Consider the following 236,915-nt stretch of genomic DNA (forward strand, 5'->3'; position numbering starts at 1 on the left):
TTTGGAAAAGTTTATAAGTAACATTTGGGATTCATTTTGTATGCATTTTGATGGAGGGAAACTGGGTGGATTATTGACTGAAGCGCGCAAGCTAAATAGATTTTTTTATGGATATAAAGGACATTATCAAACAAAAGGACAATTTGTGATGTAAATGGGACCTTTTGGAGTGCCAACAGAAGATGATCATCAATGGTAAGGCATTTTTTTTATCGCTATTTCTGACTTTCGTGTCGCACCTGCCTGGTTGAAATGTTTTTCATGTGTTTGCTGGGCGCTGTCCTCAGATAACCGCATGGTTTGCTTTCGCCGTAAAGCCTTTTTGAAATCTGACATGGCAGCTGGATTAACAAGTTAAGCTTTATTTTGATGTATTACACTTGTGATTTTATGAAAGTTAAATATTTGTAATACTGTAGTTTGAATTTCGCGCTCTGCAATTTCACCGGATGTTGGCCAGGTGGGACATAAGAAGTTGAAGTTGGGACGTAAGAAGTTGTTAGAAAATACAACTTGTTAGAAAATAATTTGAAATTGACAAGTTGAAACAGCCTATAAATAATTAGCAGGCAGTGCGTGTTAACTGTCCTGTTGCGTAATAATCCCATTTTTGAACAGTGAGTGCATTCTGACATCACGTGCATAAAACAACTCACACTGGGGTGACCGTTAGAGATATTTGGAACTCACATGTGAAAAGGTTAACTACTTGGGACCTACTGCCACGTTCGTTTCCCGTTCTCGACACTCCGAGAGCTTGCAAGCACAGCTTTTGAAGCATCTAAAGCAAGCTGGGCTAAAAGCCCGGACAGCTCGGTTTTCGAGCTTGGGTGGGAACAATCACTCCAATTGGAAGGTGCGGCATCAGGGACAGCTGCGGTAAAAGATGATGCACAAACGGGGTGGCTACCAAGCTATGATGAATTTTTCCAAACTAACAGATCCCGTAGAGATCGACCTGGCAGCTACAGAGGGGGAAAAAGTATTTGATCCCCTGCTGATTTTGTACGTTTGCCCACTGACAAAGAAATTATCTGTTTATAATTTTAATAGTAGGTTTATTTGAACAGTGAGAGACAGAATAACAACAAAAAAATCCTGAAAAACACATGTCAAAAATGTTATAAAATGATTTGCATTTTAATGAGGGAAATAAGTATTTGACCCCTCTGCAAAACATGACTTAGTACTTGGTGGCAAAACCCTTGTTGGCAATCACATATGTCAGACGTTTCTTGTAGTTGGCAACCAGGTTTGCACAAATCTCAGGAGGGATTTTGTCCCACTCCTCTTTGCAGATCTTCTCCAAGTCATTAAGGTTTCGAGGCTGACGTTTGGCAACTCGAACCTTCAGCTCCCCCCACAGATTTTCTATGGGATTAAGGTCTGGAGACTGGCTAGGCCACTCCAGGACCTTAATGTGCTTCTTCTTGAGCCACTCCTTTGTTGCCTTGGCCACGGATTTTGGGTCATTGTCATGCTGGAATACCCATCCACGACCCATTTTCAATGCCCTGACTGAGGGAAGGAGGTTTTCACCCAAGATTTGACGGTACATGGCCCCGTCCATCGTCTTTTTGATGCGGTGAAGTTGTCCTGTCCCCTTAGCAGAAAAACACCCCCAAAGCATAATTGTTCCACCTCCATGTTTGAAAATGGTGATGATGGTGTTCTTGGGGTCATAGGCAGCATTCCTCCTCCTCCAAACACGGCGAGTTGAGTTGATGCCAAAGAGCTCCATTTTGGTCTCAACTGACCACAACACTTTCACCCAGTTGTCCTCTGAATCATTCAGATGTTCATTGGCAAACTTCAGACGGGCCTGTATATGTATTCTTGAGCAGGGGGACTTTGCGGGCGCTGCAGGATTGCAGTCCTTCATGGCGTAGTGTGTTACCAATTGTTTTCTTGGTGACTATGGTCCCAGCTGCCTTGAGATCATTGACAAGATCCTCCCGTGTAGTTCTGGGCTGATTCCTCACTGTTCTCATGATCATTGCAACTCCACGAGGTGAGATCTTGCATGGAGCCCCAGGCCGAGGGATATTGACAGTTCTTTTGTGTTTCTTCCATTTGCGAATAATCGCACCAAATGTTGTCACCTTCTCACCAAGCTGCTTGGCCATGGTCTTGTAGCCCATTCCAGCCTTGTGTAGGTCTACAATCTTGTCCCTGACATCCTTGGAGAGCTCTTTGGTCTTGGCCATGGTGGAGAGTTTGGAATCTGATTGATTGCTTCTGTGGACAGGTGTCTTTTTTACAGGTAAGAAGCTGCGGTTAGGAGCACTCCCTTTAAGAGTGTGCTCCTAATCTCAGCTCGTTACCTGTATAAAAGACACCTGAGATCCAGAAATATTTCTGATTGAGAGGGGGTCAAATACTTATTTCCCTCATTAAAATGCAAATCAATTTATAACATTTCTGACATGCGTTTTTCTGGATATTTTTGTTGTTATTCTGTCTCTCACTGTTCAAATAAACCTACCATTAAAATTATAGACTGATCCTTTCTTTGTCAGTGGGCAAACGTACAAAATCAGCAGGGGATCAAATACTTTTTCCCCCCACTGTATGTCCCTGCACCTAACCCTCACAAAGGGTCAGGACACAAGGGTAACAAGTATAACAAGAGCAACAAAGTGTTCAACAACGATCTAAGCATTAACCGAAACAATATAGAAGCTCTGGTAAGAGATGTACTGCAGCGGAAGACGTTTGAGAAAGAGGACAAGGATAAGTCATTGTGACTAGGCCAAGTCCGCCAAAATTCACACCATTCGCGAGGACGTCAACATTCCCATTACCCCCGCCCTCACTCAAATCGCTTGAACTCGAACAGGCCATACCTTAAAGCAGTCTTAGAGGACTGCTTGACCTGTGAAGCTCTGATAGTTTCGGGTTTCAACGATTTCCCTCATATTTGAAACTTTGCTGGATAAACTCAAAAGGGCAGGGGACCCACTAAAACGTTGGTTGAAAACGGAACGTCGCAACACGAAAATTCCAGAGGTTTCACTCAAGCTACCTCGTCTCTAACCAAGCATCTCCTACTTAAACTTAACTTCAAAAATGTGTCACTGATTCACCCTGTGTACGTGACTAGCATTGACACCAAACAGGTGCTGATTGGGATACCACTAAAGGATTGGAAAACCAACCAAGTCGGGTCACAAATAACTATGCCAACTCTGAGTGACTTCACTGAATTCTTCAAAGGCTACATGCCATACACGTGGATTCGACGTCATCAACTGACGTAACCCCGGTGAACTTGGTCATGAGTCCGCCAAAGTTCAACTTGGAAATTAATGAGGTTTTCCTGTGCGGCTTGGGTGATTCACCAGCCGACACATACCGCCCTCCTCTGATAGGTGGTGTGTGTCTAAACGGCACTATGGTTGAGGATGCCATACTGGCAACCTGGTCGGAAAAATCCGCAATCAGTTTGGAAATGTTCAATGCAATTTCGAAAACGGCTAACTGCCATTCCCTTGTTCCAAAAACGTTCAGATTTCCACTGGGAACAACTCCCCAGACGACACTCACCGCCATAGGGGTGTGTGCTCTATCAATCCGCACTGGAACCAAGGAAGTATCTCACTACCTACTGGTTGTCGCGGACCTCCCACATACAGTCTATGTGGGAGCGGACATTTTGGTAAGATTGGGTGTAAAACTCGATACCATACACCAAGTTCTTTGTTGTTTGGCACAGCCAGACCAACACGCCTCGTCTTTCGACCCGGTGCGAATGGCATTCGGGCAGACTATTCCTTAAGTAGGGTCACTATTTGCCCTAGGTACTACTGCCGTCAACGCAGTCAGTCTAGCCACAGTCAAGAGAAATGTTAGGGAGATTACTGAAGAGATGCCACTTATCCATCAACAGATGAAAGCACAAGCACTCCGGTTGCAACATGTGGTAAAGTATCTCCAGCACACTATTCTGGTGGTAAACACACGCTACTCTCCAGAACAAAACCCTCCTGTCTGTAGGAAAGCCAGTAGAGGTCATGAACCATGACTATGCCCATGTCCAATTGGTTCAATTGTTATTGGAGGATTTTCTCTGTGAAGTTAGCTCTTCTATGGACCACTTGGCCATGACTATAATCCACTCATATCTAGCGCCCCTCTCAATGGTGCATGACATATTGACCTCAGCTACTACAACAACGATAAGGCCGTTAGTCACATTTGGCCTACAGTCTGGGGTCGGCAATCCCAACAAACGTTGATGTTGATTGCAATGAAGTGGGATTTTTGAGGCTCCTCAGTGAATTTCACTTTAAAAAAAGTTAAACATTGAAAAAGTTATTATTTTTAGATAAAACTATACTAAATATATTCACGTCACCAAATAATTGACTAAAACGCACTGTTTTGCAATGAAGGTCTACAGTAGCCTCAACAGCACTCTGTAGGGTAGCACCATGGTGTTGCCGGAGGACAGCTAGCTTCAGACCTCCTCTTGGTACATTGACTTCAATACAAATCCTAGGAGGCTCTTGGTTCTCACCCCCTTCCATAGACTTACACAGTAATTATTAGAACTTCTGGAGAACATCCTCCAACCTATCAGAGTTCTTGCAGCATGAACTGAAATGTTGTCCACCCAATCAAAGGATCAGAGAATGAATATAGTACTGAAAGCATAAGGTACAGCAAGCTAGTACTGCAGTGCATAAAATGTGGTGAATAGTTGACTCAAAGAGAGAGAAAGACAATAGTTGAACAGTTTAACAAATGAATGACAAGCGAGAGTGTTTTCTTTCCACTTTCAGTTTCACTGGAGCTGGCTAGTTTAGTAACAAACACCTGGCTCAAACAGAGGGATACTATGTTAGTTAGCTGGCTATGACAATCCAACACAACACTGGAAGTCAAGGTAAGCACTTGCCACTGGGCCCACCGGTGTAACTGCTTACTGACTGTACACTAATGTTACTGCATGATTGTAGCGGGTTTACCAACACATTAATTCTATTAGCAATGTTGACTAGGACGTTACTTTAGCTACTATGGGGACAACGATGTAGGCTGTGTAGCAGTTATACGGTTTGGCTTGGAAATGTTTTCTTGCCTGGTCACATAGCGGATGTGTTGTTCATTGAAGTCCACAAACGGAGGGAAAAGGTGAGAGGAGAGCGCAAAGAGGTGAGAAGGAATATAATGTGGCTGCTATAAAAGTGAACTGTGTTCATGCGTGTTAAGGGGTGTATTCATTCCACTGATTCTGTTGAAAAACGTTTCTTAAAACGAAAGCAAACGAAATAGGGATAAAAATACCTGAATTTGTCCAATTGAAACTCATTTGCAACTGTTGGACTAATGATTACACCCTAGATAAGCTAGATGCAGGCAAGAGTGTGCAAAGCGGTATTGAATGTGTCACTGTCTCATCTCAAATGTTTCTCTCGACCTGTGTGCACCTAGGTTGTAAACTTTAATTCATAGCAACCTCATGATGGGTATATGGAAACTGTATCATGTAGTAGTCTAAATCTATCGATGTTACATTGAACTGGGTGATTGGAATATGAATGACTATCATCCAACATGCTGTAATAGAAAAGGACATGCTCAGGAAAAAAAGTGTCCTCCCTCATGAATGACACTGACCGCCACTGTAGCCATGGTATATACCACAACCCCTCCGAGGTGCCTTATTGCTACTCTAAACTCGTTATCAACATTAGAAGAGTAAAAATAAATATTTGTTCTCACCCAAATCAGCATTCCGGGATCGAACCACACATTTTATACATGAGAAATTACAAAGTGCAGTTTTTTATTACTATTATAGCCATTATTTTGTGACTTTTAGACAGAATGGGGCATGAAATGTGGTTTAACCCATTTATGTTGCATGATAGTGTCTCGTCAACATTTCAAATCATATTTTTCCCCAAAATAAGTACTTAACAAAAAAATGTATATACCCTATTCTTAGTCCACCATACTTTTTACTGACATACAGTGCGGGCTGTAGGTTCTATCACCAAGCCATCATAAATCAATTGCCAGCGCCAAGCCCCAGATGCCCAACTCAGTCCCACAGGCACAGATGAGAGAGTACTCATCAAAACTATTTGATGCATAAACAGTATTATAACATAATCTTGTAATTTTTCTACCATTCTCCCCCATTTTGAGACTTGTCAACTTCAAAGCAATTTGTTTTAAATACATTAATACAAATGTAGAAAAATACGAGGCATCAATTTCTAACTTAAGCATAAACAAACTTCCTTGCACTAGTATATTACCATTGCAAATTACCATCCGTTGGTTCATTGAGTTTTCAACCTTAACAAATTATCAGTACATTTTTCATCAGTACGAAACACAATCATGTTGACACCGAGCATACTCCCATTGGTCAGCATGGTGGAAATAACTATTTCCATCCCCATAGCACCATCTGTAGAAATTAGAATATCTTGTTGGACAAACCCAGGTAGTGACTCCCGGTTTAAGTAAAATGTATTCAGTTTGGTGCCTAATGAACATGACCCAGGACAAGCATCATGATCCCATTATTTATAAGGGCATTGCCTATGGACTCTATGTGCCATTAGCACAAACCTGCTATAGTTCCTAAGTATCATTATCATTAAAATGTAATTTGGTAATGGTTATAAGTCAAATAGATTAGGATCAGATTCACTCTCAGGATCAGAGGGTTCCCTCTCTCCATTCAGCAGGGGCATGGTGAGAAGTGTCAACAACTTTAGTACAACTTCTTAGCACACATCGCATAACAATCTAAACAATCAATCCATAATACATTAATTTCTCCACTCATATAGTTATTAACATACCACAAACTTCCTCAAATCAGTCAGTTTACAAAAATCTTTGTTTCCAAATCCTAATTAAAACCCAATTAATTAAACAAACCAAATTTAGAATTACAATGCTTAGTGATTCACGTTGGTTCTATTACTCAAAATTAAAACCCTCAACTTGGCACACCCATTATTGGCACACCCACCCATTATGTCTTGTCCATTTGGCAACCAGTATACCAGCAACATGAGAGAAGTTTGGAACGGATCTCTCTCCATGCTCCCTCCACGTGGACTCATGTAGCACTGCTGAGTAAAGGCATGACAGAAAAGGCAGTTGATAGCTTCGACTGGATACTGTGTACAGGTTGCTGGCTCGGACTCAGGTAGAAGTGGTGAAGTACCATAATGAAACACCATTACTTCAGCCGGTTAGAGGGGGTTTGAGGTCCACACCATTCCTTGGTCAAATTGTCCCTCTTTCATGCATCTAGATACCATCTGTGGTCACCTTTGCCATAATCTCGAAAGAGGACAGATCAGAACAGTTTAGTTAAGAGCATTCCTGATTCAGGAAATCCAGACAAACTATTCACTTTAAGACAAATTATTACTTTACCAATATTTTTTATATAAAGTTCTAAGACAAATGTCAAAGAAAATAACACATTCTGTTGAAACCATTTTTTTCAAATTGGCTTACACTCCCCTATAACACTGTCGACCTCTTTGCAGAGTCACAGGGTCAGGGAGTTGGAGGGCTAATCCTTAGGGAGAAATCCCGATCATCCAGCAGACCCAATCTGGTGAGATTTGTATCGAAACAAAACGGAAACAGAACAAACACCACAACAATACACTCCTTTATATCACTAGAGGTGTGTAAAACTTCTATCCAAAAAACCTGTGGACTGGTAATTCCACCATTTTGACTAATGTGTAACAAAACAACACGGCTGGTTAAATAAAAATACAATTTTCCTTAACTACATAAGGAAATAATTGTATCCCAAAATATATGTCATAGTAAAATAGACTAGACAGGTCTGTCCTTGTTGTGGTCCGAATCACATAGAACTATTAATTATAAACTTCTCCGTAATTATGAGAGTTTACATATTACATATAAATCTTACCCAATGTTTCTGGGCGCTCTAGTGAAGGTGATCAGGCCTCCCCAGAAAGTCAGAACAGAAGTCAGAGGTCATTCAACCCCTTCAAGTGAGTGTTTCTCTCCTTGTCCTTTCCCTGTACCTCAGACTAATTACCCGTGAAAAATCCACTAAAACCAAGTAAGACACCCCACACAATAAATCAAATACAGTAATAACGCTACTAACAAATATTCATAATGTATGGTAAAAACAAACAAAATTGGTCTTATCTAATTTGGGAGCTCCCTTTACGGCCAAATCCAGATACCTTTATACTTATAAAACGGCAGAATTTCACTAACTGCTCTATCAAGACCACAGTCTCGGGAACATTCCAAAGAGAGAGACAATGACACCCCCTCCTCTCCTGTTAGAGACAGTGTACATTTCGTTAGTATTCACTATGCTACATTTTAAATCAGCAAACTAAACATGATGATGGTAATTCCACTGTCCGCCATCCAATCATTAATCGTTTATTTTAATCCACCCCAATGTTTATGTACTCTTATTTAGACACAGCAACATTTATCTCGCCACTGAGTCTAATGATTTACTCCCGTATATGACTGGTCTCTCTTTTCCCCATGATTTTCCGTATCCACCTCACGACAATGCCCTTCATGTTCATGAACAAACATTTTAAAAGGGTAATTTTAGGTTTGGTAACCCCAATGCTATCGCTTGATAGAATTGCTTCTTTAAAACTAACAATTACACACAATATTAACGCCATTGTAATTGCTCGTGACTCCTCCATTTTTTCCATTCTAGAAATCTATTTCAGAATAAGATGGCATAAAATGTAAATCTATTTCATAATGAGACAAATTACAATTTCTCACAGGATTAAACCCCCCCACCACCCAAGGATTTCTGAGTTTGCAAAGAGTATTTGGCCATTCCAATTCTAACTTGTTACCTTTTAGACTACATTGTCTTTGGTTCTCGCAAGGATTATCCAACCCCAAAATCATCTCCACTTCCATCCATGTAAATTATCCAGGTATTGTTACTGATCCTATGTCTAAAGACCAGTAGTAATTGTATCGCTTTCGATGCGGCCCCCGTTACCTTGCTGAATGTAACACTTTTCCCTGTCGTAAATCTAGCCCATTTCTCATTGTAAGGAATCAGCGATATTTGATCCCAGGCATCTATTAAAAAGTCCCATAGAAACTGCCATATCTATTAACCACTATCGATTGAACCTATGTGAGAGTTTCCTGCCCCGCTGCTTTCAAGAGTGTTCGCTGCTGGTTCTTTTGTAAAAAATGCTAAACATTCCCTCTGAACGCAGCGGGTGCATTAGGCTCCATTGCCACTCTACACTCATTCTTCCAATGGCCCCACATCTAAAACAGGGATCTATTGCCCTGCGCTTACATTTTTCCCCACTACGTTTCCCTCCTTATCAATGTCTTCGTCACTGTTACCCATCGTAAGGTTTAGAAAACAAAACAAATATGATTATGCTCTCCTTATTAGAAGGCAATGTCTTCATTGTAGTCTACCCTAACAATGTTACTCTATATATAACCAACCTCTGTTGGATATTCACTTTCTGCTTCACACTTATTAAATGTCTATTTTAAGATTAACATGTAATGTGCCAAATCCACAAAATACATCAGCCAATTCCCAAGGGAAAATACACATTTCGGAGGGAGCTAAAATAGTTCACAATACTAGAGCCTCTTTCTGCCCACAACTTCTTCAATTCATTGCAGTTGTAGCCTTGTTTTATCATGATCATGGTCACAGCTCTATCGCAATTGCTAATCAGTTGTTATTAGGAATGCATTATATTTAGGTAACAGTCCGTAAGATTAGGCTACAGGTCATAAAGCAAACGCTTGCAATTGTTGAAAAGCATATATTCAGTTCATATTATTCATATTTAATTCAGTGTTTGAAATTAAGGCACCCTTCTTAGTAGCCTATTCTAGCAGGCTATTAGGCAGCACAAAAATGTATTACCTCGAAACCGCCTTGCTATTCACGTTGAATAAATTAGCCTTTCAATTTGAACTAAACAAGCTGCTAAATCATTCAGTTTACATCTTAAAACAAACAAACACTGGCTTCTGTACCTAGCTATGCAAACCATACAATCAGAAACCCAGATTTTAGTCAGTAACATAGACCCAATACTACTGAAATAACAAGGAAATAAGCTGTCATGACTCTCCTGTAAGGATCTAAAGGATCGGGTTGCGTGGGTCCGCTCTACAGTGCCCTCTCTCTACCGCAGAGGGATGAAGTTGGTTGTTTTATGACGGTCGTAAATACCTTGTAGAAACTCTGCCTTCGGGCTCTGCAGGATTGAGGGGAAAGAACCCTCTTTGTTACAAGGAGATTCCTCACACCAAAACGGTAACATCAAAAGGTTGAATAATGAAACAATATTTCTGTAATCCAAACAGTTGGAATGGTCCATGGGTACTGAAAGAAGAATTATGTCAGATCAGTTGTTGTTTTGGGATCTCATTAAGGACGGTATAACATAACCATCTCTGAATGTGTACATTTCCCAGTTATCAGATATACATCTAAATGTTGTGGAACTTATATGATTAAATATGAAACTATTTTTGAGAAGATGAAATGTGATGTTAGCCTTGTAAATGAGAATAGTTTTTCATATAAAGGTTTCAACCAGTCAGTGACCACACCCACGTGAGCACAGACATTATGCCGGCGTCATGGAACGTCCCTTTTGCCAGAGTTTATAAAAGGACTCGCTAACGAAATTTACATTAGACCAGAGAACGTGAGGATGCAGTCCACACACTGAAATGGTTGCCATTTAAATGGAGACCAGTACATTGCCGGGTTGCTACGGGTGTGTAGAACGTACCCTGAATAATCAACCATTCAGAACAAGCAGGCGGATGGTGTTGAACCGGACATCATGAATGGTTAGACTCAACCCGACCAGTATACATGCAGCGCGAGCTGAATACGTCACAAATGGTCAGGAACTCTCGACGAGTGAAGCTAAAGACTACACGTCTGCAGCTGTATATGTAAAATGTGAGCCGATTCAGGAAAACAGGCATATGTCGGAAGTCACGACTTCACATGAGAGTAGTTTGAACGTATTTTTTTTTTTGGCATTTGCCTTAACAAATTTGTATGGCATCTGTAAATACGAATGCAATTGTTCAATTACGAGCCTTGTTGGTTAAGCCACATAAAAAGACAGCAACCCTCCCACTAGCCATGATTAGCTGAGATAATGAGAGGGCTGGACATGCTGAGAGATGAGCTCGGATTGGTCTGCCAAACAGAAGGCTTTTGACTATATGACCGGGTCAGTCTGTTGGTAACGCAGCTTTTTTTTAACATTTTTAAATGTAGCTGCACAAGTGTTGCTCTCAACGAAACACTAAAAAGCAATTTTCTCAAAAGTAAGGTTACAAGTTTATCAACTTTCAAAGCAGAATTACTTTCCCATTGTTCATCAAATGCAGTGTATGATATACCATTTTGTAGCTCTGAGTCTCTACTTTTATCCAATGTAAAAAACAGAAATTCAAATTTTGCTACATAAGATCGAAACGAGGTTGTGAGTCAAAGTCAGTAAACTCGACCGAAGACGAGAGACAAAGAACAATTTCCTCTCAAAATCAAATTAAACTTCGTCACATGCGCCGAAAACAACTTTAGGCCTTAACGTGAAATGCTTACTTACAAGCCCTTAACCAACAGTGCAGTTCAATGAGAGTTAAAATAATAAAAAGTAACAATAACATAACGAGGCTATATACAGGGGGTTCCAGTACCGAGTCAGTGTGCGGGGGTACAGGTTAGAGGTAATTTGTACATGTATAGTACGTAGGGGTGAAGTGACTATGCATAGATAATAAACTGTGAGTAGCGGCAGTGTACAAAACAAATGGAGGAGAGGGGGTGTCAATGTAATAGTCCGGTGGCCATTTGATTAATTGTTCAGCAGTCGTTCAGCAGTCTTATAGCTTGGGGGGTAGAAGCGGTTAAGGAGCCTTTTGGTCCTAGACTTGGCGCTCCAGTACTGCTTGCCGTGCAGTAGCAGAGAGAACAGTCTATGACTTGGGTGACTGGAGTCTCTGACAATTTTATGGGCTTTCCTCTGACACAGCCTATTATATAGGTCCTGGATTGCAGGAAGCTTGGCCCCAGTGATGTACTGGGCAATACACACTACCCTCTGTAGCGCCTTACGGTCAGATGCCGAGCAGTTGGCATACCAGGCTGTGACGCAACCGGTCAAGTTGCTCTCGATGGTGCAGCTGTAGAACTTTTTGAGGATCTGGGGACCCATGCCAAATCTTTTCAGTCTCCCGAGGGGGAAAAGGCTTTGTCGTGGCCTTTTCACGACTGTCTTGGTGCGTTTGGACCATGATAGATCGTTGGTGATGTGGACACCAAGGAACTTGAAACTCTCGACCCGCTCCACTACAGCCCCGTTTATGTTAATGGGGGCCTGTTCCGTCCTCCTTTTCCTGTAGTCCGCTTTGTCTTACTCACATTGAGGTAGGTTGTCCTGGCACCACACTGCCAGTTCTCTGACCTCCTCTTCACCACCCTATTCTAACAAACAGAGCCCGTTGAACAAGCTACAACTACGAAAGACTGATTTCTGGTGGACAAACCAGAGACTTTGTCAAATTACTCCCCAGACGGACCGGCGACTTCAACAGAGCCATACAAGCGTAAATATGTGTTGCATTTCTAAATCCGAATGAGCGGTTGTTAGGGTGCTAAATATCCATATTTACAATAGGCATATTTTCCACATTAATGTACAATAAGCCAACTCTGTCCCCACCCCTTTCCATTGTCTACCAAGTCGTCATATCGGGTTAGTCCACTAGGGACTTTTCATTGCATTGTGTAGTAATCAATGTGTAAGCTATCCTGAATGTGCGTTTCTGTAATTCTGTGTGATTATTTAGTTAGTAAATAAATAATTAAGCCAATTTGTATATATCGCTGATTCACCATTTATGCTAGGGTTTGTGCAGATAACCAAGAGTTTTGCGACAATCAGAATGAGACAAGGTAAATAAGAATGAATTAATTCACTGTGACTGATGTAAGAGATTTACATCTTTAGAGTTTAGTTGGGAGATAGTAACTTCTTAAATAACTTTTCCCGTGGTGCCCCGGATTACTACTTAATTGTTATATGATTAATTTAAATCGCATAATTGAACGTGGTATGCGATTATTTTATAAAATAACAGTCAAAACACATTAATGATAGTCAAGACACGACAAACCCAATTATAATGGTTTGTAATCTTAACATCTGGCACATAATGACAACACAATTACCAGAAAATAGTCCTAAAGTTCAGCCAAGTGATTCTTTGCAAAGATTTCACATGCGCAAAGGGGATTTAGCAGTCAACAAGTTGAGTCGACATTCATTGTTTTGGAAACAGATTTGGCGAGTTTAGTAAAAGCAGATTACCTTTTCTTGTGCGACAATAAAATTTTTTTAACGTTGTTACATCTACATTCCGTGTTAATTCTCCCTAACTTTATGGAAAAATGGTTTATTCGATAAATATAGCAATTCCTCTTTTTTATGTATTACCTGGACGGAGAAAATCCAAATGATCCATAAAGGGACCAACTCAGGAAAAAAAAATGTCACCCCTTACGTACGTCGACGTCTGGGTGTGCAAGTTTGTATATTATTTCCATTATTACTTCATCAAATCTCCAGTAATCAATTATACACACACACAATCTCATTTTTTCCGTTGGAAATCTTAGGTACTCACATCAACCACTCCATGTGGTTGATCCAACGACTCGCCATCGCCAAACTCGCAGCGGAACCCAAAACCCGGCTGGCTGGTCTTCAGGGACTCTCTAGCCTCCCAGAAAAGCCTATAGAAATCCCGCTACCTTCTAAAATAGCATCCCGCGCACAATAACACCCCGAGGTCTCTAACAAAAATGGTGCAATATTCATCCCTCACCAAATTCCTGTCTTTTATCCAATATCTTTGGTGCCAGATCATGCATTTTCTTACAGCCGTCAGTGGCAAACACTGAACTGCAAGAACTCAAAAGGATACAAATTGATGCGGGAGGGCTAGGAGAGTTGACCAATCAAGTTCAAGTTGAGATTTTTTTCCATACCCAGTTCTAAATCCACTGTCAAAATATCCTCTACCAGCCAGTTGAGAATAGGGTTAAAGGGTTAATTGTGGGTAAAATATACCATACTCCGATTTTACTCTTTAACTGGTCTGTTCTGTGGGAGGAAAGAAAGAAAACGCAAACATTTTTCTTTTTTTATACAACATTTGTCAAAGTATGTTCTTGTTCACGAGGTTGGTCTGAGCTCAAGGCACTGCCCAGATTAAGATATTGGTCTATAAGCTATACTTCGAAACTGGACACCAACAGATCCTTATGATGAAAAAGATATGCTTTAGTTTAAACCAACCCCTGTGAACAAGCCGAATGACGTCGCTCTTTTCAGAACATGGTACAAACAAAAAAGCTTTTCGGCCGGAGCCTTTCAAAAGAATGCACAGTAACCAAGGACAAAACAGACTCTGGAGAAAATAAAAGTAGAAGTGCGAGCGCAAAAATTTCAAACAGATGTCCATAACCCTCATATAATTTAATAAAATCAGTAAACAGATAAAAGGTCTGAGTCCCAAATGGCATCCTAATTCACTACATAGTGCACTACTTTTGTAAATTATACAAAGAATAGGGTGCCATTTGGGACAGATCCTATATTTCCTTGTTATGTTATGGCTGAAACTTCCATTCCTCCAAGAATACCTCTCTTCTGAATGCTGGTTTCTTTTGTCAAACAATCAACACTGACCTGTGGCTCTTCAACTACGGTTGTGTCCTGATTCTCGACACTTCTCCTGAAGCACGCACTTTCACCCTTTCTCTTGGGTTTAAAAATTGTGGAAACACCCTCCAGCCAATACTTAGGCTACGCCAATCGAATGCTTTTAAATTCATGGCACATTGAGAGAACTGTACATTTTGGGAGAAGGGTAAAGAATGTGGATGCAACTTAAAAGTACTATGAAGTTGACCCTACACATGTATAATTTTTCTCAAAACACATTTTTGGATTTTGTTCCATTGTTGATAGGGTCCCACAAAAAATGCATGTCAACACTGTTAAAGGTCCAATGCAGGAATTTTTAAAATCTCAATATCATATTTCTGGGTTACAATTAAGTAACTTACTGAGATAGTTTTTGAAAAACTAAAATGGTATAAAATAAACAAAAATAGCTTCTTAGCAAAGTGCAATTTCTTAAGCAAGAATTTTGTTAGGACTGTCTGGGAGTGATCTGAGTAGGGAGGGGAAAACTGAAAACGATCTGTTTTTGGTAGAAAGGTTTGGCCAAAACTCCATTCCACCAAAAACAGGCTGAAATTTCAGGTGCCCTTTTCAAACAGCACATACACTAAAAGGGCATTGTTTTAATTTTCACAATTTCACAGTATTATTCCAACCTCATAGTGTGGAAATGTATATAAAACACAGGAAAATCAAGTTGACTGCTCTTGGCCTTTAAGGTTTCTATTTCTCCACTAGGTGAAACTAGTCTTTCATTAATGGAATTGGGTAGGCTAAAGAATTATTGGATTTGCTAATAACGCCATCTTGTGTTCCCATTTGTTTTTATGTTGATGGTTTGTTTATGAAGTAAACATTCTGCGCATTCAGCAGGATACAACATCACACAATGTTCAGGTAGCAATATGTTATGTAGAGCAAATATGCCTCTGACATGTAGAATAACTAATCACGTCAGCTGTATTCAAGACATTCCTATCTGCAACTTTCTGAACCGTTTGCCTACTGAACATGGCTCTGCTTCACCTACAACACTTCTGTCTTCTTTGTACATATAGTACCAGTCAAAAGTTTGGACACCTACTCATTCAAGGGTTTTGGGTCTCTGGGTTTTGGTAGCTCTGGGTCTTCCTTTCTGCCACAGGAAAGGAAGACCCAGAGTTACCTCTGCTGCAGAGGACAAGTTCATTAGAGTTACCAGCCTCAGAAATTGCAATCCAGTTCAAGAAACAGACACATCAACATAAACTGTTCAGAGGAGACTGTGTGAATCAGGCCTTCATGGTCGAATTGTTGCACAGAGAACACTACTAAAGGACACTAATAAGAAGAAGACTTGCTTGGGCCAAGAAACACGAGCAATGGACATTAGACCGGTGGAAATCTGTCGTTTGGTCTGATGAGTCCAAATTTGAGATTTCTGGACTGCATGTGTGGTTCCCACCTTGAAGCATGAAGGAGGAGGTGTGATGGTGTGGGGGTGCTTTGCTGGTGACACTGTCAGTGATTTATTTAGAATTCAAGGCACACTTAACCAGCATGGCTACCACAGCATTCTGCAGCAATACGACATCCCATCTGGTTTGCGCTTAGTGGGACTATCATTTGTTTTTCAACAGGACAATGACCCAACACATACCTGCATGCTGTGTAAGGGCTATTTGACCAAGAAGGAGAGTGATGGAGTGCTGCATCAGATGACCTGGCCTCCACAATCCCCCGACCTCAACCCAATTGAGATGGTTTGGGATGATTTGGACCACATAGTGAAGGAAAAGCAGCCAACTAGTGCTAAGCATATGTGGAAACTCCTTCAAGACTGTTGGAAAAGCATTTCCCATGAAGGTGGTTGAGAGAATGCCAAGAGTGTGCAAAGCTGTCATCAAGGCAAAGGGTGGCTACTCTGAAGAATCTAAAATGATTTGTTTAACACTTTTTTTGGTTACTAAATTATTCCATGTGTGTTATTTCATAGTTTTGATGTCTTCACTATTATTCTACAATGTAGAAAATAGTAAAAATAAAGAAAAACCCTTGAATGAGTAGGTGTATCCTAACTTTTGACTGGTACTGTGCATAACCCTTCTCCATAAAATATCTACAGTACGTTATTGCTGTGATGTCACAGAAAGGTATCAAAACAAACTGGAATAATAGTAAAACAATAAAATGCCTTCGAAAATGCAAACGATATCCACAAGATGAAACAAAGAATACCAGCAAAATCCAAACAAACACAGTACTGCTTCTAACATAAAAGAAAAAGGACTCGACTACAAGCCCTTGATGCTCAATGAAACATGCGTCAGTATATACAGTAGTGACTAATGCACCATTGCTCTATCAACGAGAGAGAGTTAAATAGTGAGAGCACCTAATTTGAAGGTCTGCTTAAACATTGCTTGTACAAAATCTTTAAATAGTTTGGTAACCATGAACAAATGGCTTGTAAATCATCATATGTAATTTCCCCACGTTCAGTATGTAACATACGTTTAAGTATTAACTGCCAACTATTCATCATTACAAAATCATGAATAACAGGCCTTATAAATGTTATTTAAATAGTTTACAAATTCATGTTTTTAAGCAGTGTATAAGCAAATTCAAATAAGTTCAATAACCATATGGTCTAACTATATTGTATTGAGTTCTGTGAGCCTGCTCACATAAATTAAGTACTGGTATGGGATATAGGCCTTTGGTGCTTCACAATGATTGTATGCCAACTTGGAAAGCCCTTTGAGTTAAGTTCTTGAACAGAAATTCCTGTTTTCATTGGATGTTAAACTACTCAATGCTTAAGACACTTTACTGTTACAGGAAACAGGAACCGAAAGACAAACAGATTCCTACATGATGTAAAGACCAACTGGTCATATTGCCAAGACACATGCACAAACACCTTAAAACTACCTCCAAAATGTGAGGCAAGGCTACGGTTTCAAATTTAGGTGAACATTTAGAAAACTATTTGTTGCCATTAATAAGAAGGTGCAAACACCACAAAATATCTATACATAACTATGAAAAAAGTGATTTGCTCTCTCCAAAAACAGCAACTGATCACACTAAGGGCTTTTCCCTCTCCCTCCTACAAAATGGCTTTGTATGCTAGATGAGCACAGTATGTAATTGCAGCAGTCTCTTCAGTCCATTGTCTCGTTCCCACCCAGCCACGTGTCTGAAATTCTTTATGTTTCAAACTCTTTCAAACTATAGAAACCCTAAAAGGTTACCGATTTGGGCAGCTGGTGGCTTCCAGCATGCATTCTATAAAAGTCTGGGTTGGATTGCACTGAGGGGACCTCTCCTGCCGACTGTCCAGATGAGGGCCCCTGAAGCAGCATCTGGGCCGTGAAGGCAGGCAGGGCAGGGAGGGGCCTGTAGGTCTTGGGAAGTTTTTGGAACTGGGAGGAGCCCTGGTTCTGGTTTGAGCTTTGGCTCTGGTTGGCAGTGGTGGCTCTGTGTGTGTCCGTTAGGCTGCTGAGCCCAGTGTGGTGGTTAGGAGGAGGGCTACACTGGAAAGGAGCAAGTCTATCGGCGAAGCAGGGCGGCGGAGGAGGGATGACGATGGAGTCTACCACCCAGCTCTCCTCCTGTCCTTCATAGTCCGGCTCCTGCGGAAGAGAGGGAAGGGCTGAGAAGGTGGGAGGAAGAGGAGAGGGGCAGGGAGAGGCAGAGAGAGGGGTGGGAAAGGAGGTGTCGAGCAGGGAAAGGAGGAACACCGGAGGCGGCGGCGGTAGGGGATGGAAAAGAGAGGAGGATGAGGGGTCATCATCTAGCTCGGGTATGCGCGGCGGTGGTGGTAGGCCGAACATCCCCAGTGTTTCCTGAGGGCTGGTGCCTGGCAAGGGACTCTGCGGCAGGGCAGTGGCCGCCTCCAGCAGCCGGTCCATGAAGCAGTCCTCGTCGTCAGCCTCTGAGAGGTTGTCGTACTGGGAGGTGTTTGAGGGCCGGCGGTCCCCTGCCATCTGGGGCACGCAGAGCGACATGGGGAACTTAGTGGGCTTGAAGGTGATTCGGGGGGACGGCTTGGCAAAGGCGAGGGAAAAAGAGGGCCGCGAGGACGGGGATTCCTCCAGGATGAGGTCCAGGGACGTGGGTGGAGGTGGACGCGGACTCTTAGGCTTCGGTAGGGGTTCTACCCCTAGTGAAAGAGCCGAGCAGGGGGGCACAGAGTCCGATTTCAGCCCTACCTTGGTCCCGTCTCGCAAGAATGGAGGTTCGGGGTCCAGGGGTGTGTGGGTGCTCTCTTCCATAGAGTAAAAAGGTGGAGGGGGTAGATCTGGGAACTCCAGTGTCTTGGACCCTGATCCAGACTGCGTGATGGAAACATCCCCAACAGGGGGCTCGTAGGGCGGAGGCCAGTAACCGGGCTCTCCCTGGGTCTCTGGACCTGCAGATCGGGCCTCCATCCCCACTCTACTACCCCTACCCTCAGACAGACTTCTTTCTCCTCCTTTCTCCACCTCTGAGACATGGTCACTCGGACACTCCTCCACCCTATCCCTGACACCCCGCACCCCTGGAGTGGACACAACCTTATGTGGCTTCGGCGGAGGCTTGGGTGGGGTGACTGGACATATTTTAGGCCCTTCTGGCATCAGAGCCTGATTGTGGACTACCACTGGGTCCTGAGAGGGCATGGGGCACGGAGGGTCGTGGGCCCCAGGGATGCTGCAGGTGTCCTGGGTGTCCCCGGGACAGGAGGAGTGGTCAAGGGTGATGGTGTCCGGCCTGTGGGCCTCTATGTGGGGCTGGGGCTGGAGCTGGAGTGGGGGCTGGAGACTGGTCTTGGGCTGGTCCAGAGGGAGGGCTAGATCACGCTGGAAGGGCATCAGGAGAACAGGCCGCTCCTCACCGAGGGGCTTCTTAGGCAGCTCCTCTGACTTGGCTACAGTAGGGGAAGATATCATAGCAATTCAAAACAGAATAACTATTATAATATTAACACATGGTTGTAGTTCACTTGGCTTTTTATGTTTTAAACACTGACCCTGTTCAAATACTTAGTGGCAATACGTAACTTTTTGGGTGACCTGACCAAATTCACATAGAAATATGAGTTATAGATCTATCATTCACCTTGAAAGCAAGTATAAGAATCGATAGATCTGTTCTGTGTGCGCCATTTCAACGCATCCCATTCTTAACTTTTGTTTTTTGATCTTTTACTTTCGGTTCTGTACACCAGCTTCAAACAGCTGAAACAACAGTATTTTTGGATATGGAAAATGTATTTCACAGTGGTTTTGATGGTACAATGACTCTCTACACACTATACTAGCTTATTTTATAAAACTGATAGCAACCAGGAAATGGCGGAGTGATTTCTGCGTAGTGCAACTTTAAGAAATGCATCCTTGAATATGTTGGATTGGTGAAAGTATTAGGGTGGTAACCTTGTTTTCATCTATCCAATCACTTATAGATCTGTGCTTATCCCAAGGAAATGACAAAGAGGGGATGCATTTCTGAAGTATTTGAAAAGGGCCACTCTCCCAGTGTGAAAGTGAGCTTTAGGCAATTGACTGACTGACAGATTAACTGACTGACAGACAGATTAACTGACTGACTGACCAACCGACCGACTGTGGACTGATAGACTAGGCAGAGAGACCCACCTGATGGAGGGAGGTCCAGCTTCATCTTGCGGAGCTCGGCCATGGCCGCCTGCAGCTGCTCCACCACCACGTCGTCGAGTAGGAAGAATGAGCTAGACAGGTGCTCCTGGAGGAACTCCCTCAGGTCCTCCAGAGGAAGCTTCAGCAAGCGCTCTGATTAAACAGACACAGGAGAGCGCAAATTGTGATTTTTTTTACTAATTAATATGCAGACCAAATCAATCGACATTCTGACTCAGATAATGGCAGCTACGTTGACAGTGTGACACTGCCACGTTGATATGATCTTTTCTGTTAGAAAACCACTGAAAGAGTACAACTTTGCTGTCACTGATACACCTCTTCTGCTTGCCCGGAAGTCTTTCAGTATTTGATCTGAAACATTCAATAAGCTAATCAATCACCTAACAGGCTAAATCATAAAATAGTAGCCAATCATAAATAACAATCAAACAACAGCAAACATCAAGTGACGTGTTATGAAACCCATCAGCCAATCAGCTGAATTACTCAACAATCACAATACATCCAATAAAAAGACGGCATTCCTCTCTTCTCCACAGTAACCAGTGACCATCGGCATTATGTAAGCGAAGCAGCCAACCAACTGTGAGGCAACATGTGTAGCAACATGTGTAGCGATGTCATTCACGTGGAAATACCTTATAGATGGCAAGATGCCGCCGACAGACATGGCAGCTCTGCTTCTAGTTCCTAAGCAACTTTTTTTTGTGTGTGTGTTATTTCTTACATTAGCCCAGAAAGTTTGTTTTATTACATACAGCCGGAAATAACTTTTGGATATCAGAGCAGCGGCAACTCACCAGGAATACGACTTTCCCAAAGTGGATCCTTTGTTCATACCCCCCAGGGCAATTGAACTTATCCCAGAGGCTGCTCCAAGACACTGCCGGCGGAGAAGAGGTATTCGAAGTGGACTTCTAGTTCGACTCAGGAGGCGTGCACACCATCCACCGCTTCCGAGTATATTACTTGCTAATGTTCAGTAATGTTCAGTCTCTGGACAATAAAGTAGATGAGCTCAGGGCGAGGATCTCTTTCCATAGAGACATCAGGTATTGTAACATACTCTTGTTTCACGGAAACATGGCTCTCTTGGGATATACTGTCCGTGTCCACACAGCCAGCTGGGTTCTCAGGATATCGCACACACAGGAATAAAGAACTCTTCGGGGAAGAAGGTGGGGGTGTATGCTTCATGATTAACTACTCATGGTGTGATTGTAACAACGTACAGAAACTCAAGTCCTTTTGTTCACCTGACCTAGAATACCTCAAATGCCGACCATATTACCTCCCAAGAGAATTCTCTTCGGTTATAGTCACAGCCGTGTATATTCCCCCTCGAGCCGATACCACGACGACCCTCAAGGAACTACATTGGACTTTGTGCAAACTGGAAACCACATATTCTGAGGCAGCATTTATTGTAGCTGGGAATTTTAACAAAGCAAATTTCAGGAAAATGCTACCGAAGCTCTATCAACACATTGACTGTAGTACTCGCACTGCTAATCACTCGACCACTGCTACTCCAACTTCCGGGATGCCTACAAGGCCTTCCCCCACCCTCCCTTCGGCAAATCAGATCATGACTCCATTTTGCTCATCCCTTCCTATAGGCAGAAACTAAAACAGGAAGTATCTGTGCTAAGGTCTATTCAACGCTGGTCTGACCAAACGAAACCATGCTTCAAGATTGTTTTGATCACGTGGACTGGGATAAGTTCCGGGTAGCCTCAGAATAACATTGACAATCCAATTTATCAACCCATGGAGGTCTGGATTTGGAGTCACACTCAAAATTAAAGTGGAAAACCACACTACAGGCTGATCCAACTTTGATGTAACGTCCTTAAAACAAGTCAAAATGAGGCTCAGTACAGTGTGCGGCCTCCACATGCCTGTATGACCTCCCTACAACGCCTGGGCATGCTCCTGATGAGGTGGCGGATGGTCTCCTGAGGGATCTCCTCCCAGACCTGGACTAAAGCATCCGCCAACTCCTGGACAGTCTGTGGTGCAACGTGGTGTTGGTGGATGGAGCGAGACATGATGTCCCAGATGTGCTCAATTGGATTCAGGTCTGGGGAACGGGCGGGCCAGTCCATAGCATCAATGCCTTCCTCTTGCAGGAACTGCTGACACACTCCAGCCACATGAGGTTTAGCATTGTCTTGCATTAGGAGGAACCCAGGGCCAACCGCACCAGCATATGGTCTCACAAGGGGTCTGAGGATCTCATCTCGGCACCTAATGGCAGTCAGGCTACCTCTGGCGAGCACATGGAGGGCTGTGCGGCCCCCCAAAGAAATGCCACCCCACACCATGACTGACCCACCGCCAAACCGGTCATGCTGGAGGATGTTGCAGGCAGCAGAACGTTCTCCACGGCGTCTCCAGACTCTGTCACGTCTGTCACGTGCTCAGTGTGAACCTGCTTTCATCTGTGAAGAGCACAGGGCGCCAGTGGCGAATTTGCCAATCTTGGTGTTCTCTGGCAAATGCCAAACGTCCTGCATGGTGTTGGGCTGTAAGCACAAGCCCCACCTGTGGATGTCAGGCCCTCATACCACCCTCATGGAGTCTGTTTCTGACCGTTTGAGCAGACACATGCACATTTGTGGCCTGCTGGAGGTCATTTTGCAGGGCTCTGGCAGTGCGCCTCCTGCTCCTCCTTGCACAAAGGCGGAGGTAGCGGTCCTGCTGCTGGGTTGTTGCCCTCCTACGGCCTCCTCCACGTCTCCTGATGTACTGGCCTGTCTCCTGGTAGCGCCTCCATGCTCTGGACACTACGCTGACAGACACCGCAAACCTTCTTGCCACAGCTCGCATTGATGTGCCATCCTGGATGAGCTGCACTACCTGAGCCACTTGTGTGGGTTGTAGACGCCGTTTCATGCTACCACTAGAGTGAAAGCACCGCCAGCATTCAAAAGTGACCAAAACATCAGCCAGGAAGCATAGGAACTGAGAAGCGATCTGTGGTCCCCACCTGCAGAACCACTCCTTTATTGGGGGTGTCTTGCTAATTGCCTATAATTTCCACCTGTTGTCTATTCCATTTGCACAACAGCATGTGAAATTTATTGTCAGTGTTGCTTCCTAAGTGGACAGTTTGATTTCACAGAAGTGTGATTGACTTGGAGTTACATTGCGTTGTTTAAGTGTTCCCTTTATTTTTTGGAGCAGTGTATATGGATTTCACATGACTGGGATGTGGATCAGAAAAGCAGTCAGTATCTGGTGTGACCGCCTCATGCAGCGGGACACATCTTGTTCGCATAGAGTTGCTCAGGCTGTTGATTGTGGCTTGTGGAATGTTGTCCCAGTCCTCTTCAATAGCTGTGCGAAGTTGCTAGATATTGGCGGGAACTTGAACATGGTGTTGTACACGTCGATGAGTGAGTATGGAGGCCATGGAAGAACTGGGGCATTTTCAGATTCCAGGAATTGGGGTACAGATTCTTGCGACATGCATTATCACGCTGAAACATAAGGTGATGGCAGCGGATAAATGGCATGACAGTGGAACAAAGGATTTCTTTACGGTATCTCTGTATTCAAATTACCCATCGATAAAATGCATTGTGTTTGTTGTCTGTAGTTTATCCCTGCCCATACCATTACCCCACTGCCACCATGGGGCACTCTGTTCACAACGTTGACATCGCACACACAACGCAATACATGTCGTCTGCCCGGTACAGTTAAAACCATCGAAGGTCAGCATTTTCCCACTGAAGTTGGTTACAATGCCGAACGGCAGTCTGGTCAAGACCCTGGTAAGGACGACGAGCACGCAGATGAGCTTCCATGAGACGGTTTCTGACAGTTTGTGTAGAAGTTCTTAGATGTGCAAACCCACAGTTTCATCAGCTGTCTGGGTGGCTGGTCTCAGATGATCCCACAGGTGAAAAAGCCAGATGTGGAGGTCCAGGGCTGGCATGGTTACTCGTGATCTGCGGTTGTGAGGCCGGTTTTACATACTGCCAAACTCTCTAAAACAACGTTAGAGGGGGCTGATGGTAGAGAAATTAACATTCACTTCTCTTGCGGACATTCCTGCAGTCAGCATGCCAATTGCACGCTCCCCCAAAACTTGAGACATCTGTGGCATTGTGTTGTGACACAAAACTACACATTTTAGAGTGGCCTTTTATTGTCCCCAGCACAAGGTGCATCTGTATAATGATCATGCTGTTCAATCAGCTTCTTGATATGCCACACCTGTCAGGTTGATGGATTATCTTGGCAAAGGAGAAATGCTCACTAACAGGGATTTCCACTAGATGTTGGAACATTGCTGCGGGGATTTGCTTCCATTCAGCCACAAGAGCATTAGTGAGGTCAGGCACTGATGTTGGACGATTAGGCCTGGCTCGTAGTCGGCGTTCCAATTCATTCCAAAAGTGTTTGATGGGGTTGAGGTCAGCGCTCTGTGCAGGCCAGTCAAGATTTGACACCGATCTCAACAAACTACTTCTGTATGGACCTCACTTTGTGCACGCGGGCATTGTTATGCTGAAACAGGAAAGGGCCTTCCACAAAATGTTGCCACAAAGTTGTAAGCACAGAATCGTCTAGAATGTCATTTTATGCATTTGTGTTAAGATTTCCCTTCACTGGAACTAAGCCCGAACAATGAAAGACAGACCCAGACCATTATTCTCCTCCACCAAACTTTACATTGTGGTAAGTAGCATTCTCCTGGCATCCGCCAAACCCAGATTCATCTGTTGGACTGCCAGATGGTGAAGCATGATTCATTACTCCAGAGAACACGCTTCCACTGCTCCAGAGTCCAATGGCGGAGAGCTTTACACAACTCCAGCCGACGCTTGGCATTGAGCATGGTGATCTTAAGCTTGTGTGCATGCGGCTGCTCGGCCTGGAAACCCTTTTCAATAAGCTCACGACGAACAGTTATTGTGCTGACGTTGCTTCCAGAGGCAGTTTGGAACTGGGTAGTGAGTGTTAAAACCGAGGACAGATGTTTTTTTACGTGCTACGCGCTTCAGCGGTCCCGTTCTGTGAGCTTGTGTGGCCTACCACTCCGCGGCTGAGCCGTTGGTGCTCCTAGACGTTTCCACTTCACAATAACAGCACTTACAGTTGACCGGGGCAGTTCTAGCAGGACATACATTTGACAAACTGATTTGTTGGAAAGGTGGCATCTTATGACGGTGCCCCGTTGAAAGTCACTGAGCTCTTCACTAAGGCCATACTACAGCCAATACTTGTCTATGGAGATTGCATGGCTGTGTGTTCGATTTGATACACCTGTCGGTTTTCACTTCCTCATTATGGGGTATTGTGTGTAGATTGACGATGAAACATTTGTATTTAATCCATTTTAGAATAAGGCTGTAACGTAACAAAATGTGGAAAAGGTGAACGGGTCTGAATACTTTCTGAATGCACTGTATTCCACATTTTGTTGTGTTACAGCCTAAATTCAAAATGTCTCACCAATCTACACATAATACCCCATAATGACAGTTAAAACATGTTTTTAGATTTTTTCCAATTTATTGGAAATGAAATACAGAAATATCTCATTTACATATGTATTCACACCCCATTTGCTATGACACTCCAAATTGACCTCAGATTCATCCAATTTCCTTTGTTGATCCTTGAGATGTCACTGCAACTTGATTGATGTCCACCTGTGGCAAATTCAATTGTTTGGACATGATTTAGAAATTAACACACCTGTCTATATAAAGGTCCCACAGCTGACAGTGCATGTCAGAGCAGAAACTGAAAGACTCAGAGCATAAGGCAAAAGTTTCTATGGTCTGATGAGACAAAATGTAAAACTCTTTGGCCTGAATGCAAACATGCTTTTCAGCAGCAGTGACTGAGAGACTGGTAAGGATAAAGGGAACAATGAATGGAGCCAAATACAGGAAAATCCTTAACCTGCTTCAGATTGCAAACAACCTTAGATTGACTTCCCAACAGGACAATAACCCCAAGCATACAGCCAAAGCAACGCTGGAATGGTTTCAGAACAAGAATGTGAAAGTCCTTGAGTGGCCCAGCCAAAGCCAAGACTTGAACCCAACTGAAAATCTGTGGAAAGACAAAGATTGCTGTTCACCACCATCTAAACTAACATCTAAATTAATTTCCACCAAAGGTGCTTCTACAAAGTATTTTTAATACATTTGCAAAAATGTCTGAAAACATGTTTTCTCTGTCATTATGGGGTATGTATTGTGTGTACAGTCGTGGCCCAAAGTTTTGAGAATGACACAAATATTAATTTTCAAAGTCTGCTGCCTCAGTTTGTATGATGGCAATTTGCATATACTACAGAATGTTATGAAGAGTGATCAGATGAATTGCAAAGTCCCTCTTTGCCATGCAAATTAACTGAATCCCCCAAAAAACATTTCCACTGCATTTCAGTCCTGCCACAAAAGGACCAGCTGACATCATGTCAGTGATTCTTTCGTTAACACAGGTGTGAGTGTTGACGAGGACAAGGCTGGAGATCACTCCGTTATGCTGATTGAGCTCGAATAACAGACTCGAAGCTTCAAAAGGAGGGTGGTGCTTGGAATCATTGTTTTGGTTACCTGCAAGGAAACACATCTCGTCATCATTGCTTTGCACAAAAAGAGCTTCACAGGCAAGGATATTGCTGCCAGTAAGACTGCACCTAAATCAACCATTTATAGGATCATCAAGAACTTCAAGGAGAGCGGTTCAAATTATTGTGAAGATGGCTTCAGGGCGCCCAAGAAAGTCCAGCAAGCGCCAGGACCGCCTCCTATAGTTCATTCAGCTGCGGGATCGAGGCACCACCAGTACAGAGCTTGCTCAGGAATGGCAGCAGGCAGGTGTGAGTGCATCGGCACGCACAATGAGGCGAAGACTTTTGGAGGATGGCCTGGTGTCAAGAAGGGCAGCAAAGAAGCCACTTCTCTCTAGGAAAAACATCAGGGACAGACTGATATTCTGAAAAAGGTACAGGGATTGGACTGCTGAGGACTGGGGTAGTGTCATTTTCTCTGATGAATCCCCTTTCCGATTGTTTGGGGCATCCGGAAAAAAGCTAGTCCGGAGAAGACAAGTTGAGCGCTACCATCAGTCCTGTGTCATGCCAACAGTAAAGCATCCTGAGACCATTCATGTGTGGGGTTGCTTCTCAGCCAAGGGAGTGGGCTCACTCACAATTTTGCCTAAGAACACAGCCATGAATAAAGAATGGTACCAACACATCCTCCGAGAGCAACGTCTCCTAACCATCCAGGAACAGTTTGGTGACGAACAATGCCTTTTCCAGCATGATGGAGCACCTTGCCTTAAGGCAAAAGTGATAACTAAGTGGCTCAGGGAACAAAACATCGATATTTTGGGTCCTTGGCCAGGAAACTCCCTAGACCTTAATTCCATTGAGAATTTGTGGTCAATTCTCAAGAGGCGGTGGACAAACAAAAACCCACAAATTCTGACAAACTCCAAGCATTGATTATGCAAGAATGGGCTGCCATCAGTCAGGATGTGGTCCACTAGTTAATTGACAGCATGCCAGGGCGGATTGCAGAGGTCTTGAAAAAGAAGGGTCAACACTGCAAATATTGACTCTTTGCATCAACTTCATGTCATTGTCAATAAAAGCCTTTGACACTTATGAAATGCTTGTAATTATACTTCAGTATTCCATAGTAACATCTGACAAAAAAATCCTAAAGACACTGAAGCAGCAAACGTTGTGGAAATTAATATTTGTGTCATTCTCAAAACTTTTGGCCACGACTGTAGATGGGTGAGGGAGAAGAAAATCTATTTAATCCAATTTTAAATCAGTCACAACAAAATATGGAATAAGTAAAGGTATGAATACTTTCTAGAGGCACTCTATGTAACCCCCCTAACCCTAGAGTAACTCTGCTGCTAAAAGATACTGGAGCAGTTTCCCAGACACGGATTAAGGGCGCAGAAACACTGGGATTTCGTGTCCGAGATTTTTTTTAAAGAGCCAATGATTTTTCAATAGGAGTCATCCTTCGCCTGATGAATGACAACAGAGATGCATTGTCCAAGAAAAATATTCACAAACGGTCCGTTTTTCTGGATTTTTTGTTGTTGTTATTCTGTCTCTCACTGTTCAAATAAACCTACCATTAAAATTAGACTGATAATTTCTTTGTCAGTGGGCAAACGTACAAAATCAGCAGGGGATCAAATACTTTTTTCCTCTCACAGTATATACAAAATTAGTTGCCATGAGGTCGAAGAGCTCAGAGACAGGATTGTGTCGAGGCACGGATCTGGGGAAGGGTACCAAAACATTTCTGCAGCATCGAAGGTCCCCAAGAACACAGTGGCCTTCATCATTCTTATATGGAAGAAGTTTGGAACTGCCAAGACTCTTCCTAAAGCTGACCGCCTGGCCAAACTGAGTAATCGGGGGAGAAGGGCTTTGGTCAGGGAGGTGACCAGGAACCCACTGGTCACTCAGAGAGCTCGAGAAAGACCACCTTCTCTGCAGCACTCCACCAATCAGGCCTTTATGGTAGTGGCCAGACAGAAGCCACTCCTCAGTAAAAAGCACATGGAGCCCGCTTGGAGTTTGTCAAAAGGCACCTAAAGGATTCTCAGACCATGAGAAACAAGATTCTCTAATCTGACGACACCAAGATTTAACTCTTTGGCCTGAATGCCAAGCGTCATGTCTGGAGGAAACCTGGCACCACACCTACGGTGAAGCATGGTGGTGGCAGCATCTTGCTGTGGGGATGTTGTTCAGCGGCAGGGACTGGGAGACTGGTCACGATTGAGGGAAAGATGAACGGAGGAAAGTAGAGAGAGATCCTTGATGAAAACCTGCTCCAGAGCGCAAATGACCTGGACCCTAAGCACACCACCAAGACAACGCAGGAGTGGCTTCAGGACAAGTTTCTGAATGTCCTTGAGTGGCCCAGCCAGAACCCGAACCCGATCAAACATCTCTGGAGAGACCTGAAAATAGTTATGCAGCGACGCTCCCCATCCAACCTGACAGAGCTTGAGAGGATCTGCAGAGAAGAATGGGAGAAACTCCCCAAATACAGATGTGCCAAGCTTGTAGCTTCATACCCAAGACTTCAGGCTGTTATCGCTGCCAAAGGTGCTTCAACAAAGTACGGAGTTAAGGGTCTGAATACTTATGTAAATGTGACATTTCTGCAAACATTTCTAAAAACCTGTTTTTGCTTTATCATTATGGGGTATTTTGTGTCGATTGATGATGGAAAAAAACTATTTCATCTATTTTAGAAGGCTGTACGTAAACAAAATGTTGAAAAAGTGAAGGGGTCTGAATACTTTGAATGCACTGTAAGTCAAGGGGTATGAAAACTTTCTGAAGGCACTGTAGTATGAACACCTCAATACATGACATATGACAAAATGTAATATGACCTCCAGTGTGTCGATTCTATCCTTCTCTGATGTCATACTCACTCTTGTGTATTTTGAGGGTGGTGTAGGCCATGGCTGTGAGTATCCTCTCTCCCTCTAGGATGTAGATGTCCCACAAGCGCAGGGTCAGGGTGAACGGGGTCTGTCGCCGAGACACACGTCAGAGGAGACATTTTGAAACTCTTGTAAATAAACATTAAAAGATGTTTGGATATAGTATTTCGGGTCATTGGACATCAGGTGGCAAATTACAAAAAGGGGGGGGTTCAAATGTATGACTCTCACCCTATCTATGAAGCACTGCAGGAACCATTTAGTGGTGTATATTCCGTTGGACATCTGCTCTCTATCCTACAGGCAATAGAAGAGTGAAACAGAGTTATTATTTTAGTATACTTACAGCCCTGGCTTTCCAGAGAAAAAAGGATATCTAACAGATTTTGAGTACTGCCTTTCTGAAAAGAGTTGAATTTAGTGACAAACGCTAGGGAAATGCATTTCTCACCAGGTGTTTCTTTAGCTTAGGGAGGAGCTTGGACAGGATCTGCTCGTGGTGGGCCTGGTAGCGCTGCAGCTTGGGGAACCCAGGGATGAAGAATCCTACCACACACATACAGAGACAAAAAGAGAGAGGATGCATAGTTAGGAGCCATGTCAAGAATGTAAAACAAGAATGTAAAATAAGAATCTAAACAAGGTCTATGACAGTAGTTCAGTAGCAACCTAACTCCTTCACCCATCCTACATCCCTCTCTCTCCCTCTCCTCCCCTGCTCACCATGCATGGCGTGGTTGTTGTTTGTGAGGAGCTGGGACAGGGCCCAGAAGGCATCCTCCTCGTTCAGGTACATGAGCAGGATGGCAGCGATCTGACTCATCCCCTGGCAGTAGCTCACCTCCTGAGGACAGGACAATAGATCTTTATTGTCCCTGAAGGACAACACGCTTGGAAAGTGGAGGGGTCATAGAACGTCAAAAGACAGCGTTGTATTTGCTAACAAAGAGATTTGGTTAATAAAGGCCGGCACCACAGGCAGTAATGACATTTGTGACTCGATTCAGGAAACTAGGCGCATGTCGCAAGTCACGACTTCACAGGAGAGCCGTTTGAACGTAATTTTTTTATTTTTTATTATCAAAATGCATATTTTGGCAGAAATGCCTTCTTGAACATTCCATGTTCCTTAATAACAAACTTGTATGCCACCTGTAAATATGAATACAATTGTTAAATTACGAGCCGTGTTGGTTAAGCCACAGAAAAAGTTAGCAACCTTCCCACTAGCCATGATTGGCTGAGATAATGAGTGGGCTGGACATGCCGAGAGAGGAGTTTCGATTGGTCGGCCATAGAAGCTCGTCAGTCTGTGTTGGTAATCCTGTCGAACGCGGCTTTTAAAAAAACATATTGTGTAGTGGAGCTGCTTAAATGTGGCTCTCCACTTTCTGGAGGATCAAGTTATGAAATCAGTGGAATTAGAGTATGATAGCTAGAAATGGAGAAAACACCCGTCTCTGGATTATGTCTTCAAACTAAGGGAAACCGTGGCATAGCATTCCTGACAGGGAGACGCGTCCATGCACAAAGATGTATATAGTTAAGATAGCTAGCTACATTTTCAGATATTACACGTTTTCTCATTTTGACAGAAAGTGGTTTCATTTCAAGCTAAAGTGTACAGTTAGCTAGCTAGCTAACGTTAGCTGGCTGGCTCCCTAGCTGATGTTATTATTCGTTTCCCAGAGCCATTTGCTGTTCTAGTTAGAGCCTAATGTTAGCTAGCCATTGAACATCATTGGTTAGCTCCCAACACTGTGGCATTTTTGGCACTGTTCATTGTTGTTTAACTAGCTAACGTTAGCTGGCTGGCTCCTTAGCTAACGTTATGTGACGTGTGTGAACTTACACTTTGTTTACCTAGCTAGGTACATTGCTTACCTAGCTGGCAAGCTATATGTCTTAAGCTAAAGTGTACTGTTAGCTAGCTAAGTCTAGCTGGCTGACGCGGTTTATTGTTTAACTAGCTAACGTTGGCTGGCTGACTCGTTAGCTAACATTACGTGACGTGTGTACGACACCCGTTGAATATGGCCGGTGTCAGTAAACGTCTGCAAAAAAACGTAATGAAATTGTTGCCAGCAGAGCTGGTTAGGCTGTTTTCATGTTATCCAGAGGTAAACAAATCATCGGCCAGAGCGGCAAGTGTGCGCTTCGACAGTGAAACGAGATGGGTGGGGCTAAAGCTTAGGCTGACGGTGTGAACAATGCTGAATGGGTGTAGACAAAGAAGAGCTCTTCACTAGATAGCAAAACATTCACAGGCGATTTTTTCAAAAGAGCTGTGTTACCTACACATACTGACCAGCTCATATTATAGACAGAAGCGTGCTACACGGCAGACCAATCCGAACTCATCTCTCAGCATGTCCAGCCCACTCATTATCTCAGCCAATCAGGGCTAGCGGGAAAGTTGCTGACTTTTTCCATGGCTAAACCAACTAGGCTCGTAATTTAACAACTTTATTCATATTTACAGATGGCATACAAGTTTGTTATTAAGGAACATGAAAGTTCACATATTCCAGAAGGTATTTCTGCCAAACAACGCATTTTGATAAAATAAAAGTTAACGTTCAAATGGCGCTCCTGTGAAGTAGAGACGCGCGACATACGCCTAGTTTCCTGAAACGAGTCACATTTTTGTTACACTACATTTTTTTTTAGTAAGTAATAAGCTACAGTCCAGTTACAACTACTTTTTTTTGTGGGCGCAGGAAGAGCAATTCTTACACTATTGTTCTAAATTCAATTCTTCTTCATCCTCATCATTCAGTTCATTCAAATTAAATTGTAATACATTTTGTATGCACTCCAAAGGGATAACTTGAAATAACATGACATACAGTAGGTTAAGTAAATCATCAATGTGATTATCTACTCAGAATATTGCAAAATGTGCTTTCACCGAAAAGCTATTTTAAAATCAGACATAGCGATTGCATAAAGGAGTAATGTATCTATAATTCTTAAAAGAATTGTTATGTTTTTTGTGAACGTTTATCGTGAGTAATTTAGTAAATTCACCGGAAGTTTGCGGTGGGTATGCCAGTTTTGAACATCACATGCTAATGTAAAAAGCTGTTTTTTGATATAAATATAAACTTGATTGAACATAACATGCATGTATTGTATAACATAATGTCCTAGGAGTGTCATCTGATGAAGATCAAAGGTTAGTGCTGCATTTAGCTGTGGTTTGGGTTTATGTGACATATATGCTTGCTTGGAAAATGGCTGTGTGATTATTTGTGTCTATGTACACTCCTAACAATCTAATGTTTTGCTTTCGCTGTAAAGCTTTTTTGAAATCGGACAATGTGGTTAGATTAACGAGAGTCTTATCTTAAAAATGGTGTAAAATAGTTGATTGTTTGAGAAAATTGAATTGTGGTATTTTAGTTGGTTTTGTATTTCGCGCCACGCGATACCATTGGCTGTTGGCTAGGGGTTCCGCAGGCGGAACGGGGTTCCGCTAGCGGAACGTCTGTCCTCAACAGGTTAACCTCTCTTGGGTAGGGGGCAGTATTTTGACGTCCGGATGAAAAGCATGCCCATAGTAAACTGCCTGCTACTCAGGCCCAGAAGCTAGGATATGCATATTATTAGTAGATTTGGATAGAAAACACTCTGAACTTTCTAAAACTGTTTGAACGATGTCTGTGTGTATAACAGAACTCATATGGCAGGCAAAAACTTGAGAAAAAATCCAACCAGGAAGTATGGAAATCTGAGGTTTGTAGTTTTTCAAGTGATTCCCTATCCAATATACTGTGTCTGTGGGGTCATTTTGCACGTCCTAAGGCTTCCACTAGATGTCAACAGTCTTTAGAACGTTGTTTCATGCTTCTACTGTGAATGGGGAGATAATAAGAGCATATGGAGTCAGATGACTGAGAAAAGACTCATGTTAAAAGGAACCACCAGCTTTCATATGTTCCCATGTTCTGAGCATGTTCTGAGCAAGGCACTTAAACGTTAGCTTTCTTACATTGCACATATTGCACTTTTACTTTCTTCTCCAACACTTTGTTTTTGCATTATTTAAACCAAATTGAACATGTTTCATTATTTATTTGAGGCTAAATTGATTTTATTGATGTATTATATTAAGTTCAAATAAGTGTTCATTCAGTATTCTTGTAATTCTCATTATTACAAAAAAATTTAAAATAAAAAAGAAATAAAAATATCGGTCGATTAATCGGTATCGGCTTTTTTGGTCCTCCAAGAATCGGTTGAAAAATCATAATCGTTCAACCTCTAGCTGTAACGCTATCTAGCTGTAACGCTATCTCGTAACTGTTCAGTTGGGGTGACAGGTTTATTGAGGAAGGTCTACACACTGTGAAAAGTATAGCAATTCTGACTAAGAATGCATGGGACAAATGCGGGTTGTAATGCGCAGTGTTATTACCAGCAATAAAAGTTCCCGTTTGAAAATGTACATTCTAACCGTGATAATTTCACGGTCGAATCGTACTATGATAGAATCGTACTACACCGGTTTCGACGCTCGTTAGATGTGGCAGGGTTTTCAAACTATTACAGAGGGAAGCACAGCCGAGAGCTGCCCAGCGACACGAACCTACCAAACGAGCTACATAACTTCTATGCTCACTTTGATGTAAGTAATACTGCATGAGAGCATCAGCTGTTCCGGACGACTGTGTGATCACACTCTCCGCAGCAGACGTGTGTAAGACCTTTAAACAGGTCAACATATACAAGGCCACAGGGCCAGACAGGGCCAGGACGTGTACTCCGAGGATGCGCTGACCAACTGCCAAGTATCTCCACAGACATTTTCAACCTCTCCCTGTCGGAGTCTGTAATACCAACATGTTATAAGCAGACCACCGTAGTCCCTGTGCCCAAGAACACCTGCCTAAATGACTACCAATCCGTAGCACCCATGTCTGTAGCCAAGAAATGCTTTGAAAGGCTGGTCATGGCTCACATCAACACCATTATCCCAGAAACCCTAGACCCACTCCAATTTGCATACCGCCACAACAGATCATGCAATCTCTATTGCACTACATACTGCCCTTTCACACATGGACAAAAGGAACACCTATGTGAGAATGCTATTCATTGACAGCAGCTCAGCGTTCAACACCATAGTGCCCTCAAAGCTCATCACTAAGATAAGGACCCTGGGACTAAACACCTCCCTCTGCAACTGGATCCTGGACTTCCTGATGGGCCGCCCCCAGGTGGTAAGGGTCGGTAACAACATCTGCCATGGGGACCCCTCAGGGGTGGGTGCTCAGTCCTCTCCTGTACTCGCTGTTCACTCATGACTGCACAGCCAGGCACGACTCAAACACCATCATTAAGTTTGCCGATGACAACAGTGCTGATCATCGACAACAATGAGACAGCCTATATGGAGGTCAGAGACCTGACCATGTAGTGCAAGGAGAATAACCTCTCCCTCAACGTGATCAAGACAAAGGAGATGATTGTGGACTACAGGAAAAGGAGGACCGAGCACTTCCCCATTCTCATAGACGGGGCTGTACTGGATGAGGTTGAGAGCTTCAAGTTCCTTGGCATCCACATCACCAACAAACTAACATGGTTCAAGCACACCAAGACAGTCGTGAAGAGGGCACGACAAAACCTATTCCCCCTAAGGGGACTGAAAAGATGTGGCATGGGTCCTCAGATCCTCAAAAGTTTCTACAGCTGCACCATCGAGAGCATCCTGACGGGTTGCATCACTGCCTGGTATGGCAACTGCTCAGCCTCCGACCGCAAGGCACTACAGAGGGTAGTGCGTACGGCCCAGTACATCACAGGGGCCAAGCATTCTGCAAGCCAAGACCTCTATACAAGGCGGTGTCAGAAGAAGGCCCTAAAAGTTGTCAAAGACTCCAGCCACCCTAGTCAGCGACTGTTCTCTCTGCTACTGCATGGCAAGCAGTACCGGACTGCCAAGTCTAGGTCCAAAAGGCTTCTAAACAGCTTCTACCCCCAGGCCATAAGACTGAGGTTCAAAGGCATTTGTACGGTGATCATTTTGCTGTTTTGGCTCTTTACTCCATCCAGCACTTTGGATTTCAAATTATACAATTACTGTGTACATAGTCTCCCGATTTTAGGGAACCAAAAGTATTTGGACAAATTCACTTGTGTGTTCAAGTAGTCAAAAGATTAGTATTTGGTTCCATATTTCTAGCACAAAATGACTACATCAAGCTTGTGATTCTACAAACTTGTTATGTGCATTTCAATTAACAGGTGTGCCTTGTTAAAAACGTATTTGTGGAATTTCTTTCCTACTTAATGCATTTGAGCTAATCAGTTGTGTTGTGACAAGGTAGGGGTGGTATACAGAAGATAGTAAAAGACCAAGTCCATATCATGGCAAGAACATCTCAAATAAGCAGAGATAAATGACAGTCCATCATTGTTTTACGACAAGGTCAGTTAGCACAAAAAACTTTAAGAACTTTTGAAGTTTCTTCAAGTGCAGTCGTAAAAACCAAGTGCTATGATGAAACTGGCTCTCATGAGGACTGCCACAGGAATGGAAGACCCAGAGTTACCTCTGCTGTTACCAGCCTCAGAAATGGCAGCCCAAATAAATGCTTCAGAGTTCAAGTAACAGACATCAACATCAATTGTTCTGAGGAGACTGACTGTGTGAATCAGACCTTCATGGTTGAATTGTTGCAAAGAAACCACTACTAAATGACACCAATAAGAAAAAGAGACTTGCTTGGGCCAAGAAACACAAGCAATGGATATTAGACCGGTGAAAATTGGTCCTTTGGTCTGAGTCCAAATTTGAGATTTTTTGTTCCAACCGCCATGTCTTTATGAGATGCGGTGTGGGTGAATGCATGATCGCCGCATGTGTATTTCCCACCGTAAAGCATGGAGGAGGTGTTATGGTGTGGGGGTGCTTTGCTGGTGACACTGTCCGTGATGTATTTATTATTCAAGGCACACTTAACCTCTCTAGGGTAGGTGGCACCAAATCGTCCCACCTACGTAACAGCCAGTGGAATCCTGTGGCGCGTTATTCAAATACCTTAGAAATGCTATTACTTCAATTTCTCAAACATATGACTATTTTACAGCATTTTAAAGACAAGTCTCTCGTTAATCTAACCACACTGTCCGATTTCAAAAAGGATTTACAACGAAAACAAAACATTAGATTATGTCAGCAGAGTACCCAGCCAGAAATAATCAGACACCCATTTTTCAAGCTAGCAAAAAAAAAAAAAAAAAAACACAGCTAAATGCACCTTTGATGATCTTCATCAGATGACAACCCTAGGACATTATGTTATAAACATGCATGTTTTGTTCAATCAAGTTCATATTTATATCAAAAACCAGCTTTTTACATTAGCATGTGACGTTCAGAACTAGCATACCCCCCGCAAACTTCCGGCGAATTTACTAACAATTTACTAAATTACTCACGATAAACGTTCACAAAAAGCATAACAATTATTTTAAGAATTATAGATACAGAACTCCTCTATGCACTCGATATGTTCGATTTTAAAATAGCTTTTTAGTGAAAGCACATTTTGCAATATTCTAAGTAGATAGCCCGGCATCACAGGGCTAGCTATTTAGACACCCAGCAAGTTTAGCCTTCACCAAACGATTTACTATTAGAAAAGTTTGATTACCTTTGGTGTTCTTCGTCAGAATGCACTCCCAGGACTTCTACTTCAATAACAAATGTTGGTTTGGTCCCAAATAATCCATAGTTATGTTCAAACAGCGGCGTTTTGTTCGTGCGTTCAAGACACTATCCGAATGGTAAATAAGGGTTACGAGCACGGCGCATTTCGTGACAAAAAAATTCTAAATATTCCATTACCGTACTTCGAAGCATGTCAACCACTGTTTAAAATCAATTTTTAAGCCATTTTACTCGTAAAAAAGTGATAATATTCCGACCGGGAATCTGCAATTAGGTAAACAGACGAAAGAAAATAAAGCATGGGGTCGACTCAGGCACGCGCCTAAGCCCATTGTCCTCTGATCGGCCACTTGTCAAAAGCGATAATGTGTTTCAGCCTGGGGCTGCCTCGATATCGTTCAGCTTTTTCCCGGGCTCTGAGAGCCTATGGGAGCCGTAGGAAGTGTCACGTTACAGCAAAGATCCTCAGTCTTCAATAAACAGAGGCAAGAAGAACAACAACTTGTCAGACAGGCCACTTCCTGCATGGAATCTTCTCAGGTTTTTGCCTGCCATATGAGTTCTGTTATACTCACAGACACCATTCAAACAGTTTTAGAAACTTTAGGGTGTTTTCTATCCAAAGCCAATAATTATATGCATATTCTAGTTACTGGGCAGGAGTAGTAACCAGATTAAATCGGGTACGTTTTTTATCCGGCCGTGTAAATACTGCCCCCTAGCCCTAACAGGTTAACCAGCATGGCAACCACAGCATTCTGCCGCGATACACCATCCCATCTGGTTTGGGCTTAGTGGGATTATCATTTGTTTTTCAACATGACAATGACCCAACACAACTCCAGGCTGTGTAAGGGCTATTTTACCAAGAACGAGAGTGATGGAGTACCTCAACCAAATTGAGATGGTTGGGGATGAGTCGGACCGCAGAGTGAAGGAAAAGCAGCCAACAAATGCACAGCATATGTGTGAACTCCTTCAAGACTGTTGGAAAAGCATTCCAGGTGAAGCTGGTTGAGAGAATGCCAAGATTGTGCAAAGCGGTCATCAACGCAAAGGGTGGCTATTTGAAGTATCTCAAATATGAAATATATTTTTATTTGTTTAACACTTTTTTGGTTACTACATGATTCCATATGTGTTATTTCGTAGTTTTGATGTCTTCACTATTATTCTACAATGTAGAAAATAGTAAAAATAAAGAAAAACCCTTGAATGAGTAGGTGTTCTAAAACTTGTATATTATGATCAGATAGCCACAGTAGTCAACAAGACCACTGTTAAAACTAACTTAAAGTGGGTACAGCCTCAGTGTTCACAGTAAACGTGCGTTGGAAATTGCAAAGAATTTTCACAACATTCAAGTTTGAGCTCACCTGGCCTGAAGTTTGTTCTGTTCTGAAAAAACTTAGAGGGAACATTGCTTACCCGATATGGAACTCATCGGTTACCCGCTATGGATTGAAATACCCCAAAATGAAAGCTGTCAGTCTGCACTTTAATCCAAAGTGCTCAAGAACAGAGCTAAAACAAACAAAAAAATAGGCCACTGTCCAAATACTTTTAGACCTCACTATACAGTGCCTTCGGAAAGTATTCATACACCTTCATTTTTCCACACTTTGTTAAGTTACAGCCTTATTCTAAAATGGATTAAATAAAAAAAAAAACTTGTCCAATCGACACAATACCCCATAATGACAAAGCGAACACAGGTTTTTTGAATTTTTTTACAAATGCATTGAAAATAACAAACACAAATACCATATCTACGTAAGTATTCAGACCCTTTGCTATGAGACACGAAATTGAGGTCAGGTGCATCCTATTTCTATTGATCATCCTTGAAATGTTTTTACAACTTGATTGGAGTCCACCTGTGGTAAATTCAATTGATTGGAAATGATTTGTAAAGGCACACACCGGTCTATATAAGATCCCACAGTTGACAGTGTATGTCAGAGCAAAAACCACGACATGAGGTCAAATGAATTGTCCATAGAGCTCCGAGACAGGATTGTGTCGAGGCAGAGATCTGGAGAAGACAGCAAAACATTTCTGCAACATTGAAGGTCTCTAAGAAAACAGTGACCTCCACCATCATTCTTAAATGGAAGAAGTTTGGAATCACCAAGACCCTTCCTAGAGCTGGCCGCCCGGCCAAACTGAGCAATCGGGGAAGAAGGGCCTTTCTAAGGGAGGTGACCAAGAACCTGATGGTCACTCTGACAGAGCTCCAGAGTTCCTCTGTGGAGATGGGAGAACCTTCCAGAAGGACAACCATCTCTGCAGCACTCCACCAATCAGGCCTTTATGGTCAGACAGAAGCCACTCCTCAGTAAATGGCACGATAGCCCGCTTGTAGTTTTCCCAAAACACACCTAAAACCCTCTCAGACCATGAGAAACAAGATTCTCTGGTCTGACGAAACCAAGATTGAACTCTTTGGCCTGAATGCCAAGCATCATGTCTGGAGGAAACCTGCTACCATCCCTACGGTGAAGCATGGTGGTTGCAACATCATGTTGTGCAGACGTTTTTCAGCGGCAGAGACTGGGAGACTAGTCAGGATCGAGGCAAAGATGAACAGAGCAAAATACAGAAAGATCCTTGACAAAAACCTGCTTCTCAGACTGGAGTGAAGGTTCACCTTCCAACAGGACAATGACCCTAAGCACACAGCAAAGACAATGCAGTAGTTGCTTCCCGACAAGTCTCTTAATGTCCTAGAGTGGCTCAGCCAGAGGCTGGACTTAAACCTGATCAAACATCTCTGGAGAGACCTGAAAACAGCTATGCAGCAATGCTCCCCATTCAACCTGACAGAGCTTGAGAGGATCTGCAGAGAATGGGAGAAACTCCCCAAATACCGGTGTGCCAAGCTTGTAGCGTCCTACCCAAGAAGTAATCGCTGCCAAATGTGCTTCAACAAAGTACTGAGTAAAGGGTCTGAATACTTATGTAAATGTGATGTTTTTTTTATTTTTTATAACTTTTCAAACATTTCTAAAAACCTGTTTTAGTTTTGTCAGTATGGTGCATTGTGTATAGATTGATGAGGGAAAAAAACAATTTAATCAATTTTAGAATAAGGCTGTAACCTAACAAAATGTGGAAAAAGTCAAGGGGTTTGAATATTTTCCGTTGGTACTGTATGAGTATACGCAGACATGACATAGGTGCCACACACACTCACCGTATTGTATACGGAGTAGGCCGCTAGCACATGGAACAGGGCTTGCTGCCTGTGAAGAGAGAAAGAACAACACTTACAACCAGCTCATTGACACCTTTCACACACAGTATAGTTGGCAGTTGTCAGAATGGTGACATAACACAAAAAAGGATGAATGAAAGCTCAAGTACAATGGCAATGAACTTCTGTGTGTGAAATATGACGTTCTTTGGAACTAAGCTTGTCTTTAACTATAATAGAAATCATAACCAAAGCAACTGAAGTGGAAAGATGGTGTCTCTTTCTTCAAAATGTGCATTTTCTCAAGACTGACCACACCGGGAACAATTACTCATGCATAAACCATCTCTCCCCTCCCACCCACGTCCTCCTCCTCCACCCTGCCCCTTCATGATCTCCATTAATGAGGATGCATCCAAAATGGCACCCTATTCCCCATTTATAGTACACTATATAGGGAAGAGGGTACCATTTGGGAATAAGCTTTAGTCCCTCACAGGCAGATTTATAATGAAAACATCCATGAACTAAACTAGAGTGAAAAGACTTTGGCAGCGACCGCCAGTCTCTGAAACACAGGGATGTAGTCGAACTGTGTACTGTACTTTGTATCCATGTGGATGTCAAGGTCATTCCTCTCTTTTCCTCTAAGTACTAAACTCTTGCTGGTATCTACTACTGCCCTGACCCTGTGCATCAAATCAATGATAAAGTGTTAAAGGTCAACTGCCCTTGAAAACAGCCTATGTGGCATTGATATGAGTCAGAAACATTTATTCTCGTGTCAAAATTGGGTAATTAGGATAATTTTGCTTATTAATTCCGTCTCATCCAAAACGCAGTTTTGTAAGTTAGTTCGTCACGACTTACGGGAGGTTTGGTTATGGCTTACTTACATGCCCACCTTTGCCAATGATACCCAATTGCCCAGAGATAAAAAACATTGTGATCCGCCCCCAGCTGCTATGTGGACATTTGTAGTCAAGTCTGCATAGGGGAGCAACGCATGTTAAGTTCATGTTTTAAGTATCCCTATATTTCTGTTATTATGGTGCTATCACTCTGTTATTTAGTACGCCTGCGCGGTAGTCTCCATGGCGATGGACCAGGCCTGAGTGTGATGGCAACTATGTACTGTGGAAATACGGTTTAGTAAACTATGTTAAACTGGAACCTAGTCGATGTGTCATTTTGAGTTCACATTGGTAGCAGAGGATGGCTAATATCTACAATGTGCCACCTCGCTTCGACTAGAAGAGGTCATGGAATCTGGGCATGGACTACTTATCTGGACGAGAAAAAGCAAGCACTTGCGGTGGTATTATCGCTTGAGGTGAAGAGCGAGAGATACAGCACTGGAAATATCCGTTGAGGATTTGAACAAGGATGACAGTATGGGAGCTTATCAGAGCACTGTTTCGTAAAGAAGAGAAAGACCGTGCTTACGAGGCATATTCAAACTTTGACAGTGTCACTAGAGACATTTTGGTTGCAATGACGGACAACTTAATTGATTTCAAACAGAGGTACAATAGGATGCACAAGTACGACATGGTTCTCAAGTTGCTAAATACTGCCTGTCTGGATGGTAGGGAGAAACAGTCGGCTTTGACTGCTTGTACTGTGCTGACTTTTGCGTCAATGAAGTCGGCACAAAAAGTATTTTTGGTGAAAATACGTCTGCTGCGCCCATAACAAATGGAATGCAAGTGAGTGACGTGGCATATTACAATGAGCAGCAGAGAAAAGGCGACAACAAGTCACATTCTCAGGACAACCAGATGAGATTGCCCTGCACAAATCCACTGGACAGGTATGGAAGGAGATCAAAATGTGCTGTTTGTCAAAGCACTTACCATTGTGTTAAAAACTGTCCTCATAAAAATGAACAAGTTAAACTAACAGAGGAAAATGTAAACACAGATATAGAGCAGTGTAACATTACACTGTTTTCAAACAAATCTGCATCTGATACTGAGATCTTTATAGTTGAATCCTTATGATCGGCTGTGATTGATACTGCATGTACACACGTATTGAACTAAATATGAAAGTACAAAATATGATTGACATACCAATCAACCGTCATTCATTCTCCAAGTGAGTCAAGATACCAGCAAAAATTTGTCAGACTAAGTGTCACATTGAAACAGAGGTGGTCTCTGCAGATATCCCCTTACTATTAAGCAAAGCTTTGCTCAAGAAGGCAGGGGCTGTACTAGACATAAAAAATGGCAAGGCAGTGATGTTTAAACAACCATTTACCCTTGAACTTAATACCTCAGGCCACTATTGTGTAAACATTTTAGACAAAGACATCACACAGAGCCCATGTAAAAATAAGATTCTGATGGACACAAAATATATTTTTATTTGTTTAACACTTTTTTTGGTTACTACATGATTCCATATGTGTTATTTCATAGTTTTGATGTCTTTATTATTCTACAATGTGGAAAAATTGTAAAAATAAAGAAAAACCCTTCTATGTGTAGAAGTGGAGATGGCAGAATGTGTACAATGTGTGTGTGCCTGGTATGAATGCAAGCCTCTCTGTGTGTGTGTGTGTAAGGTTTAATCTGTGTATGTGTGCAGGCATGTATTTTATGCCTGTGTGTCTGTCCGTGTGTTAGCACGTTTTTGTGCTTGCGTGCCTATGCCTGTGTTTGTGTGGTGTATTTGTGTGGTGTATTTGTGTGTGTTTTAGCACGTGTATGTGCCTGGGTTTTTCATTTTACTATCCTTGTGGGGACCAGTGTATGAGCATGCCCAATTTGACTGGAGTGCGGAGCGAGTTTCCCAAAGGCTGGTCCGGCCTTCTTGCACGCTCCAATTTCGCCCAAGTACCGCTCAGGGCATGTCCGGACCAGCATGTTTTTATAGGCTAGTTGTGTGCTGCTATAGCCCCTTGGCATTAGCTACTGTCATGGAGTTCACTGAATATTTTCATAAAGTTAGCTAAGTGTGTCATTGTAGCAAAGTATTTATAAACCAAAAATCTGATCTCTTAAAAGTTTGGTTCATTTTTGTTTCTCTTAGCCTATTGTATAGATATCATTAAATTTGGCCCAATAGGCCTGGCATATTACCTCTTTCAAGGAGCTTTCTGTTTTTATAGGGTTATTTTGCCTAAAATCCTTTAGGCCTACCTATAGAAATTTCTTAAAAACAACTCAGCATCCCTGCCCAGACTGGCAAGACTGATCCGAAGGGTGTTAAGCATCCCCAGTGGCTCTGCAAGCTAAGAGAGGGTATTCTCTGCCGCTGGCCTGCTTTCCAGGCAACATCACATGAGTCTGAAGCCACAGACTGGTCAAACTCGTGTTTCCAAAAGTGAATTCAAAAAGGCACTGAGCCTAAAAAGGCAATTTTTGTTTCATTTTGATTGAATTTTAAGTAAGTCACAGCCTATATGCGCAATTTAGACTATAATGATTTAATAAGACTATATGTTGTTTAAATGCTAAGCGCTTAATATTTATGCCAGGCTAGTGTCGCACTCGCAAATGCGTCACAATTTTTTTCTTTGTAGGCTATAGCCTTAAAGTAATTGAAATAATATGCGAATAATATAGCCTAAATAATACATTTTTGTTCCTTCTTAGGCTACCTGTCTGGCTCCTGACCTATTTAGTGTTCATATGCTGTTTAATATGACATATAACCTATTTGAAATGGTGAGTGATTCTTACAGTCACCTTTTCGTGTTATTTATTAAAATACTTTTCATTCAAATCATATGGTTTGGTTTCAATACTTCACAAACAAATGGCAGGTCCAGGTAGTCACACAAATAGTTGAATTTTGGTTAAATGGTGATTTTAATGAATGGAGCGAATCTGGAGTCACATTTTTATTTTTCAGCAGATCACACATACTCAAGTTCTCACAAGGATAGTAAAACAAGGGGGAATTTTTGCCAGTCTCCACAAGGAAAAAGGCTATTTTAGGCTTACGCCTCGATCACACCGACAGCGTCATTGCATTTTGGTAGACCAGAAGTACATTCATTTCCAATGGAATGCTGCGTTTGCCTTGCAGCATTGCGTTGCAGAGGCAGTTCCAGTGCATTCTGTGTGGTGCATACGTTGGATTTATCGAACGTATGCGTCAAACTGAATGGGCAGACGGCTTAACACAAATGCTAGCAGAAGGTGAATGTTGAACTTTTGTTGCACACATATCCAGATTCTACGTACAAATTTGTGCAATGACGCCGTCGGTGTGATCGAGGCAACCGGGATTGGGTTTAGGGTTAGAATTAGGGGCTTAAGGTTAGGGTTTAGGAAAAATTGAATTTTGATGGGGACCAAACAATTGATTCCCAACAAGGATAGTAAAACAAACATGTGAGTGCGTATGAGTATGCGTGTGTGTGTCAAGGTTAGGGGTCTGAGTTCAGGCCTGTAGGAGACTTAGCGAAGTCAGACATGGACACGAGAGGCAGGGAACCAAAACAGTTGGGGTTTTAGAGACACCGAACCAAAACACAGGCCGGAGCCAGTGAGACAAAGACAAAATATGAAAGCTAAGCAAACCTTGATCACTTACATAATGGTGTCAAAGGTTGGGGAAAAAGTTATGCAACAAGGCTCTAGGGATGGATCACTGGCTAGGGTTGTTATTGCGATTGGTCTGAATCTCAGAGATTCATTAAAGAATGTTTAATTGACTCTGCAGCAATACTTTGCCCCGAAAAGAAAGAGCCGTTTGAAAATGTTTCCCTGTCAAGACGAACAGTGACACGGCGTGTTGAGGACATTGCAGAGAATATGGAACACAGTTGAAAGACAAGGTAAAGGATTTCACCTATTTCTCCTTGGCTCTGGATGAGAGCAGTGATGCACGTGAGGAGCTTGCTTCAGTGCAGTCAATGAAGAGCACAACCACAGGGAAAGATTTATTGGAAGTTAATAAGTGTGTGGCAAAGCTGGGACTGAGTTTTGAAAAGTTATCCAGTGTGACCACTAATGGGTGCCCAAACTTGACGGAAAAAACATTGGCGTTTTGAAAAGGACACAAGATCAAGTAGCTGAGCTGAACCCCGATCAGAAAAGCATTTTCCTGTATTGCATTATTCATCAGGAGGTGCTCTGTAAATGTGTTCTGAAAATGAGCCATGTTGTGGATACAGTCACTAAAGTGGTAAACTTCATAAGAGCAAAATCTTTAAACCACAGGCAGTTTGTTTCACTGTTGGAAGAGACAGAGTCGGGTCATGTAGATCTCCCCTACCACACAAACGTGAGATGGCGAAGTTTGGGGAAGGTGCTTAAAAGGATGTGAGACCTGAAGTCGGAGATTGCTGAGTTTTTGCAAATGAAAGGAAAATATGTGGATTTCCCTCAACTGCAAGATAAAGAATGGTTGGCTGATTTTGCCTTCACCGTGGACATCATGGCACTCAGGAATAAATTCCAAACTACAAGTGAAGGGCCTTTTGCACATCAGATGTACAGCATTGATGTACAGCCTTCAAGGGAAAATTACTCCTCCTGACCCGCCAACAATCTCACCCACCTTCCGACACTACTAGTCTGTTCCCTATCAGATGACCAGTGGGAGAAATATACATCGCTGCTGCGTGCTTTGAACGGTGAGTTCTCATCGTTTTGAGGATTTCAAAGTATTGGAAATGCTTTTGGTTTCCTCTCCTTTCACTTTCAATGTGGATAACGTCCCACTGACCTGTAACTTGAGCTTATCAATCTTCAGTCTGATGCAGTGGTTGGAAAACTATGCATCTCTCGATGAACAAAATTTTCCCAAGATTAGGAGTCATGCTCAGAAGATGTTTGTACTGTTTGGGTCAACCTATGTATGTGAACAGACATTTTCAGTGATGATCTTTGCCTCGACTTGTTATATTTCAACTCTTACTGACTCTCACCTCTCAGCAATCCTGGGCATAGCGACATCAGAAACTATACCTGACTTCACTGCTCTAGTCAATGCCCATCAGAGACTTCACTCCTCACACTGATTGAGTATTTTAAACGTAATGTTGAGCTTTCTTTCTTTCTTGTGTTTTTGTGCATACCCGTTAACAAGAGTTCTGTCCATGGTGCTGAATACACAGTGTACTTTTCCCTCCATGTAGTTCATTGCATGTTTAATAATGAAAATACCTACCAAAAGGAGAACATGGATGTGGTTTATTTCTGTGCATGTTAAAAAAGTAAAATAAGTAGAATATCTGGACGTGATTTACAGTAGATATATCTGTCAACACAGTCATATACACTATGTATAATCCTGCAATCGCAATCGCAATCCCACTGCACACTGCCCTAACCCATCTTGACAAGAGTTGAATATCTATGTACGAATGCTGTTCATTGACTACAGCTCAGCATTTAACACCATAGTACCCTCCAAACTCGTCATTAAGCTTGAGACCCTGGGTCTAGACCCCACCCTGTGCAACTGGGTCCTGGACTTCCTGACGGACCACCCCCAGGTGGTGAGGGTGGGAAACAACATCTCCACCCTGCTGATCCTCAACACTGGGGCCCCACAAGGGTGCGTTCTCAGCCCTCTCCTGTACTCCCTGTTCACCCATGACTGCGTGGCCACGCATGCCTCCAACTCAATCATCCAGTTTGTAGACGACACTACAGTGGTAGGCTTGATTACCAACAACTACGAGACAGCCTACAGGGAGGAGGGTGAGGGCCCTCGGAGTGTGGTGTCAGGAAAATAATCTGACACTCAATATTAGCAAAACAAAGGAGATGATCGTGGACTTCAGGAAAAAGGAGAGGGAGCAGCCCCCTATCCACATCGACGGGACAGTAGTGGAGAAGGTGGAAAGTTAAGTTTCTTGGCGTACACATCACGGACAAACTGAAATGGTCCACCCACACAGACAGCGTGGTGAAGAAGGTGCAGTAGCGCCTCTTCAACCTCAGGAGGCTGAAGAAATGTGTCTTATCACCAAAAACACTCAAACTTTTACAGATGCACAATCAAGAGCATCCTGTCGGGCTGTATCACCGCCTGGTACGGCAACTTCTCCGCCTACAACCGTAAGGCTCTCCAGAGGGTAGTGAGGTCTGCACAACGCATCACCGGGGGAAAACTACCTGCCCTCCAGGACACCTACACCACCCGATATCACAGGGAGGCCAAAAAGATCATCAAGGACAACAACCACCTGAGCCACCGCCTGTTCACCCCGCTATCATCCAGAAGGCGAGGTCAGTACAGCTGCATCAAAGTGGGGACCGAGAGACTGAAAAACAGCTTCTATCTCAAGGCCATCAGACTGTTAAACAGCCATCACTAACATTGAGTGTCTGCTGCCAACTTTAATAATTAAAAATTGGATGGAATAAATGTATCACTAGCCACTTTAAATAATGTTTACATACCCTACATTACTCAAATGTATTTACTGTACTCTATACCATCTACTGCATCTTGCCTATGCCGTTCAGCCATCGCTCATCCATATATTTTTATGTCCATATTCTTATTCATTCCTTTATACTTGTGTGTATAAGGTAGTTGTTGTGAAATTGTTAGATTACTTGTTAGATACTACTGCATGGTCGGAACTAGAAGCACAAGCATTTCGCTACACTCGCATTAACATCTGGTAACCATGTGTATGTGACAAATAAAATTTGATTTGATATGATTCTGGCCCGCGACGGCAAAATTATATTTTTATATGGCCCTCCATGGAAAGTAATTGCCCAGGCCTGATGTGCCTGATGGTGTAGCAGTAACAGGTGTCTCACTTGACTCTGAAATGGCCCATGAACAACATAATTTGCATAATAAGGAGTGCAAAATTCCAAGGAATGTCCCAGGTTTTTCCCCGAAATTCTGGTTGAAGGGTTTTCCCTGCTTATCCCCTCCTGGTTCAGGTAATCTTCCAAGCAGAATTTCTGAAAAACCTGGAAACTTCCTGAGAAAGTTTACGGAATTGTACAACCCTATTCATGATATACCAATAGCATGCTTTGTTACAGCCCTAGTTAGTGGCTTTCGGGTGATAACTCTGAGTATGACGTACTTGACTCCAAAGCGTTCCATGAACATGATGTTGTTCCGGAAGGTTCTGTTGACATCCAGATCAATCTGTTTGATCTCTGTAGAGAAACTCCTGGCCTGCTCCTTCATAGTCTGGCCATAAAGGAACCAAGCAGAATAACATCAGTTACTGTATACCAGACCTGGGTTTAAATACATGTGTATTAACAAATAATGTGGCCCAAATCAACTACTCCTATTGGAACTTTCCTAAAAATACCCTACTATTTGAAAGTATTTTCAAATACATTATTTCAAATACTAAACCAACACCAAACTGACCTGGGTTAAAAGCATGGGAGTGTACTTGAGTCAGTTTATACTTTCCAAGTGTATTTCCAAATACATTCCAAAATTAAATTACTTCTCTTTTCAAATAAATCCAAAATCTAAATACTTACTTCCAAATGTCTTTCAAAGTAATTGAAATACCCTATTATTATTTAAACCCAGGTCTGCTGTATACAAGGGGTAGCCAACTCTCCTCCAGGAGAGCTACCATTCTGCAGAATCCCAAATCAACCCCTAGCCCCTACCCCTAGGCTCTTCTGTAGATCTGAAAGGATGTGGATAGGTGTGCAATACAGCAATATAACAAACATTCCACCAAGCCTATTAGACGGCAAGATGGAGGGAGAAAGGGTTTAATTCTATAGTGTGCTTACCTCATACTTTCCAGAGTTCTCCTGCTTCACCTTCTCTATGTCCAGTAGCAGAGCCCAGGCCTGGCCTCTCAACTGGAGGGGGATTCCCTTGTACACACGCTTCACCATCTAGAGATGGGGAGAGAAAGACCAAAGAAACAGAGAGACCAGAGAAAGAGAGAAGAGAGAGGAAGAGCTATATTAAGACTGCCTTAAACACGCTTCACCTTCTAAAGAGACCAGACTGAAAGACAAGAAAGAGAAAGACCAGAGAGAGTAGATAGAGATGGGGTGATCATTAAAGAGGGGGTTCCCCTAGTACACTATCTTTACCATCTAAAGAAAGACATAAGGGCTAAAAGAGGAAAAAGGAAAACTACAACAAATGATTCCCCCTCTGTCCCAAAAATTATAAGACTGGAGATTGAAGTGAGATTGAAAAAGTGAAGCAAAGAACAAATGAGAGAGAGAGAGGGCTGAGGTGTTTGTGGTGCGTATAGTCAGCACTGGGTTGGTAACCTTGTCACTGTTCCTGTACTTGTCCCACTTCTTGACCATCTTCAGCCATTTCTCCACCCGCTCAATCTCCTGATGCTTTTGCTGAAGGGAAGACAGAAGAAATAAACAAATCAATCAATCAATCAACCAACCAACCCAAAGGTAATCAGCAGTACATACCTTCTCTTCAATTGCGCTGGGAGTTGGCAACTCCTCTTCGCTGAGGAGAAAGAAACAAACAAAAGGTGAGTCAGTGGATAATGGTGCGTTCATTACAGTGGAATAAGGTTTCACTTCTCTTCTCCTCCCATGTACATATTGTGTGTCTACTCTAAACCCAGTACTCTGCTAAGGTTGAAGCCCTAAACCTAGGCACATGGTTGAAGTGAACCCCTGGCTCCAGAAGAGAGGTGAACACTGTTGGAGCGGTCATGTTAACTTACTGCAGGAAGCCATGGCGGTCTGTGACCTTATAGATGCTGTAGTCAGTATCCTCCCAAGGGTCGATCTGGACACCCTCCTGCCTGCCCTGAAATCACACAAAAATGATGTATCTTTTTTTTAAAGCCTCAAATCACACACACACTAAAAGGACAATACAGCAGGATCAGTTAAATTCAAGGTGTATTTATTTATAGTTCCAATACAGGAATACAAACGCATGCCCGCACACAAGAAAGAAGTCATACCATTTCGGATTTTTGTATCATATTGTACAACCGTTGATTAAACTAACACTGTAAAAGTGTGAAAAAATGGGTGGGGAGGCGCGCCCTGCTCAAATCGAATCGCAATCTGCACCGCTCGTTCATATTGTCAACAATGCAGCGTGATGCATTGCTCAGAAACATACATCTCTTTCCATTAAATATACAGTTGAAGTCGGAAGTTTACATACACTTAGGGTGGAGTCATTAAAACTCGTTTTTCAACCAATCCATACATTTCTTGTTAACAAACTATAGTTTTGGTAAGTCGGTTAGAACATCTACTTTGTGCATGACACAAGTAATTTTTCCAACAATTGTTTACAGACAGATTATTTCACTTATAATTCATTGTATCACAATTCCAGTGGGTCAGAAGTTTACATATACTAAGTTGACTGTGCCTATAAACAGCTTGGAAAATTCCAGAAAATGATGTCATGGCTGTAGAAGCTTCTGATAGGGTAATTGACATAATTTGAGTCAATTGGAGGTGTACCTGTGGATGTATTTCAAGGCCTACCTTCAAACTTAGTGCTTCTTTGCATGATATCATTGGAAAATCTAAAGAAATCAGCCAAGACCTCAGAAAAAAAAATTGTAGACCTCCACAAGTCTGGTTCATCCTTGGGAGCAATTTCCAACGCCTGAAGGTACCACGTTCATCTGTACAAACAATAGTACGCAAGTAAAAACACCATGGGACCATGCAGCCGTCATACCGCTCAGGAAAGAGACACGTTCTGTCTCCTACAGATGAACGTACTTTGGTGCGAAAAGTCCAAATCAATCCCAGAACAACAGCAAAGGACCTTGTGAAGATGCTGGAGGAAACAGGTACAAAAGTATCTATATCCACAGTAAAACGAGTCCTATATCGACATAACCTGAAAGGCTGCTTAGCAAGGAAGAAGCCACTGCTCCAAAACCCCCATAAAAAAGCCAGACTACGGTGTGCAACTGCACATGGGGACAAATATTGTACTTTTTGGAGAAATGTCCTCTGGTATGATGAAACAAAAATATAACTGTTTGGCCATAATGACCATCGTTATGTTTGGAGGAAAAAGGGGGAGGCTTGCAAGCCGAAGAACACCATCCCAACCGTGAAGCACGGGGGTGGCAGCATCATGTGTTGGGGGTGCTTTGCTGCAGGAGGGTCTGATGCACTTCACAAAATAGATGGCATCATGAGGCAAGAAAGTTATATGGATATATTGAAGCAACATCTCAAGACATCAGTCAGGAAGTTAAAGCTTGGTCGCAAATGGGTCTTCCAAATGGACAATGACCCCAAGCATACTTCCAAAGTTGTGGCAAAATGGTTTAAGGACAATAAAGTCAAGGTTTTGGAGTGGCCATCACAAAGCCCTGACCTCAATCCCATAGAAAATTTGTGGGCAGATCTGAAAAAGCGTGTGCGAGCAAGGAGGCCTACAAACCTGATTCAGTTACACCAGCTCTGTCAGGAGGAATGGGCCGAAATTCACCCAACTTATTGTGAGAAGCTTGTGGATGGCTACCCGAAACGTTTGACCCAAGTTAAACAATTTAAAGGCAATGCTACCAAATACTAATTGAGTGTATGTAAACTTCTGACACACTGGGAATGTGATGAAAGAAATAAAAGCTTAAATAAATCAATCATTCTCTCTGCTATTATTCTGACATTTCACATTCCTAAAATAAAGTGGTGATCCTAACTGACCTAAAACAGGTTATTGTTACTAGGATTAAATGTCAGGAATTGTGAAAAACTGAGTTTAAATGTATTTGGCTAAGGTGTATGTAAACTTCCCACTTCAAACTGTATATCTTATCTCAGACTAATATATCAGCGCAATGTAGTTATAAAGCTATCATTTATCACATCATGCAAGCAATATTATATAATAGAGCTAAAAGTGAATTAGCTAGCTAGGTTGTCAATTGACTTAGCTAGCTAGACAGCAAACTTTTGGCGGACAATTTTAGGCACAACATTTTAGGCTGACAACTTGGTATGCAATGAATGATATTTACCAAATTTTGGCAGACAACTTCTGGTATACAATGACAAACAGGACCATCAGCAAAAATAACTTTAGCTGACGTTAGCTAGCTATCCAAGTAGGAGAGGTGGCTGGCTGACTGGCTCCCATTTCTCAATCCCAGCAAAGTGTTGACATGTTTTTGGAACACAGTCACAAGTTGACAAGCTGGATAAACTTGCTAGCTAGCAGAGAGAGAGAAGCTATGACACTAGCTAAGTTAGCTGGTCAAAAACATTGCAGGCAGTGTAGGCTTACAGTGGTTGCTCCACTAAGAGTTTTGTGATTATGCTGCGGGATTTAGAGATAATTTGTGGTTTAGTACAGTACCCTGCATCACCACTTCATTGCTCCAGACCAGGGCGAGTTAGAGCACTGACTTTGCCTTTGAGTCCTCCTGTGTCTAACTGACAATGAATGGGCGACATAAACCTAAATAGAAACTGATAATTGTGCATGACTTACTAAAACTGTTGTTACACTAAGTTTTTTATTCTTTTATTTTGTTAGGATTATTTTGCTCTAGTATGTAGCCCACTCCCGACCGGTCACATTGTACAGCACCTGAGTGGTGCAGTGGTCTAAGACACTGCATAGCAGTGCAAGCTGTGTTGCTACAGATGCTGGTTCAATACCTGAGCCGCCCTCGACCGAGAGACCCATGAGATGACTGTAGGTTTTTTGGTTTCTCCCCATCTAAAAACAGAAATAATTCTAAATAACAAACTGGCTTTATTTACAAATTAGTAACAATGTCTCACCCCATGTTCAAGAACGGCCTTTTTCCTCGCTCTTATGTAATTTGAAAACGAAATCTCCAAAATAGTTATTTTTAAACAAAGCGATTATTATTATTAATTTTGAAATATATAAAAGACCCTTGGATATTCTCAAGAATATATTATTACTCCTGTTATTAGCAGGACTTCATATTGGTTATGGCTCCCGAGTGGCTCACAATGGTATTGCCTTGCAGCTCTCCAGCTGTATCCACTGAAAGCGTGCGAGGTTCAAGGCACGAGAGCAGGGGGAATGAGATGGGCCGCAAAATGACACAAGAATGACCTAGCCCATGGGGAAGGGAGGACGAGAAGGGGGGTGGGGGTGGACTTTAAGGGGCATTGCACTAATAATGGCGCTGACTAGGGAAACGTTCCCACTGTTCTTAGTGCCAGTCTGCACGTTCAAACGAAAACTATCTAACTAGTAATGTTATGCTTTCGTTTTTAAAATGATAAAAATACTCTTTCAAAATGCCGATGTTTAGTTAATTATAGATCCATAACGAATTACTATGGGAATAAATATCACTGAATTACAGAAATATCCTCCAATCCTCTATATGTAATTATTGGCGCAGAGTCACGTCATACTTTTCGACAAACTGTAGGCGACATGAGTCTCACTAGTGTTGAGTAATGTGCTGTTAAAAGTGGTGTAGGTTTTTTTTTATTTAAAGAGCACACTGAAGTTCCATCCTAACGGAAACCCAGAGGGGTTTCGTGGAATAGAAACACCATAATATCAAATTAATTAAGCAAGATTTCTTAAAATCAGTCCCCTATACTATGTTATTACAAAAAAAGGTTTTAAATTCGTTAGTACAGCCACTATAGAAGGCTATCAAATGCTTCTCACAAGATTCCCTCTGATGTTCAAACTAGCACTAACTAGCATTAATGGTACCAGTGGTTCACACTTAAATAACGTGCAAAATAATTCTGCGGCACCATTCCATCTCCGCCGCAGTACGCTGCAACTTTTAAAGGACGAACCACTGTACTTGTAGCGTTTTTAGTATACAGGAAGAAACCTTATGATAAATGTTAAATAGCTAGATATATCTAGAAATGTTAGTTAGATGATGATAGACAATTTATACAAAATACATAGCTAGATCAGTTAGGCATAAAGTGTAGCTAGCTATATTAGTGGTTTACCACGTTTAACTTACCCGGTTTATCTCCTTCACTGCTGACACATGATGTAGGTAGGAAACCGAAGTTACAGGCATTTCATGTGTGGTGGATGAATCAGAATTAGTTGGGTAACATAGATAATTAAGATGTCTTATCTGCATAATATGCTTATGTGATATACTTGTTATTAGAATGTATCCCTTTGGACTTTTGGTGTTGGCAGTTGTACTTCTTCCCTCAGCTGGGTCAGTCACTTGGGGCCCAGAGAGGGGAGAGGTCAGGCTTGTCTTTTACATGTCTCTGGTGCTATGCAGAATATCAGAAAGGGAAGAGGACAGGATGGAACATTGTCTTCATATGTGAATGTGCCTTTACCTATTCTTAAACCATGTGAAGGGATGGCGTGATTAATGGGGAACCAATTACTTGTCTCCACAATGTCTGTGCGCAAGTCACTCCCTCCTTTGGCATTGGGGGGAGGTGTATGGCAGTGTCTGGAACCATTGTATGTCCCCTCTGATGTTGCACTTATCCTGGGATAGTGTATGACCTAGAGGCTCACTCCCCTCAGTGAGCTTGTCCAGGAGAGGGGTCAAGAAGGGGTTTTACTTGAGATGGGAGTATCTAGAGTTGACAATTGAGTTATGCCATTGTATGAGTTGGTGGTTTTGTGCTATGAAGTACCAGGAACGAGATTAGAACCTTGTCTTAGGGACCAAACTGAACGATAATTTATAGCGAATGCTATCTGGCTACGGGATACTCCTTTCTCATTATAAAGTCTTCCTTTCTGAACTGTTCCTAATATCTGTGGTTTGTTATGTCAACTGGGGGGGTGGATCTTTGCTATAAAAGATCTCAGTAGCCATTGTGTTGTCACTCAACGGATCATTAGAAATAGGGAATAGTTTAAAGTCATTGCTATTCCAAAGCTCTTATTATTAAAGATGTAGTTTAAGTATAACTCTGACTGGTGTGTGAAGTTTCTCTCTCCTCATTTGGTAATACAGAAATTAACCACCACACATGCCCACCCAGAACTTGGTTTCAGACAGTCTCATTCCGAATCCTGCCTTCCACTGGTTATAGATATCGAAATCCTCCGGGGTTAAATGAGCACCGCATACAGTAAACACGCCTGCGGTTTCCCTTACTCAAATCAGATTCCTTCAAACGGAAAAGACAGTCCCACTTCAAAGCTAGCTTCTCATTTTGGGAAACAAATGAGTCGTAACCCTGGACTTGTGGGTATTACTGCACCCAGCAACACCATACCTCCTTGGCATATTTAGCTTTTAAAAAACCTGCTAGGTCTGAAATGAAAACTAGCTACTACTACAACACTCAATAGCTCGCTCGACTAACACTATCAAACGCACAGGAGAAGAGCAGATGCAGTTTTTCGCATGAATTTATATGCCGTCTTCATCGTGGATGTACATAGCTCACCAGCGCCAATACTTGGTTTGGAATGTAACGTCAGCCAGCTTGCTATGCCAAATGGCTGTGGGTTACACTAGTTCATTTGGCAGACAAGATTTGCTTACAATTCCATGGCATTATTTTATAGTATGAAGAATACAATTGAACCAAGCGGAATAAAATCTCCAAACGATTTGAGGAAGTGCGCACATTTGGCTAGTCAGCATTGAGCGGTTAACAAAGGAATAGGTAATCCAATATGCTTAATTTAGTTATTAATATAAATGTAGTTCTACAAACGTTGGGCTATATGTTTTGATTTTTAATAATTGCAAGGCTGCATGATGATTTGAAAAAAGTTGCTTGAAAGGCATGAGCTCTGCTTTGTTTGTTGCGCAAGCAAAAACTCACTAGCTTTAAGCACCAGCCGTCAGCCGTCAGAGCAGCTCACAGATCACTGCACCTGTACATAGCCAATCTGTAAATAGCCCATCCAACTACCTCATCACCACATTGTTATTTATTTTGCTCCTTTGCACCCCAGTACTACTACTTGCACACTCATCTTCTGCACATCTATCACCCCAGTGTTTAATTTGCCATACTGTAATAATTTCACCTATTTATTGCCTCACCCCCTTATCCTACCTCATTTGCACACACTGTATATAGACTTTCTCTATTGTATTATTGACTGCATATTTGTTTATAACATGTGTACAGTCTCTCATTCACAATTTGAGAAACTTGCTAATGTCTCGAATTTCCCGGCGGCCTCCCCTTTGTGTGGCTGTATAATGCACCCTAAAAAAACTCATGCCTTTTGCAGACAGTGGCCTAACAAACAGCAAAAGCACTAGCCTATGTAAATCGACTATCCCCCATAGTACAAAAGTTGACCTATTATGTGCGAGAAATAAATATTCCAAACATAGTCTGGGACAGTTGTGGGATGCGATAGATCCCAAATTAATAAATCCACTAGCATAAAAAAAAAAAAAAAGCGCAATATGGCTGACGCAACAGATCACAACGTTTAGCTTAAAATGTTGAACAACTATTAGGCTATTTCTTCATATTACAAGCGCAGCAATGCGCACTTGGCAGTAGGCTATAAGCGCAAATGTTCCATTAGCGGGAAAACCCCATTATAAAAAGTGAACGCAAATGCGATTATGCATGCAATACTTTTATTATAAAAGTACATTTTTATGGTGAAAATTATCTTCCCCAAACTTGACTCACTCGCTGCTTATGTATGCCAGTTAGGCTCTAAACCCATTGTAAAGCGGATTAATGTGTTTCATTTTAAGAAGTTATTTGGCCACCTTAGTTGTGATACAAACCTTATCAAAACACATAGGCCTGTGGGCTAGACTACAGGAGGTGTGCGAATTTGATTCGAAAAAGTCCCCCCAAAAAGGCCTTGTTTCTTGTCTGACGCTGGGCATCATTCACAAGTGATAATATATAACTCAAGTGACAGACTAATATCGTCACCCATCAGACTACTATTGATTTAATCTGTTTTTTACATACAGTGCCTTCGGAAAGTATTCAGACCCCTTGACTTTTTTCACATTTTGTTACAGCCTAATTGATTAAATAGTTTTTTACTCCTCAATCTACACAAATTACCCATAATGACAAAGCAAAAACATGTATTTAGATACTTAAAAAAAAAAACATTTGCAAAAATAACAGAAAAATCACATTTACATAAGTTTTCAGATCATTTACTCAGTACTTTCTAGAAGCACCTTTGGCAGCGATTGCAGTCTTGAGTCTTCTTGATTATGACGCTACAAGCTTGGCACACCTGTATTTGGGGAGTTTCTCCCATTCTTCTCTGGAGATCCTCACAAGCTCTGCCAGGTTGGATCGGGAGCGTCGCTGCACAGCTATTTGCAGGTCTCTCCAGAGATGTTCTCCAGAGGTTCAATCTGGTTCAAGTCCGGGCTCTGGCTGGTGTTAACTCGAAATGACACAACGACAAGGTTCCAGTTTAACAAAGTTTACTATACCGTATGAACACACTACAAGGTAGCCATTGCACTCTAGGCTAGGTCCATCAACGAACAGACTTTCTGCGCAGGCGCACTCTTGACCGTAATAACAGAAATATAGGGATACTTAAAACATGAATTTAACAATCTCCCCCTTTTCTTTAAAGACAAATTAAACATCAACAACATAATTGTCTAAGTATTATTCAAGTTCCCCATTACAAATGGGTTGCGTGACAGTTATTTGTATTACTCAAGCTGCCACTTTCCATTACTGAGAGCCTGTAGAGCACAAGACCGGATGCTCCTTTTTAAAGTCAGACACTTAGCAAGCTGTTCCTTTATGGTCGACCACAGAATCTGTTGGATTCTCTGTGCTTGAATAAGTTCCTTGATGCTGCTAATCAAGACAAAGTATTTTCTCTGTGACAGACTTGGTTGACTTCAAAGCATCAACTAATGAGTAGTTGTCAGTGACACAAACTACAGGTAGAATGTGCCGTTTTGTCTCACCAGTGGTAAGCTCTGAGAACAGAGTTGCAAGAAAGATAGCATTGTCAATTCCATCCGCAAGAGCAAGTGTTTCTCCAGCAAGTGTGCTTCGGACAACCCTTCTGATCCTTTTTGACTGCCAACAGATAGGTGAGAATCTTCCTCCTTCACCCATTAACTTGTTATGGATAGGGGGCAGTATTTTCACCGCAAGATAAAAAACGTACCCGATTTAATCTGATTATTACTCCTGCCCAGAAACTAGAATATGCATATAATTATTAGCTTTGGATAGAAAACACTCCAAAGTTTCTAAAACTGTTTGAATGGTGTCTGAGTATAACAGAACTCATTTGGCAGGCCAAAACCTGAGAAGATTCCAACCAGGAAGCGCCCTCTCTGACTATTTCTTGGCCTTCTTGATCATCTCTATCCAAAACAGGGGATATCTGCTGTAACGTGACATTTTCTAACGCTCCCATAGGCTCTCAGAAGGCGCCAGAACGATGAATGGTGACTTTGCAGGCCATGGCTGAAAAACAGTAGCGCATTTGGTAAGTGGTCGATCTGAGAACAATGAGACTGGTGCGCGCGTGCACGAGACGACTCCATGTTTTTATTTTCAGTCTGAACGAAAACAACGACTCCCGGTCGGAATATTATCGCTTTTTTTACGAGAAAAATCGCATAAAAATAGATTTTAAACAGCGTTTGACATGCTTCGAAGTACGGTAATGGAATATTTTGAATTTTTTTGTCACGAAACACGCCGGGCGCGTCACCCTTCTTTACCCTTCGGATAGTGTCTTGAACGCACAACAAAACGCCGCTATTTGGATATAACTATGGATTATTTGGAACCAAACCAACATTTGTTATTGAAGTAGAAGTCCTGGGAGTGCATTGTGACGAAGAACAGCAAAGGTAATCCAATTTTTCTTATAGTAAATTTGAGTTTGGTGAGTACCAAACTTGGTGGGTGTCAAAATAGCTAGCCATGATGGCCGGGCTATCTACTCAGAATATTGCAAAATGTGCTTTCACCGAAAAGCTATTTTAAAATCGGACACCGCGATTGCATAAAGGAGTTCTGTATCTATAATTCTTAAAATAATTGTTTTTTGTGAACGTTTATCGTGAGTAATTTAGTAAATTCACCGGAAGTGTTCGGTGGGAATGCTAGTTCTGAACGTCACATGCTAATGTAAAAAGCTGTTTTTTGATATAAATATGAACTTGATTGAACAAAACATGCATGTATTGTATAACATAATGTCCTAGGAGTGTCATCTGATGAACATCAAAGGTTAGTGCTGCATTTAGCTGTGGTTTTGTTTTTTGTGACATTATATGCTAGCTTGAAAAATGGGTGTCTGATTATTTCTGTCTGTGTACTCTGCTGACATAATCTAATGTTTTGCTTTCGCTGTAAAGCCTTTTTGAAATCGGACAGTGTGGTTAGATAAAGGAGAGTCTTGTCTTTAAAATGGTGTAAAATAGTCATATGTTTGAAAAATGGAAGTTTTCGGATTTTCGAGGAGTTTGTATTTCGCGCCACGCCCATCATTGGATATTGGAGCAGGTGTTCTGCTAGCGGAACGTCTAGATGTAAGAGTTTAACACGATTAGATGTCCACCTTGTGTGCCTCCATCTGTAAGGTTCCCTAGCGAAGCATCACTGAAGACAACTAGTTTCAAAAGAGTCATCTTTTCCAACATGCTGAAACTTTAAAGTCACTTGTTGTGATTTCAGTTTACGAACAACTTTGTTTGCCTCATGAATGGTTTGTACAGTGGCGTGTTTTGTGTTAGATGCCAAGTTGCAACCATCAAACATTACATCAGGTCTACTCTGTCTAGCAACCCATAAAATTTGTCCTATCTTTGACCTCAATTGATCAGCTTCAATTCCACAGAGGGGAATTCCTTTGTACGGCTCTTGAAGAATCCATGTGAATGGGTTGAAGATTCTTGGTATAGCTTTCCTGTTGCATCCGTATTGTCCCATCAACTGTAATAAACTCTATGCCAACATAACAAAAATTATCATGTTCTTCACGGCCGACCTGGAAAACAGCTTAGAGGTTTGGAATCACAGTTGTAGCAAAGGTTTGTGAGCCACCCCAGATGAAGTCATCAACATGACAGGCAAGTACTCCAGTCACACTGCAGTCTTGATCAAGCCAATAAAAGACTGCAGGATCCACTTGTGACAGTTTTCCACCTGTATTCAGCATTGTTGCCTTGACTTTGTTGTACCAGTAGAGTGATGCATCTGCCAGTCCATACAAACACTTCTTTAGTTTCCACAGTGTTCCTTCGCATTTAGCTTCAGGCGGAGGTCGGATGTGAATGTCCCTTGACAGCTCTGTTCCCTGCAAAAATGCAGATTTGATGTCTATGGAATTAAGTTTCCATTTTTTTCTGGCAGATCACTGACATCAGCAATCCGAGTGACTCTGAGGCGCATGTCGGTGAGTCTTTTGGGAGTTGTTTAGCAGCCAGCTCCTCAAAACCTCTAGCCACTAGACGTGCTTTAGGCACTATTCCAGTTAAGGATTCTTTAAGGGTACACACCCACCTTGTTGAGACACATTTTTGGCCAATGTCTTTAACTTCCTCAAACACTCAATTTTTCCTCCAATTACTGAGCTCATCTAGCTTAGCTGAGTCAAATGACACGTCCTTTGTTTCAAGTACATCATTTTGAATGTCATTCTGTTTTTCTCGATTTTCCATTGGTTCAATTCTGAGATTATCTACACGTGACAGGTCAGCTGACCCTGTTGTACCAGAAAGTGTAACTGGTTCAGAGTACTGCAAGTTGTACCAGTTCTGGTGTTTTCCTTTGGCTTTTCTTGGCCAATGACTACTCCCGGTCCCTTCCACTCTTGACAGTCAACTCATTTGTAGTACACTTTGTTTCCAGTTTCATACTTCTCATCGGTGGGTCGTAGCTGTTTACGCAGAGCCCTGCGAATTCTTTCTGAGCACTCTGCTTCAGTGAACGCTTTTCTCGCTGCATGTAGTGCTGAAAGGTGCTGTCCCACCCCTGCACTCACACTGGCCCCTTCTACTGCTGGTGGCTTGTCAACCAGTACAGAGGGAAGATTAGGGTTCTGCCCGAACACTAGTTGGTATGGGCTGTAACCATGAACATTGTGCATTGAGTTTTTTGCCATCAAAGCCCAATCTAGGGCTGTGTTCCAGTCACATCCATTGTCTTGCTTCACTTTCAGCATGATCTCTGTGAGTGTTTGATTGTGTCTCTCCAGAAGTCCATTGCTCCATGGACTGTATGCAGCAGTTGTCTTTACTTCCATGTTGAAGTTCTCTGCCATTTCCCTTATTTCATTATTATTGAATTCTCCTCCATTGTCACTAACATTTCTGCGGCGGGCCATGCACACTTACCCAGGAATGCATGAAGTGCTTGACGATGTCACTGGGTTTCTTTGTATTCACAATGCTTCCAGCGCTGAAGCGTGTGAAGTGGTCGATTATGTGAAGGTACCACACACTTGGTGCTAACTCATGTAGATCTACAGCCACTGTTTCATTGTACTTGGAAGCTAGTGGCAAACCAACAGCTGGTTTGGGCTTAGGTTTACTGTATTTTTGACATGTGTCACAACTGTTAACTATCTGCTGTAGAATGGAAATACTCTCATCATCATTATTCCCTGAACTGCTGAGTAACTTCTGAAGTCTGTCAACTGTAGCATGTCCAAACTGTTTGTGAAGCTTTAACAATACTTTTTGTTTTTCTTTTGTGTTCATGTTCTCTGTGACTGTCAGAATATCCATGTGCTCTGTGTCTGTCAGAATCTCATTTTTGCATGGATTCTGTGTGATGTCTTTGTCTAAAATGTTTACACAATAGTGGCCTGAGGTAGTAAGTTCAAGAGTCACTGGTTGTTTAAACATCACTGCCTTGTCATTTTTTATGTCTAGTACAGCCCCTGCCTTCTTGAGGGAAGCTGTGCTTAATAGTAAGGGGATATCTGCAGAGACCACCTCTGTTTCAATGTGACACTTAGTCTTACCAATTTTTGCTGGTATCTTAACTCGCTTGGTAGAATGGACAATTCTCCCATCTCCAAATTTGAAAGCTCTGTTGCTTGGTGTGTCAATCATATTTTGTACTTCTTTCATATTTAGTTCACTGACATAGCCATCAAGCCATTTTGCACCACACACTGTCCGTGTACATGCAGTATCAATCACAGCAGATCCTAAGGATTCAACTATAAAAATCTCAGTATCAGAAGCAGATTCATTTGAAAACAGTGTAATGTTACACTGCTCTATATCTGTGTTTACATTTTCCTCTGTTAGTTTAACTTGTTCATTTTTATGAGGACAGTGTTTAACCCAATGGTAAGTGTTTTGACAAACAGCACATTTTGATCTCCTTCCATATTTGTCCAGTGGATTTGTGCCGGGAAATGGCGCCCTCTTCTGGTTGTCTTGAGGACGTGACTTTTTAGTGCCTTTTCTCTGCTACTCAGTGTAATATACTCTGTCACTCGCTTGCATTCCATCTGTTAACGGCGCGACAGACGTCTTTTCACCAAAAATTATTTTTAGTGCCGACTTCATTGATGCAAAAGTCAGTACAGTACAAGCAGTCAAAGCCAAATGTTTCTCCCTACCATGTAGACAGGCAGTATCTAGCAACTTGAAAGCTAACACTGCATCCGGGAGAACCATGTCGTACTTGCGCATCCTAGTGTACCTCTGTTCGAAATCAATGATGTAGTCCGTCATTGCAACCGAAATATCTCTCGTAACACTGTCAAAGTTTGAATATGCCTCGTAGGCACGGTCTTTCTCTTCTTTAAGAAATACAGAATCCAGTGCACTGAAAGTTCCCATACCTCATCATTGTTCAAATCCTCAACGGATATATCCAGCACTGTATCTCTCGCTCTTCCCTCGAGCGATAATACCACCGCAAGTGCTTGCTTTTTCGCGTCCAGATTAGTAACCCATGTCCAGATTCCAAGTTCATTTTTCCAACTTTCGTACAACCTCTTCTCGTTGAAGCGAGGTGGCACATTGTAGTTATTAGCCATCCTCTGCTACCAATGTTAACTCGAAATGACACAACGACAAGGTTCCAGTTTAACAAAGTTTACTATACCGTATGAACACACTACAAGGTACAGTGGGGGAAAAAAGTATTTAGTCAGCCACCAATTGTGCAAGTTCTCCCACTTAAAAAGATGAGAGACCTGTAATTTTCATTGTAGGTACACATCAACTATGACAGACAAAATGAGAGAAAAAAATCCAGAAAATCACATTGTAGGATTTTTTATGAATTTATTTGCAAATTATGGGGGAAAATAAGTATTTGGTCAATAACAAAAGTTTCTCAATACTTTGTTATATACCCTTTGTTGGCAATGACACTGGTCAAACGTTTTCTGTAAGTCGTCACAAGGTTTTCACACACTGTTGCTGGTATTTTGGCCCATTCCTCCATGCAGAGCTCCTCTAGAGCAGTGATGTTTTGGGGCTGTCGCTGGGCAACACGGACTTTCAACTCCCTCCAAAGATTTTCTATGGGGTTGAGATCTGGAGACTGGCTAGGCCACTCCAGGACCTTGAAATGCTTATTACGAAGCCACTCCTTCGTTGCCCGGGCGGTGTGTTTGGGATCATTGTCATGCTGAAAGACCCAGCCACGTTTCATCTTCAATGCCCTTGCTGATGGAAGGAGGTTTTCACTCAAAATCTCAATATACATGGCCCCATTCATTCTTTCCTTTACACGGATCAGTCGTCCTGGTCCCTTTGCAGAAAAACAGTGGTTTGGGTTTATGTGACATTATATGCTAGCTTGAAAAATGGGTGTCTGATTATTTCTGGCTGGGTACTCTGCTGACATAATCTAATGTTTTGCTTTCGTTGTAAAGCCTTTTTTAAATCGGACAGTGTGGTTAGATTAACGAGAGTCTTGTCTTTAAAATGCTGTAAAATAGTCATATTTTTGAGAAATTGAAGTAATAGTATTTCTAAGGTATTTGAATAACGCGCCACGGGATTCAACTGGCTGTTGAGTAGGTGGGACGCTAGCCCAGAGGGGTTAACAAAAGACTCTACTATGCAAGTAACCCTTTCGGGTGCGTTCGTAAATTCAGTCTGGCCATCTACTCCGATTTCAGAGCACTTTTGTCTGAGTGTGCCAGAGAGGGGAGCAAAACTGATGAATTTACGAACGCTCAACACCCGTTGAATACGGCCGGTGTCAGTAAACATCAGCAAAAAAGCGGAATTAAATTGTTGCCAGCAGCACAGTTACAGTCACCAATGCTCAGGATAACATGAAGAAAGCCTAACCAGTTCGGCTAGGATGCGTAAAATGTTCTCTCATTCTGTGTCTGGAAGTAGCTAGCAAGCTAGCCAATGTTAGCCAGTCCGCTTGGGTGCTTGACTGCCGATGTGAGGTCAGAAGGTTCGGTTCAACCCTACTCATCAACCAGCGTGCGCTCTGAACGTGAAACACTCTGAATTTACAAACGAACAATCTGACAGCACAGTTGCAACCACCAATGCTCTGGATAACATAACAGCCTAACTATCTCTGCTAGTGCAAGTAATGATCAGCTGTTCTCTCTTAGATGTCTGGAAGTAGCTACCAAGTTCCTTTGGGTGCTTGCCTGCTGTTAGTACATTCGGATCAAGCCTTAAATGAGATGGGTGGGGCTAAAGCTTAAGAGGGTTTGAACGATGCTGAATGGGTTTAGTAGTACCAAAACATTCAAAGGCCATTTTCTCAAAAGTGAGTTTCCAAGTTTATCAACTTTCAAAGAAAAGCTTAATAAAGCCATAGAGAAGCTGAAAGAGGTGCACGAGCATTCTCTCTCGAATATGGATGAAATAGAGCAGGATGCTTTCAGAGTGGAATCTAACTCCGCTCACTTCGCAGTCGTACGTGTGGTTTCAACGGCCAAGTTAAGAAAAAAACAGGAAGGGAAAAGCAGCAAACCCTCTTGAAGGCAGTGGGGCAGGAAACGTTCAAATAGTGGTGTATGGCCTTGGTTTTGATCAATAGTGGTTCATAGAGAAGACAGTTTCTATGTGAAGGGAGACGTAGGAGGCCACGTCTCACACAACTTTTTAATAGATGCCTGGAATCAAATATCGCAGATTCCTTACGATGAGAAATATGCAAAATTTACAACAGGGTAAAGTGTTATATTCAGAAAGGTAACAGGGGCAGCATCGAAAGTGATACGATTACTGCCTGTCTTTAAACATAGGACCAGTAACAACACCCGGATAATTTTACATGGGAGGAAGTAGAACCAATTTTGGGGTTGGAGAAATGACAGGGAAATGGATTCTAAAAAGGTAACAAATGAAAATTACCAGGCCAACAGTCTTTTGCAAACTCAGAAAACCTTGGGGGGTTTTTAATCTCGTGAGACACTTTATTTAGTCTTATTATGAAATAGATTGAAGGTGAACACAGATGGTGTCTTAATGCATGGAGAGATAATTTGACCAAGAACAGTGTGAACCTCAACCCACCCCCAACTGGCTGAAGAAATGGCGACAAAGGCGTTCACTACGACCTTGTCTTCCACCACTCCTACCTGTGATATGAGTCCGAGCCATCAACTTGTGTACGAGCGACAGGAGTGCGGCATGAGGCCTGAGACTGTGCATGTGGAGTGAACATGGCGAGAGATCACGTCCAATCTTCTCTCATGCTAGGGTGTACTGGTGGGAAAATGGACCAGACAGAATGAACGGTACATAATGGTGGCGGCAGCTCAGGTGAGAGACTCGTGTGCTTGGGAAAAATTTATTTATTTCCTCAGATATTGAAATCGGGGAGGGGGGGGGTCAACCGTGCCCATAATTGTTTATTTGGGGTATCAGGTTGACTGTGGAGGTCTGCACACTGCAAAATTTATAGTAATTTAGATTAAGAATGCATCGTGATACCGATCTGTCATTAACATGCCACTCGCGACAGTAAAACAAGGTCAAACGGGGGTTGTAATGAGAAAAGTTAATAGCGGTTATATATGGTCCCGTATATAAAATGTACATTCTAACCGTGATGATGTGTGCTAGGTTGAGGGGCATGAATTTGAGTGATAGTCCTCAGCGCTTTATGTTGAGTCTGTCATTCTAAATTTGGGTTGGATAATTTATCAAATGTTTTAATTATGATCCGGAAAGGAGAGAAAGAGACAGAGAGCACTGCTCCTAAGCTATGAGGGGAGGGTGAGCTGCTCAATTTTATTGGGTCTAGGGAGGGTTTTTCTCCCTAGAAACATTATCTTTTAATGACCTCTGAGAAAGTTATTAGAGAACCCACTAGATAGCTTGGGTCAACCATGAAGGGGTTTTGTTTTACCATGTCATCATAACACTAATGTTAAAGCACATCAATACATATGGCTTGCTGGATGATACAGTAAAAGTAATTACGTATAAGGCTCATAGTCCGTCTTGCCTTGACACCCGAGGATGAAGACGAATAGCATCCCATGGGCATTAAACAGAACAGATGGACAGTTCTTTCCCCAGTCTAAGTCGCATCAAGTGTGTTGTGAAATTATTAAACATGTACATTAAAATCGGTCAAAAGTTTTAGAACACCTCATTCAAGGGTTTTTCTTTATTTTTCCTATTTTCTACATTGTAGAATAATAGTGAAGACATCAAAACTATGAAATAACACATACGGAATCAAGCCAAGAGTGTTGCAAAGCTGTCATTAAGGCTGTCATTGAAGAAGAAGAATCTCAAATATAAAATATATTTTGATTTGTTTAACACTTTCTTGGTTACTACATGATTCCATATGTGTTACTTCATAGTTCTGATGTCTTCACTATTATTCTACAATGTAGAAAATAGTAAAAATAAAGAAAATCCCTTGAATGAGTAGGTGTTCTAAAACTTTTGACCGGTAGTGTATTTTGTCTTTTCCCTGTTCAAGTCAATATGTTTTTAGGTGTGGTGGAACATAAGAGTGATCATTGTTCCAGGGGAGGGATTGTTGGAAATTGACTAATTGACTTGAGAATGTTTTAGTATGTTTATAACTATAGAAGCGGATTAGTAGTGATTGTGTTATGGGTTCGATGGAATGATTTATGTGCAAATGTATTTGTAGCAGAAGACGAGGTACATATGTGGCCTGTGTTTGAGACAATGTTTTTCATAAAGCTGTTAATTGCAGAGTCTGGCAGGACCGACATCAGTGTATTCTGTGGAGTCCCAAAAACCATTGCATTAACGTTATAGGGAATTGGGAGAGCGGAATGTGACTGGGGCGGAGATTGGTGGGGCTCATAAATTAAGGAAGTGGGTAATAGAGTCTCTGGGGAATGATACCACTCCTCTATGTATATTGTTACAGGGGATTGCTCGTAGGAGAGGGAGTACAGCTAACTGTGCACAATATAGAGACCACTATGAAGTTACATTTAATATCACAGATGCCAAGATCATGGTGAGAGTAGCAGAGATAGTGTTGTCATTTCAGACGCTATTGTCAACTTTTAGTGATGGGTTTGTCAAAGTTACAACGCTTGAAAGGATAGCCACAGAACCCTGTATACAGGAGGACACATCACCGAAAGGGGAGTTAGCTGTAATAATAGCATCACCTCTCCTGCAGTGTGATTAAGAAACATGTGACTCAGACTTTTGTTAAGTTGGATACTCTTCCAACAGCACTAATCTCTCCTCCATTTCTAACAGCCAGCAAACACTTGACATATCTCCCAGAAGATTGGGACCGAGTGACGGTAAATGAAAAGTATCAGGTGGCTGCTTATCAACCATTGGGACCCAAAGGTTACACTATAACAAGGGTGTTCACAAAGGGGTGGGGTGTAGATCGGCCTTGGGATGAGCGATGTGTACCTAACCCGAGCAAAGGAAAGTATTATCCACTGGTACCGACTGTAGCAGAGCACAGGTCATCATTGGAGATGTTGGTGGCCAGGGAACCGGGTATGAGTTGGGAGTCCGGTAGGGAGTATCTGAAAGGTTCAGTCCTAGACCTATCAGTGAACAACGAAAACAATAGGAGAGCAGGGGACAGATTCCATGCAGTAGCTATTCTCACGGCAGTCGCTGTAGGGACATTAATTGAAGGATGCTATAGTAACAACATGGAACTGGACTACGGTGCAAATGAGGGATTTTGTGAAGTATGCGTCATGGGCAGTGTTAGTAGTAGCAGGGGTTACTTTGGTAGCACTGTTGGGGTATCACCTTCTGAGGGCATTGATATTGAAACGGATATACAGTGCTGATATAACGTATCCTGAAGGCATAGTCAGGCGAAGAAAGTGGGAATCATCACGTAATCAAACGTTGGTTTATCTTTGCATATATAATTATGCATATTCATATTTGTAATGCTTTGTGTTTCTCTTTGCGTTTCAAGTTTTGTGCCACCACTCTCTTAGGAACCAGAAGGAGGAAATGGAGAAAGTCAAAAGCTCCAGCTGAAATGTCAGTTGTCTGACGAGAGGTGGAAATAAGAATGTGCATAGTGTGATTATAAATCAGAGGCCACAAGTCTCGAAGATGTAAACCTAATAATTAACTGTGAATGTTAACCAAGCCTACTCATGCTATAGTAGACTACTAGCTGCCATAGCTAACGTTAGGTTATCCAATATGATAATGTAGTGTCTGTCTTGACTGCATCAAACCGGAAGAAGCTAGTTAAGCTAGCTAGCTTGGCGAATTGAGGCTGCATGCGCTCTCATTCTACACAGTTACAAACATTCAGAATAAGTTGGCTGTTGTAGCGTATCCTTCGCCTTTAACTTTTAATCCCGTAATTTTAACACCATTTTCCATTGATTAGTATCTCCTAACTTTTGCCAAACACAGAGGCTCTATCACTATAGCCTATTCCAACTTTGATGACTTATGATTGGACAACAAGCTACACAAGCCCCTCTCGTGAAAAGCAAGAGTCAGCAGCATAATGATTCAATGTCTCTCCCTCTTTCTACTGCAGCAGTCGCATTCGGAACTGTATGGGTCCTTCCAGACAAATCAGTTAAAATTACACATACCCAATACCTGTGACAATCATGACAGATCCGACCCAAACCAGTGACAATATTTAGAATTCTGAATCCGGACCCGCTCTGTTCTCAGATCGGGTCTTTAGGTAGAGGTGGATTCGTGAAGACCTCTACTCTGGGGCTTCGCTTCACCATAAAGCTGCTCTATTTACCCTTATTTTGGGTTGCAAAATCACCCAAATTTTCCCAAAAGTACACTGGAATAAAAGAAGCTTCCCCTACCCTTCATTAGAGTTTTACATTTACTAGACTGTTTATCAAAAGTTTCAGCTAGGCTGTTCTGAGTGTCTGCCGGTCTAGTGTCATCAGTTGCATGGAGGCTAGGCAGGGGACAGGGAGGGCACAGTATGTCCCTACAGTCAGTCGTCAGTACTGGGCCCAGCCATCTGTCTGTGGTCCTTCATTTGAGCAGTCCCCTCAACTAATCTTCCACAAGTACACAGCAAGAGTGGCTGAAGACTGAAGACATTTCTAATAAAGGGACAATCTGGGATTCGAAAACAACAAAGCGCTCCACTTGTTTAGGTAAACAGCTGAGGGATGGGGTTGGAGAAATGTAATCACTCTCAAATTCATAGACCATCTATGAGATCAACATGTTTTGAAGCTCTACAGTGTTTGTTTACGATTACATTGTTTACAAACAATGGCGTAAAACAAAAGTATATTTTGGGTTCTGATCGAGTACATGCAATCATAAGTTACATTCTTTAAGACCAAATGGCCAGGCCTATATATCATTAATTCAAAAAAAAATTTTACAAAATGGATGTACCAATCCCAGATTGCTCGTTTTGTTTTGTAAACATCAAGTAAATCAATTTGAGTTTGTTGACAGTCTCGGCATCTAGGCTACAAATCATCTGAACAACAATCCAAATATAAATTGGGCAAACAGCCCTTGTCATACTTGATGGTACACACACACACACACGTCACACGTCACACGTCACACGTCACACGTCACACGTCACACGTCACACTTGGGAAAATCTGAAATGGCACCATATGTGATTTTAAACTCAGCCCTATTTTGGACAAAGCCCTCGTCTTAGGCGACTTACAGAACCGATGATGTCACACACACAAACTCACCTTGTCATACTTGGAGATGATGTCAGCCCGTTCCTCTGCTATCAGCGTCTCAATGTCCTTCTTCATGTCAAAATCTGAAGGGAGAGGGGGAAGAGAAGAGATGAGTTTCAACACAAATCAACATTGACCATCCATAATAGGCATGATATAACATAACACAACGCAATGCAATACAAAAACACCCAAATCACAAAGAGAGTCTAGTACCTTAGTCTATTCTATTCTTAGTTCCTATTAGCCTAATAAGACATCTAAAGTGGTTCTCTGAGCCACTCATCCTGATCACTAGCACTAAGCCAAAGAGGGCTGTGACAAAACCAGTATCGCAATATTTTTTTCATGGCAAAAATGAAACACGAAGCAGACCAAACTCTTTGGTCCTATAAAAACCTGCTGTATGTAAAATATTGTGTGCTATAGCTTGGAAAATAAACAAATGGGACAGGATGACAACGATGTTTGTTTACAACATCAGGGCTGTTTTCCAAAAGAAGTTAAATTCACTTCATGTTTTGTTTCCTTGCCACGATACTAACAAGTATTGTGATACTGGTATTGTCACTACCCTACCAAACAATAGCATAGTATGAGGTTCAAAGGTCATGGATCAGATCAACCAATCAACTGCTCGATCAAGGTCGTCTACAGGCTATATCATCATCATCATCAGTCACTTTCCTAAATACTCGTAAAACTTAGACACCTAATTGCCAAAATAAATTACAAGATAGCGGTATGTGGCACATCCTATGATCAAGCAAAGTAACAATCCATATAGGGCCTAGTTCACAACTATGTATTAACGAGACCCCCAGTTATTTTGGGTATTTCTCACTGCCTAATATCCTACGATGTTCACTTTAAAATTAGTACCAGCAAATAGATGGTCCACCACATGCAAATCCAGTACTCACATCAACTAGGCTAGGTCTGGAGAAGTGAGCTGGAGCAGGCATGTAGTATACTGTACTTCAGCAGTAGCATGTGATGACAGGACAAACCCCAAACTGTAGGCAACATTCCTATGCACAACAGTTAGCAATATCAATAACTTTTACTACTAGCCTTGCTTCGTGCCACAAAGACCCAAGGATGGTGAAAGAAACAATATTTGGTCTACATTATCTCCAGTCTTCACCTGATCTGATTATGTACAAGGTCTGCATAGCACAGTGAGAGCAGACAGTGGTCAAAATAACTTTGGCCTATTTAGGGAAAGATGTTTCCCCACAATGTGTTGTTAGTAACAATAGAATAGCACATTATGTGAAGCCCTTATCAGTCTCTTTGGTTCCACAACGTTGAGCCGGCGAGAGATGTGTGTTGGAAAACGTATCGCAATACAAGGATGGGATATGCCACTGCACTTCAAATTTTAACTTAATACACAGTGCTCCATTGAGAAGATTGAAATACTGCTCGTTTTCCTGGAAATCTGCTATTTTCGTCCTCATGCTAGCTAGCAGTATACATTTGCATAAATTAACATGGGTTAAATGAGGACCATAGGAATACAGAGGTAGCTTGTGTGAATGGTCCTGCTTCAAGACCAACTTTAAAACATTCAGGCTATTCTAACTTCAAATTCTTAAAAATCTTTATTAACTATTAACTATAGACATTTGCATAAAATAACTAACCAACAGTAACTCTTGAACCGTTCAAGCTAGAGACACCAAATCAACTTTCACATGTTCATGCTTATCCAATCAATCAATCAACTTTTTCAAACTATAACCAGTCAATACCACTACTATATCACAGCCATAACTTACATCACAACCATAAATACGTTAACAGCTAGCAAAAACACCACATTTTGAAGTTGTGAAGATGTTTTTGTTAGGAATGAAAAGATGACTGAAGACTGGACGGCCAGGTATTCGTGCAGTTTAGTCCATTTCTGTGGCAACATGGACTCTTAACGTGATGAAACTTTGTTGCTCCTGGCTAAAACAAGCAAGGTGTTGTAGCATATGAGTCTTCAGTTGCCTATAGGCAATGCTCCCCTCCCTGCAGCAGCACGTAGAAATATAATGAATATTCTATGGCAGCAAGAAGTCAGGAGAGGAGAAACTGTGTCTTTAAAACATTTGTATATATTTTGCTATAATGGTGACCGCAGTCATTTGGCTCACCAATAACCATCATCTAAAATTACATGATCATCACAGCTCTAACAAATGAGCTAGGCTCCGACAGCCTAGGCTATGATTAGCCTACATAAAAACTATTGATAATAGTGAAGTCTCTTCTCCTTATCTGGAGCCATATCAAGTGTCACAGAGTAAGAGTGCTGATTTAGGATCAGGACCCTGCGGTCAATGTAATCTTGTTCATTGTAATCTAAAAGGCAAAACTGGTTCTAAAATCAGCACTCCTACGCTGACACTCTTGTTTGCTTACATACAGCCCCTGGCCATCAATCTCAACACTTTTTTATACAACAGCATAAAAAAAAGCAATGACGAGAGTTAGGCTGAAAAATATGAAAATCATGAAGACAAGTGAATAACCAGGTCCCAAAGCACAAAGTGACACAGCCAATGTCTTATCTAAGCTCGTGTTCATTAGGACAAACAACTGAAAACTATAAAGCAAAATTGCAACAGAAAGCAAAAATTAATATTTCTTATTGGACAAGTCTAGGTAGGTCCCAAACTATTTCGGTCTGTTCTCTTCTGTTTGGTGCCTAATGATCACGACCCAGCCATATTCTTATCTAAGCTCCAGAACCTTTCTAGGTCTGAGCTGTTTTTATCATCTTGAGGTGGCTAGGTTGTGTTAACTTCTTTGGGATAGGGGGCGGTATTTTGACGTCCGGATGAAAAGCGTGCCCAAAGTAAACTGCCTGCTACTCAACCCCGAGGACAAACCATCAACAACAACAAAAAAAATCAGCATGTCAATGGCTGGCACTTTTATAATAGGGTGAAATCGTCCCCGATTGCAGTTCCTAGGACTTCCAGTAGATGTCAACAGTCTTTAGAAAGAGTTTCAGGCTGGTTTTGGGAAAAATGGAAGGAGAAGTTGTAGTTTTTCTAAGTGGCTCCCATTTTGGCTGTAGTGTTTCCAAGCGCATGGCCGAGAGCACGCATTCTTTTTGTTTATCTCCGGTAAAGACAATAACGATTCTTCGTCTTAAATTGTATCATTTATTTGCGTATTAGGGTACCTAAGGATGGATTATAAACATTGATTGACTTATTTGGATAAGTTTATATGTCTTACCCATATCGGCTGCAGAGTGTGTGATCACAGTCTTCCGGAACAGCTGGTGCTCTCATGCATGTTTCAGGGTTATTTGCCCCGAAGCGAGCATAGAACTAGTTTAACTCGTCTGGTAGGCTTGTGTCACTTAGCAGCTCTTGGCTGTGCTCCCCTTTGTAGTCTGTGGTGGTTTGTAAGCCCTGCCACATCCAACAAGCGTCAGAGCCGGTGTAGTATGATTCAATCTTAGTCCTGCCGGCGACCCAAAACAACGGTGCCGCAGGAGGGGCAGAACAAGCGGTCTTCTGGTCAGGCTCCGTAGACGGACACATCACGCACCACTCCCGAGTTTACTACTCGCCAATGTCCAGTCTCTTGACAACAAGGTAGACGAAATCCGAGCAAGGGTTCTGCTTACCAGAGAGACATCAGAGATAGTAACGTTCTTTGTTTCACGGAAACGTGGCTCACTCGAGATGCGCTAATCGGAGTCGGTACAGCCACCTGGTTTCTTCATGCATCACGCCGACAGAAACAAACATCTCTCTGGTAAGAAGAAGGGTGGAGGGGTATGCCTTATGATTAACGAGACGTGGTGTGATCATAACAACATACAGGAACTCAAGTCCTTTTGCTCACATGACCTAGAATTCCTTGAAATCAAATGTCGACCGCATTATCTACCAAAAGAATTCTCTTCGATTATAAATCACAGCCGTATATATCCCCCCCAAACAGACACATCGATGGCCCTGAATGAACTTCATTGGACTCTATGTAAACTGGAAACCACATATCCTGAGGCTGCATTCATTGTAGCTGGGGATTTTAACAAGGCTAATCTGAAAACAAGACTCCCTAAATTTTATCAGCATATCGAATGCGCTACCCGGGCAGAAAAAACTCGACCATTATTACTCTAACTTCCGCGACGCATACAAAGCCCTGCCCTGCTTTCGGCAAATTTGACCACGACTCCATTTTGTTGCTCCCAGCCTATAGACAGAAACTAAAACAGGAAACGCCCGTGCTCAGGTCTGTTCAACGCTGGTCCGACCAATCTGATTCTACGCTTCAAGATTGCGTCGATCACGTGGACTGGGATATGTTCCGCATAGCGTCGGAAAATAACATTGACGAATACGCTGATTCGGTGAGCGAGTTTTTTAGCAAGTGCATCGGTGATGTTGTACCCACAGCAACTATTAAAACCTTCCCCAACCAGAAACCGTGGATGATGGCAGCATTCATGCAAAACTGAAAGCGCGAACCACTGCTTTTAATCAGGGCAAGGTGACCAAAAACATGACCGAATACAAACAGTGTAGCTATTCCCTCCACAAGGCAATCAAACAAGCTAAGCATCAGTATAGAGACAAAGTAGAGTCACAATTCAACAGCTCAGACACGAGAGGTATGTGGCAGGGTCTACAGTCAATCACGGACAACAAAAAGAAAACCAGCCCAGTCGCGGACCATGATGTCCTGCTCCCAGACAAACTAAACAACTTCTTTGCTCGCTTTGAGGACAATACAGTGCCAACGACACGGTCCGCTACCAAAACCTGTGGGCTCTCCATCGCAGCCAACGTGAGTAAAGCATTTAAACGCGTTAACCCTCGCAAGGCTGCCGGCCCAGACGGCATCCCTAGCCGCATCCTCAGAGCATGCGCAGACCAGCTGGCTGGTATGTTCGCGGACATTTTCAATCAATCCTTATTAGAGGTCGACCGATTATGATTTTTCAACGCCAATACCGATTATTGGAGGGCCAAAAAAGCTGCTACCGATTAATCGGCCGATTATTTTCCTATTTTTCTTTATGACAATTACAACAATACTGAATGAACACTTATTTTAACTTAATATAATACATCAATAAAATCAATTTAGTCTCAAATAAATAATGAAACATGTTCAATTTGGTTTAAATAATGCAAAACAAAGTGTTGGAGAAGTAAAAGTGCAATATGTGCCATGTAAGAAAGCTAATGTTTAAGTGCCTTGCTCAGAACATGGGAACATATGAAAGCTAGTGGTTCCTTTTAACATGAGTCTTCAATATTCCCAGGTAAGAAGTTTTAGGTTGTAGTTATTATATTATTATAGGAATTATAGGACTATTTCTCTCTATACGATTTGTATTTCATATACCTTTGACTATTGGATGTTCTTATAGGCACTTTAGTATTGCCAGTGTAACAGTATAGCTTCCGTCCCTCTCCTCGCTCCTACCTGGGCTCAAACCAGGAACACATCGACAACAGCCACCCTCGAAGCAGCGTTACCCATGCAGAGGAAGGGAAAAAACGACTCCAAGTCTCAGAGCGAGTGACGTTTGAAACGCAATTAGCGTGCACCCGGCTAACTAGCTATCCATTTCACATCGGTTACACTAGCCTCATTTTGGAAGTTGATAGGCTTGAAGGGGTGGGTATAATTTGTGGAACGTTCCAACAGGAATCTGTTCCAAAAAACGTAAAGTAAAAGGTTGCCAACCAACAACGCATACAAACCTAGCTAACTAGCTGCCGAATAGGCATCAACTCACCACGTAGCTTATTCTTAATGTTTGTCCATAAGCAAACAGACATGTGAGGACAGACATTTTTCAGAATAAACGTAATGAGTGAAAATCGCAATGAAATAGACCACTCCCTACCCGGTATCTTATTCTGCCGCTATACAACTTCGTATGCGTTGTTTTTTGGAAACCTTGTTATTTACGAAGTTTTTGGAATAGATTCCTGTTGGAACGTTCCACAAATTATACTCACCCAGGTTGAAGTCATAAACAGCGCAATGCTTGAAGGGCTGTTTGAATGAATGCTTACGAGCCTGCTGCTGCCTACCACCGCTCAGTCAGACTGCTCTATCAAATCATAGACTTAATTATAATATAATAAACACAGAAATACGAGCCCTGGGTCATTAATATGGTCGAATCTGGAAACTATCATCTCGAAAACAAACGTTTTTTTCTTTCAGTAACATACGGAACCGTTACGTATTTTATCTAACGGGTGACTAAGTCTAAATATTCCTGTTAGGCATTGATGTTTATGGTTAGGTACATTGGTGCAACGACAGTACTTTTTTCGCAAATGCGCTTGTTAAATCAACACCGTTTGTTGAAGTAGGCTGTGATTCAATGAAAATTAACAGGCACCGCATCGATCATATGCAACGCAGGACACGTTAGATAAACTAGTAATATCATCAACCATGTGTAGTTAACTAGTGATTATGTTAAGATTGATAGTTTTTTATAAGTCTAATGCTAGATAGCAACTTACCTTTGCTTCTTGCTGCCCTCGCGTTACAGGTAGTCAGCCTGTTAATCCTTGTGGAGTGTAATGTAAGGCAGGTGGTTAGAGCGTTGGACTGGTAACCGAAGGTTGCAAAAACGAATCCCCCCTGAACAAGGCAGTTAACCCCCGTTTCTAGGCCGTCATTGTCAATAAGAATGTGTTCTTAATCTGACTTGCCTAGTTAAATAAAGCTGTAAAAAAAAAAATAATAAAAAATAAAAATTCGGCAAATCGGTGGCCAAAAATACCGATTACCAATTGTTATGAAACCTTGAAATCGGCCCTAATTAATCAGCCATTCCGATTAATCGGTCGACCTCTAATCCTTATCCCAGTCTGCTGTTCCCACATGCTTCAAGAGGGCCACCATTGTTCCAGTTCCCAAGAAAGCTAAGGTAACTGAGCTTAATGACTATCGCCCCGTTGCACTCACCTCCGTCATCATGAAGTGCTTTGAGAGACTAGTCAAGGATCATATCATCTCCACCCTACCTGACACCCTAGACCCACTCCAATTTGCTTACCACCCCAATAGGTCCACAGACGACGCAATCGCACTGCACTAACCCATCTGGACAAGAGGAATACCTATGTAAGAATGCTGTTCATCGACTACAGCTCAGCATTTAACACCATAATACCTTGTTATTGGCAGAAAGATTTGAAACTCTATTTGTTATTGGTTTATTAACTTATAATCGCCTGGTAATGTCGCCAGGGAGGCCAAAACGCCATCCCACCAAAATAGGCTGAAATTTCAGGCAGTCTTTTCAAACAGCTTACACTAAAACGGCATTATCATCATTTTCACAGTATCACTGCAACCTCAGTTTGGAAATATATACTGAACAAAAATATGAACGCAACATGTAAAGTGTTGGTCCAATGTTTCATGAGCTGAAATAAAGATCCCAGAAATTTTCCATACGCACAAAAAGCTTATCTCTCTCAAATGTTGTGCACAAATTTCTTTACATCCCTATTAGTGAGCATGTCTCCTTTGCCAAGATATTCCATCCACCTGACAGGTGTGGCATATCAAGAAGCTGATTAAACAGTATGATCATTACACAGGTGCACCTTGTACTGGGGACAATAAAGGGCCACTCAAATCTGCAGTTTTGTCACAACACCATGCCACAGATGTCTCAAGTTTTGAGGGAGCGTTCAATTGGCATGCTGACTGCAGGAATGTCCAACAGCGCTGTTGCCAGAGAATTGAATGTTAATTTATCTACCATAAGCCACCTTCAATGTCATTTTAGAGAATTTGGCGTCCAACCGGCCTCACAACAGCAGACCATGTGTAACCACTCCAGCACAGGACCTCCACATCCGGCTTCCTCACCTACGGGATCGTCAGACCAGCCACGGACAGCTGATGAAACTGAGGAGTATGTCTGTCTGTAATAAAGCCCTTTTGTGGCGAAAAAAATAATTCTGATTGGCTAGGTTGACTGCTCCCCAGTGGGTGGCCCTGCCCAATTATGTGACATCCATAGATTAGGACCTAATGAATTCATTTCAATTGACGCATTTCTTAAATGAACTAACTCCATCAAATCGTTGAAATTGTTAGATGTTGCGTTTCAATTTTTGTTCAGTATATACATAAAAACACAGGTAATCAGATTTTTGACTGCACTGGGCCTTTAAAAGGCTGCTCTTAAGATTTCCAGTCTGTTTCCTGTGTTATGACCCTCAGACTGCTGATAATATTGTGTTTGGTCAGGAAGAGAAGGAAACACCGCCACCACTCCTTCAATACAAGGGATGATGGTGTTGTTGGTGACTTGGACTAATATTTACGTGAGGCTAGTGGGGGTGAAAAAAATGAGGCGAGTGTCCCCTACTGAACAGGATCTCAGGTCAAAGTGTTCTGCTCTGTGGGCTAGTTATTGCATGTGTGTTTGCATGTAGTCAGCACGACCACTGAGCAGCCAGGTCAAATTAAGTCCAACACTGTCCTTATTTTGTCTGTGAATCACACGCAACAGCTGAGTTCAACCCTCTTTGTTGGTTGAGTCAAAGCATGATGGCTTATGATCAATTCAAAGCACCTTGCAGACTAACGGGGAAGAACAAGTGAATAAGCAGAAGTGGAAGAAGAGATGAGTGGGCAAGATGACACTACTTAACTACTGTACACCATCCATGCACTTGGAAAACTGTTACAGAGGGGAGTGTGTGAAACATAATTTTTTTAAATGCTTTGGCAATATTTGCATACTGTACTACATGCAAATCAAGCACTAATAAATCAGAACATTTGAGAGATTGCGAGGGCGAGAGTGAGAAAAAGAAAGGGTGTATGGGAAAGTGAAAAAGAGAGGAGATATTTTGATGTAGAGTGCGAGCAAAAGGCCTATTCAAATCAGTGGCAAGTGTAGTAGTCACATTACACAAAATAGGTAGGGAGACAGTAAACCTTCATAGTATCCTTAGTATATAGGTGATTGTGTAAAAGTCAACCTGACCATGCACAAATAAAGATCGTAATTTTCAAATTAAAGCATGTTCCAAAGTATCCTTAAGATCTACAGTACCAGTCAAAAGTTTGGACACCTACTCATTGAAGAGTTTCTTTATTTTTCTATATTGTAGAATAATAAAGACATCAAAACTATGAAATAACACATACGGAATCAAAAAAGTGTTAAACTCAAAATATTTATATTTGAGATTCTTCAAAGTAGCCACCCTTTGCCATGATGACAGTTTTGCACACTCTTGGCATTCTCTCAACCAGCTTCATGAGGTAGTCACCTGGAATGCATTTCAATTAACAGGTGTGCCTTGTTAAAAGTTAATTTATGGAATTTTTTTCCTTCTTAATGCGTTTGAGCCAATCAGTTGTGTTGTGACAAGGTAGGGGTGGTATACAGAAGATAGCCCTACTTGGTAAAAGCCAAGTCCATATTTTGGCAAGAACAGCTCAAATAATCAAAGAGAAACGACAGTCCATCATTACTTTAATTAAGACATGGTCAGACAATCCAGAACATTTTAAGAACTTTGAAAGTTTCTTTCTTTCAAGTGCAGTCGCAAAAATCATCAAGCACTATGAAGAAACTGGCTCTCATGAGGACCGCCACAGGATAGGAAGACCCAGAGGTACCTCTGCTGCAGAGGATAAATTCATGAGTTGACACCACAGAAATTGCAGCCCAAATAAATGCTTCAGAGTTCAACAGACACACCTTAACAAACTGCTCAGAAGAGATCAGGCCTTCATGGTCGAATTGCTGCAAAGAAACCACTACTAAAGGACACCAATAAGAAGAAGACTTGCGTGTGGCAAGAAACACGAGCAATGGACATTAGACCGGTGGAAATCTGTTCTTTGGTCTGATGAGTCCAAAGTAGACATTTTTGTTCCAACCGCTGTGTCTTTGTGAGACACTGAGTAGGTGAACGGATGATCTCTGCATGTGTGGTTCCCACCGTGAAGCAGAGAGGTGGTGTGATGGTGCTTTGCTGGTGACACTGTGTGATTTATTTAGAATTCATGGTACACGTATCAAGCATGACTACCACAGCATTCTGCAACGATACGCCATCCCATCTGATTTGCGCTTAGTGGGACTATCATTTGTTTTTCAACAGAACAACAACCTAACACACCTCCAGGCTGTGTAAGGGCTATTTGACCAAGAGGGAGAGTGATGGAGTGCTGCATCAGATAACCTGGCCTCCACAAACAACCGACCTCAACCCAATTCAGCGGGTTTGGGATGAGTTGGACCGGAGAGTGAAGAAAAAGCAACCAACAAGTGCTCAGCATATGTTGGAACACCTTCAAGACTGTTGGAAAAGCATTCCAGAGGAAGCTGGTTGAGAGAATGCCAAGAGTGTGCAAAGCTGTCATCAAGGCAAAGGGTGACTACTTTGATTTCTTTAACACTTTTTTGGTTACTACATGATTCCATGTGTTATTTCTACACTCACATCTGTCCCCCAGTATTATTTATGAAGATGATATGTTAATGAAGCAATACAGACCAAATTGAAGTGTCTTGAGTTTTTCTTTCGCGTGTTCTACAGTCTTTTAAAGATGTGGGGTTACGTGATTGGGACAGGCAACGTAACATCCCATGTTTTTTTTGTTGACATTTCTATAACTGTAAAGATTTTATATGGTCTAGAAATTTGTTTCTCTCTTCATTGTCAGTATACTTTTTCAGCGTTATTAAACCTGTAACATCCATAATGGTTGTGGATGTGATGGATATTGAGGCATTATATCTTGTGCATTCAATACATTTTGTGTGCTTGTTGTGTGATTTCTTCTTCTTCTGAAATGCAGGCTACGCCTTCTGCTGATGTTTTACAAACATTCCAAATGACAACAAATGTGATAGATATATATATATATATATATATCCCAGAACAACAGCAAAGGACCTTGTGAAGATGCTGGAGGAAACAGGTACAAAAGTATCTTTATCCACAGTAAAACGAGTCCTATATCAACATAACCTGAAAAGCCGCTCAACAAGGAAGAAGCCACTGCTCCAAAACCGCCATAAAAAAGCCAGACTACAGTTTGCAACTGCACATGGGGACAAAGATCATACTTTTTGGGGAAATGTCCTCTGGTCTGATGATACAAAAATAGAACCGTTTGGCCATAATGACCATCGTTATGTTTGGAGGAAAAAGGGGGAGGCTTGCAGGCCGAAGCACACCATCCCAACCGTGAAGCACGGGGGTGGCAGCATCATGTTGTGGGGGTGCATTGCTGCAGGAGGGACTTATGTACTTCACAAAATAGATGGCATCATGAGAACGGAAAATTACGTGGATATATTGAAGCAACAGCTCAAGACATCAGTCAGGAAGTTAAAGCTTGGTCGCGAATGGGTCTTCCAAATGGACAATGACCTCAAGCATACTTCCAAAGTTGTGAAAAAATTGCTTAAGGACAACAAAGTCAAGGTATTGGAGTGGCCATCACAACGCCCTGACTTCAATCCCATAGAAAATATGTGGGCAGAACTGAAAAAGCATATGCGAGCAAGGAGGCCTAAAAACCTGACTCAGTTACACCAGCTCTGTCAGGAGGAATGGGCCAAAATTGTGGGAAGCTTGTGGATGGCTACCCGAAACGTTTGACCCTAGTTAAACAATTTAAAGGCAATACTTATTGAGTATGTAAACTTCTGACCCACAGTGAATGTGATAAAAGAAATTAAAGCTGAAATAAATCACTCAACTATTATTCAGACTTTTTTCCCGGCCAAACCCTAACCCGGACGATGCTGGGCCAAATGTGCGCTGCCCTATGGGACTCCCAATCACGGCCAGTTGTGATACAGCCTGGAATCAAACCAGGGTCTGTAGTGACGCCTCTACCACTGAGATGCAGTGTGCCATTCGGGAGCCACATTTATCACAGCAGTATGATAAAGATTGCAACCTACACACACCCGTGTGGCTCAGTTGGTAGAGCATGGTGTTTGCAACGCCAGGGTTGTGGGTTCGATTCCCACGGGGGACCAGTACGGGGGAAAAAATGTCTGAAATGTATGCATTCACTACTGTAAGTCGCTCTGGATAAGAGCGTCTGCTAAATGACTAAAATGTAAAATGTAATTCCCCCCAAAATTCTATTTAGACATTCACAATTTTGTCACATTTTGACTCACTGTCATGGCAGGTGAAAAAAATGTAGGTAGATGTTCCTAAAATTGATTCTAACTATACACTACCGGTCAAAAGTTTTAGAACACCTACTCATTCAAGGGTTTCTTTATTTTTTGTACTATTTTCTACATGGCAAACTAATAGTGAAGACATCAAAACTATGAACACATATTGAATCATGTAGTAACCAAAAACCAAAGTGTCAAACAAATCAAAATATATGTTAAATTTGAGAATCTTCAAATGCCCACCCTTTGCCTTAAATGACAGCTTTGCTTTCTCTTTTTTTAAACACATTCTCTCAACCAGCTTCACCTGGAATGCTTTTCCAACAGTCTTGAAGGAGTTCCCACATATGCTGAGCACTTGTTGGCTGCTTTTCCTTCACTTTGCAATCCAACTCATCCCAAACCATCTCAATTGGGTTGAGTTCGGGTGATTGTGGAGGCTAGGTCATCTGATGCAGGACTCCATCATTCTCCTTCTTGGTCAAATAGCCCTTACACAGCCTGCAGCTGTGTGTTGGTCATCGTTCTGTTGAAAAACAAATGATCGTGGGACTAAGCCCAAACCAGATGGGATGGCGTATCGCTGCAGAATGCTGTGGTAGCCATGCTGGTTAAGTGTGCCTTGAAATCTAAATAAATCACAGACATTGTCACCAGCAAAGCACCCCCACACCATAACACCTCCTCCATGCTTTACCGTGGGAAATACACATGCGGAGATCACCCGTTCACCCACACCACACAAAGAGAAGGCGGTTCGAACCAAAAATCTCAAATATATTTTGACTTTTTTTTTTTTTTTTTTTAAACAGTTTTTTGGTAACTACATGATTCCATATTTGTCATTTCAGTTTTGATGTCTTCACTGTTATTCTACAACGTAGAAAATAGTAAAAATAAAGAAAAACCCTTGAATGAGTAGGTGTTCTAAAACTTTTGACTGGTAGTGTATATAAAAACAAAGTATGAAAAGGCTATGATAATGATATTTGTATTAGATTAATTATACCTTTATTTATTTAGTAGGTCATATGGGTTGAAAAGTATTGTTTTTTTCTCAGACAAAACAATTCCAGGTGAAGGCCAACAATACACTATTCAAAATATTGCCTTCTTACAAAACAGTTTAAAACAGATGTCAGCTCAAGAGGTTTTATTTGCTTCATTTCTCCAACATGTCATTATTTACAAGTCCACTTTTTGGGGGTATAAACCTCCCCCAAGGTGTACTATAGACACTTCAAAAGTTTGATTCATATTTCGTCTGTCCATTCTGTGAGACATGAAAGTTGTGATTTTGTGTGCAAATGCCATGTCCATAATGCTGGAATTGCCCATATATTACCCAGTGCAGAGTAAGAGTGAAAGACATGGGTAAAAGAAAGAGAGAGAAGTGGAGTGATATTCTGAACTGCGGCCAAAACAATGATGACATTAAGGATGCTCGTCTTTCTGCAGGGCAGGGGCCCGAATTACATAATTTCCTGTTGGTGACCGCAGGATCTAACTCTGGCATACAAATGTCCTGTGACGGAATGTTAGCCAATATGACATTTGTGGAGCAGCTCATCAAACTCATGCACATGTTTCTCAGCATATGTATTTGTATGTGTAAATAAACCAGTCTAGGGCTATACCAAGATGCAATGGTTTGAAACTATGATTAATGCCCCTAGCATTACATCTTTAAAGTACATTTATCAAATCTTTAATCAGACTGCTTCCATGCTTTTGGCCTACTCACCAACGGTTATGGATGAAGACCATCATGAAAATGAAATAACCATCATAACCGTAAAAAACCATGGGCTCTTAACGTGATAAAACTTTGTTGCTCTTTGCTGAAACAAGCAAGGTTTTGTCGCAAACGAGTCTTTGGTTGCCTAGGCAATGACCCCTCCCTGCAGCAGCAGCACACCTATAAAAAGAATGAATAGAAGGGGCTTAGAACCTCTAACCCTGGGAATTTGACTGGTTAACTCATGTGTACACTCGCAATGGCTGCCTGGTATTATAATGCAATCTATTCCATAGTAATGTAGAATGATTACTAAAATGGAACCGATGTGGTTCATGCAATGGAATGTATGTTTTGTAATGTCAGTTGAATCAACAAATATTGAAGGGTACGCTTACTTCCGGCCGCCAGTTCACCCATTATGCCATAATTTACTTGAATAGGGACGCCCTTCTATTGCAGCACATGCAGTCGGGAGCAGAAGAGAAAATGTGCAGTGACCGCGATCATTTGGCTGTCAATTACGGTCATCCAAAATTCCATGACTGTCACAGCACTACCTCCTATCCACTAGAATTGAATCATGGGGGCCAAAACCTTCTGTTGGTATATCATTAGTCTACTGGAGATATGTGACAAGTGGGGAAGGAAGTTTCTCTCTTCTGCATGGCTACCCAGAATTTCATGTTCCCCTGGACGAGGCCTTACAGGAAGTAAACATTTCAGCAGACCAAGTGCGGAGACAAAAACAGCCAAGCAGCCAGACATTCAAAGGCCTGTTTTAGGGGAAATTCCTGGATTATGGAAATGACATTTGCACACAAAATTAAAATGTCTCAGAATTAAGAAACGAAACAAAAATTATACTTTTGATGTCTATACAGTAGCCCTTGGGGGGAGTGTATATAGGGCTGTTGCGGCGACCGTATTAATACAACACTGGCAGCCATGAGTCATGACCGCAGGAAAACTCCACTTGATCGGTGAGTCACGGTAATCTCCCCTTATGCACTCTGGACATGCATTGGTAGTACCCAACTCTGGTACTCAGGACTCTATTGTCCTAACAACTCTGACATCAATGCAAATTAAATCGAAAATCACATCAACAAAGTACAGTGCTTTTAAAACTGACCTCACTGTGAGCCTCAGAGAAGAATATCGATTTATACGCTGAGTCGGTGAGTGAGTTTATAAGGAAGTGTATTGGAGATGTTGTACCCACTGTGACTATTAAAACCTGCCCTAACCAGAAGCCGTGGATAGATAGCGGCAATTCGCACAAAACTGAAAGCGAAGGCAATCAAACATGCCAAATGTCGGTATAGGGACAAAGTGGAGTCGCAATTCAACGGCTCACTGGCATTTGCCAGAGAACACCAAGATTGGCAAATTCGCCACTGGCGCCCTGTGCTCTTCACAGATTAAAGCAGGTTCACACTGAGCACGTGACAGACGTGACAGAGTCTGGAGACACCGTGGAGAACGTTCTGCTGCCTGCAACATCCACCAGCATGACCGGTTTGGCGGTGGGTCAGTCATGGTGTGGGGTGGCATTTCTTTGGGGGGGGGGGGGGGGGGGGGGGGGGGGTCGCACAGCCCTCCATGTGCGGTAGCCTGACTGCCATTAGGTACCGAGATGAGATCCTCAGACCCCTTGTGAGACCATATGCTGGTGCGGTTGGCCCTGGGTTCCTCCTAATGCAAGACAATGCTAGACCTCATGTGGCTGAGTGTGTCAGCAGTTCCTGCAAGAGGAAGAAATTGATGCTATGGACTGGCCCGCCAGTTCCCCAGACCTGAATCCAATTGAGCACATCTGGGACATCATGTCTCGCTCCATCCACCAACGCCACGTTGCACCACAGACTGTCCAGGAGTTGGCGGATGCTTTAGTCCAGGTCTGGGAGGAGATCCCTCAGGAGACCATCCTCCACCTCATCAGGAGCATGCCCAGGTGTTGTAGGGAGGTCATACAGGCACGTGGAGGCCACACACACTACTGAGCCTCATTTTGACTTGTTTTAAGGACATTACATCAAAGTTGGATCAGCCTGTAGTGTGGTTTTCCACTTTAATTTTGAGTGTGACTCCAAATCCAGACCTTCATGGGTTGATAAATTGGATTTCCATTGATTATTTTTGTGTGATTTTGTTGTCAGCACATTCAACTATGTAAAGAAAAAAGTATTTAATAAGATTATTTCTTTCATTCAGATGTAGGATGTGTTGTTTAAGTGTTGCCTTAATTTTTTTGAGATACATATATATATGTTTAAGTGTTCCCTTTATTTTTTTGAGATATATATATATATATATCTCAAAAAAATAAAGGGAACACTTAAACATATATATATATATGTATGTACCCATGTGCAGTTGCAAACCGTAGTCTGGCTTTTTTTATGGCGATTTTGGAGAAGTGGCTGAGCGGCCTTTCAAGTTATGTCGATTTAGGACTTGTTTTACTGTGGATATAGATACTTTGTACATGTTTCCTCCAGCATCTTCACAAGGTCATTTGCTGTTGTTCTGGGATTGATTTGCACTTTTCGCACCACAGTACGTTCATCTCTAGGAGACAGAACGCGTCTCCTTCCTGAGCGGTATGACGGCTGCGTGGTCACATGGGGTTTATACTTGTGTACTAATATATATATAATAGTACACAAGTATAAACCCCATGTGACCACGCAGCCGCCATACCGTTTATATATATATATATTTTTTTCTCACAATTTCACAACATATATGAAATGACAATTACAACAATACTGAATGAACACTTATTTTAACTTAACATAATACATAAATAAAATCAATTTAGTCTCAAATAAATAATTTAACATGTTCAATTTGGTTTAAATAACACAAAAACAGTGTTGGAGAAGAAAGTAAAAGTGCAATATGTGCCATGTAAAAAAGCTAACATTTAAGTTCCTTGCTCAGAACATATGAAAGCTGGTGGTTCAAAATTCCCAGTTAAGTTTTAGGTTGTAGCTATTATAGGAATTATGACGCATCGACTATTTCTCTCTATACCATTTGTATTTCATATACCTTTGATGTTCTAATAGGCACTTTAGTATTGCCAGCCTAATCTCAGGAGTTGATAGGCTTGAAGTCATAAACAGCGCTGTGCTTCTAGCATTGCTAAGAGCTGCTGGCAAACGCAGTAAAGTTTGAATGAATGCTTACGAGCCTGCTGCTGCCTACCACCGCTCAGTCAGACTGCTCTATCAAATCATAGACTTAATTATAATATAATGAACACAGAAATACGAGCCTTAGGTCATTAATATGGTCAAATCTGGAAACTATCATTTTGAAAACAAAACGTTTATTCTTTCAGTGATATACAGAGTCGTTGCGTATTTTATTGAATGGGTGACAACCCTAAGTCGAAATATTGCTGTTACATTGCACAACCTTCAATGTTATGTCATAATTATGTAAAATTGGCAAATTAGTTTGCAACGAGCCAGGTGGTCCAAACTGTTGCATATACCCTGATTATGTGAAGATTGATTCTTTTTTATAAGATAAGTTTCATGCTAGCTAGCAACTTACCTTGGCTCCTTGCTGCACTCGTGTAACAGGTGGTCAGCCTGCCATGCAGTTTCCTCATGGAATGCAATTGGCGTCCAAAAATGCCGATTACCGATTGTTATGAAAACTTGAAATCGGCCCTAATTAAATCGACCACGCCGATTAATCAGTTGACCTCTAGTTTTAATGGGCTTTCTCCATTCTGACTTTTAAACCATTCAGCCAAAGTTCAAAACTGACCAATTTCTGGGGGTCTGTACTCCCAAAGTTGTTGACTTGTTGTGCTTGCAAGTTAACAAGCAGTTCTCCTCTCAGCTGTTAGCAGTTTTAAACTGGCGATAAAAATGTATGATTGCCATGATTTTTTTTGAATCTTTACATAATTATAATGTAGCAAATCAAACATTAAAATACCGTTATAGAAGGTAAAGTAAAAATCACATACCCGACTCAGTCTCTCATATTGCTAATGGAGTGATGAGGGGAGAGAGGACAGATGTCTACTTCCACCTCTCTTCGTACTGAATGATGAGTTAATACCTCACTGGCATTGGCCAACAACTTGCCCTACCTAATCAATCTGGCCCAGACCAGCCCAAGTCCCAGACCAACCTAGCACAGTGGCTTTCAGCCCTCTCCCGTCTCACAGCTTTAAACCAAGAACACAAAAGTAGGCTACATCACCTTAAAGTGATAGTTTACCTAAACTACAAAATGACAGATCTACTAGTTGACTTACCCTGCTGTCTTACCTTGTCCATAAACTGCTTACACTAAGGAAACCAATATGTGATTTTGTAATTTGGCTGAACTATCCCTTTAAGACATTGTTATAGCTAAGAGCTGTGCTTTGGTGTGTCAGAAGAGAGGAGCTTACAGGGATGTTCTACATATGGCCTGATCATCGGCAGTGCTGCAGCAGCTTTGTTATTGCAAGGCTACATTCCACAGTTACTTGTGTAGAGAACAACCTACAAACTTTAGCCTGGGCTAAGTTACATCTTTTAAAGGAGGTTTTTAGCATTTTGAGTAGCTTGTAGTTACGGCCACCAGTATCATGCTGGTTAGTACATGATTAGAAACATCACAGACACTGCCAAACGACATGAACTAGGCCTGGGCCTAGCATTGACTCAAATCCTGACTGAGGTGGGGAGAGGTACATTCTTCTTACCAAACCACATGGCCTTTGTATTACTAAATTAAGCATATAGGAGGACCTGTTTCTTTGTGAACCGCTTAAGACAGAATAGCCGCATGTGCGCACTCCCATAAATCTTTATTTTATTCAGTTGTATTCTTCATACTATAAGATAATATAAAATATTGCCACGGAATTCTAAGCAAATCTTGTCTGCTACATGAACTACTGTAGCCCACAGCAATATGGCATAGCCAGATCAAGGCCTAACATAAGAGTATGCTATTTTGTTCATGTCATGTTTATTTAGACATGTCTAAAATAAATAATCAAATAACATTTTATTTATTACATACACGTTTAGCAAACGTTATTGCGGGTGTAGTGAAAAGTTTACATATACTAAATAATGTGTGAATTTTGGGGGGGATTTAGAATGGCCATTATAATAATGGATTTATTGTGACGGTGTAGGCTGTGTTACATGGATTTATTAGACTTTTTAAAATGTAGATGTTCCCAAGGTTTGCATCACTGGCTTGTAGGCTATGCAATGGAAGCCTGGAGATGCCAAATGTGTTCATGTTAATTAACGGTCAATTACCGTGACACCGTCAGTTATTTGCTTGACTATCACCGGCTGACAAAATTTCATGACCCCCACAATCCTACCACTGCCTGCCAAGAAAAGGAATTTAGGGGCTCTCCTCCAGAAGCATAGAGCCCAAACCACTGCCCCTGTAACCCCTCAGAGTCCGTGCAGAATCCGAAGTGACTCGCTACCTGCAGGAGCAGCCTGATCCAACGGATAATCACCCGACCTGGCGGCGAGACAACCAGACTCGCTATCCATTAATGTCAAAGCTGGCATGCAGATGCAAGTCTATTTGTGCCACAAGTACCACTTCAGAGCGAATGTTCAGCACTGCAGGAAACATTATTACCCATGTCCGCTCATGCCGGACAAAGTTAATATGCTCCTGTTCCTGCCACAGAAGCTGGGAGGTAGAAGACGTTGCGTAGTTTGCATATTACCAGTCGTCGCCGTTTCCTATAAAATAGATTTTTTTCTTTTTTTTTAAATAAAGCGTATAGAGCTACTGTTAATATTTGTTCTTACCTATTTATGTTGCTGCCATTAGTAGTAATGTATTGTAGAAGCTCTAGCCTATAGCACTTTAGTAGCCTAACATCATACAGTAAGTGCAAGGCATGTTTTTATTGGATTATGTTAAATAAATAAATGGCTTTTCTTTAAAATGTTTGGGGGTGTGTGTGTCTGACAATTTATTATTCAACAGCAAGAGTCCCATATTGAATTAAAACATGATTTGAAGGATCAGAGACTCATGAGCTTCTTAAAAAAAAAAGCTGTGGATTGTCAAATTGTCGGTTGGATGGGCCCGCAATTTGGTCAGTGCACGCGACAAATACCAAATAGATTAATTGAGGCACAACCAGGCATATCGCAATATTTCTAAATACAATCACAGCGAAACAGTTTAGAAAGCAAATGGCTATTGTTGAAAAGAGAAGAAAAAGACCAATCTGTCTTTTTGTTAACTTGTTATGGATTGGGGGCAGTATTTTCACGGCCGGATAAAAAAACGTACCCGATTTAATCTGATTATTACTCCTGCCCAGAAACTAGAATATGCATATAATTATTAGCTTTGGATAGAAAACACTCCAAAGTTTCTAAAACTGTTTGAATGGTGTCTGTGAGTATAACAGAACTCATTTGGCAGGCCAAAACCTGAGAAGATTCCAAACAGGAAGCGCCCTCTTGACTATTTCTTGACCTTCTTGATCATCTCTATCCAAAACAGGGGATCTCTGGCATAACGTGACATTTTCTAACGCTCCCATAGGCTCTCAGAAGGCGGCAGAACGGTGAATGGTGACTTTGCAGGCCATGGCTGAAAAACAGTAGCGCATTTGGATAGTGGTCGATCTGAGAACAATGAGACTGGGGGAGCGTGCACGAGCCGACACCATGTTTTTATTTTTCGTCTTTGAAAGAAAACAGGGTTTCCCAGTCGGAATTTTATAGCTTTTTTACGAGAAAAATCGCATAAAAATTGATTTTAAACAGCGTTTGACATGCCTCGAAGTACAGTAATGGAATATTTAGAAATGTTTTGTCACGAAACGCGCGTCACCCTTCTTTACACTTCGGATAGTGTCTTGAACGCACGAACAAAACGCCGCTATTTGGATATAACTATGGATTATTTGGAACCAAACCAACATTTGTTATTGAAGTAGAAGTCCTGGGAGTGCATTCTGACGAAGAACAGCAAAGGTAATCCAATTTTTCTTATAGTAAATCTGAGTTTGGTTAGTACCAAACTTGGTGGGTGTCAAAATAGCTAGCCATGATGGCCGGGCTATCTACTCAGAATATTGTAAAATGTGCTTTCACCGAAAAGCTATTTTTAAATCGGACATGGCGATTGCATAAAGGAGTTCTGTATCTATAATTCTTAAAATAATTATGTTTTTTGTGAACGTTTATCGTGAGTAATTTAGTAAATTCACCGGAAGTGTTCGGTGGGAATGCTAGTCACATGCTAGTCACATGCTAATGTAAAAAGCTGGATTTTGATATAAATATGAACTTGATTGAACAAAACATGCATGTATTGTATAACATAATGTCCTAGGAGTGTCATCTGATGAAGATCATCAAAGGTTAGTGCTGCATTTAGCTGTGGTTTTGGTTTTTGTGACATTATATGCTAGCTTGAAAAATGGGTGTCTGATTATTTCTGGCTGGGTACTCTGCTGACATAATCTAATGTTTTGCTTTCGTTGTAAAGCCTTTTTGAAATCGGACAGTGTGGTTAGATTAACGAGAGTCTCGTCTTTAAAATGGTGTAAAATAGTCATATGTTTGAGAAATTGAAGTAATAGCATTTCTAAGGTATTTGAATATCGCGCCACGGGATTCCACTGGCTGTTGAGTAGGAGCCCATAGAGGTTTAACAAGCAACACCTCATTTTCACCTAATTCTCTCATTCTGAAAATTAACCACATACTTTATAGGAAAAACATCAGTTCACATTTCACACAGATTGCCAGGATCCAGTAAGCAAATAACGTGTTATAACTTGAGGAACGGCAAGGAGTCGTATACTAGTTACTATAGTCTGACTATATTAGCCAGCTAATTATCACACCATAAACTCAATTTGATCAGTTAAGTTGGCTAATGTTGCTCAACATTTCTCTGGCTAGCAAACGGAGAATTCGATCCAGCTAGCAAGATACTTAATGCTAACAATACTTGTTCCACCACACATTCTCCCTCACCTCAAACTTTCCAAATGTCAGTTGTTTATCGGTTACAGCTCATGAAGTACGCTTCATCACCTTCTCCGTGGTCTGGCTTCTCACCTACAGTACTGCTTCGTTATCGTTCAGGGGACGCGCTGCTGTAACTGACAAACTGCCATTCTACTCTCCCGATGTTTTTCCAGAGCGCACGCTGATGCTGTAAGTTGCACATTGGTTGTTTCTTCTCTCTTAAGTTGCATGCTGCATTCTGTTATGTGAACGATTGGCTGAGCCTTGGATACAGCAAGTTTTACTCCAAACACGCATCACTCGTTTGCTTACAGCCAGTAGTGATCCAAAGCCTCCCCCTGGCCCGAAACCTTTCGCCGAAAGGTGACTAGTTTGCATCCCTGCTCAATGCCAACTCTGTACTCGCACTCTGAGGCGAAGAGAGGTTATTAGTATGGGGACGTGTGGAGTCAACCTGAACCTCAGATCTTTCCTGCATTTCTTCTCAGTAGAATAAACGTTTTTAAGCAAAGCTAGCTAAGTTGACTGGGGGAACCCCCAGAGAATATATGTGTGCTAGTAGGGCTGGAAATTGCCAGGGACCTCGCAATATGATCACGATACTTCAGTGCATTACGACCAGGGCCTGTGGCAGGTAGATTTAAAATTCTACCAGACACTCATGATTTTTACCAGACAAAATGGTTGCCATAATTACACCAAAAACTAAACTAAACAAAAAACATTAGCACGCTTTGTAATGTTTATAAAACAAGAATTGTATTACTAGTAAGAAGATGTTTAAGACCCCTTTTCCATCTGTGTGACCAGAAATCAAAGCCATTGCTTATTCCTAACTTTTAGGATGGAAAATGGTTTAAAAACAGTTCTATGCCTTCAATTCCAAAAATATAGACTCAGCATAAATTTGAAACGCTCCTATGAACTTCACATTGGAGCTCATGGGTCCTTTTTACATGACAATAACCATATCGTATCGGCACTTAAGTATCGTGACAATATCATATCGCGAGGTCCCTGACAATTCCCAGCCCTAGCCAGGACAATGGCTAAAATCACTGTAGGTGGGTCAAGGCACAAAGAAGGTTGATATATTGTTAATATAGCAGTGAATACTGGCTATCAAACATAATATAACCACAGAATTCAATTAGGCCTAACCTAAAAATGTAAGTGAATAGTCCCTGGCTGCCCTTTGAAAATAGTAAAATACAATGACATTCAAATGCAAAAGACATGACTAGTCTACCAGATACGCATTGATTCTGCAGGTGTGCCACAAAATGGACAATAGCCAATTGTTTATGTTTGACCATGTTGCTTCCTCTCAAGAGTCACTGTTCAATGGCACTGCACTAGCTAGAGGTGTGTGAGAGATAGATATATGTGCGCCCATTGAGACCTATTGAGGACTGATATTATCTAAAGTACAATGGGCTATAATGCTGAAGTACTAAAGCTGAGCATGATTACTTGCCATTACTGTACTACTACTTGGCCTACATCCAGTGCTTTGTCAAGACAAAGTCTCAGTGAGACTAAACATGGAACTTGACTGAGAAGAACACATTCACTTTGACAGCAAACGACCGTTAGGGACTACCGGCATGTCAACCTCTAAACTGGTTAACTTCTGTAAGCTGCTCACCCCATACAACACTGACTGGGTTCATTTGGATCGTTAGGGCTTTTCTATTTCTCTGGGTTCAGATCAAGTAGATCGGTCAGTGTAAGAACTGTCTGATTTACTACAGGGGACTTGCGCTTTCTGTTACTTTCTCTCTCCTCAGTCCCTGTAGCTGTCTCCTTCAAGGTCTCTTTTTTCCATCTCTCCCTTTCCAGCTCACTCTAATAATCTGTTCCTCCCCCCTTCTCTCCCCGCACTCACTCGCTCTATCCAGATCACAGCAGAGACGCCCAGAATAGACCCTCTGTCCCTAAGGACTCATCTAAACAGCCTGTAGGCAGGTTTCCAATGACCAAGGTTTATTCAACAAAAGCAATAACATAAAAAAAAAAAAAACCCTGCAACATACAGTTGAAGTCGGAAGTTTACATACACTTAGGTTGGAGTCATTAAAACTCATTTTTCAACCACTCCACAAATGGATTGTTTTAACAAACTATAGTTTTGGCAAGTCGGTTAGGACATCTACTTTGTGCATAACACAAGTCATTTTTCTAACAAATGTTTACAGACAGATTATTTCACTTATAATTTACTGTATCACAATTCCAGTGGGTCAGAAGTTTACATACACTAAGTTGACTGTGCCTTTAAACAGCTTGGAAAATTCCAGAAAAATTACATGGCTTTAGAAGCTTTTGACAGGCTAATTGACATCATTTGAGTCAATTGGAGGTGTACCTGTGGATGTATTTCAAGGCCTACCTTCAAACTCAGTGCCTCTTTGCTTGACATCATGGGAAAATCCAAAGAAATCAGCCAAGACCTCAGAAAAAGAATTGTAGACCTCCACAAGTCTGGTTCATCCTTGGGAGTAATTTCCAAACACCTCAAGGTACCATGTTCATCTGTACAAACAATAGTACGACCCAGCCGTCATACCGCTCAGGAAAGAGACGCGTTCTGTTTCCTAGAGATAAACGTACTTTGGTGCAGAGTGCAAATCAATCCCAGAACAGCAGCAAAGGACCTTGTGAAGATGCTGGAGGAAACAGGTATAAAAGTATCTATATCTACAGTAAAACGAGTCCTATATCGACATAACCTGAAAGGCCGCTCAGCAAGGAAGAAGCCACTGCTCCAAAACCGCCATAAAAAAGCCAGACAATGGTCGCAAATGGGACTTCCAAATGGACAATGACCCCAAGCATATTGCAAAATGGCAAAAGGACAACAAAGTCAAGGTTTTGGAGTGGCCATCACAAAGCCCTGACCTCAATCCCAAAGAAAATGTGTGGGCAGAACTGAAAAAGCGTATGCAAGCAAGGAGGCCTACAAACCTGACTCAGTTACACCAGCTCTGTCAGGAGGAATGGGCCAAAATTCACACAACTTATTGTGGGAAGCTTGTGGAAGGCTACCCAAAACGTTTGACCCAAGTTAAACATTTAAAGGCAATGCTACCAAATACTAATTGAGTGTATGTAAACTTCTGACCCACTGGGAATGTGATGAAAGAAATAAAAGCTGAAATAAATCATTTTCTCTACTATTATTCTGACATTTCACATTCTCAAAATAAAGTGGTGATCCTAACTGACCTAAGACAGGGAATTTTTACTCTGATTAAATGTCAAGAATTGTGAAAAACTGAGTTTAAATGTATTTGGCTAAGGTGTATGTAAACTTCTGACTTCAACTGTATGTATTGGAAATGACCTAAAGATCACCCATTTTTTTTGTGGACGGGTGGATTTTTCTTTTTCAAATGTGACCAACCACCTCGATTCGAGTCTTATGTAGCAAAAATAATACACACACACAGTCAAAAGTTTGGACACCTACTCATTCAAGTGGTTTTCTTTATTTTCACTATTTTCTACATTGCAAAATAATAGAAAAGCCATCACAACTATGAAATAACATATGGAATAACATATGGAATCATGAAGTAACCAAAAAAGCTTTAAACAAATCTAAATATATTTTATATTTGAGATTCTTCAAAGTAGCCACCCTTTGCCTTGATGACAGCATTGCACACGGCATTCTCTCAACCATGTTCATGAGGTAGTCACCTGGAATGCATTTCAATTAACAGGTGTGCTTTGTTAAAAGTTAATTTGTGGAAATTCCTTCCTTCTTAATGCATTTGAGCCAATCAGTGTTGTGACAAGGTAGGGGTGGTATTAGGGCTGGGTGCTAAATCAATAATTAGGAGGGAATGACTTCCCTCAATAACTATAACAAAAATTTGGATTAATTTTCGATAATGTTGATATAGAAAAATTAGGTACAGCAGTCCATTTCACCTCTGTGACATAGCAGGAACGTGCGGAGAAGTGACAATATGCACGTGGAGAGGCATATGCCCACTAAAAACCACTTAGCACCTCAAGTGATGGAGTAGCAACTATTAACCACGAAAAATGAATGATGTAGGCGAAAACATAGCCATGGAGAAGCTTCCAGCAAAGAAATGTATAAAAATTGTTCAACTGTTTCAGTTATTTGGAAGTGGTTTGGCTTTTTGAAGTCCGACAAAGAGCAGAGCAATAGTCGGTGCAAATTGTGCTGTAGGACTGGTAATACGACCAACCCTTTTCACCATCTGAAGTAAAATCACTCGTTGGAACATGCAGAAAGTTTGAGTTTGCGCCACGGTATTGATAAACGCCCCTCAAGCACCAGCCAATCTAGGGGATGTTTGTTCGAAGCAGTCAACACTGACAGCGTTTATGCCCTACGAGCAAACATCAAAAAGACATAAAGATTTCAAATGCTATTTTGCATTGCATTGCTAAGGACATGCTACCAATTAGCACAACTGTAAAGAAAGGTTTCAAGAGGGTTGTCAATTTAATTGACCCCAGGTACGTGCTCCCTGGCAGCAAACATCCCTCACACCGCACTGCCTAAACTCTACGCCGAGTGTAGGGAAAAAGTTAAACAGCTCAATACATTTACATTTAAGTCATTTAGCAGACGCTCTTATCCAGAGCGACTTACAAATTGGTGCATTCACCTTATGATACCCAGTGGAACAACCACTTTACAATAGTGCATCTAAATCTTTTTAGGGGGGGGGGGGGGGTTAGGAGGATTACTTTATCCTATCACAGGTATTCCTTAAAAAGGTGGGGTTTCAGGTGTCTCCGGAAGGTGGTGATTGACTCCGCTGTCCTGGCGTCGTGAGGGAGCTTGTTCCACCATAGGGGTGCCAGAGCAGCGAACAGTTTTGACTGGGCTGAGCGGGAACTGTGCTTCCTCAGAGGTAGGGGGGCCAGCAGGCCAGAGGTGGATGAGCGCAGTGGCCTCGTTTGGGTGTAGGGACTGATCAGAGCCTGAAGGTACGGAGGTGCCGTTCCCCTCACGGCTCCGTAGGCAAGCACCATGGTCTTGTAGCGGATGCGAGCTTCAACTGGAAGCCAGTGGAGAGAGCGGAGGAGCGGGATGACGTGAGAGAACTTGGGAAGATTGAACACCAGACGGGCTGGTGCTCTGTGCTATAGTCGAACATCAGAGCCTTATATTAGTCTCACTATCCACTATATTGACAAAGAGTGGAATCTTCAAAATAAATGCCTTCAAACATCATAATTTCCCGACAACCACACGGGTGAAGCTATAGCAGAGGGGCACATTGACGCTCTCGCCTCTTGGGGTGTCAAGACAGACAGGTATGCAATCTTCTTCCAAGATGGCGTAGCAGTCAGACGTCTGTCTGTCTTGTCCCATGTAAACATCTTTTTCTTCGTATAAATTTCGTATATATTTTTTATATTTTTTAAATCTCAATTTCCATCTACGGACTGAACATACTCTCCTGCAACCCGCCTCACCCAATGTCGTATGGATCTGCTATTTTTTTACACTTTAGAACCGGACCCCCATCAGGAGCTAGCCAGCTAACTAGCTACTAGTCAGTTAGCCACTGCTAGCAGTCATCACCGTTAACTCGGACATCAGCCAGACTCAGCCCGGTCAATTCCTGCCAGTCTGCACAGCGCGATATCAACCCAGAGCATATCGGACTGCTTTCTCTCTACCACATCTCCGGATTCCTACCCCAAGCTCTGAACCTTCACACGAGACCATCGCAGCAAGCTAGCTGCTATCCGAGTGGCTACTCCTGGCTAACGTCTCTGTCCCGAAGCAAGAACCAGTTAGCCTGGAGCTGGCCTCGAGCTAGGCCCATCTCCCGGCTAGCTGAAGAGGTCCATCAGCCAATTCCATTTTGCCAATTGGCCTGGACCCTTTTACTGCCGACACGGTGCCCCGCCAATCCAACACGACTGGTCTGCCGACGTAACTGCCCGAGGGGGTTTCAACAGGCTCTTCCGTTGCGACATCCCATCTGCTAGCCCCGGCCTGCTAGCTGTCTGAATCGCCATGTCTCCAGCTCGCCTAGCTACTTACTGGACCCTATGATCACTAAGCTACACATGCCTCTCTCTAATGTCAATATGCCTTGTCTATTGCTGTTTTGGTTAGTAATTGTCTTATTTCACTGTTGAGCCTCCAGCCCTGCTCAATATGCCTCTGTTCCGAACGCACTAGACGACCAGTTCTTATAGCCTTTTGCCATACCATTATCCTACTCCTCCTCTGTTCCTCTGGTAATGTAGAGGTTTACCTGGGCCCTGCAGTGCCTAGCTCCACTCCCATTCCCCAGGCACTCTCATTTTTTGACTTCTGTAACTGTAAAAAAGCTTTGGATTCATTCATGTTAACATTAGAAGCCTCCTCCATACATTTGTTTTATTCACTGCTTTAATCCTGGCTTAGGAAGGTCACCAAAAATCCTGAAACTTCCATCCCTAACTATAACATTTTCCGACAAGATAGAACTGCCAATAGGGGCAGAGTCGCAAACTACTGCAGAGATAGCCTGCAGATACTATCCAGGTCTGTGCCCAAACAATTTGAGCTTCTACTTCTAAAAATCCACCTTTCCAGAAACAAGTCTCTCACCGTTGCCGCTTGTTATAGACCCCCTTCAGCCCCCAGCTGTGCCCTGGACACCATATGTGAATTGATTGAACCCCCCATCTATCTTCAGAGTTTGTACTGTTAGGTGACCTAAACTGGGACATGCTTAACCTCTCTAGGGTAGGTGGGACGAAATCGTCCCACCTACGTAACAGCCAGTGGAATCCTGTGGCGCGTTATTCAAATACCTTAGAAATGCGTTTACTTCAATTTCTCAAACATATGACTATTTTACACCATTTTAAAGACAAGACTCTCATTAATCTAACCACACTGTCCGATTTCAAAAAGGCTTTACAACGAAAGCAAAACATTAGATTATGTCAGCAGAGTACCCAGCAAGAAATAATCAGACACCCAACCCAAGCCACAGCTAAATGCAGCACTAACCTTTGATGATCTTCATCAGATGACACCCCTAGGACATTATGTTATACAATACATGCATGTTTTGTTCAATCAAGTTCATATTTATATCAAAAAACAGCTTTTTACATTAGCATGTGACGTTCAGAACTAGCTAGTTAGCGGGTGCGCGCTAATAGCGTTTCAAACGTCACTCGCTCTGAGACTTGGAGTAGTTTCCCTTGCTCTACATGGGTAACGCTGCTTCGAGGGTGGCCGTTGTCGATGTGTTTTTGGTTTGAGCCCAGGTAGGAGCGAGGAGAGGGACGGAAGCTATACTGTTACACTGGCAATACTAAAGTGCCTATAAGAACATCCAATAGTCAAAGGTATATGAAATACAAATTGTATAGAGAGAAATAGTCCAATAATTCCTATAATAACTACAACTTAAAACTTCTTACCTGGGAATATTGATGACTCGTGTTAAAAGGAACCACCAGCTTTCATATGTTCTCATGTTCTGAGCAAGGATCTTAAATGTTAGCTTTTTTACATGTCACATAATGACCTTTTTCTTTCTTCTCCAACACTTTGTTTTTGCATTATTTAAACCAAATTGAACATGTTTCATTATTTATTTGAGGCTAAATTGATTTTATTGATGTATTATATTAAGTTAAAATAAGTGTTCATTCAGTTTTGTTGTAATTGTCATTATTACAAATAAAAAACCCGGCCGATTAATCAGTATCGGCTTTTTTTGGTCCTCCAATAATCGGCGTTAAAATCCTAATCGGTCGACCTCTAGTCCAGATTGTCTAGCCCAGCTCATTTGTAGGGATCCAGATTTTGCAGCTCAGAACCATCAGCTGTCTCGATTTGGGTGAAGGAGGGGGGGGTTCGGCAAGTTGCTGCTGGGGTTGCTGAGATGTTTGCTGGGGTTGCCAGGTGGAGAGCATGGCCAGCCGTAGAAAAATGCTTATTGAAATGATCGATTATCGTAGATTTATCGGTGGTGACAGTGTTTCCTATCATCAGTGCAGTGGGCAGCTGGCAGGAGGTGCTCTTATTCTCCATGGACTTTAGTGTCCCAGAACCTTTCGGAATTAGTGCTACAGGATGCAAACTTCTGTTAGGAAAGCTACGGCTAGCTTTTTCAAACTGACTGAGTATACTGGTTCCTGACTTCCCTGAAAAGTTGCATATAGCGGGGGCTATTCAATGCTAATGCAGGATGTTTTTGTGCTGGTCAAGGGCAGTCAAGTCTGGGGTGAAACAATGGCTATATCTGTTCTTAGTTTTACATTTTTTGAATAGGGAATGCTTATTTAAGATGGTGAGGAAAGCACTTTAACCTCTTATGACTAGGGGGCAGTATTTTCACGGCTGGATAAAAAACGTACCCGATTTAATCTGATTATTAGTCCTGCCCAGAAACTAGAATATGCATATAATTATTAGCTTTGGATAGAAAACACTCCAAAGTTTCTAAAACTGTTTGAATGGTGTCTGTGAGTATAACAGAACTCCTATGGCAGGCAAAAACCTGAGAAGGTTCTGTTCAGGAAGTACCCTGTCTGAACATTTCTTGCCCTTGTTGATTCTCTCTATCTATTACAAAGGATCTCTGCTCTTACGTGACACTTCCCACGTCTCCAATGGGCTCTCAGAGCCCGGGAAAAACAGGAATGACGTAATTCAAAGCCCTGGCTGAAGCACACGAGAGCAAAAGCTAAGTGGGCAATCAGTGGAGAAATGCTTAGGCTCGCGACCTGCCCCGCCCCCGTCTTTCGGTTTTTCCCTCAGTTTACAGACATGCAGATTCCCGGTCGGAATATTATCGCTTTTCTACGAGATAAATTGCATAAAAATTGGTTTTAAAGAGCAACCAGGAATCCTCTACTGATGGCATGAGGTCAATATCCTTCCAAGATACCCGGGCCAGGTCGATTTAGAAAGGCCTGCTTGCTGAAGTGTTTTAGGGAGCGTTTGACAGTGATGAGGGGTGGTTGTTTGACTGCTGACCATCACGCACTCTGGCATTGAGGCAGTGATTGCTGAGATCCTGGTTGAAGAGGTGTATTTAGAGGGCAAGTTGGTCAGGGTGATATCTAAGGGGTTGCCAATGGTTGCCAATGGTTACGGATTTAGGGTTGTACATGGTAGGTTCCTTGATAATTTGTGAGAGATTGAGGGCATCTAGCTTAGATTGTAGGATGGCCGGAGTGTTAAGCTGTTAGGGCTAGGGGGCAGTATTTACACGGCCGGATAAAAAACGTACCCGATTTAATCTGATTATTACTACTGCCCAGAAACTAGAATATGCATATAATTATTGGCTTTGGATAGAAAACACCCTAAAGTTTCTAAAACTGTTTGGATGGTGTCTGTGAGTATAACAGAACTCATATGGCAGGCAAAAACCTGAGAAGATTCTGACTTTGGTGAGGGCTAAACTTGGTGGGTGTCTAAATAGCTAGCCCTGTGATGCCGGGCTATCTACTTAGAATATTGCAAAATCTGCTTTCACCGAAAAGCTATTTTAAAATCGGACATAGCGAGTGCATAGAGGAGTTCTGTATCTATAATTCTTAAAATAATTATGTTTTTTGTGAACGTTTATCGTGAGTAATTTAGTAAATTCACCGGAAGTTTGCGGGCGGGTATGCTAGTTCTGAACGTCACATGCTAATGTAAAAAGCTGGTTTTTGATATAAATATGAACTTGATTGAACAAAACATGCATGTATTGTATAACAATGTCCTAGAGGTGTCATCTGATGAAGATCATCAAAGGTTAGTGCTGCATTTAGCTGTGGTTTTGGTTTTTGTGACATTATATGCTAGCTTGAAAAATGGGTGTCTGATTATTTCTGGCTGGGTACTCTGCTGACATAATCTAATGTTTTGCTTTCGCTGTAAAGCCTTTTTGAAATCGGACAGTGTGGTTAGATTAATGAAAGTCTTGTCTTTAAAATGGTGTAAAATAGTCATATGTTTGAGAAATTGAAGTAATAGCATTTCTAAGGTATTTGAATAACGATTCCACTGGCTGTTACGTAGGTGGGACGATTTCGTCCCACCTACCCTAGAGAGGTTAATGACTCCAACCTAAGTGTATGTAAACTTCCGACTTCAACTGTACTTTACCCGACTGTATGCATATAATTACCTCACATAACTGATATTGTTCTTGTACATGCTGTATATTATTTTATTCATATTGACACTATATATTTCTGATATGCAAGTAACCATTTGGCTGTACCGTTTACACCTTCTGTAGAGACCCATCCACTTGGCAAGATGTGGCTGGGGGCTATAGCATTTCTTTCACATGACCCATCAATTTAGACAAGTGTCTGGATAAGCTTAATCTAATATTTATAAAATATTTTTATCTGAACACTGTGTTTACCTGGAATTTTTCCTTATTGTAGGCTACTACTTTTAGTCTTAACCTTCACTACACTACTCACTGTTTAGCACATGACCTCGCATGTGAATCCTTAAAGAGATGTGTGAACAATGCTGAATGGGTGTAGACAAAGGAGAGCTCTCCAGTAGGTACCAAAACTTTCAAAGGTCATTTTCCCAAAAGTGAGTTTGCTTTGAAAGTTGATAAATTTATAATCTTACTTTCCCACTGTTCCTCAAATGCAGTGTATATGATATACCATTTTTTACCTTAGAGTCTACTTTTATCCAATGTAAACAATTTCAAATGTTGCTACCTAAGACTGATTTGAGCAGGTCAATCACATATTTAGAGTTAGAAAGCCACTTACTCAGGTGGTGAATTAGCCCCAAATAAACGTGCATATGCTATTATTGCACATGAAGATGAATTCCTTATGAAAAAAATAAATAAATCTCAACCCAAAATACATGACAATCACTGGATTAGGTTACACATTCAAATATTTTGAATCAACATGATTTGAACACCATCTCAGTAGTCTAACACTAATAAAAGCATTTTTTAAGATTAAATTACTTTATAAGATACAAAAATGTTCTGCTGTGTAACTGGGCATTTTTTGTGGTGCAACCAAATCATTGGCTGGTGCCACCAGGGGAAAATGTTAGTCTGGAGCCCTGCAAAGGTTGCGTGTGACGTGACTGACTGCGCAGTTGGGCATCAAATGGCTATCCTATGAGATGGTTAGCTGATATGTTACCCATCCAGACGTTGTAAGATCTGGCATGCGTCTGCAATGGACTCGGGCAGGAACTCAACCATTGACTGCAATGTGTATTCTCAATTGTGTGGCCTATGAATATTTCTTGGCTGAACTTACAAGTTTTAATGTCACGCGCACAAGCGCAGTGAAATGCATTTATTGAAAGCTCTAAACACAACAATCCAGTGATCAATGTAATACTAAAAAAAGACATAAGGAGCAAAGTTGGGTGGGAGCCCGCAAAACGGAGGCCATACAGTACGGCAGATCACAACACCCTCCTCGCAAATAAACAGATTTGACCAGTATGATAACATCATTATGATCCCACATCCTGTCAGCATTAGATAAGCTCATTGTTTTGGAGCGCATTTAACTTCTTTGGGATAGGGGGCAGTATTTTCACGGCCGGATAAAAAAAATGTACCCGATTTAATCTGGTTACTACTCCTGCCCAGAAACTAGAATATGCATGTAATTAGTAGATTTGGATAGAAAACACTCCAAAGTTTCTAAAACTGTTTGAATGGTGTCTATGAGTATAACAGAACTCATATGGCAGGCCAAAACCAGAGAAGATTCCATACAGGAAGTGCCCTGTCTGACAATTTGTTGTCCTTCTGTTGCATCTCTATCGAAAATACAGCATCTGTGCTGTAAGGTGACATTTTCTAAGGCTTCCATTGGCTCTCTAAAGCCGCCAGAAAGTGGAATGGGGTTTCTGCTGTCTCTGGGCAAAGAACAGCAGGAGAATTTGTAAGTGATCAGCCTGGGGACAGTGACACTGGAGATGCGCGGTCACGAGACTACGCCATTTTTTTCTTTCAGCTTTTGAATGAATACAACGTTGCCCGGTTGGAATATTATCGCTATGTTACGAAAAAAGTAGCATAAAAATTGATTTTAAACAGCGTTTGACATGCTTCTAAGTACGATAATGGAATATTTTGACATTTTTTGTCACGAAATGCGCTCGCGCGTCACCGTTTGGATAGTTACCTGAACACATGAACAAAATGGCGGTATTTGGATATAACTATGGATTATTTGGAACCAAAACAACATTTGTTGTTTAAGTAGAAGGCCTGGGAGTGCATTCTGACGAAGAACAGCAAAGGTAATCCAATTTTTCTAATAGTAATTCTGAGTTTAGGTTGTCCCAAACTTGGTGGGTGTCAAATTAGCTAGCCGTGATGGCCGAGCTATGTACTTAGAATATTGCAAAATGTGCTTTCGCCGAAAAGCTATTTTAAAATCGGACATAGCGATTGCATAAAGGAGTTCTGTATCTATAATTCTTAAAATAATTTATGTATTCTGTCAACGTTTATCGTGAGTAATTTAGTAAATGCACCGGAAGTTTGCGGTGGGTATGCTAGTTTTTGATATAAATATGAACTTGATTGAACAAAACATGCATGTATTGTATTACATAATGTCCTAGGAGTGTCATCTGATGAAGATCAAAGGTTAGTGCTGCATTTAGCTGTGGTTTGGGTTTATGTAACATATATATGCTTGCTTGGAAAATGGCTGTGTGATTATTTGTGTCTATGTACTCTCCTAACTCTCCTAACAGCAGCTCACAGATCACTGCACCTGTACATAGCCCATCTATACTTTAGTCCAAACTACTACCTCTTCCCCTACTGTATTTATTTATTTTATTTATTTTGCTCCTTTGCACCATATTATTTATATTTGAACTTTGAACTTTCTTCAAACTACAAATCTACCATTCCAGTGTTTTTCTTGCTATACTTTATTTACTTTGCCACCATGGCATTTTTTTGCTTTTACCTCCCTTATCTCACATCATTTGCTCACATTGTATATAGTCTTATTTTTTTTCTACTGTATTATTGACTGTATGTTGTTTACTCCATGTGTAACTCTGTGTTGTTGTATGTTGTCGAACTGCTTTGCTTTATCTTGGCCAGGTCGCAATTGTAAATGAGAACTTGTTCTCAACTTGCCTACCTGGTTAAATAAAGGTGAAATAAAAAATAAATAAAATAAATAACATAATGTAATGTTTTGCTTTCGCTGTAAAGCCTTTTGGAAATCGGACAACGTGGTTGGATTCAGGAGAAGTGCATCTATAAAATGGTGTAAAATATTCCTATGTTTGAGAACTTTGAATTATGACATTTTGTGGTTTGGCGCTCTGATTTGTCACTGGCTGTTGAATAGTGTGGGACGCTTTCGTCCCCCCTCCCCTAGAGAGGTTAAGCCCTGCGAGCTTTGCACAAATATCTAATAGGTTCCCCTAGGCCAGCCAAACTACAGTGGGATGCAGCTTTAAACATTATCACCTTCCTGAAACCTGATTGCCAGTCAGTGACAGCTCTGAAGAAAACCAGAGGGACATGACAAAATTACTATGAGGGATAAGCTATAGCCTAGGCTACAGTATGTCTCAAGTGTCTCATTTTAACTTCCACCCTCAACCCTTTACACTCGTGGGAATTGGCCAACAGACGGGTTGGCTGACAATGTCACGTAAATTATGTGTGCGCACTGACGTGGCCGGGAAGGCGCACGATATGATTCTGAATGTTCAGATAGCTAGCAACAATGACGAGAAGCTGCCATGTGGGGAATAGTAGGTTGCTTGTTTCAGTTCATTGTATCTTGTTATTGATACCATGTCGTTTTAAGGTGTTTTGTCTAATCGATGAATGAAGGTGACTAATTAGTAAGGAACTCCCCTCACCTGGTTGTCTAGGGCTTAATTGAAAGGGAAAAACCCAAAACCCGCAGACACTCCTGCCCTCCATGGAATGAGTTTGACACCCCTGCTCTAAGCCAACCCAGTCTGTTTTGCGTCGTCTATATGGATAAGTTGAAATGTTTCTAACAGAAGGAATAAGAAAAGTATATACATAACCATGGTAGTAATTGAACAGTTTGAATCCAAACATTACACTGCAAACAAACTTTTAATGTACTTTGCCCCATTTTTTAAGGAAACCTGAAAATAATCTGAATACCTTCAGTAACATAAGACTATTCCTGGAAAAGGTGGGGTAGGTGCTACATAAGACAAAAACATGGCAAGGGTTTAAGTGAGAGGACCAACTGGTGTCTCCAAGTGGCCGGCCACACACACACACACACACACACACACACACACACACACACACACACACACACACACACACACACCTCTCAAAAGTGTACACAGTTCCTAAGTAATTTCAACGCACTTTTATGACTCAAAGAACAGTAAACTATAAAAAGGTGGGGGTTTTTGTCTCTCCTAGCTGTGCCGTTGAGGAACTAGCGCAAGCACACTTGTAGTTGTTTTGTTTGGAACACAACCCAGCAATCACTCAATTACTGCTGTTTACACAATCCAAAAACCCAAATATAAAAAATAGAAACTGTCTGCTGCAAATTTTATTCACAATAGACACACATAGGCTCATACTGTTCAGAACAATCCAGGTTATGACGCCAAGTTATCTTGTAACTGCATCAAACAGAGATCATAAACGTTGACACTATATGACATGGGTTTTATAATATGGAAATGTGAAGTGCACAATTGGACTGAAGGGTGTTTGGCTTCTTTGTATGACATCGGTCCGGAGCGAGCAGTCGTACTTCGCTTCGCTCCACAGGTAATATTACACTTCTTTACATTACAACGGTTTGGTTTGTTTGATCTGAGCACTTTTTCTTAGCTATCAAAGATAATTGTGTAGTTTAGAGTAATTATCGAGGCTAGCTATTTTTTCGTCCTCCTAACGTAGTCAACACTGCTAGCTGCTAGCTAGTCATCACTAGCTAGCCAACCTCTACCGACTAGCAGCACTGTAGAAACTATTACATTACAACGGAACGACTTGATTAGTGTAGTGTTAGTTAGCTAGCTACATAGTTGGCTTTGCTGTCTTTGTATCTAAGATAATTGTGTAGTTTAGAGTAATTATCGAGGCTAGCTAGCCAGCCGCGACGCGACGCCTTGTCCTGACTCCAGACTTAGTCAACACACCTAGTCATCAAACCCACTGCTAGCTAGTGGGTTTTCTAGCTAGCCAACCGTTACCGACTAGCAGCGCTGTAGATACTAATACATTACAACGGAACGATTTGACTAGTGCAGTGTTAGCTAGCTAGCTACATAGTTGTCTTTGTCATAGCTTGATAATTGTGTAGTTTAGTAATTATCGAGGTTAGCTAGCCAGCTATTTCCGTCCCCCGCGACGCCATTGTTCCATACCTAGCCAACTATTACCGACGAGCAGCATTGTAGAAACTAAATACATTACAAAGGAACGTCTTGATTAGTGTTATGTTAGCTAGCTACAAAGTTGCTTTTGTATAATAGCCAACCTCTACCGACTAGCAGCACTGTAGAAACTATCCCATTACAACGGAACGACTTGATCAGTGTAGTGTTAGTTAGCTAGCATTTTCGTCATTTTAGTCAATAAGATTTTCGCAACGTAAGCTTAACTTTCTGAACATTCGAGACGTGTAGTCCACTTGTCATTCCAATCTCCTTTGCATTAGCGTAGCCTCTTCTGTAGCTTGTCAACTATGTGTCTGTCTATCCCTGTTCTCTCCCCTCTGCACAGGCCATACAAACGCTTCACACCGCGTGGCCGCTGCCACTCTAACCTGGTGGTCCCAGCGCGCACGACCCACGTGGAGTTCCAGGTCTCCGGCAGCCTCTGGAACTGCCGGTCTGCGGCCAACAAGGCAGAGATCATCTCAGCCTATGCTACCCTCCAGTCCCTAGACTTCCTGGCGCTGACGGAAACATGGATTACCACAGATAACACTGCTACTCCTACTGCTCTCTCCTCGTCTGCCCACGTGTTCTCGCATAACCCTAGAGCATCGAGCCAGCGGGGTGGTGGCACTGGAATCCTCATCTCTCCCAAGTGGACATTCTCTCTTTCTCCCCTGACCCATCTGTCTATCTCCTCATTTGAATTCCATGCTGTCACAGTTACCAGCCCTTTCAAGCTTAACATCCTTATCATTTATCGCCCTCCAGGTTCCCTTGGAGAGTTCATCAATGAGCTTGACGCCTTGATAAGTTCCTTTCCTGAGGATGGCTCACCTCTCACAGTTCTGGGTGACTTTAACCTCCCCACGTCTACCTTTGACTCATTCCTCTCTGCCTCCTTTCCACTCATCTCCTCTTTTGACCTCACCCTCTCACCTTCCCCCCCTACTCACAAGGCAGGCAATACGCTTGACCTCATCTTTACTAGATGCTGTTCTTCCACTAATCTCATTGCAACTCCCCTCCAAGTCTCCGACCACTACCTTGTATCCTTTTCCCTCTCGCTCTCATCCAACACTTCTCACTCTGCCCCTACTCGGATGGTATTGCGCCGTCCCAACCTTCGCTCTCTCTCTCCCGCTACTCTCTCCTCTTCCATCCTATCATCTCTTTCCTCTGCTCAAACCTTCTCCAACCTATCTCCTGATTCTGCCTCCTCAACCCTCCTCTCCTCCCTTTCTGCATCCTTTGATTTTCTCTGTCCCCTATCCTCCAGGCCGGCTCGGTCCTCCCCTCCTGCTCCGTGGCTCGACGACTCACTGCGAGCTCACAGAACAGGGCTCCGGGCAGCCGAGCGGAAATGGAGGAAAACTCGCCTCCCTGCGGACCTGGCATCCTTTCACTCCCTCCTCTCTACATTTTCCTCTTCCGTCTCTGCTGCTAAAGCCACTTTCTACCACTCTAAATTCCAAGCATCTGCCTCTAACCCTAGGAAGCTCTTTGCTACCTTCTCCTCCCTCCTGAATCCTCCTCCCCCTCCCCTCCTCCCTCTCTGCGGATGACTTCGTCAACCACTTTGAAAAGAAGGTTGATGACATCCGATCCTCGTTTGCTAAGTCAAACGACACCGCTGGTCCTGCTCACACTGCCCTACCCTGTGCTTTGACCTCTTTCTCCCCCCTCTCTCCAGATGAAATCTCGCGTCTTGTGACGGCCGGCCGCCCAACAACCTGCCCACTTGACCCTATCCCCTCCTCTCTTCTCCAGACCATTTCCGGTGACCTTCTCCCCTACCTCACCTCGCTCATCAACTCATCCTTGACCGCTGGCTACGTCCCTTCCGTCTTCAAGAGAGCGAGAGTTGCACCCCTTCTGAAAAAACCTACACTCGATCCCTCCGATGTCAACAACTACAGACCAGTACCCCTTCTTTCTTTTCTCTCCAAAACTCTTGAACGTGCCGTCCTTGGCCAGCTCTCCTGCCATCTCTCTCAGAATGACCTTCTTGATCCTAATCAGTCAGGTTTCAAGACTGGGCATTCAACTGAGACTGCTCTTCTCTGTGTCACGGAGGCTCTCCGCACTGCTAAAGCTAACTCTCTCTCCTCTGCTCTCATCCTTCTAGACCTATCTGCTGCCTTTGATACTGTGAACCATCAGATCCTCCTCTCCACCCTCTCCGAGCTGGGCATCTCCGGCACGGCCCACGCTTGGATTGCGTCCTACCTGACAGGTCGCACCTACCAGGTGGTGTGGCGTGGCGAGAATCTGTCTCCGCACCACGTGCTCTCACCACTGGTGTCCCCCAGGGCTCTGTTCTAGGCCCTCTCCTATTCTCACTATACACCAAGTCACTTGGCTCTGTCATATCCTCACATGGTCTCTCCTATCATTGCTACGCAGACGACACACAATTAATCTTCTCCTTTCCCCCTTCTGATAACCAGGTGGCGAATCGCATCTGCATGTCTGGCAGACATATCAGTGTGGATGACGGATCACCACCTCAAGCTGAACCTCGGCAAGACGGAGCTGCTCTTCCTCCCGGGGAAGGACTGCCCGTTCCATGATCTCACCATCACGGTTGACAACTCCCTTGTGTCCTCCTCCCAGAGTGCTAAGAACCTTGGCGTGAGCCTGGACAACACCCTGTCGTTCTCCACTAACATCAAGGCGGTGACCCGATCCTGTAGGTTCATGCTCTACAACATTCGCAGAGTACGACCCTGCCTCACACAGGAAGTGGCGCAGGTCCTAGTCCAGGCACTTGTCATCTCCCGTCTGGATTACTGCAACTCGCTGTTGGCTGGGCTCCCTGCCTGTGCCATTAAACCCCTACAACTCATCCAGAACGCCGCAGCCCGTCTGGTGTTCAACCTTCCCAAGTTCTCTCACGTCACCCCGCTCCTCCGCTCTCTCCACTGGCTTCCAGTTGAAGCTTGCATCCGCTACAAGTCCATGGTACTTGCCTACGGAGCTGTGAGGGGAACGGCACCTCCGTACCTTCAGGCTCTGATCAGGCCCTACACCCAAACAAGGGCACTGCGTTCATCCACCTCTGGCCTGCTGGCCCCCCTACCTCTGAGGAAGCACAGTTCCCGCTCAGCCCAGTCAAAACTGTTCGCTGCTCTGGCACCCCAATGGTGGAACAAGCTCCCCCACGACGCCAGGACAGCGGAGTCAATCACCACCTTCCGGAGACACCTGAAACCCCACCTCTTTAAGGAATACCTGGGATAGGATAAAGTAATCCTTCTAACCCCCCCCCCCCCCCTAAAAGATTTAGATGCACTATTGTAAAGTGGTTGTTCCACTGGATATCATAAGGTGAATGCACCAATTTGTAAGTCGCTCTGGATAAGAGCGTCTGCTAAATGACTTAAATGAAATGTAAAATGTAATCAAAGTGGTGTTAATTATAATCCTGAACATTTTATCTTGCAAAGTACATAGAATCCTCTTAAGTTACAGCATTTCCCTCAGACAACAATAAAGTTGCCAAATTAGCGGGAGAGATGGGGGCAACTTGTCGCACAAGGTGCTCAAGCTCAGAACGCCTGTTAGTCAAAACCCATATAGATGTTTGATGTGCAGTGCACAGTGCTTGACTTGGGTAGGAGCTCACTGGAGCAGAGTACCAGTACCTCAAATGTTTTACTGCTTGAGCTCCCTGTTCTTCGTATAGAATATTAGCTCAAAAGTGTTGTGGAGCTCCTGCACCTAAATATAAAACAGTTCCGGCACCTATTTCAGTCCAAGTCAAGCACTGGCAGCGTATGAGCTGACAATTTATAGCATGTTACTGTACAGCCCCTGCGTTCCAATTTACACATTTATCAGTGCCCAAATCAGCCATTTTCAACCTGTATATGGGTACAAGTGTAAAGATTTAAATTATTATGGTTAGCATTTGGGGAGGGTAGACTGATATTATATTTGTGCCTACAGCCAGGGAGGAGAGTGTCATGTATTCAATGCTGTAATCCAAGGGGTTTTTGTCAACTGAGCAGAATAAACTAGTTTGAACTGAATCCCCTTCAACTGATGACAATATTGCCTCAAGCAGTAGAGACATTATGATATACATTATGATTTTGAGCATTCAAAGCAACTGGAAAATGTCCACGGCAGGCATTGTTGTCACCTTAGGAAGCACGAGCACCACCACCAACCAGCCAGCACCACCACCACCAACCAGCCAGCACCACCACCACCAACCAGCCAGCACCACCACCACCAACCAGCCAGCACCACCACCACCAACCAGCCGCCAGCACCACCAACCAACCAGCCAGCCAGCACCACCAACCAACCAGCCAGCCAGCACCACCACCAACCAGCCAGCCAGCACCACCAACCAGCCAGCCAGCACCACCAACCAGCCAGCACCACCAACCAGCCAGCCAGCACCACTGCAAATACACCCATTATTGCCATGTCAACAAATGACTGCTGTCTGAACACACAAAATCTGATTGTCACTTGTAACTTGCTGTCTGGACAGTATTCCAAAACGGATTTGAAAAACAAAACTGATTTCAGCATTAAGGCCTGTAGTGTGAGCAAGCCTTAAGAGACTTACCCCAGAAAGACTTACAGCTGTAATAGCTAACAAAGGTGATTCTAACATGTATTGACACAGGGGGTTGAATACTTATCTAATCAAGATGGTGTTTTATTTTCTTCCAATTTGACAGGAGTATGGTGTAGATCGACAAAACAATTACAAATCAATTTTAATCCAACTATAACACAACAAAATAAGGAAACCGTCAAGGGGGTCTGAATGCTTTCTGAAAGCACTATTTATTGCTATGTTGATCAGATATTGTGCATTTTACCACAATGTCCACATCTACCAATTCAAAGATTCTCATTACCGCAGCAGTTTTTGAAGTCCCAAAATGTTCAACTAGTATGGGCTATGTGGGACACTAGCGGGGCGACAAATTCAAAACAACAAAAATCTCATAATTCTAATTTCTCAAACATACAAGTATTATACACTATTTTAAAGATAAGATTCTCCTTAATCTAACCACAGTGTACGATTTCAAAAAGGCTTTACGGCGAAAGCAAAACATTAGATTATGTTAGGACATCACCTTGACAAGAAAAACCACACAGCCATTTTCCAAGCAAGGAGTAGCGTCACAAAAACCAGAAATACAGCTAAAATGAATCACTAACCTTTGATGATCTTCATCAGATGACACTCCCAGGACTCAATGTTACAAAATACATGTATGTATTGTTCGATAAAGTTCATATGTATATCCATAAACCCCATTTTACATTGGCGCGTGATGTTCAGAAAATATATCCCCACCAAATTTTCCGGTGAATGATCACATCAATTTACAAAAATACTCATCATAAACGTTGATAAACTTTACAACAGTTATTGAAAGAATTATAGATATACTACTCCTTAATGCAACCGCTGTGTCAGATTTTAAAATAGCTTTTCGGCAAAAGCACATTTTTCAATATTCTGAGTACAGAGCTCAGCCATCAAAGCAAGCCATACAGTTACCCGCCAGGTTCTGGAGTCAACTAAACTCAGAATTAGTATTATAAATCTTCCCTTACCTTTGCTAATCTTCGTCGGAATGCACTCCCAAGACTCCCACAAATTTTATTTTTGTTCGAAATACTCCATATTTATGTCCAAATACCTACGTTTTGTTTGCGCGTTCAGGTCACTAATCCAAAGGTATAATGCGAGAGTGCAGAACCAGAGATGAAAAGTCAAACAGTTCCATTACCGTTCATAGAAACATGTCAAACGATGTTTACAATCAATCCTTAGGGTCTTTTTAACATAAAACGTTGATAATATTCCAACCGGACAATAGCGTATTCATTATAGAAAAAAAGAAGGAGGGGGGCGCCAACATGCCCGCGCAGTAAACAACTCACTGGTCCCAGGCAGTCCACTGATTGACTGAGCTCCTATTCTCTGCCCAGTAACAGTAGACGGATGAAATACGTTTCTAAAGGCTGTTGACAGCCAATGGAAGCTTTAGGAAGTGCAAAATGACCCCACAGACACTGTAGTGTGAATAGGGATTAGATAGAAGAACTACAAGTCACTTCCTGGTTGGATTTTTTCTCAGGTTTTTGCCTGCCATATGAGTTCTGTTATACTCACAGACATCATTCAAACAGTTTTAGAAACTTCAGAGTGTTTTCTATCCAAATCTACTAATAATATGCATATCCTACATTCTGAGCCCGAGTAGTAGGCAGTTTCATTTGGGCACGTCATTCATCCGAATACAGCCCCGTCACTAAAAAGTTAACAAATCAATTTATAAATGTGTTTACATTGCTCACCTAATGGAAAGGCCTGAGTTCAACATAATGAAAAAAACATTTAGTCATTTTTCTCATTACAGCAACAACCTTTTATGAATCTTGTTTTCTGTCATGAGTATTGTTATGTACACATTTGGATAAACAAAAAAAATATATATCAGATTTAGCCAAGAGTTCTACAGTATAACTTACATTTTTCTTAATATTTCCTAAATATTGATGCATTACGGGAATGATAAAAAAAGATTACCTAAACATGCATTCTCATCTCGGAAATGAGTGTAGCATTCGTATAAACATACACTTGCACATGTGAAACAGGACAAATAAGCACAAAGTTCATCCTATCCTAAAACAGGTAAGCCTACACATCAAAATGGTGGATATCCTACTTTAATAAGGATCGGCCCCATTTTTTCAATATTTGCCTAAAATGACATACCCAAATCTAACTGCCTGTAGCTTACGCCATGAAGCAAGGATATGCATATTCTTGGTAGCATTTGAAAGGAAACACTGAAGTTTGTGGAAATGTGAAAGGAATGTAGGAGAATAACACATTAGATCTGGTGAAAGATAACCAACTTTTTTTAAAAAGTTGGTTTTCTCAACAACAAAAAATGACCATCTTTGAAATTCAAGAGAAAGGCCATAATGTATTATTCCAGCCCAGGTGCAATTTAGGTTTTGGCCACTAGATAGCAGCAGTGCATGTGCAAAGAATTAGACTGATCCAATGAACCATTGTATTTCTGTTCAAAATGCTGTATCAAGACTGCCCAAATGTGCCTAATTTGTTTATTAATAACTTTTCATGTTCAACACTGTGTACTCTCCTCAAACAATAGCATGGTATTCTTTAACTTTTATGGATGAAATCCCGTTAACGGGATCGATTTGACAACATCCGGGGGAAATTTCGGAGCGACAAACTAAAAATAACATTATAACATTAAACATTCTTAAAAAGACAAGTGTCTTACATCCTTCAAAATAATATAATATTGGTAATCAAACTGCGTTGTCCGATTTAAAATAGCTATTACAGAGAAAAAATGCCATGCTTTTGTTTGAGAAGAGCGATCAACAAACTTTTTCCGCCATGACAGGTTTGACACATTCACATCTGAAGGTAAAATTATGACTTACATTCTGATATCTGGCTCTTCTTTCTCCTCCTGAGAGTCCCAGTGATCAAATGAAGTGATGTTTTCTTTGATAAAATACATTTTTATAGCCTAACACGAAACATTTTGTAAACCGCTTGTGTTGTGAATTCAGTCTCTATCAACTTTTGACGAAGCATTCGATGTAATTACACACACTAAACATACGTTTATCTAGTTATGGTTGGTTTCATTGCAATCCTCTGGATATTTGTAACACAGCCATACTTGATGGTTCTTTTTGCGGGGCGTATTGACCGAAAGGAACTGCTTTGAAGACAACGAGCAATGACCTCATTGTGCACCAATAATATTAGCGAAGTTTCGTTGATTGACTGTATTTCTGCCCAATGATCTTCTTGAAATCTAGCTTGGTAAATAGCCAATGAGCTGAGGTAAACGCCAATATATGATGGTTATGGGTTGGAACACCAGCCCTTGTTAGTAAACGCACGCGTAACGAGCGTCATTCGCCATTGAAGATCAGACTTGTTGCAGGCACACGCGTTACGCACAGCAGTATTTTGGGAAGAGTATTTAACGATTTTATAGAAAACATTATGGCGAATAAATCAGGAAAAGCAAAGTCAAAGTCTAAGTATACAGATTTGCACCAAATTTTAGAAGAAAAGATTGGGAAAGTGAGACAATTGTTGCTAGAAGATGAATCTTTGAGTGAGCATAGTTTTGACTCACAGACCGAAGACATGTTTCTGCAAGGAGAGGACATAATTCTATGGGTCTAGTGCTAATGCCGTTGTTTGAAATATAATTAATTTGAGATATTATATATATATATATATATATATAGCTCAAAAAAATAAAGGGAACACTTAAACAACACATCCTAGATCTGAATGAAATAAATAATCTTATTAAATACTTTTTTCTTTACATAGTTGAATGTGATTACAACAAAATCACACGAAAATAATCAATGGAAATCCAATTTATCAACCCATGGAGGTCTGGAAAACCACACTACAGGCTGATCCAACTTTGATGTAATGTCCTTAACCTGTTTGGGGTAGGGGGCAGTATTGAGAATTTTGGAAAAAATATGTTCCCATTTTTAACGGCCTCCTACACCAACTCAGAAGCTAGAATATGCATATTATTGTTCAGGTTTGGATAGAAAACACTCTGAATTTTCTAAAACTGTTTGAATGGTGTCTGTGAGTATAACAGAACTCCTATGGCAGGCAAAAACCTGACAAGGCTTCAAGCAGGAAGTACCCTGTCTGACAAGGAGTCGTGCGTCTTACCTCTTTTTATTGAAAAGTAAGGATCTTAGCTGTAACGTGACAATTCCCAGGGCTCCAATAGGCTCTCAGAGCCCGCGAAATAACTGAAGGTTTACGAGGGAACCTCAGGTTGAAATATATTATCGCCTTTTGTAAGTGGATGCTCGGAGGACCTTTCAATGATGCGCGTGCATGAGTCGCTTCTGAGGAGAAATTTTATTCGGCTGTTTAGGCTCAATGCATACTCCCGGTCGGAATATTAACACTTCTCTATGACATAAATGGCATAAAAATTGGTTTTAAACAGCGGTTGACATGCTTCGAAGTACGGTAATGGAATATTTAGACATTTTTGACACGCCAATGCGCCATGCGCGACACCGCGAAAAAGCATTCTAGAACTCACGAACAAAACGTCGCTGTTGGAACATAACGATGGATTATTTGGGACCAAACCAACATTTGTTATTGAAGTAGAAGTCCTGGCAGTGTATTCTGATGAAGAACAAGCAAGGTAAGAACATCTTTCTTATAGGAAATGTGATTTTGGTGGATGCTGACCTGGGTGGGTATCTAAATAGCTAGCCCTGTAATGCCGGGCTATGTACTTAGATTATTGCAAAATGTGCTTCATCCGAAAAGCTATTTTAAAATCGGACATATCGAGTGCATAGAGGGGTAATGTATCTATAATTCTTAAAATAATTGTTATGCTTTTTGTGAACGTTTATCGTGAGTAATTTAGCAAACTGTTAGTAAATTCACCGGAAGTTTGCGGTGGTTATGCTTTTTCTGAACGTCACATGCTAATGTAAAAAGCTGGTTTTTGATATAAATATGAACTTGATTGAACAGACATGCATGTATTGTATAACACAATGTCCTAGGTGTGTCATCTGATGAAGATTATAAAAGGTTAGTGCTGCATTTAGCTGTGGTTTGGGTTTATGTGACATGATATGCTAGCTTGAAAAATGGCTGTGTGATTATTTCTGGCTGGGTACTCTGCTGACATAATCTAATGTTTTGCTTTTGTTGTAAAGCCTTTTTGAAATCGGACAGTGGGGTTAGATTAACGAGATTCTTGTCTTTAAATAGCTGTGAAATAGTCATATGTTTGAGAAATTGAAGTTATAGCATTTCTAACGATTCAAAAATCGCGCCACTGGATTTCAGTGGCTGTTACGTAGGTGGGACGAGTTCGTCCCACATGTACTAGAGAGGTTAAAACAAGTCAAAATGAGGCTCAGTAGTGTGTGTGGCCTCCACGTGCCTGCATGACCTCCCTACAACGCCTGGGCATGCTCCTGATGAGGTGGCGGATGGTCTCCTGAGGGATCTCCTCCCAGACCTGAACTAAAGCATCCGCCAACTCCTGGACAGTCTGTGGTGCAACGTGGCGTTGGTGGATGGAGCGAGACATGATGTCCCAGATGTGCTCAATTGGATTCAGGTCTGGGGAACGGGCGGGCCAGTCCATAGCATCAATGCCTTCCACTTGCAGGAACTGCTGACACACTCCAGCCACATGAGGTCTAGCATTGTCTTGCATTAGCAGGAACCCAGGGCCAACCGCACCAGCATATGGTCTCACAAGGGGTCTGAGGATCTCATCTCGGTACCTAATGGCAGTCAGGCTACCTCTGGCGAGCACATGGAGGGCTGTGCGGCCCCCCAAAGAAATGCCACCCTACACCATGACTGACCCACCGCCAAACCGGTCATGCTGGAGGATGTTGCAGGCAGCAGAATGTTCTCCACGGCGTCTCCAGACTCTGTCACGTGCTCAGTGTGAACCTGCTTTCATCTGTGAAGAGCACAGGGCGCCAGTGGCGAATTTGCCAATCTTGGTGTTCTCTGGCAAATGCCAAACGTCCTGCACGGTGTTGGGCTGTAAGCACAACCCCCACCTGTGGACGTCGGGCCCTCATACCACCCTCATGGAGTCTGTTTCTGACCGTTTGAGCAGACACATGCACATTTGTGGCCTGCTGGAGGTCATTTTGCAGGGCTCTGGCAGTGCTTCTCCTGCTCCTCCTTGCACAAAGGCGGAGGTACCGGTCCTGCTGCTGGGTTGTTGCCCTCCTACGGCCTCCTCCACATCTCCTGATGTACTGGCCTGTCTCCTGGTAGCGCCTCCATGCTCTGGACACTACGCTGACAGACACAGCAAACCTTCTTGCCACAGCTCGCATTGATGTGCCATCCTGGATGAGCTGCACTACCTGAGCCACTTGTGTGGGTTGTAGACTCCGTCTCATGCTACCACTAGAGTGAAAGCACAGCCAGCATTCAAAAGTGACCAAAACATCAGCCAGGAAGCATAGGAACTGAGAAGTGGTCTGTGGTCCCCGCTAATTGCCTATAATTTCCACCTGTTGTCTATTCCATTTGCACAACAGCATGTGAAATTTATTGTCAATCAGTGTTGCTTCCTAAGTGGACAGTTTAATTTCACAGAAGTGTGATTGTCTTGGAGTTACATTGTGTTGTTTAAGTGTTCCCTTTATTTTTTTGAGCAGTATATATATATATATATATATATATATATATATATATATATATATATATATATATATATATATATATATATATATATATATATATGCTATACATCGTTTGACATGTTTCTACGAAAGTAAATATAACTTTTTTTGACTTTTCATCGTGACATTTTGCACGCGCTTCCTGCATTTGGAGTAGTGGACTAAACGTGCGAACAAAAAGGAGGTATTTGGACATAAATGATGGACTTTATCGAACAAAACAAACATTTATTCTGGAACTGGGATTCCTGGGAGTGCATTCCGATGAAGATCAAAGGTAAGTGAATATTTATAATGTAATTTGTGTCATTTCTGTTGACTCCAAAATGGCGGGTATATGTATGGCTTGTTTTGATATCTGAGCGCTGTACTCAGATTATTGCAGAATTTGCTTTTTTGAAATCTGACACAGCGGTTGCATTAAGGAGAAGTGTATCTATAATTCTTTGAATAACTGTTGAATATTTTATCAACGTTTATGATGAGTATTTCTGTAAATTGATGTGCTCATTCACCGGAAATTTTGGAGGCAAAAAGAGCTCTTCACTGCAAAAAGTTGCACATACACTGCTGCCATCTAGTGGCCAAAATCTAAATTGTGCCTGGGCTGGAATAATACAGTATGGCCTTTCTCTTGCATTTCAAAGGTGGTACAAAAAAAATACACAAAAAAAAAAAACTCTATTCCACATCAAGTAACTCATGCAAGCAGTAAAATTAGATAAGGTGTATTTTTATCTTTAAAAAAATGTTATGGAACAGTGGGGCCTGTGAAGCAACAAACAGGCACAGACATGCACACACACATGGATTTTGTGTTGTAGATATGTGGTAGTGTTGTGAAATCTGTTGTGAATGTATTGTAATGTTTAAAAAAAATTGTATAACTGCCTTAATTTTGCTGGACCCCAGGAAGAGTAGCTGATGCCTTGTCATGTTGCAGCGCGAAGCAGGATAGGCTATATAGGATTCGTAGTTTAGACTGAATTTACCAGCTATGAAAACAACAGCACAAATGCTTTGAAAATAGCTACTGCAGCATTTATTCTTACTATAAATGTGTTCATACTCAACTATTTTTATTCACAAATGCGAGTGAAATGCTCACACTGTAGAGCCCTGACCATCCACCAACGTGGCTAGTGAAACAAACATCTTACCACGTCACTTATCCAATGCCAAAATCTACCCGCTTTTGGCAGGCGGCGGTTGTTAATTTTAGGCCCTGCTCACATCTGTGGTGAATAATAACACTGGGGTGGTAATTGACAAACAGTGTCCATTATTCTCACTCACACACACTCTCTCACTCACACACACACACACACACACACACACACACACACACACACACACACACACACACACACACACACACACACACACACACACACACACACACACACACCACACACACACACACACACACACACACACACACACACACACACACACACACACACACACACACACACACACACACACACACACACACACACACACACACACACACACACACACACACACACACACACACACACACACACACACACACACACACACACACACACACACACACACACACACACACACACACACACACACACACACACACACACACACACACACACACACACACACACACACACACACACACACACACACACACACACACACACACACACACACACACACACACACACACACACACACACACACACACACACACACACACACACACACACACACACACACACACACACACACACACACACACACACACACACACACACACACACACACACACACACACACACACACACACACACACACACACACACACACACACACACACACACCACACACACACACACACACACACACACACACACACACACACACACACACACACCACACACACACACACACCACACACACACACACACACACACACACACACACACACACACACACACACACACACACACACACACACACACACACACACACACACACACACACACACACACACACACACACACCACACACACACACCACACACACACACACACACACACACACACACACACACACACACACACACACACACACACACACACACACCACTGCCCCAGACAGGAGACAGCTCATATTAGCCCAGTCTGAAGGCCCTCTCTTTTCCATAAATATGAATAAGTGTACTCCAGTGAGATGCCTCTAGTGTAGTAGAAGCGCCACAAAAGGCAAAACATGACATACAGGCCGGTTAGTGGCCTACTTCTCGAGACGGAAGCATCTACGGTGAGTGTGTGATGTGTGTTAAGAGGAGGCTGGTATGAGCAGGATGCTGGCTTTCACCCGTACAATCCCACTTATTTAATTAACAAGGCAGATGCACTTGCTCAATTACACCCATCACAACAAAACAAACGTATATAAAAAAGGCAAGGAACCCAAAAGTTAAGTTTATGATAGAATGTAGGATGACAAAATTGTTTGCTTTTTGGTACGTCTAGGGCTGCTATTCCACTTGATTCAGCCCTCCCCACCACCTTTGTCAAATGCTAAAGGAAGTAAGCCCATTCACCAACCACCCAAAAAAACACATCCGTTTCCTGTGCTGGTCTTCAGCTCAGGTTCAACAGAATGAAAACAAGCAGAGTATGGCTAATAATAGCAGAGATACTCTTGACTCACAGTCACACACAATGACAAGCACCAAGGCCATTTATAGACAAACGAAGATCACTCATACAAAGTTTGGCTTTCAGTTTATTTTTTACCAATATCTTTGATATGAGCACTAGTCTTGCTAGCTGTAGCCTACAGTACAGTCCATTGATGGATTGGAATCGTTGACTGAATCGTCTCTGCTCATTTCAAACCAGTGTGTTGTAAACAACGTTTGCCGATTCCACTATTGTTGCTCAGGCTGTTTGCCTTCAAAATAAAAGTCACTCATTGAAACTGATGAAAGGATACAAATAGTGGAATCATGCCACAATTGGACCAGATAATGATAAAGTTGAATTGTTATATAATTTCAACAAAAATGTTACCCCCCCCCAAATAATATGTTGAAATCAGATTTGCATTGGGGGCATAGCCTACTTATATGCACTGTAAAGCCTAACCTATGGATTGTGCACCCATGAAATGGGCTATGAGCCTACTCAGTGACATCCACAGAACACAACTATGTAGAGTTTAATATATTAGAGTCTTAGCTCTTATTGCAGGACTTTGATGGTGGAACTCACCTCCTTAGTTTTGAGTTTTCTATATCAGGAACACCGCCTAAGCCCGATGGGTTAAACCGGTTTATTACTTTCACTTGGACTGATGGTGTGTGTTTGTATGTGTAAAACCTGCCTTACAAAGTTATTTGGCGCTGAAACCACCACAGTATGTACAATGCAGTAACAATCAGGGCAGTTGCCTTGGGCCGTTACTCTTCTCTATTTTTACAAGTGATTTGCCAAGTCTTACAATAAGCTAAAATGACTACGTATGCTGTAGGTCTGTCCCCTACAAAAAAAATCTCTTGGTCGACCGAAAGTCTGTTCTTTCGACGAATCAATTGGTCAAACATTTTATATGTATTTTCCCATATATAGACAGACACACACCACGTGTTTTAATAAAATAAATTATATGCATTGAGCTTGTCTGATGCTTTAAGCTTACGGTTTAATAAAATAAGACATTCCTCAAGAGGGAGCAAGAGATCTAGATAACCAGAAGGGAAAAAAACATAACTGGATGCAGCAATTCTCCTGCTCCTGCTGGCTTTTGCAGTTTCTGTCATTACTCTCCTGAAGTTGGCTACACGAGGAGTGAGCATCCTTTAATGTGGAATGCCAATCTATGTTCCATTTCTACCGATCTGCATGCCAGTTATGGTTTTCATAAGCAAATTAATTTATAATGTCTATTGCCAACTAAGTATTCTATTGCCAACTTTGTAAAAATAGCCCACAAAGGCAACAAGTAAAAACATTGCAGCCGGCAGATACAACATATCCTGATTAAATAAATAACACACACACACACACACACACACAGGGGGGGAAAGTATTTGATCCCCTGCTGATTTTGTACGTTTGCCCACTGACAAAGAAATGATCAGTGTTTAATTTTAATGGTAGGTTTATTTGAACAGTGAGAGACAGAATAACAACAAAAATATCCAGAAAAACGCATGTAAAAAATGTTATAAATTGATTTGCATTTTAATGAGGGAAATAAGTATTTGACCCCCTCTCAATCAGAAATATTTCTGGCTCCTAGATGTCTTTTATACAGGTAACGATCTGAGATTAGGAGCACACTCTTCAAGGGAGTGCTCCTAACCGCAGCTTGTTACTTGTATAAAAGACACCTGCCCACAGAAGCAATCAATCAGATTCCAAACTCTCCACCATGGCCAAGACCAAAGAGCTCTCCAAGGATGTCAGGGACAAGATTGTAGACCTACACAAGGCTGGAATGGGCTACAAGACCATCGCCAAGCAGCTTGGTGAGAAGGTGACAACATTTGGTGCGATTATTCGCAAATGGAAGAAACACAAAAGAACTGTCAATATCCCTCAGCCTGGGGCTCCATGCAAGATCTCACCTCGTGGAGTTGCAATGATCATGAGAACGGTGAGGAATCAGCCCAGAACTACACGGGAGGATCTTGTCAATAATCTCAAGGCAGCTGGGACCATAGTCACCAAGAAAACAATTGGTAACACACTACGCCGTGAAGGACTGAAATCCTGCAGCGCCCGCAAGGTCCCCCTGCTCAAGAATACATATACATGCCCGTCTGAAGTTTGCCAATGAACATCTGAATGAGTCAGAGGGCAACAGGTGAAAGTGTTGTGGTCAGATGAGACCAAAATGGAGCTCTTTGGCCTCAACTCAACTTGCCGTGTTTAGAGGAGGAGGAATGCTGCCTATGACCCCAAGAACACCATCTCCACCGTTAAACATGGAGGTGGAAACATTATGCTTTGGGGGTGTTTTTCTGCTAAGGGGACAGGACAACTTCACCACATCAAAGGGCCGATGTACCGTCAAATCTTGGGTGAGAACCTCAGCCAGGGCATTGAAAATGGGTCGTGGATGGGTATTCCAGCATGACAATGACCCAAAACACACGGCCAAGGCAACAAAGGAGTGGCTCAAGAAGAAGCACATTAAGGTCCTGGAGTGGCCTAGCCAGTCTCTAGACCTTAATCCCAAAGAACATCTGTGGAGGGAGCTGAAGGTTCAAGTTGCCAAACGTCAGCCTCGAAACCTTAATTACTATAATTTCTAATCTACAGTGTTTGTTACTTAGGTTATGGTAACTTATTTTAATGCATTCAGTATTATTATTCCAGTCTTCCCGTTCTCATTGTCTGCAAGCAAACTAAGTCTGTTTTTACATCCATTGAGAATTTCAATATGTATGTGTATATATGTGTCTGTCTGTCTGTCTGTCTGTGTCATCTGATGAAGATCATCAAAGGTTAGTGCTGCATTTAGCTGTGGTTTTGTGACATTATATGCTTTCTTGAAAAATGGGTGTCTGATTATTTCTGGCTGGGTACTCTGCTGACAATCTAATGTTTTGCTTTCGCTGTAAAGCCTTTTTGAAATCGGTCAGTGTGGTTAGATAAAGGAGAGTCTTGTCTTTAAAATGGTGTAAAATAGTCATATGTTTGAAAAATTGAAGTTTTCGGATTTTCGAGGAGTTTGTATTTCGCGCCACGCCTATCATTGGATATTGGAGCAGGTGTTCCGCTAGCGGAACGTCTAGATGTAAGAGGTTAACTGTAAATATCCTACTGGTGATATGTAATGGGGAATTGATATACAGTGCCTTTGGAAAATATTCAGACCCCTTGACATTTTCCACATTATTACATTAGCCTTATTCTAAAATGGATTAAATAAAAATCCTCAGCAATCTACACACAATACCCCATAATTACAAAGCGAAAACAGGTTATGATTGTTTTGCAAATATATTAAAAACAAAAAAAATACCTTTATTCAGACCCTTTGCTATGAGACTCGATATTGAGCTCAGGTGCATCCTGTTTCCATCCTTGAGATGTTTCTGCAACTTCATTGGAGTCCACCTGTGGTAAATTCAATTGATTGGACATGATTTGGAAAAGTACACACACTTGTCTATATAAGGTCATACAATTGACAGTGCATGTCAGAGCAAAAACCAAGCCATGAGGTCGAAGGAATTGTCCGTAGTGCTCCGAGACAGCAGTAAAGATCCCGAAGAATACAGTGGCCTCCATCATTCTTAAATAGAATAAGTTTGGAACCACCAAGACTATTCCAAGAGCTGGCTGCCCGGCCAAACTGAGCAATCAGGGGAGAAGGGCCTTGGTCAGGGAGGTGACCAAGAACCCGATGGTCATTCTGACAGAGCTTAAGAGTTCCTCTGTGGAGATGGGAGAACCTTCCAGAAGGACACTCATCCTCTGCAGCACTCCATCAATCAGGCCTTTATTATAAAGTGACCAGACGGAAGCCTGCTTGGAGTTTGCCAAAAGGCACCTAAAGACTCAGACCATGAGAAACAAGACTCTCTGATCTGATGAAACCAAGATTGAACTCTTTGGCCTGAATGCCAAGCGTCATGTTTGGAGGAAACCTGGCACCATCCCTACAGTGAAGCATGGTGGTGGCAGTATCATGCTGTGGGGATGTTTTTCAGCAGCAGGGACTGGAAGACTAGTCAGGATGAATGGAAAGATGAACAGAGCAAAGAGCCTTGATGAAAACCTGCTCCAGAGCGCTCAGAACCTCAGACTGTGGCGAAGGTTCACCTTCCAACAGGACAACTAAGCACAACCAAGAAAATGCAGGAGTGGCTTCGGGACAAGTCTCTGATTGTCCTCGAGTTTCCCAGCCAGAGCCCGGACTTGAACTCGATCGAACATCTCTGGAGAGACCAGAAGATAGCTGTGCACTAACACTACCCATCCAACCTGACAGAGCTTGAGAGGATCTGCAGAGAAGAATGGGAGAATCTCCCCAAACACAGGTGTGTAAAGCTTGTAGAATCATACCCAAAAAGACTCGATGCAGTAATCACTGCCAAAGGTGCTTCAACCAAGTACTGAGTAAAGGGTCTGAATACTTATGTAAATGTGATATTTCAATTATTATTTTTTAACCCTGTTTTTGCTTTGTCATTGTGGGGTAGTGTGTGTAGATTGATGAGGGGAAAAAACAAATCTAATACATTTTAGAATAAGGCTGTAACGTAACAAAATGTGGAAAAAGGCAAGGGGTCTGAATACTTTCCCGGAGGCACTGTACACTAACAATCAAACACAAAATATTCACACAATGAAGTTACGAAACAATGAACGTGCACCAATTGGCGTGAGAGACCACATTCTGGAGAGAGAAGTGCATGGTCAATCCGACGTCTGCATTGGCCATGCAGCATTTACGGTAACATGGCCTCAGTAGAAGTCAGGGCATTCATTCATATGAAGCATTGGCTTCACAGAGCAGTGCAGAGCTGTCAAGGAAGTGAGCTTGTGTTGATACAGGATGTACTGCCCCCACCTACCGTCAACAAATCATGTCAATGTAGAGCTATACAGAGCCCCCCTGCATTGTTACAACTGTTGCGAGGCGCATGGCGATACGGTATGGAGCTCGATTTAGTTTCTGCATGCCTCTAGAGCAGTGGTTCTTAACCTGGGTTCGATCGAACCCCAGGGGTTCGGTGAGTCAGTCTCAGGGGTTCGGCGGAGGTCAAGACACACACCCGACTCATATGATTCGTGATGACACGCCCCGCTTGGCCATCATTGGCTGCAGGTGATCACGCAACATCGCTTGGCCTATCTGTGCTGCAGGGAATTTGGCGCGCTCAGTAGTCGAATTGTGACTGTCGTGATGGTACGTTGTGTGATTTCTTTCTTAATATTTTAATCCCTTCATACTAACTATGTCGAGCAAAAAAAGAAAGTGGTCGGACGAATATGTACAATATGGATTCACATGTATAACGGAACGTGATGAGAGTCAGCGTCCTAACTGCATGATTTGCAATGCCAAGTTGAGCAATTCTAGTCTAGCACCGGCAAAACTAAGAGAACACTTCCTTAAGCTGCATGGAGATGGACAATACAAGAACACAACGCTCGCTGAATTCAAGGTGAAGAGAGTTATTTTTCCAATTAAGAAGGGTTCGGTGAATGCGCATATGAAACTGGTGGGGGTCAGTACCTCCAACAAGGTTAAGAACCACTGCTCTAGAGGCTCCACAATCTCCATATGGCACCTCCGACCACATTTTATGATTAAGCAAAAATTGGCTTTTAGTCTAGGCCTCCGCAATGGAATAGCTCACTGAGATGGGCGCAAATATATATATATATATATATGCTACTGCTCGACTAAAACAATCTCGGTAGACCAACAGCCCAACGACCAAACAATCAATCAGTCGACAAACTGGGGTCAGCCCTAGCATGCTGATGATTGCACACTACACATTAGCATCTAGCCAATGAGCTCACTGAGACTCATAGCAAGGAATTAGTCAGTGTCCGAATGGGTAATTAACAATAAACTGGTCTTAAATATATCTAAAATCAAAAGCACTGTAATTGGTTCAAAACATTATTTGACCTAGACCTCAACTGGAGTTGTGCATAAAGGGTGTTACGATTGAACAAGTTGACCTCCTAGGAGTAACATTAGATTGTCAATATGACTTGACTATAGCTGACTAAGTTCTTGTAAAGATGGGGAGAGGCATATACAAATATGTTCTGCATTTGACAAAGATCAACTGCACCAGTTGTTCAGGCTCTGATCCTGTTCAATCTTGATTACTGTCCGGTTAAATGTCAAGCGCAGCAAAGAACGACCTAGCAAAGTTCCAGCTGGCTCAAAATAAAGCAGCGCGCATTGCCCTTAACAGCACACATAAAACATCAACAAATGTACTTCTTCTCTTCTAGTCTTTTTAAGAGACATTGGCGAGTTGAAAATGCCTAACCAGTTGTATATTCAATTTACATATGTCAGACAACCAGTTGAAGTCAAAAGTTTACATACACTTAGATTGGGGTCATTAAAACTCGTTTTTCAACCACTTCACAAAATTCTTGTTAACAAACTATAGTTTTGGCAAGTCGGTTAGGACATTTTTTTGTGCGTGACATGCAATTTTTCCAACAATTGTTTACACACAGATTACTTCACTGTATCACAATTCCAGTGGGTCAGAAGTTAACATACAGTAAGTTGACTGTGCCTTTAAACAGCTTGGAAAATTCCAGAAAATGTCATGGCTTTAGAAGCTTCTGATAGGCTAATTGACATCATTTGAGTCAATTGAAGATGTACCTGTGGATGTATTTCATCTGTACAAACAATAGTAAGCAAGTATAAACACTATGGGACCACACAGCCATCATACTGTACTTTGGTGCGAAAAGTGCAAATCAATCCCAGAACAACAGCAAAGGACCTTGTGAAGATGCTGGAGGAAACCGGTACAAAAGTATCTATATCCAATAAAACGAGGCCGCTCAGCAAGGAAGAAGCCACTGCTCCAAAACCGCCATAAAAAAAGCCAGACTACTGCACATGGGGACAAAGACCGTACTTTTTTGAGAAATGTCCTCTGATCTGACTAAACAAAAATAGAACTGTTTGGCCATAACAACCATCGTTATGTTTGGAGGAAAAAGGGGGAGATTTGCAAGCCGAAGAACAACCTCCCAACCGTAAAGCACAGGGGTGACATCATCATGTTGTGGGGGTGTTTTGCTGCAGGAGGGACTGGTGCACTTCCATAAATAGATGGCATCATGAGGATGGAAAATTATGTGGATACATTGAAGCAACATCAAGACATCAGTCAAGAAGTTCAAACTTGGTCGCAAATGGGTCTTCCAAATGGACAATGACCCCAAACACACTTCCAAAGTTGTAGCAAAATGGCTTAAGGACAACAAAGTCAAGGTATTGGAGTGGCCATCACGAAGCCCTGACCTCAATCCTATAGAAAATTTGCGGGCAGAACTGAAAAAGCATGTGCGAGCAAGGAGGCCTACAAACCTGACTCAGTTACACCAGCTCTGTCAGGAGGAATGGGCCAAAATTCACCCAACTTATTGTGGGAAGCTTGTGGATGGCTACCCGAAACATTTGACCAAAGTTAAACAATTGAAAGGCAATGCTACCAAATACTAATTGAGTGTATGTAAACTTCTGACCCACTGGGAATGTGATGAAAGAAATAAAAGCTGAAATAAATAATTCTCTCTACTATTATTCTGACATTTCACATTCTTAAAATAAAGTGGTGATCCTAACTGACCTAAAACAGGGGATTTCTACTAGGATTAAATGCCAGGAATTGTGAAAAAAAAAACTGTTTAAATGTATTTGGCTAAGGTGTATGTAAACATCCGACTTCAACTGTATATATCCCACCAGACACGCCACGATGGGTTTCTTCACTGTACCCAAACCAAAAAACAGATTTAATGTGTTGCTCAGTTATGTATAGAGCCATGTCATTGTGATGTTACTAGGGTAAATAGCAAGTTTAGCTTAATAAAACATATGTATCACAGCGCCTCCTCTTTCTAAAGTTAAAATGTAACTATAAGAATCTGTTCATATGAAGTGTAAATAGTATGTTGTCTCTTGGAGTCTTTCAATAACTTATTGGCAATTTAAAATTATGCATTTTCTAAGATGTTCATTTTGTTGATGTCCTTGTCTATAACTGTTCTGTACTTTGTCATGTACAGTATTTGTACTATGTGGACCCAAGGAAAAGTAACTACATTAAACCAACTTAGTGGAGCCGAGAACAGGCATTGTGGAATCTAGCTACATCGGTTCGCGTAAGGTCAATACTTAAAATAATTACTTAACGCCCACCTTGCAACTACAAAGGACAAACATAGGTACATGCCTTTTGTTTGCTCAAATCCGTACTTTTTCAATAAACGTTCATCAAATACAACCACGACTGTTCGCGCATTGCTGTTGCACTAAAATGGCAACTCAGCGCAAATACGCATGTGGCAATGTAATCTCAAAAAGGGAACAGGAGGTGGTGGTACTTGATTAACGTTTATTGAAAAATTATGGTTTTCAGCAAACAAACAAAAAAAGGTTCGCAAGTACAGAGGACAAACATAGGTACAAGGTGGGCGTTTCATAATTTAAAATGTTTTAAAGTATTGTCCTTGGGCGAACCGATGTAGTCGGAGTTAGATTCCACAAAGCCTGGTAACGTTATCCGCTCCACGTAGTTGGTAAAGTTCATCAGAAACTTCCTTCACTCCAACCAGTCCGCTAACTAGCAACGTATTATGTCATCAAGACAAGACGAGCTTAGTTGGACGAGAAACCACAAATAGCATGTTCTGCTCCAAAAAAAAAAAAAAACACTTCCTCAGTGACAAACAACGCTTTCGTTCTTTACATATCAACTCTAGCGTGACATAAATTAGATAGCTAATGTAATGAGGCTAGCTAGCGATGTCATTTTACTATCCACAATGCGAAAATCATAGCATCATTTGTCACAAAGGCAGAACACAAAGCCTCCTGACTGGCTGTCGCTCGCGCTACACAGCAGCGAGCTAATGTTAGCTAGCTAACAAACTCGATCAAACAAGGGCACAAATACCGTACCTTTTTAGGGTGAGTCTCCTGCGCTGTCCAGACAGTAAGAGAATCCTCTCTTCTCATTCTTTACTCGCTCATAAACTGTTGAGCCGAGATAGCTGTCACCCAGACAACTGCGATAGTTTGCTGAGTGCCCGAACGACTGCTGCTGTTCTCCCTCCCTCTCTTTCGAAAGATGCATTGCCACTAGCTTGCAGCTGTCTGGATGCCAGCAGTGACAGAATGGTGCACGCGCAGCAGCGGCAGGAGGCGCGCACGGGATGCAAATATGGCACGCACACGACAAGGTGTTTTAGGAAAGACACAAAATAGGTGAAAGGTTTTGTCTTCTGGGTTACTTCCAACGGTAACATAATTACTGAGGTGGATAAAATAGTACATGGTTAATGGTATTCACAAAATGCGCACGATAGAGCAATGATAAATGTGACGAGGACGGGGTGGTATAGCTACAAAATATGAATTCCAATATGTCTTAATTCTAATGAGAATGTCTTTAAATCCGTAGAAAGTAAAGGTAATACATATGTATCATGTATCCATATACCCTATATATCAATCACAATCTTTGAAATCTGAATAGGTCTGAAAAGCTTGTGCAACAATTTCTGGTATTGTTTCGCCCTCTACCGGGCGATTGAGTGCATGGCCCCTTCTAAAACATTAAATCCTCTAATATTTTGTCAAGACCTCCATCCACCACTAGAGGAAGATGAGTGACAAGCCCGACCTTGTACAAACGAAAGAGAAAAAGGCTACAACTTTACCATACAAGCGCTTTGACACAGAGCTGGGAAAAATATTACGGCACGCACTGCATTACGGCATGCTTCTACACCTGCATTGCTTGCTGTTTGGGGTTTTAGGCTGGGTTTCTGTACAGCACTTTGAGATATCAGCTGATGTAAGAAGGGCTATATAAATAAACCAGTCTCCTCTTCTCTGTAACTGATGATGGGGAAGGTAACCCTTTGTCCCCCAGACAGGAACCGTTACTCCCGACCATGTGACCTGTCTAGGACATTCTACTGTTTTCTCAGGGGACCTAAAATCTTTCAGCTTTATTTCTGGGCTAGTAATACAAGTGAAAGTGAGAGTCAGTGTGTATAACATACAACAATTTCTAGTTATGGGTGAGACTAGATAAGAGACTAGATGTAAACTGTTATATGTTATTATAGCAACGTGTCACATCTTGCATTGTCAGCCAAATTAACTTGAATGAATGAAGCCAATTCATCATCTCTGATTGCAGTCATAAAACGAAAAGCTTTAACAAGAGCAAGGTATTGTTTTTCATTTGAAAACAGCATAACATTTTTTAAAGCAGAATATTTCAATCATAGTTGGATGTTGAGTTAAGGTCGCTACATTACCCCTGGTCTATACCAAGTCCTCACACCTCTCAGATGGCCTCACAGACACCATCCCACTTCTGACACCAATGTAGTGAATTCAGGGGGTAGCCTGACCGAGACTCAAACCCAGGTCCAGCAGCTGTCAAGCCAACACCTTAACTGTTACGCCAAGGTCGCTGGGTGTTGAGTTAAGGTCGCTACACTATTATCAATCCAGCCTCAACTGCACCATCACTCGATACCTTTCTATCCCACTTCACTTACTCTACTACGCACACACTTCACTACCTCACCCCCATTTTTCTGTTGACAATGACTCCACAGATGCTGGACAGTTGAAAACACATCTCTACTGTAGTCTTCATGGGAAAAGGGCCACATCATTTATAACTATAACTAGGTCACTCAGGAACATTCAACATTGTCTTGGTAACCAACTCCAGTGTATATTTGGCCTTGTGTTTTAGGTTATTGTCCTGCTGAAAGGTGAATTTGTCTCCCAGTGTCTGTTGGAAAGCAGACTGAACCAGGTTTTCCTCTAGGATTTTGCCTGTGCTTAGCTCTATTCCATTTATTTTTATACTACCCAAAAAACTCCTCAGTCTTTGCCGACGGCAAGCATAACCATGAGCATGATTCAGCCACCACAATGCTTGAATATATGAAGAGTGGTACTGTGGATTTGCCCTGTGGATTTGTCCTTCAGTTTTCTCCTATCACAGCCGTAAAACTTGGCCTCATGGTGAAATCCCTGATCAGTTTCTTTCCTCTCCGGCAACTGAGTTAGGAAGGGCGCCTGTATCTTTGTAGTAACTGGGTGTATTGATACAACATCCAAAGTGTAATTAACACTCGGAGCGCCAGAATTCCATGGCTACTAGAATGGCCATGATGGTCAGTCTGACTGTTTGTAAATATTCCATAATATATAATAAAATAGTAAATTAATGCATTTGTTATGTTAAAATATGTCATAAGAAACCTTAGGACACAAAATGTAAATTGTAATCAGTCAGACATTTTATTGATTTGTGCCAGATGCGCATAGACTGTACATACTAAAATAAGACAATTTTGTATTTTCTGACTGTAAGAAAAAATTTGATGTGAAATTTATTTATTTTGTTTGGTTGTTTAAATGGTTAAAAAATACAAAAATGAAACATGGAACAAAACCCTTTCATGTCACTGTAACAACAGGTGTCAAATGTAAAATGAACATATAGTGCATTCGGAAAGTATTCAGACCCCTTGACTTTCCACATTTTGTTAGGTTACAGCGTTATTCTAAAATTGATTTAAAAAAAAAAATCTCATCAATCGACACACAACACCCCATAATGACAAAGCAAAAACAGGTTTTTAGAAATTCAGACCCTTTACTCAGTACTTTGTTGAAGAACCTTTGGCGGTGATTACAGCCTCAAGTCTTCTTGGGTAGGACGCTACAAGCTTGGCACACCTGTATTTGGGGAGTTTCTCCCATTCCTCTCCACAGATCCTCTCAAGCTCTGTCAGGTTCACTCCTGCGTAGTTTTGGCTGTTTGCTTAGGGTTGTTGTCCTGTTGGAAGGTGAACCTTCGCCTCAGTCTGAGGACCTGAGCGCTCTGGAGCAGAGTTCAATCTTGGTTTCATCAGACCCCAGAATCTTGCTTCTCATGGTCTGAGAGTCCATTAGGTGCCTTTTGGCAAACTCCAAGCGGGCTGTGCCTTTTACTGGCCACTCTATAATAAAGGCCTGATTGGTAGAGTTCTGTAGAGATGGTTGTCCTTCTGGAAGGTTCTCCCATCTCCAAAGAGGAACTCTAAAGCTCTGTCAGAGTGACCAGTGGGTTCTTGGTCACCTCCCTGACCAAGGCCCTTCTCCTCCGATTGCTCAGTTTGGCTGGGCGGCCAGCTCTAGGAAGAGTCTTGGTTGTTCCAAACTTCTTCCATTTAAGAATGATGGAGGCCACTGTGTTCTTGGAGACCTTCAATGCTGCAGAATTATGTTGGTACCCTTCCCCAGATCTGTGCCTAGACACAATCCTGTCTTTGAGCTCTATGGACCATTCCTTTGACCTCATGGCTTGATTTTTGCTCTGACATGCACTGTCAACTCTGGGACCTTATATAGACACGTGTACCTTTCCAAGTCATGTCCAATCAATTGAATTTACCACAGGTGAACTCCAATCAAGTCGTAGAATCATTTCAAAGATGATCAATGGATCAACGGAAACAGGATGCATTTGAGCTAAATCAGACCCTTTGCTATGAGTCTTATAGCAAAGGGTCTGAATACTTATGTAAATAAGGTATTTCTGATTTTTTTTCTTTTTATAAATTTGCAAAAATAGTTTTTGCTTCGTAAATATGGGGTATTGTGTGTAGATTGCTAAGTTTAAAAAAAAATTCTGTCCATTTAAAATAAGGCTGTATGGTAACAGAATTTGGATAAAGTCAAAGGGTCTGAATACTTTCCGAAGGCAAATGTATTTGGATAATTTCCATAGCGGTCACCAGGGATAAAAATATCATTAATTAAAATGCTCCAAATTAGATGAAATATGAAGCAATCATAGCAAAACAAGTCAGTAGAACAAAATTAACATTCTTTTTTTTTAAATATATGTTGGGTTCATACACATTTGAACTGGATGGCTAATTATTGGCCAAACCTTGTGCATGCAATACGCCCTGGCTTATGTCGTTTAGTTTCTATAGTCTACTCACAGTTAACATAAGTAATCACTATCTTCCTTGTACATTTTCCACACACAACTTTCTGGCAAGTGTTGCAAGTCTTGTGTGTTTTGTTATGTTTTCGATGCTTGCGCACTTGGCACTGCCTCCGCTTCTACTCTGGTCATGTATCCTTGGGATACTGCAGACGTGGACCTTGGGCACAACTTTCCCAGCCATGTGGTGTGCTCAGAACTCTTTTGCTAGTTGAAGCATATACAGTTGAAGTCGGAAGTTTACATACACTTAGGTTGGAGTCATTAAAACTTGTTTTTCAACCACTCCACAAATTTCTTGTTAACAAACTATAGTTTTGGCAAGTCGGTTAGGACATCTACTTTGTGCAAGACACAAGTAATTATTGCAACAATTGTTTACTGACAGATTATTTCACTTATATTTCACTGTATCACAATTCCAGTGGGTCAGAAGTTTACATACACTAAGTTGACGGTGCCTTTAAACAGCTTGGAAAATTCCCGAAAATTATGTCATGGATTTAGAAGCTTCAGATAGGCTAATTGACATCATTTGAGTCAATTGGAAGTGTACCTGTGGATGTATTTCAAGGATTACCTTCAAACTCAGTGCCTCTTTACTTGACATCATGGGAAAATCAAAAGAAATCAGCCAAGACCTCAGAAAAAAAATTGCAAATCTCGACAAGTCTGGGACATCCTTGGGAGCAATTTCCAAACGCCTGAAGGTACCACGTTCATCTGTACAAACAATAGTACGCAAGTATAAACACCATGGGACCACGCAGCCGTCATACCGCTCAGGAAGGAGACACGTTCTGTCTCCTAGAGATGAACGTACTCTGGAATAAATCATTCGAGAGCCTGACAAGCCGGCTGAGGTGCGGGGAGCCCGACGAGTGGGAGCCCAACGAGCCGGCTGAGGCGTGGGAGCCTGACGAGCCGGCTGAGGTATGGCGTGGGGAGCCTGCCAAGCCAACCGGGGCTTGTTAGCCTCTCGAGTCAGCTGAGGCATCCCCGGTTGCTTTGGCAGCTGCACCCAGACCATACATCACCAACAAAAATGAAAAACTCCCTGATGCTTCAAATTGTTGAGTCAGTGTTCTGTAAGGACAGATGCTGGGAGATGAGAAGCAAGTACAGGGATTTAAAATTGAATGAATAAACAGACAGGGAACAAAACACAAACAGCAACTGGACAAGGAACACATAACAACATTAATGCTGACTTGGGAAGTAAACTGAGGAAGTAACAGATATAGGGGAGGTAATTAATAACGTGATGGAGTCCAGGTGAGTCCGATGAAGCGTTGATTCGCGTAATGATGGTGATAAGTGTGCGTAACGATAAGCCTTCCCCAATTACTGTCTCTCAGGTGGCGGTGGATTTGGCAGAACAGGATCTATACAAATATATATCATGTTAGCCTATTTGTAAAAAAAAATCACCAGACAACCAAGTATGCTAATGTAACCGACGTGAAATGACTAGCTAGTTAGGGGTGGTGCGCGCTAATAGCATTTCAATCGGTGACGTCACTCGCTCTGAGACCTGAAGTAGTTGTTCCCCTTGCTCTGCAAGAGCCGGGGCTTTTGTGGCGCGATGGGTAACGATGCTTCGTGGGTGACTGTTGTTGATGTGTGCAGAGGGTTCCTGGTTCAAGCCCAGGTTGGGGTGAGGAGAGGGACAGAAGCTAAACTGTTACACTAACATAGAATAATAATAAAAGACATGACACTGAAATACAAAGACAACAACCCACAAATTGCCTACCTGGTAGGCCTACAGGTGTTGGCGGTGTGGGCGCTGTGGGGATGGCAATGGTTGTGGATTCGGCACTGTTGAAATGATAATAGCCAAAATAGTTTATTTCATTTTATGAAATACAATGTGAAGCAAGGCTAATCTTCCGTTCATACACAACAATAGCGATATTGCAAAACATCTTAATTGGCTTGCATACACGATACAGGCCAACATGATTAAGCTAATAATAATAGCCTAATAATAAAAACAATTAGGCCTACAACCATTGTAAGCCTATAATAGTCTAATGCAAGCAATAGGCTAATTGTAGACAGTAATAGCAGTGACAGGAAAGCAACGATGATAGTAATAATATTCTCATAATAATAATAATAATAATAATAATAACAACATTTGGCTATTAATATAAATGAAAATAATTACAATATTATTGTATTCTGCTGCAGTTTTTATTTTATTCATCTAAGTTAGGCGTAGGCCTATATGGCTTGTAGGCCATTGGTAAACGCTTTTCTTGTAAACAAGATTGCTGTAAGTCAGACCAACAATTGAGGATCTCTAGGCCTAGGCAAAAAAGCTGAAAAAGAGACAAGGCCTACCTGGAAAATCAGCTGACGCGGAGGCCTGATCTGGACCAACAGGGTTTGAAGTGGACGTGCCCAAACACATTATTTTGCACTGGATCATCTCTGTATCACTGTCAGAGTCAGGGTCATCGGAAGAGCTCTCGCACACCCATGAGACATCCCTCCCTGCATCAGATGCAATGCCTCCACCAGAGATTCAAATCAAGTCAAAACATATTTGTCACATGCGCCAAATACAACAGGTGTAGACCTTAGAGTGAAATGCTTACTTACAAGCCCTTAACCAAAAATGCAGCTTAAGAAAAATACACACAAAAAATTCAAATAAAAGTAACAAATAATTAAGAGCAGTAGTAAAATATCAACAGCGAGGCTATAAACAGGGGGTACCGGTACAGAGTCAATGTGCGGGGGCACCGGTTAGTCGAGGTAATTGAGATAATATGTACATGTGGGCAGAGTTATTAAAGTGACTATGCACAGATGATAACAACAGAGAGTAGCAGCGGTGTAAAATAGGGGGGGGGGGGTGTCAATGCAAATAGTCTGTGTAGCCATTTGATTTGATGTTCAGTAGTCTTATGGCTTGGAAGCTGTTTAGAAGCCTCTTGGACCTCAGTACCGCTTGCCATGCGAAGCAGAGAGAATTTCTATGACTAGGGTGGCTGGAGTCTTTGACAATTTTTAGGATCTTCCTCTGACACCGCCTGGTATAGAGGTCCTGGATGGCTGGAAGCTTGGCCCCAGTGTCACTTCCTGACCAGTAATAGGGGTTATTTGTATTGTAGTTTGGTCAGGACGTGGCAGGGGGTATTTGTTTTATGTGGTTCGGGGTGGTGGTTTGTTTAGAAGGGTGTTTGATTTATTATTTCCGGGTTTTGGGTTATGTTCTATGTTTTTTGTATTTCTATGTTCTCTCTAGTTTAGTATTTCTATGTCTAGGTAATTGGGTGTTGGACTCTCAATTGGAGGCAGGTGTTTTTAGTTGCCTCTGATTGAGAGTCCTATATATAGGTATGTGTTTTGTTTGTGTTTTGTGGGAGATTGTTTCTGTTATTCGTCGTTGTTTCTTTTTGTGTACGTGTTTATTTTTGGTTCACCTTCTTTGCCAACTAAATAAAAAAGAAGATGAGTGCACATTTCCCCGCTGCGTCTTGGTCCGCTTTATCCGACGACAAACGTTACACCCAGTGATGTACTAGACCGTACGCACCACCCTCTGTTTGCCATACCAGGCAGTGATGCAACCAGTCAGGATGCTTTTGATGGTGTAGCTGTAGAACCTTTTGAGGATCTGTGGACTCATGCCAAATACTTTCAGCCTCCTGAGGGGGAATAGGTTTTGTCGTGTCTTCTTCAAGACTGTCTTGGAGCAGCCTGGTGACCTAGGGGCCGGATAAAGAGTATACGTGACAATCATGGAAAAGAAAAGACCTGTCTATTTGTGAAGAAATCACCTTGATTTACTCTTTAGTCATAGACCTTGCCTACACATAGCAACATGTTTTAAAAATTATATGAGCAAAAAATATTCAATTTTATTTGGAATGGCAAGCCAAATTAAACAGGCCTACAGTGAGGGAAAAAAGTATTTGATCCCCTGCTGATTTTGTACGTTTGCCCACTGACAAAGAAATGATCAGACTGTAATTTTAATGGTAGGTTTATTTGAACAGTGAGAGACAGAATAACAAGAAAAAAATCCAGAAAAACGCATGTCAAAAATGTTATAAATAGATTTGCATTTTAATGAGGGAAATAAGTATTTGACCCCTCTGCAAAACATGACTTAGTACTTGGTGGCAAAACCCTTGTTGGCAATCAGAGGTCAGACATTTCTTGTTAGCCACCAGGTTTGCACACGTCTCAGGAGGGATTTTGTCCCACTCCTCTTTACAGATCTTCTCCAAATCATTAAGGTTTCGAGGCTGACGTTTGGCAACTCGAACCTTCAGATCCATCCACAGATTTTCTATGGGCTTAAGGTCTTAAGACCGGCTAGGCCACTCCAGGACCTTCATGTGCTTCTCCTTGAGCCACTCCTTTGTTGCCTTGGCCGTGTGTTTTGGGTCATTGTCATGCTGGAATAGCTATCCACGACCCATTTTCAATGCCCTGGCTGAGGGAAGGAGGTTCTCAACCAAGATTTGACGGTACATGGCCCCGTCCATTGTCCCTTTGATGCGGTGAAGTTGTCCTGTCCCCTTAGCAGAAAAACACCCCCAAAGCATAATGTTTCCACCTCCATGTTTGACGGTGGGGATGGTTTTCTTGGGGTCATAGGCAGCATTCCTCCTCCTCCAAACACGGCGAGTTGAGTTGAGGCCAAAGAGCTCCATTTTGGTCTCATCTGACCACAACACTTTCACCCAGTTGTCCTCTGAATCATTCAGATGTTCATTGGCAAACTTCAGACGGGCATGTATATGTCACAGGGGTCGTTGAAAGGAGACCAAGGCGCAGCGTGTAAAGTGCTCATTCTTTTTCTTTAATGAATGAGCAACAAAAAACAACAAACGACCGATAACAGTCCCGTCAGGTACACAAGACTAAACGGAAACAACTACCCACAAACCCCAAAGGAAAACAGGCTGCCTAAGTATGGCTTCCAATCAGAGACAACGAAAGACACCTGCCTCTGATTGGAAACCATACCCGGCCAAACATGGAAAAACAACACATAGAAATAGAAAACTAGAACACTCCCACATAGTAACAAAAAACCCACACAAAACAACCCCCTGCCACGCCCTGACCATTTTACTATGGCAAATGACCTCTTTACCTGGTCAGGACGTGACAGTACCCCCCCCCCCCGAAGGTGCAGACCCCAACTGCACTCCACACCAAAACCCACAAAAACAACCCTAAACATAAAGGGAGGGAAGGGATGGTGGCCACCGTCAATGACGGCTCCTGTGCTACACCCAGAACTTCCACCAATCCTCCAGCTCCGGAGGTGGCTCCGGCTCCGGACGTAGCCCCCGTTCTGCCTGCAGATCCCTCTGCTTCTGGAACCCAGACCTGTGGGTCATTACCAGAGGTTCTGCGCTGCCGACCACCGCTGAAGGCTCTGGGTTGCAGACCACCGCTGAAGGCTCTGCGCTGCCGACCACCGCTGAAGGCTCTGGGTTGCAGACCACCGCTGAAGGCTCTGGGTTGCAGACCACCGCTGAAGGCTCTGGGTTGCAGACCACCGCTGAAGGCTCTGGGTTGCAAACCACCGCTGAAGGCTCTGGGTTGCAGACCACCGCTGAAGGCTCTGGGCTGCAGACCACCGCTGAAGGCTTTGAGTTGCAGACCACCGCTGAAGGCTCCGGACTGAGAGGCGTCGCCGGAGGCTCCGGACTGGGAGGCATCGCCGGAGGCTCCGGACTGGGAGGTGTCGCCGGAGGCCCCGGACTGGGGAGCGTCGCCGGAGGCTCCGGGCTCAAGAGCTTCGCCGGAGGCTCCGGGCTGAGGAGCGTCGCCGGAGGCTCCGGGCTGAGGAGCGTCGCCGGAGGCTCCGGGCTGAGGAGCGTCGCCGGAGGCTCCGGGCTGATGAGCGTCGCCGGAGGCTCCGGGCTGAGGAGCGTCGCCGGAGGCTCCGGACTGATGAGCGTCGCCGGAGGCTCCGGGCTGAGAAGCGTCACCAGAGGCTCCGGACTGATGAGCGTCGCCGGAGGCTCCGGACTGATGAGCGTAGCCGGAGGCTCCGGGCTGAGGAGCGTCGCCGGAGGCTCCGGGCTGAGAAGCGTCACCGGAGGCTCCGGACTGATGAACGTCGCCGGAGGCTCCAGACTGATGAGCGTAGCCGGAGGCTCCGGGCTGAGGAGCGTAGCCGGAGGCTCCGGGCTGAGGAGCGTCGCCGGAGGCTCCGGGCTGAGGAGCGTCGCCGGAGGCTCCGGGCTGAGGAGCGTCGCTGGAGGCTCCGGGCTGAGGAGCGGAGGGCGCACTGCGGGACGAGTGTGCGGAGCCGGCACCGGACGTACTGGGCCATGGAGGCTTACTGGAGGTCTGGTGCTTGCGGCTAGCACAACCCGTCCTGGGTCGATGCTGACGCTAGCCCGGCAAGGGCGGAGCGCCGGCACAGTACGAACTGGGCTGTGCTGGGGAATGTGGGGTACCGTGCGTGGAGCAGGCGTAGGATATACTGGGCCAAGGATTCTCACTGGAGGTCTGACGCTTACTCCCTTTAAGAGTGTGCTCCTAATCTCAGCTCGTTACCTGTATAAAAGACACCTGGGAGCCAGAAATCTTTCTGATTGAGAGGGGGTCAAATACTTATTTCCCTCATTAAAATGCAAATCAATTTATAACATTTTTGACATGCATTTTTCTGGATTGTTTTGTTGTTATTCTGTCTCTCACTGTTCAAATAAACCTACCATTAAAATTATAGACTGATCATTTCTTTGTCAGTGGGCAAACGTACAAAATCAGCAGGGAATCAAATATTTTTTTCCCTCACTGTATTTATATAATGAATATGAATTCGGAGGGCAGAAATATTCAATATTAAAGCATTAGACATCTTACTAACGGCTTCAGTCATACAAAAGTTAATTTAAATCTGAGCTGGTTCTCTAGCAGATTAGTAAGAATGTTTCACCCCATGGTCAATAATGGCTTTTTTCCCTTTATTCAGATTACAACCTCTCATTTTCAGTTATTTCGGTTATCCAAAATATATATTTTTTTTTAAAAACAAGCCATAGAAAGTTGGTTGAAATTTCAGTTTAATCCACAAGAAAAGACCGAACAAATATTACAACAAATATTATGGTTAAACTCAAATATACTAATTGATTTAAAAAAAATAAAAAATAAAACGGTACCATCTTTGTAAATACTTTAATAAATAGGTCTGGTGCAGTTATGTCACACATGCAGCTAACAAAAATATATGGAAAAGTCTGCTCTACCCAAAATGACAACCAACTAATTGCAGCATTATCACAAAAATAGAAGATGAAAGTGGAAGGGGGAGAAGTAAGGAACTTGTCTGTCGGCCCTGAATTAAAGAAAATTGTGGTGAATAGAAAAGTATACCAGTTTCATGTAAGGACCAGAAAATTACAGCTGTGCCAAATAGATAGCAAAATATTTGGAAAGAGATTTTCGATGTACCGATTCCATGGCACATGGTTTATGAACTGATACATAAAATGACGCCAGATTCAAAAGTTTGAGTTCTTCAATTTAAATTATTATACAACGTTCTTGGTACCAATAGAATGTTATATATATGGGGGATACAACCTTCCCAGCTCTGCAGATTTTGCTGTGAAGAGACAAAATCGTTGGATCATTTGTTTTGGTATTGCCCATATGTAGCTTGTTTTTGGTCGTAGGTTCAGGAACATCTAAACAATTGCAACATTTACCTGGAGGTAATTCTGAAAATAGCACTGCAGGGTGATTTGAATAGTCATAGTCAATTGATCAATAATATAGTAATACTCTTAACAAAAATGTTTATCTTTAATATACAATCTGTAGAAGCTATGCGAATAGAAAGGTTCAGAACTGTTGTGAAACATCACAGCACAGTTGAAAAACATAAGGCATATAGAAATAAAAACTGGATGGTGTTCAGAGATAGATGGGAGTTGATGAAGGTAGCTGAAGGAGGAAAGAAACAAAGGATAACTATTGTAAAATATACTGTGTCCGTCAAATATTTATAGTATGTATAAGCTGGAAGTAGAAGCCTAAGTGTTGTTGTCCATTAGTTCACTCCAATTAGGGGAGGGGTGGTAGGGTTAAGCAAAAATAATAAAGAAAAATATAGTTTCAAAAAAATATGTGAATAATTTTATAAACAGCACCAGTCAAAAGTTTGGACACACCTACTCATTCCAGGGTTTTTCTTCATTTTTACTATTTTCTACATTGTAGAATAATAGTGAAGACATCAAAACTATGAAATAACATATATGGAATCATGTCTTAACCAAAGAAGTGTTAAACAAATCCAAATATATTTGAGATTCTTCAAAGTAGCAATCGCTTGCCTTTTAAATGTTTTTATTTTTTATTTAACCTTTATTTAACTAGGTAAGTCAGTTAAGAACAAATTATTATTTACAATGATGGCCTACACCGGGCCAAACCCAGACAACGCTGGGCCAATTGTGCGCCACCCTATGGGAGTCCCAATCAAGGCCGGTTGTGATGCAGCCTGAATTCAAACCAGCATGTCTGTGGCTTTAATGCCTAGCAATCAACAAATGTACATTGTTTAAAGCACACATATGTCTCAGTCACAAATGACAGCTCCAATAAGCACTTTAAGGTGAACGACGTGAACGAAATGCTTGTAGAATCATGACTCTTTCGAGTTTTCAGTTAATCGTTCGCTGATAAGGGATCCTGCGTGTTCTGGACATTACTGACTCAAATGAACGAAATGAATCGAAACATTCGTTCTTTGACTGAACGAGTCGAAAAGATCCGAGTCAGTAAAAAGAGCCGAACTTCCCATCAATTGTGTCCGTATAGCCTCTCCCAAGAAGAAGGAAAAGAAGAGCTAATGTGACGTTTCAAACTGGGCGGTCTCTGCAAGTCCTCACTCTCCATTCATACGGCGCCTTGCAACTGTCAACGCTGAGGGAGGTCGAACCAAGCCTCACAACCTTGGACACGTTCAAAGAAAGTCCTCTTTTACATTTTTGCGTTACGAATATACACGTTTGGAGAAAGGGCTGGTGAGTAAAATCACACTTTGTTTGAGTGTATTTTGTTTTGTTCGATTAAAACAGTTTTCGAAGTGTGGCTGCAGTCAAACAATAAAGTAAAAATTGGCTATGTCGTTAAAACACAAAAAAATGCATTTTGGTCGTAATGTAATGTAAGGTTAGGGTTAGGCATAACTTTAGCAGTGGTTAAGATAAATTGTAGAAATAGGCGGGGTTTAGCCATAATTACGACTTTGTGGCTGTGGTAACTGGTGACGACCCCGGTAAGGGGAATCTCTGACGTTACATTTTGTGTTCAGTCTTTCAGCGTGGTGAAGTGGTCATACAGAAATATTTTACTACTATGATATGTTTGTAAAGAAGACAATCGCCTATAGACCTAAATTCGCAATGAGACAGAAGTGTTTATGCAACTGAAGTGTTTATAAACCAAGTTTAAATTAAATACTTAGATCTAGTATTTTGACCTTTGTTTGCACTTACTCCTGTGTCATAACTACCATATATGACACTTGTATAAAACAATGTTGTTTGTGGATGTGTTCACGCAGGGATCATCTGCGAAAGAGACCACTGTCTCGTCATGACTCCCTAGAAAGGTTAAACAAATAAATATATATTTGTTTGACTATCTCTCCAATGTAAGCCATCTGTGTTGAAAATACACTATTTGGATGTAAATACAGTAGGTCTACCATTCATGTCATGGTATTTTGACAGCAAGAGGACACAATCTTGTTTCACCACAAAACCAGCAGGTATCCTATCAATGAATCGCTTAACTGTTGTTGGGATCATAACACTGCTATTGGGCAGGAGTCCAAATAAGAGGTCATTCATTCTCTATCAGTCTCATTGGCAAATACTTTATTATTCCCCAAGTTTGTTTACATTTTTAGCTGCAAGGCTATTGTGTAAACGTCGCTACAATGTCAAAGGGGACATCTGCCCTCGGTACACATGTAACCTCCAAATAGAGCAGAGGAAGGTCAGAGAGAGTACAGTACAGGTGTGTCCTTTGAGGGCCTTACGCAAGGCAATTAAGCCATAACCTAATCAGGCATCATTGATCAATCATTAGGCACTGCATTAGATTATCTAGCTTCATACCTCTTACATTGACTAAAGCGAATTTAGGTTGACTCTGAAACACTGAATTATAGCCTATTCCAATCATAGGGAAAAGCTGACCCCATTTTACAACAAGTGGCCTGTAATTCAACCCCAGAGAAACATATCCAATAATATTTCACATGTAAGATATTTTAAGATACAAATGTGTATTATGTGGGTGAATGAGTAAAAGAAGAAACGTATAGCACATGATGAGAATGTATTTTTTCTTTCGTTTTAGTTTAAACATACAAGATTGCGATGACATTTGAATGGATCCCGTTTTTATGCAGTTATTCAATTATTCAGTCACATAATACTATTTACTTTATTATCGTGGCTTATTACATGTTCGCCCGTGTATAATAATAAACAATGTAGCCTATTATCACAGAGTATGATGGCTATAATGTTGCGAGTTATTCGTTGCTCGTTTGCCTAGAATTCGAGCGCTGCAGCTCGACGACCTTTCCCCCAGTTTCCAGTAGCACAGTCATGTGATCACGGGAACCCATCTGGGGGAAGGGAAAGTGGCTGGTGAAACACAGCTGAATGGAAACACAACTGCGTCGTTGCTGGCTGACATAGGTACCAAGAAATGTGTCCTTCATAAGCTGACTACACCGCCAATGCGCGCATGATGATTTTGTCCATCCACACCAGAGGCGATCATGACACGCAGGTTAAAATATCGAAACCAACTGTGAACCAACTATACTAGTTTGGGGGCATACCGAAACATACATTTAACATTAATGGCCATTAAGATAGCTTGCTTTTACTAGCCACTTTGTCCTGGGAGATGAACTGAGCTGACAAGGTAAAAATCTGTCGTTCTTCCCCTGAACAAGGCAGTTAACCCACTGTTTCGCCGGTAGGCCGTCATTGTAAGTAAGAATTTGTTCTTAACTGACTTGCCTAGTTAAATAAAGCTTGAATAAAAAAATAATAATAATGAAAAATAAAAAATGAACACAGTACCAGTCAACATTTGGACACACCTACTCATTCCAGGGTTGTAATTTATTTTTTATTATTTGCTACATTGTAGAATAATAGTGAAGACATCTAAACTATGAAATAACACATATGGAATCATGTAGTAACCAAAAAAAATCCTTTGAACGATTCTTCAAGTGCAGTCGCAAAAACCATCAAGCACTATGATGAAACTGGCTGTCATGAGGACCGCCACAGGAAAGGAAGACACAGAGTTACCTCTGCTGTAGAGGATCAGTTCATTAGAGTTACCAGCCTCAGAAATTGCAGCCCAAATAAATGCTTCACAGAGTTCAAGTAACAGACACATCGCAAGATCAACTGTTCAGAGGAGACTGCGAGAATCAGGCCTTCATGGTCGAATTACTGCAAAGAAACCACTACTAAAGGACACCAATAATAAGAAGAGACTTGCTTGTGCCAAGAAACACGAGCAATGGGCATTAGACCAGTGGAAATCTGTCCTTTGGTCTGATGAGTCCAAATGTGAGATTTTTGGTTTCATCCGCCGTGTCTTTGTGAGACGCAGAGTAGGTGAGTGGATGATCTTCACATGTGTGTTTCCCACCGTGAAGCATGGAGGAGGAGGTTTGATGTGTGGGGGTGCTTTGCTGGTGACACTGTCTGTAATTTATTTAGAATTCAAATGCACACTTAACCAGGATGGCTACCACAGCATTCTGCAGCAATACACCCATCCCATCTGGTTTGCGCTTAGTAGGACTATCATTTGTTTTTCAACAGGACAATGACCCAACACACCTCCAGTCTGTGTAAGGGCTATTTGAACAAGAAAGAGAGTGATGGAGTGCTGCATCAGATGGCCTGGCCTCCACAATCACATTTACATTTACATTTACATCATTTAGCAGACGCTCTTATCCAGAGCGACTTACAAATTGGTGCATTCACCTTATGATATCCAGTGGAACAACCACTTTACAATAGTACATCTATATATATTTTTTTTGGGGGGGGGTTAGAATGATTACTATATCCTATCCCAGGTATTCCTTAAAGAGGTGGGGTTTCAGGTGTCTACGGAAGGTGGTGATTGACTCCGCTGTCCTGGCGTCGTGAGGGAGCTTGTTCCACCATTGGGGTGCCAGAGCAGCGAACAGTTTTGACTGGGCTGAGCGGGAACTGTGCTTCCGCAGCGGTAGGGGGGCCAGCAGGCCAGAGGTGGATGAACGCAGTGCCCTTGTTTGGGTGTAGGGCCTGATCAGAGCCTGAATGTACGGAGGTGCCGTTCCCCTCACAGCTCCGTAGGCAAGCACCATGGTCTTGTAGCAGATGCGCGCTTCAACTGGAAGCCAGTGGAGTGTGCGGAGGAGCGGGGTGACGTGAGAGAACTTGGGAAGGTTGAACACCAGACGGGCTGTGGCGTTCTGGATGAGTTGTAGGGGTTTAATGGCACAGGCAGGGAGCCCTGCCAACAGGGAGTTGCAGTAATCCAGACGGGAGATGACAAGTGCCTGGATTAGGACCTGCGCCGCTTCCTGTGTAAGGCAGGGTCGTACTCTGCGAATGTTGTATAGCATGAACCTACAGGATCGGGTCACCGCCTTGATGTTAGCGGAGAACAACAGGGTGTTGTCCAGGGTCACGCCGAGGCTCTTAGCACTCTGGGAGGAGGACACAATGGAGTTGTCCACCGTGATGGCGAGATCATGGAAAGGGCAGTCCTTCCCTGGGAGGAAGAGCAGCTCCGTCTTGCCGAGGTTCAGCTTGAGGTGGTGATCCGTCATCCACACTGATATGTCTGCCAGACATACAGAGATGCGATTCGCCACCTGGTTATCAGAAGGGGGAAAGGAGAAGATTCATTGTGTGTCGTCTGCGTAGCAATGATAGGAGAGACCATGTGAGGATATGACAGAGCCAAGTGACTTGGTGTATAGTGAGAATAGGAGAGGGCCTAGAACTGAGCCCTGGGGGACATCAGTGGTGAGAGCACGTGGCACGTAGACGGATTCTCGCCACGCCACCTGGTAGGAGCGACCTGTCAGGTAGGACGCAATCCAAGAGTGAGCCGCGCCGGAGATACCGAACTCGGAGAGGGTGGAGAGGAGGATCTGATGGTTCACAGTATCAAAGGAAGCAGATAGGTCTAGAAGGATGAGAGCAGAGGAGAGAGAGTTAGCTTTAGCAGTGCGGAGAGCCTCCGTGACACAGAGAAGAGCAGTCTTAGTTGAATGAACAGCCTTGAAACCTGTCTGATTTGGATCGAGAAGGTCATTCTGAGAGAGATAGCAGGAGAGCTGGCCAAGGACGGCACGTTCAAGAGTTTTGGAGAGAAAAGAAAGAAGGGATACTGGTCTGTAGTTGTTGACATCGGAGGGATCGAGTGTAGGTTTTTTGAGAAGGGGTGCAACTCTCGCTCTCTTGAAGACGGAAGGGACGTAGCCAGCGGTCAAGGATGAGTTGATGAGCGAGGTGAGGTAAGGGAGAAGGTCTCCGGAAATGGTCTGGAGAAGAGAGGAGGGGATAGGGTCAAGCGGGCAGGTTGTTGTGCAGCCGGCCATCACAAGACGCAAGATTTCATCTGGAGAGAGAGGGGAGAAAGAGGTCAAAGCATAGGGTAGGGCAATGTGAGCAGGACCAGCGGTGTCGTTTGACTTAACAAACGAGGATCGGATGTCGTCAACCTTCTTTTCAAAATGGTTGACGAAGTCATCCGCAGAGAGGGAGGAGGGGGGGAGGGGGAGGAGGATTCGGGAGGGAGGAGAAGGTGGCAAAGAGCTTCCTAGGGTTAGAGGCAGATGCTTGGAAGTTAGAGTGGTAGAAAGTGTTTTTAGCAGCAGAAACAGAGGAGGAAAATGTAGAGAGGAGGGAGCCTTGTTGGTTAAGCCACAGAAAAAGTTAGCAACCTTCCCACCAGCCATGATTGTCTGAGATAATGAGTGGGCTGGACATGCCGAGAGAAGATTGGTCTACCGTATTGAAGTCATCTGTCTATTTGAGCTTGTCTGTCTGTGTTGTGAATCCTGTTGAACACGGCTTTAAAAAAATTGTATTGTGTAGTGCAGCTGCATAAGTGTTGCTCTCCATTTTTTGGAGGATCAAGTTTTGAAATCAATGGAATTAGAGTATGATAGCTAAAGAGATGGAGAAAACAGCTGTCTCCGGAATACATCTTCAAACTAAGGGCAACTGTGGTATGGCATTCCTGACAGGGAGATACGTCCATGATGCATGTTGATGTATACAGGTAAGATAGTCTAGCATTAGCTAGCTACATTTTCATATATTACACGTTTCTAATTTTGACATAAAGTGGTTTCATTTCAAGCTAAAGTGTACTGTTAGCTAGCTAGCTAACGTTAGCTGGCTGGCTCCCTAGCTGACGTTATTATTTGTTTCCCAGAGCCGTTTGCTTTTAAAGTTAGAGCCTAATGTTAGGCAGTGTTGCACTTAGGCAGTGTTGGCAATTTGTTCATTGTTGTTTAACTAGCTAACGTTATGTGACGTGTGTACAACACCCGTTGAATAAGGCCGGTGTCAGTAAACGTCTGCAAAAAGGCGTAATGAAATTGTTGCCAGCAGAGCTGGTTAGGCTGGTTAGGCTCTTTTCAAATTTATTTATATAGCCCTTTGTACATCAGCTGATATCTCAAAGTGCTGTACAGAAACCCAGCCTAAAACCCCAAACAGCAAGCAATGCATGTGAAAGAAGCACGGTGGCTAGGAAAAACTCCCTAGGAAAAACTCCCTAGAAAGGCCAATCTAAAATTCCCCCTTTGATTTTGTTATAACGTTTGAGTCACTCAGATAGCATAGGAACATGGCATAAACCATGGCAAAATGTGTAGAATTGCAGGAAATTAGCTTTCAATCTGCACATTTTTGTCTCAGCCCCAATGACAAAATGTGTAGAATTGCAGGAAACTACACTGAACATAAATATAAATGCAACATGCCACAATTTCAAAGATTTTACTGAGTTACATTTCATATAAGGAAATCAGTCAATTTAAATAAATACATTAGGCCCTAATCTATGGATTTCATGACTGGGAATACAGATATGCATCTGCTGGTCACAGATACCTTAAACTAAAAGGTAGGGGCGTGGGTCAGAAAACCAGTCAGTATCTGGAGTGACCACTATTTGCCTCATGCAGCGCTACAAATCTCCTTCGCATAGAGTTTATCAGGCTGTTGATTATGGCCCATTCCTCTTCAATGGCCGTGTGAAGTTGCTGGATATTGGCGAGAACTGAAACACGCTGACGTACACGTCGACCCAGAGCATCCCAAACATGCTCAATGGGTGACATGTATGCTGATAAAATGCAATTGTGCTTGTTGTCTGTAGCTTTCGCCTGCCCATACCCTAACCCCACTGCCACCATGGGACACTCTGTTCACAATGTTGAAATCAGCGAAACGCTCGCCCACACAACGCCATCTGCTCAGTACAGCTGAAACTGAGATTCACCCGTGAAGAGCACACTTCTCCAGGGTGCCAGTGGCCATCGAAGGTGACCATTTTCCCCACTGAAGTCAGTTACGACGCTGAACTACAGTCAGGTCAAGACCCTGGTGAGGACGGCGAGCACGCAGATGAGCTCCCCTGAGATTGTTTTTGACAGTTTGTGCAAACCCAGTTTCATCAGCTGTCTGGGTGGCTGGTCTCAGATGATCCCGCAGGTGAAAAAGCCAGATGTGGAGGTCCTGGGCTGGCATGGTTACTCGTGATCTGCGGTTGTGAGGCCGGTTTTACATACTGCCAAATTCTCTAAAACGACGTTAGAGGCGGCGTATGGTAGAGAAATGTACATTCAATTATCTGGCAACAGCTCTGGTGGACATTCCTGCAGTCAACATGCTAATTGAACGCTCGCTAAAAACGTGAGATATCTGTGGCTTTGTGTTGTGTGACAAAACTGCACATTTTAGAGTGACATTTTATTGTCCACAGCACAAGGTGCACCTGTGTAATGATCATGCTGTTTCACCCTTTAGAACCTATAGTGGCCGTCAACGGTCTTTCTTTAAATGACTATAGCGGCCATAAACAGCCTTGTTTTTCTAACAATAATATCTGTGTCAACATCGCAAAATTTACTTGATAACAACCTGTTGTCATATTCGCGTGGAACCTGGAAACCTGGAAACAGGGTATGCTGTCATTTGACTAAATAATAAATAAATTAACACTTCATTACACAAAGTGACGTCGCTGAATCGGCCACAACTTTCACTCGTTAGTGGTACAGATTCGGACCCGTCCTTGCACTTTGAAAGCGATGATGTCGAGGTGAGTGAAATAAATAAACAGCAGATATATGTTTTGTGTATATCGCTCATATTGTCATGATTTTATTTTTATTTATTTAACTAGGCAAGTCAGTTAAGAACAAATTCTTATTTTCAATGACGGCATAGGAACAGTGGGTTAACTGCCTTGTTCAGGGGCAGAACGACAGATTTTGACCTTGTCAGCTCGACGATTCGATCTTGCAACCTTCCGGTTACTAGTCCAACGCTCTAACCACTAGGGTACCTGCCACCCCATGATCACTTGGTTGGTACAGGCGAGCACATCAGCCGTGGAGCAGGAGCTCAAATAATTGCTCTCTGTCTCATGGAAATTGTTGCAGTGTTTAGCTGTATATAGTCAGTTGTTGGTTGTTTTGTCTTGTGTTTACCGATGTAATTCATATGGAAATGTTCCAAACTGCTTGCTATAGCTAGCAAGCTAGCTAATCTGTCAGGCCGGAAAAGTAGTGTATGGCAATACATTTAAGCTTGCTCTTGCAAAGCATAAACCTCATCTGTCACTTTCACTAGCTAGCCATACAGACAACCAGCTAAATAGCTACCGAAATGGAGATTAGAGTAATTTGTGTTTAAATCATGGTTTGTCATGTTTGCTAGGTACAGATAGGTTATACATTGCCTTGTTTTCCTATTATTTGACAGTTTAGCTGTTGTGTTAGGGTTGATGCCCGCACAGTGGAGATATGATATTGAGTTGCAGTGATATTTGTTTACATAACCAGCTAACAAGTTGCTTGTTTTGTCCTCTTTCTACTGATGCAATTCATTTGGAAACTGTCCCAGCTTCTTAACTAATCAGCTAACATTGGCGAACTCTGTAGTTAGTCTGTCAGGCAAAAAAAACAGAGTTGGAGGCAACATTGTGCTTCGCTCGCAATGCTGTCACTTGATTGGGCTCCTGAGCGGTGCAGCGGTTTGAGGCACTGCATCTCAGTGCATAGAGGCGTCACTACAGTCCTTAGTTCAAATCCAGGCTGAATCACTTCCGGCTGTGATTGGGAGTCCCATAGGGTGGTGCACAATTGGTCCAGGGTAGGCCATCATTGTAAAGATGAATTTGTTCTTAAGTGACATGCCTAGTTAAATAAAGGTTAAATAAAACCTTTATTTGTCTCACTCCCTCCCTACATAGACAACCAGCCAACTATACCCATCGAAACAGATGAAGAATTATTTGAAAACTGTTTGGCTAAATTGCATATAGTGTCATCTTTGTAATCTTCTACTTTCAACATCCTAAATAAATAAACAATAGTTTATGATGCGTTGAATCTGTAAACTGTTGTGCGCATACAGTACTTTGATTTCTTACCATCTATAAAAAGTAATCTGACTATGGGTCTTGAAGTGTGTGTACCCTATATAGTCTTTATGGTTATAATCTGACCCATCTATGAGCATATTCATGAATATATTTTATGTACTCTATCCTGTCTGATTATCCATCAGTCTGACATAGAGTGCATTTGGAAAGTATTTAGACCCCTTGACTTTTTCCATATTTTGTTACGTTACAGCCTTATTGTAAAATAGATTACATTGTTTCCCCCCTCATCTATCTACACACAATACCCCATAATGAAAAAGCAAGAACAGGTTTTGAGAAAAATTCGCTAATTTATTATAAACAAACAAGTGACATATCACATTTACCTAAGATCCTATCAAGCTCTGTCAGGTTGGATGGAGAGTGTTGCAGCACAGCTATTTTCAGGTCTCTCCAGAGATGTTCGATGAGGTTCAAGTCTGGGCTTTGACTGGGCCACTCAAGGACATTCAGAGACTTGTTCCAAAGCCACTCCTGCGTTGTCTTGGCTGTGTGCTTAGGGTGGTTGTCCTGTTGGAAGGTGAATCTTTGCCTCAGTCTGAGGTCCTGAGCGCTCTGGACAGGTTTTCATCAAGGATCTCCCAGTCCCTGCCGCTGAAAAACATCCCCACAGCAGGATGCCGCCACCAACATGCTTCACCATAGGGATGGTGCCAGGTTTCTCATGGTCCTTTAGACTCCAAGCGGGCTGTCATGTGCCTTTTTTCTGAGGAGTGGTATCCGTCTGGCCACTCTACCAGAAAGACCTGACTGGTGGAATGCTGCAGAGATAGTTGTCCTTTTGGATGGTTCTCCCATCTCCACAGAGGAACTCTAGAGCTCTGACAGAATGACCATCAGGTTCTTGGTCACCTCCCTGACCAAGGCCCTTCTCCCCCGATTGCTCAGTTTGCCGGGGCGGCCAATTCTAGGAAGAGTCTTGGTGGTTCCAAACCTCTTCCATTTAAGAATGATAAGAGACCAGAGGTGATTATTAGGCAGACAGTATGTGTGTGGTTGAGAAAAAGAGAGTAATGAAGACCGAGACTGAGCGGGAGAGAGAGATGATGTTCCTGACCAATTGTATCCTATTTGTTGCCATGCTTTCTCTCTCTCTCTCTCTCTCTCTCTCTCTCTCTCTCTCTCTCTCTCTCTCTCTCTCTCTCTCTCTCTCTCTCTCTCTCTCTCTCTCTCTCTCTCTCTCTCAGTGAAAGCGAGGGAGCTGATGTGGAGAGTCAGGGCTCAGCAGCAGAAGGCAGGGGGGAAGAGGAGTTAGAGCTGATAGGAGGGATAGAAATGTGGAGCGAGGAGGAAGAGAAGGGAGAAGTGGAGGGAGAGGAGAGTGGGGGAGAGAGGAAGAGGGAGAGCACAATCGAGAGGGGAGCCTACATATCCATGGAGTGTGTCTGCCCCAAGTCCCACTATTTTTTCATTGGAATCTTTCTCTGAATCTTTCTCGATCTAATACTTGTTGCATTAACTAAATTGTTGTCAAGGTACAATTTTTACATTTTGTGCCACTTTGGAGGATGGGGCCGTGCTTCGAGATAGCTTCATGACATGTTGTATTCTAAATGCAAACATTTACGTGACAAAAAATTGTCTCTGAACAGTTGTTGTGTTTTGTATGTTTTCTCTTTATCTGTCTCTATCTGATACTTCACTGAAGTATCAGGAGTTTTGTCAAAATAAGCTACTATTTCTACATTTTGTGTCAGGCCTGGTCTGTACTAAATCTTATTGAGAGAGGTTATCTACATTTTGAAATAGTCTCTGAATAGTTGTTTGCATTTATACGTTGTTACAGAAGTAAGAATCGTTGTCAATCAAATAACCTACTTTGTGTGAGTTTTGACATACTTTCTGAATATCGACCGCTGGTCACATTTTTTATTTAAAAAAATATATATTCTTGTGTAAATAATATTTATACGTATAACATACTATACTTGGTACATTTTGAGTGAGTCATTTAGTCAAATGTATGACAATTTAAATACTCTAGGGTTTTTTGTTGTGTTGAGTGTTAATACTTTTTTTATAGTGAGTGTCTTTGCACAATGGAAAACCAAATTAGTGTTATACCTATTGACATGAATGGGGTGTCATAATAAAGAAGATGCGTCTGCCCCAGCGCAGACGCATCTACCCTCTGTCGGTGGCTGAAACAAAAGCCATGGAGGAGTACATCCATGAGGTGCACCAACAAGGTTTCATCTGCATGTCCACTTCTCCTGCGTTTGCAGGCTTCTGCTTCGTGGTCAAGAAGGATGGAGGGTTATCAGAGGACTCAATGAGATCACCACCAAGTACCGTTACCCTCTGCCGGCAGCTATCGAACAGCTCTGCAGGGCCCGGTTCTTTACCAAATTGGACATGCGGAGTGCATACAATCTCATCTGCATCCGGGAGGGGGATGAATGGAAGACAGTTTTTAGCACAATGTCTGGTCACTACGAGTACTTGGTGATGCCATTTGGCTTAGCCAATGCTCCGTCAGTGTTTCAGGCATTCGTCAACGAGGTGTTCTGGGACATGCTTGGACGCCAGGTGGTTGTGTATATGGACGACATCCTGGTCTACATGGCTACCTTGGAGGATCACATCACTCACGTCCAAGTAGTCCTGGAATACTCCTGGCTAACCAACTGTTTGTCAAGGCTGAGAAGTGCCAGTTTCATCAGGAGGCTGTCTCCTTCCTAGGCTACCAAATCAGTCTGCAAGGAGTGAAGATGGACATCAAGAAGGTAGATGCGGTCAGGTCATGGCCAGTCCCAACCACCATAAAGGGGTTACAATGGTTTTTGGGGTTTGCCAACTTCTACCGCCGTTTCATTAGGAACTTCAGCTCCATCGCTGCTCCTCTCACCGCTCTCCTCAAGGGGGGTCCCCGTAGGTTGGTGTGGAGTCCAGCATCTGATGAGGCCTTCAGTATCCTTAAGGGACCTTTCACCTCCACCCCATTGCTCAAACACCCAGATCCCACAATATCCTTTGTGGTGGAGGTGGATGCTTCAGAGGTGGGCGTGGAGGCAGTTTTGTCTCAATGACAAGGTAATCCACAAAAATTGTATCCGTGCATATTACTTTAAGAAGCTGTCCCCTACAAAGAGGAATTACGGCGGTGAAGTTGGCATTAGGAGTGGAGACACTGGCTGGAGGGCACCAAGGACTCATTCGTTATCCTGTACATGCAGACAGCGAGGAGGCTGAATCCGCGCCAAGCAAGGTGGGGCCTATTATTTGCAAGATTTGACTTCACGCTGACCTATCGCCCAGGCTCAAAGAACACCAAAGCCGATGTCCCATCTCTACGATTCGGGAGGGGATCCTGTCCAGAGTGCACCCATAATCCCTACCTCTCAAGTTGTAGCCCCTGTGGTCTGGGACGTAGATGTTGACATTCGCCAGGCTCTGGAGAGGGAGCCTGCACCCACTACCTGTCCTCCTGAGCGCATCTACGTTCCCACGGGGATAAGGGATCGGCTGCTGACCTGGGCACACACAGCTGTTGTCGCTGGACATCCAGGTATTTCTCGTACTACTCAATCCATCTCTGAGAAGTAATGGTGGCCTACCTTGGCGCAGGATGTTATTCGTTACGTCAACTCCTGTTCCATGTATGCTCAAACCAAATCTCCTCCTGCACGCTCCAGCATGGCCACTTCTTCCCATACCTCAGTATCCCTGGGCTCATCTATGCATTGAATTTGTCACTAATCTTGCCTCTGACGGTTTCACCACCATTTTGGTGGTTGTGGATAGATTTTCCAAATCCTGTTTCAACCATAACTGACATTATGGACTGCCGGAGGACATCGTCTCCGAACGTGGCCCCCAATTCACATTACGGGTATGAAGAGCCTTGGTGGAAAAGCTTGGGGTCACTGTCAGCCCCACTTCCGGGTATAGGCCTCAGTGTAATGGGCAGGTGGAGGGGATGAACCAGGAGCTGGGGAGGTTCCTGAAGAGTCATTGCCAGGACCGGCAGGGAGAGTGGGCCTGATTACTTTCATGGGCGGAGTACGCCCAGAATCCGTTAATTCACTCCTCCACCGGGCTGGGATCTTTTATTTCATCTCATGAAACATGGGACCAACATTTGATATTGCGTTTATATTTTTGTTCAGTGTAGCTTAAAAAAAAAGACTAGAATTGCAGTAGTGCTGGGTGGTATACCATATTTTACGATATACCGGTATTGATGCATGGACCGGTTAGGGTTTTTACATGACCTATTTACATTTTTTTTTACTTTTACCCGTCTTCTCCCCAATTTCTTGATATCCTATTGCTAGTTACGCTCTTGTCCCATCGCAGTTTTCAGCTGTGCTAACATATAATTGCAAAAGGGTTTTCTAATAATCAATTAGCCTTTTAAAATGATAAACTTGGATTAGCTAACACAATGTGCCATTTCCAACATTAAAAATGTCTATACTGTATTGCTGATCAATTAGATTTTCTTCAAAAACAAGGACATTTCTAAGTGACCCCAAACTGTATGTATGTGCCCATCGCAGTGAACTAGTCCATTGTGGAGGCCTAGACCAATTTATGCTTGATCCAAAAATGTGTTTGGAGGCTCCATATGGAGGGTGTGACGCAATTGCAGAGGCCAAATTGATCTACGTACCATATCGCCATAAGCCTCCCAATTTTTGTAACAATGCAGAGGGCTCTGTATATCTCCGCATTGACATGATTGGTTGACAGTAGGTGGGGGCGGTACACCCAGTAGAACACAAACTCACTTCCTTGACAACAACTCTGCACTGCTCCGTGAAGTGCAAGAAGTATGAATGCCCTGACTTCTGCAGAGGCCATATCACCGTAAATGCTGCATGGCCAATGCAGACGTCGGATTGACCATGCGCCCAGATGCACAATGCACTTCTCTCTCCAGAATGCCTCTCCCGCCAATTTGTGCACATTCATTGTTTCATAACTTACTTGTGTGATTTGTTTGCATTTGATTGTTAGTGTATATCAATTCCCCATTACATACATCACCAGTAGTACATTTACCATTAATTCATATAATTTCTAATCTACAATGTTTGTTACTTTGGTTATGGTAATTTCTGTTAATTCATTCAATATTATTCCAGTCTTCCTGTTGTCATTGTCGGAGTGGACACATTGCTTGCAGAGTGCACAATCTATGCTGCACTTGTGAGAAACAAGGTTTGGTTTATTTCATTCCATTTACGAGTTTTGTCAATTTAGTCAATGTCTTTTGTTTGAAGCACTCCTGTCAATGTTGGGTAAGGACGCGCACGCATAGAAGTAGGCCTATACGCTACCCGGCCTGCGTAAATGTAGGCATATAAATGTGCACTTCTGTGTTTTGGGTCATTGTCCTGTTGCATCACCCAACTTCTGTTGAGCTTCAATTGGCGGACAGATAGCCTTGCATTCTCCTGCAAAATGTATTGGTAAACTTGGGAATAAATTTTCCCGCCGATGATAGCAAGCTGTCCAGGCCCTGAGGCAGCAAAGAAGCTCCAAACCATGATGCTCCCTTCACCATACTTTACAGTTGGAATGAGATTTTGATGTTGGTGTGCTGTGCCTTGTTCTTTCCACACATAGTGTTGTGTGTTCCTTCCAAATAACTCAACTGTAGTTTCATCTGTCCACAGAATATTTTGCCAGTAGTGCTGTGGAACATCCAGATGCTCTTTTGCGAACTTCAGATGTGCAGCAGTTTTTTTTGGACAGCAGTGGCTTCTTCCGTGTTGTCCTCCCATGAACGCCATTCTTGTTTAGTGTTTTACTTATCGTAGACTCGTCAACAGAGATGTTAGCATGTTCCAGAGATTTCTGTAAGTCTTTAGCTGACACTCTAGGATTCTTCTTAACCTCGTTGAGCATTCTGCGCTGTGCTCTTGCAGTCATCTTTGCAGGACGGCCACTCCTAGGGAGAGTAGCAACAGTGCTGAACTTTCTCCATTTATAGACAATTTGTTTTACCGTGGACTGATGAACATCAAGGCTTTTAGAGATACTTTTGTAACCCTTTTCAGCTTTATGCATGTCAACAATTCTTAATCTTGTGTCTTCTGAGATCTCTTTTGTTCAAGGCATGGTTCACATCAGGCAATGCTTCTTGTGAATAGCAAAGTCAAATTTTGTGAGTTTTTTTATAGGGCAGGGCAGCTTTAAACAACATCTCCAATCTCGTCTCATTGATTGGACTCCAGGTTAGCTGACCCCAGACTCCAATTTGCTTTTGGAGAAGTCATTAGCCTAGGGGCTCACATACTTTTTCCAACCTACACTGTGAATGTTTAAATGATGTATTCAATATAGACAAGAAAAATACAATAACTTGTGTGTTATTAGTTTAAGCAGACTGTGTTTGTCTGTTGTTGTGACTTAGATGAAGATCAGATCTAATTTTATGACCAATTTATGCAGAAATCCAGGTAATTCCAAAGGGTTCACATACTTTTTCTTGCCACTGTATATACGGCAAACCCAGAGATCTGTCTTTGTAGATAATATTGTAAAACATACTCCACCAATACATTTTTGGATAAAAGTTTCATGGCCATGTTAACTGAAATATACTGCTCAAAAAAATAAAGGGAATACTTAAACAACACATCCTAGATCTGAATGAAAGAAAAAATCTTATTAAATACTTTTTTCTTTACATAGTTGAATGTGCTGACAACAAAATCACACAAAAATAATCAATGGAAATCCAATTTATCAACCCATGGAGGTCTGGATTTGGAGTCACACTCAGAATTAAAGTGGAAAATCACACTACAGGCTGATCCAACTTTGATGTAATGTCCTTAAAACAAGTCAAAATGAGGCTCAGTAGTGTGGGGCGCCAGTAGCACAGGGCGCCAGTGGCGAATTTGCCAATCTTGGTGTTCTCTGGCAAATGCCAAACGTCCTGCACGGTGTTGGGCTGTAAGCACAAGCCCCACCTGTGGATGTCGGGCCCTCATACCACCCTCATGGAGTCTGTTTCTGACCGTTTGAGCAAACACATGCACATTTGTGGCCTGCTGGAGGTCATTTTGCAGGGCTCTGGCAGTGCGCCTCCTGCTCCTCCTTGCACAAAGGCGGAGGTAGCGGTCCTGCTGCTGTGTTGTTGCCCTCCTACGGCCTCCTCCACGTCTCCTGATGTACAGGCCTGTCTCCTGGTAGCGCCTCCATGCTCTGGACACTACGCTGACAGACACAGCAAACCTTCTTGCCACAGCTCGCATTGATGTGCCATCCTGGATGAGCTGCACTACCTGAGCCACTTGTGTGGGTTGTAGACTCCGTCTCATGCTACCACTAGAGTGAAAGCACCGCCAGCATTCAAAAGTGACCAAAACACCAGCCAGGAAGCATAGGAACTGAGAAGTGGTCTGTGGTCCCCACCTGCAGAACCACTCCTTTATTGGGGGTGTCTTGCTAATTGCCTATTTGTGTTGTCTATTGCATTTGCAAAACAGGATGAGAAATTTATTGTCAATCAGTGTTGCTTCCTAATGGGACAATTTGATTTGACAGAAGTGTGATTGACTTGGAGTTACATTGTGTTGTTTAAGTGTTCCCTTTATTTTTTTGAGCAGTGTATAATGCATAACATAGTACCTCTGTAGAACCTTAGGCCTTACCTGGGTAATGATCTATGCGATTCACAGGTAATAATTAAATGCCTTGGGCCATGAGTGAACCTGTAAGGAAATATGATGGTTATTTACCAACCAGACTGCAAATTAACTGGCATACCTAGCTTTATTAGGCCTGCTTCTCCTCGTAATCGTACGACTGAGTAGGCTAGTAGTAGATTTAAACTGCTTCGGGTTAAGGCGTAGAACTCAATCTCATTTATAGAGTAGGTCTATCTAGTGAAATGAGATGTGCCTTCACATACAGTGCATTTGGAAAGTATTCAGACCCATTGACTTTTTCCCAAAACATTTTTACGTTACAGCCTTTTTCTAAATTGATTAAATAGCTTTTTCTCTCATCAATCTACACACAATACCCCATAATAACAAATAAACAATTTTTTTGCATTTTTTTGCAAATTTATAAAAAATTAAAAACTGTACCATCTACATAAGTATTCAGATCCTTTACTCAGTACTTTGTTGAAGCACCTTTGGCAGCAGTTACAGCCTCGAGTCTTCTTGGGTATGACGCTACAAGCTTGGCACACCGGTATTTGGGGAGTTTCTCCCATTCCTTTCTGCAGATCCTCTCAAGCTCTGTCAGGATGGATGGGGAACGTTGCTGCACAGCTATTTTCAGGTCTCTCCAGAGATGTTAGCTCGGGTTCAAGCCCGGGTTCTGGCTGAGCCACTCAAGGACGTTCAGAGACTTGTCCCGAAGCCACTCCTGCGTTGTCTTGGCTGTGTGCTTAGGGTCATTGTCCTGATGGAAGGTGAACCTTCACCCCAGTCTGAGGTCTTGAGTGCTCTGGAGCAGGTTGTCATCAAGGATATCTCTGTAATTTGCTCTGTTCATCTTTCCCTCCATCCTGACTAGTCTCCCAGTCCCTGCTGCTGAAAAACACCCCCACAGCATGATGCTGCTACCACCATAGGGATGGTGCCAGGTTTCACCCAGACATGACACTTGGCATTCAGGCCAAAGAGTTCAATCTTGGTTTCATTAGACCAGAGAATCTTGTTTCTCATGGTCTGAGAGTCTTTAAGTGCCTTTTGGCAAACTCCAAGTGGGCTGTCATGTGCCTTTTACTTAGGAATGGCTTCCATCTGGATGGCCACTCTCCCATAAAGGCCTGATTGGTGGAGTGCTGCACAGATGGTTGTCCTTCTGGAAGGTTCTCCCCATCTCCACAGAGGAACTCTAGAGCTCTTTCAGAGCCCTGACCAAGGCCCTTCTCCTCCGATTGCTCAGTTTGGAAGAGTCTTTTGTGGTTCCAAACTTCTTCCATTTAAGAATGGTGGAGGCCACTGTGTTATTTTTATTTAGCAAGGCAAGTCAGTTAAGAACAATTCTTATTTACCGCCCTATGGGACTCCCAATCACGGCCGGTTGTGATACAGCCTGGATTCGAACCAGGGTATCTGTAGTGACACCTCTAACACTGAGATGCAGTGCCTTAGACCATTGTACCACTTGGGACCTTCAATGTTGCAGAAATGTTTTGGTACCCTTCCCCAGCTCTGGGCCTCGACACAATCCTGTCTCTGAGCTCTATGGACAATTCCTTCAACCTCATGGCTTGGTGTTTGCTCTGACATGCACTGTCAAATGTGGGACCTTATATAGACAGGTGTGCCTTCCTGAATCATGTCCCATCAATTGAATTTACCACAAGTGGACTCCATTCAAGTTGTAGAAACATCTCAAGGATGATCAATGGAAACAGGATGCACCTAATGTAAATTTCAAGTCTCATAGCAAAGGGTCTGAATACTTATGTAAATAAGGTATTTCTTTTTTGTATTTCTAATAAATGTGCCAAATTTTCTAAACCTGATCGCGTTGTCATTATGGGGTATTGTGTGTAGATTGCTGAGGAATTTGTATGTATTTAATCCAGAATAAGGCTGTAATGTAACAAAATGTGGAAAAAGTCAAGGGGTCTGAATACTTTCCAAAGGCACTGTAGTCTTCTAGACTGAGACGAACTTCAAAATGAGCGGACCAAGGCGCAGCGTGCATTGAGTTCCACATCTTTTTAATACAAAGTGAAACTAGAAACAAAACTTACAAATAACGTAAAGACGTAGTGCCCAAACATACAAACACAATATCCCACAAAGCAGGTGGGAGATAGGGCTTCCTAAATATGATCCCCAATAAGAGGCAACGATTACCAGTTGCCTCTAATTGGTAACCATACAAAACCATCAACATAGAAATACACATTCTAGAACACCCCCCTAGTCACACCCTGACCTAAACCACTATAGAGAATCCAAGGGCTCTCTATGGTCAGGGTGTGACAGTACCCCCCCAATGGTGCGGACTCCGGCCGCAAAACCTGAAACCAAATGGGGAGGGTCGGGGGGTGACTAGTGTCGGTGGTGGCTCCGGTGCGGGTCGTAGCCCCCGACCACGGATCCGGCCATGGAGCTGGGTTGGAAGCCACGCCCGGACTGGGCACTGGCGCCGAGGAAGGCTCCGGCCATGGAGCTGGGTTGGACGCCGGAAGCTCTGGACTGGGAACCGTCGCAGGAAGCTCTGGACTGGGAACCGTCGCGGAAAGCTCTGGACTGGGATCCGTCGCCGGAAGCTCTGGACTGGGAACCGTCGCCGGAAGCTCTGGACTGGGAACCATCGCCGGAAGCTCTGGACTGTGAATGCGCACTGGAGGCCTAGTGCGTGGAGCCGGTACAGGTGGCACCGGACTGGTGACACGCACTTCAGGGCGAGTGCGGGGAGCTGGCACAGGACTTACCGGACTGGGGAGACGCACTGGAGGCCTAGTGCGTGGAGCCGGCACAGGTGGTACCGGACTGGTGACACGTACTTCAGGGAGAGTGCGGGGAGCTGGCACAGGACGTACCGGACTGGGGAGACGCACTGGAGGCCTAGTGCGTGGAGCCGGCACAGGTGGTACCGGACTGGTGACACGCACTTCAGAGAGAGTGCGGGGAGGACGTACAGGACTGGGGAGGCGCACTGGAGTCCAGATGTGTGGAGCCGGCACAGGTTTCACCAGACTGCTAACCGGATCCTCTGGTCGAATGTTGAGCAGAACACACTTGCACAACATCTCGCTCCTCTCTCTCCCAACTTCTCCATCGCCTCCCTGACGGTCTCTGGCTCTTTAGGGCGAATGCAAGGAACCGGCACATGACGTACCGGGCTGGGGAGGCGCACTGGAGATCTGATGTGTGGAGCCGGCACAGGTTTCACCAGACTGCTAACCGGATCTTCTGGTCGAATGTTGAGCAGAACACACTTGCACAACATCTCTCTCATCTCTCCCTCTCCCAACTTCTCAATTGCCTCCCTGACGGTCTCTGGCTCTTGCCTTGGCTCGATCTTGGGGTTGTCCTTGGGCTTTCTGTGGCCGCGAACCCTGGCGTCGTCGCTGTCCTCCATTATTACCTTCCGTCTGCCGCCAAGGAAGGATTTCGCATCCACCCATCACTTCTTCCCATGTCCAAAACTCCTTTCCCTTTTGGGCACGCTATTTGGTCCTGGTTTGGTGGGATATTCTGTCACGATTGTCGTAATGAGCGGACCAAGGCGCAGCGTGCATTGAGTTCCACAACTTTTTAATACAAAGTGAAACTAGAAACAAAACCACAAAACTTACAAAGAACGTGACGACGTAGTGCCCAAACACACTAACACAAACACAATATCCCACAAAGCAGGTGGGCGATAGGGCTTCCTAAATATGATCCCCAATTAGAGGCAACGATTACCAGTTGCCTCTAATTGGTAACCATAAAAAACCACCAACATAGAAATACACATTCTAGAACACCCCCCTAGTCACACCCTGACCTAAACCACTATAGAGAATCCAAGGGCTCTCTATGGTCAGGGTGTGACACATCCGCTCAAGAAAAATTGGCCCGCAGCTGAATCTAGCTGATGATCTCTGTACTACATTATATAGGAAATATGGTGCTGTATGAGCCCTGGTAAAAAGTAGTGCCCTTTAAAGACTCAGGAGTCTTGCCATACTTGGCACAGAGTGAGCTCCTTACATTATCTCCTACTCCATTTAATTATAGTTTCATCAAGGGACAAACAAACAGGGCTCTGGAATAGTAGGCTAATCACAACTTAATGTAAACAGCCTGTCAATGTTTAATCCAATAAGCATAGCCTACCTCTATTCAGTGGGAGGCTTATTTCCCTGGAATAGGTCCTATTTGTTTACATATTGGAATTTGGCTGACTGTTGTAGAATGTCCCCATTTGATTCCTAGGAAATAGGGAAAGAAGCAAAGTGTGAATGTTTCTGCAATGCTGATGCACTTAGAATGGTCTGGGACTGGGTCGTATAGCCTACTAAATTGGATAGTCCAGACTCGTCAAACTCAGTGTTTTCCTGAGAGAAGAGCTGAGTCATGTTCATTAGGCTCCAAGCGGAAGAAAACTGGGACTATCTGTACTTGTCCAATACAAAACACTCCTTTTCGTTTTCCATTGCAAAACTTTGAAATAGTTTTCTGTTGCATGCCATAATGAACAGGACCCTGTAGATTTGTATTTTCTGTTATTTCCCACCCCTGGTTGCAGAGCAATGTAGGACCGATTATCATTAGCTGGAGATGGCATAAGCGTTTATGAAATGCATATGGGTTATGAATGTGTTATGAAGTCTTTATCTAGGTACCTTTTACTTTTAACCTCTCTGGGGTATGTGGGACGATTTCGTCCCACCTACGTAACAGCTACTGAAATTCCAGTGGCGCGATTTTTGAATCGTTAGAAATACTATTACTTCAATTTCTCAAACATATGACTATTTTACGGCTATTTAAAGACAAGAATCTCGTTAATCTAACCCCACTGTCCGATTTCAAAAAGGCTTTACAACGAAAGCAAAACATTAGATTATGTCAGCAGAGTGCCCAGCCAGAAAAAATCAGACAGCCATTTTTCAAGCTAGCATATAATGTCACAAAAACCCAAACCACAGCTAAATGCAGCACTAACCTTTGATGATCTTCATCAGATGACACACCTAGGACATTGTGTTATACAATACATGCATGTCTGTTCAATCAAGTTCATATTTATATCAAAAAACAGCTTTTTGCATTAGCATGTGACGTTCAGAAAACGCATAACCCCCGGCAAACTTCCGTTGAATTTACTAACAGTTTGCTAAATTACTCACGATAAACGTTCACAAAAAGCATAACAATTATTTTAAGAATTATAGATACATTACTCCTCTATGCACTCGATATGTCCGATTTTAAAATAGCTTTTCGGATGAAGCACATTTTGCAATAATCTAAGTACATAGCCCGGCATTACAGGGCTAGCTATTTAGATACCCACCCAGGTCAGCATCCACCAAAATCACATTTCCTATAAGAAAAATGTTCTTACCTTGCTTGTTCTTCATCAGAATACACTGCCAGGACTTCTACTTCAATAACAAATGTTGGTTTGGTCCCAAATAATCCATCGTTATATCCAAACAGCGACGTTTTGTTCGTGAGTTCTAGAATGCTTCTTCGCGGTCCCGCGCATGGCGCATTGGCGTGTCAAAAATGTCTAACTATTCCATTACCGTACTTCGAAGCATGTCAACCGCTGTTTAAAACCAATTTTTATGCCATTCAACTCGTAGATTAGTGATAATATTCCGACCGGGAGTATGCATTGAGCCTAAACAGCCGAATAAAATTTCTCCTCAGAAGCGACTCATGCACGCGCATCATTCAAAGGTCCTCGGAGCATCCACTTACAAAAGGCGATAATCTGTTTCAACCTGAGGCTCCCTCGTAAACCTTCAGTTATTTCGCGGGCTCTGAGAGCCTATTGGAGCCCTGGGAATTGTCACGTTACAGCTAAGATCCTTACTTTTCAATAAAAAGATGCAAGACGCACGACTCCTTGTCAGACAGGGTACTTCCTGCTTGAAACCTTGTCAGGTTTTTGCCTGCCATAGGAGTTCTGTTATACTCACAGACACCATTCAAACAGTTTTAGAAAATTCAGAGTGTTTTCTATCCAAACCTGAACAATAATATGCATATTCTAGCTTCTGAGTTGGTGTAGGAGGCAGTTAAAAATGGGAACATATTTTTTCCAAAATTCTCAATACTGCCCCCTACCCCAAACAGGTTAAATAACGTTTTACAGTATTTTTTAAATCAATTTGAAATTAAACTGCACTTGTTTTTACGCTAAGCTAGCTACAAGTAAAGAGATGAGACTGACCTTGAGATGATCTTTCCCTGACCATGTCCTGACCTCAGTAACAAAGGTCCCCCTTGTAAAACCCACTGGCTCCAGGTCATCTACAAGTATCTGCTAGGTAAAGCCCCGCCTTATCTCAGCTCACTGGTCACCATAGCAGCACCCACCCGTAGCACGCGCTCCAACAGGTATATCTCACTGGTCACCCCCAAAGCCAATTCTTCCTTTGGCCGCCTCTCCTTCCAGTTCTCTGCTGCCAATGACTGGAACGAACTGCAAAAATCTCTGAAGCTGGAGACTCTTACCTCCCTCACTAGCTTTAAGCACTAGCTGTCAGAGCAGCTCACAGATCACTGCACCTGTACATAGCTCAAATGTAAATAGCCCATCCAATCTACCTCATCCCCATACTGTATTTATTTATTTATCTTGCTCCTTTGCACCCCATTATCTCTACTTGCACATTCATCTTCTGCACACCCTACCATTCCAGTGTTTAATTGCTATATTGTAATTACTTTGTCACCATGGCCTATTTATTGCCTTACCTCTCTTATCCTACCTCATTTGCACATGCTGTTTCTAGATTTTTTTACTGTATTATTGACTGTATGTTTGTTTATTCCATGTGTAACTCTGTGTTGTTGTATGTGTTGAACTGCTTTGCTTTATCTTGGCCAGGTCGCAATTGCAAATGAGAACTTGTTCTCAACTAGCCTACCTGGTTAAATAAAGGTGAAATAAAAATAAAATAAATAAAAGAGATCTTCTAACCTCAATGGTACTTCCAGGTTAAATAAAGGGGAAAAAGAATGAATCCTATCGATGTGTCATGTCCCCTCCTCCCTCTCTCCTCAGTGACCCTGTACAGCAGCAGCCACCATGGCAGAAGCTCACCAGGCTGTGGCCTTTCAGTTCACGGTCGGGCCTGATGGCATTGACATGCAGCTGTGCCACGAGGCCCTGCGCCAGATATACCTCTCAGGCAAGCACTCCTGGAAGAAGAGGTTCATACGCTTCAAGGTGAGAGTGCGCAATTAACTAATTCACTAATCAGGGCTCAAGACTAACTTTTTTCCCAGGTGGGGAATGCCACTAACGTTTTCTCAAAAATGTTGTCACGGCGTCACGTGATAAGAGAACATTTGTAATAATCTTATGAAGTCATTACAGTGCTACTGAGTTTGTGTGATTGAATAAAAACTAAAAACAATTGTTTCATCAGATATGTCCAAGCAGGAATGCATGACACAATATATTTTGATGTGCAACCTAAACCAGTGATTGTCATGAATTGTGTGTTGACAATTTGTATTTTGTTGGTATATTTTACTCTCAAAATAGGGCCCCTGAATTTCTGAGATATTTTGTTCAGTAGAGATTGATGTCTTTTTTGTGTATTAATATCACATAGGCTAATTTGAAGCTAATTCACCATCTGAGGAAGTGGAAACTTAAAACGCATTAGCTAGATCGCTAAATATATTATTATGCTGGTTAGCAATGTAATTGATTCATTTAACAGTAAATTTAAGGTCCTAAAAAAACTTGGCAGCACACTACCCAATGATGTCTATATAGGCCGATGCAATCACCACGAATGGCAGATGCGCTCTTCCCGCGTTCCGTATACAGTATATCAAAGCCATACACTACCACTTCTGTAAAAAAATGGTGATATAACACTCGATATTGAGAGTTGAGAAGAAAATGTAATCTATGGTAACTTAAAACTTAAAAAAATAAAAAAAAATAATATTCATATATAGTATAAAAATGTGATATCTGTGTCCATATTGACCATGAGTTTCTAGTGGATAGACAAAATGGTTTAAGAGAAAATACAGTAATTACTGAAAAAAGCATCTAATCAACAATGGCATTATTTGAAATGAACTCTGCAGCTCTTCCAACTATTGACTTTTTTCACAACTGCCACTAGTTTGGCGCTAAAACAAAGAAATAGTAAAATAAATAAAATTGTGTAAAAAATAAATAATATAAAGGATATTTCATGCAGAAACCCCCATACTGTATTAAACGCCAATGGTATTCACTAAGTTGATGGTTTATAATTAGGATCATTCTTTACAGCTTTTTCATTTGATTTTTTAAAATATTTTACATGTGATAAGGCCACACAGAGGGCAAGCAATAATTACAGACACCTCTAATAATCTGAAGTACCCAAAAGGGCCACTAGACGTCTTCTGATAAATTACATAAAATACTTGAAAGTTACCAAAATTCTGGTAGTTTACTGGTAAAATTCAGAAGTTTCCAGTAATATACCCTCCCTTTGCAACCCTATGCTTACCTGTTCCCGAAAAAAACCCTACTTTTTGCCGAATAAGTCTGCATTCTAGGAGGCCATTGCATTCAATATTGGGGAAAGGGGATATCTAGTCAGTTGCACAACTGAATGAATTCAACCAAAATGTGTCTTCCGCATTTAACCCAACCCCTCTGAATCTGAGAGGTCGGGAGGGCTGCCTTAATCTACGTCCACGTCATCAGTACCAAGGGAGAAGTTGTTGGCGGTTAACTGCCTTGTTCAAGGGCAGAACAGCAGATTTTTCAACCTTGCTGGCTCGGGAATTCGAACCAGCGTCCTTTCAGTTTCTAGAATTTGCAGCCTTCACTGATGCCACCAATTAGAAATGTAACTCGTACATCCTAGTCAAAGGGACGCAAAATGCGACTAAATGGTCATACCCTGGAGCCCTGGGCCAAATTAATCAATCAATCACTCACTCACTCACTCACTCACTCACTCACTCACTCACTCACTCACTCACACACTCACTCACTCACTCACTCACTGCTTGATGACTGATTGTAAGTGTCACTGACTGTAATGGGGGAAATTGACAAATGGAAAGGAATAAGTGACAGGCCTTGTATGAAAAAAATATATTAAGAGGCTGTAAATTGACTGTTTGCTGCCCCTTAGTTTGATCTTGATTAGTTTGAGATACAACAATAGTTATCTTTGTCAACTTACTACTGAACCGTAATGACCCACACATAAGTACACGTCAGTGTTAGTGGATGTTTCCATTCTTTACAGTATGCAGGCGTTTCACCTTATCTTTTTGCAAAGCACACTCTTGAGTCATTAAAAACCCACTCTCTACATAACAGCCTACAAAGTTTGCTGTGTAATGTTGAATGTGATAATACTGAATTGTATTTACAGTTGAAATCGGAAGTTTACATACACTTACGTTGGAAACATTAATACTCGTTTTTCAACCACTCCAAACATTTCTTGTTAACAAACTATAGTTTTGGCAAGTCGGTTAGGACATCAACTTTGTGCATGACACAAGTAATTTTTCCAACAATTGCTTACAGACAGATCATTTCACTTATAATTCATTGTATCACAATTCCAGTGGGTCAGAAGTGTACATACACTAAGTTCAATGTGCCTTTAAACAGCTTGGAAAATTCCAGAAAATTATGTCATGGCTTTAGAAGTTTCTGATAGGGTAGTTGACATAATTTTAGTCAATTGGAGGTATACCTGTAGATGCATTTCAAGGCCTACCTTCAAACTCAGTGCCTCTTTGCTTGACATCATGGGAAAATCAAAATAAATCAGCCAAGACCTCAGAAAAAAACAAAAATAGAACTGTTTGGCCATAATGACCATCGTTATGTTTGGAGGAAAAAGTGGGTCGCTTGCAAGCCGAAGAACACCATCCCAAACGTGAAACACGGGGGTGGCAGCATCATGTTGTGGGGGTGCTTTGCTGCAAGAGGGACTGGTGCACTTCACAAAATAGATGGCATCATGAGGTAGGACAATTATGTGGATATATTGAAGCAACATTTCAAGCCATCGGTCAGGAAGTTAAAGCTTGGTCGCAAATGGGTCTTCCAAATGGACAATGACCCCAAGCATACTTCCAAAGTTGTGGCAAAATAGCTTAAGGACAACAAAGCCAAGGTATTGGAGTGGCCATCACAAAGCCTTGACCTCAACCCTATAGAAGATTTGTGGGCAGAACTGAAAAAGTGTGTGCGAGCAAGGAGGCCTACAAACCTGACTCAGTTACACTAGCTCTGTCAGGAGGAATGGGCCAAAATTCACCCAACTTATTGTGGGAAGCTTGTGGAAGGCTACCTGAAATGTTTGACCCAAGTTAAACAATTATAGGCAATGCTACCAAATCCTAATTGAGTGTATGTAAACTTCTCACCCACTGAGAATGTGATAAAAGAAATAAAAGCTGAAATAAATCATTATCTTTACTATTATTCTGGCATTTCACATTCTTAAAATAAAGTGGTGATCCTAACTGACCTAAGACAGGGAATCTTTCCTAGGATTAAATGTCAGGAATTGTGAAAAACTGAGTTTAAATGTATTTTGTTAAGGTGTATGTAAACTTCTGACTTCAACTGTATGTGGCCCATGTTCACTTGATCCCAGATCTGTTTGCCAAACCTCATGCCAACAACAACCATAGTTGACTACATATAGCACAAACAGATCTGGGACCAGGCTTCTTTTAACCCGAATATGCTTATACAGTAGTTCCCTTTGGCCCCAATGTAAATGTGATTTTATGCCAATTAAATTTTCTTTGTTCTCCCCAACCCTAATGCCCTTTTAATCCTGCATATATTCCTTTCCTCTATAGAACGGGGTCATGACTGGCGTGTACCCAGGCAGCCCGTCTGGGTTTTTGGTGGTGGTGGTGAGTTACATGTCGGGCACTAAATATGCCCAACTAGACCCCTCCCTGGGACTCATCACCAAACTGGGCACCCACATACCCATCAGGTAATGGTAGTAGTAGGGCACTACCATCTAATAATAACCCTGTCCATCATCCAGCTCACTGTGTCTGTTTACAAGGAGAGATGTCTCTGCGTAACACTTTCTAAACCACCCCAGCTGTCAAAACTGGGTGAAATGATGTTATTACAACCAGAAACTAGTTCATATGACGTTATTATGATGCCATTTCAACAATTTTAGCCCGTTGGGACTATGAACTCTATGAACCACCTATGTGTTGTTATGCATTATGTATGCATTAATAAATGTGTTTATTCATTTTTATGCACTGTTCAAGAAACATTAGTATAACTGCAACCAGGTGAACGGAGTTCCTTACTAATTAGTGATTTTAATTCATCAATCAAGGGAGGAGCGAAAATATCCACAGACACTCGGACTTCCATGGAATGTGTTTGACATGTGACTGTAACTGTGTTAAACCAGAGAGGGAGGTCACTCAGGCCTCCCTCCACCTGCTCTTCATGCCATTACCTAAACTGACATGGATTAACAGGCCCATTAATTCTGGAATGATTCTCTTGAAAGCTTTGGAAGTCTTTTCCGACCAACCCTGGTTCTGAAGAGCTATTTAGAGTGCAGGTTTTTACATTTTAATCCAGCATTATGGCTCTGATGGCTCAGTTGGTTCAAACATGGTGCTTAGAACACTAGATTTGTGTGTTTGATTCCCACATGGTCCACATATTGCATATATTCTAACACACACACACAATTTAACAAATTAATGAATCATCAAGAAACATGTGTGTTAGTCAGTGCTGAGTTAGCCAAAAAGCTCTCTAGGAGTAGTGTTGGGGACCACTGTGTCAGAGAGATATTCACCTGTCTCACCATTTTCACACACAAGAGTGCATGTACTCACCCAGTTCCCGTCTTTGTGACATCACCCTAGTGTCAGAGTTGAGTCCAGTGGTCCAAAAATATTGTAAAACCCCCGATATGGTTCACCTATAGATCTGACATCCATAGTCACACACTGAACATTTATTCCTTCAGGCCCTAATATTTGTGTTTGCATAACATTGTGCTAGTGTTGTCACAGTACAGTATCACAATACTCAATTTTCCATGACAAAAAAACAAACAAGAAGTAGATTTAACTCTATGGTCCTTTTGAAAACCTGTTTTATACCAAATATTTTGTGCTATAGCTTAGAAAGTAAGCAAATACATTTGGTTGACAGCATAAGACTGTTAGTATTCAACATTAGGACTGTTTTACTTCAATCCGCTTCATTTTTTGTTTGCTTGCCGTGATATAAGTATCGTGATAATCAGGGTCATCTATTTTGACAACATTACATTATGTATTGTTTTTTTTAACACTTGCATGTATGTGTCTTGCTGTTCTTGTTCTGGTCGATATTGTAATAAATGATCTATAAGATGCTTAGCCTCCTTAAAGATAGGCTTACAGGGCAGTATTGAGATAAGGTGTGCATAGCTCAAGCTTTTGTTGAGATAAAATTCCATTTACAAATTGTCTTGTTATAATGCATATAAAAACAATTCACGCTGTACATGGGCCCCTGGTGCGCCCATTGTGATAGATTCCTTGGAAATATTATGTTTTCTGGTTTAGCGGTGATTGGTATTTTGATTGATTGCAGTGAATTTCATTTTATTGTTTAACCCACCGCCTATTGTAAAACTTGAAAGGATTTAGCAGGTAATCTAGATATTCTGTGTGCCAAAATCTCCTTCCAACTCCTTATCAACAACAGTTACCCCATAAAACACCTAGCTGTTATAGGGAAGCAAGAACTCAAGCCTAATTTATTCCACTACAGATCAAATGTATCATCTTCATCAATCATATTATTGAAATTAGATTTTCACTCTGGCCAGATTTGATACATGGCAATTTTTAGGCGGTTTCATAGCTTTAATATTGCCTGATGTATCCATGTCAGGCAGTTTCTGACCCTGTCTCAATTCAATATAATTCAATTCAAAGGCTTTATTGGTATGGAAAATGTTACCACATATATTGCAAAAGAAAGCTTATAGAAACATTAAATCATTGTTGACGGAAATACATAATAAGAAACATACAATACTCAATGAACAATAGTGATTAACAGGACAACACTGTAATGATGTCTCTCTCTCTCTACCTGTGCAGTCCGTACATGTCGGAGGACAGCCAGCGGGTAGTGGGTGGGGTGCTGGTGAGCACAGGCCTGTGGGTCACCATCATCTTCATCATGAGGAATGCCCTCAAGTGCCTACTGTCGTGGCACGGCTGGATGTACAACCGCCACGGATCTGTCTCCTGGGGCACGAGACTCTGGATAGTGAGTTACAGTTACTATGTCATCAATGCACCCTCTGGAACTGTTGTTTGTCTGAAATGTTCAGAACTATGCTAGGTACATAATTGTTACTTGTTGAGGTGTTTCATCACAAAAAGTCTAGTTACGTTTGAGTCAGGTGTAGGTACCTTAGATACCAAATAAATACCTTCACTATGTTCCATTTTAACCCATCTAGGCCTAAGCTTTGATTCTCTGTGCAGTGAACCTTTGTTACAACGTTGACATTCCTTCTAAGTCTTAGTTGTTTTGATTCTTGAGAACTAGGGAGGTTTGCTGTTAGAATAGATCACATCAAGAACCCAACTAGCTTCTGCTGTTTTAAAAAATATATATTTTCATTTTACCCCCTTTTTTGATCTTGTCTCATCGCTGCAACTCCCCAACGGGCTCGGGAGAGGCGAAGATTGAGTCACGCATCTGCCATACCGCGCTTCTTAACACCAGCCCGCTTAAACCGGAAGCCAGCTGTACCATTGTGTCAGAGGAAACACTGTTCAACTCACGACCGAAGTTAGCTTGCAGGCGGCCAACCTGCCACAAGGAGTCGCTAGAGCGCGATGAGCCAAGTAAAGGCCCCCCAGCCAAGCCCTCCCCTAACCCGGATGAAGCTGGGCCAATTGTGCACCGCCCAAAGGGACTCCCGGCTACAGCCGGTTGTGACACAGCCTGGGATCGAACCCGGGACTGTAGTGACGCCTCAAGTACTGCGATGAAGTGCAGTAGACCGCTGCGCCACCCGGGAGGCCGCTTTGCCACTTTTTGACCTCATACTAATTATCTCTAGCACCATATGTTTCTACATATAGCACTTGTCAAAATTTTTGGCACACCTACTCATTCAAGTGTTTTTCTTTATTTTTTACTATTTTCTACATTATGGAATAATAGTGAAGACATCAACACAATGAAATAACACGTATGGAATCATGTAGTAACCAAAAAAGTGTTAAACAAATCAACATTGATTTTATATTTGAGATTCTTCAAAGTAGCCACCCTTTGCCACCCGATGACAGCTTTGCACACTCTTGGCATTCTCTCAACCAGCTTCATGAGGTACTCACCTGGAATGCAGTTCAATTAACAGGTGTGACTTGTTAAAAGTTCATTTGTGGAATTTCTTTCCTTCTTAATGCATTTGTGCCACTACTAAAGGACAACAGTAAGAAGAAGAGACTTGCTTGGGCCAAGAAACACGAGCAATGGACATTAGAACGGTGGAAATCAGTCCTTTGGTCTGATGAGTCCAAATTTTAGGTTTTTGGTTCCAACCGCTGTGTCTTTGTGAGATGCAGAGTAGGTGAACAGATGATCTCCGCATGTGTAGTTCCCAGCGTGAAGCATGGAGGAGGAGGTGTGGGGGTGCTTTTCTGGTGACATTGTCTGTGATTTATTTTTAATTCAAGGCACACTTAACCAGCATGGCTACCACAGCATTCTGCAGCATTACGCCATCCCATCTGGTTTGCGCTTCGTGGGACTATCATTTGTTTTTCAACAGGACAATGACCCAAAACACACCTACAGGCTGTGTAAGGGCTATTTGACCAAGGACAGTGATGGAGTGCTGCATCAGATGACCTGGCCTCCACAATCACCCGACCTCAACCCAATTGAGATGGTTTGGGATGAGTTGGACCACAGAGTGAAGGAAAAGCAGCCAACAAGACTGCTGGAAAATCATTCCAGGTGAAGCTGGTTCAGAGAATACCAAGAGTGTGCAAAGCTGTCATCAAGGCAAAAGGTGGCTACTTTAAAGAATATAAAATATAAAATATATTTTTGGTAACTACATGATTCTATATGTGTTATTTCATAGTTTTGATGTCTTCACTATTATTCTACAATGTAGAAAATAGTAAAAATAAAGAAAAACCCTTGAATAAGTAGGTGTGTCCAACCTTTTGACATGTACTGTATGAATATGAGCTTAAAAAGTGGTGAAGTGCCCCTTTAATTGCTAGCGTGTCTTCACACACTTCTGAGTATGAATCATGTACTTTCTATGCTGTCCAAACACACCGCTGCGTATTAGTCATGCCTTTTAAAACCTGTTGGGGTTAGGGGGCAGTATTTTCACGGCCGGATGAAAAACGTACCCAATTTGAACAGGTTACTACTCTGGCCCAGAAACTATAATATGCAAACACTCTGAAGTTTCTAAAACTGTTTGAATGGTGTCTGTAAGTATAACAGAACTCATATGGCAGGCAAAAACCTGAGAAAAAGCAGGAAAGGAAAATCTTGTGGCTGCACTATTTTCAAGTCATTGCCAATGGAACACACAGTGACAAAGGATTCATTTTGCACTTCCTAAGGCTTCCACTAGATGTCAACAGTCTTTAGAAAGTTGTTTGAGGCGTCTATGATGAACAGAGACCGAATGAGAAGTTAGGGAAGTTGGTAACCCAGGGAATGACATCACTTCATTGGCGCGCGTTCATGAGGGAGGAACCTCTGTTCCAAAATGTTTTTCAAGACACAGGAATGGTTGAAATGTTACTGAAGTTTCACGTTAAAATGGCCCTAAAGATTGATGCTATACGTTTGACATGTTTGAACGAACGTAAATAGATTTTTTTTAAACTTTTTGTCGTGACACTTTCCTCGCGCGTCCTACATTTTGAGTAGCTTACTGAACGCGCTAACAACATGGAGTTATTTGAACATAAATTATGAACTTTATCGAGCAAAACAACATTTGTTGTGGACCTGGGATTCCTGGAAGTGTCTTCTGACGAAGATTATTAAAGGTAAGTGAATATTTCTAATGTTATTTATGCATTTAGATGACTCCAAAATGGTGGCTATCTGTATTGCTTAGTGTATTTTTCTGAGCGCAGTACTCAGATTATTGCAAAGTCTGCTTTCCAAGTAAAGTTATTTTGAAATCTGTCAATGCGGTTGCATTCAGGAGATGTTAATCTATAATTCTTTGAATAACAGTTTAATATTTTATCAGCGTTTATAATGAGTATTTTTGTAAATTCACCGGCAGTTTTGGGGGAGATACATTTTCTGAACGTCACGCGCCGATGTAAAATGCTGTTTTTGGATATAAATATGAACTCGATAGAACAAAAAATGCATATATTGTCTAACATAATGTGCTAGAAGTGTCATCTGATGAAGATTGTCAAAGGTTAGTGCATAATTTTAGCTGGTTTTCTGCTTTTGGTGACGCCTGTCCTTGTATTGAAACTGGCTGTGTGTAATTTTTTGTCTATGTACTCTCCTAACATAATCTAACTTTATGCTTTCGCCATCAAGCCTCTTTGAAATCGGACAATGTGGTTGGATTAAGGAGATGTTATTCTTTCAAATGGTGTAAAATAGTTGATTGTTTGAGAAATTGAAATTATTAGATTTTTGCTGTTTTGAATTTCGCGCCATGTATCTTGTCAAGCAATCCCGTTACCGGGATAAGAACGGGGAGGGGTGTCCCTTTTAACCTTTGATTCCTTCTCCTGTAGCTAAATGTGTTCTAACGTGCATTGGTGTTAGTCTCAACAGTCTAACATCAAACCACACATGCCTAGAGATGCATTGTAAAGTTCTCTGCTAGAGCAGTAGTAAAGAGTCGATCCATAATAAAAAAACACTTGTTTTGCTATAAAACAAAAAGTGATGAGGCTGGAGGAATGTAACCAGTCTCAAATTCATTAGTATAACCTTTAAATTAATTAGTATATAGCCTTTAATCATTATTTATTGATAAAAATTGCTGTAAAGATCACAAATTATGCCTTTAAAACCACTATTTTCTTGAAGATTGTTCTCATGAACTTTGCCTTACATATGGTATCCAGGTTGTGAGGTAAAGCAGAAAGGCTAATTTTAATCTTCACCCCTCCACTCCTTTCACCCCTCCCCTCTTCTGCTCTGCTGTCGTTCACAGTTATTTGTCAAGTTGTTCTCTGGCAGGAAGCCAATGCTGTACAGCTTCCAGAGTTCGCTGCCACGGCTGCCCGTCCCTCCGGTCAAGGACACCTGCAGGAGGGTGGGTTCATCCTCTGATGACTTCATATCCTCTGATATCATATCCTGCGATGTCATATCAGTTGCACAGATTACTGGCCTCTCTGAGGACACCACCACATTGCATTCAGAGGAGTTGCTGTTACTCTGAAGCTAAATTAATAGTCAGATATTTTGGGAAATTGTTAATCACAGATTTACATAAGTGTAAGGAATTTCCATCAAGTAATCTGTAACCATAGGCTGACAACTCAGAGGAGGCAATACGACTGCTCTCTTTGCACCACAGTCAGTATGTCAATAAAGCGCCACTCTCCTTTGAAAGGATAGTTCACCCAAAAATGATCATTTAGTTTTTTCTTCATTAGTCCACTGTTAATTCAATTCCTTTTTTTTGCATGTCAGCAGTCAAGTTTTCAAGAGAGACCGCTTTCAGTATAGAGCAAAAACTGTGTTGATGTGTTTTGCGTATGATGAACATTTGATTTTGGGATTGTATTAACAGTGGACTAATGAACAGAATACTAAAATATTCGTATGGCTTTACAAGCGAAAGCAATGATTATGGCCCGTTATGGGGATGATACTTGACACTAGGGTTAGGTTTCACAAAAAGGCGATTGTGGAAAGAGGAGAGGAAAAGAGGCTTTGCGTCCAGCCATCGTTCCCTTCTCATCCTGGTTGAATGCATTCAGTTGTGCAACTGACTAGGTATCCTCTTTCCCTTTCCTGAGACCATGTTGCCACAAGGAGTAACTGTTCAACTGGCAACCATACCACCCTCCCCACAAAACAACAGACAACATTAAATAATGATGGGGTTGAATTTAAACATTGCACCCTGACCTTATCTCCTTCCTTTCTCTGTGTGTGTCCTCCAGTACTTGGAGTCAGCTCGTCCATTGATGGATGACGAGCAGTATGTTAGGATGGAGGGGCTGGCAGGGGAATTTGAAAAGAACCTGGGCCCAAGACTACAGTGGTACCTCAAGCTTAAGTCCTGGTGGGCCTCCAACTATGTGAGTCTCTCTGTACCTCCTCGCTTGATATATGGGTTATACACATTCTAATGCTGTTTAATGTAGGGTAATGACTCACTGAATAATCTAGATATATATATAGAATATTATTTATCCTAGGGCAGACTGTATTCATCGTGAAACAGGGCTTTATTTCTTTCTATATCTTTCCCCCTTTTTTCATATTTCATCTATCTCCTTGTCTCTCTGTCTCTCTCTCTCGCTTTCTCACTCTTTCTCTGTCTGTCTTTGTCTCTCTCTCTTCATTCTCTCTCTCTTTCTCAGGTCAGTGATTGGTGGGAAGAGTACATCTACCTCCGAGGTCGTGGGCCCATCATGGTCAACAGTAACTACTACGCCATGGTAAGACATCTCTCACCTAGCAGTGGGTTGTGTGAGATTCCCTTCTAAAAGTGTTTTTAATGGTGAATTTACCCAAGAAAATGTGTGTATTGACCATATTGAACCTGTGTGAATGTGAGTATGCTGTGAATCAGTATCCCAGTGCTTTAGTTGTGAGTATAGACAGACAGAATGTAGTAGACACGACAGAGCTGTATGGAGCCTTGTCCACTGTTCTATATCTGTTGGGCAGGAGGTTTCACATGCTCATCACAAGGCAGTCTCTGTCTTACGCAATGTAATGGATGAATGGTTTGTGCCTCTTGAGTTCCCGTCTCCAAATTGTTGCCCTAAACTAACCTATTTCACAGGGCCGTGCATATGTTCGTTCTTAGATCTGTTGTAAAACATTTTTTGTTATATTTCTAATATATTATTTTGCAATTTTTTTGGTTATTCACTTGGTATTCTCCCCAAACATAAACTCTGTCGCTGAGCTTGGTGACATTTCCAATTTCTTTCTTGTTTTGATTACTGTGTCTGAGGAAGAGATTAACTGATGGACTGCGGCTAGGTTAGGGTTTTTAGACGTCTGTCTCTTATTTGATTAGCATGTCTCAACTCTATTCAAGTGGGCAACCATAAACAAGATTATGTCCTGTAAGTCTGCCATAAACTTTGACCCAATAACTGATCTACCACGTCTACTTAAAGGGATTCCTCATCTAAATTACAATGTTTTATGTTATGGTTCCTTTCTCTGAACGTGATTTCATGGGCTAGGAGAGATTGGGATTCATCCTCCCCAGGGTTTGTAACATAGCACCACAGCCACTATTCACTAACATTAGTGTTGATGACCAAAAAACTAACAGTTCAGTAAGCATGAAAATTAAGAAACAGGGAGGGACTACCTGGACTTGTTCAATAAAAAATGCAAATGTTCTTTTGCCTTTATTTAACCAGAGAACTCACATTGAGATTTACATCTCTTTTTCAAGTGAGCCCTGGCCAAGAAAGCAGCATATATATATATATATATATATATATATGTGTGTGTGTGTGTGTGTGTGTGTGTGTGTGTATTTATTTATTTTTAAATCTTTACTTTATTTAACTAGGCAAGTCAGTTAAGAACAAATTCTTATTTTCAATGATGGCCTAGGAACAGTGGGTTAACTGCCTTGTTCAGGGGAAGAACGACAGATTTCTACCTTGTCAGCTCGGGGATTCGATCTTGCAACCTTTCGGTTACTAGTCCAACTCTCTAACCCTACCCTGCCGCCCATATATATATATATATATATATATATATATATATATATATATATATATATATAATGTATATATATATAAACGCAAGATGTAAAATGTTGGTCCCATGTTTCATGAGTTGAAATAAAAGATCCCAGCAATGTTCCATATGCACAAGAAGCTTATTTCTCTCAAATTTTGGACACAAAATTGTTTACATCCCTGTTAGTGAGCATTTCTTCTTTGCCAAGATAATCCATCCACCTGACAGGTGTGGCATATCAAGAAGCTGATTAAACATTACAAAGGTTGCATGTTGTGCTGGGGACAATACAACTTTAAACGCTACTCTAAAATGTAGTAGAGATGGCGCTTTATGGTAGAGAAATTAACATTAAATTCTCATGCCAATTGCACACTACATAATTCCATAAGTGTTATTTCGTAGTTTTGATGGCTTCATTATTATTCTACAATGTAGAAAATAGTAAAAATAAAGAATAACCCTTGAATGAGTAGGTGTGTCCAAACTTTTGACTGGTACTGTATATATTTTTGGGGGTGAAATATTCCCTTAATGCTGCTAAGCACTTTATGACGAGGGACTACTTCAACATGGGTACCATAGTGGGGCTCATTATAACAACCTTTCATATATCCTTGGGTATACATCGCCACTTCAGTCGGCATGGTTATGGCCCTGAGGTTATTTTTAGTTTGCGACAACATTAATATCTCATAAAGACAACCCTCTTTAGTGTATATAGTATGTGCCCACTGGGTTACCAGGGTCATGTTCATTTGGGACCAAACTGATGAAAATCAAAACCCAGTAAAACAGGGATGTACTACCTGGACTTGTTCAATAAGAAATTAAATGACCCTCTCCTCCGAGGGACTGAAAACAGCTTCTATCTCAAGGCCATCAGACTGTTAATTAGTCACCACTAGCCAGCCTCCACCCACTAAAATGCCCTGAACTTTAGTCACTGTCACTAGCCGGCTACCACCCGGTTACTCAGCCATACCTCAGAGGCTGCAACCTATGTACAAAGACATGTAACACGGGTCACTTTTTAGTAATGGAACATTGGTCATTTTAATAAAGTTTACATACTCTTTTCCCCACTTCATATGTACTGTGCATACTGTAGTCTAGTCAAGGCCTATCCTATTTCTTCAGATATACTACACATTCTATACATATACTGTCCATAATATCTATACATCCCATCATATAGATAGATAGATATGTATAAGTGCATTCAGAAACTATTCAGAACCCTTCACTTTTTCATTATTTTGTTACTTTACAGTCTTATTCTAAAATGAATTACATTGTGTTTCTATTTACCTCCGAACTGGAATCCTCAACTGAAGCTAGCTAGCTAACTAGCTACCAGCTATCAGTCAGCTAACCACTGCTAGCGGTCATCAGCTAACCTTTAGCTCGGAAAGCTCTCGCCAGTTCGTACAACGCGTTTCAAACCATAGCATACCGGACCTATTTTTCTCTCCATATCCCCAGATTCCTACCGCAAACTCTGAACCTTTTCCTCTGGACCATCGCAGCTAGCTAACCGCAAACCGGGTTGACTACTCCTGGCTAACGTTTCCGTCCCGGAGCAAGCACCAACTAGCCTGGAGCTAGTCCATGCTAGACCCATCTCCCGGCTAGGGCTTCTGGGCTACTCTTGAAGCCCACTCCTCGGCTACAATATCCGAACCCCTTCTACTGCCGGTACGGGGCACGGAACCCCGCCGATCCTTCACGATTGGAAAACCGACAAAATCTGCCTGAGGATCCCAACAGGCCCCTCAGGCGCAACGTCCCCTGAAGGCCCATTCTGGTAACCGCAGCCTGCTAGCTATCTAGAGCATATTGGACTGTAGCTGATCCATTGGCCAGTTTCTTGGACCACTATACCGATTTTGCCAATTGGACTTGGACCCCTCTGCTTCTTGGAACCCTACTAATTCCACGACTGGTCTATCAATGTCACCGCACGAGGAGGCAAAAATAGACTTTCCCCCATCGCTCATGCTAGCTTGCTAGTCCCGGCCTGCTAACTGCTAGCTTGCTAGCCCCGGCCTGCTAACTGTCTGAATCGCCGTGTCCCCAGCCAGCCCAACCACTCACTGGACCCATATGATCACTTGGCTACGCATGCCTCTCCCTAATATCACTATGTCTTGTCCATTACTGTCCTGGTTAGTGATTACTGTCTTATTTCAATGTAGAGCCTCTAGCCCTGCTCAATATGCCTTAACCAAACATGTTGTTCTACCTCCCACATATGCGATGACATCACATTGTTTAAACATTTCTAGAGACTATATCTCTCTCATCATTACTCAATGCCTAGGTTTACCTCCAATGTACTCTCTTCCTACCATGCCTTTGTCTGTACATTATGCCTTGAATCTATGCTATCGTGCCCAGAAACCTGCTCCCTTTACTCTCTGTTCCGAACGTGCTAGACGGCCAGTTCTTATAGCCTTTAGCCATTCCCTTATCCTACTTCTCCTCTGTTCCTCTGGTGATGTAGAGGTTAATCCAGGACCTGCAGTGCCTAGCTCCACTCCTACTCCCCAGGTGCTCTCATTTGTTGACTTCTGTAACCGTAAAAGCCTTGGTTTCATGCATGTTAACATTAGAAGCCTACTCCCTAAGTTTTCTTTATTCACTGCTTTAGCACATTCTGCGAATGTGTGTCTGAATCCTGGCTTAGGAAAACCACCAAAACCCCTGAAATTTCCATCCCTAACTATAACATTTTCCACCAAGATAGAACTGCCGAAGGGGGCAGTGTTGCAATCTACTGCAGAGATAGCCTGCAGAGTTCTATCTTACTATCCAGGTCTGCATCAAAACATTTCGAGCTTCTACTTCTAAAAATGCACCTTTCCAGAAACAAGTTTCTCACCATTGCCGCTTGCGATAGACCACTCTCTGCCCCCAGCTGTGCCCTGGACACCATATGTGAATTGATTGCCCCCCATCTATCTTTAGAGCTTGTGCTGTTAGGTGACCTAAACTGGGACATGCTTAACACCCCGGCCATCCTCAATCTAAGCTTGATGCCCTCAATCTCACACAAATTATCAATGAACCTACCAGGTGCAACCACAAATCCGTAAACTCGGGCACCCTCATAGATATCATCCTAACTAACTGACCCTCCAAGTACATCTCTGCTGTTTTCAACCAAGATCTCAGCGATCACTGCCTCATTGCCTGCATCCGTAATGGGTCTGCAGTCAAACGACCACCCCTCATCACTGTCAAACGCTCCCTAAAACACTTCAGCGAACAGGCCTTTCTAATCGACCTGGCCGGGGTATCCTGGAATGACATTGACCTCATCCCGTCAGTAGAGGATGCCTGGTTATTCTTTAAAAGTGCCTTCCTCACCATCTTAAATAAGCATGCTCCATTAAAAAAAAATTGAAACAGGAATAGATATACCGTAATTTCCGGACTATTAAGCGCACCTGAATATAAGCCGCACCCACTGAATTAAAAAAATAAATATATTTTGAACATAAATAAGCCGCACATGTCTATAAGCCGCAGGTGCCTACCGGTACATTGAAACAAATTAACTTTACACAGGCTTTAACGAAACACGGCTTATAGTCCGGAATTTACGGTAGCCCTTGGTTCACTCCAGACCTGTCTGCCCTTGACCAGCACAAAAACATCCTGTGGCGTTCTGCATTAGCATCGAATAGCCCCCGTGATATGCAACTTTTCAGGGAAGTTAGGAACTAATATACACAGGCAGTTAGGAAAGCTAAGGCTAGCTTTTTCAAACAGAAATTTGCATCCTGTAATACAAACTCAAAAAAGTTCTAGGACACTGTAAATTCCATGGAGAATAAGAGCACCTCCTCCCAGCTGCCCACTGCACTGAGGCTAGGAAACACTGTCACTGCCATTAAATCCACAATAATTGAGAATTTCAATACGCATTTTTCTACGGCTGGCCATGCCTTCCACCTGGCTACCCCTACCCCGGTCAACAGCCCTGCGCTCCCCACAGCAACTTGCCCAAACCTCCCCCACTTCTCCTTCACCCAAATCCAGATAGCTGATGTTCTGAAAGAGCTGCAAAATCTGGACCCCTACAAATCAGCTGGGCTAGACAATCTGGACCCTCTCTTTCCAAAATTATCTGCCGAAATTGTTGCAACCCCTATTACTAGCCTGTTCAACCTCTCTTTCGTATCGTCTGAGATTCCCATAGATTGGAAAGCTGCCGCGGTCATCCCCCTCTTCAAATGGGGACACTCTAGACCCAAACTGCTACAGACCTATATCTATTCTACCCTGCCTTTCTAAGGTCTTCGAAAGCCAAGTTAACAAACAGATCACTGACCATTTCGAATCTCACCGTACCTTCTCCGCTATGCAATCTGGTTTCAGAGCTGGTCATGGGTGCACCTCAGCCACACTCAAGGTCCAAAACAATATCATAACCGCCATCGATAAGAGACATTACTGTGCAGCCGTATTCATTGACCTGGCTAAGACTTTCGACTCTGTCAATCACAACATTCTTATTGGCAGACTCGACAGCCTTGGTTTCTCAAATGATTGCCTCGCTTGGTTTACCAACTACTTCTCCTTTAGAGTTCAGTATGTCAAATCGGAGGGCCTGTTGGTCGACCTCTGGCAGTCTCTATGGGGGTGCCACAGGGTTCAATTCTCGGGCCGACTCTCTTCTCTGTATACATCAATGATGTCGCTCTCACTACTGGTGATTCTTTGATCCACCTCTACGCAGACGACACCATTCTGTATACCTCTGGCCCTTCTTTAGACACTGTGTTAACTAACCTCCAGACGAGCTTCAATGCCATACAACTCTCCTTCCGTGGTCTCCAACTGCTCTTAAATGCAAGTAAAACTAAATGCATGCTCTTCAACCGATCGCTGCCCGCACCTGCCCGCCTGTCCAGCATCACTACTCTGGACGGTTCTGACTTAGAATATGTGGACAACTACAAATACCTAGGTGTCTGGTTAGACTGTAAACTCTCCTTCCAGACTCACATTAAGCATCTCCAATCCAAAATTAAATCTAGAATCGGCTTCCTATATCGCAACAAAGCATCCTTCACTCATGCTGCCAAACATACCCTCGTAAAACTGACCATCCTACCGATCCTCGACTTCGGCGATGTAATTTACAAAATAGCCTCCAACAGTCTACTCAACAAATTGGATGCAGTCTATCACATTGCCATCCGTTTTGTCACCAAAGCCCCATATACTACCCACCACTGCGACCTGTATGCTCTCGTTGGCTGGCCCTAGCTTCATACTCGTCACCAAACCCACTGGCTCCAGTTCATCTACAAGTCTCTGCTAGGTAAAGCCCCGCCTTATCTCAGCTCACTGGTCACCATAGCAGCACCCACCCGTAGCACGCGCTCCAGCAGGTATATCTCACTGGTCACCCCCAAAGCCAATTCTTCCTTTGGCCGCCTCTCCTTCCTAGTTCTCTGCTGCCGATGACTGGAACGAACTGCAAAAATCTCTGAAGCTGGAGACTCTTATCTCCCTCACCAGCTGTCAGAGCAACTCACAGATCACTGCACCCGTACATAGCTCATCTGTAAATAGCCCATCCAATCTACCTCATCCCCATACTGTATTTATTTATTCATCTTGCTTCTTTGCACCCCAGTATCTCTACTTGCACATTCATCTTCTGCACATCCTACCATTCCAGTGTTTAATTGCTATATTGTAATTATTTCGTCACCATGGCCTATTTATTGCCTTACCTCTCTTATCCTACCTCATTTGCACATGCTGTTTATAGATTTTTCTAACGAATTATTGATTGTGTGTTTGTTTATTCCATGTGTAACTGTGTTGTTGTATGTGTCGAACTGCTTTGCTTTATCTTGGCCAGGTCGCAGTTGCAAATGAGAACTTGTTCTCAACTAGCCTACCTGGTTAAATAAAGGTGAAATAAAATAAAAATACATATTTAGGTGTCTATTATTCGACAGTCAAGTTAGGCAAGATGGAAGTTTACGAAGTAGGGCCTTGTATACAAAAAGGGTGTAATGTAGATATCTACGGATCTTTATCAAAGTCCAGGCAACCTTTTGATACAGGATGCAGTGATGAGTATCAAACGGTCACCTGTAACAAAACAAAGGGCACTATGGTCAATGGCATCCAAGGTTTAAGAGTAGTAGCAGCTGCACTTTGAAAAATAATTTCACCATAATGAAGAACAGGTTAAAAAGGTTGACTGAATAATCTGCTTCCTACTGCTTAGAAAAAGGCACAATCTGTTTCTGTAGAAAAAGTCAACTTTAAATCTTAGTTTGTTAACCAGAGAGAGCCAAAGATTGAGACAGGAGAGAGGCAGGACACAGTAGTCTCAGTGGGTAGGCCTGTTGTAGGGTTTAATGGTGCTGCATTCAGACATGTTTGAAATTGGGGTCACATTCTTATCCATTAGTACAGCGCTGGTCTAAATTAAGCAAGTGGACTGACGTCTTGTAACTGGCACAATTCACAACATACATGTTTACCAGCTACTCACACAAATTACCTAGCAAACATGAGCCCTCTGCAAGGTGGGCACGGGATATCCCACACAAAGCCCACACCAGCCCAACACGGGCTAGCCCACACCAGCCCAACACAGGCTAGCCCACACCAAGCCTACATTAGCCCAACACGGGCCAGCCTTCAACAGCTCAACACAGAATAGGCCACACCAAGCCCTCATCAGCTCAACATGGGCCAGCCTACACCAGCTAGCCCATCACAGGCTAGCCCATCACAGGCTAGCCCATCACAGGCTAGCCTGTGCAGAAATTGTTAGATTACTTGTCAGATATTACTGCATGGTCGGAACTAGAAGCACAAGCATTTCGTTCATATAATGAAATCAGTCAATTTAAATAAATTCATAAGGCCCTAATCTATGGATTCTATCATGGCTGGGTAGGGGCACAGCCATGGGTGGGCATGGGAAGGCATAGGTTCTCCTACTTGGGAGCCAGGCCCACCCACTGAGGAGCCAGGCCCAGCCAATCAGAATACATTTTTCCCCACAAAAGGTCTTTATTACAGACAGAAATACTCCTCAGTTTCATCAGCTGTCCGGGTGGCTGGTCTCTGATGTTCCCGCATGTGAAAAGGCCGGATGTGGAGGCTGGCGTGGTTACATGTAGTCTGCGGTTGTGAGGCGGGTTGGATGTAATGCCAAATTCTCTAAAACGCCTCGGCTCATGGTAGAGAAATGAATGTTAAATTCTCTGGCAACAGCTGGTGGTGGACATTCCTGCAGTCAGCATGCCAATTGCACACTCCCTCAAAACATCTGTGGCATTGTATTGTGTGACAAAACTGCACATTTTAGTGACCTGTTATTGTCCCAGCACAAGGTGCAACCTTGTAATGATTATGCTGTTTAATCAGCTTCTTGATATGCCACACCTGTCAAGTGGATGGATTATTTTGAAGAATAAGAAATGCTCAATAACAGGGATGTTAACACATTTCTGCACAAAATTTCAGAGAAATAAGCGTTCTGTGCGTATGGAACATTTCTGCAATTTTTTAGTACAGCTCATGAAACACGGGACCAACACTTTACATGTTGCGTTTATATTTTTGTTCAGTATATGTATGATAGTAACAATTTGTTTTTCTGATACAATGTAACACGTTCGCTTAATACCTTTAAGGCTTCAAAATGATACAATTAATGCATTGAGTTAAATTGTAATAAATAAATAATAAATACATTCCTATGAAATAATAGATCAAATGAATAAATTGGCATAGGGTGGGCAATACACATAGGGCCAATACCATGAGCTCATATTGGGACCCAAATGGGCCCTATAAGGGCAGCCGATCCATAGGGTGGTGTTTTTTCAGGTGGAGTAAGGGCTGCCATCTGGGCCACCTTCCTTGTGGTGAATGTGAAGCCAATGAGCAAAGTCGCATAGGCCCAATGTGGGCAGGTAATATTTTCGCCTGCGTTGGGCCCACATCGTGCCAATGTGGGCATGTTTTCTGGGTAGTTACTAGGAGTCTAGGCTTGGGCCTTGAGTTAAGTAGCTACGTCAACCGTTTTCTGACGATTTAGAATGACTGGAACTGAGTTGATTATATTGTGTTACATTTGATTATATTCCTTCCTTCTCTCTCTCTGTAACACCCTCTTTCTTTCTCTCTCTCTCTCATAATTCTATTCAATTCAAAATGCTTTATGTTATTCGCATGACAAAAAATACATAACATTGGCATGCCAAAAAATACATTTGTATTACCAAAGCAGCAATACACAGTAATTGATAATCTAAATCTCTCTCTCTCCTTTCTTCCTCTCTGCAGGACTTCCTCTATGCGTTCCCCTCTCATATCCAGGCGGCGAGGGCGGGCAATGTCATCCATGCTATCATGCTGTACAGAAGGAAACTGGACAGAGCCCAGCTCAAACCAGTGAGTTACCCTCTCTCTCTTCCTTCTTTTCATCCCCTTTTCTGTGTGTGTGTGTGTGTGTGTGTGTGTGTGTGTGTGTGTGTGTGTGTGTGTGTGTGTGTGTGTGTGAGTGAGTCATGAGGCCAACTGAATAATATGCTGAAAAATACTGTTTCACCTCTTGACTCTCTCTCTCCTCATCCCGCTACCTCTCTGTCCCTCCCTCTTTCGTTACCCCTGTGGATGATGCTTCAATGCACGTTCACTTTTCAACACCATACACACATATACATATAATATACATAGTACCAGTCAAAAGTTTGGACACACCTACTCATTCCAGGATTTTTCTTTATTTTTACTATTTTACTACTAGCACTTCATCACTCTCCTTGGTGAAATAGCCCTTACACAGCCTTGTGGTGTGATGGGTCATTGTCCTGTTGAAAAGCAAATGATGGTCCCACGAAGCGCAAACCAGATGGGATGGTGTATCGCTGCAGAATGCTGTGGTAGCCATGCTGGTTAAGTGTGCCTTGAATTATAAATACATCACAGACAGTGTCACCAGCAAAGCACCATCACACCTCCTCCTCCATGCTTCACGGTGGGAACCACACATGCAGAGAGAATCCGTTCACCTACTCTGCGTCTCATAAAGACACAGCGATTGTAACCAGAAATCTCAAATTTGGACTCAGACCAAAGGACAGATTTCCACTGGTCTAATGTCCATTGCTCGTGTTTCTTGGCACAAGCAAATCTCTTCTTCTTATTGGTGTCCTTTAGTAGTGGTTTCTTTGCAGCAATTCGACCATGAAGGCCTGATTTCAGGCAGTCTCTTCTGAACAGTTGATGTTCAGATGTGTCTGTTGCTTGAACACTGTGAAGCATTTATTTGGGCTGCAATTTCTGAGGCTGGTAACTCTAATGAACTTATCCTCTGCAGCAGAGGTAACTCTGGGTCTTCCTTTCCTGTGGCGGTCTTCATGAGAGCCAGTTTCATCGTAGTGCTTGATGGTTTTTGTGACTGCACCTGAAGAAACTTTAAAAGTTCTTGACATTTTCCGAATTGACTGATTTTCATGTTTTAATGTAATGGTGGACTGTCATTTCTCTTTGCTTATTTGAGCTGTTAATGCCATAATATGGACATGGTCTTTTACCACATTGGGCTATCTTCTGTAACCACCCCTACCTTGTCACAACACAACTGATTGGCTCAAATGCCAAGAGTGTGCAAAGCTGTCAAGGCAAAGGGTGGCTACTTTGAAGAATCTCAAATATAAAACATACATACTTTTTTGGTTACTACATGATTCCATATGTGTTATTTCATAGTTTTGATGTCTTCACTATAATTCTACAATGTAGAAAATAGAAAAATAAAGAAAAACCCTTGAATGAGTAGGTGTGCCCAAGTGTTGACTGGTACTCTATGTGTGTGTTGTATGTTTAAATGTGTCAGTGTGCATTTATATATGTATGTATGTATGTATGTATGTATGTATGTATGTATGTATGTATGTATGTATGTATGTATGTATGTATGTATGTATGTATGTATGTATGTATGTATGTATGTATGTATGTATGTATGTGTATATATGTATATGTGTGTGTATGTATGTATGTGTATATATGTATATGTGTGTGTATGTATGTGTATATATATATAGATATGTGTATATATATATACACATACATATGTATATATATATGTATATGTGTGTGTATGTATATGTGTGTGTATGTATGTATATGTATATATATATATGTGTGTGTGTTTGTGTGTACCTGTGGATGTATTTCAAGGCCTACCTTCAAACTCAGTGCCTCTTTGCTTGACATCATGGGAAAATCAAAAGAAATCAGCCAAGACCTCAGAAAAAAGCTTGGAAAATTCCAGAAAATTATGTCATGGCTTTAGAAGTTTCTGATAGGGTAGTTGACATAATTTGAGTCAATTGGAGGTATACCTGTAGATGTATTTCAAGGCCTACCTTCAAACTCAGTGCCTCTTTGCTTGACATCATGGGAAAATCAAAAGAAATCAGCCAAGACCTCAGAAAAAAATTGTAGACCTCCACAAGTCTGGTTCATCCTTGGGAGCAATTTCCAAACGCCTGAAGGTACAACGTTCATCTGTACAAACAATAGTACGCAAGTACAAACACCATGGGACCACGCAGCCGTCACACCGCTCAGGAAGGAGACGCGTTCTGTCTCCTAGAGATGAATTTACTTTGGTGCGAAAAGTGCAAATCAATCCCAGAACAACAGCAAAGGACCTTGTGAAGATGCTGGAGGAACAGGTACAAAAGTATCTTTATCCACAGTAAAACGAGTCCTAAATTGACATAACCTGAAAGGCCACTCAGCAAGGAAGAAGCCACTGCTCCAAAACCGCCATAAAAAAGCCAGACTACGGTTTGCAACTGCACGTGGGGACAAAGATAATACTTTTTGGAGAAATGTCCTCTGGTTTGATGAAACAAAAATAAAACTGTTTGTCAATAATGACCATCATTATGTTTGGAGGAAAAAGGGGGAGGCTTGCAAGCCGAAGAACACCATCCCAACCGTGAAGCACGGGGGTGGCAGCATCCTGTTGTGGGGGTGCTTTGCTGCAAGAGGGACTGGTGCACTTCACAAAATAGATGGCATCATGAGGCAGGAAAGTTATGTGGATATATTGAAGAAACATGTCAAGCCATCAGTCAGGAAGTTAAAGATTGGTCGCAAATGTGTCTTCCAAACGGACAATGACCCCAAGCATACTTCCAAAGTTGTGGCAAAATGGCTTAAGGACAACAAAGTCAAGGTATTGGAGTGGCCATCACAAGCCCTGACCTCAATCCTATAGAAAATGTGTGGGCAGAACTGAAAAAGTGTGTGCGATCAAGGAGGCCTACAAACCTGACTCAGTTACACCAGCTTTGTCAGGAGGAATGGGCCAAAATTCACCCAACTTATTGTGGGAAGCTTGTGGAAGGCTACCGGAAATGTTTGACCCAAGTTAAACAATTAAAGGCAATGCTACCAAATCCTAATTGACTGTATGCAAACTTCTGACCCACTGAGAATGTGATGAAAGAAATAAAAGCTGAAATAAATCATTCTCTCTACTATTATTCTGACATTTCACATTCTTAAAATAAAGTGGTGATCCTAACTGACTTAAGACAGGGAATTTTTACTTGTATTAAGTGTCAGGAATTGTGAAAAACTGAGTTTAAATGTATTTAGCTAAGGTGTATGTAAACTTCCGATTTCAACTTTATATATGTGTATACTGTATATCTATGTATATATATGAATGCACACACACAAATACACTGTGTAAATGTTTTGTTTCTGTTCTGCTGTTCTGTCCCTCCCTCCCCGCTGTTGGATACTGCTTAATTAGATTTACTTGCTGGCGAACAAGGTTCCTCTGTGCTCTGCCCAGTGGGAGCGCATGTTTAACACCACCCGCATTCCCGGCCAGGAGACAGGTAAGAGGAGGGCACTGACTGCAGCTCTGTCCTCTGCCATCTGACTCCTGTGGTGACCCACAGCCTGCTGTCGCCATGGCAACAGGCACAGGACACAAAACCCCTGACCCCTGTTCTCAGTGTTTACCCAGCACATCCTCCCTGAGTAGAAGCAATACTTCTTATTGGCTCCTCTCAAAGATGACGAGGTCAATCAGTTATAGGCTCCTCTCAAAGATGATGATGATGAAGTGTCACTCATTAATTGGCTCTTATATTTGAAACTGTTTGACCTGAAGTCACTGTAGCAGACAGAAGGCTCATACACATTTGAGCTATGTGATGTAATAGTGCTTAATTTCCATACTGGTGAACTAAATTCTAAATTCAGCATTGGCAACAAATTAAGCCCACCCGCATGAACACTCCAGATTTGAAGTGGTACTAGGGAATATGTTAGGGTTGACAACAAACTCCTTTGGGTTGTGCTGGTGAAACAGATAGTGGGGCCGCTGATTTCCAGACTCCCCGTTCACGCCTTCAAGCCTAGCAGCCCTCCAAAACCCTTCCTGCTTCCTCTTCTCGTCTGGCTCATCAGCCCAATCTTCATCCCTCCTTCTCATCATCCTCCTCTCATAGGTCCCTCTGTTATCTGTGGGCTTTTCGTTTAGTTTGGTTGTGCCATCTCTCTCTGTTTGTTGACTCTCCCCCTCTTGCTTTTCAGCTCATGCTCCTAAACACTATTCCCATGTGCTCATCCCAATACGAGCGTATGTTCAACACCAGTCGTGTCCCAGGTGTAGACACAGGTAGAGTCTAAGTGTTGCTGCATCTCCCACTCCCAACACTACTCCTATTCTTACTTCTACTCCTCACATTTTTGCACCTTTTAATTTAGATTAATTGGATGTGTAATTAATAATAATGCTGCATGCTACTTTTAATTTATATGGGGAAGTATTCTGTGCATGTGAATAGCCTCCTAGCAGTGTGTGAGTTATGGTGGTAAAATTGTCCCTGCACGTTGCACTCTGCTAGGACTGTGATTGGTAACTGTAGCCATCACTAATGAAAAGTTATCAATCAGTACAGAGGCTATATCCACAAAGCGTCTCAGAAAAGGTCATAGGAATCCTGTTAAAACATGTTTTCAGAAGGGAAAAAAACTCCCAAGCGCAGAGTAAGTTTTAGGATGTTGTTAAAGGAGAAGGGTCCAGACACCTTTTTTGTGATTTCACTTACCGCAAACGGCAAATCACTTCCTCATTGAGTAGTAAGGGGCCCCTGAAAAAACATAAACAAAGGCTCCAAAGACACCCACATTATACAAATTATACAGAAAAGCTCTCAGTATAGAGATGCAGATCTTTAGATTTGTTGTACACATGAAATTGTGTCATTCCGAACTTTACCCGCTACGTTATTCTCTTTTGTGTGACTCTATCCAGCTGTTCCATTCTCAGTGTAGCCTGTTGCTACAAGTAACTGCAAAAATAAAGTCTCGTAATAGCGGTGGGGTGTATTTAAAAAAATAATTTGTCTCTGTGGTTCATAAGGCTGAATGTATCTCACTGGAGAAAAGCATCCGAGCAAACGAAACAGCGCCCCTCTGTCTCAGAATGTGTGGCCCATCTCTCTGATGCTGTCTGGTCAAAAAGAGTATGACATTGTTGCTGCACATAGCATTGAATGCAAGGGAAGCCAGTGAGCATCTCCCTTGATTTAAAAAAAAAGTGTCAATGGAAGCCAATTTGGATTTCATACCAATCACATCAGAAGCCAAACATCATTGACAGAAAACTTGAATTGTTGCATCTCGTTGTGTCGTTGTCCTCTGGTGGCTAGCAAGCTAACTAAAATTGTCCCTTTCCTAAATTAGTCATGGATGGAGATCCAGATTTTTTTACTTCATTCAGAGATTCTGATCCAACCATAAATTTATACATTGTGCCCCTGGCCTGAAAGGATGGAAGTTCAAAATGTAACTAGATGTAGTAGGCTAATGCTAATTTAACTAGCTGGCCTGGCGCATCGTTGCCAATGAAAGGAAGTTAGGCTAGCGAGCAAGCATTTTAGCCAAGTAGCCTAAGATAACAAACGGGCCTGCTTTAAATTAAGTTCAGCTTATAAAAGCTTCATACAGTTTACAATATGTCTTCATAAGCACTACATAGATGTGTTACAAAGCATCTATATCATATGTCATGCTTTATAAAGGGTTCATAAATGTGCCATAACTGTGTGGCAATCACCAATGTCAAATGTGATGTAACCCAATATGTTGAATATTATATAAACATGTGCTTTATAAAGGGAAATATGTTGTGCTGAAGGATGGCGTACGCTCTAAAGGGATGTCATGTTAGTCACATTACACTTAATCTCGTTCCCAGACACTTCCGCCCAAGTGCGCAGAAGGTTCAAATCAAATAAAAATGTTGTTACATGCGCCAAATACAATACGTGTAGTGACCTTACAGTGAAATGCTTACTTACAAGCCCTTAACCAACAATGCAGTTAAGAAAAATAAGTGTTAAGAAATTATTTACTAAAATAAACTGAAGTAAAAAATATATATGTGTATATATAAAATATAAATAAAGAAGAAAAATAACAAATAATTGAGGAGCAACAATAAAATAACTGTAGTGAGCGAATATACAGGGGGTACAGAGTCAATGTGCGGGGGCACAGGTTAGACGAGGGTAGACCAAGAGCATCAATAAAATAACTGTAGCGAGGCGCTACAGAGTCAATGTGTTGGGGTACAGGTTAACTTGGCCTTCATTAGTTAGGGTTGGGTTTAAAATCACATTTAAGAAGATAAATTGTGGAAATGGGCAGGGTTTAGCAATAATTATGACTTTTTTTAAATGTTTTTTTTGTATCCCTTTTTCGTGACATCCAATTGGTAGTTAGTCTTGTCCCATTGCTGCAACTCCCGTACGGACTCGGGAGAGGCGAAGGTCGAGAGCCGTGCGTCCTCTGAAACACGACCCGGCCAAGCCGCACTGCTTCTTGACACAATGCTTGCTTAATAGCCTGGGGATGACGTTAATAAACACTTACCTTGATGAAAGCCCCCAACCTAAAGAAATGGAAAATGTGTTTGATCTGGAACCAAGTTACATGTTCCTCATTACACAAAAACGTACACAACAAAAATAAGCCATACCGCGTGGTGCTGGGCCCAGTCAGGTCTTTGACACATTCATCCACTCTCCCGCTGAAAGGCACCATTGTAACAGGTTGTAATCAAGCCCTGGTCTCCAGCATGGGAACAGAAGAGGAATACCTGGTGCGGTAGTCTCAGACACACAAACAGAAACGCAAGGTTTCCATCATACCTCTCACACCCTACATTAACCTGTGGATCATGAGAGAACCTTCATAAATCAGCAGAACATTAATAACCTATGCCTTTGTCACACCATCTGGATGAGGGCATGTCTGTGCTGTGCCAGAAACTCTAAATGGGAAGATGGAAACTCCATTCAATTTGTATTATTATATTCCTCTTTCATTTACAAATCTCATGATGTGACTTTGACAAGTGGCTGTATCTAGGCAAATTTGTATTTAGCTGAGCCAAATTTTGGCTAGCTAGCAATTGCTGTGAAGTCACTGAAGTTATTTTAATTAACGATTGAGGTAGCTACAATATGTCATCTAACTCAACATTTGACTACTACAAACTCATTTAAATTACAATAAAAAAGGTTAACTTACTTGTTTTTTGCTGTCCAGTGGTAGCACAAGTGGGCATTTGATTTGCGAACTCATTACATGATCAGCGTCTCGCCAACAACCCTAAAAAAGTAATTCTGGGTCACAGAATTTTGGAAATGTTCAAAATAAAAATACTCCAGGTAATAGTAGAAAAGTGTCAATAACCATTGATGATATATTAAAAATAATTGTTGAAACATTAACAATGATCCATATGTATTCATATTTAAGTGGCATTTGGGTTTAAAAATGTCCCAATGTCAAATAAAGGCTGCATAAGCGGTGCTTATGCCACACTTTATAAAGCACAGGTTTATGTCACATTTGACATTGGTGGTTATGTCACACAGTTATGCCTCATTTATGAACCCTTTATAAAGCATGCCATATGGTTATAGATGATTTGTAACACTTATGTAGTCTTTTTGAAGGCTTCATAATTTATAAAATGCACGTCATTTAAAGTGGGACCCAACAAACAGTAAAAGTGTGTACTGTATGACTAAGTCATAGAACGTTTAGGCAATATGAAAGAGGGTGACATTGGCGTGTCTCTTTTTTACTTGCTTGCTCGAGCACACACACACACACACGCACACACACAAATCAGTACCATGGACATCCACATCATATTTAGCTTATGTTGATTGGACTAAATAGTTTTTGGTATATTTTATTTGTCACTGTATTAGACTATGCATAGGGGATTTAAATTATGTTGAAATGTTTAAGTTGAAATGGTGTTGGAATAGTGGAGGCAGCGCCTGTTTTCTTTGCGAATTTACGGTAACTGTGGTTCTAAATCAATAGTTATTTGGTAGTTTGATAATGTCAGAAACATTAGGTCATGTTATTGTTTGTTACATGCAATATGTTTTGTGGACTTCACCAGACAGAGGTTGTTCTCCGGTTTTGTAATGAAACAAAGGTGTGGTTGAATTTATTCTGTCACTGTGTCTTCTTATTGTCTCGATTTTAGGTTTATATATCACAGTGTCAATGCATATGAACTAAGAGGTTATAGAGGAAACAACGTAATCATCACAACACATATGTTGTAATATGGCTTTTTTTTCCTGGCTTGGCTTCCCTGGTGATTTTTACCCATGCATCGCTACTGTGTAATTGGGTGTTGGGCCACCACGAGCCGCCAGAACTGCTTTAATGCACCTTGGTATAGATTCTATAAGTGTCTGGAACTTCCTGTGTGGAACCCCAGGCTTACAATATACTTAGTATCCTTTATTTACTCAAGTGCTTCCTTTATTTTGGTAGTTTCCTGTAGAATGGATGGAGAGGTATCGCTCGAGTCGCACCAAAATTGAATATAACGTTGCGGATGAAGTTCAGAATGACACAATTTCATGTGCCCTACCTTTCTTCTTCTATGAGCGGCATTGGGTTTAGCGCTATCCGACCGTTATAGAACAGCTAAAGACTTGCATCACCATACTGCATCACTAGACATGCCGTTTCTAAAAGGACGTATTTGGGTGTTTTTGGAGCCTTTGTTCATATTTTTCAGGGGCAAATAATGATAGGGAATAACCAATCGCGATGAGGCATAGCCAGCTGTGAACTCTATTGCATGCTTCCAACAACCACAGTGAATATGACTGTGCATACTGTATAATGTTGCAATGGCAAAACATTTGATATCATTTTCACCCGACATGATCATTTTGCCTAATATGTTGGCATGCATAACCTTTTTTTGAACCAATTATGAAGGTTGTTAAAAGCGTGATTTTTATAATATTACCATTATATCAACACACTCGTCACTCCTGTTCAACAACTTTAAATCGCTTTGGCAGAGTAGGCACTTGCCGGTAATGTTGCATAAAACGTTTGAAAGGTCTACAGTATAATTTTCATTGAACACAATCAAAGTTAACATGAAACCCTAGATGCCTTCAATTGCCTAGTTATTTTACAACGTGATATTGAGCTCCAAATGGATAACTTGAAATAACATGATGTAGGTTATTTAAATAATCTAAATAAATGCAGGCAATTAACCCCAATTGCACCAAGAGAGCTGGAAAATGGTGACCCTGGCCTTGACCCCACTCTCCACGGGTGTCTGGGATATGTAAGGGGTTTGGATATGCAAGAAACACATTTCCATTACACTCTTGTACAAATGTGTAACAGGGCAAATATAAGCACCCACCAATTTTATTTAAACTGTAGGCTACATATTTTGACTTCAAATTATCTTATGAGAAAGTGAATGAAAGTAGATTGATAGATGAGTTATTATTTTGTACTTGTACTTTACAAACTTGGAATTAAATTAAATTGGAGAGCTGTGAGTGGACAGTCTTGCCTGGCAACCTCAGTCTTAAAGGGATCGTACTAATTACACATGGGTTTCTTTATCCTTTAAGCTGTGTAAGACAGCAATCGATCATTTGGTTTTGTTTATCTGGGTGTTGTCTCCAAATGCTAATGCTATCCCCTATATTACAGGGCTCCAGACTGCATCCATTTAGTTGCACTGGTGCGAGCTGGACATTCAACCTGGTTACCTCAATCAAAACATCTCAATAATCATTATTGAGCTCAAAGCACACTGTTTTACAATCAAGATATCTGATATGGCTTTAAAATACAGAGTGCGCTAAATTGCGCATCACCATCGCAAGTGCACTAGGCCTAATTGCAAAAATGTTTTTCGACATTACATTTACTGTTAGATTAATACATGGTTACTTGCAGTAGGTCTTATATTTAGAGTTAGCAATCTAGCTAATGTGTTTTGAGTTTCCACTTTCTCAGCAGGTGAATTGGCACCAATTGAATTAGGCCTATATTAGGGATGTGACAAATAGAACAATTTTCTAAATGTTTAAACAGCAATTTTTTCATTGGTTTTCCTTTAAAATTATATGAAAAGAAAATACAAATTTCACGTCAAATCCTATTGTGTGGTATGACCGCTGGGGGGCTACCGCAGTCATAAAGTAGGCGGCATCTGGAATCTGCTTCGGGTAGGTGACATTTGGTCCGGAAGACAACCGTTAATTCCTGTTGACTCTGGTGTTGCTTCCATTTGTTAAGTGCATTAGCGACTCGTAACAAAAAATGTACCTAGCCAAGTGATCAGTTCTTCACCCTACATTCTCTTTTCCCTCCGTTACACGTCTCTCACTCAATGTCGTTCTCTGTTATAAGTCTCTCACTTAATTTCGTTCCGACTGCTCCCTACACACCCTCGTGCTGAAATGATTGCCTATAAAAAAGTCTAAACGATAGAATACACAAACAAAACTGTAGACAAGCTACATCCCTTAGAAATTCAGGACAGCTTAATCAAAATGGTTGATTAAATTAGGGAAATATGTGTTCCAACCACAAGCTGCAGTTTTGGAGTAAAAAATGCGTCTTGTCTATTTTATGCTTTTTGATAACTGTTATAGTGTGCCATTAAGAATAGGCCCCCCCTAAACCTAGGCATGTTCTAGAATGAAATCTGCAACAACAAAAAACTGGGGAGATGAAGGCAAATTGTGTATTCATTAGTCTAGGGGCCTACTTTGTTTCATGATTAACAAAAGCCTGCCCATCAAGTTTAAGCTCACAAATCAAACACAGGGCAAAATAATACACACCATATGCTGGTATATGTTAACTACGATGAAGTGCGGAGCGCTTTATATCCATGGGAAATCATTTGAAAGATTCATATCCCCTCTTACTAACATTACAGCATTGTTGCATCAGGTAGGCCTATTCCTTTTTTTTTTAATCCCTTTATGATAGGACCTGTTAATGCTAGTTTTGTGATAACTGCACTGTGATTTTCATTTTGAAGAGGAAATGAAAAAAAAAAAATTGGTTAGGGGTTTTTCTTAATGTTAAGGATTCAATTTCCTTTAACATTCACACCCCTAGCCTATATAAGTGCACATAAAGATGAAGGCAAATTCCTCTCTATTGAACAAAAAAAATTGTTCTACCATTGGCACCCCAATGGTGGAACAAGCTCCCTCACGACGCCAGGACAGCGGAGTCAATCACCACCTTCCGGAGACACCTGAAACCCCACCTCTTTAAGAAATACCTGGGATAGGATTAAGTAATCCTTCTAACCCCCCCCCCCCCTTAAAAGATTTAGATGCACTATTGTAAAGTGGTTGTTCCACTGGATATCATAAGGTGAACGCACCAATTTGTAAGTCGCTCTGGATAAGGGCGTCTGCTAAATGACTTAAATGTAAATGTTCTGAAGTCCTATTATGTCAGCAAAATATAACAAAAATGGTCTCATTGGCAACCCAAAATTCATGCCAATCACTGGATTAGGTTGCATATCAAAATATTTTCAGTCATGCATTCCTGCTTGGACATGTTAGATGTAACAACTTTATTATTGAACACCATCTCAGTAGTCAGTTACACTTCTTAATAAAGCGTTGTGAATTACTTTAATGAAAACAAAAAATAAGTTACCATTTACATACAAATATACTTTTAATAAAGGCTTTAGATTTATGGCAGCATAATAGAGCATATTATATTATATATATTATAGAATAATATGTGATCATTGCTACAATATCTTTATCATCACTATTATCCTGTATTTTCTGGAATCATGGAAGGAGATGATGACTCAAATATTTTCTATTGGTGAGTGCCACCAAATCATGGGCAGAAAACATTTGTGGTACCTGGGGAAAATGTCTGGAGCCCTGTATTAGCAATTTTTGTGTTTCATGTCAATTGTAATTTTGGTTGAACTATCTCTTTAAGTCTTTGCCATCTTGGAGATGAACAAATAATCAAAGGCTAAGGTCACATTGGACAGCTTTAAGGAAATGAGCTTTAAGTCATGTGCGATAAACTGGGTTTTCCCCTAAATGTTCAGAGTCCAATAAGGAAAAAACACACTCACTGGCCTAGTCTCTGTTTGGATCGTGCCCTTAAAGGAAAACTTTAAAAAAATGTTTTGCAACAGGAAATGAAAATGAGTCCAAGTAGTCGCTCCCTGTTTCAATTCCTTTTCCTCCATTTGGTGCCTAATGAACACGACGAACTTCTGTCACCCCATGAATCTCAGTAATGATTCACTTTCAATTGCAGTCAAATAGCAGACAGTCTTTTCCAGAGGAAATCACAGTAAGTGAATTCAGATACGAAGATTGTAAAAGAACATTTCAAACCCAGTTTTTAATGGGTGATACATTTATAAATTATATATGACCCACCTTAAGTAACAAACCTAATATCCGGCATAAGTAATCTATCAATGTATGTTGCATGAACTAACTTTCTGAGTTGTTTTAGTTGATGGACTGATGAAGATATCCCTCTAACTCGTTTGGAGTGCTCAATTAACAAACCAATCATGCTTTAGAAGAAATCTGCATGCTCATAGTCTAGATGTTGCAATTATGTATAATATTTAATTTGTAAATATTGTGTAATATAATGTAATGTATAACACAGTGAATGTTTGTGTGCGGCTCTGTAGAGATGAACAGAGGAAACTCCTGAAGAAATGAAATTCCCAAAATTTGACAAAAATATGATAAAAGCAGAAATGTCACAAAATATTATTTGTGGTCAGTCATTGATCACCATAATTGAAAACAATGTCAATACGGATATCTTTTAAAACAGAGGTACATTTGCCATGGGTGCAAGTCTGTTACTGTCTCCATCTCCTTTTCCATTGTCTTCCAAAACAGTATTTAAGTAGTGTTTTAGTAACATTTTGTAGTATATTAGTACAGTAGTATTTTAGTAGTGTTTAGTAGTTTTTTTGTAGTTGTTTGGCTAAGCAATGAGATAATGTTGTATAATACAGAAAGCCTACCACTCAGCTTACATCCAATCCATAAACACCCAAGTAAAGATAAAATTACTCAAGGTGCAATTAAACTAAGCAGATAGCCTAGATGTTACCTGGGTGCGAGGTTGTTGTTTTTGGGAACAAAGCTCCATGGATAAGTGTTCCTAGCATCCCGTAGACCCCTTTGCCCTTCCTCCATTCCCCTAACTGGGCAAACGCTTGTTTGAAATCACTGAACACCGCCATGTCTTCACACCTTTCTTCAAAAAGATAAGATTTATTATTTATGTGTTACTCCTCAAACAATCGCTTGGACTGGCACCCAAAACCATTGCCCCATTCCATCCCCACACTCCCTAGTCACACTGCTTTAGTTTGTGGATCAAATAAACCAGTCCCCTTGACTTTTTCTTATTCAAAATGAATATCCTTTGAAAAGGGGATAGATGTTCACTTGAATAAGAAAAACTGTCTCACAACGTAGATGACTATGGTTATCGACCCTCCTGTATGATACTTATGGTGTTTTGGTATTTCACAGAATGGGACTACCACCAACATTGTTTTGCTTTTGTTGTGGATATTTTGACGCATACTTAAATTGGCTTATCAATATTGTCCAATTCCACAAAATTCACCACCTACAAACTCCCTATACATCTTTATTGGATTATTATAACTTTAAGTCTTAAGCAGATAAAGTTCTGTGAAATGCCTGTCTCTTCTTTACCCTCCTCCCCCCTTCCCTCTGAGATCACAGAGCTATGCCAGCACAGCCATCCTAATCATCATTAAATTATCTCTGACTAGGACCAGCATTTACAGTACATTGATTACGTACAAGGAACCCAAAAATTATACATACAAGGACCCCAAAATTCATTACGTTATTACAACCAAATAACAACCAGTTACTTTGTTGTAAACTTGTTGTAATGACGTCATTTCAACCAGCTTTGCCCGCTGGGAAGGGAATTATGTTTCGGAAACTCATAAATTAGCTGTTCTGCCTATCCTTGCACCCTCTCCCACAACTCTCCCTCTTTCCTCTCTTCCCTCTTTCCCTCCCTCCTTTGAGTATGTCCAGATACTATTCAGCATGTGGACGAGAGCAAGCACATCGCCGTTTTCAACAAGGGGCGCTTCTTCAAGGTGTGGGTGTTCTATGATGGGCGCCTGCTGTTGCCGCGGGAGATCGAGCAGCAGATGGAGAGGATCCTGGCTGATAAGAGCGAGCCCCAGGAAGGGGAGGAGTACCTGGCTGCGCTCACCGCAGGGGAGAGGTGGGTGGGGCTTCTGACAGGAAGTGATGTCATTACGGCACCTGGGTCATACTCACTGACTTGCTATACTAGACACGTAACTTATGCCAGTGTAGCAGTTAAAAAACCTACTGTTTTCCTGATACCCAAATGTAGCTCCTATGTTAAGGTACATTTACGGTACCCTGACATGGGACTATTAAGTACTGTTGCTTATATGTGAATTCAAGTTCAGAGCAGTTTGACCACGAGCCGGATGCTTTTGTACCTAATTCCCCTGGTGAATATTGAACTGACCCGGCCTGCTATCACGCTACATTTGTGTGCATGACAAGGGACCACTAATTGTACCAGTAGAAATCGCTGTCAGGATCTGGGGCTCTCAGACCGACTCGGATGTATTAAGATTCTATTTTACGGCATGCAAAGGAAAAGTTACAGTTAAAATGTTTTACTTTTTAAAAATGTTTTGACATGTTTAAGTAGTCCCTCCCTTTTTCAGTCCATTGTCTTCCGTTGGGTGCCAAATTAACATGACCCTTGTCAGTAATGCACAATGACGTAATGTGTAATGTGTGGAGCATTTCATTAAAAATGTAACTGTGTGTAGGGCTAATATGTGACCCACCACCTCAATTCGGTCTAATGTAGCAACATGGTGTTTTTTACATTGGACAAAAGTACAGACTGAATGTTTTGTATTCCCAAACTGGGGTACGCCAAATACCATCGAGGGTACGCCAAATACAAATGTGATTCACATTTTTTTTAATTCATATACATTTTTTTCTTTGTTTTATTTTTTTTCACGTTTTCAAACAGTCCATTTATATTTTCCAATGGTGCCATACATTTGGGTGAGGTTTTTTTCTCATCTGAGTAACCTCATTTCACTGCCAAAAATAAAATGAGACTATCTAGTGTTCAGCGAAATAACAACACAATATCAAATACAGGTAGCCTAGTCAAATAATTAACATCCAATCAAATTAACCGTTACTCTCTCGTGGGAATTCCACTAACGGTCCGTATGTAGCCAAACGTGGTTGCTGCTCATTCCGTTTGCTCGAAAATTGATAAATGGTTAAAAAAAGTAAGGCCTGCGTCCATAGAGACATATACCAGCCCTACTGGTAGTACTGCTACTACCAGCAGTGCTACACCTGCACCTATCGACGACACAAGTTGTTCTGCTTCCACGAGCACATCCAATGCTAGCATCAGTAATTCTACATTTGTTGTTAGCCCAGCTAGCATAGACACTGACAGTTGTGAATCTGATGCAGCCGAAGAGCTACTGTCTCCTTACCCGGGAAAGCACCAAACAACAGACAGGGACGTTGTTGGACCATCGAAGAGGCGAAAATATGATGAGAACTACATTGATTTGGGGTTCACTTATATTGGGAGTAGTGCCTTTCCTCAGCCACAGTTTGTTATATGTGAAAAAGTACTATCTTACAAGTTTATTTGTTACATGCACAGGATACAGAAGGTGTAAACGGTAGAGTGAAATTGTTATTTGCATAGTAGCAATATCAAAAATAGAATTTGTCCAGATAAAAAATATTGTATAAATATTTGATAATTATTAGATGATGCTTACCCAGACACACTTGTCTAAATTGATGGGTCATGTGAAAGAAATGCTGTAACCACCCCCCAGCCAAATCTACTGTAGCTAAGTGGATGGGTCACTAATAAATAGATACAATAGATGGCCATAATCACCCCCAGACACACCTGGCTAACTTGATGGGTCATGTAATCATCTGGCGAAGTGGAGTCTTTTTAGACATGAACCATCATTTCAACCCATAGCTGCAGTACAAACGGGTTGTTGTAGCTAGCCACCATGCATTAAATGTTGTAGTATGATTATGCAGGTAGCTAAAGCTAACCAACTAGGTTCAATGTTTGCTAGCTAGCTAACATTAGGCTATAACTAGCAATGAAAATTACTTTCTGAGACAATTAATATTACTACACAGATCATTCACATAACATTAGCTAGCGAGACAGCAAGCTAACGTTCGCTAGCTAGCGAACAGTATGCATTAACTTGAAAATGAATGAAAACAACTTTCTGACAAAATTTGAAACATATCATATCTGAAAATGTAGCTTGACCCATATACAGTACCAGTCAAAAGTTTGGACACACCTACTCATTCCAGGGTTTTTCTTTATTTTTACTATTTTCCACATTGTAGAATAATAGTGAAGACATCAAAACTATTAAATAAAACATATGTGATACGATTCAGGAAACTAGGCGTGTGTCGCAAGTCATGACTTCACAGGTGAGCCATTTGAACATAAAACATATTTTTTTATCAAAATGCATTTTTTGGCAGAATTGCCTTTTTGAACATGTGAACTTTCATGTGCCTTAATAACAAACTTGTATGCCATCTGTAAATACGAATACAATTGTTAAATTACGAGCCTTCTTGGTTAAGCCACAGAAAAAGTAGCAACCTTCCCACTAGCCATGATTGGCTGAGATATTGAGTGGGCTGGACATGCCGAGAGATGAGTTTCGATTGGTCGGCCATAGAAGCTCGTCAGTCTGTGTTGGTAATCCTGTCGAACGCTGATTTAAAAAAAAATTTATTGTGTAGTGGAGCTGCATAAGTGAGTGTGCAAGGCTGTCATCAAGGCAAAGGGTGGCTACTGAAGAATCTAAAATCTAAAATATATTTGGATTTGTTTTAACACATTTTTGGTTACTACATGGTTCCATATGTGTTATTTCATAGTTTTGAGGTCTTCACTATTATTCTACAATGAAGAAAATAGTACAAATAAAGGAAAACCATTGAATGAGTAAGTGTATCCAAACTTCTGACTGGTCTGTAAATTGGCTTGAAATTCTACGGCAAGACTTGAAAATGGCTGTCTCGCAATGATCAACAACCATCTTGAGCCTGAATTATAATGTGCAAATATTGTACAATCCAGATGTGCAAAGCTCTTAAAGAGTTACCCAGAAAGACTGACAACTGTAATCGCTGCCAAAGGTGATTCTAACATGTATTGACTCAGGGGGTTGAGTACTTATTTAATCAAGATATATTGGTGTTTTATTTATTATATCTTTTTTATTTTTTTATTTTTTACAAACGTTCGAAATTTTCTTCCACTTTCACAATAGAGTATTTTGTGTAGATCATTGACGAACTCAGTTAACACAACAAAGGGGAAACGGTCAAGGGGTGTAAATCCTTTCTGAAGGCACTGTACATTATCTACACTGTATAATGTGCATTCGGAAAGTATTAAGATCCCTTGACTTTTTCCACATTTAGTTATGTTACATTCTTATTCTTAAATGTATTAAAAAAAATCTTCAATCTGCACACAATACCCCATAATGACAAAGTGAAAACAGGTTTTTAGAAGTTTGCAAATAAAAAATAAAAACACAGTTTAATCTCTGTTTTTCAACGATAGGTGGCGATAGTGAGAACACTGGTTGAGTTTTCTTTGACAGCAAAGGAACCGAGTACATGGCACCAACTGGAGAGAGGGACAAGCGGCTTGAAGTGGCATAGCTGCTCTACTAACTACGTTATCGGTCAAGCCCAATTGTTCTCGTATTTAATAAAACCCATGCCATCTGAGTGGAAGAGTTAAGGATGGCCGATAGGTTCGCCAAAGACATCCGACCATTTAATCTTGTTGAGGGCCAAAATCTCATATGGTGGATGTTATCAGTTGTATGTGTGCTGCAGACAACTGCCAAATGGAGCAGTTGCTATGGCTACCATATACTGTATATATTATGGTATAAATGATGGCTACTCACGCAGAGCGGGGGACAGATAGACGAACAGCTAATGGAGGACGTTATTTCTGATTCCTACTCGTAAAAATGAGCTTGGGATGGGCATGATTGTTATCAGGACGGGACAGGAAAGTTCTGGGTTTATAGAACTGTTGTGGTATCAGGACAGTATTGGAAGAAAATTGACAGGACAAGACGGGACAGGAATGTTCACTTCCGACTCAACCTCTAATGTCCACTCCACTACTCCTATTTGACCTCTAACCCTGCTCACCAGGACACCATGGGCCAAAGCACGTGAAACCTACTTCAGAAGCGGCAAGAACAAGCAGTCACTGGATGCCATTGAGAAGGCTGCCTTCTTCGTAACCCTCGACGACTCAGAACAGAAATACGAGACCGACAACCCGGTGAAATCATTAGACAGCTACGCCAAGTCCCTCCTCCACGGCAAATGCTACGACAGGTGAGTGGCTGAAACCAGTCAAAGGTTGTGATTGAGCAAGTTCCAACATATGACAGCCAAGGAGGGCAGCTCAGGCTATCAATCCACTGAGGAATTAGAACAATTCCCACTGGGCACAGACGTCAATTCAATGTCTAGTAATTTAGTTGAAATGACGTTGAAACAACATTGATTCAACCAGTGTGTGCCCTGTGGGTTATGTCACATTGTGCTGTTTCTTCAGTACACCCTGGTCCAAAATCTGTTTGCGCGGTCTTGCCAACTCCTATGGTCATTTTCACGACAAACAATTAGCATAGGAGTTGGCAAGACAGCACAAACAGATCTGGGACTACCGTAAATTCCGGACTACAAGCCGCAACTTTTTTCCCAGGCTTTGAACCTCGCGGCTTAAACAATGACGTGGCTAATATATGGATTTTTCCCGCTTTCAATTTTGTTTTTCCAAAAAAACACATTCTGTGACGTGCTCAGTTTTTTGGCGGCATGAAGCTTTCATTAGACCAATGAAATTGCCGAACGGGTTACAGTCAAACAACTTTTTTGTTTACTGTTTAGATTAAATCGAGCGCTCTCAAACTTCCCATCATTCTGATTACGGTAGTCATTTTGTCACCCTCATCATGGCAAAGACACAGAGAAATGCATATGATGCAGCTTTCAAGTTGAAGGCGATTGATCTGGCTGTTGGAAAAGGAAATAGAGCTGATAAGACGTTGGAAACAGCAGCATGAGGAATTGACTCAGTGCAAAAAGACAACTAAAGCTTACTGCTAATTTTTTAGTTTTTGTTACAAGCCGTGTTTCATTAAAGCCTATTTATTTTTGTTACAAGCCGTGTTTCGTTAAAGCCTATTTATTTTTGTTACAAGCCGTGTTTCGTTAAAGCCTGTGTAAAGTTCATTTCGTTCAATGTACCGGTAGGCACCTGCGGCCTATAGTCATGTGCGGCTTATTTATGTTCAAAAAATTAAATTCAGGCTTATATTCAGGTGCGCTTAATAGTCCGGAAATTACGGTAAGCTACTGTTTCTGTAGGCCAGTTACCATAATCTCACTGCAGTTGCTACATCCATTTTTAGACTTTTAAATTAATATTATATAGCCTCCTCCATTGAATATTGAACAATATAACTTACAGATGAGTCATGAGCTTAGTTCAGCTGTCATACCCTATTAAAACCCCAAATATAAGCTTGTTTTACTCCTTAGTTTGTAAACAAACAATGTATAGCCTCAAAACATGGTTAAAACTATAATATTGATATCATGGATGGTCGGTCCCTGTATCCATAGTGCTGTCCATGAGTTTGAGAGTGGTTTCATTTCTCCAGTCCCGTCACTCAGCGATTTAGCAAATCATTGGCGGGGTGTCTACTTTGTTATTGTTCGAACTGCAGAATGCCCCTTTAAGATAGATTTTACATGGTGCTGTGTTTCTCCAGGTGGTTTGACAAGTCCTTCAACCTCATCGTCTTCAAGAACGGAACCATGGGCCTGAATGCCGAGCATGCCTGGGCCGACGCACCAATCATAGGCCATCTCTGGGAGGTATGTCCCATACAACAACCAATCTGCTTATTTGTGAATTGAGCATTCGGTGGTCTGTCCTTTTAATATATTGTGAAAGATTTTCAATCCAAAGAGTTGAGCTCTGTCATTGTATTGTCAGTTATGTTGTCTCTCACCTCTGTCTCTCAGCAAGTCTTGTGCATGGACCCTCTGGAGCTGGGCTACACTGAGGAGGGCCACTGTAACGGGGAGCCCCACCCCAACCTGCCCGGACCCCAGAGGCTGCAGTGGGACATCCCTGCAGAGGTTCTATTTCACTTTCGTCAGAACTACTGCTAACACTACTATTGGCTATGTCAGGGGCTGGCAACTACATTAAGCCTTAGGCCACATCTAATTGGCTTGTGGGGATGGATTTGGGCCGTGGGCCACCAGTTGACAGACTTGTGTTCTATGTTATCTTGTGATCCTCAGTGCCAGAGTACAATCCAGAGCTCTCTGAAGTTGGCCCAGGCACTGGCAGATGACGTGGACTCGCACATCTACCCCTTTAAGGACTTTGGCAAGGGTCTGATCAAGAAGTGCCGCACAAGCCCGGATGCGTTCATCCAGATTGCCCTGCAGCTCGCACACTTCAGGGTGAAGAGACTTGAAAATATATTTTATGATTATTCTGGATTCGACCTTCACGCAAATAGTCACGAAAAGCAGAATATAGATTTAACTTGTCAAAGTGAAGAAGTAAAAAAAAAAAGACAAATATCATCCGGATACGATGTGATGTGTTGCGCACTGTAAACTCCAATGTTTCCCTTGTATTTATTTAGCAGCGCCACTCCTCTACAACAGCTTTCCATTGCTATTACATTTATTTCTCAACTCTTAAAAATGAATGTTTTATTAAATGTAAGCGCTGCGCTATTCACCGTGAGTGCATAGGGGCCAAATGTAACACGGGTCAGTTGTAAAAGGTAGTAGGCCTACATTATAGTCACTGTGTTTTTTGGGGGATAGTAAAGTCATCAATATGTTGCTAACTTGTAACAAGACAATTTTTAGAGTTCGGGACCTAGCTAATGATTAGCCCAATGGGGGTATGCACATTGGCAACCCCATGCTTCAGCCTCAGTTGGACTACAGATGTTATCAAATAGATTTATAACTAACCCAAGATAGTTCATCTGTTTCGGGGCAGAACAAGCAAGGAGGTGGGCAAAGCGAGATCTTATTGGTGTGTGTTTGCATATTTCCATTAGGGAATGCCTCGTCTGTGAAGTGCGCGTGTGCACAAACTAAATTCGGCCTTGCACTCCTTCTAAACAACAAAACATTTTAAAACATTTGAAAATGTCAAGTCTACAAAACATGGTGTACTGTGTTCATAACAGATTGTAGTTGTGTGAACAGAAAAATGTATTGAGATCAGATGTTTCATCAATGAGAAAATTAGCAGCTTAGATGGCGTCAGCATCATTTTATTTTCATTCATTTTGCAGTAGAATGTCCATGTTCTATACAGTTATTTCGTAATGTAACATGCATTCAAAACGCAGAGCTTTTGAGCGGTTATTCAAAAGACATTCATTGTACTTTACAGCTTAGACCAGAGGCTAGAACCAACGATAACAGTTGTTATTGTTCTCCACTGTTTTTGTAGTTATTGTTGTCGTGTGAACGCTGACGTTCACTTGAATTAGAACGATTTCTGATATTGTTATAGTTTTCGTTATAGTTATCGTCCTAGGTGTGGATGGCACTTTAAACTGTCAGGGAAACTGCCCCTAGGAGTACAAGGCAAAAATTAAGCCATGATGTGTAACAGCTGACGGCATGTTTATTATTACATACTGTATGTTCTCTGCAGGATAAGGGCAAGTTCTGTCTAACGTACGAGGCATCGATGACACGGTTGTTCAGAGAGGGCCGTACGGAGACGGTGCGCTCCTGCACCATGGAGACCTGCGCCTTCGTCCGCTCCATGATCAGAGACGAGACGGTAAGGGTCAAGGTTCACATCGACCCCTCACCTCACCACATCCGCCGATGTTGCACTTCCGCATCTGCGGTGAAAGGTGACGGAGCTAGAGCGGTGTTAGTAATACCATGAGACATTCCGAAAATCAGTCTTCTCACAAAATCATCTGTAGCGTTCAAACGGTTTGGCCTACAAACTATTATGAAAGATGGGACTCACGAACACGATGGTGTTCTCCGTTTTGCGCTACGACCCCCACAAGCATATTGAGACTCGTCTGAAGTTGGTACAACCGATCTGCCAACTTCCTTCTGTACAGCAGTGTCCAAACAGGTTGGGCTACACACTAATATGACTCATCTGTGCAAAGGTGAGACTCTCACGTACATGGCAGTTATTTTGCTCTAAGACACCCACAGGCCTCACAAGACTTGTCTGAAAGTCCATTGGTACCAGTTGAAAAAATGTATGGAAGTATTAAAGGAGACTGTTTAGTGCCAGAAATAAGGGGTTAAATATACAGTACTGAACAAAAATATAAACGCAACATGCAACAATTTCAAAGATTTGACTGAGTTACAGTTCATAAAAGGAAATCAGTCAATTGAAATGAATTCATTAGGCCCTAATCTATGGATTTCACATGACTGGGCAGGGGCGCAGGCAATGAGAGTGAGTTTTTCCACACAAAAGGGCTTTATTACAGACAGAAATACTCCACAGCACCCCCCTCCTCTCCTCAGACAATTCCACAGGTGAAGAAGCCGGATGTTGAGGTCCTGAGCTGGCGTGGTTACATGTGGTTTGCAGTTGTGAGGCCGGTTGGACATCCTGCCAAATTCTCTAAAACAACGGAGGCAGCTTATGGTAGAGAAATGAACATTCTATTATCTAGCAATAGCTCTGGTGGACATTCCTGCAGTTAGCATGCCAATTGCACACTCCCTCAAAACCTGAGACATCTGTGGCATTGTGCTGTGTGACAAAACTGCACATTTTAGAGTGACCTTGTATTGTCCCCAGCACAAGGTGCACCTGTGTTATGATCATGCTGTTTAATCAGCTTCTTGATATGCCTCACCTGTCAGGTGGATGGATTATCTTGGCAAAGGAGAAAGGCTCACTAACAGGGATGTTAAACATTTGTGAATAACATTTGAGAGAAATAAGCTTTTTGGTTGTATGGAACATTTCTGGGATCTTTTATTTCAACTCATGAACCATGGGACCAACACTTTACATTTTGCGTTTATATTTTTGTTCAGTATACAGTACATGTAAAAAAATATATATATATATTATATATCGCTCAGATATAGGACAGACACTTCAGAACAAACTTATTTTTGTTGTTCAATGTAGTGAATCTGTTATTCAATGCGTTTGTATCGGCTAATAGCATTAAGGCCCACCCAAAAAATTCAAATACTTTTTTATATATTTTTTTGATACCTCAAGGGGTCTTAAAATAAAAAATCTAATTACTAAAGGATCCATGGTATGACCTTCTTAAAACAATTCCATATACAGTTGCTTAGTAGAACCCCCCTCCCCCTGCTTTATAGGGCTTAGATTCTTATGGGTTAATTTAATAAAAAATAACAAAGTTAAACAAAGAGAAACAGAAGCCAATGCCCAACATTTTGGCTAGATTGTCAAGATGCCTTTGTACCTCCTTCTTTCCCTTCATCCTTATGGTTCTACCTCACCTCATCTCTCGCTCTCTCTTTCCCCAGAGAGAGGAGCGTATGAGACTACTGAAGGAGGCATCAGAGAAGCATCAGAACATGTATCGTGAGGCCATGATAGGGAAGGGCATCGACCGTCACCTCTTCTGCCTTTACGTCATCTCCAAGTACCTGGGAGTGGACTCTCCCTTCCTCCATGAGGTGAGGGATGGTTGCTACGGACACACACACACACACACACACACAAAAGATGCGCCCGTCTCTGTCAATGTCTTGTCTTGACTTTATTAAACTCATAGGGCCGGTTTCCCGGACACAGATTAAGCCTAGTCCTGGACTAAAAATTAATGTACATGGAGATTCTCCATTGAGCTTGCTTTTCAGTTCAGGAAAACAAGGTAATGATACAAATGTGTAATTTGGTTGAACTACTTTTAAACTGTCTGTTTCTGTGTACTGCAGGTTCTGTCAGAACCCTGGAGGCTGTCCACCAGTCAGACTCCAATGCAGCAGGTGGAACTTTTTGACCTGGGCAAACACCCTCATTATGTCACCTCTGGAGGAGGCTTCGGCCCGGTGAGTATTCTTTTCTCTCACTGCTGAATCCTTCTAAATGTCGTCCATGTTCAGCAAATAACTCAAGTCTTTCGCCAAGCAGTGACCCAGCATTTGGGAGAAAAGATAGTGATCTGAACTGGTGGTTTGTGATGAAGTTATCAATTTATCTAGGCCCATTTAGGGAATGTTAAAGAGGATGATCTCTTACCTGGTGTGTGTTCATTAGAACACTCAAAATAAAATGTTTAAAAACATTTTGCAACTAAAATTAACATTTCCTATTGGACAAGTCTAGGTAGTTTGGTGCCTAATTAAAGAGACAGAGCTTATCTACGATTGTCTCCTCCAGGTGGCTGATGACGGTTACGGAGTGTCCTACATCATTGTTGGAGAGGACCTCATCAACTTCCACATCTCCAGCAAACACTCTAGTCCAGAGACCGTATGTTTACATGTGTTACAATTCCATTTAGATATGCTATTTGCCATGTCTGCAATTTTGGTTTTACAGTGCGCTCTCTCTCTCTTTCTCTTTCTCTCTCTCTCTCTCTCTCTCTCTCTCTCTCTCTTTCTCTTTCTCTCTCTCTCTCTCTCTCTCTCTCTTTTTCTCTTTCTCTCTTTCTCTCTTTCTCTCTCTCTCTCTCTAGGACTCCCACCGCTTCATGGGTAACATTAAACAGGCCATGCTGGACCTTAAGGGTCTGTTTGACCTCAACAAGAAAGACATCAAGTGATTTTTATCTCCTAATTTGAAGAAAATAAAACAAACAATTTAAATATTTGTTAACAAAAAGGCATGCTCTTCCCGAAGCTTTTACATTGAAATTGTTGCATTTTTATTTTTAAGTTAATTATACATTTTCATAACATTAATTAAGTGTGGAAAATATACATTTTAAATAATGGATATTTATGTCACATTTCGCTTTGTTGCTTTTTTGTTTTATTCTTGTGATGGGGTAGTTTTAACTGCATTTAGCACACAGATTAAAAATGGCAGTTTCTCTGCCGGACTGTATGCACCAGTGCCTTGGTGACCCACTAATGTAGAGAGGCAATGAGAGAGGACAGTGAGTGGGAGTACTTTCAAGTTGCCCCTAGACACTGATCTAAATTCACTTTTGCATTTTGTTCCTCTAATGATGAAGGTAATATTTGAGTAGAGTAAACTGATCCTAGATCTATCTTGTGTTATTTATCATGTGTACTGCCAGTTTTATCTTCTTTTAGCTGCTATGTTTTTATGACTAGTGATAAAGTAGTTCATTTTGTTGTGTTGTCATTTTCATACTCAGGTTTTTTAACTTGGCCTAGTTTTAGGGTTCAGTTTGCCAAAGCATTACAGGTTTGGCGTGTACAGTAAGGTTTTGGGATGCACTACTACTGCAGAATTCCAAATGGAACTCTAGCCTCTAACTTCTATCTTCTGTAGATCTGAAAATATTTAAGTCTATGGTGAAAATTCCACTTAGCCTCTCCAAGGGCTAGATGGAGTAACTACCATAATGATTGTCTAGGGGTAAAAAAAGCAATTTAGAATACAGAATATAACGCCACACAGCAGATAGTCGTTCGAAGTAAACATGGATATCTGTGTTTTAGTAGAAGGAAGATATGGTATCGTTTGGGAGTAATCTCGCCTGGGCCAAGTTCAGCATGGCATGATGTTGTGGAACGTAGAACAAAAAGAAAGAGGAATCACTTCAAATCATGACATTCCTAAATGTTTGCCTACTGAACGTGGCCCTGCGTTGCATGTTAAATTTTGAATCCTCTCATTGCAGCTATTGATGGGTTAGGGGCGGTCACTGCACTTTTTGTTTGGCAGCGCTCTACAGGACTGGCCCTTCAGATCACACTAGCCTAACTGCCTTTGTAGCCTTTAGCCATGGTTGTTTTCATTAGGGCACACCGTAGCAAAACATTTTGCAACAGAAAGCGAAAACAAGCATTTCTTGTTGGACTGTTTTTTTCTTCAGTTTTGTGTATAATGAACACGACCCAGGTCTCAGACCACAATCTGACTATATCTGCTTATAAAGGGACTTTTCATCTAGGGGTGAACTGTCATGATGTATATCATAATAATGTCGACCGACTGTGTTGTAGTTCCATTTGTTGTAGATCATTTTTTCAAGTGAAGAGATTGGTCGACTCGTATTTCACCAACATGAATACAGTGTCTCAAGAGACTTGCAGTGTGTTGAATGTAAACATTTTTGGACAATACTGGGGCAGTACACAGATGCAAAATACACAGGACTAGACAATGATGTATAGGACTGCACTACATAGGAAAGACTTTAAAAAATGTAGTAGGCTAACTTGTAACCAAGATAAATTCTTTGCTCATTTAGGAAGTGAAAAGGACATTTTATTTTATGATTAAAAAAACAACATTTTTGACATGACTTTGTTATTCCTGACTTTGTTATTGCATACGTGGAAAACAATCTATTGTAGTTGTAATACAACTTCTCACAGTAGACACGTTTACACTTCTGCCTGGTTTTGATGAAGAAGCTAGCTAATTTAAAGATACGTGTAAAAAGACAAGCAGCTGAAATACCAAAACTTTTTAACCCAATAAAAGCGAATGTCAACCAACTGAACTCTGACTCTTTGAATGTGAAGTTACATTTTTACATTGTACAGTCTATTGTGGGCTCGTTGCAGTTTTACCAGGGCAGATCATTCATTTCGATTGGCTTATGAAAGGTTGGGCGGAGCTAACTTTTTTCAACATACAGTGCATTCAGAAAGTATTCAGACCCCTTGACTTTTTACACATTTTGTTACGTTACAGCCTTATTCTAAAATGGATTAAATTAAAACATTTCCTCATCAACCTACACACAAAAGCCCATAATGACAAAGCAAAAACAGTTTTAGACATTTTCGCAAATTTATGAAAAATGTAAAACAATTAGCTTATTTAACTAAGTATTCAGACACTTTGCTATGAGACTCGAAATTGAGCTCAGGTGCATCCTGTTTTCATTGATCATCCTTGAGATGTTTCTACAACTTGATTGGAGTCCACCTGTAGTAAATTCAATTGATTGGACATGATTTGGAAAGGCACACACCTGTCTATATAATGTCACACAGTTGACAGTGCATGTCAGAGCAAAAGCCAAGCCATGAGGTCGAAAGAATTGTTCTTAGAGCTCAGAGACAGGACTAATTTGAGGCACAGATCTGGAGAAGGGTACCAAAATTGTCTGCAGCATTGAAGGTCCCCAAAAACACAGGGGCCTCCATCATTCTTAAATGGAAGAAGTTTGGAACCACCAAGACTCTTCCTAGAGCTGGCTGCCCAGCCAAACTGAGCAATCAGGGGAGAAGGGCCTTGGTCAGGGAGGTGAAAAAGAACACCATGGTCACTCTGACAGAGCTATTGAGTTCCTCTGTGGAGATGGGAGAACCTTCCAGAAGGACATCCATCGCTGCAGCACCACCAATCATACCATTATGGTAGAGTGGCCAGGGAAGCCACTCCTCAGTAAAAGGCACATGACAGCCCACTTGGAGTTTGCCGAAAGGAACCTAAAGGACTCAGAGCATGAGAAACAAGATTCTCTGGTCTAATGAAACAAAGATTGAACTATTTGGCCTGAATGCCAAGCGTCACGTCTGGAGGAAACCTGCTTCCATCCCTACGGTGAAGCAAGGTGGTAGCATCATGCTGTGGGGATGTTTTTCAGCTGCAGGGACTGGGAGACTAGTCAGGTTTCAATGGAAAGATGAACGGAGCAAAGTATAGAGAGATCCTTGATGAAAACTTGCTCCAGAGCTAGGGCGAAGGTTCACCTACCAACAGGACAATGACCGTAAGCACACAGCCAAGACAACGCAGGAGTGGCTTTGGGACAAGTCTCTGAATGTCCTGGAGTGTCCCAGCCAGAGCCCGGACTTGGACCCGATCAAACATCTCTGGAGAGACCTGAAAATAGCTATGCAGCAACGCTCCCCATCCAACCTGACAGAGATTAAGAGGCTCTGCAGAGAGGAATGGGAGTAACTCCCCAAATACAGGTGTGCCAAGCTTGTAGCGTCATACTCAAGAAGACTCAAGGCTGTAATCGCTGCCAAAGGTGCTTCAAGGAAGTACTGAGTAATGGGTCTGAATACTGATCTGAATGTTTTAATTTTTTAATTTCACCTTTATTTAACCAGGTAGGCTAGTTGAGACAAGTTCTCATTTACAACTGCGACCTGGCCAAGATAAAGCAAAGCAGTTCTACATATACAACAACACATGGAATAAACAAACATACAGTCAATAATACAGTAGAAAACGTCTACATACAGTGTGTGCAAATGAGGTAGGATAAGGGAGGTAAGGCAATAAATAGGGCATGGTGGCGAAATTATTACAATATAGCAATTCAACACTGGAATGGTAGATGTGCAGAAGATGAATGTGCAAGTAGTGATACTGGGGTGCAAAGGAGCACGATAAATAAATAAATACAGTATGGGGATGAGGTAGTTGGATGGGCTATTTACAGATGAGCTATGTACATGTGCAGTGATCTGTGAGCTGCTCTGACAGCTGGTGCTTAAAGCTAGTGAGGGAGATATGAGTCTCCAGCCTCAGTGTTTTTTGCAGTTCGTTCTAGTCATTGGCAGCAGAGAACTGGAAGGAGAGGCGGCCATAGGAAGAATTGGCTTTGGGGGTGACCAGTGAGATATACCTGCTGGAGCGTGTGCTATGAGTGGGTGCTGCTATGGTGACCAGCGAGCTGAGATAAGGCGGGGCTTTACCTAGCAGAGACTTGTAGATGACCTGGAGCCAGTGGGTTTGGTGACGAGTATGAAGCGAGGGCCAGCCAACGAGAGAGTAAACGTCGCAGCGGTGGGTAGTATATGGGGCTTTGGTGACAAAACGGATGGCACTGTGATAGACTGCATCCAATTTGTTGAGTAGACTGTTGGAGGCTATTTTGTAAATGACATTGCCGAAGTCGAGGATCGGTAGAATGGTCAGTTTTACGAGGGTATGTTTGGCAGCATGAGTGAAGGATGCTTGGTTGCGAAATAGGAAGCCGATTCTAGATTTAATTTTGGATTGGAGATGCTTAATGTGAGTCTGGAAGGAGAGTTTACAGTCTAACCAGACACCTAGGTATTTGTAGTTGTCCACATATTCTAAGTCAGAACCGTCCAGAGTAGTGATGCTGGACGGGCGGGCAGGTGCGGGCAGCGATCGGTTGAAGAGCATGCATTTAGTTTTACTTGCATTTAAGAGCAGTTGGAGGCCACGGAAGGAGAGTTGTATGGCATTGAAGCTCATCTGGAGGTTAGTTAACACAGTTCCCAAAGAAGGGCCAGAGGTATACAGAATGGTGTTGTCTGCGTAGAGGTGGATCAGAGAATCATCAGCAGCGAGAGCGACATCATTGATGTATACAGAGACGAGAGTCGGCCTGAGAATTGAACCCCGTGTCACCCCCATAGAGACTGCCAGAGGTCCGGACAACAGGCCCAATAGATATCCTTTTTTCCCTTTCCTCACTCAATTCGAGCTCTGGTTTTAACCAAACGCACCAAGCCGTTCCTAGACACGGAGGTATTTAATCAGTGCATGCGACAGTATTGGAGTATTTGGCTACACTGAGATCTATGGATAGCATAATTGTGTCTGTCAAACAGGTAAGCTTACCACATATTTTTTTGGAATAGGGAGAAATAGGGTCCAGTTATATATGTAATTGTATGATTGTGCCCATAAGAAATGTTGGTGCACAGGTGCACATATAGGAGGTCCCTTACCAGGCAGAAGGGAATTGAACTTTAACCCCTGCATCAGAGAGTTACAATGTTGCTATCACTATGCAGCCAACTGCCTGTACTGTAGTAGGAAACAGAGTTTCTTACTAATAATACGACACTTGTTATCACACATGGCACGACCCCACAACTGTTACAATAAAATAACACTTTTATATAACATATTTAACATATATTTGAATATTCCTGTAGAACTGTAAAAAAGAGTGAGATCATTTGAGCTTTAGAAACAAGTGCTTTTATAAATGCATGGCGGGCCTCGTTTCACTGGAGCAGTGTAAAATAAGCTTTATGTCAATGACCCAGCCTTAACGAATTACGTTTATTTACATATCGAATTTGATTGACCAACATCAGTTTCAGCATTTATTTATTTTGTGTCCGCCTAAAGTGGCCTCTTTCCTCTTCTTTGGTGCTGCATTTCAGTCAGCGATGTTTTCTCTCGTTAGCTGTCCATGGTCCTGAAATCAAATCATCTGAGAGAGAGAGAGATAGAGGGGAGAGAGAGAGAAATAGAGTGAGAGAGCGAGATTAGGATGTAGTCTGTTTAAATCTAAAGAAATACAAAGTAAACAGGTGATAGATAATTGAGAAATCTTACAAATGAATGCGAGTGTATGATCAACTCTTACCTTTTATTCAGACAAGTTGACTCGCCTGGCCTTCCTGGCAGCAAAAGCATGCACTGCTTCTTGGAGGTTGATTTTGTAAGCCAACTTGTGCTCAATTGATATGGTGGAGAGTCCATTGAGTCTCTCTTGACTCATAGTAGAGCGCAGGTAGTTTTTGATGAGTTTGAGCTTGGAAAATATGCGCTCTCCACTTGCCACTGTCACCAGGAGTGTGAGAAGAACTTTCGGGGCAACAAAGAGATACAAGGAAGCCATTTGGTGTCTGGATATGTACTCCAGTGTGTCAAGTGGTTTTCCCTCTGTCCAGTTTCCTGCTCAAGACTTTGAGCTCATTACACAGATCTTTTGCGTCAATGTCCCTGTAATCCCCGTACGTTAGGGCCCTATCCAGTGTTGCGCAGTCCCTGATAAGTGCTGCAGTGTCCATGTCCTTGATGGTGGGGATGTTGTACAGGATGATGAAAACACTGTGGTGCTCTTCAAGCTGCGTAAAGCGCTTGTTGATGGACTGGATAGCAGAATCAAGAATCTGAATTTCTGCTGAGGTAAGTCACAGGCTCATCCTCTCCCTAGTAGCCAAACAGACTCCTTATCTTCCTGGGACAGACTGTGGGATGCACTGGGAAACAGGGCTCAATACCCATCTCTTCTGCCAACTCTTTTGTGCTTGCTAATGCGCCAGCGAAAGCTGTATCGGAGTGGTAGTCTTGGAGGAATACCCTTGTTGAGTTCAATTGAGCCACTACTGGTGAAAGGTTAAAACTCACCACCTGCAAACTCTTAATGGTCTAGGATTAAATCCATGTCTCACAGCCCTTTGTCTCCTGTTTCCTGTTGCAAGTTGCAACCCACTACAAGAATGACCACGGGGTGTCCTGATTTGTGGATCATCCTGACAGTCCCCCTCTTGTGGCTTAACCTGGTAGAATTTCTGCAAGTTGTAGACCACCATAAAATGGCCATGGGAGGTCCTGGTTGTGGATTGTCGTTCTGGACCCGTAGTCCGGTTGTCCAGGCTGGTTGATCTAGGCAGTAACTTAGACAAACGTTAATAACGCACAACAATTACGCAATTGAGCTCTGGGCCCTGGGTCTGAACCCCACCCTGTGTAACTGGGTCCTGGACTTCCTGACAGGCCACTACAGGTGGTGGAGGTAGGAAACAACACCTCCACTATGCTAATCCTCAACACTGGGGCACCACAAGGGTGCGTGCTCAGCCCTCTCCTGTTCTCCCTGTTCACCCATGGCTGCATGTCCACGCACGCCTCCAACTCAATCATCAAGTTTGCAGATGACACAACAGTAGTAGGCCTGATTACTAACAATGACGAGACGGCCTACAGTGAGGTGAAAGCCCTGGCGGAGTGGTGCCAGGAAAATAACGTAAAAAAAACGAAGGAACTAATCGTGGACTTCAGGAGACAGCAGAGGGAGCACGCCCCCATCTACATCGACGGGGCCCGCAGTGGAGATGGTGAAAGCTTGAAGTTCCTCGGCATACACATCACTGACACTCTGAAATGGTCCAGGCCATCAGACTGTTGAACAGGTATCACTAGTCGGCCACCGCCCAGTACTCTGCCCGGCACCTTAGACACAGTCACTAGCCAGCTACCGTCCGGTATACTGTACCCTATAGACTGCTCCATTTACTGTATATAGAGACATTGAACACTGGTAACTTTAACAATATTAACATACTGTTTGAGCCACTTCATAAGTATACTGTAGTCTAGTCATGGCTCATCTTATATACAGTAACTACTGCTGTACACACCTTTTCTATGAATATATTGTCCATACTGCCTATGCACACCATTTATATATCTGTGTACGGGGCCAAAAAACGTTGATGTGATTAGAAATGTATTTACCATGTTGTCTCAGTAGTGCCAACTACCATTATATGTAAGTATAAGCATACATAAAATAGTATAAGCATATTATATTAAAATATGCTTGTATTATATCTACTAGCTGTCTACTACCAGGCCTATACTGTGCTGTTTGTGGTCTTAGTAGTTTTACATTTCAAGTTGTATTAGTCGTATGTACACGATACACATGGTATCCCATCCAATGAATTTGTTTACGTATAGATTCCTTCTCAACAATGCTACAACAATAACAAATAATAAAATATAAGAATATGAACATAAAGTAAATGGCTCAGTAGAATAGAATAAACATTTTAGCACAAGTAGAATACAGGAAGACAATTTATAATACAATATTTACACATGTATCAGAGAAAGGGGGATGGGGGGGCAAGTGTTTAAATTGTGCAGTATTAGCAATAGTAAATAAGAGTCTGGAAGCAGCAATTGTGATGTGTGTAGTGTGTGTGTGTGTTTGCGTGTGTGAGTGTCTGTGTGGGTGTGTGCGTGTGTGAGCGAGTGAGTGTGGAGAGTCAGTGCAGGTGGTCAGTCCAGTAGCGCAGACTTCTGCTTTATTCTGTTTAACTTCCTCAGTTAGTAGTCTAGCGTTGTCTACTGTATACTGTACTGCCTGTGGTCTCAGTAGCACTGTCTACTGATTTCATTGTAGCTGCCATTGTACAGTATGTAGGTCTATCAAATATTCTGAAGCCTACTGTACTTCCTGTGGTATAGCTTTCATTGTATGTAGTCTACTATACTGTACTGCTTGTGGTCTCAATAGCGCCGTCTACTGCTTTCATTGTGTATAGCTGTCTTTTCAGACAATATAGGCTACTATTTCCTCAGTTTGTTTGTTCTGTAATAAGGAAAGTGAAAGGGGGATACTTAGTCAGTTGTACAACGGAATGCCTTCAACTAAAATGTGTCTTCCGCATTTAACCCACACCCCTCTGAATCAGAGAGGTGTGGGGGACTGCCTTAATCGACATCCACATCTTCGGTGCTTGGGGAACAGTGGGTTGACTGCCTCGCTCAGGGACAGAACGACTGGTTTTTACTTTGTCAGCTCGGAGATTCGATCCATCAACTTTTCGGTTACTGGCCCAACGCTCTAACCATAGGCTGTCTGTCTACTAGGGCTAGACCTGTACTGTTTTGTGTAGCGTCATTGTATGTAGATTGCTGTCTACTATACTAGGTATACTATACTTTCAATGTAGTCTTTTCAGACTATATACTACTTACCCAGCTAACAAGAAATGTTCCCACAACTTTAGAGAACGTTCCCTTAAGAGTCTCATTAGGTCATGAACTAATGTTTTCATAGGAATATTCCCGTGATGTGCAAGGAATGTTTCCCAGAACATGGTTACCATGTTCTCAGAACTTAAGATAGTAATGTTCTAGACATGTTTCATGGGAACATTGCAATAACATTCATGTGTCCAGTATTCTATGGGTTAGGAGAATATTTAATCAACGTCCCACCAAACATACACAGAGTTGTGGCGGTTGGTGACGTTTAAGATGAGGAAGGAAAATGTTTTTTTGTGAGCATAGACTTATTTCTGTTACAGCCAGTGCTTAATTTGAGCCAGATCCTTCCGGAACAGCACCCCTCAGTTTTGGACTGTTTTGTTCCGGAACCCATTTGCCAGGATCCGGTACTTCTCGTGGCATGAAAAAGAATTTTCACTGTTTGCAAAGTCAAAACTATAATAAAAGGCTAATTAAGCTAATTCAAGTTGACTCCCATGTAATTCTCCTGGCTGCCCCCCAAAAAACATGATGTGAAAACGTGCCTTGTAATGATTTCTTAAGACAGAGATTTAACTTTGACTTTAATCATTGTGTTTTATGTAACTCTGATATTGAAACGGCAGAACATATTTTTCTTCACATCAACTCATTAAAACCTTTTTGGATGTATTTCAATACTGGATTACATATAATGATCTTATTATACTCAATTTAACTTATTATGAGGGCATATTTGATTTCCTAATGGACGACCAAAATGTTGAATTTATGTTCAATAATTCGATTATTATAGTCCCCAAATCCAGAACAAATTCAAGAAAGCGTACAGTATTATATAGAGTCCTTATTGCATGGAACTTCTTCCATCTCATATTGCTCAAATAAACAGCAAACCTGGTTTCAAAAAACAGATAAAGCAGCACAACGCCTCTCCCCTATTTGACCAAGATAGTTTGTGTGTGTGCATTGATATGTAACCTATGTGTGCCTTTTTATAAAATGTATGTAGTTCTGTCCTTGAGCTGTTCTTGTCTAATGATGTTCTGCATTATGTCATTCTGTATTATGTTTCATGTTTTGTGTGGACCCCAGGAAGAGTAACTGCTGCTTTTACAACAGCCAATGGAGATCCTAATAAAATACCAAATACCAAAACAAAGGAGATCATACTGGACTTCAGGAAACAGCATAGGGAGCACCCCCCTATCCACATCAACGGGACAGCAGTGGAGAAGGTGGAAAGTTTTAAGTTCCTCGGCATACACATCACGAACAAACTGAAATGGTCCACCCACACAGACAGTGTTGTGAAGAAGGCGCAACAGCGCCTCTTCAACCTCAGGAGGCAGAAGAAATTTGGCTTGTCACCTAAAACCCTCACAAACTTTTACAGATGCACAATTGAGAGCATCCTGTTGGGCTGAATCACCGCCTGGTACCTCAACTGCACCGCCCACAACCGCAAGCTCTCCAGAGGGTGGTGCTGTCTGCACAACACATCACCAGGGGCAAACTACCTGCCCTCCAGGACACAGCACCCGATATCACAGGAAGGCCAAAAAGACCACCAAGGACAACAACCACCAGAGCCACTGCCTGTTCACCCCGCTACCATCCAGAAGGTTTGGTAAGTACAGGTGCATCAAAGCTGGGACAGAGAGACTGAAAAACAGCTTCTATCTCAAGGCCATCAGACTGTTAAACAGCCATCACTAAACACAGAGAGGCTGCTGCCTACATACAGACTTCTATTGCATCTTGCCTATGCCGCTCTGTCATTGCTCATCCATTTATTTATATCTATATATTCTTCCATTCCTTACTTAGATGTGTGTGTATTAGGTAGTTGTTGTGGAATTGTTAGATTACATGTTAGATATTGTTGCACTGTCGGAACTAGAAGCATAAGCATTTCGCTAGAATCACAATAACATCTGCTAACCACGTGTATGTGACCAATAACATTTCATTTGATTTGGTATGTTTGTTACAACAAGTGTTTTTTACGTAAATGTACCTATTTGATTGAGAAAATATATATGTATATATATTATGCTCATCAAATGAACATCTAGCTTATATCATGAGTGATCCCTTCATTTGATTTATAAATTCAAATGCGTAAAGTGTGAGCCTGTGAGATAGGTCTAACCTTTGAATACACCCAGCTTTCCTGTTAATCCAATACAGTTTTGGGAGCACCCACAAAAGTTTTGCTACTGTCTGCTTTATTTTTTACAAAGGTTACTATTCCGTTAGTCAACAGCTCTTCCAAAATGTTTGGGTGTCAGCTCATTGTAGTGATGATTGTATCCTCTAGAGGGAGCTAAAAGATAGAGTATGATGTATGGTATGATGACGCCCCGTTTGAAGAATGTGCGAATTCCAGCAGGAATTAAACCCACGACAATGATTACATCAAGGAATTGAGGAAGGCCTGATGCACTTTTAATGAGCTGAAACTGGGCCATGACATTCTGTACTATTTAATAAATGCCATTTAGAAGAAACATTTATCCAAAGCAACTTACAGTAGTGCATGCATTCATTTTCGTGTGGGTGGCCCCAGCAGGAATTGAACCCATAACATTGACATTGCAAGTGCCATGCTCTACCAACTGAACAAAACAGAACAACATCAGGGCTGCAGAACTCTTTTATTCAATTCTTTAAATGTTTCATCACTTTGTCAATCAACATTTTCTGAACAAATCGAAGTCATTGTTTAGTGTTTCGGTATCAATACAGACTTTAAAAATGTTCAAGTTCTTTGTGGTTATTTTGACCCCAGCCAAAACACCTACAGTAATTTCGCCTATAGTAATTTGATAGATAGGACCTTTATTTGAATCTATTTTTATCTGGAAACATAATAACAAGTTATCCATCCCACCAGAGGGTGGAGGGGACCTGTATTAGTGATTTTGACGAGATAGACAACTGGTTATAACTGGGTAATCACCTTAGATATTATGCTTGAAGACGTCGGATCTTAACTTGATCATTCTTTTGTCGTGGAGAATTTTCGCTCTCACTCTCTCAAACGCTAGTCCTAGGTCCTATTACTGCAACATTTAAATGTACAAAAATGTATCTAAAATGCAGCCATACACATCAACAAATGTCATTTTATGTAGATTAATAACACAAGGTAGTTTTTGCTCTCCAATAGGCTATGACATACAAGGGTCAAATGTATCCTAAGGTCAAAATTCAGTTCAATTGAGGCCTGGGGTGGTCTAGCGGTTAGGGCTGCTGCCTTCAGATCGTACATATACAGTAGACCTGTGCCGGTGTGGGTTTGATTTCGGCCCGTGCCCTTCTGGCATAAAGAACTCAATCCCCTGATTGACTTGATATATTTACACATTTCAGACACGGACAGTCTGGGGATATTTTACCCTCGATCTTGACACTTTTGGATAACATAAATAGGAAACAATAGGCCAAACCAGGATTAGTTTCCATTCATACAAAGAGTCGGAATATTGCCATAGTAGATTTGCTGTGGTAAACAATTACAGTTGAAGTCGGAAGTTTACATACACCTTATCCAAATACATTTAAACTCAGTATTTCACAATTCCTGACATTTAATCCGAGTAAAAATTCCCTGTTTTAGGTCAGTTAGGATCACAACTTTATTTTAAGAATGTGAAATGTCAGAATAACAGTAGAGAGAATGATTTATTTCAGCTTTGACTTCTTTCATCACATTCCCAGTGGGTCAGAAGTTTACATACACTCAATTAGGATTTGGTAGCATTGCCTTTAAAATTGTTTAACTTGGGTCAAACGTTTCGGGTAGCCTTCCATAAGGTTCCCACAATAAGTTGGGTGAATTTTGGCCCATTCCTTCTGACAGAGCGGGTGTAACTGAGTCAGATTTGTAGGTCTCCTTGCTCGCCCACGCTTTTTCAGTTCTGCCCACAAATTTTCTATAGGATTGAGGTCAGGGCCTTGTGATGGCCACTCCAATACCTTGACTTTGTTGTCCTTAAGCCATTTTGCTACAACTTTGGAAGTATGCTTTGGGTTATTGTCCATTTGGAAGACCCATTTGCGACCAAGCTTTAACTTCCTGACTGATGTCATGAAATATTGCTTTAATATATAAACATTATTTTACATCCTCATGATGCCATGTATTTTGTGAAATGCACCAGTCCCTCCTGCACCCCCACAATATGATGCTGCCACCCCTGTGCTTCACGGTTGGGATGGTGTTCTTTGGCTTGCAAGTCTCCCCCTTTTTCCTCCAAACAAAACGATGGTCATTATGGCCAAACAGTTCTATTTTTGTTTCATCAGACCAGAGGACATTTCTCCAAAAAGTACGATCTTTGTCCCCATGTGTAGTTGCAAACCGTAGTCTGGCTTTTTTTATGGCAGTTTTGGAGCAGTGGTTTCTTCCTTGCTGAGCAGCCTTTCAGGTTATGTTGATATAGGACTCGTTTTACTGTGGATATAGATAATTTGTACCCATTTCCTCCAGCATCTTCACAAGGTCCTTTGCTGTTGTTCTGGGATTGATTTGCACTTTTCGCATCAAAGTACATTCATCTCTAGGAGACAGAACACGTCTCCTTCCTGAGCGGTATGACAGCTGCGTGGTCCCATGGTGTTTATACTTGCGCACTATTGTTTGTACAGATGAACGTGGTACCTTCAGGCATTCGGAAATTGCTCCCAAGGATTAACCAGACCTGTGGAGGTCTACAATATTTTTTCTGAGGTCTTGGCTGATTTCTTTTGATTTTCCCATGATGTCAAGCAAAGAGGCCCTGAGTTTGAAGGTAGGCCTTGAAATACAGCCACAGGTACACCCCCAATTGACTGAAATGATGTTAATTAACCTATCAGAAGCTTCTAAAGCCGTGACATCATTTTCTGGAATTTTTACAAACTGTTTAAAGGCACAGTCAACTTAGTGTATGTAAACTTCTGACCCACTGGAATTGTGATACAGTGAATTATAAGTGAAATAATATGTCTGTAAACAATTGTTGGAAAATGTACTTGTGTCATGCACACAGTAGATATCCTAACCGACTTGCCAAAACTATAGTTTGTTAACAAGACATTTTTGGAGTGGTTGAAAAACAAGTTTTAATGACTCCAACCTAAGTGTATGTAAACTTCCGACTTCAACTGTATTTACTCAAATCAGTGTACCGTGATTCCCTGCATACGTTAACCTTCATACTACCAACATATTTTACATACATGGATTACCAACTGGGATCATTTTGACTCCAAGAAGAAACGGTGGGTGTGTATTTAGGAACCTGTAAATACTGTAGCTAGACATGACTGCCTTGTTGACCTGATCCATTGTGAGGTGAGACAGGCACTACCACCAGCAGTGCACATTCACAGACGTTCTCTTGTCAGAGGAATCTGTTTTGATGTTCATGATGTGTTCCCTTGTGTGCTAAATACACCAGAATTTGTTGTTGTTGGGGGAAGTCAAGAGGGAGGTGCTCATTTTTTATGTAGGTTGCTGTTTTTGAAGTTGGTTACACATACACGGAGAAGATCTCTGCTGCCAAGCTACTTAAACATCCACCCGTTGTATCACGCCTGAAGAGCCTTGTGTACTAGTGCAAACTAGTGGTACTGATACAGTATGTCTCCACGTACTGCACATAGGCTGACAGTACGTGGCATACAGATTGCATGTATGCATAAGACAAAAGCAAAGCAGCTAGGAAGGTGCTGCTCTGTGTCAGCAGTCATGGTCAGCCAAGCTGTATGGAGAAGAAAGTGCTTTTTGGTATCCACGAGTGTCCATATATCCCTGATCTTTGAAATGTTTCCATCTTTCTCGACTGTCATGTGATTTGTGGATTTAAATAACGTTTTTAAAATGTGTGTGTGTGTGTGTGTGTGTGTGTGTGTGTGTATGTGTGTATGTGTGTGTGTGTGTGTGTGTGTGTGTGTGTGTGTGTGTGTGTGTGTGTGTGTGTGTGTGTGTTGTGTGTGTGTGTGTGTGTGAGAGAGAGAGAGAAAGGTAGCGAAAGTTAAACAGTGTCTGAAGCTTCTTCAAAACAAACAGGATAGTAAGTGGTCCTTAGCCCCTGCCTTGAACATTGTCTTGGTTGGTTTTCATCCAGACCCTGGTTGACACAACAACATCTAGAAACCATTTGGTTAAGTCTTTATTATATGTAATATTATACAGACATAACCACCAAATAATGGAGCTACCAGCTAGCATGTGTAACTAGGCCCTACATCCTTAATTTCTTCTTTGAGAAAATTGAAAACCACTTGAAATGAAGACTGTAGGAAATTGGAATCCTTCCTGCTACAAGGCAATGTAGATTTACCTTGACGGAGCCGTCCCCTTGCAGCAGCCCACCACTCAAACGGACCGCACAGAGGAAGCAGATCCACCTGCTGCGGTATTAATAAAACTGCCAAAGACCAGCGTTTGAGTGTTATTCCTCGGGAGCCCAAATTAAAAGGAGAACTTTTAAAGGCGTCACGAGGTAGACAGCGGCATTATCGCGGGATCCCCGAGGGACATGCAGTCCTGACAGAGATCATTGCGGTGCGATCTGCATTTATCATGCTGCGGTTGGGAGCAGGCGGTCACACAGACAACTTTGAGATGAAAATATTTGTTGTTGTCCCACAGATAGCTTGGATACAGTAATCTTTCTGCTTTATATGCATTCGCCTACCTACTGTATTAAAAACACATCTTTGTCGCATTATTCGCACACTTAGAATTCGCTGCTTCAAGTTAAATAGCCTACCTCTTCTGTCCTAGTTGAGCTGCGAGATCAAGTGTGCCTACTACCTGGATGTGTGGTCTCAATGAAAAAGGGTAGGCTGCCTATGTATTGGCGGAGAATCACGTGTCGGCTATCTCTCCAAGGAAATGACATTAAATATGACTGGTACTATAGTTTACTACAGTGTCTGTAAATAAATCTTGATAATGTAAAGAAGTGGAGGTGCAATCAAAAATTGTGATCATCATTGAAAAGGAAAAGGAGCAACACGTGCACAGGTTAGGCTACTATGGTGAGCGAGCGTTGCACCTTTTCATTTTCAATAAATATTGATTACCCATTTATTTGTCTTTGCCTGCAAATCATCCTCTTAAAAGTTAGCCTATATTCTATATGCAAAACGTAGCTCAAGAGAAAGTGCAAGTGTCTGCTCTCATCATTCGCTGCTTCAAGTTAAGCAGCCATATGTACTAGATGAGGAGCACGTGTGGTCTCACTTAAATATAGTAGGCTTGGCTATAGCCTATGTATGGGCGGAGAACAACGGGGCAGATATCTTTCCAAGGAAATGTACTTCCTAAATATGATTAGGCTATAGTTTACTACAAGGACCGCCTGGGACCAAAAATAAGCCCTGGCATTTCCTTGAGGCCCCCACACCGGACAATTCTTTACCCTTGAGGCCCCTACACTGGCCCATATTTTTCCTCAAGGCCCCCACACCAGCCCATTTTTTTCCCTTGTAGCCCCCATTATTAGCCAGATAATAATAATTTTGCACAAAAAATCCAAGTTAGACAGGCCCACTGGGCTAAAAATGAACCGTCCGCCCCTGGTTTACTACATTGCCTAGAAAGGATGAATAAATCAGTCCTGCACAGACCCCTATCACGAGGTGACAGATTTCCCAGCAGGGCAGGAACAGGAAGTGATTAGATGGGACACCCCCCACCCTTTAAATCCCACACCTCCAGAATGGTACGCCCGCCCCTATGTCACCCAGCCCTGGGCTTCCGCTGGTGGGCTAATGTTTCAAGGCCGCATTCCTGAGGTCTACTTGCCCCTCGTCAACTCTGGGAACCTGCTGCTTGGCTGCTTGGGGGAAAAGGATCACTTTCAAAGGCAGGGCCTTTGTAAATCAAAATTTCAAAACACTTTCTTTGAATACATATCTCTAAGAGATTGAGTCTGTTGCATTCATTACATCTGCTGTGTTACACAATATACCTTATTCTATCTGCTGAGAATGAATAACAGCCTACAAGCCAGACGAGACACAGACTCATACTCCACACCAAACCACAACACACATGCAGATACACAAATATACACACACATGCGCACAAAAATGCAAACACACACACACACACACACACACACACACACACACACACACACACACACACACACACACACACACACACACACACACACACACACACACACACACACACACACACACACACACACACACACACACAGACTGACACTGGCCTTGCACTGCACAAGAGGCTCCCAACCAACTGGCCCGTGGACAAGAGGCTTTTAAATTGTATGTCTAATTGGCAAGCTGGAAAACCCATTCACTCTGGGGCAGACACTGAAACCTAAAACTTGACTTGCACTTTCTAAAAGTAGACTGAGCGAGAGGTCTCAGGCCTCTGCTTGTCACCAGTTTAATTCATCTGCCTGTCTCCCCAGTACACAACACCCTAACAAAATAGACCATATTGTCTGCCGTGTGTGCTGGCTGGCCAATCATCATGTGCTTTGATCCATTAATACAGGCCAGGGGTGTCCACATTCTAAACCAAAGTGACCATTCATTCATAGTCTTTGCCGTCATGAAATGGGCAAAGAAAGAGCGAACGACATTGTCGGTTCATGTCAGTTATGTAGATTGGATATCAAAGTTGTTCATTCGTGGCATTCTTGATTCGAGTTTGGCTGTACAATTTGTTTTTCATGCCTGGCTGGCAAGGTTGTGTTAAGCTCAAAGCTAATTGAGTAGACAGCAAATTCTCCAGTGTTAAATCAACACAGTGTTAAATTTAACACTGGTCCAGTGTCTATACAGGTCCACACTTTTCAGTGTTAAATTAACACACTGCTTAGTGAAAAGTTTTATTTACATATTTCCCAGAATGCCTTGCCATTCAAGTAAAATGTTGAGTTTTACCACCCATGACTGTATCTGTTAGTGACAAAGACATGGTTGTTGCATACATACATTTTCAGTCCTGTGGCCTTCAAGTGAGATTCTAGGCTAACATATTATAGTTCAAATAAAATTATTTAACAGAATACAATGCATATTTCATAAGGTGTCATTTTCAGGGCCTAGTTTTACCTTAACACTCATCAGGCCTGAAAGTTACATTATGCAGGCTTGCAAAGTGACGTGTAATTCCTATCGGAATCCAAACAGAGTGGGGACAGCCAACATTCTGACATTTTATTCACCTGCAACTTGCATTCAGAATGACTAAGATATGAGACTATCTAAACTGTATGTCACATCTGCTCCTGCTACGCCCTCTGGTGTTCATCCGGTGTCTTCTTGACCTGCAGTTACTCCCCCTGTACACTCTCTCTCTTTCCCTCTCCCTCTCTGTGTGGTTGGAGACAGGTGTGCTGGAGTCAGAGCAGATCCCTACCAGCTGCAACTCGTTCCATAATCAAGACCTCTACAAATACTCAGTCCTGCCACTTCCATTTTGCCAGATTGTAATCTCTGCTCAGTCAGTTCATGATTCTAGCCATTTATGATTATTCAAGATCCTGTTACTCTGCTGTGCCTGTTTCCCTGCCTGACACCGTGTATTGCAGTTACCTCTCTGGCTCCTGTTCCACATCTCACCACCCAACTACCTTGCTCTGGATTTTACTCACCACCACTACCTTGGATTCCCCTCAGGACCTGTTTACCCTGTTCTACTCAGCTAACTTCAACCTCAGTCTCCACATCTGGTTTATCTGCAACTCATCCGAGCTTCCCCGGATCTGCACTCCATATCTCCCTGTGTAACAATAAATATTTTGGTTCATTCATCCCTGTTTCCTCATCTGAGTCTGCTCTTGTGTTCCCCTGTGTCACGCAGCTTAACACTGTAACAACCAATTATTGGAATTTTGCCCTTCAATGCCGTCTTGTCTGGGTTGTGTTCATTAGGGCACACAACAGAAAACACTTTAAAATGTTTTGCAATGGAAACGAAAATGAGCGTCTTTCCCTGTTTCACTCTGTTTTCGACCATTTGGTGCCTAATGAACATGACCCAGGTCACTCTCCAAAAATACCTCCGGAGACCCGGCTGGTATTTCACATGGCAGAATTAACCTTAACCTTACCAGTTAAAAGCTGGCAAGCTAACTCATTGATCCTGCTTTAAGAAATACCTAGTATAAAAGGGATTACATAAATCCTAAATAGGGCTGAGTAGGGTGATTTGATGAAGGTAAGATGTCGGTGGCCTGCTGCACCCGTCTGTTTGAAGTAAAGGAGTAGAGAGGGAAGGAGAGAGAAGTGAGAAAGGGGCCCCTGGGTGGATCCCGGCCAGGCAGGGAGCTGAAAGGTAGCTCGGGGGGGGCTGCATGGGGGAATGTGATTCCCCAGAGAATCTCAGCCACCACCGCATGCTCAACGCCACTATAAATAACTTTTATTAGCTTTAAGAGGAATTAGTGGAGATGTTAGTAGTCAGCATGGACGCAGATATACAGTGACAGACTGGCTGACACGGAGGGGGGTAGAGTGAGTGACGTCCATATGTAGACTGCACACACACCAATGCACAAGCAAGTGAATACACACTCACAAAGCCAAGCACATGACCATGAGCATACTCTCAAGCAAGTGAGCAGACGTACAACCAAGCAAAAACACATTCACAAAACTAGCCAAGCGCACACTCACAAAACCAAGATAGCACACACTTGAAAAGCGAAGCACACAATCATGAATATGATCACACAGAAATACACAAGCAAGCAGGAAAAAAACACACACACATGTTTGTTTTGCTATCCTTGTGGGCACCAAACAACTGATTCCCATAGAAAATTATATTTTAACCCTAACTTCTAACCCTAACTTTAATTCTAACCCTAACCCCTAAGCCTAAAACAGCCTTTGTCCTTGTGGTAATCGACAAAATGTCCCCACTTGTCTGAATTTTTCATGTGTTATTATCCTTGTGAGGACTTCTGGTCCCCACAAGGATAGTAAAACCACACACACACACACACACACACACACACACACACACACACACACACACACACACACACACACACACACACACACACACACACACACACACACACACACACACACACACACACACACACACACACACACACACACACACACACACATGCACAAAAATATAAGGATGACTGCATCGGCACACACATACACTGACAAATAAGAAAACAAGCATGCACATGAGCACAAAACTCAACATACAATCACACACAGCCAAGCACACAGAAACAAGTAACCACACATTATTTTCTGTCCAAAGGCACAGATGATAATACTATAATCATGCAATAACTACAGACAAGAGCTCTGACAAAGAGACACACATTGACCATGTCCACAGTAACACAATCTTGAGATATCATGATCTGTCTTGTCATCATTTAACAAAGTCAAAAACAGCATCTGTAAGAAAATGTAAACTTTATTGCAGTTTGTCGATTCTATTTCTCCAATTTACAGAAGAGAAAAATAAAACATGTAATTGCAGTCATTGAAATATGTACATTGCTGATGTGGTTATAGTAATACCTGGTCCGTCCTCCTACTGTATAAGAGAGGGCTGACAACAAGGTACATATGATCAGGCTTGCTCAGCGTGTGGTGGGAAAAGTGTCTCCAAGCTTATCTTAGCAACTTACATCTACAGTACCATATAACAGCATACACTGAAAAACATAAGCAGGAAAAAAGAAAAGCTCTTTACATAAACAGTTAGTTCTACTGCATTGGGGCCATAACGGTTAAGTACATTCATCTCTAATAGGGTTTAAGACGTTTAAGACACATGCTCACAATGTGCTGTGGCACTAAGACATTGGTGTGATTTGATTAGCTACTAACAGTAGACCTGAGTGTTCTTTCTGAAAAACAGTAAACAAGTCAAATTAAAGTAAATCAATTAAGTTGTCAAAATGAAAGGCGTAATTAATTGACGCAATTCAGGTCACAGAATGGCAAACAAACCAGAGAGAATCCGTACCGAGGTTTGATTTGTTAAGCAACGACTGTTTTTTGATTTCTTACGAAGGAAACGTTTTTATTAGAAAATTACATCACCGGGAGTAATTGCTGAAAACCTTTTCCATCTTCCTGACTACAAAACTTAGAAATGCACCGTTTTCACATACATTGGTATGGTGCTGGATATAAAGAATGAGGTTAAAAATCTGTTTGTGAACTGAGGGTATAGTTACAGTAAATCAAATAATGAATTCACTAACCAACTCATTTAGCAGGTCCGTAATGTGTGGAGACATTGCTCTATGTTTGGACAGTCTCTATAAAAATCACATGCTTTCTAAACCAGATTGGCTGTCTATCTAACTGTATAGCAGGTCACTCTGACAATTCAGTCAATTGTTAATACACAATCTTTACAGTAGATCCTTCTTTCAATTGCTGTGTAGCCTTCAAAATATATTTGAGAATATTAATATCAATATTATCTTGATAAGGGCACTGATGCCAATTCATGGATCCAATGAATGTTTCCCACCGGCCCTTTATGTTAGACAAATATGCTATCATATTACGAAATAATAATACAGAAACACTGAATTTCTACTATAAGCAATCAAGATGTAGCTGTGTGAACTATCTCTTTAAAGGGATAGTTCAGTGAAATGACATATTTAGAAATTCTTACCTTAAATGACTGCAATCCACAATTTGGCTTTGTTAAACTAGCTACGGGTAATATTAGCATTTTGGGACCAAATAGTATCCCCATTTAAAATGTTCTGCCAAAATCATCTGAACCATTGAGCAACACAATCCATTTAACAGATGATTTGGATTGCAGTGTGGATTGCAGTCACTCATTGTACCTAGACTGCTTTCAAGGAAACATATCTAAATATGTAATTTCCCTGAACTATCCCATGAAGGTTAGGGTCACTGGAAAGAGAGAGAGCACACACATTTGTTTGAGACTGAATTGTTTGTAGAAGAAAGTTAAGTTTAACAGGCTGGAGTCTATTTTGTTTAATATATTTTTTTGTATTTGGTGTATTTATATATTGGGTCTATTTACCGACGGCCTGTATAGGTCCGGAAAATCAGTTATTGTCTATTTTATTACTCTGCCTGAAATTGCTATCTCTTTAGTTCCTATGTCTCTTTCCATGGATGCTTTCCCGTTCAGGGAAAAAAGCGAGCATTATTTACTATGCTCTCTTCCAGGACAATGTGGACTGACCGGAGTTTTGATGCAACAATTGTTTACTTGCAGAAGACTATAGGAAAGAAGTGACTACTCTTAGCAAACAGATTAAAAACTTTCACAATCTACTGGGGAAAGTACCCATGCCTACCTTCTCCACACCACAGGCTGGACGTTGTTTCAATGTGTTGAGCGTATCACCACCATCTCAACACTCCTTGACTGAATGGCCAATGCCTTCCAGGCACCCCTCCCCAATGAAGCCTCCCACTCCCTTGGGAAATGGAGCAGGAACGTTGCTTCAGCTGGATTTCGAGAATAATACTATCACCAATTCTGCTGCCCAACCATGGAAGCACGTCACCCGCCATAGGCCAAATGGAGGGAAGTGGCCTGTGGAAAGTGGGGTTTCTTTGGTGCTGGGAAGCCCGACCCAAATCCAGTTGTTAAACAGCTTTACCATCTTGGCTTCCCGAGACTCCAGCGCCACCGGACTCCTTCCGAGGGGGATTCTGCCTCGGATCCTCTAAGTTCCCGAGGGGACTCTGTCCCAGATTCCAATCCGCTGCACTCCTCCTTTCATCGGACCTCGAGGGTGTCTTGATGCACCGGCTCCTCCGTCAGCCATAATGGGTTTTGTGGCCGGCGGGAGGCACAAAAACCTCCGGACCTCCTCTGCCATCTCACCAGCCTTTATCATCGCCAGCTTTATGGTGTGAAACATCTCGGTTCCCGTGGCAAAAACCTTGTGCTGCATTGAGCTAAATCTAACTCAGTTGTTAACTGAACAAACCCACCCCAACTTTGAACACCCTGAAAAATCTACTCTTTTAGATATTATTTTGAGAAATGCCCCTCATAAGTATACAGCCAATGTTATTTTTGCTAATGAGTTCAGTGACCATTGTCCCGTTGTCTGCATAAGAGATGCAAAGCTACCAACATCTCGCCCTCGCATTATTTCAAGATAAATTATAGGCATTTCGCATCAGGCCCTAAACTGTTTAACTTCTTTGCTCTATTGCAGATAAGCATGCTCCATTCAAGAAACTAAGGGTAAGGGATAAAGCTAATCCCTGGTTCACGCATGAACTAACAG

General features: G+C 42.0%; 2 protein-coding genes across 3 annotated transcripts; one reads left to right on the forward strand and one right to left on the reverse strand.

Annotated features, from left to right (window-relative positions):
• Positions 1–16,937: 16,937 nt before the first annotated feature.
• On the reverse strand, positions 16,938–131,193 carry si:dkeyp-19e1.3 (uncharacterized). The gene is made up of 14 exons (XM_029758487.1): positions 130,992–131,193; positions 70,723–70,796; positions 50,411–50,496; positions 50,148–50,187; positions 49,989–50,069; positions 49,491–49,598; positions 48,809–48,918; positions 40,786–40,834; positions 30,632–30,752; positions 30,360–30,454; positions 30,140–30,205; positions 29,897–29,996; positions 20,414–20,566; positions 16,938–19,683 (listed from the first exon to the last, which is right to left on the reverse strand). Exons 2-14 carry the CDS (start codon positions 70,786–70,788, stop codon positions 18,014–18,016), a joined length of 2,745 nt encoding a protein of 914 aa, XP_029614347.1. The 5' UTR covers positions 70,789–70,796; positions 130,992–131,193; the 3' UTR covers positions 16,938–18,013.
• A 12,764-nt stretch (positions 131,194–143,957) lies between these two features.
• On the forward strand, positions 143,958–215,686 carry cpt1ab (carnitine palmitoyltransferase 1Ab (liver)). 2 transcript variants are annotated; one of them, XM_029758488.1, is made up of 19 exons: positions 143,958–144,089; positions 167,479–167,643; positions 171,273–171,415; positions 173,562–173,733; positions 177,653–177,754; positions 178,614–178,751; positions 179,037–179,114; positions 188,728–188,835; positions 192,224–192,311; positions 202,911–203,106; positions 207,153–207,341; positions 208,787–208,892; positions 209,043–209,159; positions 209,328–209,492; positions 210,718–210,849; positions 212,565–212,717; positions 212,979–213,092; positions 213,424–213,516; positions 213,722–215,686. In XM_029758488.1, exons 2-19 carry the CDS (start codon positions 167,503–167,505, stop codon positions 213,806–213,808), a joined length of 2,322 nt encoding a protein of 773 aa, XP_029614348.1. In that variant the 5' UTR covers positions 143,958–144,089; positions 167,479–167,502; the 3' UTR covers positions 213,809–215,686. The 2 variants fall into 2 exon arrangements, with proteins under 2 accessions (XP_029614348.1, XP_029614349.1); XM_029758489.1 differs by lacking the exons at positions 143,958–144,089; positions 192,224–192,311 and adding an exon at positions 193,015–193,099 and having other exon boundaries at positions 167,503–167,643.
• The last annotated feature ends 21,229 nt before the right edge of the window (positions 215,687–236,915 follow it).

The sequence above is a fragment of the Salmo trutta genome, chromosome 7 (assembly GCF_901001165.1).
Source record: "Salmo trutta chromosome 7, fSalTru1.1, whole genome shotgun sequence".
In the NCBI taxonomy this organism is placed as follows: domain Eukaryota; kingdom Metazoa; phylum Chordata; class Actinopteri; order Salmoniformes; family Salmonidae; genus Salmo; species Salmo trutta.

Excerpts from the sequence above, each read along its gene's own strand:
- si:dkeyp-19e1.3 (XM_029758487.1), bottom strand. The coding sequence starts at position 70,788 with ATGAAGAAGGACATTGAGACGCTGATAGCAGAGGAACGGGCTGACATC. Across the intron at positions 50,188-50,410 it reads GACCGCCATGGCTTCCTGCA|CGAAGAGGAGTTGCCAACTC; the intron begins GTAAGTTAACAT and ends CTTTCTCCTCAG. Across the intron at positions 20,567-29,896 it reads CACCCTCAAAATACACAAGA|AGCGCTTGCTGAAGCTTCCT; the intron begins GTGAGTATGACA and ends CTGTTTAATCAG.
- cpt1ab (XM_029758488.1), top strand. The coding sequence starts at position 167,503 with ATGGCAGAAGCTCACCAGGCTGTGGCCTTTCAGTTCACGGTCGGGCCT. Across the intron at positions 171,416-173,561 it reads GGCACCCACATACCCATCAG|TCCGTACATGTCGGAGGACA; the intron begins GTAATGGTAGTA and ends CTACCTGTGCAG. Across the intron at positions 173,734-177,652 it reads GGGGCACGAGACTCTGGATA|TTATTTGTCAAGTTGTTCTC; the intron begins GTGAGTTACAGT and ends TGTCGTTCACAG.